Source organism: Oryx dammah, unplaced genomic scaffold (assembly GCF_014754425.2).
Source record: "Oryx dammah isolate SB20612 unplaced genomic scaffold, SCBI_Odam_1.1 HiC_scaffold_16, whole genome shotgun sequence".
Taxonomy (NCBI): Eukaryota; Metazoa; Chordata; class Mammalia; order Artiodactyla; family Bovidae; genus Oryx; species Oryx dammah.
This window is the reverse complement of record NW_024070200.1, coordinates 31,992,973-32,281,330: the sequence shown is the minus strand read 5'-3', so window position 1 is coordinate 32,281,330 and position 288,358 is coordinate 31,992,973.

The window sequence follows — 288,358 nt, the reverse complement described above, 5'->3', positions numbered from 1 at the left end:
TTCTGAGCATTAAGAGTTCTATTTCCTGTTCTTTGAGTCAGCAGTGAAATTTTTTTCCTCGAGTTCTGTGTGTACTACAGTACTCACATCTCAGCATCTTACTGTATTAATATTCTGACCAGGGGACGTCAGAAGGAAAAAAGAGATAAATTTATCACTAGTTTGCTGACCCTTATAATTCTGATATTCTCTTGTTTACCTACTACTGTGTATTTTTTTAAATTCTCAAAAATCTATGTCTTCTGTCCAAGTTTTCTACTTGTATTGCTACTTGCAGGGAGAAGTGTACATAGTCCATTTTACCTGAAGCTTAAACTCTCAAACAATAAATTGATTACTTTGTAATTAAATATTATTTCTTTTTAAGGAATTGGAGAACTTCCTAGAGTTATTGATAATACTTGAGAGAAAGAAATTGAAGATCTGGTGTAATCCTAACACACTTTGATCAAGTAAGTGTTGGATGATTTGGGGGAGAAAGGGAGCAAAATATACTCTAGTGGTAAGCCTCATCTTAACTTAAACAAAATTATTAAATATAATAGAGTAAAACTGTGTCTGTGCATTGAAGCCTGAGAGTTGGCAAATGTGGAGTTTGTTTTTGCAGTAGGTTCTGTATATTAGCTAGGGTTCTCCTGAGAAACAAAGTAGAATTTGTGTGGTGTATGTGAATATACATGTGTATCTGTGTATACACATATATGTATGGAGAAAGAGAGAGAGAATGCACAAGAGAGCAAGGGCAAGATTTTAAGTAATCAGCTTACATGATTGTTGAGGCTGATACATCCAAAATCTATGAAGTAGGCTTGAGAATCAGGGAAGAATTGATGTTGCAGCTAAAGTCCAAAGGCAGACTACAGACAGAATTCCTTCTTCCTCTGGGGATGTCAATCTTTTTTTCTCTTAAGGCCCTCGACTGATTGGTTATATGAGGTTTACCCATATTTTGTAGGTAATCTCCTTTACTAAAGGGCTTCTCAGGTGGTACAGTGGTAAAGAATCTGCCTGCTAATGAAAGGGATGCAAGAGATGTGGGTTGGATGCCCCAGTTGGAAGATCCCCTGGGTTAAGAAATGGCAACCTATTCTAGTATTCTTGCCTGGAAAATTACATGAACAGAGGAACCTGGTGGGATACAGTCCATGGAATAATAGAGTCAGACTCAATTTAGGATGCATGCCATATCCTTTATGAAAAATCTACTGATTTAAATGTTCTCATCTTCAAACAACAGATAAAGTAATGTTTGACCAAAAATCTGGATCCTGTGTCCTAGCCATGTTAATGTATTAAATTAATCATTATATCCTAGAAGGTGATGATAGATAATACTGTAACTCCTTGAAAAATTGTACATTTTCAGAGTGGCTTCAACATAGAGATAGTCAATGAACAATCTAAGATCCAACTGGTGATCTAAGACAGCTTTTTAAGGAAAATGAATTTTCTCATGGATCCTTACTGTCATCTGAGATTAATTCTATAGTAATTGTATTTTCAGCGGATTCTTTACCAGCTGAGCCACCAGGGAAGCATAATTGTATTTAAATACATTTAAACCTGACTGTGTATACATGACTTAAATTTTAGTTCTTTGAAAATTATGTATTCATACCTCAAATGAGATAGAAAACCACACTCTGATAAAGTTGATAATGGGTGATAATGGGTGATAATATTTTGCAGAAACTAAGTGTAGAATAAATAAAATTTTAGGACTGTTACTGTAATCAATCTATTTCTACATTCTTCTTCAATGATACTTGGTATTAAAGTTAGTGTTACTGCTACTGCAATTATGACTGGAATTTCTAGGTCCTCCTTAATGTTCTGAGTCAGTATATGGAATGTAGCCTAGTTATATGAATTTAAAATGTTTTCCTCAGAAAATCTAACGTTGGTAGTCTAACAGTCTAAAGTGTAAATTCTATAGAAATGGGTAAAAGCATAACATTTAGGCAAATTATCAGAATCACCTGAAATATTGTTTTAAAGTATTATCAATGCCAATTTCATTCTAATCCTAAAGAAAGGCAATGCTAAAGAACGTTCAAAACTACCACACAAATGCACTCACCTCACACATTAGCAAAGTAATGCTCAAAATTCTCCAAGCCAGACTTCAATAGTACATGAACCATGATCTACCAGATGTTTGAGCTGGATTTAGAAAAGCAGAAGAACAAGAGATCAAATTGCCAACATCTGTTGGATCATTGAAAAAGCAAGAGAGTTCCAGAAAAACATCAACTTTTGCTTTATCAGTTCAGTTCAATTCAGTTGCTCAGTCGTGTCTGACTCTTTGCGACCCCATGAATCGCAGCATGCCAGGCCTCCCTGTCCATCACCAACTCCTGGAGTTCACTCAAACTCACGTCCATCGAGTCCGTGATGCCATCCAGCCATCTCATCCTCTGTCGTCCCCTTCTCCTCCTGCCCCCAATCTGTCCCAGCATCAGAGTCTTTTCCAATGAGTCAACTTTTCACATGAGGTGGCCAAAGTATTGGAGTTTCAGCTTTAGCATCATTCCTTCCAAAGAAATCCCAGGGCTGATCTTCAGAATGGACTGGTTGGATCTCCTTGCAGTCCAAGGGACTCTCAAGAGTCTTCTCCAACATCACAGTTCAAAAGCATAGCCTTTGACTGTGTGGATCACAATAGACTGTGGAAAATTCTGAAAAAGATGGGAAATACCAGACCACCTGACCTGTCTCCTGAGAAATCTGTATGCAGGTCAAGAAGCAACAGTTCGAACTGAACATGGAACAACAGACTGGTTCCAAATTGGGAAAGGAGTAAATAAAAGCTGTATATTATCATCCTACTTATTTAGTTTATATGCAGAGTACATCATGCAAAATGACAGGCTGGATGAAGCACAAACTGGAATCAAGATTGCTGGGAGAAATATCAATAACCTCAGATATGCAGATGACACTACCCTTATGGCAGAAAGAAAAGAAGAACTGAAGAGCCTCTTGATGAAAATGAAAGAGGAGAGTGAAAAAGTTGGCTTAAAACTCAACATTCAGAAAATGAAGATCATGGCATCTGGTCCCATCACTTCATGGCAAGTAGATGGGAAAACAATGGGAATAGTGAGAGACTATTTTTTGGGGCTCCAAAATCACTGCAGATGGTGACTGCAGCCATGAAATTAAAAGATGCTTTCTCCTTAGAAGAAAAGCTATGACTAACCTAGACAGTATATTATAAAGCAGAGACATTGCCAACAAAGGTCTGTCCAGTGAAAGCTATGGTTTTTCCAGTAGTCATGTATAGATGTGAGAGTTAGACTATAAAGAAAGCTGAACACTGAAGAATTGTTGCTTTTGAACTGTGGTGTTGGAAAAGACTCTGAAAGTCCCTTAGACTGCAAGGAGATCCAGCCAGTCCATCCTAAAGGAAATCAGTCCTGAATGTTCATTGGAAAGACTGATGCTGAAACTCCAATACTTTGGCTACCTGATGTGAAAAACTGACTCATTGGAAAATACCCTGATGCTGGGAAAGATTGAAGGTGGGAGGAGAATGGGACAACAAAGGATGAGATGGTTGGATGGCATCACTGACACAATGGACATGAGTTTGAGTAGGCTCTGGGAGTTGGTGATCAGCATGGAAGCCTGGCTTGCTGCAGTCCATGGGGTCGCAAAGAGTTGGACAGGACTGAGTGACTGAATTGAACTGAATCAAGGTCACATGCCATTCATAGTAAATCAGAATCTCCAGCTCTCCAGAGCTCCATAGATCTTTCTTTCTTTTACGCTTCTTAAAGGATATTGTCATCATCTAGATTTGAAAAATAGCTGTTCTATTATTACCTTTCTTAAAAATTAGTGGTTTCATGTAAGAGCTTGTCAATAATTGGGTAATGAAAAATTATTGTTTGAGATCACTGGGGATACCTGAATAATGGTGCATTTTGTATTTAATTAAGTGGAGAAATTAATACATTATAGATTTAATATACTATAACAATAAAAATTTTAGGTAGGTTAAACATTTACTTATATACAATGAAAGCACAACATACTGGAAAAACCAATTTTCCCTAATACTTAGGTAGTGGGGAAGACTTATCAACACATAATATGAAACTCAGAAATGATTTTTAGAAGTTAAAAATTTAAATATATGACAACAACAACAACACAGAAATGAAACAAGAACATATTCTGACTTGGGGAAATATGTTACAAACTTATGACCTCTATAATTCAAAGAGCCCTTAAAGGTCAGGAAAAAAAATGGCACCACAATATGGAAACATGAAAAAGGCAGATTCTCATAGCTAATAGAAGAAATATAAATGACTCTAATACTAAAACACAGATTCGCTAATAAATTTAACGACAACAAAAAGCTGAGATGAGCTTTTACCTGTTATCAGTTCAGTTCAGTTCAGTTGCTCAGTCGTGTCCAACTCTTTGTGACCCCATGAATCGCAGCACACCAGGCCTCCCTGTTCATCACCAACTCCCAGAGTTTACCCAAACTCATGTCCATCGAGTTGGTGATGCTGTCCAGCCATCTCATCCTGTCTTTCTCTTCTCCTTCTGCCCCTAATCCCTCCCAGCATCAGGGTCTTTTCCAATGAGTCAACTCTTCGCATGAGATAGCCAAAGTATTAGAGTTTCAGCCTCAGCATCAGTCCTTCCAATGAACACCCAGAACTGATTTCCTTTAGGATGAACTGGTTAGATCTCCTGAGCTTTAAGCCAACTTTTTCACTCTCCTCTTTCACTTTCATCAAGAGGCTCTTTAGTTCCTCTTCCCTTTCTGCCATAAGGGTGGTGTCATCTGCATATCTGAGGTTATAGATATTTCTCCTGGCAACCTTGATTCCAGTTTGTGCTTCATCCAGCCCAGCATTTCTCATGATGTATTCTGCATATAAGTTAAATAAGCAGGGTGACAATATACAGCCTTGACGTACTCCTTTTCCTATTTGGAACCAGCCTGTTGTTCCATGTCCAGTTCTAACTGTTGCTTCCTGATCTGCATATAGGTTCCTCAAGAGGCAGGTCAGGTGGTCTGGTATTCCTATCTCTTTCAGAATTTTCCACAGTTTCTTGTGATCCACACAGTTAAAGGCTTTGGCATAGGCAATAAAGCAGAAAGAGATGGTTTTCTGGAACTCTCTTGCTTTTTCCATGATCCAGCAGATGTTGGCAATTTGATCTCTGGTTCCTCTGCCTTTTCTAAAACCAGCTTGAACATCTGGAAGTTTACGGTTCAAGTATTGCTGAAGCCTGGTTTGGAGAATTTTGAGCATTAGTTTACTAGCGTGTGAGATGAGTGCAATTGTGTGGTAGTTTGAGCATTCTTTGTCATTGTCTTTCTTTGGGATTGGAATGAAAACTGACCTTTTCCAGCCCTGTGGCCGCTTCTGAGTTTTCCAAATTTGCTGCCATGCTGAGTGCAGCACTTTCACAGCATCATCTTTCAGGATTTGAAATAGCTCCACTGGAATTCCATCACCTCCACTAGCTTTGTTTGTAATGATGCTTTTTAAGGCCCACTTGACTTCACATTCCGGGATGTCTGGCTCTAGGTGTGCATAACAGCATTTATAGAGTCACTTACTTTTCAAAATATATATAAAATATAAAGTTTGAGTTAGATAAATATGTACCAAAATATTAAACATTTTTACCTCTGAAGAGTAGGATTGTGATAGGAATACATTCATTTCCACTTCTACTTTTTCCATTTTTGTATTAAAATTTTATAGCACACATGTGTTAGTCATAAGGAAATACAAGGGGGACAAATAGAAAAGAAAAGGATTAATGGCTTGCTGCCATCTGGGAGTGCCACAAAGTTGTCTTCTGCCCTTTTACTGTTGAAAAATGTTATCAATTATTTGAGTGAAGTCATATATGACAATCTTATTTTCAGATGGAAAAAAGTTGGGATGGATAGTAACATAGTTGACTGAGTCAAGTTTCAACCGCCCTAGGAATTCATGTTGTGTTGAAACAAACAATAAAAAATTAACAATCATAAATGTAATTTACTCTGTTTAGGCATAAAAAAATTGCTTAACTTAGTTTAAGATATGAGAATTAGAGTTAGGGTTAGGGAAAGTGTTTACAAAAGGCTAAGCAGAAAGGGAACGATATGTCCATCTGAATGCACAGTTCCGAAGAATAGCAAGGAGAGATGAGAAAGCCTTCCTAAATGAACAATGGAAAGAAATAGAGGAAAACAATAGAATGGGAAAGACTAGCAATCTCTTCAAGAAAATTAGAGATGCCAAGGGGACATCTTATGCATAGATGGACACAATAAAGGACAGAAATGGTAGGGACCTAACAGAAGCAGAAGATATTAAGAAGAGGTGGTAAGAATACACAGATGAACTATAGAAAAAAGGTCTTAATAACCCAGATAACCACTGATGGCATGATCACTCACCTAGAGCCAGACATCCTGGAGTGTGAAGTCAAATAGGCCTTAGGAAGCATCACTATGAACAAAGTTAGTGGAGGTGATGGAATTCAAGCTGAGCTATTTCAAATCCTAAAAGATGATGCTGTTAAAGTGCTGCACTCAATATGCCAGCAGATTTGGAAAACTCAGCAGTGGCCTCAGGACTGGAAAAGGTCAGTTTTCATTCCAATTCCAAAGAAAGGCATTGCCAAAGAATGTTAAATCTACCTCACCATTGCACTCATTTCACATGTTAGCAAGGTAATACTCCAGACCCTTCAAACTAGGCTTCAATAGTACATGGACTGAGAATTTCCAGATGTTCAAGCTGGATTTTAAAAAGGCAGAGGAACCAGAGATCAAATTGCCAACATCCATTGGATCATAGAAAAAGCAAGAGAATTCCCAGGAAACATCTACTTTTTCTTCATTGACTATGCTAAAGCCTTTGATTGTGTGGATCACAACAAACTGTGGAAAAGTCTTAAAGAGATGGGAATACCAGACCACCTTACCTGTCTCCTGAGAAAAACCTGTATGCAGATCAATAAGCAACAGTTAGAACTGGACATGGAACAACTGACTAGTTCAAAATTGGAAAAGGAGTACATCAAGGCTGCATATTGTCACCCTACTTATTTAATACATATGCAAAATACATCATGCAAAATGCTGGGCTCAGTGAAGCACAAGCTGGAATCAAGATTGCCAGGAAAATATCAATAACCTCAGATATGCTGATGATACTATCCTTATGGCAGAAATTGAAGAGGAACTTAAGAGCCTCTTGATGAAAATGAAAGAGGAGAATGGAAAAGCTGGCATAATATTCAACATTCAAAAAAACTAAGATCATAGCATCCAGTCCCATCACTTCATGGCAAATAGATGGGAAAACAATGGAAACAGTGACTGATTTTATTTCTGTGGGCTCCATAATCACTGCGGAAGGTAAACTGCAGCTATGAAATTAAAAGATGCTTGCTCCTTGAATGAAAGGCTGTGTCAAACCTACAGAGAGTATTAAAAAGCAAAGGCAGTACTGTGCTGACAAAGGTCCATATGGTCAAAGCTATAGTTTTTCCAGTAGTCATGTACGGATGTGAGAGTTAGAACGTAAAAAAGGCCGAGTACTGAAGTACTGATGCTTTCAAACTGTGGTTTTGGAGAAGACTCCTGAGAGTCCCTTGGACTGAAAGGAGATCAAACCAGTCAATCCTAAAGGAAATCAACCTTGAATATGCATTGGGAAGACTGATGTTGAAGCTCCAATACTTTGACCTCCTGATGCGAAGAGCCAACTCATCTGGAAAAGACCTTGATACTGGGAAAGATTGAAGGCAGGAGGGGAAGGGAATGATGGAGGACGAGATGGTTGGATGACATCACTGACTCAATGTGCATGAGTCTGAGCAAACTCCAGGAGATGGTGAAGGACAGGAAAACCTGGCAGGCTGAAGTCCATAGGGTCGCAAATAGTTGGACATGACTCAGCGACTGAACAACAGCAATAACAAAAGAGGGTATTTGGCTTCTATTTCATATGAAAATAAGATTTTGTTTCCATGAGCTCAGTATGAACTGAAGATGTGATACCCCTGCAATTTTAGATTATCCAGGTTTCAGGAGTTTTTGTGGTGCTCTGTGTTGGCCCATCTGATTATCTTATTCTATTAAGAGTGCTGTTACTTCTGATGAAACATTCTAAATGGTATGCATACACAGGACAGGGGTCAGGATGGTAAAAGATTTATAAACCCTGCCACAAATTTAGAAGTCTCCAATTAGAGAACAACAGGGTGGTTGTATTCAAATATTTGAAATTTGTCTTATGACAGTGTTTTCCCTCTTTGATTTTGAGATCAGAAATGGTATAGATTAGAGAGCCAGCAATGTAAGCTCACCTTGTATAACAAACCCCTAATTCCTGAATATCTGAGAAAAAACTAGATAATGTGTATAGATACCATGTAATGTGTTTTTACTTGGGAAGGAGTGTTGAATTAGGCATTTTCTAATATTAAAAAAAAAATCCACAGGATTCTATGATAATGGTTATAGACTATTTTCTTGTATAAGTAGAAAAGGTAATTCAACTTGTAAGAATTTTAAATCCATACACTTTGCAAAAATCTTAGGAATGTATATCAGAAAGTAATAATTAGGCTTTATACCCAAATGATTTGTTTAAAAAATTCCTGAGCTTTTCAAAAACAAAGAATTAAATACAGGTGGGATAAAGTTCAAAGTTGTTTTAATTTGTGTGCATATCTGATAGCATGAATCATAATATTTGAAGAATAAGCTCTGCATAGATGAGGACTTGCTTCTATATCCTTGTATATAGGATAGTTCCTTGGACATAGTTGGTTCTCAGTAAAAACTTTTTGGGTAATGAAAAAGGAGGGGCCTCATTATCAGAATCAGGAATGGAGTGACAAAAGGATGGGATATGCTGGGAAGGCCAAGATTGGAAATCTTGGCAAATCCATAATATTAGGTAAATATAGCAGAATATGGGAAATTTAGGCAGTAATTTTTTTAAAAAAGTAAATATAGACTGTTAAATTCAGTCCATGATGGAAAATGCAGGCAGATTGTGAGGATTAGCCAAGAATTCAATTTAAATCCAAGTTAAGAGAATCTACATAGTAGGGAGGGCTTTGCAGGTGGCCCTAGTGGTAAAGAACCCTTCTGCCATTGCAGGAGACCAGACACTGAATAAATCCCTAGGTTGGGAACATCCCCTGGAGGAAGGCATGGCAACCCACTCCAGATTTCTTGCCTGGAAAATCCCATGGACAGAGGAACCTAGCGGGCTACAGTCCATGGAGTCTCAAAGAGTTGGACACTACTGAAGTGACTTAGCGTGTGCGCGCGCGCGCGCACACACACACACACACACACACACACACACATAAGGGAAGAGAAAAGATTTTAATGAGCTAATGTTATGGTATTTAATGTTGTGTTGTGGCTCTCATCCAAAGAACATTCAAATTAAGGGTTAGGAAATCCAATAAATGAGTGTTCAGAAGTACAACATAAAGACTAAGGCAACTGGCAATCAGGGAACTTGCTATTAAAACTAAGGCAGACCAACAGGGTTTAATGCTAAATACTAACCTAGGGCTTGTTCTAAAAAGATGGACAACTGAATATTCAGGGGAGATTTTGTAATTCTAGTGTAAATTTAGGGGGCTCGAGGGACAGGGAATCAAACAGAGTATTACATCATCATTTTAAGTGTGAGAATTGTGATAGCAAGTATCAGTGGTTGGCTGGGTTACAGTGGCTCTTGGATTTGTTTTGTTTTCATTGTGTAAAATCTTAGAATGCCTTATTATAAGCCTCTTGATAGCTTTCATAAATTGTGGATATAGTCTTTAAATATAACAGAGTTTTCATTTTGTTTCATCTGATCTATTTCTTTGGGGAGTAAGGAGGCTTCTCTGGTGGCTCAGATGGCAAAGAATCTGCCTGCAAATCGGGAGACCAGTGACAAATTTATTACTCCAATGATAACTAAGAGCATTCTGATTAAACTCAGAAAAAGGTAGAATAGTTTAGTTGGAAGAAAAATGAGAAAGCATTTATGTCCTTTTACTAATCCTAAAAAAATAATGCTTTTAATAATCATAGAATATAGATCATTGGGAAATTTTCTTGAAGGAACTAAGTTATAGGCCTTTTAGATTCAAAATATATTAAAAATATACTTGAATACTCATAATAATTAGTTATTTATGATATGTCTTTTTTGAAGGAATGTATCCAAAGTGTAGTATTTCTGATTGAGATAATAATTAACCATTGCAGTAAGAAAAAAAAAAAAAGCAAAAAACAAAACCCTAAGAAAAAATGTAGCAAAATGATTGAATATTATGATGAGAAAATTTTAGAAGCAAAAATCCCAAACATGTGTCCTCCTTAGTATCACCTATATTAAATTACTGTGACTCCTTGGTACTCAAAATATGGTCCATGGACCAAGAGATTAGAATCACCTGAGCACTGATAAAATGCAAAATCTCAGACCCCACTCTGGACTTTTTGAATCAGGGTCTGCATTTTAATATGATCCTTAGGTACATGCACATTTAACCTTAAGAAATGCTGCTGTAAACAATTTATGCTTTTATGAGATCCAGACCAATTTCTGTCATCTTAGAGAAGCAGTTTTATACTCCCCATTCACAGTTGATTATTGCCTTCTTTGGGAGCTTCTGGATAGAAAACAAACAGTGCAGACTTTCATTGTATAATAGAAAGTAACACAGAGCTGATAGCCCACACTTACCTATACTGAGTAGCTCATACTTAACCTATACTGAGAAAATAGTTAACACATATTGGAGAAGGTATGAGGCTCACGTTATACTGTCTGTTCAGGCATCCAAGTAGGAATAATTCATGACTGCTTGTTCTGGTCATTGTGTAAGGCACGGAGGACACAATAATGGGAAATGTTCTAGTCGTCAGTATTACTACAACTGCATCTGGAAAATACTGTTCCTAATCTCTGGGATTTAATCCTGAGGCTTTTCTTTGCCAGGCGTTAATCTCTCAATGTGAGTCCTCATTTTCCTTCTCCGGATCTGACAATGTTGTCAGTGTTAGCCTTTATGAAAAATACTCACCATTTCTTCAAGAATCCTCTTCCTTTATGTGATGTGATTTCATGTTTAAAAACTCTGGTTATAGTTCTGTAGAATGGGCTGTTTTGCCCCAGACAGCCTAGGAATGAGTAAAAGAAGAGGAAAAAGTCTTTAAGGAATAGGGAGGCAAGTGGTATTAAGTCCTTAACTACCTTAAACAACACTTCCTTCATGTTTAGGATTCCGACTCACAAACAGTTCAATTCCCTGAAACTGTATTATGTATTGGATACTTTGCATGGAATCATGTTTACTCCTTTTAAACTCCTCGTGGTCTTCATTTCAATTATTAATATTTTTCTCCCTCTTCTAGGACTTCCCCATCTCTACCAGAATATAAACATTCTCAGTTATTTCCACTTTAGGAAAAAAACATATCCTTCTTATTTTCCTTCCTGTAACATCTTTTTACTTTTGCTCCAATTTGAGATGCTTGACTTTGATTGAAAAGGAACTATAATGTAGCCTCTACGCATCTACTCTTCTTAACTGCTTAGTCAGTCCTCTGCTATTGTCAGTCTGATGTCTGCTTTCCCACACTCTTGCAACATTCACTGTGGCCTCTAGGTTGTTAAATTTGGTAGGCCCTTCACAGCTTTTTAAAATACCTCTAAAGTGTCCTTCATTTTACATCTATAATACAACTGCTTTCATTCTGTTCTAAGAATTTCTTTAATCAAATTATACAAATAGTCTCAAACTGTTTTCCTGCTTGTTAATACCAGTCTGTCACCTCCAGTCTGTCCTGCAAACTCTTTTCCAGAGTAGTTTTTGAAAACATGTTTGATCATTCCAGTACGCATTAAAAGCTTTCAATGTTTTAAGGATAAATTTAAGCCCTTCTGATCAATATATTCTTTTATTATCTGGCCCTTTCCTTATGTCTTAAATCTTATCTCTCCCTATACCACATTGTATATCAGCACATGTGTGCAAAGCTGTCAATTCTATACATTTGTGTATCCTGTTTACACTGTCTAAAGTGTTCCTCTCTTCTTATACTGGTTAACTCCTATGTATTGCTGAAAATTTGGTAAATTCTGACCTATTTTGAGAAGTGTTAATCTCCATCTATCCCTATAATCTGTATAAGGAGTGCTTCTCTGAGTTTCTAAGATATATTGTGCAATCCAGATACAGCATTTATTTCTGTGTGTTTGCTTAAGATTTTTTTATTTTTTATTTTTTGGCCTTGCAGTCTGGTATGTGGGATCTTAGTTCCCTGACCAGGGATTGAACCTGTGCCTCTGTATTGGGAGCATGGTCTTACCCACTGGACTGCCAGGGAAGTCTCTGTTTAAGGTTTTGATTTCTGTGTTCTTCAGTCAGTTCTTAGGACCTGTCATATATAGCAAGCACAGGTACAGGGAGGAATATGGCAGAATTATTTAAATGAGTGAATCAAACAAAGGATGAGTTTATTGCCCTGTAATATGAAATTATGATTAGGTTATTATCTATTTCTAGAGGATGATCATAGTAAAGATTGATTTGTCAGTGTTCTAGTTTATTAAGACAAACTTCGGCCCTCAACTCCAACCTCTTTTGTGTATGTTCCACTTCTGAAACTACCCCCAAATTTATGGTGCTCTACTGCTTAATAACCTACAGCAATTCTTAGTTACTACATGGCTTTTCAGCTTTTGTAGTTATTATTTGCACATCATTTAATAAAATCGCTCTCATATTATGCACTATCATGAGCCTCTGACACAGAAACAGAAATTATTTGGATGCATGGTATATCACTTAGGATGAGATTCAGCAACACTCAACTAAAACTCAATAATGTTCTATGATGTTTAAAATGAGAGAAGTGTATTTCTCCCTCATGTTAAAGAGCTTCATTTATGAGCTGCTTAGGACAGATATGATGATTCAACAAAGTCATAAGGGACCCAGACTCTTCAGTTCATGACTTCTCCATTCCTGGGCATGACCCTAGGCAGTTAGTAGAGTACTAGCTATTACAAATACCTTCTAGACTGCAGTATGGAGGCAGGACACAAGAAGGGCATGGTTGCTCCCTTGAGAAATCCTGCTGGAAGACCCATAGTATATTTTCAGTATCTCACTGACTAGAACTTAACATAAAATGCAAAATGTTCTGTATAATTTGATAAAAATCCTACTATTTTATTTGGCTTGAGGAAGTTACTTTATCTCTTTAAAGTCCATTTCCTTTATTTCTAAAATGTGAATGACAATGCCCATCTTATAGAAATTTTGTAAATGTAAGTATGTATTTGAAAGTCTAGTGCAGTTACAGGCACATGGCAGCCTCTCCATAAATAGTAGTAGCTATGATTGTTATTGTAGAGGAGACTGTTGAGACCTAGAGATATATAGCTCCTCAAAGCCCCAAAGCTAGTAATTATTAAACCTGCATTCAAATCCAGATCTACTTGAATCTGAGATCTCTGTTCTTACAAATATAGTGAAATATGGTAGGGATTAGAACTGAGAGTTCCTATTTTCCAGCTCAACCCTCTTTGTCCTGAATTTTGATATCCTTTTGATTTGAGATTTTAGGATCACTGAAGATAGCATTAAAGCAGAAAGATCTAGTTTCTTTAGTTTGATTTATCCAAATACTTGCCAGTTTTTCCACTTCTTTTTGCAAAGACTTGGCTGAAATCAACAGCATTAATTGAGTGTGTAATTCTGGAACCATCTAAGAAAGCTAAAATCATTTAAAATTAGTTGGGGTTTAGTAACTAGGTTGAACTTTGCCTTTGTAAAGCAGTTTCCAGCTGACTCACTGCAGCTGCAACAATTGACATCATTTTGTGCCTTTCCTGCAAAGACTAATTTGGCAAGCAGCACTCCCAGTGGAGTGGGTTTCAGAGCTTCAGTGAATTTCAGGGTTGGCATAGACTTTAAAGGTCATGAAATCCAAACCTTAATGTAATGACTGAATTGGATTACATCAACCTCACCAAGTGGTTTTCTAACCTACACTTGGTTAAGTCCAGTGTAAAAAAATAGTGAAGATGGCCATGTGGACTGAATTGTATAACCTGGCTATATTTGAATAGCTCTGACTTCATTATATTGAGCTGAAACAGGTACTCTTATCCTTAGCTAAAAGCACTAGTTCTATCCTTAGTACAAATATAGTCCTTTTGGGAACCATATAGCCATTCAAATGTTTGAAGACCACTACCTCATCTCATCATTAGAATTTTCTCACTGCTAAATACCTCTGGTTCCTTTAACTTTTTCTCATTCAACCTGGCTTTATTTCCCTTCATAATCCTGAGGTCACTATTAAATCAGTTTTAGTTCACCTAGATTATTCTTCAAGTATTTCCCTCTTATCCTAGGAATGAATGAAATTCTGCAGTCATAGATTGAGGGAATTGCCTAATCAAACTGTCCTGGCAAAGTAAGAAGGGAGTTTCTTGAAAAATTATGGAGAGTGCTGAGAAGTTAGGAAATGTTTAAACTGTTGACTCTTTGCTGGCCCTCCTGCAACCAAACCAATGTGGCATATTAATCTCATGCTATGAAAAGCTTAAAAGCATGAAAAACTCACAGTGCTCTTTAAGCACATGGTTAGTTGGGTTATTTATCATGATAGATTAAACTCCATCTGCTTCATTTTATTCTTACATATCATTTATTTTAGTGCTGAGTGATATCACTAAAATGAAAAGGATGGCTATGTGAGTGGATGGGTAGACAACAGGAAGACGTGATGGTTGTCCTTCAGTATACATAGATTTAAAGCAAAATTAAAAAATCAGTGTTTCTAAATCTAAGTTTTAAGTTCTGTATGAAATTAAAATAGCAGTTTCAAGTCATTCACTAACATATATTTGCCTTTAGTAATATCAGAAATCTTGCTCTGCTCTTGAGGAAAGAACTCTTGCCTAAATTTGGACTTGGTACGCTTCATGTCTGTAACTAAATGTGTGCGTATATACAAAGTCACTTCAGTCATTTCTGATTCTTTGTGACCCTATGGACTGTAGCCCACCAGGCTCCTCTGTCGATGGGATTCTCCAGCCAAGAATACTGGAGTAGGCTACCATGCCCTCTTCTGGGGGATCATCCCAACCCAGAGATCCAACTTGCATCTCTTACACCTTCCTGCATTGGCAGGTAGGTTCTTTACCACTAGGGCCACCTGGGAAGCCCAACTAAATAGCTGTATATTATTTGAAAAAAAAAAAAATCACTCACCATGTCTAAGAAATATGTGAAAATGAGCTCTTAATTGTGTAACAAGTATATAGTGAGGATAAAATCATCTATTTTCTTTAATTCAACTAGAATTTATGAAATGATTTTCATATTTTATTCCATGTTCTAAGAGCTGAAGGTTTGGTAGAGGATAAATTAAATAAGGCCTGTATCCTCATATAGCTTATATTTTTATAATAAAATGTTGGCTCAAACAGTTTAATGGGCCTTGTAATACAAGATACTTTAAAATAGTTATTTGAGTACTTAAACTTTTTCTTTTGCATTGATATGGTCATTTCTTTCTAGTACACCTTAAAAAATATCCCTTATTTTAAACTAGACTTTATTCCAATTTAAAAAAGAAATCACATATAACTTTTCTTTTTCAGCACAAAGTAGAAATACAACTTACATTAAAGTTTAAATTTTACTCTAGTGATAGAAATTCTTTTGCATTATTTCATAGTCATTTACAATGTTTAACTGATACTAATTACTTAAAATATTACCTCTTTCTGATATTCCTTCCCGGAGAAATAGATATACTAACATACCTAAAATATATCATAATTTAAAGAGCTCTAGAGAAATGTTGATTCTGAAAATCTTGTGTACCTGGAGGTCAAATATTGACAAAATTGACCCCCCCCTTTTTTTTTACTTAAAATCTTGGAATAACTCTTATTAAGGAAGAGTCATAAGTAAATTGTTTCAGTTTTTTCTTTATAGATTTCTTGGTAAATATAACACACAATCTTTAACTTAAGAACTTTGTGTATTTCCTTTGTAAAAACAGAATTGTTTGGAAATGTAACTCCTTTTTATTGAATCATGTTTTTTGTAGAGTTTTGTTTATGTGACAGTATATTACCTCCTTGAGTTTAGTGAAGTTCTGAAAATCATTTACTGGTCAGTGATATGCTGGAATGAAAATTTTGTTTGGTTAAAGTGTATCATCTTAATTCTTAAATATTTTCTTTAAAACAAATAAAAGATCATTACTGTTACTTTCATATTGTATCTGACAGGCTATTTTAATATATTAACACTGTGTTTTACCCAGGAACTTATGTTACCTAGAACTGCATTCCTCTTTGTCCCATGTGGGGTTATGAGACAGCCACAGCCTTGAAGAAAGTCACTATAGATTTTGATCATCTGAAGGCTCTTTAGAGATGTAAAAATATGGTACTTTTGACCTTCAGATACTTTAGCCCAAGAACTCTGGGCATAACATTCACACCATAAATAATAAACCTGAAAAAAAAATTTAGTATCAATTCAGAGAAAATTCCTTCTTGCTGCCCTCTCTCTCAGATCAACTAAAAATTCCATTGCCTATAGGAGAACAGAGTGGGAGTAGATAAAGGTAGGAACACTTAGTGGGGTGTGTGTGTGTGTGTTTAGAAAAGGAACGATAGCCTTGATCCTCTTTTTTCACACTAACCAAACTACCAAAATGATTTTGTCTCAATCTTTTTCCTTTACTATAGATAATGTGACAGTTCAGTTCTGTTCAGTTTAGTCACTCAGTCACGTCTGATTCTTTGTGACCCCAAGGACTGCAGCACGCCAGGCTTCCCTGTCCATCACCAACTCCTGGAGCTTGCTAAAACTCATGTCCATTGAGTCAGTGATGCCATCCAACCATCTCATCCTCTCTTGTCCCCTTATCTTCCTGCCTTCAATCTTTCCCAGCATCAAGTTTTTTACCCAGTGAGTCAGTTCTTTGCCTCAGGTAGCCAAAGTGTTGGAGCTTCAGCTTCAACATCAGTCCTTCCAATGTTCTTCAGCATCCTTTAGCACCAGTAAGCCAATTCTAAGGCTGACTTCCCTAGACACACCAAGTATTTTATCTAGGGTATGTATAGGGAAGTCAGCCTTAGAATTTCAAGTGGTTTCTGTATGTCCAAGAAGGATCAGACATAACTAAGAGAAAACACAACTCAAGAAGCCTTGTATTCAGGAATGTGAGATCTATATAAGTGGTTTAGATAAAAAATGAATGAAGACAATGTGAAATTAGGGACCTGTCAGCAACTTGTGTGGATTGGAGACTATGTTAGGATAATAGCTGGGCTTCTCTGGTGGCTCAGATGGTAAAGAATCTGCCTGCAGTGTGAGAGACCTCTGGGTTGGGAAGATCCCCTGGAGGAGGGCATGGCAACCCACTCCAGTATTCTTCCTGGAGAATCCCCATGGGCAGAGGAGCTTGGCGGGCTACAGTCCATGGGGTCACAAAGAGTCAGACACGACTGAGTGACTAAGTGCATAGCACATGAAATAATAGGTAGGGCTTCCCAGGTGGTGCAGTGGTAAAGGATTTACCTGTCAATGCAGGAGAAGCCATAAATGTGGGTTCTATCTCTGGGTCGGAAAGATCCCTATAATAGAAAATGGCAACCCACTCCAGTATTCTTGCCTGGAAAATTCCATGGATTTTAGCAGGATACAGTCCATGGGGTCTCAAAGAATCAAACAAGACAGAGTGCACACACACATACAGGATAATAGCTATAGCTAACATTTATTGTCTACTTGATAGTTGCTAACTTTCCTAAGCATTTTCTGTGTACTGTCTCACAGATACATCGCAACACTATTCTGTAGACTACACTTTATTATTTCCATTTTACTAAAGAGGAAACTGAAGTATGGAGAGACTAAGCCACTTGCCTTCACTCTTAACCTCTATATCTACTGCTTTCTCATGAGGGTTGTACACCTTGGTGAGTATATTATAACAAGCTAGGATTAGACATCTCCCAACAAACCCCAAATTTATATGACTCTAAACTTGATAAAGCATTGACTCAAGCCAGTGTGGCTCTGAAATGATGGAAACTGTCTATATAGAAAACATTAAGTTATGGAAAATTAAAGTTATATTTCTTGCATGCCTGATTTTGTGATCAATTTCTTATCTATAATTTATTGATGTAAAAATGAGGCAGAAACACTAGCGAAAGAAACCAAACTAGTGACCTAGTAGAAGATCATTTCCAGGATCTCCTTCAGTATTTCTTAAAAGAGAGCATCTTTCAATATATGCTTTTGAGAATGCTCCCAGAATATAGTGAAATTTCTATAGCATTTTCCATGTAAAAAGGACACAAAAGTGTCTTGATAATTGTTATTTACAGTGCTTGCTTTCACTCAGAAAAATCTCTTTAACCATACCTTCATATACACTTGAATTTTGAATCCCATCTGCTATGTGAACTAAAGATTAAATGTCACTGAAATTAAAAAATCCAAAGGAGATCAGCCCTGGGATTCCTTTGGAAGGAATGATGCTAAAGCTGAAACTCCAGTACTTTGGCCACCTCATGCGAAGAGCTGACTCATTGGAAAAGTCTCTGATGCTGGGAGGGATTGGGGGCAGAAGGAGAAGGGGGCGACCGAGGATGAGATGGCTGGATGGCATCACTGACTCGATGGACGTGAGTCTGAGTGAACTCCAGGAGTTAGTTATGGACAGGGAGGCCTGGCGTGCCGTGATTCATGGGGTTGCAGAGTCGGACACGACTGAGCGACAGAACTGAACTGAATCATTTGGTTACAGTTGTCAATACAGTTTTTCTAGGTTTGATATAGGTTTGTTTCATTTATAAACCCGTTATTTAATTTATTTTAGATTTAAAAAGAAGTACATTGCTGTTGAGAAGGTTGAGGATTTTACAGGCCTGATCAGGGGAAATATAAAAATCAGATGACTCTTGGGTTTTGCTAGACTTTAAAAACCTAAAAGATATGAATTTATTTGACATGATAGAATGTACTTTTCATTTTTACATGAAAATATGTATATTAATATGTATAAGAGCAAAGCTTGAGATTATTTCAGTTCAGTTCAGTCACTCAGTCATGTCCGACTCTTTGCGACCCCATGAATCGCAGCACGCCAGGCCTCCCTGTCCATTACCAAATCCCGGAGTTCACTCAGACTCGCGTCCATCGAGTCAGTGATGCCATCCAGCCATCTCATCCTTGGTCGTCCCCTTCTTCTCCTGCCCCCAATCTCTACCAGCATCAAAGTCTTTTCTAATGAATCAGCTCTTCTCATGAGGTGGCCAAAGTACTGGAGTTTCAGCTTTAGCATCATTCCTTCCAAAGAAATCCCAGGGCTGATCTTCAGAATGGACTGGTTGGATCTCCTTGCAGTCCAAGGGACTCTCAAGAGTCTTCTCCAACACCACAGTTCAAAAGCATCAATTCTTCAGTGCTCAGCCTTCTTCACAGTCCAGCTCTCACATCCATACATGACCACAGGAAAAACCATCGCCTTGAGTAGATGGACCTTAGTCGGCAAAGTAATGTCTCTGCTCTTGAATATGCTATCTAGGTTGGTCATAACTTTTCTTCCAAGGAGTAAGCGTCTTTTAATTTCATGGCTGCAGTCACTATCTGCAGTGATTCTGGAGCCCAAAAACATAAAGTCTGACACTGTTTCCACTGTTTCCCCATCTATTTTCCATGAAGTGATGGGACCAGATACCATGATCTTCGTTTTCTGAATGTTGAGCTTTAAGCCAACTTTTTCGCTCTCCTATTTCACTTTCATCAAGAGGCTTTTTAGCTCCTCTTCACTTTCTGCCATAAGGCTGGTGTCATTTGCGTATCTGAGGTTATTGATATTTCTCCCGGAAATCTTGATTCCAGCTTCTGTTTCTTCCAGTCCAGCATTTCTCATGATGTACTCTGCATATAAGTTAAATAAGCAGGGTGACAATATACAGCCTTGACGTACTCCTTTTCCTATTTGGAACCAGCCTGTTGTTCCATGTCCAGTTCTAACTGTTGCTTCCTGACCTGCATACAGATTTCTCAAGAGGCAGGTTAGGTGGTCTGGTATTCCCATCTCTTTCAGAATTTTCCACAGTTTATTGTGATCCACACAGTCAAAGGCTTTGGCATAGTCAATAAAGCAGAAAGAGATGTTTTTCTGGAACTCTCTTGCTTTTTCCATGATCCAGCAGATGTTGGCAATTTGATCTCTGGTTCCTGTGCCTTTTGTAAAACCTGCTTGAACATCTGGAAGTTTACGGTTCATGTATTGCTGAAGCCTGGCTTGGAGAATTTTGCATATTACTTTACTAGCGTGTGAGATGAGTGCAATTGTGCGGTAGTTTGAGCATTCTTTGTCATTGCCTTTCTTTGGGATTGGAATGAAAACTGACCTTTTCCAGCCCTGTGGCCACTGCTGAGTTTTCCAAATTTGTTGGCATATTGAGTGCAGCACTTTCACAGCATCATCTCTCAGAATTTGAAATAGCTCAACTGGAATTCCATCACCTCCACTAGCTTTGTTCGTAGTGATGCTTTCCAAGGCCCACTTGACTTCACATTCCAGGATGTCTGGCTCTAAATGGGTGATCACACCATTGTGATTTTCTGGGTCGTGAAGATCTTTTTTGTACAGTTCTTCTGTGTATTCTTGCCACCTATTCTTAATATCTTCTGCTTCTGTTAGGTCCATACCATTTCTGTCCTTTATCGAGTTTATCTTTGCATGAAATGTTCTCTTGGTATCTCTAATTTTCTTGAAGAGATCTCTAGTCTTTCCCATTCTGTTGTTTTCCTGTATTTCTTTGCATTGATTGTTGAAGAAGGCTTTCTTATTTCTTCTTGCTATTCTTTGGAACTCTGCATTCAGATGCTTATATCTTTCCTTTTCTCCTTGGCTTTAATAATTACTATAAAATTACTTATATTTTAAAAATAAGGAACATACATATTATAGATAGAGCAAATGAACAAGGTAAATGGTTTCCACTTTTAATTAACAAGAGCAAGAAATGAATGAAAAATTAGTTCTTTATAAATCAACAACGCTTTACTGTTAAAAAAAATAAAGTCTCATTTTCAGCAGTATTAGTGAAACAAAGACTTTGAGAATATAATTGTTATATTTCAAAGTTAAAGAAACATTTATTAAAACAACTATTTGATGCATTAAATATTATAGTTCACACTTTTTGGCTTTCTTAATTATGAATCAATTTCAGGGTAAGTAAAAATATAGAGTCAGTTTCAGAATATTCAGACTAATGAAGCAAACACAGCTCAAATCAATCATTCAGTCATTCCATTGAATGAGTGCCTTAATTGAGTGCCTGTTGTATGGTAGGTTAGTTAAGGGCACAAACTGATATGGTAAATAGTGGTTAGAAATTTATCAGAAAATCAAAGCTTTTTATTGTTAATGGTTAGTGATGTATAGAACTGGTGTTTTAGTTCATTCCTGGAAATATATTCATAGATTGACTCTTTCAGTATTCTAAATAATATTCAGCCCTTCTCTTTGAATTTACTAAATTGCCTATAGGAATCATTTGTAGGAATCACTGTTTCTTTCCAAAGCACTTTTGAAGTGGCTTGGGCGTTGGAAGAGTCCACTTCATTATGTCAGAAAACCACAGGGCAGTTTTATTATTATATGGCTCAAATTGTAGCCACACTTTACCAATTTTGGTATCACTTTGCTCTAGCATCAATGTCATTCTTGAAATAGTTTCAGAAGATTAGTAAAAAAGAAAAGCATTTGATATTTACACAGTTGTGAATTACAGTGTTCTACTGTCATCTTAGAAAGTTTTGCTCCTTACTAATTTTGCAGTGTAAACAAACATTACAAAATATTGATATTTTTTCTAGTTAATTTCCTGTGGTAGAATTTCATATATCATGTCAGAATCTTTTTATGTCTATTTGAATAAAAATAGACTATATTAAGTGTAATTATACCATTTTAAACTGATTAAATACATTCTTGAGAAGGTCAGAACTATTTTTGCTCTGGCTCAAGTTAATACCATTACATGTACCTTCATAGAGAACAGACACTCACTTTGGAAGTTATTTAAATAAATTGTTTCCCTCTCTTATTATAGCAAATTGAGAAAATGAACAGGAATGTAGTGCCTTTCTTGTAAAGTAATGCAAGACTCTATAGACACCAGTTCAGCATAGACAACAACAGCATTTTGCCAGTAGGATTATTTCTAGTAAACAAAGAAACTAGCAAACAAATGAAGAATATCAACTGTTGGGATTGGGCATATTATTTGTAATAATATTGGGCATATGATTTGAAACATCTGTGGACTATGAGATTTCCCCTGATGTAGCATAATTTACAATTTAAAATATTTGCTTTTGTTTGTTAGGAGATTTATATTGGATTTTGCCAGCTCACTTTACCAAGATCATCTGGATTTTTCTGCCTAGGACTGCTCAAATAACAAAAATAAATAGGTAGAGGAGTTTTAAAAAATTTCTTGTAATAGAATTGTTTGAGGAAACACATTGGCAGGCAGCATGATATAATGAGGTAATGTGGCTGGATTTCCTGACATCATGCTAGCTACAATATTACAGAGGATGTCAGTGATGAACAAGATATGAATGTGTGTGTATAGACACAGAATTTGTGTGATGTATTTACCTTCCTCCTATCCACATATGATTCTGAAAGGAAATGGATATGAAACTTCTATACCACTATCTTTCCATTTCTATTTTTTGTCAATCTCAGTCTAGACCAACAGGAAATATCATTTTTGGTGAATTCTTCTATATCACTATAAAATAAAGGGAGAAATGTTATCTATCTCACAATACAAACATTCTCACATAATTGCTATGCATTTTCCTTTGTCAACCATATAGTACATAATGAAATGCTTTTCTGTAGAGCATAAGAGAGTAAAAATGCAAATTTTTGTGAACTATGTAAAAGAAAAAAATCACTTTCAGGGTCATATGTAGCTAAATTTCAGATTCTGTTGTGGTTATCATAGGAAGCAAAGAAATATATAGCTCTGTTGATAAGGTCCATTTTCATTTGTTCAACAAATATTTTATAGTACTTGTTAGCTCCTAGTCAATTTATTAGATATTGGGACATAAACAGAGATGAGTAATATACTACAGGACAATATCTATCCTATAGTGGAGGAAGCAGGCAAAGAAATGACACGTCATACTGCTATGCTGGAGGTGCGTGCTGTGGAAATACGGAGGTGGGAGTATTTATGCTACACGCAAAGATTTCTGACCATGAAAGTGATACTGGAGTTAGTGTTTGAAGGGTGTATTAAATACACAATGAAATATATTGGAAAATTGTTTCATATAGATGGACAACTTCTTTAAAAAAGCACCAAATGTGAATATGCACAGTATATTTAGGGAATGACAGTTAAGGAGGAAAATGCCTCTTGGCACTATTTTTTGTTTTGTTTTGTTTTGCTGTTTTTTCTTCTGGGGTCACCTACCTGTGGATAGCATCTACTTTGGTGACTGCTGAATTTCTCCCTTTCTGGGTCCTACTTATACATTAATGTGCTATTAACTTATTTAGGGGAAAGCGATCTATTAATTATCTTAAGGAATTAGCATATTTTATAAGAATATTTTAAGTTCTAGTATTTTAAAATACTAGAGAGTGATTTTAAAGGTCAGTTAAAAATAGAGCATTTTGATAACTGCCATTTATTCGGACTCAATAGGTAGAAACTTATTGGATTCAATACGAGTAGTGCAAATGGGGCATGAAGGCTTCCGTACATATGTAGAATTGGAGATGCTTTCACTTTCCATTTGATGAAATTGAATTTCTCAAAATGGACTCTATATCTTTTTAATTCAAAGATTTTCATCAAGTAGGAGGAAGATGTCCTATAACTTATGGAGATAGTTTATTTTTTATTTTTTTTATTAGCTCTCGGCTCTAGCAACTGCTTTTTTTTCCCCAGCCATCTTGTTTACTGGTGATCCATATAAGGCAAGCTGCCTTTCATTTTCATCTTCCTTAGCACAGCTGGTGCTTATACTACTCAACATCCATTGAGTCATTTCCTGCTGATAAATGTCTATATGTAATCACGATTGTCACCTATGTATGTGATACAAAACTGTCCTCTCTTTTTAAACCAAGATAGCATTTGTACTAGCCTCTAATCTTATGTACCACTTTCTCCTCTTTCAGAACCAAGCTGGCAATTCTCATCTTGAATAGCTGTAAAATTGCTCATAGCAATCAATGACAACTGAGGCATCACTAAAGAATTTCTTTTATCTCCAAGCTCCAATTGAGATCTGTCATTAAGCTTGAGTAAGCTTGAACTGTCAGAGCATTTTCCCTCATCACATGCTCTAAGCACAAAAAGTCAACTTCAAAATCAAATTTGTTCTATCTCTTACTATACTTTGTAATGGTTTCGTGTGAACAATAAACTTCGCTGAAATAGTACTGTCAATCTCTAGTAACTCAGATAACTGTGGTTTTACGAAATAGTGAGATGCTGCCAAAACTCAAGTATGATATATGGTAAATCATTCCCTCACATCAGTTGGTTTTGTTGTGGTTTAAGGGGGAAGCATTGTGATATGGGAGAAGAACATTTGACAGTGATGAAGGATACAGAATTTGTTTCCTTCTTTTGCTTTAAAGATTGTGTAATATTTGGCAAACCACTTTTCTACTCTACGTCTTAATTTCTATGTCTCTAATGTTTGTTGTTATTGTTCACTTACTAAGTTGTGTCTGACTCTTTGTGACTCCTTGGACAGCAGCACACCAGGCTTTTCTCTCCTTCATTATCTTCAGGAATTTGCTCAAACTCATGTCCATTGAGTCAGTAATGCCATCTAACCACCTCATCCCATCATCCACTTTTTCTTGAGGTGTTTTTAAATGAATTCTAAGGTCTTACCCGTTTCTAAAATTGATTTTTAATAGATATGACTTTCCATTGTGTTATTATTCTTCAAAAAATGGATTGGAAACAGTTTATCATTAAGAACTGGAAGTCAGAAATTAATTAGCAAGTTTATAATCCAAAGCTAGTTGCAAAAAATGCTTCTGCTTCATCTTTTGGACCAAATCAATGTTGTATTTGGGTTCTGTTGGTGAACAGTAGCTGTCTTTTAAAGATCACAGCATTTGTCTTGGAGATCTTTTCCACTGACAGATCCTTCAGCCTCACCCACATATTTAAATGTACTTTGATCTCTCTTTGTTTTGCAGATTTCATTATGAAACAATCTGTGTGAACGTTAGAGGTGCCAGACTGAAAAACTAAAAACTACAAAAATCTGGCAGAACTACACATGCAAAGTATTTAGCAGCTCAAATATGTTTACAGAGTCCTTGTTCAAAATTAGAATGATTGTTTTTTAATAATTTCTTCACAAGTTCCAAATTAGCTTGTTGTATTTCTTCTCTCTCCCATAAAGGAAAGAAGGTTGTTTTTTAATACCCACTTTCTTCCTTTGTAAGTACTATAGTTTTCAAGTCAAATTATTTTTCTCATATCTCCCTATAAAGATGTAACCTTCATGGAAGTGTCATCCAGGTCACTTAATGATGTGCTAGAGTAAGAAAGGAATTTGGTGATCTTTTTAACCCTTAAAAAGTAATATCTTAAAGCAAGTATGTGTGTGTGTGTGTGTGAAGTCGCTCAGCTGTATCCAACTCTGCGACCCCATGAACTGTAGCCTACCAGGCTCCTCCGTCCATGGGATTTTCCAGGCAAGAATACTGAAGTGGGATGTCGAACCCGGGTCTCCCGCATTGTAAGCAAATGCTTTACTGTCTGAGCCACCAGGGAAGTCACTAAAACAAGTATGCTGCTGCTAAGTCGCTTCAGTCATGTCCGACTCTGTGCGACCCCAGAGACGGCAGCCCACCAGGCTCCCGGGATTCTCCAGGCAAGAACACTGGAGTGGGTTGCCATTTCCTGCAAGTATAGATAATCACTAAGTCAAAGTTATCGTTATGTAATTTTTTTTCTTTCATTTTCAGTACCAAGTCTTGTCTGTGGCATTCCTATACTTCAGCGCAGGATCCACATCTCTTAGTGTACTTTGAGTTCTCTCGTCACTTATCTCTCACTGATATCACTCCTTTAGAATTTCTTAGTTTGACTAACTTAGTTAGACTCTGATATGAATCTTTGCAATTTTGGCCACATTTCCTTGATTCTGATCAAAACATGTGTGGTTTCTTAGGGAATCATTTGTTAATGTCAACCAATATTTTAGGCTATTTTATCCTAGGGTATTAATGGCTAATAGCAGTTCAGGAAGGAGCTATCTCTGATAGTAGTAACAGCATTTCAACAGCAATGCTTTAATCATGTGGACTGAGGATCAAAGACACTGTGACAGAGAAATGTAGGCAATAGATTTATGGTAAGTCCCAGCTTTCCATGATCCTCTATAATCTTTTGATACAGATTGATGCCTGTTTACCTATTCTCATGCTTACTTGTGTTATAAAAATATTTCTTTTGTTAATAAGAGGCAGATCATTTACAGTGTGATTTTTAGACTTTTAGAGGCACGCCCATCTACAGGATGATTAAAAGGAAAATACCAAATAGCTTTTTCTGTCTCTAAGACATCAACATGCTTTCAGACTTAGGGACAGCTGCTGCTGCTGCTGCTGCTTCTACTGCTGCTAAGTTGCTTCAGTCGTGTCTGACTCTGTGCGACCCCCTAGACGGCAGCCCACTAGGCTCCCCCATCCCTGGGATTCTCCAGGCAAGAACACGGGAGTGGGTTGCCATTTCCTTCTCCAATGCATGAAAGTGAAAAGGGAAAGTGAAGTCACTCAGTTGTGTCTGACTCTTCGCGACCCCATGGACTGCAGCCTACCAGGCTCCTCTGTCCATGGGATTCTCCAGGCAAGAGTACTGCAGTGGGGTGCCACTGCCTTCTCTGGAGACTTGAGGACTGGACATAGGCAAATATTGCTCAACAGATGTTTTATGTTTATACATTTATATGGTATTACTTTCTCCTTGTAAGTGAATCTAACACTTCAAAAAATGGCATCTAACATTTATTAACAAGTTTCTTAATACATAATGCTAGGCTATGATTGTTTGATATTTAATACTGATTTATGATTCATTTTTCTATATACTGTATAATTAAAAATGAATATTTACTTTTTCCTACATGTCAAATAATTTACTATATTTTATGAGTCTAAGGTGACATCAGTTATTAAATGTACCATTATTATGTATCACTAATAAAAAAGAAATTTGTTCTGTTTGTTGAATCTAAGTTTTATACAAATGTAGAAATGTTAATATATGAAAATATGTGCATCTTAGAGTCAAGGGAATGTGGTAATAGGACTACCCTAAACCATAATGAAACTTCCATCTAAAACATTTGAAATACTTTAAAATATGATTTTCACAAAATCTTTATAGTATATATTGGGACAAAGCTGTTTCCTTTTTAGGGATGTTGGGGAAATTCAGTGAACTTGTGAAAGAGAATGAGAAAAACCTTTCAATCTGCATTAATAGTATGAACTAGAAACCTTTCAAACTGTGTTTTCTTCAGTTCAGTTCAGTTCAGTTGCTCAGTCATGTCCGACTCTTTGTGACCCCATGAATCGCAGCACACCAGGCCTCCCTGGCCATCACCAACTCCTGGAGTTCACTCAGACTCATGTCCATCGAGTCAGTAATGCCATCCAGCCATCTCATCCTCTGTCGTGCCCTTTTCCTCCTGCCCCCAATCCCTCCCAGCATCAGAGTCTTTTCCATTGAGTCAACTCTTCGCATGAGGTGGCCAAAGTACTGGAGTTTCAGCTTTAGCATCATTCCTTCCAAAGAAACCCCAGGGCTGATCTTCAGTGTTTTCTTATATTCTCTTAATTTCTGTCTGTGGAATCTTGGAAATGTTGAAATTGGATTCTGTACTGGAAATATATTCACCTTTGGTGACATTGAGCCAGGCATATTTTGACACTTAATATGTAACTAAGAGTCCCCTTCATTTGGATTTATATATTTACAGTAACATAACACAGTAACATTCCAATCAGGATTCTTTTCTTGGCCTTTGACTGTACAACAGATTACTGTATATTAACTTCAAGAAGTTCTTTGCAAGATACTAGTCATAGTAGTAATATCATTGGTTTGCAATGAATGATTCTACTGTTCTAGTTTATTAGCATATTTATATATTGCTCCAAACTAGACACAAGAAGAATTCAGTGACATAGAACAAATCTTTGTAAAGGGAATCTAAATAGGGGGAGAAACAATATTTATCTACATGGGGAATTTCTAAAATGTGTGTTATTAAAAAAGTTAATTCCCCTTCTGAATAAATGATATTTGATTTTCATATTAGCATACTAGTTTGAACAGCTGCACAAAAGTGCTCAAATGAAAATAAGAAAAAATAAAGTTTCAAATCTAAATTTTGCTTTCAGATTAACAGGTGTTGAAGATCCCAAGATATACACATCTCATTGGAAGAAGCATTTTGTTTGGGATACACAAATGCATATTATAGTAGTCAATACTTTAATAATTATAATGTTTTCACATATGTTAGATTAAAATCATGAAGGGGGGGAAAAGTAGCCCTCTGACTACATGGGTAACATGTAACAAGCAAGTCACTGGACAAGCTAGTTTACCAGACAGATGATCCAGGGCTATCAAAGAAGAATTTCATATTTCTATGTGTATAAGTGTGTTTTAAAGAAAAGTTGGTTGATGAAGAGAATAAAGCTGTAGTGAATATTTGTTTGTCTTTTCTGTGTAGAGAAAGGTAATACAACCATTTTAGGTATATGAGAATTTGGCTCTAAAATTAAGAATTTTAGAATTCAGCTATTAATTCTTGGCCTCTGTAAGATGGTAATAGTACTGTATGTGTAATTAGTTACTAAGGATCATTGTTTAGAGTCTATAATAACACATATAACTGTATAACAATAATATCTACATTATACATTGCACAATGAAAAGCGTTTGAAATATAACTTAGAAAATGAGTTAAATAGATTGCTTTAATGATGTAAATTAGTTTTATCCTATGTTCATCTATAAATATTACATTTTGTCATTTTAAGGTGTATTTAAAAGTTATGAATTATACAAAACTTTGGTTTCATTTTGGTTGCCATTTTGTGCTTTGCTTCTTAAAAGTTAGGTGAGCAAGAAGGTGACCAAGAAAAAAATGAAACAGTTCCCTGAATCAGTTGACCCTTCTGCCCTACTCTGCCTAACAACTTGATAAGTGATTGAGGTAATATTGCTTTTCCTCCTGTGTTACCTCACCTTGTTTCTCTGTGCTTGGCAGTATTCTTAGATAATTTATTCTTTTATTCTCTCATCCACTTATTCATCTTTTCAGCAAATGTTTATCAGATGGCTGCTGTGCTTGGCTCTAAGGATATAGAAATGAACAAAGCAGACACTGACCCTGCTCTCAGGAACTTTCTGCTTTGAGGAAAAGAGAGGCAGTTAAATAGTTTAGCCACAGAGTAGGTGAAAAATGAGATGATAGTAGATTGCACTATGCTGTGGAAGCAGATAGCACAAGAGACACTTAACTAAGCTTGGAGAATTTGGGAAAAGCTTCAATTTTTGTTCACATCACCCAATTATTTGATCCTCTGTAAGCTTATATTTGGTTAGACATTTCAGATTGTATTAGTTTCCTACAGGTGCTATGATAAATTGTCATTAATTTATTGCCCTGAAGCAACAGAACTGTATTCACTGATAGTTCTGGAGGCCAGAAGTTCAAAATGAGCCCATCAAACTGGGAGAAAACTAAAGTGTCAACAAGGTCAGACTTCCTAGAACTCAATAGGAGAATCTGTTTTCTTGCTTTTCTAACTTCTAGAGATACATCTCCTGTATTCCTTGACCCATGATTCCTTCTTCCACCCTTAAAGCCATGGTAACACCACCTTCTCTTCTGTAGTAAACAACTTCTGCCTCCTTCATGTAAAGATACTGGTGATTATATTTAGTGTCTACCTGAATAATCCAAAATAATCTCACAAATTTCACATTTTTAACTAATCACATCTGCAAAGTTCCTTTTGCCATACAAAATAACATTCATAGGTTCTCAAGTTTAGGACATGGATATTTCAAAAGCTACTATTCAGCCTATCACACTGTCCCATCCAAAATTAGTATTCATTGGATGGCCTAGTATTTATTCATGGCCTAGTCCCTTGGCCATTCACCTGGAACTATCACACCATTTTTTGCTAATCAGCTATACCCCAATACAAAATAAAAAGTTAAAAAATAATTAACTACTCATTAAATAATCTGAATATGTAATCTAAGATAGTTCTTATAAATTATATGATCAGATATTTTATACTTATTTTAGAAAAGAAGGCCATTCTTTATGAAGTACTAAATATTTAGTGTAGTAATAAAATTATATTTCATAGTATTATAAAGTATTTTGCATGAAACTCAAAACCAGCCTACACTGAATAACTATTGCATGTACAGTGATAATATATGGACAGGATTTAAACCTCTGAGTCTCCTGTTTGTCTTATACAGCAGTTTGTAGCCCTCCATGTCCATCTTAACCTGAGTCTCATGTACGCAGATGTATCACTTCATGAAAAGAAAAAGAATTATTCAGTTGGCTTTGAAATGGTTATATGTCCAGATCTCTGGAGAACAAACCTGTACTTCCTATATATCATCAGTACTACTTTGGCCTAAACAGTGGTTAGGCCTTGGTAGCCTGCTGTTTAGTTCCCTTCTCCTGGTCTCTTCCTCTACAATTGTGGTCATAGAGAACAATTCTTCCAGAAAGGAAGGGAACCTACCAGCCAAAAGGAATGCAAAGAAGGGGAGTATATCAAGAGAAAAGTTATTCAAGAGAGGCGAGAGTATGTTACTTTTCTAACATACTGTTACAGTTATCTTTAAAATCCCCTTTTTATCCAAAAGAAGCTCCACCTTCTAGTACAAAGCCTGATAATGCTGATTCTATTGACCAGTGATCTTTTTTCCCCCCTAAACCTAGGGAAGGAATAAAATGAGGTAGTTGGGAAAGAAAAGTGTTAAGGACTTCCAAATGATAGGTTATGTAGTAAAAACTTGTGAAAACTTAGGGGTAAAGTAGAATATAAAGACATTACATCCCAAACTACATAAAGGAACCCCCAATTTTTGAGGGGTAAGGTAATAGTATAAGAAAAATTAGAGTGGAGATAATGCCTAAAGAAAAAGAGATAAGTGAACCAACAATTATTGAGTCTCATTATCTTTCAGAAAATCTGCTTGATTCTTTTCCTTCAATGATTCTGTTTGGGTAGTGAATTCTCTTTACTGTAGAAAGAATTGAGGCTGTGAAAAGTAAATTGATTTTCCAAGGTAATTCAAGTAGTGAATGGCAGTGCTCGTATTTAAAGTCTAGTTTGTCTGAATCCAAAATCCATTGCCTTTTTGATATCCCACCCCTTTCCAGGGTGTCTGAGTTTGTTATTTCATCACAGAATTACATGGAAGAAATGGGAAGAATAATTCTTAAAATGTCAAATCATTCTCCTATAAAGGATTTTTCCACAGCTGTGGAAATAGGGCCTCAGGGTGTATGATAGAATGTGAACCAGATCCATGGAAAATACATCTTAACTCTACTCTTTTTCCTTTCCCTGCTGAGTTTCTAGTAGAAAATGAGTGTATATTGCTTTTCTGTTGATATTCATAGTGCTTTATTTCTGTAGGATAATCTCACATATATAATCTTTCTTTCACATTTGGGGTAGATTTAACAGCGTTAGTTCCAAAAGATTTTGCTCTTCTAACTAATGCAACCTGCATAGGTGTAAGTTAAATTAGTTTAGCTGCTGGCAGAATGTGATCAGCTCTTAATGAGTGGTCTACAGATTTTCTTTTTTAACTGAAAGATTGATTCTCTCTTCTTTTTCTGAAAATTAGAAAAGCTCTTATAATTTCATTTGCATGTTGAGATTTTCTATTATGATTTGTATTTAATTTAGCACACTAAAATATGAAGCAAATCTGTTCATTTAATCTGCTGGTGCCTGAGCCAGTATCTCTTGCCTCTGCAGCAAGAGATATCATACCTTCATGTGTGCATGTGCTTGAGAGCAATTGTTTGATTATAGTTCTTATTAATATAAATCAAAATCTACAAAGAAAGCCTCTTCTATTCCTGCAATTCATATTTATATAAATAGAAAAGTAATGGATTTTGAGAAAGGTCCAATAGGTTTGAGCTTCTAGAATTATCCTGAGTATAAGACCGGATTGAAATATTTCAAGGTGTTTTGGAGTGGGCGTTGATAAAGTGTTTCCATGTTTGCTGAGTGTCTCTGAGCTGGTAGATTCATACTAATAAAGGCAGAAGCCAGGAATAGTTATAATACGCTTAATTAACTGTAAGCTTATTTAATACCATGGTCCAGATGAACTCTAGATAGGGAGGCATAATACATATAGCTCATTAAAAAATAATTTGGATTTCTCTAATCTATATTTGCATAAAGTTCAGGTCCTTGTCCTGAAGGTATTAATTATTTTCTAATATTATTGTTGAAAAATGGATGCCAATGAAAAAATGGTAATTAGAAGAATGCTGGCTAACATCATTCAATTTCACATAACATACTCATGCCAATTATGCCATGAGATTTCTTTGTTTGAGGAAACACCGTTTTAAAAGAGGATTTTGATAAAAAATAAATAAATATATTAGATCTTGGCTGAGAGCCATTAAAAAAACAATAAACAAAATTAACCTATTTGTCTCTGTTTACACAGATTGGAAAGGTACTTGCTAGCGCCTTTGTGTTTCCATAGGGAACAGGTTATTTTTACTTTGATCATATTTTAGAACTCATTTTCTTAAGGGTAGTATGTGTTATTTTGAGAAAATGTATGCAGAAAATTAAAAGAATCTGATTAACTCTTATATTTGATGAAATTTCATACGACATACTTCTGGAATTTTATGATGAATTGCTAACAGTGAACAATTCTAGAAAATCAGCATTCTAGCAAAGAAGCTATAATAGCATCCTAAATAAGAAACAGCAACTTGAGCTGAATGTGCTATGGAAATTTTTTTCTTCTAATTTTATGCATGGTATATTCAAATTTTTTTGCTATTTCATGTGTATATATCAGGTCTATTTTATGTTAAGGAACAGGTCAATGACCCTATCTAATATTCTTAATATTCATATAAAAAATAGGAAAGATGGAAAAGTGGATAGAGGAGAGATTACAAAGGAGTAGGAGTGGGGAAGCTAGCGTTCAGCATTTACCACCCTCCTCCATTCTAGGCACTATGCTGTGTGCATAACCCATTTTACCTGGTTGCATGGGATGAAAACTCTACTTTGACTTTGTTGCTATCTGTCAGGATAACAGCAGACTAAGTCAGGTGTGGCTTGCACTGTGTCCTACTCCAAATATTTATCTACTGTGTACATTGGTGGGGCTTTTCTGGATTATGTTTCTTAATTCATCCCTTGTTGTTTAGATTATTCTTAGGGAAAAAAAAAACCCTTAAAAACAACAAATAATATTTTTTTGTATTTCTCTCAATTTCTTATTGTGGAACCTGAAACTCCTCTCAAAATTTCCGCAATTACTTCAGGACATCTGGCATAACTTTTTTCTTCTCCTTGCCCTGATTCTTGCTCCATATTTCTAAGGTAATGTACACTGCTAAAATATTGTGCACACAATACTTCAAAGGAAATTTAAGGCTACTGATAGTGTGATGGTCTCTTGATGATGGTCACAAACTGAATTATGCCAAGGCTATGCTGAACTGAAGCTTCTTTGACGTGGCAAAGCTAAAGTTATGTTTGATACTGAGAAAGCTCCATCTGGCCATTGTGCTCTGTGCTTGGAGACAGAGAAGGCCTTTTTCTCACCTTTGTGATTTACTTGAATCCATGTGTCCCAGATTGTAGTTGCTTCATGCTCCTAAGATCTCATGGAGATTTTGGTGAAATAGATTTTTTTCTCTTGAAGTCAGTTTCCCTAGAATAGAGATGTGAGGCTAAGACTGAGCTAACGAGTAAAGCACCTGATTATAACTGCCTTCTCCTCCTAACTTGATTGAACATCATTCTTAAATTGAGCTGACATGCCTCATGCTTTAGAATAAAGTGCTTTCTAGGTGGAAATACCATTGAAATAAATTCCTGGTGGCCTTAACTCATTCTCCAGGAATTTCAGTAACATCTGAATTGTTCTTTGAGCAAAATGTATGGCTAAACTGAGAACAAGCCACTCTTTTCTCTCCTCATAATGAAGTTTATGTGTTATAAAGCTGATGTACCATACCAGATCCAGTAGTTATTTACCAGCACCATTTAACTAGTGTTATTATTATTAAGAAATGGGGTTAGGTCATGTTAAAAATGGGTTATTTGAGTGTGCTCTCATAAAATTTTCTCAGTGCATATCTTTAAGACACATTTCTATTTAGCTGAGGACATTTTTGCCATTTTTGGGTTAGGTGGTTATTGTTCAGTCACTCAGTCGTGTCCAACTCTTTGTGACCCCATGGACTGCAGCACTCCAGACTTTCCTGTCCTTAACTATCTCCCAGAGTTTGCTCAAACTCATGTCCATTGACTTGCTGATGCCATCCAACCATCTCATCCTCTATTGTCCCCTTCTCCTCCTGCCTTCTATTTTTGCCAGCATCAAGGTCTTTTCCAATGAATCAACCCTTTTCATGAGGTGGCCAAAGTACTGGAGCTTCAGCTTCAGCATCAGTCCTTCCAGTGAATATTCAGGATTGATTTCCTTTAGGATTGACTGGTTGGATCTCCTTGCTGTCCAAGGGACTCTCAAGAGTCTTCTCCAGCACCACAGTTTGAAAGCTTCAATTCTTTAGCGCTCAGCCTTCTTTATGATCCAACTGTCACATCTGTACATGACTACTGGAAAAACCGTAGCTTTGACTATACAGACATTTGTTGGCAAAGTAATGTCTTTAGGTTTGTCACAGCTTTTCTTCCAAGCAGCAAGTGAGTGAGTGATTGAAAGTCGCTCAGTCATGTCCAACTCTTCACTACCCCATGGACTAAACAGTCCATGGAATTCTCCAGGCCAGAATACTGGAGTGGGTAGCCTTTCCCTTCTCCGGGGGATCTTCCCAACCCAGGGATCAAACCCAGGTCTATTGCAGGTGGATTCTTTACCAGCTGAGCCACAAGGGAAGCTCAAAGAGCAAGTGTCTTTTAATTTCATGGCTGTAGTCACCATCTGCAGTGATTTTGGAGCCACCCCCAAAATAAAATCTGTCACTGTTTCTGCTGTTTCCCCATCTATTTGCCATGAAGTGATGGGACTAGATGCCATGATCTTCCTTTTTTCAAATATTGAGTTTTAAGCCAGCTTTTCACTCTCCTCTTTCACTTTCATCAAGAGTCTTTTCATTTCTCTTCGCTGTCTGCCATAAGGATGTGTCATCTGCATATCTGAGGTTATTGACATTTCTCCTGGCAATCTTAATTCCAGCTTGTGCCTCATCTAGTCTGGCATTTCACATGATGTACTGTGCATATGGTTTAAATAAGCAGGGTGATAATATACAGCCTTGACATACTCCTTTCCCAATTTGGAACCAGTCCATTGTTCCATGTCCAGCTCTAATTGTTGCTTCTTGAACCTGCATACAGGTTTCTCAGGAGGCAGGTAAAGTGGTCTGGTATTCCCATCTCTTTAAGAATTTTCCACAGTTTGTTGTGATCTACATCGTCGAAGGCTTTAGTGTAGTCAATGAAGCAGAAATAGATGTTTTTCTGGAATTCTCTTACTTTTTCTATAATCCAACAGATGTTGGCATTTAAGTTAGGTAGAGGACCTGTATGCAGTTTCCAGAGAGCACTATAGGATGTGGAGAGAGCAAAGTTTAGTTATCTGAGAGTAAATACTCTAACAAGTTACAGGATGATGTTGAAATGCTAAGATAGAGGTTCAGTGAAAATATCTAAGGTCACAGCTTTGTGTACTTAAAGTCATGAAGATAGGAAACAGAGAGTCAGAAGTATCATCTGAATAATACAAGGTTTCTGAGACAAGCAGAGAGGTTGCTGTCTGTAAAGTTCAGATAAGCAACTAATCAATATGGCAAATGGTAACTTATTAATAGTAACAGATAGGAGTTTTGCTGGACGGTGACACATACGAGACTGTCAATAATGATGAATATGAGCCAATGCGTGTCAAGCACAGAGGAAAGCTTCAGATGAGGTCTCCTTGACAACAACTGGAAGGAGGTCCTTTTAATCTAGAGTATTGAAAGCTGTTTTTGTTTGTTTCTTGTTTTTCTTTCCTCATACACAAACTTACCTGATATAATTATTACATAAACTTTAAAAAGTAAACTAAATTTTATGCATTTTGGAGGAGGAGACAAATCAGCCTTAGGCAAAGCATGTGCATTTTCCACATCCAGGAGTCAAATTTAGTCACATAGGAAGTCATGTAGCAATGCAAGAGACCCAGGTTTGATCCCTGGGTTGGAAAGATTCCCTGGAGAAGCAAATGGCCACCCTGTCCAATATTCTTTACTTGGAGGATTCCATGGACAGGGAAACTGGCAGGCTACAGTTAATGGGTTCACAGAGAGTCAGACATGATTGAGCAACTAACACTTTCAGTAATGACAAAATATTTACCAGATGGAATTTTTAGAATCTGGAACGCCCAGAATGGAAGTTTCTCCTATCATGAAGGAACACATGAGGCAAACAATAATTTTATTGCAGGTGAAAATTTAAATCTGTTTTATAGATAGAAATTTGCCCTAGAGAAGAAATATACCCCTGCCTTTTGTATACTGCGTATTGGTACTAGCACTGTCTCGAAGCTTGCTTGGAAAATAAAATGTATAAACATACCCACTGTCTGCTTAGTATTGTGTTAACACTATGGGAATACAGAAGTAAGGAAAATATATTTAAAAATGTATCTGTGCTTACATCCTAATTTTGGAGACTTAAGGTTGTGTCATCCAAAGATGGCCACAGACATGTCTGTCATCCTATGTGCTCTTCTGCAACGTAACTTTGCCACTCTCTCATCAAGATATGGAGTCTCTCATCAACATATATGATGGGAGGTTTTCAAAGCGGGAAATGGCAATCAGTTGAAGTCTGAGAGTTACGGAAGAACAAATACTGTTTGGGGAAAGTATATTAGAGACAGCCCATCTTATTTCATTTGAGTTTTGATTTGAACATTCCTTTTTTATGGTTAGTGGTTTAATATACTTATTTTGATTTACATTAATGAACTAAGAGGATGTTCACATACCCCAGAGAGATTATATTATTTTAAGAAGTCATATTTTTTTCTAATAGGCTAAGTACTACTTGGGGATATTGACTTTTGACAGAGAAAAATCAGAGTTAACAGTGTACTAACAGTAATATGAAGAGGTAAGACAGATGAATATGATTCTAATGAGCCTAGAACCTTACTACTAGTTAGATTCCAGAGAAATATAGACTTTTAAATTCTTCCCATCACAAACACATAAATCTTCTTTATGCTTTCCCACTGCATTATTAAGGTACTTCCAGGTGGTAAGAAACAAATATGTTTGGATCTCTACTCATGATGTGAGTTCATTAGAGGTTTACAGGAAAAGAAGGAAAGCCCAAGAAGTTGTTTCAGTAACCAAACATCCAGGCCTAACACAGGCCTTAGAATGTCCTCAGAAACTTTTAGTTGGCCCATTAGAGACAAGAGTCCACTGCCTCCTTTTTGAGTCACCTTGCTGTTCCATTTATTTATCTACTTTCACTTGTGACCATTTCTTGCTTTCCTATTTTTACCTTCTGACTTCTGTTTACTTATGATATCCACTTTCTCATAGTCTTGCTTATTTACTTATTTCTGTGGATCTCTTAAATTCCTTTACTCTCTGATATTTCTCTAACTGGGTTGGATAGTCAAAGCCAATTTTAGTGTGATCTTAATAAGTTCAGAATACTCAAGTTAAGACATGATCTACTCTGCTGGCCAACTTTTGACAACTTTATTCAGCCTAAAACTATGAATATGGACAAAACTCAGGGTCATGATCAGCTCTTCAGAACTCCACTATGCAGTTCATTGTTAATTATTCTCAGCTGGTATATTCTGATCTTAAAATATGATAACGGGGTATTTATCATAAAATATGATAGCTGAAAACATAGGGAAAATGACTGTTCTGAAAGGTCAAATTCTGAAACAAGTCACCTTTTTACTGCTTTGCTTAGTCTGGCCATTCTTATACAAAGATAAATGGTATCTGAATGTACAGCATTTAAATGAATGTATCCCATCTTTTGGAGTCAATAACTATTTAATATGGTACTATATTCATTACAATTTATTTTAAATCTCTCACCTTTTTGTGTGTGTTCCTTGTTGTTAACAATATAATTGAGAGATCAAAAGGATTATCTCTGAGGACAGAATACAAATTTTAATAGTTGGCCAATAGTCCTCAAGGCAAGAGTATTCTTATTTTAGCACTTGGCTCTTCTGCTGTAAACTCTGCATTTGAAAGAATCAGGCCACAGTGTAGAGTTGACATTCTTTCTTTCCTTTTTTTTTTTCTTTTTCTGGTTCATTGGTTATAAGAAAATGAAGGGCAGCTTCAACACTTCCATGCTGTCACTATTGATGTATTCAATACCATCTGGAGAGTTGGCTTTGGCAGTTAGTTTGTAAGATTGGCTAACCAAAGTACTTTTATACATCTGGAGAGAATTCTGAGAAGAAGTTACTGATTGAAAGGAGGGAGTGGCATATTTCCTGAAATATTTTTTAAATAGCATTGAGTAGAGTTCAAACTCAGCTTATTTTAGGAATTTTGGATAGAAGATAGTTTTTGAACTGAGACCTGCCTCCATTGATTGAGAACTTATTAAATACCATGTACCAAAGTAAATATTTAACCTACTGTTCTTATCATACTCCATCAAAGTTTTAGGAGCTGGTATTATTATATTTTTACACTAATACATAATTATTATTCTGATAAAGTCATTGTCCTAAAGAATTTAGTTCATGTGGCCAAATTCAAATAACTAGTAAGTAGCTACATGTTTGACATGTATAGAAATCCTTTACAGTTTTTCATGAAAACTAAAGATTCTGAAAGTGGATATTGGATTGCTGTCCAAAACTTAAAGTCTAATATCTTGAATACTGAAATAAATAAAATGGATAATAGACTCTCCTATTTACCCTATTCCCTCATATAAATGAGGAAAGTAAGACTGGAATAGTTTAAATGATGTACACAAAGTCTTAGAATTAATAGTTGACAAACTAGGGGCTAGAAACCTTATATTATGGCCCAGACTCCTTTCCATAACACACAGATATCTGTTGAAATTAAATCTTCAAATTCGAAAAATATTTTGTGGCTCAGGTAGTAAAGAATCTTCCTGCAATGCGGGAGACCTGAGTTCAATCCCTAGATTGTGAAGATCCCCTGAAGAAGGGAATAGGTATCCATTTCAGTATTCTTGCCTGGAGAACTCCATGGACAGAGGAGCCTGGCAGGCTATAGTCCATGGGTTCGCAGAGTTGGACATGACTGAGTGATTTTCACTTTTTTCTCTCTTCTCCTTTCTCTTTAGAACCAAATTATCAAGGATGGACACATGGAACTTGAGATCTGTCAGTTTCTTCTCCCTGGTTAAGAGAAAAATAGGTTGAGTAGTTTTGAATCTCAAACACTTGCTATTGGTGTAGGTATATACACATGTTGGGGAGAAGAAGCTATAGTCATATATAAGTGATCAAATAATCAAAAGTGAGATAAAGTTGAGAGTCAGAGGAGATGCCCACTGGACTTGATGCTGAGAAATAACAAGCATAAATTGAGACAGTCTTGGGAAAACTGGAACATATGGGTTTCTATGCATTGGGAAATAGGGTTAATCAGGAAGTACTAATGATTTGTAGGGGTTGAGCTAAATGATAGGCCAGTAATTAACGTGTAACTGTGCCTTTGTTCCCAGGGTCCCACCCCTATCTTCTAGGAGAGAGATTCCATATGTATCTATTGGTTAATGTCAAGTTCATACCTTGCCTTTTCTCTTCTCTCATGTCACTTATGAAAGAATTTGTTTCCATTGGAGTGACCCTTCATTTTGATAGTATACAACCCTGTCATTAATTTGACTGTTATGCAGCTGATTTAAAGATTATTTTATGGATTTCCTTGACCTTTGTAAATTCATTCTATTTTAGCTAAGCAAGGGCCTTAAAGACTTTTTCTAATCTGTTCTCCAAAAAATGAGTCTCAGTTTTTTTCAGTGTCTCTATTTCAACTTGTGAGTTTCTAGGTTCTTGAAGATAAGAAACTAATTGTTATAAGTTGAATTGTATCCCACTAGTAAATTCCAATGTTAAACCCCAATCCTCAGAACCTTAGAATGTGAACTGTATTTTCAGATAAGGTCCTTAGAGAGGTGATTAAATGAATATGAGGTCTTGTAGGTAGGCCCTAATTTGATCTGAGTAGAATCCTTATAAGACAGGAAAATTTGGACACATGGAAAAACACTAGAAATGTGTGTGTATATCTGTATAGAGAAGAGACCATGTGAGTACACTGTAAGAAGGCAGCCATCTGCAAATCAAGAAGAAAGGTTTCAGAGGGAAACCAGCCCTACCAATACCTTGATCTTGAACGTCTAGCCTCCAAAACCGTGAGGAAATAATTCTTGTTGTTTAAATCATCCACTCTGTGGTACTTTATAGCAGCCTTAGCAAGCTAATACATGAATTATCATCTGTTACTGCTTTTCTTAAAAAAATCAATTTGTGTACTCTTTCTTTTCATTTCTAGATCCACAAACTCCTTCTTAGCCTAGTTTTACTAGAACAATTCTTACTATTTTACCCCATGTTTATCCTTGCAGTGTTATTAAAGTATTCCCAGCAAGAGTGAAGCATTCAACAAATTCATATATTGTATAGTAAACAAATAGTCCTTGAATTCTTACTATGCTTCAGGCACTTTTCAAGCATTATGGTGGATCCCAAGATGCAATTTGACATTAAAAATAATAATATCTAAAGATTAGATATGTACAAGTATTATAGCTATTTTTTGGCACCCATTATTCAGCATATGATAGTAATTTCTTTATGACAACTATATTTTAAGGGAGGGAAGCCCATGTATTAAAAAATTAAAAACAATTCTTTTTAAAAAGTTAGATTTAAAAATGACTCTGAAATGCTTTTTCTTTAAATACAGAAATTACTAAATTTATTTAATGATTCTTATGTGCAAAAATTAGTCTCTAGTTAGTTTGCTGTTTTTTATTTTAAGAAGTCAAAATTGGAGCCTCTGTTTCAGGTGCTTTCACGTGGTAGATGTCCTTAGATATTGTTGGAACGTAAGAGCATTCAGCTGTCCATTGGCATAACTATAATATAGAAACCTTGATGAAGTTATCAATATCTCATTGAAAATAGTTGTAAGAACATTTTTTCCCATTTAACTCAAGATGACAAAATCAGTCTTAAATCTGCCTGGCTTGGTAAGTTTCAGGGATACAATGATTGTTCATTGTCCTCTTCTGTTGTGTTCTGCAGTGGGAAAAGTATGAACTAATCATTTGGTAGTCTAGTAGCACTTTAGCTGTCACTGGATAAAAGTGACTTTCTAAGTTAATGTTCTTTTCTTATTAACAAATGTCAGAAACTGAGATAAGGAGAGAGCTTGAGGTTGGAATTTTCTTCCCATAGGAACGTATCTCTTAGTTCTTATGGGTTTAACACACTTTTAATATTTTAATGAAGGCTTTTCATGTGCCTATGCTATTTAATATTCCAAATTAAGGTTCTATTCTCTTCCTGATATGCACATGTAACTCCCATTATGCACCATCAAGAGGAGTGTGGTAGAAAAAGCCTCTATCTGCATGGAACAGCACATGCCTTAAGCACAGAAGGTCAACAATTGTGCTTTGACTAAGCTAAGGCTTCTTAATGAGAGCTTCAATGCTTCAGTAAGTGTTTTACATTTTAGTCAAAGCACCAGACTTGGATAATGATAAGTTTCAATATGTTCTCAGTCAAAAATAATTTCATAGTTATTCTAACGTCATTCTTCACTTCCAAAGAAACAACACATGTGATCCGCGATGTAAGGGTTACCTCAGGATTTTCAGAAAAGCACAGACTTAAGCTTTAATGGCTAGCATAACTTGGTTCTAACTGCAACAATATTTCCTTTTAGACCCAAATGACCTGAATTTGCTGGTTTCTAAAGACTGGTGGTCTACCACTAGGAGAGAGAGTTAAAAATCTAGAAGTTATTTGGCTATCTTAACCAATAGTTGATTAAATGAAAAAAAAAATAACTAGGATAAGAATTACTTAAGGGGGAAAAATTTCAGCAATATATTGCAATTTCTAGGGATGAATAAAAGAATGTATTTGAGTCAGCTACAACTTGAGAAAATTTGATTTTTAGTACACTTTCCAGACTTTGTTTTGGCCTTCCAGAACAAATAATCAGAAATATTTCTCTACTTAATATTCTACCCACTTAATAGTGTTAGTATGATCCTGAGAGAGCTGCTTCTATTTATTATTCTGAACATGGGAAGTATCTGGATCTTTCATTCAAAGAAATCATATCCCTTACTTAAGAACAGTTAAGGAATAGATGTAAATGTCCACCTGTCTATTAAGAAATGTTGAATTGACTCAGTCTTGGAGAAAACTGCTGAAAAGGACAACCTAATGATATATTTGAGAGAGTCTAAGCTAGATATTTAGAAATCAGATTATATCCCCAGAAATACCACAATTGGAACATAATTGTTCTAAGATAAGGCACTGCTCCCAAGTGCTAAAAAGGCCAATGGGACCCAGGGGATTACAAAGCACATATCCCTGATTTTATAATGAGAAAGTTGAAGGCTCTCTGGCTTATCATGAGTTATTACCTGTTCATGCCTTACTGTGAATTTTATCAGATCCTTCCAAAAGGTGTGCATGTGTGTGCCCAATCTCTCAGTCATGTCTGACTCTTTGACTATAGCCTGCTAGGCTCCTCTGTCCATGAAATTTTCCAGAAAAGAATACTAGAGTGGGATCCTACACCAACCCAGGGATTGAACACATGTCTCCTGCATCTGCTGCACTGCAGGTGGATTCTTTACTGCTGAGCCACCAGGGAAGCCCTTTACAAAAGATAACTGGCTATAAACGTTTTGTTAGTGGAAAGATTGCTGAGGAGCTGAAGGTAACAGGTACTTGGGATGTGTTCCTATATACATAAACTACCACAAAACTTAGGAGTATAAAGCTACAACCATTTTATTATGTTCATGGAATGATTTAATGACAGGGTGTGATTCAAAGGTTTGAAAGCTGAAAGAGGTTGGGCTGGAGGATCCCTCTTCAAGATTCTTCACCTACATTGCCTGGCATCTAGACTGAGATGACAGATGAATGGAGTTCAGCTAGGACTGTTGATTGGTGGATCTATTTCACTCCACTCCAGCATAGCAGTCTTATAATAGATTTGTTAAACAGTTGCTTAGGGCTCTAAGAGCAAGTATTCCAGTAAAAAGATGGAAGTTACATGGACTTTTGGACTTTTTTATGACCTAGCTTTGGAAGTCACATAGAGTATTACACTGGTCACAGTAGGCACAACCTTGACTACATTCAAGAGATGAGAATTTGGATCCTGCCTATCAATGGAAAGAGTGTCAAAGAATTTTTTTATGTGTTTAAAAACTGCATCAGAGGGGGATGGGATAGAAAAAGAAGACAGTGAAAATAGTTTAAACTCCAGATAAGCAGTAAAATTGATCATAAGCTTTCTCTATTGCTGTATCTAATTAGACATTTTTCATTTAGAAGAAATAAAGGAAAAGAAATATCCAAGAGATGAGATTTCTGTATTTAACATTTAGTTGTATTTTTTGGTTAAATAATATTTTCTCCCAGGGCTTATACAGAAAGTTAGGATCTGGTATCTTTATGACAACCAGAGTTAATGACTGGAAAATGAACATTTAGAGTCAAAAAAGTGTGAATATTTAATTCATGGTGATTTTTTAAAAACTATAACTCCAGATATCTTGCCTAAATGTTTAAGGTTGATGTGAATAAAAATTGGATAGATATACTTTTTGCCTGTTGGGGTCGAGACTGTTTTTTAGACTTGTCTTTCCATTTCTTTCTACTATAAACAAGCAAGGTTATAAGTATTACAGTTAAGACAAAGTAAATTGGCATAGCTATTTAAAGAGGATGAATGATGAATGAGAAAAAGGAATCAATTTACTCAGAATGGATTCTTTAACCTAGTCAAGATTCCTTTTATTCCTTACCTGAGTCAGTTTGGTTGCTCCACTAGCAATATCTGCTGAATGAGGCAGGCTTCCTGAAGTGGGAGATTTAGACCTATAGCAAGAGTCATTTAAATGGTCAGGAAAGGCTTGAATAAAATTTGGCAGGTTATATTTTTATCATCCATATTAGCTAGCTTAAAGCCCTTGAAACTGAAATGGGTCACATGTTCTTTGAGGGAAAGTAAGCTAGGGATCTGTGGGTAGCCATCTTTTGTTGTGGATAGGAAGAAGCAATGAGGATGATGGAACTGGGGATTAAGGAGAAGAGATGGAGAGACAGAGAAGCAGAAACTGCCAGAAATGCAACAGATGTGCAGAGAACTAGAGGTGATAACAACCTAGCACCACATAAAGGTAACCAGGTGACTCTGCCTTTCCCAGTAGCTTTCCAGTACTTTGTTTTTATCGTTTATTGAGTGTAGAAAGGAAGGTATCTGGTAACCCTCATTTTAGTTCAACAGTCATACACTAAACAATTTATTTGCTTAATTTACAATGATTTAAACTTGCTTGAATTTGTATTTTTTGTACCAAAATAGGACTAAGACTTACTTTTGTTGTGTGCAAAGCAATATGCTGAGCATTATGGATTTAAATGTGGTTTCATGTGTGCTAAGTTGCTTCAGTCATGTCTGATTCTTTGCGATCCTATGAACTATCACTCACCAGGCTCCTCTGTCCATAGGATTCTCCAGGCAAGAATACAGGAGTGGGTTGCCATGCGCTTCTCCAAGATCTTCCCAGGGATTGAACTCACATCTCTAGCATTGGCAGGCAGGTTTTTTACTACGAGCACCAGCTGGGAAGCCCTGAAATGTAGTTAACAAATATTAATTAGATACTAATCTTTTTCTAATGGAGACCACAATTGATAATAGAAACAAGATATACGGTAGTTCCCGCTTATCTATGGCTTCATTTTCCATGGTTTCAGTTAACCACGGTCAGCTGTGGTCTGAAAATATTAAATGAAAAATTTCAGAAATGAATAATTTGTAAATTTTAAATTACATGCTCTTCTGAGTACTGTCATGAAATTTCACACCTTCCCACTCTGTTTGCCCCAGGATCCCCAACCATTGACATTACCTGCTCCTGATATCTAATCATTAACATTATCATGATGTCCTTGATGATCAAGTATCACCTGAAGCAGCTAGTTCTCCTTCTAACCTATCATCAGAAGGTCAGCAGTAGCCTAATGCTACATCACTTTGCCCAAGTCACTTACCTCATTTCATCTCATCACACAGGCATTTTATCACTTCAGATCATCACAAAAAGAAGGGTGAGTAGAAAGCTAGGACCTGGTATCTTCATGACAACCAGAGTTAATGACTAGAAAAAAAAAAGGTATATATAAAGTTAGGTATTATTCATAGTTTCAGGCATCTGCTTAGGGTCTCAAAATATATGTCCCCTCAGGTAAAGGTGACTACTGAACACAAATTACTGTACTACAGTGTTTAATATATAAAATAGCTTAAACAGGGAAAGAATCATTCATTCAACACTGATCTAGGCACCTGAGATATGTTTGTGATCAAATATATAAGTACTTGATAGAGTGAGAGACTTAGTCATGAGAATATCATGAAGAAAATTTCAGATAGATAAAGCCATCCCTGAAAATATCCCATAGTGGAGTGTGCATGGTATACATGGGGAATCGTGAAGAGATGAGTGCACATTCAGTAGAACTACAAGGGAAAGAGGAGGAAACAATAAGCTTAGAGAGGTAATGGAAATAACAATTCCATAGGTCTTTTCATACTACTGTGTACTGTAACCACAAATAATAAGGAAAAACTTTAGTGATCAGTTAGGAGGATGTTACAAAAATCAACACAGGGAAATAATTGTGGATGAGACCAGGTGATAGCGATAGAATTATTAAGCAATTTGGTTCTGGGTAAAGTCTGATGATAGAGCCAAAAGGATTTTCTGATGAATTGGAAGGGTGTGTGAAAGAAAGAGACATTTCAATATTTTGCTCTGAGCAGCTGCAAGGATGGTGTTCTCACCTGAGAGGAAAGAGACATTTTGGTTGGAAGATCAGAAGTTCAGTTTTGGACATGTTTGTTTGAAAAGTCTATTAAACTTTCTGGTGGAAATATCAAATAGGCAGTCAGTTACATGGGTCATTTATATTGAAAATAAGACTGGAAAGGATAAGTCAATGTATGATTCCATGGAAAATAAGTGGTATTTGGGTTTCCCTTGTGGTGCTAGTGCTAAAGAACCCTCCTCCCAATGCAAGAGACATAAGAGATGCAGGTTCAATCCTTGGGTTGGAAGATTCCCTGGAGAAGAGCATGGCAGCCCACTCCTGTATTCTTGCCTAGAGAGTCCCATGGACAGAGGAGCCTATGGGCAGGCTACAGTCCCTAGTGTTGCAAAGAGTCGAACATGACTGAAGTGACTTACATACACAAAGCCATGAGGTTGGATGGCTCACCAACTAAGTGAGAACAGATAAAGGAGAAAAGATGATCAGAGATTAAACTATGGAACAGCCAAAATTAGAAGGTCAATCCAAGGAGAGAGTGCTAAATGTGCAAAATAGATTGTTTTATGTAAAATAAAGAGAGATTATTTTGAGTAAGGAAAACTTCATGGCTGAAATAGCATTTGAATTGAGTCCTAAGAATAGGAGGGATTTTTAGTGTAAATAGGGAGGAAGAATTGTCACATCAGCGTAAAAAGGAATAGGATGAGCAATGTATGAATTAAGAACAGCAAGTATTTTACTTTGTTACTAGCATATATCAAGGCTTAGCAATAGGTTACACAGATAACAGATATTATTACACTGCATAGTAGGGAACTATGTAAGGACTTTACATACAAGTTGATGTGATAAAATGATGCATTAAGAAGACTAATCTAGCAATATAGTGTAGGTTAGATTGAAAGGGTTGAGTTTGGTTACAGAGAAATGGATTAGAGATTAAGTAACATAATAAAGTGTATATAAAAATACACACATTATGTATACTGTATATACTATATAGTGTAGTTTACTCATACTTCCTCATTGTGATTGTTAATTTTATGTGTCAATTTAACTGGGTCATGACGTATCCAGATATTTGGTCAAACATCATTCTGATTGTTTCTATGAGGGTGTTTCTGGATAAGATTAACATTTTAATTGGTAGACTGAATAACGCAGATTGCTCTCCCTAATGTGGGTGAGCTCCATCCAGTCAGCTGAAGGCCTAAATACAACCAAAAGGCTGATCCTCCTTTAAGTAGGGGGAATAACTTCTGTCTGACTGCTTTGAGCTATGATATTTTTTTCCCAGTCTGGAACTAATGGGTTGACCATGTTATGGAAAAACATGGATGAACTTTTGTCAACCCAGTACATCACTGACTTTCGTGGTTTTAAGCCTTCATTCCCAAACTGGAACTATACCATCAACTTTCCTGGGTTTCCAGCTTACCAACTGAAGATCTTGGGGCTTAATCAGCCTCCATAATTATTAGTTGTTATTCAATCTCTAAGTCATGTCTGACTCTTTGTAACCTCATGGACTGCAGCACTCCAGGCTTCCCTGTCTTTCACTATCTCACAGAGCTTGCTCAGACTCATGTCCATTGAGACAAAGATGCCATCCAACCACATCATCCTCTGTTGCTCCCTTCTCCTCTTTCCATCAGCATCTTTCTCAGCATCAGGGTCTTTCAATGAATAATTCCAGTGAATTAGCTCTTTGCATCAGGTGGCCAAAGTACTGGATCTTCAGCTTCAGCATCAGTCCTTCCAGTGTATATTCAGGGTTGATTTCCTTTAAAATTGACTGGCTTGAACTCCTTGCTGTCCAAAGGACTCTCAAGAGTTTTTCTCCAGCACCACAATTTGGAAACTTCAGTTCTTCAGCATTCAGCCTTTTTTATGGTCCAGCTCTCACATCCATACATGACAACTGGAAAAACCACAGCTTTGACTATACGGACCTTTGTCAGCAAAATGATGTATTTGCTTTTCAACATGCTGTCTATGTTTTAAAGACATAGTAATGTCTTTCGAAAACAAAAATTAAAGTGTATATGTACTTTCAGGGTGCTGTTAGCCATGGAAAGAGAGGTTACTGTTAGGACTGCTCTTGCAAGTTTCAGTTGCTATGCTAAGTCAGTGATAAGTATATTCTTTCATTATTTGAGTATAGAATATAAATGTTTTACAGATTTTTTCTAATTTCTATACAATACCTAAATATTTCATCTATGAGTTTAAGTGATATTTTTTTAAAAAACTTTACTGTTGTATGAGAGGGATTATTATATGGAGAGACTGCAATGTACTTGATAAAGTATACTGAAAACCAAACAGCAGTTTTATTCACATTCTACTAGTTGCCGATTATGAAAATCTCTTTGCGACCCCAGTTTCCTTATGTACAAAACAGTTAATAATATTTGTGTTTAGCTCAGTTTGTCTAGAACACTAGCTGAAAAATGTTCAGATGGTTCCACTTTGTAAACTCTGAAGGGTGCTTTAACACAAGAAGGTATTCACAGTAAGTGCTAGAAACTGTTCCCTGAAAAATTTCCCCTCCCTATTACATCAAAATCTACCAGTGAGATTTTAAACATTACAGTATCCCTTACCAAGAATTCTCTTAGGTGGGATTACTACCTAAGCTGTCTTTCTTTGGGAGATCCTTAGCAAAATCATGACTCTTCCATAGTAAATTTCCATCTTGACCGAAGTATGATCTTAAGTAAGTTCCCCATGTCATGGTTTCAGTCAGTTTGCTTCCCTATTAGACATGTAGTTCTCTGCTATACTCATTGTATAAATTAGGGTTTTCATTCAATAAAATGAAGGTAAACAGAAAGAGAGACTTACTACAGGGAATTGGATATTTACAGGAATTAGGTGTTTGCGTGAGGAAATTAGGTATTGACAGAAACATTGTAAGGAGGTTGTTGTTATTGTTGTTCAGTCACTCAGTCATATCTGACTCTATGCAAACCCATGGACTGCAGCATACTAGGCTTCCTTGTCCTTTCTCCTGGAGCTTGCTCAAACTCATGTTTATTGAGTCAGTGATGCCATCCAACCATCTTGCCCTCTGTCATCCCCTTCTCCTCCTGCCTTCTATCTTGCCTAGTCTCCTTGCCTTCTATCAGGATCTTTTCTAATGGGTCGGCTCTTTGCATCAGGTAGCCAAAGTATAGGAGCTTTAGCTTCAGCATCAGTTCAGTTCAGTTCAGTCACTCAGTCATGTCCGACTCTTTGCGACCCCATGAATCGCAGCACGCCAGGCCTCCCTGTCCATCACCAACTCCCAGAGTTCACTCAGACTCACGTCCATCGAGTCCATGATACCATCCAGCCATCTCATCCTCTGTCGTCCCCTTCTCCTCCTGCCCCCAACCCCTCCCAGCATCAGAGTCTTTTCCAATGAATCAATTCTTCACATGAGGTGGCCAAAGTACTGGAGTTTCAGCTTTAGCATCATTCCTTCCAAAGAAATCCCAGGGCTGATCTCCTTCAGAATGGACTGGTTGGATCTCCTTGCAGTCCAAGGGACTCTCAAGAGTCTTCTCCAACACCACACTTCAAAAGCATCAATTCTTCGGTGCTCAGCCTTCTTCACAGTCCAACTCTCACATTCATACATGACTATTGGAAAAACCATAGCCTTGACTAGATGGACCTTAGTCGGCAAAGTGTCTCTGCTTTTGAATATGCTATCTAGGTTGGTTATAACTTTTCTTCCAAGGAGTAAGCGTCTTTTAATTTCATGGCTGCAGTCACCATCTGCAGTGATTTTGGAGCCCCCCAAAATAAAGTCTGACACTTTCCAATGTTTCCCCATCTATTTCCCATGAAGTGATGGGACCAGATGCCATGATCTTTGTTTTCTGAATGTTGAGCTTTAACCCAACTTTTTCACTGTCCTCTTTCACTTTCATCAAGAGGCTTTTTAGTTCCTCTTCACTTTCTGCCATAGGGGTGGTGTCATCTGCATATCTGAGGTTATTGATATTTCTCCCTGCAATCTTGATCCAGCTGGTACTTCATCCAGTCCAGCATTTCACATGATGTACTCTGCGTATAAGTTAAATAAGCAGGGTGACAACATATAGCCTTGAACCAGTCCATTGTTCCATGTCCAGTTCTGTTTCTTCTTGACCTGCACACAGGTTTCTCAGGAGGCAGGTAAAGTGGTGTGGTATTCCCATGTCTTTCAGAACTTTCCACAGTTTGTTGTGATCCACACAGTCAAAGGCTTAGTGTAGTCAATGAAGTAGACTATACTACTTTCTGGAATTCTCTTGCTTTTTCTATGATCTAATGGATGTTGGGAATTTGATCTCTGGTTTCTCTGCCTTTTCTAAATCCAACTGGAACACCTGGAAGTTGTACTGTTGAAGCATTACTTGGAGAATTTTGAGCGCTATTTTGCTAGCATGTGAAATGAATGCAATTGTGCAGTAGTTATCCTGTAGACAGAGGAGCCTGGTGGGCTACAGTCCATGGGGTCCCAAGAGTCAGACACAACTGAGTGATGAATGCTTTCACTTGAACATCCTTTGGCATTGTTCTTCTTTGGGATTAGAATAAAAACTGACCTTTTCAAGTCCTGTGGCCACTGCTGGGTTTTCCATATTTGCTGGCATACTGAGTGCGGCACTTTAATAGCATCCTCTTTTAGGATTTGATATAGCTCAGCTTGAATTCCATCACCTGCAAGGAGGTTGCCACTGGACTTTTTGTTACACAACACAACACCATAGCCATAACAAAGACAGAGAAAAACCCTGCTATTGCCATACCTACTATCACTACCACCTTATACCCAGACAATTAGTGATGAAGGAGAGATCATTGCTTGCTAGCTGCTAAGGGAAAGTGAAAGGAGAGACCATTGGTCATGTCTAACTCTTTGCTACCCCATGGAGTGTAGCCTGCCAGAGGACTGTAGACTGTCCTCTGTCCATGGAATTCTCCAGGCTAGAATACTGGAGTGGGTAGCCATTCCCTTCTCCAGGGGATCTTCCCAACCCAGGGACTGAACCCAATTCTCCTGCATTGCAGACAGATTATCATCTGAGTCAGCAGGGAAGCCCAAGAATACTGAAATGGGTAGCCTATCCATTCTCCATCGGATCTTCCTGACCCAGGAATTGAACTAGGATCTCCTGCATTGCAGGTAGATTTTTTACCAGGTGAGCTACCAGGGAAGCCACTACTACCTCCCAAATACAATGTGAATGCAACTAATTCACTTGTAGATACCAACTTCCAGAGAAGTCTATATGATTTTTTGGCCTTTTAAATCTTTCTCAGATGAGAGTAAGTGGAAGTATGGGAAAGCAATTTCAAGTAACTACTACAGTTTCTGTGTAGCTAAGTTCATTTCTCCAGTGTTCCTCAGTGGCCTTGGAACTTCTCACCTTCAAGCCCCATGTCCTTAAATGCTGTAGTTCTTTGGTCTTTGGAGAATTATCTGAAGAGACAGACATTGAGAACAAACTTATGGTTGCCAAGGGAGAGGACTATCGAAGGAATGGCGTGGAAGTTTGGGATTAGCAGAGACAAACTATTACATGTAGAATGGATAAACAACAAGGGCCTATTGTATAGAATAGGGAACTATATGCAGTATCCTGTAATAAACCATAATGGAAAAGAATATGAAAAGAATATATATTTTATAATGCATATATTACTGTATACCAGAAACGAAAACAACACCGTAAATCAATTATACTTCAATAAAAGAAATTGAAAATAAAGAAGACGTGCATATCTTCTGCCCATGAAGAGTTAACGATATTGTTTTGGGATAAGATTTTCAGTCGTTAACCAATTTAGAAATCAGAGTGTAAAGAATTATGCAAGGAAAGACACATGGGTATCACCTTATGACACATTATTATCAAATAAGTTATAGTTCCTTTATCTCCTCTAAGTCAAGTTGCTGTGATTTTGCAAAAGCAATAGAAAGGAATTCTTGGATATACATGTCTTAAAAAAGCATGTTATCCTTACTGAAAAACTGAAAAATTTATCCAAATATATGTTTCATCAGTTAAGTCAAATATAGGGATATATTCTGATTTTGTGGAAGCTAGGTCCTCAGGGTTTTTTCTTTTTTTTTTTTTTTCATTTATCCTGTGAATTAAGATATCTATTTATCCAGTACAGTGTTTTGACAGCAGGTACTGTGTATAGTGTCAATTTAATTTTCCTCTCTCTGATACTGATACTCCCTCTTAAGTTGGGAGGATAAATTGATATACATATCCTTGCAGATTTAGGGGCATCTAGGACACAATTCACATCTTCTTTTAAAATTCAAGAAGAGTTCAAAAAGTACTATTGGAGTTTTGGAAAGACACTTCAGATGTCCTATGGGGAGCAGAGTTAAAGTCGCTTCCAACTGCCATATCTCTGGCTCTATCACCATTTCTAGAATAAAGTCCTACCTCTCTCAGGTATTCTCAGCCAACAGTTGCGTATGGCAGCAATGTCCGTGTTGGCCCATGCTAATGTGATGTTGAACATCTCGGGTGGACAAGTCTGGCTTGGGAACTCCCTTGCTGGCTGAGATTTTCTTAGAGCGGTACTGCAGTCTGAGACTCTACCTCCCCACCTCTCCTTATTGCCTCTCTCCCTTCAGAGATGTCAGAACTGCGTTGCAGTCTGAATGCTTTTTCTGCCTACTCCTGCTTCCTCACTTTTATTCTTTGAAAGTGTTTCTTCATCACTCCTGAAAGACTGATCACATCTTAGTGTGTGCTTCTCAGATGACCTGAACAAATACAATGACTTTAAAGATTATGATTAGAAATTGTTTTAAAGATGGTGAACATGGGATTTCCATCTTCAGTGAGAAAAGAAGTAGGCTAATTAATTAAATCTAAACAAATGAAGGTACTCTAAGTGTCATTTTTTAACTGTCAATTCATGTAGCTACTGAGATGAGATATTGGAAGACAAGTTAGAAATACACTTTTTAGAGAATTTTAAGAAGAGAGTCAACATTTATAATATATTATACTAAATATGTAATGATTGAATCTGTCATCATTCTCTGTAAGTAATGGAAACTCTTTTGTTGCCACCATGAAACTGTGCTATTGAACCATTGATACTAATTCTCCAGCCCTGAAACTAATATTGAACAGGTTAGTTGCTTTATGGGTTAAATACATTCAGGATTCCTAATCATCATTTATTATGTGTAAATGGATTTTAGGTTTCAAATATGGAATGAAAGTTAATTGTAACATAGAAACTGCCTGAGATTACCATTGTTAGTTCTGTAAATAAAAAAATTACCTTTGCTCTAGAGGGCAGTCATTTCAAGTATTCTTAGGTTAGTAAAGTATTTTCTCCTTTTTGCCACTGACTCTCCAGCATTTCCCATCATTAATCAACCTATTTCTTTGGCATGGAACCTGGCACTTTTGCTCCTTCCCTAGGATCTACCCCTGCATTATAGGTTGCTTATCAGAGCACTTTCTCCTTTTCCGAAGGTCTACATTGGGTCTAGGGTCTAGATTCTGAATTCTGCAAAGAAATGAAAGCTATGCCAATAAAATGTAACAGAATAAAGAAAAAAAATCAACTATTCACATTCAGTATTTCATATTCAACTTTTATTTTTCTGTAATAATAATATTACAGTTTATGAGCTTGTTCAGAATATGTGATTATTTTTCAAATATTTGGCAACTCATTCTTTCCATAAAAGTATCTGTAGATTAGATGGGAAATATTTTAAATAATTTTGTATTTCATGTGAAATAATCACAATAACCATTTTAATTTGTAAAATTTTCTAATAGATGACAATGTATATTTTGCATTTTTATTATACTTAATATAATTTCAAAGATACATTATATTTGTTCTTTGTAAACTAATTTCTTAGCTCATTTTGAAACTCATCCTGGATATACAAGATTCTATATGCAATTCCCTTCAGTCTGAATTTTATGAACTTCTAGGAGCCTCAGCTTCAATATCTGTTTTCTTAGGAAGGCTCTATTTGTATAAATGTATTAAGCTTGATTCTTCCCTGAAAGCAAATATAGCTACATTTATTATTCCCAGTTTGATAATAAAACCTTTAATCATAATCTCCAGATAAAGGACTTTTCCACTCATGGTTCTAAATAAGAGAAAATCTGCTTCCCTGTTTACTTAACATTTGGTGATGATGCAATAAATAAAACAGCAGCTGAAGAGTGATTGTGTCTTTCTCTGCTTTTTCTTTCTACAAGTTGAGTTTTACATGGATGTATGATGTCTCACAACAACATGACGTCTTGGTTAGGTGAGTCTTGGCTCTGTTACACCTGCTTTAAGGAACATTCATGCCACAGAGTTCCCAGGTCAACACAGTCTACTTTTGGACAGTCTACTTTTAGCATTCCTAGCCTAAATGCTGATGAAAATGGATCTTTTTGCTTTCTTGGTGATATTTGGAAGACAAAATTGAATTCTAGGTACCATGAAAATCTTATTTGTTGGATTGTTCTTTTTCTTAATGGGATTTATATTAAAAGTAAATTCAAGGAAATGTCTAAAAGGTCCATTGAGATGGAGGCAAAGCAGTATTGAAACAGAGGCTATGAGTCCCCTCTTTCTTATAGAATACCCCACTGTAGAGGTTTAGAGAGCTCTAGTAGTAGATATATCTTATGTTGAAACAGTTATTACATTATTCACATATGTAGAAGTAATATATTGATTAGTTTTCTTACCTGATCCGTACTTACAGTTTTTCTGCTAATAAATGGTAGCAGAAATATATAAATTTGAACACTCACTTCTAAAATTTTCTTGACTTTGGTATAGTTATTAGCAATCTTCTGCTGTAGCAGGTGAGAGCACTGTAAGGGCAAGCTGGCAAACATCTGCATGAACACCTTCTCCTGTACTCTTTGGCAGGGAGAGGAAAGAGTCTTTGAGTTTTCATGCCCATGTTAGTTTCTGCTGCCATTTAGACTGCTGCTGCAAAATAGCAAATAATAAAGGAAGCTGTACAATTAGCCTCATGTAGTAAAATGAATGTTGACCTGCCAGACAATGTCCCTCCATTTGAATCTTGGTCTTTTTCTGGCTACCTGTGGGCAAAACTTGTCACCTTGTAATAATCATAGTCTCTTCATCTGTCAAATGAGGTGCTCCCGTCAGTGCTCGCTTCATCTGTCAAATTAAGTGCTCAGCCTTAATTCTAGGTTTGTGATTCTGTGGATTTTTAGTAAATTAACTAGATTTTTAATGTCTTATGAATGGCAGAGAGGAGCTCTACCTGCTTTGGTTGCCAAAATGATCTACTGTGCACAACTGAACAAATTGATTATGAACCTGATAACCATTTAAAAGTACTGTGATTTTTCTTGTGTCTGGAATATTTATAAATAAAACCAGAGGCTGATGAACTGTTTTCTTTTTGTTGTTGTTGTTCAAGATCAAAAGTTGTTTTTCTCCTTTTTCTGGCTTCTTGCAGGAGCCATGGTTGTTGATTGAATGAATTATTAAGAACTGTTCTCATTCTATGATTTGATGAAATATATTTGATAACTACATATATTGAAATTGGCATTGAAATAGATGGGCAGTATTCCTGATTTCTATTCATTTCTTTTGTACCTTCCTTTCTCCTAGGGAAATATTTCTTTCCTGCATGACCACATCCTTTGTAGTACAGAATAATTAAAACATTCAAAAGCAAAGTGTCACTTGCTGTCAAGGCATCTTAAATATGTTCAACTGTATTTTAGTTGAACTTGAATGTTTATAAAAATTTTCTTACTTCTCATGTAACACTGAAATATTAATGCTGACCAGGTTGTGAATGCATTAGTTTTAGTGGGGGTACTTTCAGATGCTAAGTAATCTTGTGAATGATTGATAAAAAACACTGCCATATCTATGAGAATTTGAGAATCTAGTAATGTCTTCCTATGTTAAGTGTATACTCAGGTGGCCAGAAAGAATTTTTCCTTTTACTATTATTAGACTTTTTAAAGTGAAAAATACCTATCTCAGTATATTTATACCTTTATTTGGGAAATATAAAAGAAATCAATGATGCATATGTTGCTGAGCACATTGTATATCTTTAATGCTTATATATTTCAAATTATATATACATTCTCCCCAGGGCTGTGAGATCTTTTCTAGAGTTAGGGTAACAAAGCCTTCATTTGCCTGAAGGGACAGAGGGAAATGTATAGCGGGGTGAGGCAATTAAGCAATTACATAACATTTTAAAAACATCAAGCATTTTTCACCATCTTTTTCTCTTCTGGGAAGACTGCTTTTCTCATACTAACAGATTAGAATAGTTGATCCTCATACACCCCTCCTCTCTGTCATTCTTTTTTTCCTCTATGAAATTATATCTTTCTTTCCAAAAACACTTTCTGGGAAAATTAATGCTCATATTGAATTTTGCAAATTCAGCCATATAGGATAGAGACTTTTTTGGGAGGCCATACCCTGTGGCATCCCAGATCTTAGTTGCATCAGTGGTCAAACTTGTGTGCTCTGCAATGGAAGCACAGAATCTTTACCACTGGATGGCCAGGGAACTCCCTGTGACTTTTGTTGAAGTATAATTGATTTACAGTGTTGTCTTAGTTTCAGGTGTTTGGCAAAGTAATTCAGTTAATACACACGCACACACACACACATATAAAAGAATCTGGAAAAAGAATGTATACTTTCTTCTTTTCCATTATAGGCTTTTTAAAGATATTGAATATAGTTTCCTGTGTAGGGCATAGCAACACATTCCAGTATTCTTGCCTGGAGAATCCCCATGGACAGAGGAGCGTGGCAGGCTATAGTCCGTGGGGTCACAAAGAGTCAGATATGACTGAACAACTAAGTACAGTACAGCTATGCAGTGTCTTTATTATTCATCTATATTATATATAGTACTGTATAACTGTTAATTCCAAACCCCAGATTGGGATGTTTTATTCAAAAAGTTAAAATAATTCTTAAAATATATTTTTGTTAAGTATTATCATCTCCAACTATTTCTTGCAAATTGTGTTCATGTTATCACTCCCATATATTCAGGATGAGGAGTAAAACAAATTAAACAAAATAAAACTAGGGGAGAATACTCTATCTTAAAACAATACGAACAAAACTCTTGAGTCTGTATTGGTGGTGAAAAAGGCAGGTGGGAAAAGTAGGTGAATAAATACAATATATAGTTAATCCAAAAGTCTCATTGAAGTTTATAATATCAGTCACTAGGAATACAAAACAAATGCCAGCACCAACCAAATTAAAAGATGCAGTTCTGCCTTCTGCTAATTTCCCTTCCCTGCAAACATAATTATCAACAAAATTGAAAGCAACAGAAACAAAGGGGAAAAAAGGAAGATCTTGGAAAACCCACTAAGTAGATTATAATTTTCTAACAGTTGTTTAATGGACTATATTCATTGTATGCTAACATTTTTTACCTTGTCTTTTAGTAAGTTAGACTCTGTATTATATTTATCTTTGGCAGAACACCTAGCATTTGACAGGAATTCTAACCATCAAATGATAGCATGATAGTTTTATTATCTATGCATCTTAATAGGCCTGGCAAATAACAAATAACATTTCTTTCTCTCAAAGGAGAAAGAAATACAGATAGAAGAAGCTTAAGTGAATGAGTTACATAGCATAGTCAAAGAATACTTTCTAAATAAATAGACTATTAAAGAGATGGCAGTCTTATAAAAAGAAAATGGAATTTCTGATAAGGAAACCTGGAGTCATTTCTCAGTACTATGTGGATATATATCTTGAGGAAGTTACTAAACCTCCTTGTGTTTATTTAACAATAAAATGAGAGAATAAGATTAAATGATTGCAAAGCTTCTTTTCAATTCAGGTAGTCTGTGGAATGACAGTGGAACCTAAGACTTAGGAGGTAATAGGTGTCACAGTCTGTGAGACACTATCACTTTAAGTGTTTAACATGGATTTTACAATTGTCAAGCAACTCTATGAAGGAGACGCTGTTATTAATTGGGTTTATGAGGAAACTAAAGCTTAGGGATTTAAGTCTCTTAAACACTGTCACATGCTTGGGAGTAGCAGAGTTGAAGTTTTAAATGAGGCCACCTGATTCCAGAACCTACCAGCATAAAGACCATGCTATACATCCTCCCCCGACATTATGCACGAGCCAATCACAAAAGGAAGTGGTGAGCGTGTGAATTCCACATTCTTTCCAACTGCATTGTCCCTGAGTAGATGATTATTTGCCCATCAGCCTGTCTTTTGCTTTGGTAACATATACTTCCTCTTCAGTTAGCATTTCCTGTCTGCGCTCACTCTTTATGATCAAGAGAGTGGCACATTTTCCAATGGAATATTTCTACTGACTATTTTCCAGAGACTGCCCACATAATCATCGAACAAGAGTCAGAGGGAAGGCTCACAGAAATTACAAAAGAACAGTCAAGGGAGAGTCTTTCATAGCAGAATTATAGTAGTGTCTCCTTAGGTCAAAGTCAAAGTAAGGATGAATTAACTCCCAAAGCAATTTTGAAAAGGTGAATTCAATGATATTGCAGTTGTTGGACCAGGTGTTAAAATGTTATTGGGTGTTAATTTAATTTTCATCCTGTCAACACTCATCTGAACTGTAACAGCTGCTAAACACGGTTCCACAAGAGCAAACCATCCTTACAGAGGAAGCAGATGCCTAATCAATAGGGCCAATAGAAATGTATGGCTCAGCTGAGCAACCTGCACAAGGGGGAATGAATCCCACAGGGCTCTGTCTTACCTGAATAGAAAAGAACTTTAAAGATAGTGAGACTATTCAAGCAGTAAGAACAAGAGACTAAAAGTCCTGGGTTGGCTTCCTATTGACTCTTTTCTTTCTTTTAAAATTCTCCATGACCTTGGATTGGACAGTGCCTAAGTATCTCTGTCCTCTTTCAGAGATACTAAGGATGTTGTTTCCAGTCTACTGCTATCTCTACTGCAGTTATCATCTTAACAGGCTGTGAACAGTTTAAATTAAAAATCAACTGCTTCTTAACAAAATGTACCTTCAATTACATTTTAACAATGCATGCATGCATTCTCAGTAGCTTGAGCCGTGTCTGACTGTCTGCAACTCTATGGACTATAGTCCATCAGGCTCTTCTGTCCATGGGAATTTTTCAGGCAAGAATAATTGAGTGAATTGCCATGCCCTCCTCTAGGGAACTTTTCTGACCCAGGAATTGAAAGGTTTTAACAGTAAAGAGATAATAGTGATGCTGTAGTAATAGTTAATAGCTATCCTTCATTACATTTTAGGATAGATAGGAATAAATGACTTATAACTGGGAAGGTATTTTGGTTTTGAATAATAAAATTTATTATGCCATGCTTTTAACAACTTTTCTGTAAATTGTCATTCAGTTGTTCATTTTTGTCCAACTATTTGGGACCCCATGGACTGCAGCACGCCAGGCTTCCCTGTCCTTCACTATCTCCCAGAGCTTGCTCAACCTCATGTCCATTGAGTCGGTGATGCCATCCAACCATTTCTTCCTCTGTCATCCCATTCTCCTCTTGCTTTCAATCTTTCCCATCATTAGGGTCTTTTCTAATGAGTCAGCTCTTCACATCAGGTGGCCAAAGCATTGGAGCTTCAGCTTTAGCATCAGTCCTTCCAATGAATATTCAGGACTGATTTTTTTTAGGAATGACTAGTTTGATCTCCTTGCAGTCAAAAGGACTCTCAAGAGTCTCCTCTAACACTACAGTTCAAAAGCATCAATCCAACTCTCATATCCATACATGACTACTGGAAAAATCGTAGCTTTGACTACATGGACCTTTGTCAGGAAAGTAATGTCTCTGCTTTTTAATATTCTGTCTAGGTTTGTCATAGTTTTCTTCTAAGCAGCAAGCAAGCATCTTTTAATTTCACCACTGCAGTCATCATTTGCAGTGATTTTGGAGCCCAAGAAAATAAAGTCTGTCACTGTTTCCATTGTTTCCCCATCTATTTCCCATGATGTGATGGAGCTGGATGCCATGATCTTAGTTTTTTGAATATTGAGTTTTAAGCCAGCTTTCTCACTCTCCTCTTTAACCTTCATTAAGAGGCTCTTTAGTTCCTCTTCACTTTCTGCCATAAGGGTGATGTCATTTGTATATCTGAGGTCAAGTCAGCATGGTGGAGTAGAGGAATGTGTGCTCATCTTCTCCTGTGAGAACACCAAAATCAACTAGCAGCTGAACAGCCAGCGACAGGGGAATTTTGGAGCCCACCAAAAAAAAAAAAAAAAATCCCATATCCGAGGGCAAAGGAGAAGCCCCAACAAGATGGTGGAGGGGAGCAATCAATCATGTTTAGAATCAAACCTCATACTCACCAGAGATGCTCAGAGACACTTTACTTCCACTACCAGGCACACCCACAACTAGGTGGTGGTTTTGCTTTGGCTCAGCCTCTTCATTCCTTATGGAGCTATTTCTCCACTCTTCTCCAGTAGCATATTGGTCACCTACCAACTTGGGGAGTTCATCTTTCAGTGTCATATCTTTTTCCTTTTCTGTAAATTAGCCTCACCCAAAATAATCACCTTTGTTTATACACCTCAGACTTTATAAATCCTTCTCAGATTGTGTGGTATTGTGCCAGGGATTCTCTCAGTTCTGCTAAACACAAGAGTTATGACACTTTGGAATGTCAATATTATTAGAAGTTTGGGGATTATTTTTCATAAATGAAAGCAATTGGATTTAAAGGAGTAAAATGCAAATTTTATATGAATGTTAAACAGATACGTCTTCCGAACAGTTTGAATGTTGAGATAGGTTTCTTTGGTGTATATGCAAACCCTTGGCTATTGTTCTTTTAGGAACCATGAGGGAAAGGTTCATGTGACTACTTGTCTAATACGTTGTCTTGGAGGAGAAATTTTCCATCTTCTTGGGTTTGTCGAATTTAAATGTCAAATGAAGTAAACAACATAAACTAATGTTTGTCTTCTACTTTGAATTTTACAGTGTGTATATTGTTTTTTTTCTTCTTCTTTTTATTCCAATAGAAAGTAAAAGCTTTAAGAAAATAAGCCATAGGGATCAGAATAGTGGTTATGTGACCTAACTGGGGAAAAAAAAAAAAAAAAAAAGGTTAGTTTGGAGAAAATAAGCTAATTGTGGTATTTGGGAGGATAACCTGAACTTTTAAAGTTTTTTTTGGAGATAAGGTGAGTTATTATTGAGTAGAATTCATAAGACCATCAGGGCACATTGAAGATTTTGTATCATGAAATTCTTATCCCCCAAATAAATGCAAATAAGGCAGATAAGAGGAACTGAGCTAGACTTTTAATAGAACAATAATTTTGAAATTGCTCTTTGGAGTTTTAAGTATCATATTACTTAGTGTTTAATTGAATCTGAGGACAAGAGCCATTACTGGTTATGTTTAGTATGACAACATACTAAAGTTTCTCATTTTATGTTATTTGAAAAGTCTAAAGTTTGGTACAGGAATATTATATCAGGAATTCTTTCTTTCCTTCCTCTCTACTCTTCCCATCTTCTTTCTTTCCCTCTATCCCCTGTTTTCCTACTGGTAGGAAATGGATGTAGATGGAACACTTTGATGAATGGATTTTGTTCAATTTCAGTGAAGAAAGATGTACTTACAGGTTAAATTGAGTTTCTGAGTGTGTTAACACATTATCGGAGTCATTTATAAACTGTAATCTTACGGCTGTAAGTGAATTTCATTATATAATTTAAATAAAATAGATCATAGATTAACAAATGTTATTTCCTTACTTTCACTAATTAGATTATTACTAAATGAGATCAGCTAAATTCTGAAGCTTTTAATGGAAAATTGATGTATCTTTTGTGAGCCTTAGAAATCTTATTTCTTTGTTCTGTCACAGTAATATATACAGATTCATCATCAAAACTCGATATTTAAATCAAATTAAAGAATGTTTTTAGTGGAATGATCAGCCTTATAAAATAAATGAAAACAAATTTTAGAACAAAGGTCATAGAGAAATTAACGTTTTGTCTTTTCTGTCATAATTAGAAAGCTTTCTAAAGAAAAAAAATTGTTTGTCACTATTTACTTTCTTTTCAGTGACTCCAGTACAAAACTGAACAGTCTCAGGTGCCACCTTATTTTGACCATGCTGTCTAGTAACTAGTGTGTTTGTCTGAGAGAGTAGGGTGTTGTGGGGGGGGGACAAACTGGAAAATTTGGACTGATATATAAGCACTACTATATATAAAATAGATAACTGCTAAGGACTTACTGTATAGCACATGAAACTCTACTCAATAATGTGTAATGGCCTATTAGGGAAAAGAATTTAAAAAGGAGTAAAAGTGAAGTCACTCAGTCGTGTCCGACTCTTTTCGACCCCGTGGACTGTAGCCTAGCAGGCTCCTCAGTCCATGGAATTTTCCAGGCAAGAGTACTGGGAGGGGGTTGCCATTTCCTTCATATAAATATGGCTAACCCAGGTGGTGCACTTGTAAAGAATTCGTCTGCTAATGTGGGAGACACAGGAGATATGGCTTCAATCACTGGGTCAGGAAGATCCTCTGAAGTAAGAAATGGCAACTGGCTCCAGCAGTCTCGCTTGGAAAATTCCACGGGCAAAGGAGCTGGGCAGGCTACAGTTCATGAGGTTGCAAAGTCAGACACAACTGAGCACACACATGCAAGTAAAAGCATATGCATTACAGATTCACTCTGATGTACACTTGAAACTAATACAACATTGTAAATCAACTATACTCCAATAAAAATTAAAAGATAAAAATAAAAGCCATCATTGAGAGAGAATAAAAAATGCCAGTTCCATTCACTGTGCATTTAAATCACTTGCTGTTCCCTCAAATTCTCTGACACACAAATGCTACAATTCCTTGTTTACTGACAAACCCAAAGAGCGGGATAAAACTTGGAGGAAACCTTGGACTTAACTCCTCAGTGGGGAAATCCTGAGATTTGGTGGTTGGTTACTGTTTCATCATATATGCAAATAGATGTCTGAGAAAATGCAAGTTGGATCACAAACTGCTTGCTAGAAAGTATAGTCATTCGATCAGGAACCACAGTAATTATTTTGCTGGGCCAAAAGTAAACAAGAAAAGGCAAAGCAGGCATTTTTTTTCCCTCCATATCTGGCTATCATGGGCTATATCAGAGGTTCTGACACAGAGAAGACTTTTAATAAATGTTTATTTGAATAATAGTAAATAAATAACTAATATAAACTTAAAAAAATAAGAGGGAGATAGATAGGGAGAATGCTAACAAAATATCCTATGAAAACACCTGTAAGGTTTAGACTTTTGGCTTTGATTGTTTCTTCATTTGTGTCTTTTATCCAGATGCATTAACTGTGGGATTATATAGTGGGCAGACATTAATGTAACATTTTAAATTTTAATTGGTTGGTTCATAGTTCATCTAAGAACTTACTGGGCAATATATTTATAGCCATGACTTCACTTATTTCCATATATACCACTTATATATAGGGTGGTGGGCTTATTGTAAATTTTCTAACATAAAATTATATTAATATAAGTCTTCTGCTACTGTTATCATACAACTGAATCCTCGTTGGCCTTTTTCAAGAGTACATTAAAGAGTTCAAATACACTACTTAATAAATGCACTGATTTATACTCATTCTTTAAGTCTATACTTAAATTATAGAGTGGCTTATATTTCTTCTATAGTGGGGTATGCCTCATTTTTCAAACACCTTTATTGTATTACCTAATGTTTGTTTTCTTCCTCAAGGTACTCTGTCACAGTACCTGTACATGAGATATATACATATATATTACATATATATATTACATTAAATTGAATATGAATTCTCACATATCTCTTATATTTGTCTGAAAGAGTTTGTTCAAATTTACTAGTTGAAAGAAATCAACACAAAGAGATTAAGATTTGTTCATGATCTCATGATCTTTGAATCTCTGGAATCCACAATCACTGAGTTTTAGTCTAATACTCTTCTTAAGGCAATAATATAATCCTTAAACTTAAATGTTTTCTGTAACTAATAAAACCTGAAAGCTAAGACATGCATTTAAGGACAAGCCTATAATTTAAAAATGTTGAATCTTGCACTAATGCTGCTACTAATAAATTCAAAAAAGTTACCTTAACTCTGCAAAAGTTATTTTCTCACTTCATAACTCTAATAACATTATTGTTCAGTTGCTAAGTCATGTCCAATCTTTGCAACTCCATGGACTACAGCATGCCAGGCTCCCCTGTCCTTCACTATCTCCTGAAGTTGGCTCAAATTCATGTTCATTGAGTCGATGATGCCATCCAACCATCTCATCCTCTGCTGCCCTCTTCTCCTTTTGCCTTCATTCTTTCCCAACATCAAGGTCTTTCCAATGAGTGGATTTTTCACGTCAGGTGGCAAAAGTGCTGGAGCTTCAGGTAGAGCATCAATCCTTTCCAGTGAATATTCAGGGTTGATTTCCTTTAGGATTGACTGGCTTGATCTTACCGTTCAAGATACTCTCGAGAGTCTTCTTTATGGTGCTTGGCCTTCTTTATGGTTCTCTCACATCTGTATATGACTGCTAGAAAAACCATAGCTTTGACTATGTGGACCTTTGTTGGCAAAATGATGTCTCTGCTTTTTAATACACTATCTAGGTTTGTCATAGCTTTCCTTCTAAGGAGAAAGAGTCTTTTAATTTCATGGTTTCAGTGATTTTGGAGCCAAAGAATATAAAATCTGTCACTGCTCCCACATTTTCCCCTTCTATTTGGCATGAAGTGATGGGACAGAATGCCATGATCTTAGTTTTTAGAAAGACATTATACTGGAGTTTTAAAATATATTTCCAAATAGTGCAAACATATATATGTGTGTGTGTGTGTGTGTATATATATATATATATTCCCCCCCTTTTTTCTCATTCATATTCCAGTGAGCGAATGAACCATAATTGTGTGTGATTAGCAGTGGCTTCCTACTTAGCCTTAGTCTTGTTGAACTCTAATCAAACTTAAGTGTCCCTACTGTGAACCCTGAACCATACCTTATGATAGTTGTTCTGGTAGTATCTTCATTCTGGTTTGGGCTTTGATTGGTTTTCTTCATTGTGTCTTTTATCCAAATGAATTAACTATGGGACTATATTGTGGGTATATATTAATGTAAGATCTTCCATTGTCATTGTAGGATTTTAAGGTTATGGCATTTATTGTTGCTTATAGGAATGGATTTTTAGGACAGACCAAAGATAGTTACCTGCTAACGTACTGTGCTCAAATTCAGAAATCTATACACAAATGAGCTTGCTTATAGGCCTTCTGTTGAGGGTTACCTCAGAAGTAGATGACTATAATGATAAAGATACATCATGCTTCAAATAAAATAATAATATAATTTGCTAAATGATCTCTGGGAAAGATCTTCTATTTTATGGAACAGAAGTACTTAATATAAATGAAATAGCTTACTCTAAACTGTAATAGCTACTTAAAAGGATAATCTAATTTTGATTTTAAATCCCAAGCCTAAGTATCTTACTCACCCTTGATCTTTTTACAGTATCAGATGGCTCTTGATTTTCCTAAAAATTAAGACTTCTTTTCAAGTACAGATGTTGAAGATTTACTTTACTAAGTAGGTAGGCCAAATTACTGGAGAATCAATTTCTATATTTAAAAGATAGAAACTACTGCAAGAACAAAGTATTCCAAGAAATGATTTGGAAATAGATTTTATTGAAGCAAATATATTGATAGCATGTGACTGCTCTGTAAATTTTGGCCTATAGTAGAATTTTTGTTAGTTTTCAGATGCAAGGAAGAAGAAAAAAAATAACTTGCTGGTATGCTATGGTAATAATAAGTTCCTAGAGGGACATAGGGCTAAAAATAATTTATTGAAACTGCCCTCGATTTCTAAAGACATTTCTGAGTTGCATTTAGAACATAGCCATTGATTACAAAGTGTGATTTGAGAAAGGCAAAAGAGGCCAATTTTCCTACAAACAAATTAAGAGATGCATATTGACTGCAGGGAAGTATGTCATCACTGAGAAATCGAAACCTATAGGACTTTAGGAAATCAATCAGCAGTCAAGTCAAATTAGATTTTTTTCTCATACTTAGTTGTTGGAACCTTACATGGGATGTACATATTTTCAGCAGATATAAACCTTTTGCTTTTATAGCAGATCCACATCAATAAAATGAATAGAGAGATATTCATTCATATTTTATGTTTTTGTAATCTTAAAAAAAAAAAAGAAGTCCCCTAAATCCTATGCAAATGTATATGCTTCTCTACTTCATTTTTTCCCAGTGACCCACTTTTCTTAGCATTTTAGTTTGGGTCCCATTTGAGAAGGTATGACTCTCTAATCTGAAACCAAAAACCAGCTTGCTATATTTATTTTAATGTTTTGGGAAATGAGAAAGAGGAAAGAAGTGGCTTTTTAATACACAAAAAGACAACAGCACTACATTCTAGTAAGTCCTACATGGGAATGTATGTAGTAAGATCTTAGGTTCATATTTCTCCGGAAATAATAACAGTAAAATAGCTTTTAAAATAAAAAAGCAAATAATGTGATTAATGAGGTCTTTTTCTATTTAAATTAATATTTATTTTAATTGGAGGCTAATGACTTGAGATCAGCCCTGGATTTTCTTTGGAAGAAATAATGCTAAAGCTTAAACTCCAGTACTTTGGCCACCTCATGCGAAGAGTTGACTCATTGGAAAAGACTCTGATGCTGGGAGGGATTGGGGGCAGGAGGAAAAGGGGATGACAGAGGATGAGATGGCTGGATGGCATCACTGACTCGATGGACATAAGTTTGAGTGAACTCTGGGAGTTGGTGATGGACAGGGAGGCCTGGTGTGCTGCCATTCATGGAGTCTCAAAGAGTTGGACTGAGTGACTGAACTGAACTGAACTGAATGACTTTACAGTATTGTGGTGGTTTTTGCCATACATTGACATGAATCAGCCATGGGTATACATGTGTCCCCCCATCCTGAACCCCCCTCTCACCTCCCTCCCCACCCTGTCCCTCTGGGTTGTCCCAGAGCACAAACTTTGAGTGCCCTGCTTCATGCATCAAACTTGGACTGGTCATCCGTTTTACATATGGTAATATATACATTTCAATGCTTTTCTCTCAAATCATCCCATCCTGGCCTTCTGTTACATAGTCCAAAGTCTGTTCTTTACATCTGTATCTCTTGCTGTCTTGTATATAGGGTCATCATTGCCATCTTTCTAAATTCTATATATATGCATTAATATACTGTATTGGTGTTTTTCTTTCTGACTTATTTCACTCTGTATAATATGCTCCAGTTTCATTCACCTCATTAGAACTGACTCAAATGCATCCTTTTTTATAGCTGAGTAATATTCTATTGTGTATCTGATTAGTGAGGTCTTAAGTATGTAATGATTCTTTTGAGCATATGTATCCATTCACAGAGCATTATGGAATTAGAAGCTAATTGTTTGTGGTCTAAGATAATAAACCAGAGATTTGTAATTACCAAGTGCATAAAATGCCCCATATTTCTAATCTTCAACAACAGCATATTAAAAGGATCATACACCATGATCAAGTGGAATTTATCCCAAGGATGCAAGGATTCTTCAATATATAAAAAACAATCAATGTGGTACAACATATTAACATATTGAAGAGTAAAAACTGTTTATGATGATCTCAATAGATTAAAAAAAAGCTTTTCACAAAATTGAGCACTTATTTATGATAAAAGCTTTCCAGAAAGCAGGCATTGAGGGAACCTACTTCACCATAATAAAGGCCATATACAACAACCCACAGTAAACATTCTCAGTGGTGAAAATGTGAAAGCATTTCCTCCAAGATGAGGAACAACACAACCATGTCCACTCTCACCACTCTTGTTAAGCATAGTTTTGGAAGACCTGACCCTACAATTAGAGAAGAAAAATAAATAAAAGGAATCCAAATTGGAAAAGAAGAGGTTAAACTGTCACTGTTTGCAGATGGCATGTTACCATACATAGAAAATTCTAAAAATGCCACCAGAAAACTACTAGAGATAATCAATGAATTTGGTAAAGTTGCAGAATCCAAAATTAATGCACAGTCTTGCTTGGAAAATTCCACGAGCAAAGGAGCCTGGCAGGCTATAGTTCATGAGGTTGCAAAGAGTCAGACACAACTGAGCACACACGTGCAAGTAAAAGCATATGCATTACAGATTCACTGAAACTAATACAACATTGTAAATCAACTAACAATGAAAGTGTAATTTCTCAGAAAGAGAAATTAAGGAAACAATCCCATTTATCATTGCAGCAAGAAGAATAAAATACCTAGGAATAAGACTACTCAAAGAGTCAGAAGACATATATTCAGAATACTGGAAGACACTGATGAAGGAAATCAAAGATGACACAAAGAGATGGAGAGATATACCATGTTCTTGGACTGAAAGAATCAATATTGTGAAAATGAATACACTACCCAAAGCAATCTACAGATTCAATGCCTTCCCTATCAAATTACCAATGGCATTTTTCACAGAATTAGAACAAATATTTGTACATTATGTATGGAAACATGAAAGACCCCAAATAGGCAAAGCAATCTTGAGAAAGAATAGTCAGATTCCCTGACTTCAGACTATATCACAAAGTGTATAAAACAGAAATTAGCTCAGTGGAATAGGATAGAAAGCCTAGGTATAAACTCATGCACCTCTGGTCACCTTATCTATGACAAAGGAAGCATGAATATACAGTGGAGAAAAGACAGTCTCTTCAATAAGTGGTGCTGGGAAAACTGGACAGCTATATGTAAAAGAATAAAATTAGAATATTCTCTATCACCATACACAAAAATAAACTTAAAATGGATTAAAGACCTAGTGTAAGGCTGGACACTATAAAAACTCTTAGAGGAAATCATATACACTCTTTGACATAATCACAGCAAGAAGTTTTTTGACCTTCCTCCTGCATAATGAAAATATAAACAAAAATAAACAAATGGGACCCAATTAAACTTAAAAGCCTTTGCACAGCAAAGGAAACCATTAACAAACTGAAAGGCCAGCCTTCAGAATGAAAGAAAATATTTGCAGACAAAGCAACTGACAAGGGATTAATCTCCAAAATGCACAAACAGCTCATTCAACTCAATTAAAAAAAAAAGCCCAATCAAAAAATTTAGTTGGAAGACCTAAATAGATATTTCTTTTTTTAAAAAAAATTTACTTTTAATTGACAGGTAATTGCTTTATAATATTGTACTGGTTTCTGTCATATATCAGCATGAATCAGCCATGGGTGTATGTATATCTCCTCACTCTTGAACCTCCCTCCCACCTTCCACCCCATCCACCCCCTCTAGGTTATCACAGAGTACAAGATTTGAGCTCCCTGTGTCATACAGCAAATTTTCACTGGCTGTCTAATTTTACATATGGAAATATAGATGTTTCAATGCTACTCTCTCAGTTTGTCCCACCCTCTCCTTCCCCTTCTGTGCTCATAATTCTGTTCTCTATGTCTACATCTCCACTGCTGCCCTGCAGATAGGTTCATCAGTACCATTTTTCTAGGTTCCATGTATATCCATTTAATGTACAATATTTGTCCTTCTCTTTCTGACCTACTTCAAGAAGACATACAGATGGCCATGAGGCACATGAAAAGATACTCAGCCTCACTAATTATTAGAGAAGTGCAGATCAAAACTACAGTGAGGTATCACCTCACACTGCTCCGAAAGGCCATCATCAAAGAATCTACAAACTATAACTGTTGGAGAAGATGTGGAGAAAAGGGAACCTTCTTGCACTGTTAGTGGGAATGTAAGTTGATACAGCCACTATGGAGAACAGTATGGAGGCTCCTTAAAAAGCTAAAAATAGAACTGCCATATGATCCATCAATCCCACTACTGGGCGTTTACCTTGAGAAAACCATAATTGACATAATTGCCTGGGCTTCTCAGGTGGTGCAGACAGAAAAGAATCTGCCTGCTGTGCAGGAAACATGGGTTTGATCCCTGAGTCAGGAAGATCCCCTGGAGAAGGAATTGGCAACCCACTCCAGTACTTTTGCCTGGAGAATTCTATGAACAGAGGAGCCTGGTGGGCTACAGTCCATAGGATCACAAAGAGTCGGACGTGACTGAGCAACTAACACACACTCCATTGTTTATTGCAGCACTATTTACAGTAGCCAGGACATGGAAGCAATCTAAATGTCTATCAAAAGAGGAGTGCATACTTACAATAGCCAGGACATGGAAGCAACCTAGATATCCATCAGCAGATGAATGGATAAGAAAGCTGTGGTACATATACACAATGGAATATTACTCAGCCATTAAAAAAAACACATTTGAATCAGTTCTAATGAGGTGGATGAAACTGGAGCCTATTATACAGAGTGAAATAAGTCAGAAAGGAAAACACCAATACAGTATATTAACGCATATAAATGAAATTTAGAAAGATGGTAACGATGTCCCTATATGCGAGATAGCAAAAGAGACACAGATATAAAAAACAGACTTTTGGACTCTGTAGGAGAATGCAAGGGTGGGATGATTTGAGAGAATAGCATTGAAACATGTATATTACCATATGTGAAATAGATCTCCAGTCCAGGTTCAATGCATGAGACAGGGTGCTCAGGGCTGGTGCACTGGGATAACCCTGAGGGATGGGATGGGAAGGGAGGTGGGAGGGGGGTTCAGGATGAGGAACACATGTACACCCACGGCCGATTCATGTCAATGTATGGCAAACACCACTACAATATTATAAAGTAATTAGCTTCCATTTAAAATAAATAAATTAACTTAAAAAATTTTAAGAGATTGCACATAGTGCAATCATTGCAGTATTAACACAATTTGCCTAAATATTTTATAGTCTTTGCATGAGCAGATAATGACCTTTCTATGTTTCTTCATGCTACTTGATGCTTTGCCATGAAATAAATGATCTGGAATCCACAGTGTATTTTAAACCACCACAGTGAATAGCCTTCATATTATGAACATGTTCAAAACAAAGGGAAATGTTGCTTTAGATATCCTTCCAGTGTAAATGTATAATGTGAACCTCTCTTAAATGGCTTGTACTTGTCAGATGAGTCAAATGTCAGGTCTCTGCTTGTTACCACTCCATTCATATTTGAACTCTTCATTTGTCTAGTCTCCTTGTAGCTCACATAGTATTACAAATTTTTTATTTGTTTTCTCTCTCCTCTAGTAAAATGTCAACTCCTTTGGAAAAAAAAAAAGATGAGTGCATAAAGAAGATGTTGTACATATGTAAAATGGAATATTACTGATAAAAAGAACAAAACAGAGTCATTTGCAGACACATGGATGGACCTAGAGTCTGTCTTAACACAGTGAAGTCAGACAGAGAAAAATTAATGTCATATATTAATGAATGTGTGGCGTCTATAAAAATAGGAATAGAAGTGCAGACATAGAGAACAGACATGTGGACTTGGAGGTAGAACCAGGAAGTTGGATGAATTGGGAGATTGTGACTGAAACGTACACACTCCCATGTGTTGAATAGCTAGCTAGTGGGAGCCTGCAGTGTGGCCCAGGGAGCTCAACCCAGTGCTGTTTGGTAAACCTAGATGAGTGGGGTGGAGAGGGGTCAAGAGAGAGGGGATATATTTACGCATATGGCTGGTTCACTTCATGGTATAGCAGACATCAGCACAATATTATGAAGTAACTGTACCCCAATTAAAGAAAAACTATAATAGTATACCCCAGAAATTTTTAAAAAATACTTTTAGAGTTATAACATATTCCCCAGATACATCAAACTAGGTTGGTTGATAAAATAGGACTGAAGTGTATAGTGAGTCAATGTTAAAATACTTAAAGTCAATTTGTATCAATCAGTTCCTTGTGCTAGCTACACTAAAATGTCAAAATTCACTTGATACAGTGTTTCTCTCAAAGAGATCAAGCTCTAATACTGTGTTCAATTAGTACAAAACAGCCTTGTCAACCAGTAGCAGCACAAATTTGAGTGTGTTTTTTACTAGAAAATGTCCATTTGCCTTCTATAACCAATCTAGGACAGCAAAACTGAAATATTTTAAAATGTATTTAGTTTTTCTTTATTTTAAAGATGTTATTATGGATATTAAAACCAATGGCACATATTGTGGATTTTATAATTACAAAAGTAATTTGTACCAAGTGGAAAATTTGGATGCCATGGATTAGCTCAAAAAAGAAAACAAAAGGCATTCATGGTTCTGCCACCAAGTAATAAGCACTATATTTGTGACTACTTGGCTACTCTGGACAAAATGTATTTACAGTAGTTTAAGATAAGAATTGGCATTGTCATACATACCAGTTTGGAACTCACCTCACAATGTATGTATTGTAGAAAAACTTTTAATGCCTAAGAAATTATAGTAATCAGTTGCAGTGCACTTAATTCAGATATTTAAACAATTGCATTTTTTGCTATTTTAAACAATCCTACATTGAACATCCTTATAGAAAAGTTCTTACTTAATTTGATTTTCATCAATATAAGCATTCTTGAATTTTACTATCATTTTGTAAGATAAGCATAACAAAAATAATACTGAAGTTTTTAAACCTGTAAGTTTGGAGAAAAATATTAAACTTTACAATATTTAAACTTATATTTACAGTGATATCTCTTACTCTATTCAAGTATTTATATTATTCAACACTTTTCTGCAGTTTTAAAAATTTTATTCCTGGACAAAATTTATGTGTAAGAATTTTTATATTTTGCATTGTTATGATTTTTCCAAATTTCTGCAATAAATACATAAAAAACGTACAGAGTTTGTATATTTATTTTTAACCATCTTTCTCAATTCTCTAATTAATTTAACCAATTTTTATTTGACTATATTATTTATAATTCTTCATGTCTTTTCAAAGTGTCCTCTGATTGCAAAGTTTGTTTTTCCCCCCAGCAGGCCTCCTGACTCAAGCTGTATACATTTGCAATATCTGATTTTTAACCACACACTCTTCTTTTTATTGACCCAGAGTGAAAATTGATACTCTTATCTGAAGGACTATTCCCTTGAGTGTATTTAAGCCAGACCAATCTCTGTGTTTAATCTGGGTTCATCAGGAACCATTAGCCTTGATTGGTTTGTTTTTCTCCTGCTCCATCTCAGGACTTGATTCATTGAGTTAACAACTATTCTCCCCAGAGGATGGCTACCACAAGCATGTTTCAACTAATTCCAATAACTTACTTATAGAAATTGAACTGACCTCTTTTCCTTTTTAGTTTAGAACTACTGTAATGAATACTTTATTTGTTCAAATCTTTGAAGATCTCTGAGGACAAAGCAGAAACTCAGATCTTTGTTATGTTTAGCATGCTATTTATCACTATTTCCATTTTTCATTGTTGATTTATGCAGGCCAGTTAAAATAATAAGCATCACTTACTAAAGACTCATACATTGGTATTCAATGTGTCTTCATTAATTATGATTTGACTATCTTGGGATTTATGTTATTTCAGAAAAGAACTAGGTATGTGTTTATCTTTGTAAAATATCAGGAAAATAGAGTAGGAAGCATTTTAGCAGTATGCATAAGGCTGAAAGAATTATTAAGAACAGACTATATTTCTTTTAAAATACTCTAGAATAACATTACTCAGAAAATAAAGCAATCTGTATTTGAAGCTCCAGCAAATTACAATCTATGAGCCCCATCACAGTTTTTTGAGTGTTTAATTAACTTGCATTGCTAATGTGTAATGTATCTCTAAGTAGTTAAACTTTCACTCAAACTTTGCTATTGTAATTCTGAGGAAGGAAAATCATTGCACTATCATTTAAAACATATAGCTCTAGCTCTGATTTTTAATATCTGTGACTTATGACCTCAAGTAAATAATTTAACTTGTCTGAGTCTAATTGCTTATCACTGAAATGAAAGAAGAAAACAAAATATTGAGCCCAAAATCCATCCTGAAAATTATAAATCAACAAAATTCTGACTAGTCCTTACTATGTACTAGATTATTTTTATTGCGAATTCACAAGATGATTTTTGTTTTCAATTTTTAGGTTCCCTATGGCAAGGAACACAATGGCTTGTGCAAGTTTGTCTATAAAATTATAATTGCTATGAAACAGCTTTGATAATTGCCTTGGCTACAATATTCTGAATAATTCTAAGTTTCACTTAAAATATTTGAATGAGTGAGTTATTTAGGACTAAAAATGATAATCGTGGGGAAATAATAAGATTTCCCATTTACACTCTCAAACACTTTCCATTTTGAAAAAAAAAAAATCAGTTGCATTCAAGACTAAATTCTTTTAGGCCCACATTTACTCTTTTTTTTTTTTTTTCCTTTTATTTATTATTATTTTTTTAATTTATTTATTTATTTTTAATTTTTACTTTACAATTCTGTATTGGTTATAAACATAGCACAAAGCTTTTGTGTGACAGGTTTTAAAGTAGCGACAATTTTTCCCATATAAAAAAAAGAAAAATCCTATCTGAAGTAAATTCAAACTATATCCTTATTGTTGTTCAGTCACTCAGTCCAGTCTGACTCTGCAACCCCATGGACTGCAGCACATGAGGCTTCCCTGTCCTTCCCTATCTCCCAGAGTCTGCTCAATTTCATGTCCATTGAGTTGATGATGCCATTCAACCATCTCATTCTCTGTTTTCATCCCCTTCTCCTCATGCTCTCAATCTTCCCCAGCATCAGGGTCTTTTCCAGTGAGTCGGCTATTTGCATCAGGTGACCAAAGTATTGGAGCTTCAGCATCAGACCTTCCAGTGAATATTCAGGGTTGATTTCCTTTGGGATTAACTGGTTTGATATCCTTGCTGTTCAAGGGACTCTCAAGAGTCTTCTCCAGTACCAAAGTTTGAAAGCATCAATTGTTCAGCACTCAGCCTTCTTCTTGGTCCAACTCTCACATCCATACACAACTACTGGAAAAATCTTAGCTTTGACTATAAACACCCTTGTCAACAAAGTAATGTCTCTGCTTTTTAATACACTGTCTAGTTTTGTCATAACTTTTCTTCCAAGGAGCAAGCATCTTTTAATTTCACAGCTGCAGTCACTGTCTGCAGTGATTTTGGAGCCCAAGGAAGTCAAAGGTGTCACTGTTTCCATTGTTTCCTCCATCTACTTGCCATGAAGTGATGGGACTGGATACCATGATCTTAGTTTTTTGAATGTTGAGTTTTAAGCCAAGTTTTTCATGCTTTTCTTTTATCCTCATCAAGAGGATCTTTATTTCCTCTTCACTTTCTGCCATTAGGGTAGTGTCATCTACATATCTGAGGTTATTGATATTTCTCCCGGAAATCTTGATTCCAGCTTGAGTTTCCTCCAGCATTTTGCATAATGTACCATGCATATAAGTTAAGTAGGGAGACAATACACAATCTTGACATACTCCTGTCCCAATTTTGAATCAGTCTATTGTTCCATGTCCAGTTCTAACTGTTGCTTCTTGACCTGCATAAAGGTTTCTCAGGAGGCAGGTAAGGTGATCTGGTATTCCCATGCCTTTCAGAATTTTCCAGTTTGTTGTGATCCACACAGTCAAAGGTTTTCATGTAGTCAATGAAGCAGAAGCAGATGTTTTACTGGAATTCTCTTGCTTTTTCTATGACCCAACAGATGTTGGCAATTTGACCTCTGGTTCCTCTGCCTTTTCTAAATCCAGCTTGTACAACTGGAAGTTCTCGATTCACATACTGTTGAAGCCTAGCTTGAAGGATTTTGAGCATTACCTTGCTAGCATGTGAAATGAGTGCAGTTGTGTGGTTAATTTTATAACATTACCTAAGGGTTAATACTAAACTGTCATTAGTGATCTTGCCTGGAAAATCCCATGGACGGAGGAGCCTGGTAGGTTGCAGTCCATGGGGTCGCTAAGAGTCGGACAGGACTGAGCAACTTCACTTTCACTTTTCCCTTTCATGCATTTGAGAAGGAAATGGCAACCCACTCCAGTATTCTTGCTTGGAGAATCCCAGGGACTGTGGAGCCTGGTGGGCTGCCATCAGAGTTGGACACGACTAAAGTGACTTAGCAGCAGCAGCAGTCATTAGTGAAATGATTAATTTTGAAAAATTAATTATTGTTGAAAGCTAATATTGCAAAATTTATGTGTTAAATATTAAGTCTTCTTGTAGACTGAGGCAATTTTTTCTGTCTCACTTTAGGTAGCTAGATAGGATGTACCCATTATTTAGGGAATGATAGGCTTTAGAGATGGAGAAGGCAATGGCAACCCACTCCAGTACTCTTGGCCTGGAAAATCCCATGGACGGAGGAGCCTGCTAGGCTGCAGTCCATGGGGTTGCAAAGAGTCAGATATGACTGAGTGACTTCACTTTCACTTTTCACTTTCATGCATTGGAGACGGAAATGGCAACCCACTCCAGTGTTCTTGCCTGGAGAATCCCAGGAACTGGGGAGCCTGATGGGCTGCTGTCTGTGGGGTCGCACAGAGTCAGATACGACTGAAGGAACTTAGCAGCATCAGCAGCAGCAGAATTTAGAGAATAGAAGAACAAAGACATGGGCTTAACATTCTCACCTTTTATATATCTTTAAATATTTATTTATTTATTCATTTATTTTTATGCACTGGCTTTTCGTTGCTGTGGCTTCTCTTGTCCCAGAGCACAGGCTATAGGGTGCATGAGTAAACAACAAAATTGGAAAAAAAATACTGATCTCACAGAAGCAGTTCTGTTCCAGTACCTGCTCCAGCCAAGAGAAAGATTCTCTTGCAGTAAGGTGTTTAGCAATCAAGGTGTTGACATGGGTTTCTTACCTGTTCCTCTCACTTGAGTTGATCCTAAACTAATGGGGGTAAAGTAAAATCTCCTCATAATTTTAGGGATCTGAAATTAAGTGCAATCTGTTCTGCTAAGGTTCTATATGCCTCCTTGGCATAAGAGAATATAGAAATGAACAGGCTAAATGGATTCTCCATGCACCAAGACTTATAGTATGACAGATTTTTTTTTTTTTTTGATGATACTGGCATTGTGAATCAAAAAAAATGGAGGAGACTTGCAGTAGCTATGTGCCATGGATCATATAATGAGATCACATGAAACTTTGACCCCTCAAATGAGATGATGCCTTTGTGAGGATTTCAATCCACAAACTAGCCTGAAGAACACACTTTGGTGGATGTCACTATAGACAGATGGTGACTGAGGACAATATACCATCTCCCATGGTACCTCCTATAAAAGTTAACTATTTTATTTAGACACAATACCAGGAAGAAAGAGAAGGGTAGGCAGAATCCTTGAGTGTACCTTGAATTAGCAAAGTAATACTTTTTATTTCCTCCTGGGCAGAATGAGATTAAGATTGAAACTAAGTTGAATTATAGAAAATAAAGAAAATTATGATTTTTCATAGCTGAGTTTGTAAATATGGCCCCCCCCAACATTAGTCTTACCATTATAGTGATTGAGTACTCTTCCTAACATAGAATTCATCCTAACAACTTATCTTCATGTTAGTAAAGTACAGAACAGGGGAAGATGAGGAAACTGGCAAATGGCATCAAGTTTGTCCTTTGTTTCTTTGGAATATGCTAAGTTTATCTGCATGAGCAGGATTTCGGGGGGTGGGGGGTGGCAATTCTCTCCACTGTCATGTTTGGATTAAAAGAGCAGTTTATTTCCTCTCTGTCTTTTTATCACTTGAAAATGATTTTTGGAAAGTTCTTACTCTGTTTCAAATGGGTAGAAAGGAACTTTGCTTTTAATTAAAATCCTTTCTAGATAATGAGTTTTTAGTTCTAGGTAATGACTTTTTGATTATAAGGTATCCTTAACTAATGATGGTTCCTGAATTCCTTTCAAAGAGCTTAAATGAAGTAATCTTCTGGAATATGGGGAAGTGACAGCATTTGCAAGGATGGCACACTGCCATATCAGTTATTATTTGTATAGAGAAAATGGAAAAATTAACAAGACTTACTCATCATTCCCCATCCAATGGCACCCCCAGAGGTGGTTTTGATAGCAAAACCTTTCATCGTTAGCCCTCCTTGTGTGCTGCCTTCTACTTATTGCTTATATATTTTATTTAATCATTAGTATATTCTGATTCAAAATTGATCAAGGATTCATTAGAGAGGATAATTCACCATGGTTTCATGTTGAGAAGTAGGCTGACAAAAGGTCAATGTCCACAGAAAGTTATTGGATATGGTAGAGCTGAGTTTATATCTGAAGGGTTCAAAAACAAAAATGGAAACCATTGACCCTTAATTTTTATGTCCAAACTATCTTAAATTGTGTTACAAGAGGCATTTCAATTGTTTTACAGCTCTTCAGTATACTGTGCATTCCCTAATCCGGCTCTAACAACTCATTCTTCACTCAAATGAGAAAAAAAATCTCAACATAATTACGCTTAAAGAAGCAGAATAGCATTCCCCTACTTCTGTGGTTCTTGTTTTTGTTGTTCAGTTGCTAAGTCAGATTCAACTATTTGTGACCCAAAGGATTGCAGCCTGCCAGGCTTCCCTGTCCTTAACTAACTCCTGGAGTTTGCTCAGAATTCATGCCCACTGAGTTGGTGATGCCATCCAACCATCTCATCCTCAGCCTCTCTTTTCTCTTTTTGCCTTCAATATTTCCCAGCATCAGTGTCTTTTCTGATGAGTCGGCTCTGCATCAAGTGGCCAAAATATTGGAGCTTCAGCTTCAGCATCAGTCCTTCCAATGAATATTCAGGGTTGGCTTCTTTTAGGGTTGACTGGTTTGATCTCATTGCAGTCCAAGGGACTCCCAAGAGTCTTCTCTAACACCAAATATCGAAAACATCAATTTCTTGGCACTCAGCCTTCTTATGGTCCAACTTTCACATCCACACATGACTATGGAAAAACCATATCTTTGATGATATGGACCTTGTCAGCAAAATGACATCTCTGCTTTTTTAATATGCTATGTGGGTTTGTCCTAGCTTTTCTTCAAAGAGCAAGTGTCTTTTAACTTCATGGCTGCAGTTACCATCTGCAGTGATTTTGGAGCCCAGGAAAATAAAATCTGTCACTGCTTCCACTTTTCCACCATCTATTTGCCATGGAGTGATGGGACTGGATGCCATGTTCTTAGTTTTTTGAATATTAAATTTTAAGCTAGCTTTTTCATTCTCTTCTTTTACCATCATCAAGAGACTCTTTAGTTCCTCTTCACTTTCTGCCATTAGAGTGGTATCATATGCATATCTGAGATTATTGATATTTCTCCAGCAATCTCAATACCAGCTTGGGATTCATCAAGCCGGCATTTCACATGATGTACTCTGCACATAACTTAAATAAACAGAGTGACAATATACAGCCTTGTTGTACTCCTTTCTCAATTATGAACCAGTCAGTTTTTCCATGTAAGGTTCTAACTGTTGCTTCTTAATCCACATACAGGTTTCTCAGGAGACAGGTAAGGTGGTCTGGTATTCCCATCTCTTGAAGAATTTTCCACAGTTTGTTGTGATCTACACAGTCACAGGTTTTCACATAGTCAATGAAGCAGAACTTTTTCTGAAATTCCCTTGCTTGCCATTTCCTTCTCCAAGGGATCTTCCCAACCCAGGGATCTAACCCACATATCTTGTGTCTCCTGCATTTCAGGCAGATTCTTTACCTACTGAGCCACTGGGGAAGCCCCCTGGTTCTCATTGTATGTAACTCTAAACCTTGGACAGGACCATATTGTCCCAGAAACTATTTGACTTAATGAATTTGATTTAGTTCATCAGTACAAATACTGAGACTTTTGGTCCAGGTAATAGAAAGCTCACCAGCCTATTCATTTAACAAGTATCTATTGAGCACATGTTATGAAAAGGAATACTTGGTCTTTACATAAGGATATAGTAGCAAAAATTACCAACTCTCCCACTTTCAGTATCTAGTAGAGTGAACAGCTAGCAGGTAATTAGCTAAAAATAGCTCAGCTGGTAAATAATCTGCCTGTAATGCAAGAGACCTTGGTTCGATTCCTGGGTCAAGAAGATCCCCTGGAGAAGGGATAGGGTACCCACTCCAGTATTCTTGGGCTTCTTTAGTGGCTCATACAGTAAAGAATCTGCCTGCAGTGCAGGAGACCTGGGCTTGATCCCTGGGTTGGGAAGATCCCGTGGAGGAGGTCATGGCAACCCACTCCTGTATTCTCGCCTGGAGAATCCCCATGGACAGAGGAGTGTGGCAGTCTACAGTCCATGGGGTAGCAGAGTCAGACACGACTGAGTGACTAAGCACACACAGGCTAAAAATAGTATAAGTATTATGAAAATAGGTTTTCTGACAGAGTATCTCAGTGGGTATCTCAGTGGGTATTTCACAGTGACTGTTGGGGAATGTCCTTTGGAGAAGTTAGTATTTAAGCTGAACTCTAAATAACAAGAAGAGGATAACTACATGAAGATTGTGTCGGAGAGTTTTGGAGGCAAAGGAAAAGCGAGGTGAGTAGAGATTCCAGAGTGTCAAAAGCCTTTTGGATAAAGGTGATGGCAGCAAGAGGGAAAATGGTTTAGAGAGGTAGATATGGACTGATGGTAATGGTATCAGGGGATTTGGATTTTATTTCAACAGTGATGGGAACCTAGGGTAGACTTTACCACAAGAACATGAAGTGATTTATTTGATGATTTAAAAACACTTCTCTCTATATATTGTAATATCAATGATTAAGTAGTATGATATCTGAAATTAGCTTGAAAATCATTTAAAGAGGTGTTGGGTGGGAGTAAATGAGGTTCAGGTGAAACAAGATTAGTCATGAGTTTGATATTTGTTGAAGTTAAGTACATAGAGTTCATTATATTATTGCCTCTACTTTATGTGTATCTGAACATGTTCATAATACAAAGATTGAAAAAAATATAAAAACTACTCTCCCTCCAATGTAATAAATAGTCTAGTTCCCAAACTTGAGTCTATGATAAAGGAGACCTTTATTATCAGTCTTGCTAAAAGGAGAAACTTAAAAGGACAGGCTGCTAGGCAGTGGTAGTCAGAAATATGTAGACTTGATGATGGTACCATTTATTGAAACAGTAAAGACAGGTCAGAGGCTTGCAGCTTGGGCAGGGAGGACATTTCCAGAACCTGGAAATCAAAGGTTCATTCTGGATGTGGCAAGGGTGAGGTGTTTATTAGATATCCAACTGGAGTTAGCATGTAGCTCCTGTACACATTTGAACCTTGAGTTCAGAGGGTAGTGTTGTGGATGGAATTATCTGTTCACAGGAATTTGTCCTTCTCCTTTGTTGTTTCCCTATAAGCAGGACATACTTCTCACCTTATTACTTTGGGTTTGGCTGCATGAATGTCTTTGGCCAATAGAATGTAAACAAATTTGAAAGTTGCTGTATCTGAGCAAAAGTTTTAAATGTGCTAACATTTTTAGTTTGGTTGCTTTCTCCTGCATCATCTATGAGGGTAGCATGTCCCAGTGTTTCCCTGATGTTCAAACCTGTGTTCTGAGGTGAGATGACACTGAGGTGCCCTTACTCAAGCTCATCAAAGTTGAAGCACTTAAGAGTGACACAAGAAATAAATATTGCTGAAAGCTACTGAGATATTATAGTGGGTTATTCCTGAAAAGTTGACTGATACAGTCAGGGATAGAGATATGCATTTGGAAGTCATTGGCATATTGGTTTTATTTAAAGCCTATTGCTATATAAGATGATATAAGGGAAGTGATGATCTCTAATTGTCTTTTATGTTGAGAAATGGGCTTACTGAAACAAAACTAAACAAAACAAATAACCTCATAAAATTGAGACATTCTTGGAAATTTATGGCTAAAATGACTTTTATTTATTTATTTTTTTTTGGTTCCTATAATGCTTAGGTTAGTTCCATTTCCAAAATTGGCAAGTAGATACTTTAAATCAACATTTGACAATTTTTTTTTCTTGATGTATCTGCAAATCAAACAAAATGTGAAATGCCTTACTCAAAGTATACATCACCATGAGGTAGAAATTCCTGATAATTTTTCAAGTTTTAACAATGAAGTAGAAATTGGAGAAAAGTATAAAACGAAATGAGTCAATTTCTCCTTGCCTAAAACCAGGTCACTAGTTTTAAAACATAATAAATTTGATTTTGGAATATATTGTTTCTTGGTAAAAAATTTCTGTCACAAAATGCATTCAGCTTTGTTTTAATTAAATGAAATAAGGCATTTGTAACTTGATAAATGTCTCTTTAAAATGCATATGAAATTATGCTGGTGGTAATTTGTTAAATTATTATGGAAATTTCACACTTCCACAATAATGTTTAATTTGCTCTTGATTTAGGGTAAGTGTCCTGTCATAAACTACCCACTCTATCTTTACTTTCACTTTTCAGCAATTCTATGGACATCTACACACACTTATATTTTTCTTAATACTGAAGATCCCAAACAAATTGTAGTTAAGGTGGGGTGGTGGAGTTAGTAAAAAATTATTCTAGGACCAAACACATTTCTTTTCAAATTTCATGCTACATTTTTTGTTACATGTTATATTTTTTTCTTTGAGTGGCTTTTCAACTATGGCTTTAAATCTAAGACATTTCCTGCCCTTAATCATTTTTATAGCAAGCATGGAGTTTCTTTTGTATGCTTTTTCTCTACAGTTTGTTAAAATCCCAGATATAATGTTGAAATGTGGTTTTATACTACTATAATTTACCCTTTCTGTATTTATTTGACTACTAGTAGGGTTTGCTTCAGTCCCTTGTTATCACATAAAAATTTTATCATAAGTCATTTCATTGAAGTAAGAAGGATTTGGGGAGTGACCTCATGAATTGTATGTCTTCAGCTATTTAATTCATTAACAGCACAATGACTGTCATTTTAAGTTCTTAATGTGTTTTTGGTATCATTCTAAAAACATTACATGATATATTCAATCCTCACGCAACCTTGTGAAGTAGTTCTGATAATATTCCCATTCAATAGAGGAAGGAACATGTTAAACAACTTTCCCAATGGTTTGCAGTTAGTAAACTGTGGAACCATGATTCAGGCTCTTCTCTGTCTAATGCTAAAGCCTGCATGCTTGTTATATATATATATATATATATATATATATACACACACACACATATATATAACATATATATAACACACATATATAACATATATATATACATACATATATGCACATACATACATATATATACATACATATATGCATATACATACATATATAACATATATATATACATATATATATAACACTATATATATAAATAACACACACATAAATATATATAATATGTGTATATATACATACATATATGCATATACATACATACATATATGCATATACATACATATATATAACATATATATATACATATATATAACACTATATATATATAAATAACACACACATAAATATATATAATATTACACATATGTAGATACATATAGTCCTTATTAGAGTAGACTAACAGCTTCAGCAAACAATCTCCAAATCTCAGCAAACCCTCACAAGAAGTTGGAGGCAGGATTAGATTACTGTTGAACTAATTGTATTGCCTCAGGAGTAGTTTCCTTTCACATCTCCTCGATGTTGGGTCTGGCATATTATTTGATTTGGCCAATCAAATGTGAAATTTTTATCATGTAGACCTGTGCCTTAAGAAGCAAAACATTTTGCTGCTTAACCCCCAGAAGCTTCAGAATTCCTTTATGAGGAGAACAAATGAGGCAGGTGGAGCTAACATAGACTTAATCACAGATGCATTCCCCCAGCCAGCTTGCAAACCCACAGACCTATGAGCAAGAAAATAATGCTTATTATTCCATGCATAAGTGATCTTATGGCTTTTGTTATGCAGCAAAAGCCAATGTAAATTTTTGAAGTGAAGCAATTGTGAAAGAACTGAGGTCTAGAGTGGTTAAGTATTCTACATCACTTGGCTATTGACTAGCAGAATTGAGAGTCAAACTAAGGCCCTCTGATTCCAATATACATATCTTCGACCATTCTGCCATGCTAACTCCAAGTAAGCATATTGTTTTCCTGTATAAAGATACACTGTGGGCTTCGCAGGTGGTGCTAACGGTAAAGAACCTGCCGGCCAACACAGAACACATATGAGACGTGGTTCTGTCCCTGGGTTGGGAAGATCCCCTGGAGGAGGGCATGGAATCCCACTCCAGAATTCTTGCCTAGAGAATCCCATGGAAAGAGGAGCCAGGTGGGCTATGGTCCATAAAGTCAGACATGACTGAAGCAACATAGCATGCATGCACAAAGACACCTTTTTTAGAAAATGCCACTCTTATAAGCTTTTCCTATTTGTTAATTTATATGTGTATCTGTTCACATTTATACATGTAAAAATGAAAAAAAAAATTATGTTTTCTAAAGACCGTAATTTCTCCAGGTGAATTGTTAGTCTGGGATTCCCAACAAGTTTGTCATTTGGAAAACTGACCTCTTGGATAGATGATCTTAACAGACAATATTAAGGTAAATCTGAGTGCATACATTGCAGGGAATCAGGCAAATATTCCTCCAACTTAGTTTTGGATAATTATCCCAAAGAAGTGGTACCTTTTGTTGGGAACTTAAGAAAGATGCTTTTAAGAGTCTATTTTTCCATTTGTTCAGAGGGGCTTTATTATTACTTAAGCAGCATATGGCTGTGGAATGAGAGATGATGCAAGGAAATACCGTGGTTGAGAAAGTGTGAATGTAGTTGTTAAGCGTTATTGTAGCTGAGAAGTGTTGGCTATTGAACTAGTTTGTTGGACAGTTTGGATATGCAAAACATGTTCAAGGTATTATAAAAAGAGATTTTAAGAGCTCTCAAGTTCCTATATTACCCTTTGTGTGATTTTTTTCTTTTCAGAGGTTTTTGCAGGTTAATACTATACAACACTGTAATCATTGTAGTTAATATAAATTTAATAAAATGAAAATTGAATATTACCCTAATGTGACTGTTGCTGCTGCTGCTAAGTCGCTTCAGTCGTGTCCGACTCTGTGTGACCCCATAGACGGCTAATGTGCCTACAACTTTGCTATTTGAAGTGTGGTCCATGAACCAGCAGCACTGGCATCTCTAAGGAGACGATTAGAAACATAAACTTATGGCCCTAGCCAAAACCAGCTGAATAAAAATATTTATTTTAACAAGATTTCAAGGTTGATGAGAGATAATAACAGAGAAAATTAAAAGTTATTGTTCAGAAGACACCTAATTGCAACACTGTTATTAACCAAGTTGATATATTCTTTACACAATAGTCAGGAAATGAATTATTTACTAAGGTCAAACAGAAAATAAGATAAGAGGAAATGCAAAAATATTAGCTATCACATCATGTAATATATACTGGATTACCAGTTACTGTTCAGAGTAGTGTGAAGAGTTTTTTTAATGGTCAAAATAGTGAAGAAAATGTTGCTATTAAAGTATTTGTTTTTTCAGTTTACAATCCTATCCTCAACTAAGCATCCTTTTCTTTAAGTAGTATACAATATATGCATAATAAAAATATTATAAACTGTTTATTTGACCAAAACCTTTAGCCAAAGCATTACTAACAAACAAAATTAATAGCTTTGGAAATTAGAATAAAATCAACATGAATATCAATAATGTGCTAATTGTCTTTCCTTTCTGTTGACTTTAGGAAAATTTGGATCATAATATATTTATAAGAATGTGACTTAGTTCTGCTATTTGATGCCTAATTCCATATCTTTATAATAAGCCCAAATCATTTATTCAAATAATGTTCAATTTAAGATTCATGTGAATTTACATAAATTATTATAGGGCTCATGTTCGTTGAAATATCTGTAATGAATATGCAGGTAAAATGTTTAATATTTTAGACATTATAATGAAGTCCTTGAAATATTTTCTTTTGCTGAGGGTTTTTGTAAGATGATTTGGCACGTCCCTGCTTAAATGCCTTTTGAAAAATAATTAATAAATTAATGTTTAATTTTTGGCTGCTCTGGGTCTTCGTTGCTGCACACAGTCTTTCTCTAGTTGCAGCTGGTGGGGTCTACTCTCCAGCTGTGTTACAGTGTCTGGGCCTTTCACTGTGGTGGCTTCCCTAGTGGAGCAGGGACTCTGGGCATGTGGGCTTCAGTAGTTGCAGGTTTGACTCCAAATCACAGGCTCCGTAGTTGCAGTGCGTGGGCTTAGTTGCCCTGTGCCATGTGGAATCTTCCCAGACTAGGGACTCAACCCGTGTCTCCCGCATTGGCAGGAGGATTCTTTACCACTGGACCACCTGAAATGGCTTTTAATTTACTTGTAATTGATTACGGTTGAGTCAAGAATCACCTGTTAAATAGTAGCATCCTAATTTACACTGTCTTCTTTTTTCTCTTATTTTTATGGGGTATTATTAGGGACATGAGTCATGGTAAAATATATTTGTTGGACAATGCTGTGTTTTGATTCAGTATCCAGACTCAGTGTGATTTTTCACCATTGCTTCTTCTGATATATTCTTGTTTCTGTGTTTTAGTTTTTATGATCCTTGATGTTTAGTGAAATTAAAGAAGCTATTCTTATATGGATGCACTGGGAAACAAAAAAACAAAGATGTTCAATAAGTATATAGGTAGAAGTTTAGCAACTTTTCAGAAGCCAGTCACTGTTTGTCCAGACTTTGAAACTGCTGAAGCTCTAATACTTTGGCCACCTGATGCTAAGAGCTGACTGATTGAAAAAGACACTGATGCTGGGAAAGGTTGAAGGCAGGAAGAGAAGGGGATGACAATGGAAGAGATGGGTGGATGGCATCACCAACTCAGTGGACATGAGTTAGAGCAAGCTCCAGGAAATGGTGAAGAAAAGGGAAGCCTGGCATATTGCACTCCACGGTTTCGCAGAGTTGGACATAACTGAGCGACTGAACAACAGCAACAAATAGCATTAAGAATGAATGTTAACAATGACAAATATAATTCTTAATGTTCACATGTTGACTTCTGATCTGGATAGCACTTTTTCTTAGAAAAAAAATGTGTAGTGCAACTTCACAGCTTGATTAATTGAAGATAAATGTTGGTATTGAAGTGAATTGTTGTTGTTTAGTCTCTAAGTCATGTCTGACTCTTTTGCATCCCCATGGACTTTAGCCCACCAGGCTCCTCTTCCAGTGGGAATTCCCAGACAAGAGTACTGTAGTGGGTTGTCTTTTCATCCTCCATATGATCTTCTGGACCCAGAGATCAAACCTATAGATCTTGCCACATCTGCTGTATTGAAGGCAGATTCTTCATTGCCGAGCCACCTGGAAAGTTTTTTATTGGGTTGAATGGTGGATCCTAAATCCAATGACAGGTATCATTGGAAAGACAAGGAAAATGTGAGAGACACAAAGATACAAGGAAGAAATCAATGTGAAAATAGAGGTAGAGATTGGAATCATTCATTTAAAAAGCAAGAAATGCCAAGAATACATAGTAGCTATCAAAAACTGGAAGAAGCAAGGAAGGACTCTTCTCTAGAGTCTTGTCATTGTTCAGTTGCTAAGTCATGTCCTACTCTTTGTGACCCCATGGACTGCAGCACACCAGGTTTCCCTGTCCTTCAGTCTCTCCCAAAGTTAGCTCAAATTCATTCCCACTAGGTCAATTATGATATTTAATCATCTCATCTGCTGCTGCCCTCTTCTCCTTTTGCCTTCAGTTTGTCCCAGCATGAGGGTCTATTCCAGATGAGTAGGCTCTTCACATCAAGTGACCAAAGTATTGGAGTTTCAGCTTCAGCATCAGTCTTTCCAGTGAATATTCAGGGTTATTTCCTTTAGGATGGACTGATTTAATCTCCTTGCATCCAAGGGACTCTCAATAGTCTTCTTCAGCACCACAATTTGAAAACACCAATGTTCATCGCAGCACTGTTTATAATAGCCAGGACATGGAAGCAACCTAGATGTCCATCAGCAGATGAATGGATAAGAAAGCTGTGGTACATATACACAATGGGGCATTGTGTAGCCATTAAAAAGAATGCATTTGAATCAGTTCTAATGAGATGGATGAAACTGGAGCCTATTATACAAAGTGAAGTAAGCCAGAAAGAAAAACACCAATATAGTATACTAACACATATATATGGAATTTAGAAAGATGGTAATGATAACCCTGTATGCGAGACAGCAAAAGAGACACAGATGTATAGAACAGTCTTTTGGACTCTGTGGGAGAGGGAGAGGGTGGGATGATTTGGGAGAATGGCATTGAAACATGTATAATATCATATATGAAACGTTTCGATGCATGATACTGGATGCTTGAGGCTGGTGCACTGGGATGACCCAGAGGGATGGTACGGGGAGGGAGGAGGGAGGCGGGTTCAGGATGGGGAACATGTGTATACCTGTGGCAGATTCATGTTGCTGTATGGCAAAACCAATACAATATTGTAAAGTAATTAACCTCCAATTAAAATAAATAAATTTATAAAGAGATGGTATAGGGAGGGAGGTGGGAGGGGGGTTCAGGATTGGGAACTCATGTACACCTGTGGCAGATTCATGTTGCTGTATAGCAAAACCAATACAGTATTGTAAAGTAAAATAAAGTAAAATTAAAAAAAAAAAGAAAAATAAAATAAAATTAAATTAAATTAAAAAAAAATTTTAAAGAAAGCATCAATTCTTTGGCACTCAGCTTTCCTTATGGTCCAGCTCTCACAGCCATACATGACTACTGGAAAAATCACGTGTGTGTGCTTAGTCACTCAGTCACATCAGACTCTCTGTGACACCATGGACTGTAGCCTTTCAGGCTCCTCTGTCCATGGGGATTCTTCAGGCAGGAATATTGGAGTTGGTTACCATGCCCTCCTCCAGGGGACCTTCCCAACCCAGGAATCAAACCTGGGTCCCCCACATTGCAGGCTGATTCTTTACCATCTGAACCACCAGGGAAGCCCTAGCTTTGACTATATCCAGTTTGTCAGCAAAGTGATGTCTCTGCTTTTTAATATGCTGTCTAGATTTGTCATACCTTTTCTTCTAAGGAGAAAACATCTTTTAATTTCATGGCTGCAGTCCCCATCCATAGTGATTTTGGAGCCCAAAGAAATAAAATCTGTCACTCTAGAGTCTTAAGGGGTGATATAACTTTGAAAATCTCTTGAGTTTGGATTTCTGGGCTCTGGAACTGTGAGAGAATAAATTTCTGCTGTTTGATACTACCAAGTGTGTGGTAGTATTTCATATTGGTCCTACTGCTGCTACTGCTGCTAAGTCACTTCAGTCGTGTCTGACTCTGTGCGACCCCATAGACGGCAGCCCACCAGGCTCCCCCCATCCCTGGGATTCTCCAGGCAAGAACACTGGAGTGGGTTGCCATTTCTTTCTCCAATGCATGAAAGTGAAAAGTGAAAGTGAAGCCGCTCAGTCATGTCTGACTCTTTGTGACCCCATGGACTGCAGCCTACCAGGTGCCTCTGCCCATGGGATTTTCCAGGCAAGAGTACTGAAGTGGGGTGCCATTGCCTTCTCCACATATTGGTCCTAGGAAACTAATATTCTACTGTATCAGATAATTCCAAAGCCTAATGACTTAGCAAAATATATGTTTATTGCTTATACATATCATAGTTTATCCTGTTGGCAGGTAAGAATCTGCTCCATGCAGTCATTCACAGACCCATACTCTACTAATTGTGACTCTACCATTCACAAGAAGTGATTCTAATGTCTCGGCAATCAATCGTGACCCCAACCTGACCAAAAGGATTTGTGAAAATGTAGTCTTCCTGTGTCCCTATAAAGATGATGCAAACACAGCACCATATCTGGTGAATATATGCATTTTTTTTTCCTGCCATAGTTTGTCTTTCTGGGGTGAGGTATCTGTTTCATTCTTTCTTCGAAACGTAGAAAACATTAGTGATCTCTCCAATTAGGCAGAAAAGCCTAAGTTAATTTATTTACTGACTTCTGTTCAGAGTCAGCCTCTCAATCTATTTCTACGTATATAGTAATTTTTTAATGATTTTTTTTACCTTGCTTGACTTTTTTGATTAATCAACTTCTAGATACCTTAGATAAAAATTCCAGCCCTGCTATTTTTATGAAATGTGAAAATGAAACTGAAAGAGAAAGTGAAGTCGTGCCTGACTCTTTGCGACTCCGTGGACTGTAGCCTACCAGGCTCCTCCATCCATGGGATTCTCCAGGCAAGAGTACTGGAATGGGTTGCCATTTCCTTTTCCAGGGGATCTTCCCTACCCAGATTTCGAACCCGGGTCTCCCGCATTGGAGGCAGAAGCTTTAACCTCTGAGCCACCAGGGAAGCCCTTTATAAAATGTAATTTTAGGCAATTTATTTCTCTTCCCTGAACCCATTTTCCAGTTTGTTTAATGGTTGGTTTCAGTTAGTAGCTTTAAGTTATTATGAAGCTTCAATCAGATAAGGCATGAAAAATACCAGCATTCAGTCTGTGATTTGTTAGTAGATTGTCCCTTTAAACTTCTGAAGATAAATTGAGTCTCCAAAATGCAAACCAGCTTCACTGCCTTGTGTATAGCAAATGAACAAGTGGATCTTTCAGTGCCATGGTGTTGGGGGACAGTAGTGCTCAGCTGCTCAGTTGTGTCCAACTCTGTAAACCCAGGGACTGTGACCTGTCAGGCTCCTCTAGTCACGGAATTTTCCAGGCAAGAATACTGGAGTGGGTTTCCATTTCCTACTCCAGGAGATCTTCCTGACCCAGGAACCGAAGCTTCCTGTGGTTCCTGCATTGCAAGTGGATACTTTACCACTGGGCCACCTGGGAAGCCAGTAGTAAGCTTTAACTTCTAGAAAGGTATTTGATGAAATATAATTTGTAAATTATTGTCATGGGGCAATTAATTCCACATTTTATTTGAAATGCAAAGGATATTGTGGAATGCCACCTAAAAGGCCTAAAATTCTCTCTCTCTTGTCTTAATTTTTTTTTTTACTCCCACTTATAGTAAAGTAATGTACATTTTATTTTCTGGTCAAAGTGAGAATCGATATATTTGACTTCCTTTTCAAACCCTAAATTTCATAATTCCCTGACATAGATTTTTATAGGTGTAATTTTGCAACTTTTTTTTGAAACTATTTGTGACAGTATGGACACCCACTCATTAAAGTCAGTGAAATAGCAGCTGTCTATTTAAACTTAGTAGATTCACTGGCACATGAAATTTAGCTCTAAGTCTCTACAAATTTCTGGATACAGTGCTGAACAGATTTAGATAAAATTCTATACCATGCTGTTTATTATATCACATGAACATTGTCTACAGATCAACAAAATTGTTTCAAAATGATAATGTCACTGATTTCAAGGTATCTCAAATGAAGAGAACCTTCATGGATAACGTACAAAAGAACACAGTTATATAAAGCCTCACTTCAGTTCAGTTGCTCAGTCATGTCCGACTCTTTGCGACTGCAGCACCCCAAGCTTCCCTGTCCACCACCAACTCCTAGAGCCTACTCAAACTCATGTCCATTACATTAGTGATGCCATCTGATCATCTCATCCTCTGTTGTCCCCTTCTCCTCCTGCCTTCAATCCTTCCCAGCATCAGGGTCTTTTCCAATGTGTAAGTTTTTCGCATCAGATGGCCAAAGTGTTGGAGTTTCAGCTTCAGCATCAGTCTTTTCAATGAATATTTAGGACTGATTTCCTTTAGGATGGGCTGGTTGGTTGCATCTCTTTTGCAGTCCAAGGGACTCTCAAGAGTCTTCTCCAACACTGTAGTTCAAAAGCATCAGTTCTTCTGTGCGCTTTCTTTATAGTCCAACTCTCACATCCATACATGACTACTGGAAAAACCATAGCTTTGACTAGATGGAAGCCTAAAAAGTCACTATATACTTTTCATCAAACATTTATTTATTTTGTGTATATGTCTTTAATTTTATTATTTATGCAATTAGTTTTTACTGCAAGCGATGATAAAAGTGCTAGCAGCACCAATCCATAGGTTTACTGTATGGTTGAAACGTGCCAGGAAGAAAAAAATATTAGGGGCAGAGAAATTAGCTTTCTCACTTTTGTGGTTTTATTCTTAGTCATTGGAATCTTTGTTAAGGAAGAGAATTTCAAAAACCTTTGAACAAAGAGAGGAAGAGTGGCATGGCTGAATGCAGAAATGGTGAGGAGGGTTTCCTGAGTGCTGTGAGTGGAACAACTGGAGAGATGAGGGAAGTCTGTGCTAAGATTCTTTACTGTCTGAGCCACCAGCAAAGCCCTATGTAAAGACTTTTTTTTGCCTCAAATAAATGTAAAGTGGAAATTAAATTATAACTAGGTGTTAGGCATACCATGACTCCTGTTTTGTTGCTCTGTAAAGGTACAGAAGACCTTGCTGCTACTGCTAAGTTGCTTCCATCATGTCTGACTCTGTGCGACCCCATAGACGGCAGCCCACCAGGCTCCCCCGTCCCTGGGATTCTCTAGGCAAGAACACTGGAGTGGGTTGCCATTTCATTCTCCAAAGCATGAAAGTGAAAAGTGAAAGTGAAGTCGCTCAGTCGTGTCCGACTCTTAGCGACCCCATGGACTGCAGCCTACCAGGCTCCTCCATCCATGGGATTTTCCAGGCAAGAGAACTGGAGTGGGGTGCCACTGCCTTCTCCGACAGAAGACCTTACGCAACTACAAAACTGAAGGAGAGGAGTATACTAGCTCTGTTTATACATTGGTTTCACACACACATAAACCAGAGAAGGTATTCAAACTATCCTGAAATCTAAACTTTCATAAAATCAATTGACAGATTTTGATAGTCTTTGGGTCACATATTTGAGACCAAAAAGAAAGTTTTTTTTCAGACATTGCAACGCAGCATGGCTAAATTGTTTTAAAAATTTTATAATTCTGAGTCACTTTAGACAAGTCTCTTAGACTAAGCAATTGTGTTTAAAATCTGATAACAGCCAATTCTTCCAGTCTTGTAAGCAGAGAGGTTACAGCTTTTTAAAAAGTTCTTGCCTTATTAACAAATGCTAATTATGAGTAATGGAAGTCAAATTAGTTTCCATTTCTCAAATAGCTGTACTGTATTTACAAAGAATTTTAAAGAAATTGAATTAATCTGAGTTTGTTTTAATTATAGTTTGTTTTCGTAGACCCAACTGACAGGTGATACTTACACTTGCTTGAATTACATCCACGGGTAATATTTTAATGTTTGTGGTTGTATAAATTATTTTAGCTCTGTGGCAATATTTAGGCATGAAATAAGACATGTAAATATTTAAAAACAGACTGAAGTTGTTTATTCCCTAAATAGACTATTACCTGATGGGCATGCACTTAACATCTGTGATATCTAATATAAAATCCAAATTAGTCTGAATACTCCCTGATACATTTCTTGACTAGTTTACATTTTTCTCTGGTGAACTGGGTTGCTACATTAGGCAAATAAATATACAGATTGTCATTATATTTTTCCTGTATTTTCTCCATACCACTCTTTCCTCAATTTTAAGATATATTTTTATCTTTTTGAACAGTAGAAACTTTACAAAAAAGGAAATTCATTTTTCAGGTCAACTTATCATAAAGCTTCCAAGGAGCAATTATGCATCTTTCTAGCTTAAAAATAGAGCCCCTCACTGCACACACTATGAATGCTTCTAGATATGGTTTCTTGCTTTTTCGATGATCCAGTGGATGTTGGCAATTTGTTGTTTTTTTTTTTTTAATTTATTTATTTTTTATTTTACTTTACAATTCTGTATTGGTTTTGCCATACATTGACATGAATCCACCACGGGTGTACATGCGTTCCCAAACATGAACCCCCCTCCCACCCCCCTCCCCGCAACATCTCTCTGGGTCATCCTCGTGTACCAGCCCCAAGCATGCCATATCCTGCATCGGACATAGACTGGCAATTCGATTCTTACATGAATTATACATGTTTCAATACCATTCTCCCAAGACATCTCACCCTCTCCCTCTCCCACTGAGTCCAAAAGTCCGTTATACACATCTGTGTCTTTTGCTGGATGTTGGCAATTTGATCTCTGGTTCCTCTGCCTTTTCTAAAACCAGCTTGAACATCTGGAAGTTCATGGTTCATGTATTATAGAAGCCTGGCTTGGAGAATTTTGAACATTACTTTACTAGCATGTGAGATGAGTGCAATTGTGCGGTAGTTTGAGCATTCTTTGGCATTGCCTTTCTTTGGGATTGGGATGAAAACTGAGCTTTTCCAGTCTTGTGGCCACTGCTGAGTTTTCCAAATTTGCTGGCATATTGAGTGCAGCACTTTCATAGCATCATCTTTCAGGATTTGAAATAGCTCAACAGGAATTCCATCACCTCCACTAGCTTTGTTCATAGTGATGCTTTCTAAGGCCCACTTGACTTCACATTCCAGGATGTCTGGCTCTAGGTGAGTGATGACACTATCATGATTATCTTGGTTATGAGGATCTTTTTTATACAGTTCTTCTGTGTATTCTTGCCAACTCTTCTTAATATCTAAAGCAAGAGAGTTTCAGAAAAACATCTATTTCTGCTTTATTGCCTATGCCAAAGCCTTTGACTGTGTGGATCACAATAAACTGTGGAAAATTCTGAAAGAGATGGGAATACCAGACCGCCTAACCTGCCTCTTGAGAAACCTATATGCAGGTCAGGAAGCAACAGTTAGAACTGGACATGGAACAACAGACTGGTTCCAAATAGGAAAAGGAGTACGTCAAGGCTGTATATTGTCACCCTGCTTATTTAACTTATATGCAGAGTACATCATGAGAAACACTGGGCTGGAAGAAGCACAAGCTGGAATCAAGATTGCTGGGAGAAATATCAATAACCTCAGATATGCAGATGACACCACCCTTATGGCAGAAAGTGAAGAGGAACTAAAAAGCCTCTTGATGAAAGTGAAAGAGAAGAGTGAAAAAGTTGGCTTAAAGCTCAACATTCAGAAAATGAAGATCATGGCATCTGGTCCCATCACATCATGTGAAATGGGGAAACAGTGGAAACAGTGTCAGACTTTATTTTGGGGGGCTCCAAAATCACTGCAGATGGTGATTGCAGCCATGAAATTAAAAGATGCTTGCTCCTTGGAAGGAAAGTTATGACCAACCTAGATAGCATATTGAAAAGCAGAGACATTACTTTGCCAACAAAAGTCCGTCTAGTCAAGGCTATGGTTTTTCCTGTGGTCATGTATGGATGTGAGAGTTGGACTGTGAAGAAAGCTGAGTGCCAAAGAATTGATGCGTTTGAACTGTGGTGTTGGAGAAGATTCTTGAGAGTCCCTTGGAATTCAAGGAGATCCAACTAGTCCATATTAAAGGAGATAAGTCCTGGGTGTTCATTGGAAGGAATAATGCTAAAGCTGAAACTCCAATACTTTGGCCACCTCATGTGAAGAGTTGACTCTTTGGAAAAGACTCTGATGCTGGGAGGGATTGGGGGCAGGAGGAGAAGGGAACGACAAAGGATGAGATGGCTGGATGGCATCAGCAACTCGATGGCCGTGAGTTTGGGTGAACTCTGGGAGTTGGTGATGGACAGGGCGGCCTGGTGTGTTGCAGTTCATGGGGTCGCCAAGAGTAAGACACGACTGAGGGACTGAACTGAACTGAACTGAACTGAACTGATGGCTACTTATCTGGAAATTTCCTTTTTTCCCCCATTTGACTTCCCTGAAAGTACTGCCTGATGAAAAGAAAAAAATTGAAGTCTTAGGTTGTAGGAGTTAGGGAGGAAGTCTGCTGAAAGATTGTGGCATAAATCATTTAATTTCCTTGAAATTTCAAGTAGGTATTTTTGTCAATTAACATTTAATTATCAACCATTTTCTGTACTAAATGGAAGTATACTTAGGAGGACTCTGTTTCTATCAGGGAAAGCCAATTGATTTCTAGCCCTGGTACTATGTGATATAATCTCAGTTCTACCATTTATTAGCTTATGATCTTGGGTGAACCTTGATTTTCTTATCGGTAATACTAGATGAGACTAATCTATATTTAACCAAACAGAATAACATTTTTCTCTGAATTGAAGTCTCAACATGATTGAATTTTTGGATGAATTACATCAACATTTATATCAACCTTTACTCCTTTGGATTTCTTCTTGTCTTTCATATCCTTGCTTCATCTACTCATGTCAGGGTTTTACTTTCATCAGATGTTTGGATATACAATTAATAAAAATAGCATAAAGTTTACTGTTATTGTAAAGTAGATGTTGGCATATAACTGAATAGCTCCAAGTACTTCTAAAAATCTCATCCTTCCTCATCTTATCCTTTCTCTCCTTTTCTTTTTCTAAACTTTTATATTCCTAAGGCAGGGCTTACTAGAAGAAAGTCATTTTTACTATGCTTGCTAAATGTTTTATTTACTTTTATTTACTTACATTTTTGTAAGTTTACCCTGACTAATGGGATAGAAACTCAAGTGGAGCCTATGCTATTGGAGTTTACTCTTTTAGTTATTATATCTTTTTCTTAGACATTTTATTTAAAATAAATATTTGTTTAAATTGGAGGATAATTACTTTACAATATTGTGATGGATTTTGCCATATATCAATATGAATTGGCCATAGGCAAAAATGTGTTTTGATCCTTGGATACATTTCGAAAGAATGCCACATAGACAAATTGGGAAGAACTCTAGCTAGAGAGGCATGTAACATGTAAATACATTACTTGAAGACTGGATATAGTGTAATAGTCTTTAGAACTTTTATTCAAGCTGTATATGCTATTGCTTAGTAATTTAGATATAAATAAATTTTGGAATCCTTACAGTTGCCAAATAAAATATTTTCTTTGACCTTTTTTATTTCTAAAGTTGTTTCATTATTTTAACCAGATGGTGTTTTTCCTGGGAATACCATTTTTCAATTTCAGATGACTACCAACAAAAGCCTTATTATTCCTTAGAAAATCGTTTAAGTTTACTCTCTCTAAAGTTTGCTTCTGGTACCTGCAGTGAACATTAGGAATATGTTTCTTGCAAGGATGAGAAATTGAGATCTCCAGTCCATGTTGTGGCTGACTGCAGTGTCCTTACTCATTGGGTCAAATAGATACATTCCCCTATGTTCCATCCATCTTAACACAAGCTTTCAAGAACTCATCTCTGAGCAGCATTCATCATTCCCTGGAAGAAGGGGTGAATGATGTTTAAGGATAAAAATGAAATCATTTTGGGAGCAGGATTACTTTAATGAATGAAAACAAAAAAATCTGAAAGAGGCAACTTAGTATTTTTGTTTGTTTCTAAGTTTCTATGACATTCAATAAATATTAGTTTTACACCCACCTGTTGAGGATAATTGTCCTCCAAATAAATGTTTTCATCTGCCCTCTTGAAGGCATAGATTACTGAGAGTTTTATTATTGATTTAAATTAATTTAGTTATATATAATAGTGATAAAGTTAGAGTTAAGCTTTCCTTTCACATTCTTTTTTAGGTCTTCACCAATTATCAGAATCTGATCTCATTTCAGACAAATAATTATATGGATGTTTCATTAGGAAAAAATACAATCTGTTATCATATTTGGATCTCTTTATGAATGTGAAATTTAATAGAGAGCCAAAATTATAATCCTGGAACTCTGCCAAAATTCTACTTGAGAAAAAATTTGGGGATCTGGGTTATCCATAATGCTACTATTTTCACACTCATTCTACAATTACTTTTCTGTCCACATCATTTTTCTTGAATTAACATATATTTAAAGACACTGTATTTTACCTAGAGTTAAATGTTTCTGTCTTAATAGCTGGCTTGCAAAGATATAGAACAATGAATTTAGTCATTTATTTGAAAGACTGTCTCTGAAAATAGGCATTTTAAAATACAACAGACTACCAGTTCTCAAAAATTTACTATTGCTTGGCTGTTAGGATTTTCCCATTTCTGTGGGGGAAAAAAAAAAAAAAGATTCTTGAAAGCTATTGAGGTTTTATCAGTTTCCCTGTGACAAGAAATAGCTTGGATTGGCTATGAATGAATTGATCCCATAACCTAGATAAACATCAGATAATATGTGAGTCCTTAAGACACTTCTGAGTTATGATAAAACATGTCAAGGTGTGCAGGGAGCCTATCTCAGTAGCCTTTGAACCACAGCGTATTAGTTTTGAAAGATTAATCTTAATAGATTTTTGAATCAATTTATGCCATTTGCACATACAATGAGACAGCAAGGTGCTTCTCTCTATTCTATTTATATTCCCTGAAGGTTAACTTTCAAAATGTATGTGTACTTTGCATTTGGAGAGCTGTCAGGAGATTTTTAAGACTAGAAAACAGATTAGATTTGGAGATTGAAGTTCCTGTCCCACAGAGAATTTATATTTAAGCAGAAAGTTTGGCTTTATATGTATAAAAATGAAAGAAATTTCAAAATTTTACTTAATATTTTTGAAGGATAAATAACACAGAAATTGTACTAGTTCAATTATAGTTAGAAAAATAAGTCTTTAAGGCTTTAAAATATTTCAAAGCAGTTTATGTTCTCTAATTACATTGAGTGTAGAATTTATAACACATGGGTTTATAAAGTCATGAAAATTCTTGAGGCATGTATTTTCGTGGAAATCCTTGAACTAGTTTCTATGTTTTATGCATGAATACCTGCAGAAGCAAGCCAAAATGACTTATTGGAAAGGATGCATTTCCTGTAAGCACCTGAGCATTTGGGTGATCTATGCTTTTGGTGCAACTCTAGCTTAACTAGATGTGAGAGGGTTAGATATTTTGGGAAGTATAATCATTAGCATAATGTAGGTTCTTCTGAAGCAAGGGGAATGTAGGTGATCTAAACGCAATCAAGGTCATGAAACAGCAGCTGATGTTCAAGCTTAACATTCGTTTTGATTTAGGCCACCTTGATAGAAGGATTTTTTCCTGAAATATGTGTAACCATGCTAAGCCCATTACAAGATTATATAAGGAAAGTGATCATTATACTAGCAAGTGTGCCTTTGTACAGCCTATCCTGTGAATGTTTGTGATTTCACATGCATTCAATTAAGATAGCAAGTAAGTTACTTTTTTTTTAAAAAAAAAAAAGGCAAATTCATGGTTACAGTATGAAGTCAATCTTCTTAGTTTATAAAATTCCTTTCTGAGTGATGATCCCTAATGATGGCAGATTAGATGTGTTGTCTTTTTTAAAAGAGAGGCAGTGACAGGGTAAGATAGAAACATGATTTGTAAAATTTTCTTTCTGGAGCTTTTATAGTTAATAAGTAAACCTAATTATAACTCACCAACAATAAATTATGACAATATAAAGTTGATAACTACTAAAACTCAGCAAGTTTGCAGTGTTTTCTAGCAGCTATTTTGGGTTACTTTATGAAGGGTGTGAAGCAAAGATCAATCAATCAAGTCAGGATGTTGTTCATTTATAAGAGTTTTGGGGAAGACTAAAGGTATGGTTTAGCACTTCCCAGGTGGCTCAGTGGTAAAGAATGTGCCTCCTGATGCAGGAGATGCAGAAGACACAGGTTCAATCCCAGGGTCTGAAAGATCCCTTAGAGGAGGAAATGGCAACCTGCTCCAGTATTCTTGCCAGGAAAATTCCATGGCACGAAGAGCCTGGCAGGCTGCAACCCATAGAGTTGCAGAGAGTCAGACAGGACTGAGTATGCACAACAGTAATAGCAACAAAGGTATGGTTTAAAGTATAGTTCAATTAGAAACCTGATTCAGAGGAATGGTATGGGTCTGTCCATTTTTACTATTTGTCTTCTGTGTTAGACATGGTTTTATGTGCAAGTCTAAAGTTGTTGTTTAGTCACTAAGTTGTGTTCAACTCTTTTGAGATCCCAGGAACTATAGTCTACCAGGCTCCTCTACCCATGGGATTTCCCAGGTGAGACTACTGGAATGGGTTGCCATTTCCTTCTCCAAGGAATCTTCTCAACCCAAGGATCGAACCCATGTCTCTTGCATTGGCAGGCAGCTTCCTTACCATGGAGCCACCAGGGAAGCCCGAGGCCAAAGTTGCAACTCACCACTTAAAGAACTATTAACACAAAATTACAAGAAAGGACAGAAAGATCCTAGTTTTGTACTTCTACCTTCTAGCATTGTCATAAGAAAAAGTATAATTTATGGCATTATCTTTAGATAATGCTGAATGATTCCATCCCATTCTCACATGAAAACTGATAATCAACATGAATATTATATTGAAGGAGTTTCAGCTGTCCCCTAAAGACTATCAAATTTACATATTTGTCTTAGAGAAAACTCACATGTAGGCTGTGGGTGTTTTAGTCTTACAGTCATGTCTGGCTTATGTGACCTCATGGACTGTAACCAACCAACTTCCTTTGTCCATGGAATTCTCCAGGCAAGAGTATTGGAGTGGGTTGCCATTCCCTTCTCCAGGGCTTCTTCCCCATCCAGGGATTGAACATGGGTCTCCTGCATTGGCAGGAGGATTCTTTACCATCTGAGACACCAGGGAAGCCCAGGGTAATTCTTTAAATAAATAAATAAGGCTTCTTAGGTGGTGCTAGTGGTGAAGAACCTGCCTGCTAATGCAAGAGGTGTGGGTTCTTGGGTTGGGAATATCCCTTGGAGGAAGGCATGGCAACCCACTCCAGTATTCTTGCCTGGAGAATCTCAGGGACAGAGGAGCCTGGCGGGCTGCAGTCCATAGCGTTGCAAACAGTCGGACACGAATAAAGAGACTTAGCACACACACATTTGGACTGCCTCCTCTGTCCATGGATTCTCCAGGCATGAATACTAGAGTGGGTTGCTATGGCCCTGACCAGGAATTCTTCCCAACCCAAGCTTCGAACCCTCACCTATTATATCTATGGCATTAGGCAAGCGAGTTCTTTACAACTAGCACCACCTGGTAAGTCTATATATGTATATATGTTTACCTAGAAGTTCTAATCTATAGTTCCATACAGTTTTATTTCTAGGCTCCTATCAATTATTTTAAACTTTTCTAATAGATCTTCTTCCCTAATCATTTTTATTGCTCTACTCTGGACACATTCCAAGGTTTCCACACTCTCTTAGTAATGGAATCGCATGTACCAATAGTGATCTTTTTATGACCAAAGCTGAATGGAATCTCACTTGTTTTTCCCTCTGCTGCAAGGACTCTGTGGGACTGTCAAGGAGAAAATAAATATTTGTTACTTCTGGTAACGAAAGAAGTATGTGACTCAGCAACACATGGGGAGCAGATGTGTTGAATAAGAGCCCACTCCTGTGCATCAGACCTGTCACTGAATGAAGCTATAAATAGAGAAAAATTAGGGGAGAAGCTGCATCCCTGATTCTGTTCAATCACATTGAAACTGGAAATACTAAAGCTTGGGCTTTGGATGTATTGATGATTCTGCTTTATATAGATGGCTGGTCAACCCATACTTAAGTGAGCTGTGCAGCTGGAAAACAACTGTTCCTTTACCCCCACTACCATACACAAAGGCATTCTGAGCAGTAATGATCCTTTGGCTGTTGAAACACATAGAAGTTCAAATGGTGGCTATCTGGCTATATAAATTGCTAAATTTGTCTTGTTAGGTTGGCATCTATGCCCTTTCCATTCTACCTTCCCCAGCCTGGAGAAACTGGACTTGCTATAGCACCCTTCATAGGGGAGAGTGCTAAAATCTTTGTTGACCAAGCTGACCAAATGCAAAAGGCATTTTCTTCTGGATAGAAATGTGCCCTAACAAGTTGGCTCCATCTTTTCCCAGGCAAAAATGTTCCATTTGGGGACTGACAAGAAAGCTAGATTTGGATAAATAACTCTAAGTATTTGAATATGAAGAATTTACTAAGGACAGCTACTTAGACCATAATCATCCAGTTTGTAGGTGTTGATTCCCTAAATATAGTACACTTCTGATTTTGCAATATGACTTTTTCAAACTCATATTAATACATTGATATTCACATTAGGATATTTAAAAAAATTTTTATTTTATATTGGAGTATAGTTGATGAACAATGTTGTGATAGTTTTAGGTGGACCACAAAGTGATTCATATGTATATGTATGTTATACATACATGTATACCATGTATAACAAAGTTATACATATGTATCATTGGGGGATTTTTTATAACATTTGTATAATTCAGTGGAAAATACCTGCTCCCATCTCTTACTGATTTGCCAGATAAATGTTATATAAATATAAGAACTGACTGAAAAGAAGGCAGGGTGATTTGAGAGGTCATATGAAAAAAGCCTGGGCTTCCCTGGTGGCTCAGCAACAAAGAGTGTGCCTGCCAATTCAGGAGATGTGGGTTCAGTCCTTGGGTCGGAAAGTCCCCTGGAGAAGGGAATGGCAACTCACTTCAATATTCTTGCCTGGGAAATCCCATGGACAGAGGAGACTGCTGGACTAAAGTCCATGGGGTCACAAAGGAGTCAGACACAACTTAGTGACTAAACAATGATTATATTATTTATCTTCTTGAAGTCTAGGAGCCAGATTTGATCATTTATGTGTTCGACAGAACATTACTATATTGTGTATAACATATAGGCTCAGTGTATATTTGTCCAACTACACTAACAATTCTCTCACAGCTAGGCACTGTTGGAATGAAATTTTGAAGCTTTCTACCCAAACCTAACTCAGGAGGAAGTGTTCTCCCAAGCTATCTCTTGGTCACTTTATGAGGAAGTTCTGTTTAGTTAGCTTGATAGGAAAAAAAAAATGAGAAGCCTAAATATTAAAAACAGTATTTTTTTGTTTATTTAAGCAGATTGCAAAATGTATCTCTATCAGTAAATTAAAATTTTAACCCTGGGCCCTGATAGCATATAGCATATGTTTATTTCCAAGTTGAAAATAAAGCAGCAGCTAAATGAAATAACTGTGATGACTATATTATGATGGAACATATTCACTTTCTGAAACTAATCAGTAGCTGACACATTGCTTTGATAACTGTACCGCAATGAAAATTTGATAAGAATTTTTTCTATATTGTGTCATTTAGAAAATGCTGATTAACTCATATTATTTCAGTATACGTCTCAGCTACAGGGCAGAATTGATTATAGTAGTATTCTTTCCTTTTTTCTCTCCTCCCTGCTTTTTCTTTTTCACTTGCTAACAAATCTGCTTATTCACTGAAAACTGCTAACACTTTGACCTCTTGTTTGAGAATGTCTTACTGATAGACATGAGAAGGACAGATAATTTACAGAATGACCTAACTAAACTGCAATGCCAGGAAACCTAGCAGCCAGATTTGTCAACAGCAAATACCTGAGTTATTATCCTAGGAGGAGGAATTTTTGCTAGGCATTTTATAAGGTCTTTATCAAAATACAATAAAATTAAGATCAGTAAACCTTCAGTTCACTACAGTCAGGAATAGTTTTATTTTTATTTTTTCTAGGGAAATCAAAACCCCCAAAAAATTATTTATAAAAATAAACTTTTCTCTTATGTTTTACTGATTTTTACAGTCCCCAGGTTTCCAGTCTCTTTGTAACATCATTCCAACCTCTCAACTTACTCCCCTTTCCTCTCTCTTTCTCTTTTTGTCTTTGGCACTAAAATCCCCCAAATGAATATCTCCCTCTTCCAATTCAGTGTACTGTTCTACTGGCTTTACTTCAAATTTTGTTTGTTATTTTTTAAATTTTTATTTTTTTAACTACATGGGAAAGGAATAGACCTCTCACGGTATAATATAATACAGAATAATTATCCATGTACAAGTGAATTTCATACAGTGTAGAAACACACTCTAATTATTGCTCTTTGACATAAAATGCCTGGTCAAAATCAAAAGTTTTACTTGCAGTTTTAATGACTGTTGTATTTTTCTCTTAAGAATGGATTCCCTTTGTTTTTTCCACTGCTTTGTTTTTTGCTAAGTTTTATTTTTAGGGATTGATAGATTACCGAACCTTTCTGGTATATACACTTGTGCTTTCTTATACCCTAATATTCCGTGGTGTATAATGTGCATCATCACCAATCCCCCATTTGTCATCTGTGTTGCCCATGTTAAAAATTCTATAACTGCCATCATCTTGGAAATGTCATGACATTCATGGATCAATAAAATCCTTTCCCAGAGAGGGTGAGAAATATATGAAAAGAGCTTACTAATTTCAAAGGGTTTCTCTTAAAGGTTCAATGGATGAATAAGAGATTTGTATGAGAGTGATTTCAGGGAGTGAGTACTGGATGAAAGTAGGATGAAACTGACAAGGTAGGTTACAGAAGTGATAGAATGGGGGAGAAGGGAATTTGAGATGCCTACAAAGTTTTTTTCATCCTAGAGATTGTTTTCTGTACAGGAATGCAAGTGAAAGGACTGCGAGGTATTGAGGCTCCTCAGTAGCCATCACATCTCTGCAGTACACTAGACCACACCAGGATATAATGAGGTGGTTTGTATGCAGTGTGTGTGAGAGAGAAAATCAGCTCACCAAATGACTTTTTTTTTTTTTGGGTGATGACTTACAGTGAGGGGGCAGTTCTGTGAATTTGAGGGAACATAAGGATGCAGGAAGGAGCAGTGTGTGTCCAGGGAATTGAATAGAAAACAACAACAAAAAAGGATTTTGTTATCTGTGCCCTCAATGTCACCCTGGAGCAAATGAGGAAAGGAAAGAATTGTATGATAAAGGCTGTGACATCAGAAGGATGAGCAAAGTAATTTTATAGTTATAGTTAGAAAATCATTAAAGTCTGATGTTTAATAGGTAGCTGAAATGAAGAAGGTAAGCAGAATGTCAAGGTCCTTTTAAAGAGCTGAAAGATTACTAAACAAATCAAAGGTTCTGGCAGCTTCTCAGACACTCTCAGGCTAGAAAATTCAGAGCAACAAGGTGTATGGGGTTTCTTTTTTCCTTTTCTGAAACAAAAGGAAATTTGAACAAAAAGTATATAGTGTGTGTGACAACAAAGCTACATGCTGTAATATGCATGATGAGACCTTTAAAATTTACCCATTTTATAAAATAAAATGTAAATATTTTATTTTATTATATTCTATGGATTTCAGTAGAAGCAATTTAGATAGTTGTGCTTTTTCAGAGAAGTAATAAAAGAATCAAAGTCAAGCAGAAACATAAGACAGTCTCAAAATCCAAGATTTTCTCCAAGAGGCAAAATTAATATTCATTTTTTATTTTAATTAAAGATTACAAAATATATGCTCTCCTACAGATACATTACTGATTAATGATGTATTACAAATTAATTTCTAGATTTTTGGAAGAATTTAGAAAATTAACAATTGGATTAAAATTAACTTTCAGTTTCCCAAGGTAACATAAACGTTGATAGAAATTTTGCTTTTCTGTCACTCAAGAAGTGGAAGTATTTTTAATTTCAGAAGAGACTCTGTTGTAAAAAATGAGTTATTTCTTACCCTCTTACTTCTTTGTTAAAAATAAAACTGTAAGAAATTTTGTTAGCATTTTAAATTCTATTTGAATCAATACTATATATTATCAATGAAGATATACTTGCAATATTATATAAGGCAGAAGGGCTTAACTTTGATAGGTACTGTGCTATATTTTGCTTCTTAATTTGATTAAACAAAGAATTATAATTTCCAGAATCCCCTCCCATGTATTGCACTGGTTGAAAGTCGGTTAAAAGAGGAATGAACATGTGCAAAGTTGGGTAGGTAAATGTGTTAACAATAGCCCAGACTCTCGGAAGGTCATTTTGTGGTCAGGTGCCATTGCAGATAGATACAAAGGTACCCAGTAGGTTGTAGTTGGTCTTTCCTTTCCTCTTCTAGGTGCCCAGCTCTTCTCAACTACCATCCTATTGACCAGCAGTGGGTTTAGTTGCTAAGTCTTGTCTGATTCTTTGAACCCCATGGACCATAGCCCACCAGGCTCTTCTCTCCATGGGATTTTTCAGGCAAGAATACTGGAGTGGGTTGCCAGTTCCTTCTCCAGGGGATCTTCCCTGCCCAGGAATTGAATCTGGATCTCCTGCATTGCAGGTGGATTCTTTACCAATTGAACGACCAGGGAAGCATTACTGAAGAGGGATTAAACCAAATTCTCAACCTTCCATACATCTTCCCATGAGCTATTCCTTGGTGGGTCCACTTTTAAAGTTAGAAGTGGTTGGCTTAGTAGGCTGGTAGATTGTGGTAACTCTTTCTCTGAACTTCCACATCCAATATTCAGTCTTTACTTCCCTAGTTCCTCCCACAGTTGAGCATGTGGCTACTTCCATAATATAATTAAACTCATTGGGAATTCTTTTGCTCTGACTGGTGCAAACAGTAATACTATTGTTTCTGTTGGAAGTAAGTATTCAGATTGCATTATTGCTTCCAATTATTTACCCCTTCCTGTGTCCAAACCCTTTCCCTGTATCCCAGTTACTCCCAATAGAGACAAAGCATTTGCCCTACTTCATGATGGGATTGGCCAGGTAGTTGTCAAGTGAAATGTGGTGGGCAGGAAAGTGTAGAGTTTAAATGTTAAGGGGCCATGTGTTGCTGTTCATCCTGTTGCCATTGCCATGAATAAAACACACACTGGAAATATTCTGTTCCTGAAGAATCGGTCCGGATATTCTTCAGATACACACTCTTAAGCAACTAACCCAGAAATCTCTGATAATGATAATAAATGTGTGGCAATAGCTAACTGATACAACAAAGAAGAATATAGGTAGTGATTCATTAATTACTTTTTACAGGCTTACGACTGTTGATCATTGTGGCAGATTGTGAATTCAAAATGGGCCATAGCAGTATTTCTGATCCTTTAGGCTCTTTCAGAATCTTGCCAGGTCCTGCCAAGATTTGGAATGTATTTCTCCTTCCCGTGAAAATGAGTGCTACCAGTATAAATAGTAGGGGGCTGAAGGCATGCTTTGTGATGTCCAAGGTTAGATCATAACAAAATGGTAGGACTTCTACCTACTCTTCTCTCTCTCTCTCTCTGTTTTTCAGGACATTAGCCTTTTAATACAGTCACCACGTTCTGAGGAAGTCTGAAGCACATGGAGAAGCCATTGTAGATATTTTGATCAAAGCGCTAGCTGAAGTCTCAGCCTAGCCTGTAGCCAGCATCAGCTTTTAAGCATGTGCATACGCAAGCCTTCAGCTTATTTCCTCTCCCAGCCCTGAGGGTTCCTGTGAAGCCACTGATAGGAACAGAGAGAAGCCATCCTTGGGCTGTTTTCTTTGGTTTCCTGAGCTTCAGAATTCATATGCACAAAGTTTTGGGGTGATTTTTTACAAAGCCATAATAACTGAAACAGTAAGAAACCATAGACATCATTAGTATCAACAATCTGTATTTCAAGATATATTTGTTCATGAGATGGCTTTCTTGGGAAGACTGATATGTTTCCACTAACAATAAAGCAAGTAATGTTAATTAGCATTTCATAACATATTTTTGGCTAACTACATAGAAATATTAAATTATAATATTTCATAGTATAAACACACCTAAAGTATTTTCCAAAATATTTCAGGAAATTCATGCTATATTTTGCAATATGTATGGAATTCTTTTGGCACTGAGCATCCAAAGAAAAGTCAGTAAATTGCAACATAATCTCATATTTTCATGAACTATTAAATAGTAACTTACTACAAATCATATCTGTAAGAAATAGTAATTTATTTTCTTTATAACATTTATCCTTTTTGTTTTTTAGCCTTAGTGCAGATCATTAAATCACATGTTGACTTCTTATACTCTTTTGATTTAAATCTTTAATTTTTTTATTTACTTCAAAATAATTTTTCAACAAGGGTTTTACTATATGAAATACCTAGGGAAAACACTGATATAGACAACACTTCCTGCTATCCAGGGAATTTTTTTCTAATGAAAGAGAACAATAGAAACATACTTAATTAATATTAAGTATATTTCAAGATACTTAAGATACAGTTGATTCAAGATACAGTTGATAAAGAGCTACAAATTCATTTCCATAGGGCTTAATTTGCAGTTAATGTATTTAATTTATTTAGTTAAGTTCAGTTGCTCAGTCCTATCTGACTCTTTCTGATCCCATGGACTGCAGCATGCCAGGCTTCCCTGTCCATCTCCCAGAGCTTGCTCAAACTCATGTCCATTGAGTCAGTGATGCCATCCAACCATCTCATCCTCTGCTGTCCCCTTCTCCTGCCTTCAATCTTTCTGAGTATCAGGGTCTTTTCAAATGAGTCAGTTCTTTCCATCAGGTGGCCAAGTATTGGAGCTTCAGCTTCAGCATCAGTCCTTCCAATGAATATTCAGGACTGATTTCCTTTAGGATGAACTGGTTGCATCTCTTTGTAGTTCAAGGGACTCTCAAGAGTCTTCTCCAACACCACACTTCAAAAGCATCAATTCTTCTGCTTGCAGCGTTCTTTATGGTCCAACTCTAACATCCATACATGACTACTGGAAAAACCATCTAGCTTTGACTAGATGGACCTTTGTTGGCAAAGTAATGTCTCTGCTTTTGAATATGCTATCTAGGTTGGTCATAGCTTTTCTTCTAAGGAGCAAGTGTCTTTTAATTTCATGGCTGTAGTCACCATCTGCAGTGATTTTGGAGCCCCCCCAAAATAAAGTCTGTTACTGTTTCCATTGTTTCCCCATTGTTTGCCATGAAGTGATGTGACTGGATGCCATGATCTTTTTTTTTTTTTTGAATGTTGAATTTTCAGCCAGCTTTTTCACTGTCCTCTTTTACTTTCATCAAGAGGTTCTTTAGTTCTTCATGTTCTGCCATAAGGATGGTATCATCTGCATATCTGAAGTTATTGATATTTCTCCCAGCAATCATGACTCCAGCTTGTGCTTCATCCAACCTGGCATTTTGCATGATGTGCTCTGCATGGAAGTTAAATAAGCAGGGTTAAAATATACAGCCTTGATGTACTCCTTTCCCAATTTGGAACCAGTCCATAGTTCCATGTCCAGTTCTTACTGTTGCTTCTTGACCTGCATACAGATTTCACAGGAGGCAGGTAAAGTGGTCTGGGGTCTCTAAGAATTTTCCACAGTTTATTGTGATCCACACAGTCAAAGGCTTTGGCATAGTCAATAAAGCAGAAATAGATGTTTTTCTGGAACTCTTGCTTTTTCAAGGATCCAAAGAATGTTGGCAATTTGATCTCTGGCTCCTCTGCCTTTTCTAAATCCAGCTTGAACATCTGAAAATTCTTGGTTCATATACTGTTGAAGCATAGCTTGGAAAATTTTGAGCATTACTTTGTTAGCATGTGAGATGAGTGCAATTGTACTTTGTACATTCTTTGGCATTACCTTTCTTTGGGATTGGAATGAAAACTGACCTTTTCCAGTCCTGTGGCCACTGCTGAGTTTTCCACATTTGCTGGCATATTGAGTGCAACACTTTCACAGCATCATCTTTCAGGATTTGAAATAGCTCAACTGGGATTCCATCACCTCCACTAGCTTTGTTAATAGTGATGCTTCCTAAGGCCCATCTGACTTAGGACTCCAGATGTCTGACTCTAGGTGAGTGATCACACTATTGTGCTTATCTGGGTCATAAAGATCTTTTTTTGTACTGTTGTTCTGTGTATTCTTGCCACCTCTTCTTAATATCTTCTGCTTTGGTTAGGTCCATACTGTTTCTGTCCTTTATTGTGCTCATCTTTGCATGACATGTTCCCTTGTCTTAGAAGGTCTTATAGGTCTTTGCAGAAATATTTAACTTCAGCTTCTTCAGTATGAGTGGTCCGGGCATAGAATTGGATTACTGTGATGTTGAATGGTTTGCCTTGGAAAGGAACAGAGATCATTCTGTCATGCTTCAGACTGCACCCAAGTACTGCATTTTGGACTCTTTAGTTGACTATGAGGGCTGCTCCATTTTTTCTAAGGGATACTTGCCTGAAATTGTAGTTATAATAGTCATCTGAATTAAATTCATCTATTCCCGTCCATTTTAGATCACTTATTTCTAAAATGTCGATGTTCACTCTGGCCATCTCCTGTCTGTCCACTTCCAATTTGCCTTGATTCATGGACCTAACATTCCAGGTTCCTATGCAGTATTGTTCTTCACAACATTGGGCTTTACTTCCATCCTCAGTCACATCTACAGCTATGTGTGTTTTTGCTTTGGCTCCATCCCTTCATTTTTCTGGAGTTATTTCTCCACTGATCTCCAGTAGCATATTGGGCACTTACCGACCTGGGGAGTTCATCTTTCAGTGTCCTATCTTTTTGCCTTTTCATACTGTTCATGGGGTTCTCAAGGCAAGAATACTGAAGTGGTTTGTCATTCTCTTCCTCAGTGGACCACATTTTGTCAGAATTCTCCACCATGACCCATCCATCTTGGTGTCCCTACGTGACATGGCTCATACTTTCATTGAGTTAGACAAGGCTGTGGTCCATGTGATCAGTTTGGTTAGTTTTCTGTGATTGTGTTTTTCATTCTGTCTGCCCTCTGATGAATGAGGATAAGAGGCTTATGGAAGCTTCCTGATGGGAGGGACTGACTGAGTGGTAAACTGGGTCTTGTTCTGTTGGGCAGGGCCATGCTCAATAAATCTTTAATCCAATTTTCTGTTGAAGGGTGGGGGTCTGTTCCCTCCCTGTTGTTTGGCCTGAGGCCAAGCTGTTGACCCCTGCCTCCGTGGAGACTCCTGGATACTCACGGGCAAGTCTGGCTCAGTCTCTGTGAGGCCTCTTTGTCCTGGTGCACACAAGGTTTTGTTTGAGCCCTTTGAGTGTCTCTGGTGGGTATGGGATTTGATTTTAAATGCAATTTTGCCCCGTCTACCATCCTGTTGGGTTTCTTCTTTGCCCTTGGACTTGGGGTATCTTTTTTTGGTGGGATCCAACATTCTCCTGTGGATGGTTGTTCAGCAGCGAGTTGAAATTTTGGAGTTCTCACAGGAGAAGATGAGTGCCCATCCTTCTACTCTGCTATCTTCTTTCTTATAATAAATCTTTACTAAATGTGAATTTGTTGGTATTGTACTTGGATCGTGTAATTTCTGAGGTAGAAAAACAAATCTAGTCACAGAACAGAAAGACTTTATGAACTAGATATTGTTAGATATGAAATAAAGAGTGAAAGATAAATGGTATACACTCTCACTTATATGTGAACTCCTAAAAAAAAAAAAGATTTTTTTTTTCTAATTTTGAGATGGCCATATACAGATTTTTGAATAAAAGTGTGACATGATCAAATAGTATTATCAGTCTAATTGGCAGTATGTGTACAATAGTTTGTAATGGAAGAATCTGAGGCTTGAAAGAAAGTTAAAAGGTCCAAGTAAAGGTGGTGATGAGAGGGAAGGGGATTTTAAGTGCAAGAAATATGTTTGAAGTATAAGGAGTATATAGGGGATTTAGGGACAATATTGATTTGAGTAGTTTGACTGCTATAGTAAAAAGAACATCCAGAAGGCAATGAAAGATCATATTTAAAAGTTAGTTTAGGCTAGACCATTTAGAAAACCTTGAATGATGTGCTGTAAACTTCAAAATTTATTTACTAGAAAGTTGAAATGAAATTATTGAAGGCTTTTCAGTAGGAAAATGACATGATCAATTGATGTGTTTGGGTTCATGGCGTATAATTGCTAAAAGATCATTAAAATGTGTATCAAGTGCAAAAAGCACATATAAGCACAATAGCCTATTAATGAAATTTGATTATCTGAGATTTAGGGATTTCGTTATTGTTACTCCATGAGTGTGGAACTACCAGATTTGTTTCTGTTCCATGCCCATGTTTATATGCATATGTTTTTTATATATCAGTCCTCACTTTCAAAAGATATTGAAAACAATGTGATCAGCATTTGCTTTTTTGAAGTCTGAATAAATGTAGGCATTTGATCAATGTTCAGATATCACTTTCATTTAGTTTTCAGTTGTAACTCCATATTTAATGTCTCTATCCATTTCAAACAAAGTATCATGTGATTCTTAATTGCTATACACCAAGGTCCTTTTACAGACAGTGTTGATTTCAAACTTTATGATCTTTAATTGCATTCTACCTAGAACCAAATGTTCAGACATCATTTGGCATGGGGAAAATGTATAGAGGTTAGCATTGCTTCAAAGTTGATTAGTGTTAACAAATAACCCAGGCACTTGTTGGGAATAAATTGAAGCCTACTATTATTTTTGAAAACAACGGAGTGAAGAATTTAGGTAATACTAATATAAATGCTCACAACTCTGTGCACTGGCAATTCTCCTTTTATACTGATACCCTTTGTCTCAAAGGGTAGAAAATTCTGAGTCACACACAGTCATTGTCTTTAAATTTTGTTGAATTTGCTTTTATTCATCTTTATTAGGGGTCGTGAGCTACTTGAATACTACACCTTCAGTGTGATAAACTGCATATAGGTTTTACAATACATGGGAAGGCCCAAAGATACTTCAGCTAGAGCATATTTCTTGACATGAATTTGCTCTCATTCATGAAAGAACATATGCTTTTGACTGATATCAGTAGGATTGGCACAGGAGATTTTGTGGTAGTAAGAGTTTTAATGACTTTATGCCTTTACTACAAGTTTTAAATGCAAAAGCAATAGGATTATTGATAATTTCTGGGAAACACTTAATAGATTTTTTTGTAGATCTTAATCAAGTTTGTTAGAGATTTTAAAGGTACAGTTCAGTTCAGTTCAGTTCAGTCGCTCAGTCATATCCAACTGTTTGTGACTCCATGGACTGCAGCATGCCAGGCCTCCCTGTCTATCACCAACTCCTGGAGTTTACTCACTCATGTCCATTGAGTTGGTGATGCCATCCAACCATCTCATCTTCTGTTATCCCTTTCTCCTCCTGCCTTCAATCTTTCCCAACATCAGGGTCTTTTCAAATGAGTCAGCTCTTTGCATCAGGTGGCCAAAATTTTGGAATTTCAGCTTCAACATCAGTCCTTCCAATGAACACCCAGGACTGATCTCCTTTAGAATGGATTGATTGGATCTCCTTGCAGTCCAAGGGACTCTCAAGAGTCTTCTCCATCACCACACTTCAAAAGCATCAATTCTTCTGCACTCAGCTTTCTTTATAGTCCAACTCTCACATCCATACATGACTACTGGAAAAGCCATAGCCTTGACTAGATGGACCTTTATTGACAAAGTAATGTCTCTGCTTTTGAATATGCTATCTAGGTTGGTCATAACTTTCCTCCCAAGGAGTAATTGTCTTTTAATTTCATGGCTGCAATCACCATCTGCAGTGATTTTGGAGCCGCCCACCCTGCCCCGTTTCAAAAAAAGAAACAATGAAATCAGCCACTGTTTCCCCATCTATTTGCCTTGAAGTGATGGGACCAGATGCCATGATCTTAGTTTTCTGAATGTTGAGCTTTAAGCCAACTTTTTCATTCTCCTCTTTCATTTTCATCAAGAGGCTCTTTAGTTCTTCTTCACTTTCTGCGATAAGGGTGGTGTCATCTGCATATCTGAGGTTATTGATATTTCTCTCTGCAGTCTTGATTCCAGCTTTTACTTCCTCCAGCCCAGCGTTTCTCATGATGTACTCTGCATATAAGTTAAATACTTGTATTTACTTATCTCAGCGAGATGTGTGTTTTCTACTAAGGTGATATTTTCTCCCATCTTAGTGAATTGGTATATATCCTTAGTAAAAAATTTCAGGATAAATGTTGATCTCCTGTCATGCTTGTTTTCTGTCAAGGTGAATAGTTCCTTTGATTCTGGCCCATAAGGGCTCTTCAATGCTTTGAACATTCTATCTTATATATCGTACAGCTTTAATAATTGTGGTGTGAGATCTATTCGAATACTTTCTATTTACATAGTCTATAATGGCCAAAATTCAATGCCAAATAACATCTATTTTAAAATTATATTTTCCTGTTTTTTGTTACTAATTTACATTAATTCAATATAGTATGAACTTTTTAAGGAGTTCTTTACAAGAAAAATGAAGAACTTTCTCATTAGTTCTAATATTTTGCCTTTGTATCCTCTCATATATTTTTGGGCATGTGTATATGTGTAGGTAACAATTTTTTTTCCTGTAAATAATGGCAGATATATGATTCATTTTTAATCCTTTTATTTGAAATTATTTTCCTTTCTTAAAAGTTTCCTAGGATTTCTCCTTTTAATTTTCAATAAATGAATACTACTACAGGCTTATTACTTTTCCACCTTATTTCTGATTTTCAAGGGACTGTTTATAGTGTTTAGAATTAGTTACCACGTCTCCTTGTTTTCCAGGAGTAGTTACTATCATAGCACACTTACTAGTAATGCTCCTTATAATAATCCTAGTTACTTCCATAATAATCCCAGTTACTTGAGAAGTAACTAGGATTTTTGCTTCTGAGGATGATGTAGCAGATCATAGCAGGTCAATGATCTCTGTTTTATACTAGAAAAAGTGGAGAAACTGAAAGAATCCTCTTCCCAAAGGATGATAAGACTTTGAGAACAATAAAAATAAAGTCAATTTGTGAACAGTGGTAACTTTCCAGAGTGAGGCAATGATCACTAGCCATTGTTTTTGTGGTAATTTGGGAATTTTGAAGATACAGTGAAAGTCTTCCTTAGACTGGCCAAGGAGACTCTACTGCAGGAAAGAAAAATCAGGAACCTTTTCAGTATCAAGTAGGGACGGAACAACTGACAGATTTAAGGGGCCACAGGTTCACAAATTCACAGCATAATATTTTATGAATTTTGAAGATGGTCAATGAATAGAGAAATCAAGCCAAACGAGACTCAAATGTTTTGTACTGGCTAGTGGGGAACACGATTTTTTGGGAAAGCAGGTAGCTTCAGGTACCTATCTGGACATCTGCCAGATTTTGAAAATTTGTAGGGAGCATTAGTAGGGGAAACTCTAAAAAGCAGAGCTTAATAATCTGAGTTTTTTAAGGACTAAGGAAACAAACACCTGTCAATCTGTCAATTGACACGTGGGAACTTCATGCCAGAACAGAGTAAATCAGAGGTAGACTCTGTGATTAAATCTGCAATCAAGCCAGCTCAATTCCTTGATTATATTGGTATAATCAACTATTGAGCCACCTTGCAACAAAAAAGGAACTCTCTCTGATGGATTAGAACACCACATATCACCCTTTTAGTTCTTTTATAGCTAATATATAAAAATAATACAAAATTACTAGAATAAAGAATAAAGAAAACATGTTGATAATAAAAAGGAAACTCAGACACTGGAAGTAGACTTCTGCATGATCCAAATGTCAGAGTTGTCAGACATGAGATGTAATTGTGACTGAAATATTTAAAAAATGAGAAATATATGAACAAAAAATCAATAGAGATAATTTCAATAAAAATATAAATCCATAAAAATAATCAAATGAAAAGTCCATAGCTGAAAAATATTGTACAGAGCTAAAAAAATTAAAAAATGAGTTTAGTAACACTTTACAAAGCAGGATATTGCATGAGTTAATTCAAAGATAGGTGAATAGAAAATATAGAAAATGCAGAGAGCAAAAAGCTGAGCAAAAGTACCAACCTATCCATTCAAAAAGTTTAGGAAATCCTAGGCAGAACAAACAAAAAGAAAACTACACCAAGGCTCAACCTATCAAAACTGTTAAGAATCAAGGCATAAAAAGAAAAAAAAAAAGATCTTGTTTTCAAAGAAATACTAGAGTGATAGCTGACTTCTGAGAAGAAATGATGAAAGCCAAAAAAATTGGGTGATATTTCTAGAAAATAACTGTCAGCTAATATTTCTATATCCAAAATATGTCCTTTAAAAAAAGGGTAATAAATAAAAGCAAAAATAAACAAATGGGACCTAATTAAAATTAAAAGCTTCTGCACAACAAAGGAAACTATAAGCAAGGTGAAGAGACAGCGTTTGAAATGGGAGAAAATAATAGCAAATGAAGCAACTGACAAACAACTAATCTCAAAAATATACAAGCAACTCCTGCAGCTCAATTCCAGAAAAATAAATGACCCAATCAAAAAATGGGCCAAAGAACTAAATGGACATTTCTCCAAAGAAGACATACAGATGGCTAACAAACACATGAAAAGATGCTCAACATCACTCATTATCAGAGAAATGCAAATCAAAACCACGGTGAGGTACCATTTCACACCAGTCAGAATGGCTGCGATCCAAAAATCTACAAGCAATAAATGCTGGAAAGGGTGTGGAGAAAAGGGAACCCTCTTACACTGCTGGTGGGAATGCAAACTAGTACAGCCACTATGGAGAACAGTGTGGAGACTCCTTAAAAAACTGGAAATAGAACTCCCTTATGACCCAGCAATCCCACTGCTGGGCATACACAGCAAGGAAACCAGAATTGAAAGAGACACGTGTACCCCAATGTTCATCGCAGCACTGTTTATAATAGCCAGGACATGGAAGCAACCTAGATGTCCATCAGCAAACGAATGGATAAGAAAGCTGTGGTACATATACACTATGGAGTATTACTCAGCCATTAAAAAGAATACATTTGAATCAGTTCTAATGAAGTGGATGAAACTGGAGCCGATTATACAGAGTGAAGGAAGACAGAAAGAAAAACACCAATACAGTATACTAATGCATATATATGAAATTTAGATAGATGGTAACAATAACCCTGTATGCAAGACAGCAAAAGAGACACAGATGTATAGAACAGTCTTTTGGACTCTGTGGGAGAGGGAGAGGGTGGGATGATTTGAGAGAATGGCATTGAAACATGTATAATATCATATAAGAAACAAATCGCCAGTCCAGGTTCAATGCATGATACTGGATGCTTGGGGCTGGTGCACTGGGATGACCCAAAGGGATGGTATGGGGAAGGAGGTGAGAGGGGCGTTCAGGATGGGGAACACGTGTACACCCGTGGCAGATTCATGTTGATGTATGACAAAACCAATACAATATTGTAAAGTAATTAGCCTCCAATTAAAATAAATAAATTTAAATTTTAAAAAAAGATAAAAAATTTTGAGACAAGCAAAGCTGAGATAGTTTGTCACTAGCAGACTTTCCCTAAAAGACAAACCAAAAGGGAAGTGAAAATGATCCCAGATGCAGTGTGGAAGTTCCATAAGGAATAAAGAATGAACACCAAACAAGATAAATATAGGCAAGTATAAAATATTATAGACCACCTACAATGATAAATATAATATCAGGAAGGGTTAACATATCTAGAACTAAAAAGTATGACTATAATATAAAAGGAAAATGAGATAACTGTAATTTAAAAGTTCTACACTTCTAGGTGATATCAAGAAAGTAGCAAGAATAAATATTTTATTAGAGTGTATTGTCAGTGATGCATGTTGTAATATCTAGCAGAACCACCTATATGAATAGCAAAAGAATAAATTACATGCTATTTCAAAGAAGCAAAAGAACTAATAAAAATATTTGATTTTATTCAGAAGTTAAGAAAGAAAAGAGAACACAAAGTAGATGGACCAGCTAAAGAACAGTAATAGCATAGATATAAACCAAAACAATTATATTTCATGTAAATATCCTATATATTCTAATTAAAATTATACACATTTTATTTAAAAAACCAAACAGCTGTATTCTTCTTATAAGAGAAATATTTCAAATGTAAGAACACAGAGATGTTAAAATCACTTAATTGAAAAAAATATATTGTGCAAATCCTAAACAGAAGTAAGCTGGTTTAACTATACTAAATGTTAGATAAAATAAACTTTAAGGCTGGAGGTACTAGAAATAAGGAAGGACACTTCATAGCAATAAAGGATTTTCCTGGTGGAGCCAGTGGTAAAGAACCCGCCTGCCAATGCAGGAAACACAAGAGACGCGGGTTCAATTCCTGGGTCAGGAAGATCCCCTAGAGAAGGACAAGGCAACCCACTCCAGTATTCTTGCCTGGAGAATCCCATGGACAGAGGAGCTAGTCCATGGGGTCACAAAGAGTCGGATACAACTAAACCAACTTAGCAGGAATCAACAAGATCTCACAGCCTTAAGTCTGTATGCAACCAAAAACAAAACTTCAAACTATACAAAACAGATATTGGCAAAACTAAAAGGAGAGGTAAACAAATCCACTGTATAGTAGGAAACAAATAAATCCACACCTCTGTCAGTGGCTGCTAATTAGACCAAAATCATGTACACATATATGAGATTTGAGCAACATGTCCTAATTATATATATACAATTTATATATACACATATATATGTGTGTTTTGTGTCTATATATATATATAAACATATATAATATATTTTAAAAGTTGCAACTAATGGCAAAATTCACAAAAATTTTTCAAGCTCACATGATACATTATTATGCACTTATGCAAATCATTCATTTTCTGTTAAAAAAACATCAACAAAACTAAAAAGATTGAGATAATACAAATTATGCTCTACGACCATAACAATATTAAACTAGAATAAATAGTAAAAATGTAACTAGAGAAATTTTCTGTAAATAATACATTTGTAACTAATCCATTTGTCAAAGAAGAATTCAGAATTAAAATTGTAAATTAAATTGAACTGAATATGAATGATGACACAGCATATTAAATCTTGTGTGTGGATGCTTAGTCACTTAAATCTTACGAGATGTACATAAAACAGATATCAAGTTACAACTAGAAAAACATTAGTACCACTCCAAATTAAAGAAAGTGAAAGGAAAGGAATAATAAACATAATTCCCTTGAATTTTCTATGATCCAACAGATGTTGGCAATTTGATCTCTGGTTCCTCTGTCTTATTTAAATCCAGCTTGTAGATATGGAAGTTCTCTGTTCACCTACTGTTGAAATCTAGCTTGAAGGATTTTGAGCATTACCTTGCTAGAATGTGAAATGAGCATAATTATGCAGTAGCTTGAACATTCTTTGGCATTGTCTTTCTTTGGGATTTTGGAGCCCAGCAATATAAAATCCATCACTGTTTCCACTTTTTCTTCTTCTGTTTGCTATGAAATGATGGGACCAGATGCCATGATCTTAGAAAAGAACACATACAGCAATGACAATGAAAAGATTATGACTATAGGCAATATAAAAAAATTCCCATTTGATCAATTTGATCACACTATAAGTGTTTTAATTTTGATGTTACTTATAGGTTAGTTATAGATACCTTTAATCACATGAAAGCTTCCAATTCATTCCCAGTTGTTTAAATTGAGGTATGGGAAATTGTTTAAACAGTTTTATTGTATTATAAGGCACACACAGAAAAGTACATTAATCATAGGTGTACAGCTCAAATAATTTACACAAAGTTAAAACGTATGTGTAATCAACCCCTGATCGAGAAGCATAACATTTATCAGGATTCTAGTAGCCCATCTCATGCCCTTTTTCTTTCACTGCCCACTATTTGCATCTGCTGAGGGTCACTGACATTCTCACGTCTAATGTTGTATGCTAGTTTATCTGTTTTTGAAATTTATATAAAAGAAATAATGGTGTATTTATCTATTTATGATATCTTTTGCTCAGTATTATGTCTATAAGATACATCCATTTTTTAAAAACCTTTTTATTTTATACTGGAGTATAGCTGATTAACAATGTTATCATATTTTCAGGTGAACAGTGAAGGGACTCAGCCACATTTATATATGTATCCATTTGCCCCAAACTCCCCTCCCATCCAGGCTGCCACATGACATTGAGCAGAGTTCCATGTGCTATAAGGTAGATTCTTGTTGGTTATCAATTTTAAATTTAGCAACGTGTACATGTCCATACCAAATTTATCAGTAATAGTGATAAAATCATATTTTTTCTAATACCTATCCTTGAATTCCTAGGATTGTCTTAATTCAGTTTAATATACTTTTGTACATTGAAAAAAAATCAATCTCCTAATCTTAAGAATTATTAAGTCTTCCTTAAGAAAGCACATCTACCCATACTCTTTCTCAGTTTTCCCTTATGCAGTTTTCACATAATATAATTTATTGCCAATTGCATAAAATAAAGTCTCTCTTATTTGAGTCTCAGGGAACCACTTTTAAGGCTTCCCTGATGTCTCAGCAGATAAAGAATTCCCCTTCGGTGCAGTAGACACAGGAGACGTGGGTTTGATCTCGAGTCTGGAAGATCCCCTGAAGGAGAGCCTGGCAATCCACTCAGTATTCTTGCTGGAGAATCCCATGGAGAGAGGAATCTGGTGGGCTTCAGTCCACAGGGCTGCACAGAGTCAGACACGGCTGAAGTGACCAAGCATGCGCACAGCGGGCTCTTTAAGGGAAAGGCTATTTGTTAATTTGCGGGTTTATGGAGCTTGTAGATAAAGCTAGTTTAGGCAATAATAAGAGAAACAGAGAAACAGACACACACACACACAGAGAGAGAGTGTGTGTGTGTGTTTGTGTGTGCGTGTGTGTGTGTGCCTACATGTGCATGCCAACTGATCCATTCCAGTGGTTCTCAATCAAGGAGCCATTGTTTTTCTAAGCGGGCATCAAGGCAGTGTCTAAAGACACAAGTGTCACAACTCTAAGGATACTACAGGCATTTAGTGGATGGAGACCACCTAGGCTGCCACATACCCAAAGTACAGGGCGGGCTCTGACTTCAGATAATTATTTGGTGCAAAATGTCAACAGTACCAAGAATGAGAAACACTGATGTAAAACCAATGTGATTAATTTAATGACTGAAAGTTTGCTAATTAGCAAAATTTGCAAATCATATTTTTCTAGAAATGTAACTCTTCTTATTGAATGTTCATATATTCATTGGTTAACTTTGGTCTTAGTTTTTCTCTTACTATTGGGCTGGCCAAAAAGTGCCTTTGGTTTTTAAGTAAAAATAAAAGACATTTTTTCATCTTCAGCAAGAACATCACTGAACTACATAAACAGTTACCATTTATTTCCACTACCTTCTGCCATTTTCTGACAACTTCATAATTCTATCTTCCCAAAACTTTTTGAGGAAAGAATGATTTAAGGTGCCTTTTACAGTCTTTCAGGGTATTGAAATTTTTTCCATTAAGGTAATTTTATAAAGACTAAAATAAATGCAAATCTGAAGGTTCAATAGCTGGTGAATATAGTGGATGAATCAGAACTTTCTAGCCATGCTATAACAGTTTTTGGATGGTCATCAGAGAAATGATGACCTGAGTTATCCTGATAGGTTGTGCATTTTCTATAGGATCAATACTGAAATCAGACTGATTATATTCTTTGCAGCTGAAGATGTAGATACTCTATACAGTCAGCAAAAGCAAGACCTGGAGCTGACTGTGACTCAGATCATGAGCCCCTTATTGAAAAATTCAAGTTTAAATTGAACAAAGTAGGGAAAGACACTAGACTATTTAGGTATGACCTAAATCAAATCCCTTATGATTATACAATGGAGGTGATAAATATCTAAGGGATTAGATCTGGTAGACAGAGTGCCTGAGATACTTTGGATAGAAGTTCCTAACATTGTATGGGAGACAGTGACCAAACATCCCAAAGAAAAAATAAATGAAAGAAGGCAAAATGATTGTGCAAGGAGGCCATATAAATAGCTGAGATAAGAAAAGTAAAAGGCAAAGCAGAAATGAAAAGATATACCAAACTGAATGCAGAGTTCCAAAGAATACGCAGGAGAGATAAGAAAGCCTTTCTTAAGTGAACAATGCAAAGAAATAGAGGGAAACAATAGAATGGAAAAGACGAGAGATCTCTTCAAGAAAAATAGAGATACTAAGGTAACATTTTATGAAAAATGGACAAAATAAAGGCCAGAAATGGCAAGGATCTAACAGAAGCAGAAAAGATTAAAAAGAGGTGCCAAGAATTACACAGAAGAGCTGTACAAAAAAGGTCATAATGACTCAGATAACCACAATAGTGTGATCACTCACAGAGAGCCAGACATCCTGGAGTGTAAAGTCAAATGGGCCTTAGGAAGAATTACTATGAAAAAAGCTAGAGGAGGGGATGGAATTCCAGCTGAGCTATTTCATATCCTAAAAGGTGATGCTGTTAAAGTGCTACACTCAGTATGCTAGCAAATTTGGAAAACTCAGCAGGGGCCACAGGACTGGAAAAGGTCAGCTTTCATTCCAATCTCTAAGAAAGGCAATGCCAAAGAAGGTTCAAACTATGGCACAATTGCACACATTCCACATGCTAGCAAGGTAATGTTCCAAGTCCTTCAAGCTCTAGACTTCAAGAGTACATGAAGTAAGAATTTCCAAAAGTACAAGCTGGATTTAGAAAAGGCAGAGGAACCAGAGATCAAATTGCCAACATTCCTTGGATCATAGATGAAGCCAGGGAGTTCCAGGAAAAAAAAAAACCAAAAAACTAATTCTGCTTCATTGACTATGTTAAAGCCTTTGACTGTGTGGATCACAACAAGTTGTGGAAAGTTCTTAAAGAGATTGGAATACCAGACCACTTTACTTGTCTCCTGAGAAACCTGTATGCAGGTCAGAAAGCAACATGGATCAAGTGACTCGTTCAAAATTGGGAAGGGAGTGTGCCAAGGCTGTATATTGTCACCCTGCTTATTTAACTTATACGCAGGGTAAATCATGTGACATGGTGGACTGGATGAATCACAAGCTGAAATCAAGATCTCAGGGAAAAAATCAGCAATCTCAGACATACAAAATGATACTACCCTAATGGCAGAAAGCAAAGAGTAACTAAAGAGCCTCTTGGTGAAGGTGAAAGAGGGAAGTGAAAAAGCTGGCTTGAAACTCAACTTTCAAAAAACTAAGATCATAGCATCTGGTATTATCATTTCATGGCAAATAGTTAGGGGGAAAGTGGAAATAGTGACAGATTTTATTTTCTTGGGCTCCAAAATCACTGCAGATGGTGATTGCAGCCATGAAATTAAGACAGTTGCTCCTTGGAAGAAAAGCTATGACAAACCTAGACAGTGTATTAAAAAGCAGAGACATCACTTTGCTGACAAATGTCTGTATAGTCAAAACTGTGGTTTTCCCAGTAGTCATGTATGGGTGTGAGATTTGGATCATAAAGAAGGCTGAGCACTGAAGAATTGATATTTTCAAACTGTGGTGCTGGAGAAGGCTCTTGAGAGTCCATTGGATAGCAAGGAGATCAAACCAGTCAATCCTAAAAGAAGTCAACATCGAATATTCACTGGGAGGACTGATGCTGAAGCTGAAGCTCCAATACTTTGGCTACCTGATGCAAAGAGTTAACTCATTGGAAAAGACCCTGATGCTGGGAAAGATTGAGGGCAAGAGCAGAAGGGGGTGACAGAGGATGAGATGGTTGGATGACATCACTGACTCAGTGGACATGAGTTTGAGCAAACTCAGGGAGATAGTGAAGGACAGGGAAGCCTGGTGTGTTGTATGTAGTTCATGGGATCACAAAGAATAGGACATTACTGAGCAACTGAACGACAACAATCCTGGATGCTTTTTGGAGTGCTACTTCCAGTTTTCTAATTGGAGCAGTATTTGTTGGAATGGATTGTCTGGTTTTCCAGAAAGAGTTCATAGTAGAGCACTGCCTTCCAATCCCACTATATACACAACATCACCTTCTTTGAAGAAGACCAGTCTTTGTTATGCTTGGTGTTTGGCTTGCCCCACAATCTCTTCCAGTCCTTATTATTGTACAAAATCTTTCATCACCCACCACAGTATGTTTTTAAAATGGGATATTTTCATTACATTAGAATAGAGAATTGCATGTGGAAATATGGTGAATTTTTTTTTTTTTTAGCTTAACTTATGTGGATCTAAAATCACTGCAGATGGTGACAGCAGCCATGAAATTAAAAGACGCTTACTCCTTGTAAGAAAAGTATGACCAACCTAGATAGCATATTCAAAAACAGAGACATTACTTTACCAACAAAGGTCCATCTAGTCAAGGCTATGGTTTTTCCAGTGGTCATGTATGGATGTGAGAGTTGGACTGGGAAGAAAGCTGAGCGCTGAAGAATTGATGCTTTTGAAGTGTGGTGTTGGAGAAGACTCTTGAGAGTCCCTTGGACTGCAAGGAGATCCATCCAATTCATTCTGAAGGAGATCAGCCCTGGGATTTCTTTGGAAGGAATGATGCTAAAGCTGAAACTCCAGTACTTTGGCCACCTCATTTGAAGAGTTGACTCACTGGAAAAGACTCTGATGCTGGGAGGGATTGGGGGCAGGAGGAGAAGGGGACGACAGAGGATGAGATGGCTGGATGGCATCACGGACTCGATGGACGTGAGTCTGAGTGAACTCCGGGAATTGGTGATGGACAGGGAGGGAGGCCTGGAGTGCTGTGATTCACGGGGTCGCAAAGAGTCGGACATGACTGAGTGACTGAACTGAACTGAACTGATATAAATCCCAAATATAGAAGTGGTTAAGTTAACTATGCTGATGGAAATGATTTTCAGCGCTTGATTTTGATATTTTGAGTATGTTCGCTATCTCCCACCTGATATAGTGTTGATTGTTCTCAGTGAATAGCTCAATTTGATCACTGTTAACTTCAACTGGTCTACTTGATCATGGAGCATCATTCAGAGAGAAATCTCCAGCATGAAACTGACTCTTTCAACATGATCAATCAGTCACTGAACCTTCTCCATACACTCCTCAAGTCTTTTTTGCACTTCATTTGTGTTTTTACCTTTCTTCAAATAATAAATCATAATATGCTGAAAACGTTGCTTGTTTTCTTCCATCTTCAACATTAAAATGGCTCAAAAAATTCACCAACTTTGATGTTTTTTCAATGTACACTGATATGGTAGCTGTCATAATACAATCTAAGAAAATTGTTTTGAATCAAGTTAAAGACAACTAAGCATTAGCAGGATTCCCTGGTGGCTCAGACAGTAAAGTGTCTGCCCACAATGCGGGAGACCCAAGTTTGATCCCTGGGTTCGGAAGATCCCCTAGAGAAGGAAATGGCAACCCACTCTGGTACTCTTGCCTAGAAAATTCCATGGATGGAGGAGCCTGGTGGGCTACAGTCCATGGGGTCGCAAAGAGTTGGACAGGACTGAGCAACTTCACTTTCACTTTCTTTCTTTCAAGCATTACTGGAGCCATCTTGGGCTTCCCTGGCAATTCAGACAGTAGAGAATCTGCCTGCAATGCAGGAGACCTGGGTTCAGTCCCTGGGTTGGGAAGATCCCTGGGAGGAGGGCATGGCAGCCCACACCAGTATTCTCATCTGGAGAATTCTCAAGGATAGAGGAGCCTGGCTGGCTATAGCCCATAGGATCACAAAGAGTCAGGCATGACTGAGTGACTAAGCATAATACAGAGCTATCTTTCATTAAAAAAAAAAAAAAGAATGTTTAGGACAACACAATAGTTTTCATCTCTGCTATAATTGTAGCTCTGTTTGCTATTTATTGGGCTTCCCAGGTGGCTCAGATGGTAAAGAGTCTGCTTGCAATGCAGGAGACATAGGTTCAATCCCTGGATCAGGAAGATCCCCTGGAGGAGGGAACAGCAACCCACTCCAGTATTCTTGCCTGGGGAATTCAATCATCAGAGGAACCTGGTGGGCTTCAGTCCATTGGATCGCAAAGAGTTGGACATAACTGAGTGACTAACCCTTCCCTTCTTCATCTTGCTATTTATTGTTAGTTATCTATTTGTGGGTGTTTGCGTTGGCTTATACCATGTGCCAAAGATCTATTAATCAGACTGGTACAGTATTTTATAATAATTTTGTAGCTTAACATTGTGGAATCATACAGTTCAATAATTTGATTTAGAGCTTTAAATCCATGTTAAGCTCAGGCATACTTTGAATTTTTAGATACAGCTCTTTCTTCATCCAAAGCCCAAAGGGAAACATAAGTTTACCTGTGGTTTCTCATTTCCCGTGTGTATGTGTGTATCGCCACTTTTTTTTACTGAGGATGAGCTCTTATCTGTGAGGGACTGTTGCTGATAATCACTTTTCTCTCTCAGATATAGTTCATTATCCATATCTGAACATTAAAATCCAGATTCTTCATTTGTTAAAGAAATGAATGACTCTCTCACTCTACCCTAGCCAAATTATCAGCTTATGTATTTCATTCTTTATATTTCCCTTTCCAATTTTGGTCCCTGAAGTTTCCTCATAATTATAATTTAAGTATTGGTTATGCAGTTAAAAGTACACTTTAAAATTTTATCACACATTTCTAGCTGTTTGTGATCAGATGGATTTTCAAATTACTTAGGTCATTTCTACCATTCAAAATAAATATTTGCATTTTACAAGTTATTTGAAGTAAATTTCTCATAACTTTGACTCAATTTATATTTGAGATGTTACTTGCCATTTCAACAGAATTCTCTGATTTCATAATGTATAGTTAGAATAATGAAGTCAAGAGAGTACCATCTATGAAAGGTTTCTTGGGTAGGAAAAATTTTGTTAACATTCTAGGACAAAAAGAGTCATTGTCAGGCCTTATTCATTCTCTTATATTAAATCAATAATATATGTAAGTCAGCTGATGTTGAGACTTTTTTTTTCAACTCCTCTGGAGAAGTTCTTACTGTAGTAGGCAACTCCTTCATCATCGTGAATTTCTGTCAGTCCTGGAAAATACAAACAATACTAAATTTGTTATTTATTAACAAATTTACTTAAAGATTAAAAATGGAATCCTTGAAAGTGTTAAAGTTTTTGAGTTATCAGATACCAAAAATTAATTTCTAACTTAAGAATAAATGAATAATTTGATGAGTAGATATAACACTAGAATAAAGGAAAAATATGAAGAAGAAGACGACTTTGAAAAATAAAGAAACAGCATTTTTAGGCATTTTGGTTTTAAGAATTATTGTACAGTCGCTTCAGAACTCCCAGGATGAAAGAGTTTCAACTCTTTTCAATCATTGTCATTCAGGTTGATTGAAATTTTTTGGAGAGAGAGACAAATTGAACTTTGGTTATGTGCTCACATCTTATCTAGTAGAAGCAGAGAATCCTTATGGAAAGTCTAACAAGGATTTACAAGGAGAAAACTTGGTTTTTGTATCAGTTAGATTTGATGCCAACCATAATCTATAACAAATGACAACAAAAAAATATCATTGTTATATAACAATAAACAATTATTTCTTATTCACATCTCAGTGGGTCAACTGGGGCTTGGCTGCTCTTGGCACGACTTACCTGGACTTGGCTCCAGAACAGGTGGTGTTTCAGCTCTGCTTCATGTGTCTCTTTGGGTTTCCCTGATAGCTCAGTTGGTAAAGAATCCACCTGCAATGCAGGAGACCCAGGTTCGATTCCTGGGTAGGAAAGATCCCCTGGAGAAGGGATAGGCTACCCACTCCAATATTCTGGGGCTTTCCTTTGGCTCAGATGGTAAAGAATCCACCTTCAATGTGGGAGGCCTGGGTTTGATCCCTGGGTTGGGAAGATCCCCTGGAGAAGGGAATGACTACCCACTGTAGTATTCTGGTCTGAAGAATTCCGTGGACTGCATAGTCCGTGGGGTTGTAAAGAGTTGGACTTGACTGAGCGACTTTCACTTCCCTGTGTCTCTAAGGTTTTTGGAACCCATGCACTGCCTTGGGATATCTTTTCTCATGCCTGTTGCTAAAGGGCACAGAGAGCACTGATACTAATACGTTGGAAGCATTCTGTGTCATGGCTACTAACATTCTGTTGACCAGAGCAAATAACATAACCAATCCCATGTCAATGAGGTGGGGAAGTACACTGTGCCCACTATTGGAAGAAACACTAAGGATAAAAATGCAGAGAATGGGGAATATTGAGAATAAAAACCCAATCTGCTCTCACTTTGTAAAGGGTAACTGAGTGCTTTATCAAAAGATGGACAAAAAGATGCTTGACTGGAAAAAACTTCATATGTACAACACAATGTCTAAGATATGACTTTAAAAGTATACTAGAAAAAGAAGTCAATATAGAAGAGATTGAGAAAGCTAATTTCTGTTAACTATATTTTAGGAGAGAAAAAGTTTATTTCTTTTAAGCCATGCATAATTTAATTCTATAATGTAATTAGGTTCCAGTGTAGTCTCTTGGTGTGAAAAAATCTGATAATAAAATTTTAAAAGATAATCTAAAGGACATCAGGATACTTTATCCTTTGTTTTACATTTTTCTTTCCTTTGAAAACATTTATTTACCCTGAATAAGCCAAATTAAAATGTACGTGATTTCAACCATAATGGGAAAAGAAGTGCTCTGTAGTTTGGGGAGGTTTTTAGTGCAATCTTGGATTATCTTCACACAATAATTTTATTCACTAATTCTCCACTATGCTCTACTTTCTTGATTCGTAATGGTATTAAAAAAAAAATAGAGCCTTATAAAACAGGTTGCATTTAAGGTATTATGTGAATACGTACTCCTTAAGGGGGAAGGATCTTCAAAGTTCAATCCTTAAGTAATGTGAAAGGAGAAGATTTAAGAGTTTCAGGGAGGAGGAGGAAGGTGTAGGAAAGTAGGAGGAACATACCCTTTCAAGAACATATTCCTTAAAAGTGACCCTCTTAAATTCACTTGGATAGTGTCTTAATTGCCTAGACTCTATATGCTTGAGGTCAGTTACCTAATTATTTTCCATATTGGACTTGTCCCCCAAGCCCTTGCTTACATTCCCATGTGACGTGGTTCTTAAATATTTCTTAGGTTTCTTCTCTTCTCAGTCCTCCAATATCTGGTATCTGGACCTAATGTCCAGGACAATGTTCAGTACACTAAGTGTGCTCCTTAAATTTCAAAGACAGAGGAAAGCAGACGAGAAGGTCTCCGTTGTCAGGGTACTCTGAAGGGAAAGCATTCTAAAAGTGCCCATCTCTGGATTCTCCCAGGAGTGCACAACACTATACTTTTAGATGATGAGGATTTGGCTTTACAGTTCCACTTTAGAGATTCAGAGTTCCTGTTTGTTATGATTGCCCCCTCTTGGGCTTGTCTGCCTCTTCCTTCTTCTAAGCATGACAGTGATATCAGCTGAATTTCACTCCAACCTTTCTCCTGAAATTGGAAGCTTTGTATTTCCCCCTTGGCTCCAAGGATCCAATTTAAATGCTGTTTCAGCCTCTTGCTGCACAGGGAACCTACAGGATATATTCTGTCTGCCTTTGCCATGGAGGAGAAGCCTATCAAGCATGTGGTAGAAAACCTAAGGGGCTTGCTTGTACACTGGAATTGGCCAGCGCAGTGAGCAGCTTGCTTCAGCCCTTATTGCAAACATGTTAATTCAGGCTTAGTTATGCTAAAACCTTGAAGGCCTGCCCTTTAAAAATTAAATCTGTTCTTTCACACAAATATTGGCTGAATATAAATTATACTGAGGTTCTAACTAAAGCTGTGCCACAGCTGTGAGAATAGCTAAGCACAAATTAGCTAGCTTAGCCTGAAAAACTGCCCATGGCATGGGGGAAGTGGAACTTTGTTCACACGTGTTTTGCTTTGCATCGTGTCAAATTGCTGTCATGGCAAAGGACTGTTTCCTGAATAATTTTTCAGAGCTCTGTGCCTTCGGAACTGATCCACCTGCAAATAGGCTTATCAGAAAGATTTTGGGAGTCCAAATGTGTAACATACAGTGATCTCAGGTTATTTGTATGTTTGAATATTCATTGTTTTGATCTCCTATGTTTGAATTGGTGTTAACAATTTAATATTATATTAAGTTAGTCCTAGGAAATTGTTATTATTCAACCATTTTTGATCTATGAATATAGCATAGATTTTCACATGGTTCAAGCTAATAGCTTTGATTTCCAAAACCAACTTAAATAATTTCTATTTTAGTGTTCTAAATATCTAAATCACTAATTTATCAATCAGTACGTTAATATGAACAGTGGGAAAACTTGGCCATCTTGAGTTCCCTTTTGAAGCCCTAGAGCTTTTGAACTCATTTTTTCTTTGACTGATGGAGTTCTTCAGGATGGAAAGCAGTCTTTGTGCTCTTTTCTTTATATTTACCAAGGCAGGCATACTGAGGGCTAGAGACTTCATGTTTTTTCCCTTTCTCTGGCTTCTCTCTTTCACGAAAAGTCCTCATTCTGTTCTTTCTTCTCAATTGACAGTCTTTAATTGGATGAGAAAAGTTCTTCTTCAAAGTTTTCCTAGGACAGAGTTCTGAAGAGAAACCTAGGCTTCTCTGCTTGTAAGTCCTAGAAGCCAGAATCAGCTCAAGCGGCTACTTCTTACTTCTGAGTCGGTCTTCTTCCCTGGCAAGAATCAGACAGAACCCTCGTTTTTAACTAATGGTGTGATTGTGAGGTTACCTAACCTATTTAAGCATCAGTTTCAGCATTGGCAAAATGGGATTAAATACCACCTACCTCACAGGACTAATGTAATGTTTAAATCTGTAATATATAAGCCATGAAACATTGTTCTCTGTTTATAGTATATACTCAGTAAATGTTACCTCCTTTTTCTCTCTAGGTTCTTCAAACTCAAGACAAATTTCAAGTGGAGGGTTACACAGTGTTACTTTGGGAAAATTCTATTCTCATTGGAAACTCAGAGTTAGAAAAGAGCCTTGTAATGCAAAATGTAGAGACTGAAATATCAATGAATCTCAAATATTTATAGTCCAAATCATTTTTTTCTTTCCTGTAGGCTTTGTATTCTCAGTCCATGAGAAGAGATGAAGAGAAGTAAATTTTCAATTCAAGGCTTGAGAAAACATTTTACACACATTGTATATAACATTTCCACAGATGGGATTTAAACTATCTTGGAATCATGGTAATGCAGTGGAGGACTTCTGTGTAGTTTTAGATGTTTTAATTTTTTTTTTTTCTTCTGATAATATTAGATTCCTGTTAAAAGTTTTCTTGTTAAATGACCTTTGGCTTAGAATTAATGCTTTCTATCGAGACTTCCCCTAGAAAATATAGTAATTGTGTCACTGTAAGAGTATGCTAATGGCTTCCCTTGTGGCTCAGCTGGTAAAGAATCTGCCTGCAATGTGGGAGACCTGGGTTTGATCCCTGAGTTGGGAAGATCTCCTGGAGAAGGGAAAGGCCACCCACCCCAGTATTCTGGCCTGGAGAATTCCATGTATAGTTCATGGGGTCACAGAGAATTGGGTACGACTGAGTGACTTTCACTTCACTTCACTTCAGTCAGGATACACCTACTCATTTGTCAATGGACAGTTTTTTAAAAGATTTTATCATCTAGTTTCCACTATTGCTATTGGATATAAAGCTGTGTCCCTCACATTTTTCACATCACAAGTAGGTGTTAACGACATCCATTTTCATTGAATGAAATTATTTTATGAACCTGATAACTAAAATATATGACATGGAAATAAAATTCTTACACAAAAGTACATGTATATTATCAAGAAAAATTATTTTTACTTTAAAGAAGTTGTATTCTGGCCAAAAGACAGTTCAAATAGTGTGCTATTATCTAAATAGCCAATCTGTTTTTAGATTGATGATTTTATGTTTACAAAGTAAAAATATTCCTTTGGAGACATTTTCATTGGCTTCTCTGCAGAAACTTTTGCTCCCATTGATGATCTCATTTGTTAATGGTGCATTAAATATATACTGAGGCTTTTAGATTAGCTAACTGGTGCACAGTAAATTTGTGAAAGACACATACTAGAATAGGCAAGCAGGTCTTTTATAGAAGATCATTAATGTATTCTATGTTTTGCTTTTCAGATTATTTATAATTTTTACCTACTGAACAAAATGAAGGTCATGGGCCATTGGAATCAGTTTTTGTAAAACTATATCTCTGTGTCTTCAATGTCTCTGTAAGCTTTCAGATGTGTAAGAGTGGTATACTTAGAAATGGGGGCACAAAGGATCAAGGTAATGATTTATGGAATGGTTCTGTTGCGGGAGAAGGAACAAAATGGGGGCCATTTTACCATCAGATTGTCAATGGATGCAAATAAAGGGGAATTTTGTATTGATACTGACATATATTTGGGAATGAAGAATCACAAAACGTTAACGGAGCAAAGGGACTCATAAAAAATAGAGGGAAATAACAGAGAGAAATGGACAGATATGTGTGGTTTCCTATCTTCTCTACTTTGTTATGGTAGCTTACAATGATTTTATTAAATTCCATTGAGAAATGAAGATATAAAAAAATTAGGTCATTTTGTAATCTAATAATACTCAGTTTATTTTGGTATATAGTATTCTAGATCTAGGTCTTGGGACAATTCTCAGTGGATATTCTACATACATCCTTAAACTCTTCACATTCAGCAAGGCTTTGTGACACTAAGCCTCTAGACAGACACACAAAGATAAAATCCAAAAATTTGTGTTGGATTGGTAAGGCAGGATCTCTGTAGTCATTACTAATTTCATTTAGAATAAGAATTCCCCTGAAGAGCTCAATCTTAGTGTCTAGGTAACAGAATCCTATTTAAATTAAGAGTACTGGAAAAAGATTTTATTAAGCATGAGATTTATAAATAAAACAAAAACTGGGATGGGAATAGCTGACCACCTTATGTGAAATAGTAGTCTATATTGATGATGCTAATGTTAACTACTGAGCTCTGGTTACTGGGATATTGCTTGTATCCCTGGCCAACTTTACTTGGAACAGTAATATTTTTGGATCTGCTTTCTTCTTTTGTTAGCCTTTGATATGTTTTTCTTCAGTATAAATGCTAATTTGTTTCATGGAGAGAATCTTTTAAGTTCATCCCTTATGGACTTTTGGCCTCACCAACACAGATTTATTCAATGCTGTTGAATAGTTCTATTTTACCTAATTCTGTTGCTAATACTGTTTCATAGATGAACACAGTGTGAGAACTTTTAGAAGTCTGGAAGATCATCTCTCCTTATCTGAAATACACTCGTTCAGTTCAGTTGTTCAGTGGTGTCCGACTCTTTGCGACACCATGAATTGCAGCACGCCAGGCCTGCCTGTCCATCACCAACTCCCAGAGTTCACTCAAACATCTCCATCGAGTTGGTGATGCCATCCAGCCATCTCACCCTCTGTCGTCCCCTTCTCCTCCTGCCCCCATCCCTCCCAGCATCAGAGTCTTTTCCAATGAGTCAATTCTTCACATGAGGTAGCAAAAGTACTGGAGTTTCAGCTTTAGCATCAGTCCTTCCAAAGAACACCCAGGACTGATCTCCTCTAGGATGGACTGGTTGGATCTCCTTGCAGTCCAAGGGACTCTCAAGATATTCTTCAACACCACAGTTCAAAAGCAGCAATTCTTTGGTGCTCAGCTTTCTTCACAGTCCAACTCTCACATCCATACATGACCACTGGAAAAACCATAGCCTTGACTAGACGGACCTTTGTTGGCAAAGTAATGTCTCTGCTTTTTCATATGCTATCTTGGTTGGTCATAACTCTCCTTCCAAGGAGTAAGCGTCTTTTAATTTCATGGCTGCATTCACTATCTGCAGTGATTTTGAAGCCCCCCAAAATAAAGTCTGACACTGTTTCTCCATCTATTTCCCATGAAATGATGGGACCAGAGGCCATGATCTTCGTTTTCTGAATGTTGAGCTTTAAGCCAACTTTTTCATTCTCCTCTTTCACTTTCATCAAGAGGTTTTTTTAGTTCCTCTTCACTTTCTGCCATAAGGGTGGTGTCATCTGCATATCTGAGGTTATTGATATTTCTCCCAGCAATCTTGATTCCAGCTTGTGCTTCATCCAGCCCAGCGTTTCTCATGATGTACTCTGCATAGAAGTTCAATAAGCAGGGTGACAATATACAACCTTGATGTTCTCCTTTTCCTATTTGGAACCAGTCTGTTGTTCCATGTCCAGTTCTAACTGTTGCATCCTGACCTGCATATAGGTTTCTCAAGAGGCAAGTCAGGTAGTCTGGTATTCCCATCTCTAGAAGAATTTTCCACAGTTTATTGTGAGCCACACAGTCAAAGGCTTTGGCATAGTCAATAAAGCAGAAATAGATGTTTTTCTGGAACTCTCTTGCTTTTTCCATGATCCAGCAGATATTGGCAATTTGATCTCCAGTTCCTCTGCCTTTTCTAAAACCAGTTTGAACATATGGAAGTTCATTGTTCATGTATTGCTGAAACCTGGCTTGGAGAATTTTGAGCATTACTTTACTAGCGTGTGAGATGAGTGCAATTGTGCGGTAGTTTGAGCATTCTTTGGCATTGCCTTTCTTTGGAAAAGCATTGGAATGAAATGGGATTGGAATGAAAACTGACCTTTTCCAGTCCTGTGGCCACTGCTGAGTTTTCCAAATTTGCTGACATGTTGAGTGCAGCACTTTCACAGCATCATCTTTCAGGATTTGAAACAGCTCAACTGGAATTCCATCACCTCCACTAGCTTTGTTCGTAGTGATGCTTTTTAAGACCCAGTTGACTTCACATTCCAGGATGTCTGGCTCTAGGTGAGTGATCACACCACCGTGATTATCTGGGTTGTGAAATCTTTTTTGTACAGTTCTTCAGTGTATTCTTGCCACCTTTTCTTAATATCTTCTGCTTCTGTTAGGTCCATACCATTTCTGTCCTTTATTGAGCCCGTCTATGCATGAAATGTTCCCTTGGTATCTCTAATTTTCTTGAAGAGGTCTCTAGTCTTTCTCATTCTGTTGTTTTCCTCTATTTCTTTGCATTGATCATTGAGGAAGGCTTTCTTATCTCTCCTTGCTATTCTTTGGAACTCTGCATTCAGATGCTTATATCTTTCCTTTTCTCCTTTGCTTTTTGCTTCTCTTCTTTTCACAGCTATTTGTCAGGCCTCCTCAGACAGCCATTTTGCTTTTTTGCATTTCTTTTCCATGGGGATGGTCTTGATCCCTGTCTCCTGTACAATGTCACGAACCTCCATCCATAGTTCATCATGCACTCTGTCTATCAGATCTAGTCCATTAAATCTATTTCTCTCTTTCACTGTATAATCATAAGGGATTTGATTTAGCTCATACTTGAATGGTCTACTAGTTTTCCCTACTTTCTTCAATTTAAGTCTGAATTTGGCAATAAGGAGTTCATGACCTGAGCCACAGTCCGCTCCCGGTCTTGTTTTTACTGACTGTATAGAGCTTCTACATGTTTGGCTGCAAAGAATATAATCAGTCTGATTTCTGTGTTGACCATCTGGTGATGTCCATGTGTAGAAGCTTCTCTTGTGTTGTTGGAAGAGGGTGTTTGGTAGGACCAGTGCGTTCTCTTGGCAAAACTCTATTAGCCTTTGCCCTGCTTCATTCTGTACTCCAAGGCCAAATTTGCCTGTTACTCCAGGTGTTTCTTAACTTCCTACTTTGAATTCCAGTTCCCTATAATGAAAATGACATCTTTTTTGGGTGTTAGTTCTAAAAGGTCTTGTAGGTCTTCACAGAACTCTTCAACTTCAGCTTCTTCAGTGTTACTGGTTGGGGCATAGTTTTGGATTACCGTGATATTAAATGGTTTGCCTTGGTGCCGAACAAAGATCATTTTGTCATTTTTGAGATTGCATCCAAGTATTGCATTTCAGACTCTTTTGTTGACCATGATGGCTACTCCATTTCTTCTAAGGGATTCTTGCCCACAGTAGTAGATACAGTGGTCATCTGAGTTAAATTCACCCATTCCAGGCCATTTTAGTTCGCTAATTCCTAGAATGTTGATGTTCACTCTTGCCATCTCCTGTTTGACCACTTTCAATTTGCCTTGTTTCATGGACCTGACATTCCAGGTTCCTATGAAATAAAGTAATGCTTACGATAATCAGAACTTCTAAAAGAACACACTCCTTGTGATTGTCTTCTGAAGCAGGTCTTAAGAGACTTTCCTGACTTTTAATGGTAGAAAAGACCTTCTAGGTGTTACATAGCTCTTATCCCCCAGAGCTGGGTTGTAGTTGCTTTAGAGAAGCATGTGTTTGAATTTCATAGGATTTCTATGCTTTAATCTCAGTGCTAAGTTTCACAAATGAAGTGAGCATCAACACTTGTAAAGCATGAAAGATAAGCCATTACTATCATTGATTTAGAAAATAACACTGAATAAAATAAAAACATAGAGTTAGTACCTGTAAACCCAGGCTGTTTTATTTCCTAATACTTAGGTAATAATCAGAGACCTATAATAGACATATCTTGACAGATAAATGTCTATTTCCGTATACCCAGCCATCTTATCCTCTGTCACTGCCTTCTCCTCCTGCCCTCAGTCTTTCCGAGCATCAGAGTCTTCTTCAATGAGCTGGCTCTTCACATCACGTGGCCAAAGTGTTGGAGCTTCAGCTTCAGCATCAGTCCTACTCTTGATCAGAACTTTCATAGATAATCATAATTCTGGAAAAAAATTGTGTAATTTTCTCTAAGTGGAAGGAAGGTTGAGCAAATCACTAGTTTCAAATGACTGTAGATGGAAACCCAATATCCTCAGTTGCTTTAAATGATATAAATGAAGCTGAGTGAGAGGGCTGAGATGCGCCTCTTGCTGGTTTTTGCCCTTGGTCAACCTGCCAAACCCCACCTACTCCTGAGAAAATGCAGTTTATAACATTTGTAACGTCCAGAATAAAGCTAATTGCTATATTCACAATGAGTTGTTAGTGAAGAGTTAATGATTTGATAAATGGAACTGTTAATGCAATACAAATTATATGGACAGTCTGTGTCTTTGGTGATATTTATTTACTTAGGCAATGATTATCTAACCATTGCTTTTACAAATTATTAAATCCCTATTGAGAATTGTTACAAGTTTTTCTGCCAAGGACTTTTTATTATGAGTGTTCCAATTACACGAAGGAGGACTTAAGGTCTAAGAACATGTTTTGAAATTTGGTATTAATTTATAAATTAGCTTTATAAATGTATACTGACTATATGTTCTATTCTGTCATTGTGTTATATAATTCTTATCTCCTGAAAGTTCAGATTCACTATTTTAGATTATATTTTTCATTATTTTGTATTCTAAAGGCGCTATTAAATGAACTCAATTATTTTCTCTTAGTGGGTATTTGAAAAGAAAACTGTTGGCAGTCTCTTCAAGTAACGTAAACATAGGCAACAATAAGGATATCAGTATCATTCAGTGTTTGTAGGCTTCTACTCTTGACTGAATGTTGTTTAACAGTGTTCTAAGGTCATGATTTATGCTGCAGGTCATCATCATCATTCATATGTGTTAAGCGCTTCTAAAGTAATGGGCTATCTGTTTATCATCAATCTCTGTGCTCTCTAAAACCAGAGTTTTATATAATGTCAGATAAGATAGACAAGTGATCAAATATATTGTCCCATGGAAAGGTTGGGAATAGCAGAGTGATCAAGACTGTGGTCAGCCTAAATAATTCAACTTCCTCTGAGGTCTTTGAGGTCTGCGGGCAAATGAATGTGAATTTTTAACTGTCTGCACTCCCAATTTCCCAGTGGAATGAAAATAGCTCTGAAAAACATAGCATTTTTTTTTCCTGCAGAATATACTTACTCCAGAAACAGAACAAAACATTTAGAAAATTTAAAAATTGTGTTAAAAAGTTTAAAAAGTAGGTGGCAGTATAAGAAAAAATACACAATGCATGGAACTGAATAAAAATTATTAAATTAAAACTGTGAGCAATGAGTAATGGTCATGATAATGCTGAAAAATAAACCATTTAAGAAATGAAAAGCTAAGGAAGGAAGATCCTAACTCACAGAGAAAAGATGTGATATGGAGGACAGACCCAAGAGATTGAAAAAAAAAAAAAAGACTTATGAAGGAGAAGTCATAATTAAATAAATAATTATAGCACACTGTCTTAAATGTAAAAAGACCTGAGTCTTTGGATTGAAAAGATTTGCTGAACATGTCAGTACTAACTTAAGAAATTTGTATTTACATATATACTGAATTTTTGTTTTATATTTAAAAGTAAATTTAGAAGATTCTGTAAGAATCCAATCAGCTACAAAATAGGTTCACACAAAAGGAAAAGGAATCACACTTGTTTTCATATTTTTCATATAAAAGATATTGGACTAACAGAGAATTTCCTCAGGTCTAGGGGCTCATATCTATGTGTGAGAACAACAGAAGTGTATTCTAAGATTTCTCATATCCACTTCCTAAAGAAGCCATCCAAATAAAGGCATAAAAACCATGACTTAATGAAAGAGTAAGTTGCTTTTGCAGAGGATATTGAAGCCAATTAAATAAATATCTTTCTTACAAATTAATGCAATTTTTAAAATAAATTCTGTGCTAGAAACACATGATTCCATAACAGGAAAAATAAGACACCAATATTTCAAATATTTTTTTAAAACATGAGAAAATGATAGTGGGTCAGTGGGAGAGGTCTAGGAGGGTGGCATACTGAATTTTGGGTTCTACGCTTTGAAGTTAATAGATTATTTTTTTCTTATTATTATCACTGATTACTAGACAAAATAATGTTAACTAAATACAAGCATGAATACATTAATGTAAAAGTATATCTTTCAGATAGCTAGGAACCAAAGCAAAGAGAATACACATTGAAAAGCTAATGAAACATAATAAATAATTCCACATTTATAGAAATACTTCATATATATGTAAATATAAATTAAAGAAACATTTATAATATTCCACTGAAAGATAATCATCTTTAGGTATTGATGGTAGATTATTACAGATTTTGTATGTTTTTATTTTACATAGTTTCAGCAGTGACTATCAATTATATGATGATACAAAATAAACAATAGTGACTTGTTTTTACTAATATCAAACTTTAAACTAATTTTACATACATGCAATGTCATTACTTAATACTTCTAGAAAATTTTAGCTAATAGAATATTTTCAGTGACAGACGAAGAAATTAAACCTGATTATTTTGAATTATTTAGTTGAAATCAGTTACTTTTTTAATATATAATGAAAATGGCACTTATTGAAGAAAGAAAGATTTAGCTGTGTATTTATCATATATCCAGGTTAATATATAATGGGAATTGAGGGTAGTTACTGTATCATGGAAATAGCCAAGCTGAGTCTTAAAACAGTACTACCATGTAAACACATGCTGTCAACATTACTTAAAGAGGCAAAGACTTAAAAATTTCAAAGACGCCATATTCAGGAAAATGTTCAAAACAAGATCAAAGTTAAGTTTCATCTGGTTATAAGTTTCATTTGGTTTTAAGTCTTCCCTTAGGAAAGTACCAAGTTTAGTAAAAATATTTTGGGAATGAGCATATCTGATATTATTTAGGGCTCCCCTAGTATTTTAGACAGTAAATAATCTGCCTGCAATGCAGGAGACCTGGATTTGATCCCTAGGTTGGGAAGATACTCTGGAGAAGGGAATGGCTACTCACTCCAGTATTCTTGCCTGGAGAATTCCATGAAGAGAGGAGTCTGGTGGGCTACAGTCTGTGGGGTTGCAAAGAGTTGGACAAAGTGAGTGACTATATTATCCACAGATTAATAATTGAATGAGAGATGATGCTTTGAATTTGGTCTGCTTTTACAATTTCACCATGAAAAATTAGGGAAGAGACAACAGATGTCTTTATACTTTTGACATAGCTCAGATGGTAAAGAATCTGTCTGCAATGCAGGGAGACCACAGTTGGATCCCCGGGTTGCAGAATCCCATGGACAGAGGAGCCTGGTGGGCTACAGTCCATAGGATTGCAAAGAGTCAGACACAGCTGAGTGACTAACACTGCTACTACCTACACTACTGACAAGAGAGAGTTTATTTCCAATTATGGGACGATTGAAGGCCTACTGAAAACTGATTTGTCTCCTGGTTGATGGCTTTTTACTAAATAGAAGGAGCTTATTTTAAAAGGAAAGCTAATCTTATGTACTGTCTGTAATTGAAATTAGGTTGAGAAATCAAAATACCTTTGTCTTTAGAAGTTATATTGTAATAGAAACTAAGATTATAGTCCACTCTTTATAAAAGTACTCTTTAATAGAAAAATGTTGTGTGATAAACATTTCTTATTCCAAATTTTCCTCAGAAGAGTTAACTAGAAGAAGTCATATGAGCTAATTGTGCCAGAATCTAATTTGGTTCATGGAAACTGCATTTGTCATCCACTTTTCTCTTTCCAATACCCTCCCACCACAGGCTGACTCAATAGGTGGAGCAGGTGTCATTAATCCCAGTGAACTCACAAAATGTTGAATGTTGTTCCCATTGCAAGTCACTACTGGAATTTTATTCTTTAATCCCTATGGAAATTCACCATTCTTTGTTGATGTAAAACTTAGTTGATTCATACAAGAATTAAATAAAACTTATATTGTGTTTATGTTTTCCTATTCTTATTGTTAAAGGAAATGAATCAGAGGATAAGAGAAATGGTGATACTTCTTGACCAAAATTCAGGTACAAAACGTGTCTTGCAGTTTATTTCTTTGTTGCATTGGCTAAATATACACTTTTCATTTATTAAGCTTCAGTTTAGTTCAGATCAGTTGCTCAGTCGTGTCCTACTCTTTGAGACCCCATGAATCACAGCACGCCAGCCCTCCCTGTCCATCACCAAATCCTGGAGTTTACTCAAACTCATGTCCATCGAGTTGGTGATGCCATCCAGCCATCTCATCCTCTGTCGTCCCCTTCTCCTCCTGCCCCCAATCCCTCCAGAGTCTTTTCCAGTGAGTCAACTCTTTGCATTAGGTGGCCAAAGTACTGGAGTTTCAGCTTTAACCATCAGTCCCTCCAAAGAACACCCAGGACTGATCTCCTTTAGAATGGACTGGTTGGATCTCCTTGCAGTCCAAGGGCCTCTCAGGAGTCTTTTCCAACACCACAGTTCAAAAGCATAAATTCTTCAGTGTTCAGCTTTCTTCACAGTCCAACTTTTACATCCATACATGACCACTGGAAAAACCATAGCCTTGACTAAACAGACGTTTGTTGGCAAAGTAATGTCTCTGCTTTTGAATATGCTACTAGGTTGGTCATAACTTTCCTTCCAAGGAGTAAGCGACTTTTAATTTCATGGCTGTAATCACCATCTGCAGTGATTAGACTCTAAAATTGGAAGCTATTTTCTTTATAGTTATATCATATATTAAGTTAGTCTTTCCCATGTAAAGTTCTAGAGAAAGATTGGGGAAAGTCTTTATATATATATATATATATTTGTTTATAAAAAGTTGTGGTGAATTCAGAGTTTGAAAAACCATTGATTCTTACCCTACAAATGATTCTCTTCTTTTTTTACAGTTAGTCTCCGCTGTCAATAAATTACTTTATCTTATGTGAGTTAAGCATTATCATAACTTTATTATGTAATTAATAAAATAAAACTAGGGGTGAGGGATAGACTGGAACTAATGAACTGTAGCCCATCAGGCTCCTCTGTCCATAGGATTTCCCAGGCAAGAATATTAGAGTGGGTTGCTATTGCTTCCTTCAGGGGAATCTCTCTGACCCAGGGATCAAACACAGGTCTCCTGCATTGCAGGCAGACTCTTTACCTGCTGGGCCATTTGAGAAGCCTGTGTACACACTATTATATTTAAAATATATAGCCAACAAGGACCTACTGTATAACACAGGGAATGCTGATCAATATTTAGTAATAACCTGAGTAACTAACCAAACTGATCACATGGATCACAGCCTTGTCTAACTCAATGAAACTATGAGCAATCCCATGTAGGGACACCCAAGATGGATGGATCATAGGGGAAATTTCTGACAAAACCTGGTCCACTGGAGAAGGGAATGGCAAACCACTTCAGTGTTCTTGCCTTGAGAACTCCATGAACAGTATAAAAAGGCAAAAAGGTATGACACTGAAAGATGAACTCCCCAGGTCAGTAGGTGCCCAATATGCTATTGGATAAGAGTGGAGAATCAACTCCAGAAAGAATGAAGAGGCTGAGCCAAAGAAAGATCAATGCACAACTGTGGATGTGAATGGTGATGGAAGCAAAGTCTGATGTTGTAAAGAACAATATTGCATAGGAACCTGGAATGTTAGGTCCATGAATCGAGGTAAATTGGAAGTGGTCAAACAGGAGATGGTAGGAGTGAACATTGGCATTTTAGGAATCAGAGAACTAAAATGAGCTGGAATGGGTGAATTTAACTCAGATAACCACTATATCTACTACTATGGGCAAGAATCCCTTAGAAGAAATGGATAGCCCCCATAGTCAATAAAAGAGTCCAAAATGCAGTCCTTGGGTGCAATCTCAAAAATGACAGAATGATCTTGGTTTGTTTCTAGAGAAAACCATTCAACATCACAGTAGTCCAACTTTATGCCCCAACCACTAATGCCAAAGAAACTGAGTTGAAAGGTTCTATGAAGACCTACAAGACCATCTAGAGCTAACACCCCAAAAGATGTCCTTTTCACCAAAGGAGACTGGAACGTGAAAGTAGGAAGTCAAGAGATACATTGAGTAACAGGCAAATTTGGCCTTGGAGTTCAAAATGAACAGGGCAAAGCTAAAAGAGTTTTGCCCAGAGAATGCACTGGTCATAGCAAACACGATATTCCAACACAAGAGGTGACTCTATGCATGGACAACACAAGATGGTCAACACTGAAACCAGGCTGATTATTTTCTTGCAGCCAAAGATATGGAAAAACACTATATAGTCAGCAAAAACAGGACTGGGAGCTGACTGTGGCTCAGAACATGGACTGCTTATTATTAAAATTGAGACTTAAATTGAAGAAAGTAGGGAAAACCACTAGACCATTCAGTTCAGTTCAGTCACTCAGTCGTGTCCAACCCTTTGTGACCCTGTGGACTACAGCACACCAGGCTTCCCTGTCCATCACCAATTCCAAGTGCTCGCTCAAACTCATGTCTGTCGAGTTGGTGCTGCTATCCAATCATCTCACCCTCTGACGTCCCCTTCTCCTACTGCCTTCAGTCTCTCCCAGCATCAGAGTCTTTTCCAGTGACTCAGTTCTTCACATCACGTATTGGAGGTACTTTGGTATTGGAGTTTCAGCTTCAGCATCAGTTCTTCCAATGAATATCCAGGACTGATTTCCTTTAGGATTGACTTGTTTGATCTTCTTGCAGTCCAAGGGACTCTCAAGAGTCTTCTCCAGGACCGCAGTTCAAAAGCATCAGTTCTTCAGTGCTCAGCTTTCTTTATAGTCCTACTGTCACATCCATACATGACTACTGGAAAAACCATTGCTTTGACTAAATGGATCTTTGTCAGCAAAGTAATGTCTCTGCTTTTTATTTGCTGTCTAGGTTGAATGCAGTCATGACATTAAAAGATGCTTGCTCCTTGGAATAAAAGCTATAACCAACCTAGAAAGAAAGTGAAAGAAAATGAAGGCACTCAGTCATGTCTAACTCTTTGCGACTCCATGGACTGTAGCCTACCAGGCTTCATCCATGGGGTTTTTCAGGCAAGAGTACTGGAGTGGGTTGCCATTTCCTTCTCCAGGGGATTTTCCTGACCCAGGGATCAAACCCAGGTCTCCCGCATTGTAGACAGATGTTTTACCTCTGAGCCACCAGGGAAGTCCAACCTAGACAGCATATTAAAAGACCATTCAGGTATGACCTAAATCAAATCCCTCATGCTTATACAGTGGAAGTGACAAATACATTCAAAGGATTAGATTTGATAGAACTATTTGATAGAACTAGATTTGATAGAATACAGATCTGAAGAACTATGGACAGAGATTCATAACATTGTATAGGACGCAGTGATCAAGACCATCCTCAAGAAAAATAAATGCAAAAAGGCAAAATGGTTGTCTGAGAAGGCCTTACAAATAGCTGAGCAAAGAAGAGAAGCAAAAGGCAAAGAAGAAAAGGAAAGATATATCCATCTGAATGCAGAGTTCCAAAGAATAGCAAAGAGAGATAAGAAAGCCTTTCTAAGTGATCAATGCAAAGAAATAGAGAAAAACAATAGAATAGGAAAGACTATAGCTCTCTTCAAGAAAATTAGAGATACCAAGGAAACATTTTCATGCAAAGATGGGCACGGTAAAGGACAGAAATGGTATAGAATTAAAAAACACAGAAGATATTAAGAAGAGGTGGCAAGAATACATAGAAGAACTATACAAAAAAGATCTTAATGACCCAGATAACCACAATGGTGTGATCACTCACTTAGAGCCAGCCATTCTGGAGTGCAAAGTCAAATGGACCTTAGGAGGCATCACTACAAAAAAAGCTAGTGGAGATGATGCAATTCCAGTAGAGCTATTTCAAATCCTAAAAGATGACTTTGTTAAAGTGCTGCACTCAATATGCCAGCAAATTTTGAAAATTTAGGGGTGGCCAAAGGACTGGAAGATGTCAGTTTTCATTCCAATCCCAAAGAAAGGCAATGTCAAAGAATGTTCAAACTACTGCACAACTGCACTCTCTCACGTTAGCAAAGTAATGCTGAAAAATCTCCAAGTTAAGCTTCAACAGCATGTGAACTGAGAAATTCCAGATGTTTAAGCTGGAATTGAAAAAGGCAAAGGAACCAGAGATCAAATTGCCAACATCTGTTGGATCATAGAAAAAGCAAGAGAATTCCATTGAAACATCTGTTTCTCCTTCATTGCCACCACTAAAGCCTTTCAGTATGTGGATCACAACAAACTGTGGAAAATTTTTAGAGATGGGAATACAGGACCACCTTACCTGCCTCCTGAGACTGCATGAAGGTCAAAAAGCAACAGTTAAAACCATACATGAAACAACAGACTAGTTCCAGTTTGGGAAAGGAGTACGTCAAGGCTGTATATTGTCACCTTGTTTATTTAACTTATATGCAGAGTACATCACGTAAAACACAGGGCTGGATGAAGTACCAGCTGGAATCAAGATTGCTGGGAGAAATATCAATAACCTCAGATTTGCAGATGACACCACCCTTATGGCAGAAAGCAAAGAGGAACTAAAGAGCCTCTTGTTGAAAGAGGGAAGCAAAAACCTGGCTTAAAACTCGATTCAAAAACAAACGTCATGGCATCCGATTCCATCACTTCATGGCAAATAGATAAGGAAACAGTGGGAACAGTTACTGACTTTATTTTCTTGTGTTCCAAAATCACTGCAGATGGTGACTGCAGTCATGAATTTAAAAGATGCTTGCTGGGAAAGACTGAAGGTGGGAGGAGAAGGGGACGACAGAGCATGAGGTGGTTGGATGACATCACCAACTCAATGGACATGAGTTTGAATAAACTCTGGGAGTTAGTGATGGACAGGGAGGCTGGGCGTGCTGAAGTCAAGGGGTCGCAAAGAGTCGGATAAGACTGAGCGACTGAATTAAACTGCTCCTTGGAAGAAAAGCTATGACCAACCTAGGACAGCATATTAAGAAGCAGAGACATTACTTTGCCTACAAAGGTCCATCTAGTAAAGCTATGGGTTTTCTAATAGTCTTGTATGGATGTTAGAGTTGGACTATAAAAAAAGCTGAGTGCCGAAGAATTGATGCTTTGGAACTGTGGTGTTGGAGAACTCTTGAGAGTCCCTTGGACTGCAAGAAGATCAAACCAGTCAATCCTAAAGGAAATCAGTCCTGAATATTCATTGGAAGGACTGATGCTGAAGCTCCAATACTCTGGCCACCTGATGCGAAGAACCGAGTCACTGGAAAAGACCCTGATGCTGGGAAAGATTGAAGGTGGGAAGATAAGCAGATGACAGTGGATGAGATGGTTGGATGGCATCACTGACTTGATGGACATGAGTTTGAGCAAGCTCTGGGAGTTGATGGTGGAAAGGGAAGTCTGGTGTGCTGTAGTTCATGGGTTCTCAAAGAATCATGCACAACTGAGGACTCAACTGAACTGAATAATCTAAGTGGAAAAAGAATTGTAAATATATATATATATATATATACACACACACATATATATGTGTGTGTGTGTGTGTAACTGAACCACTTGCTGTGTATGAATCCAACACAGCATTGTTAATTAACTATGATCAATATAACACAAAAATTGAGGAAAATTAAAATGAAATTACAAATACCTGTGTGTGTACACAATCCATTTTTTGTACTGTCATCCTTAAACTTAATTTTAGCCCCTGATTTAGGCCTCTGTTTTATTAATTCAAGTTACTAAATTTACATTGATTGTGGAAACTGCCTGATTTAATGAAGGAGACCTGGACTCTGGAGGAAGCCGCACTTAGTTTTTTTAAGCTTACATCTCCAATTCCATCATATATTAGTATGATATGTCATTGAAAAAATTAGGAAAAGTTAAAAGGTTCAAATTCTTCATTTATAAATGGGGAAAACATAAATAATGCATAGGAATGTTTGGAGGATTTAATAAGACAATATATTTTAAATATTGATATGATATTTAGTTCATGGTTAGTACATAACAGTCTCCTCTGCTTCGGATCATCCTTTGTTGAAATTTCAAATCAGCTGTGAAATAAATGTTCTAAAGCAGGCACAAAAAGTTGAAACCTAGACAAAAATTTGACAGACCATAAAAAGTCAGTCTCTGGACACTCCAATTGATCACAATTTTGGTAGCTGAGATAGATAGTATCTTTCTCACTCTTTTGCAAGTGACTTTGGGAGAATTATTAACCACTCATAAATATTTTCAATTTTAAAATGAGCACTCTGTGTCATCCAGGGTTTAGGTAAATGTCCAGACTCAGCAAATTGTATATATATTAATATGAGCAGTCTTTATATGTAAATAATACCTCAATAAAGCTTTAAAAACCCAGTAAATAAAATATGGTAAAACAGCGAGTTATCCAGATTATCGGCCTTCATTTTAAGTAATTTATTTGTACAAAACTTTACTGGATTTTCTCAATATTTATCAGTTCTTTCAACATTTATCAAAATAGAGAAATGTCTAGGGTTAAAATACAGGAAAAATACTGTTGAAAATTATGTTTAGTGAAGTAATTTAAAATTATAATTGCTCACAGAAGGTAAGGGCTTCACTGGTAACTCAGACAGTAAAGCGACTGCCTGCAGTGCGGGAGACCCGGGTTCAATCCCTGAGTCGGGACGATCCCCTGGCGAAGGAAATGGCAACCCACTCCAGTATCCTTGCCTGGAAAATCCCATGGATAGAGGAGCCTGGTAGGCTACTGTCCATGGGGTCACAAAGAGTCAGACACGACTTCACTTTCATTTTCACAGAAGGTAACTGAAGCCAAGACTGTTGTGTATCTGTATCAGTTATTCACTACAGAAATAATGATATGTAATAAACAGCTCCCTGCCCCACCTCTTTCAGCTCAATAGGTTATAACAACAACCTTATTCACACACACAGAATCGTAGGCCAGTTTCTATTCAGATGATCTAGGGTTGTATAGACTGAGTGGCTCTGTGGGTTGGCTGGTTTTGATCTCAGGCTCATATCTGCTCAGGATTTGGTCTGCTTCACATATCTCATTCCTTCTTGCACCACGACCTTTTCAAGGTTAAGGAAGATACCAAGGGAAGCCAAAAATTCCCACATTTAAAACTTCCACTTTGGTCACTTCTGCTAGCATTCCTTTGAACTAAGCAAATCACATGGCCAAAGGCAAGATCAGTAAGTTCGGGAAATACATACTGCTCACACTCCTGAGAAATGTCAGGAGTCTTGCAAATGCAAAGTCATATGACAAAAGGTATGAAGAGAGTGAAAATGTGGGAAGACTGATCCAACATACTATGGTGTTCATGAAAGTTTTTTCCTAAGAAAATACTCAGCTTATATTTCCCTTACAGATTGGTGGTCCCATGTGACTGAGAGATGCAAGTGAGATGTGGTTAGAAGTGATAAAAGCCATTTCTATGCTTGGCTCATATGACGCTTCTCAGACTATCCTCCATGTTCTCTCTTTTTTCACCAGATGACTGAATGTGGAGGAGACCTAGGACCTAGAATAATATGCCTGAGTTTTAAAATAGAAGGAATCTGAACTCTCATTTTATATAATAGAGTCTCTAAATTAGTGTACAACATTACAGGAAAAAAAAACAAATCAACAACAAAACTTTTATTGTGTGAGTCTTCTCAGATTTTCAGCAGTATTTGTGATAGTAGCCAATCTATCGCATATGACTCTGTAACATCTTAAACTCTATACTAAATATTACAATATCTAAAATAATTTTACTCATGACTCAAGAGAAAGTGATCAATCTTTACAATGTTATTAAGAATGAGATGGATCTAGTAGGGTATAGCTCCAGAGTTACTTCATGTGGTTAACTGAGGGTAGAGTGTGGTTACAGACTTGTTGTTTAGTTGCCAAGCTGTGTCCAATGCTTTTGTATCCCAAGGTCTGTAGCCTGCCAGGTTACTCTATTCATGAGATTTCCCAGGCAAGAATACTGGAGGGGAGTGGTTTGCCATTTCCTTCTCCAGAGGATCTTCCCAACCCAGGGATCAAACCATGTCTCCTGTATTGCTGGGGGATTCTTTACCACTAAGCCATCTGAGCAACCCCAATTACAGAATTAGAAGACTCTTATTCATAATGATAAAATGGATTTCACTGGATGCTTATGAATATTTGAAGGTGTTATTTCACTTTGATGTATTTGAGATAAGTGGTTGGTGAAAACTTTGAAGAACTGTTGGTAAACTTTGCTTTTTAATTTAATTACTCTCCAAACCAAAATCAATGCATACACATGGAAAAAATTAAAGTTGCCTAAAAGAATATAGCAATGGCACCCCCTCCAGTACTCTTGCCTGGAAAATCCCATGGGTGGAGGAGCCTGGTAGGCTGCAGTCCATGGGGTCGCGAAGAGTCGGACACAACTGAGTGACTTCAATTTCACTTTTCACTTTCATGCATTGGACAAGGAAATGGTAACCCACTCCATGTTCTTGCCTGTAGAATCCCAGGGACGGGGAGCCTGGTAGGCTGCCATCTATGGGGTCGTACAGAGTCAGACATGACTGAAGCGACTTAGCAGCAGCAGCAGCAGCAAAAGAATATACAGTGAAAAGCTATGTCTCCTTGTCTTCTTTCTAAATATAACCAAGCTAATGATTTCCTATGTAAATTCTCAAAATATTTTTCTGTGTGTATACCTTGCATTTGTCTTGTGATGACTTTTGATGCTATATGAATACTGATCCTGATACTTTTAAGAATTGAATGCTAGACCTGCACCTTTTTCGTCCACTGCTATATAACTCGTGCCAGATGGTACCTTGACAATATCTGAGGTGATGCTGTGTGACAGTACCTATTGTGACAATCAGAATTTATGCTTCAAAGGTTTTATGACTTGCAGAAGATGCCAAATTTCCATCTAACCAAAAATATTATGTTCACTTTAAACGCAGTGTTAATATTCAGATTTACTTTGATTCATTTCTACTTGGGAATACAGCATGGAATTCATGGAGTTTATGTTTTCTGTAGCAAAATTATGAGTGATTGCAGGTAAAATTATGTAATTTCTCTGAGTAGAACAAAGGTGTACAATCTGAATCTAAGCTACTCCACTCACTCTTCTGTAAGCACCCTGGTTTAGAGCATATTCCCCTTCAAGTGAGTCTTTTGGGAACCTGTACTTCTACTCTTGGTGAAGGGGCCTGAGAGTCTAGTTTCTGAAGCTGAAAAGCCAGACTTAGTATGAGGAGAAATTACAAGAGGTCATTTTACCACTGGAGTCCAGATGGCTTTGAAATTTTGAAGAAGCTTGGTGTGGAGGCTTGTTTGGAATTAAGGGCAGATTTGAAACCATATGGGACTGTTTTAGTCTAGGAAAGTTAAAATTTATAGATGAATGATTAAAAATAAACCCAGTCTTGAGCAGTGGCTTAGGGAGGAGTAATCCCCCAGAGTTCAGAACACTGGGTTCTTGGCTTCCTGTTATAAAAATGTGAAGGCCTCCTGCCTCTTCCCCTCTGTCCCTTTTTGTGGCCTCCTGTGCCCTCCCATCACTTTGTCTCCAGCTTGCTTTTTTCTGAATGGGGACTTTATAATTTTATTGTTTACTGTCGGTGATGCAGGAGCCATTACTGTCAGGTCTGTTGAAAGGCTTCAGTGAAAGGGTCAGTGTAGTCATTTGTTTTTTATGGAACCTTCTCTCAATGCTGGCAAAGCCCTAAATCATACCCTTATTCTATTAGACAAAGTGATAGGCAAAATGGGTATTTAAAATAGGGAAAATAAAACATCACTCAAAATCCCTAACAGAATTATTTATTTTACTCTCACCTTTAATCACAAGTAGAATTATTCTTTATTAACAAATACAGTGAATCTGAGCTTTTAGCTGAGCATTTAGTGGAACATCTACCCAGTAAGCTTTGCTTATGTTGCAGACAGCTACCCTGAGGAGTGATTTGAATTTAAATGTGATTCCCTTATTAGTTTCTGCTAACTGCAAATATCCCAGGCACTTAATTAAGTGGCTGAGTAATGTATGAATGCTCACTTCTGCTTGTCATGCAGAACAAAGTGATGTATTTATATTCCATGCACAATATGAAATTTAATGACACGGGCAACAGTAATTTAGAAAACCTTTGTTTTTATTGTCCTTGTTTTTGCTTAAGCAATTTCTCCGCTTTGTCATACTTTGGCCAGGACAATGATATAAGACTTCATCCAAATGTTAGCTGCTGGCAGGTGACATTTACTAATAAACCAGAGGTTTTTCTGTGCCATCTAATGACTTAAAACTTTGGTGGGTTTTCATTAACTATGCTATTTTGTTTTTGTTCCTTACTCTAAATTTTAATTTAATAGCAGGGAACAATTACTTTATGTGGCTGTTTAGCCACTGCAACACAAAGGAAAAGGTAGCTTCTGTTAGGATTTGAATTAACATACAGGGTGCAAACTAAACAAATAAAAAACAACCAGTACTAATTTTTTTAACACTAGATTGTGAGGAGCAAAATATTGAGGCCAAGTCGCCTGACAAGCATTTCAGGGAACCCCTTTCATTTCATAGTTTACTAAAGTTATCGTTTTTTATTTACTTCAGGAATCCAAAAATGGCAAGAGATTTTTGATTGGCATTCAAGGTCAATCCTAAAGCTGGAATCCTATTTTTCCTCTATATCAATCTTTATGGATCTCCCACACACTCACATAATACTTCAAATAGCTCTAAATTAAATGTTTATATTTTGTCATTTTAAACTAGGCTGTATGCAGTTATTTAGACAGTGGTTTGACTAGTCAGATGGGGCTATTGTGGTGCAAAGCAGAAGGAATTCATATTCTCCCTATTTCAGATCCTTTGGTCCACATGTGGGGTTGGGAGGCTCCTTTAATTAGAGTCTCGGCTCTGTCTGTCTGTTCTGGAAATCCTAGCTTCAATTAGTCTAGTCGCTTTATTTAGACAGTTTCATTTGTTTCCTAATGGAATTAGGGGGGTGGTGAATTGGGTCAAAGTTGTAGCGTATTACTTTCTGATATAAAATGTACTTTATATCCTGTGCAGAATTCTGTACCACGAGAAAGTGAAGTGTTCATCTGAACTATAATTTCTCACTGGATGGGGGAAGTGCGTGTAAACTATGGAGGCTTGCTTTTACTTACCTGCATCATCTCTTTCTTGTCAGCTTCAGTCTCACGCTACCCATGCCAACCCTAACCAAGGAAAAATGACGTCAGGCTGCTGGGAGAATGCTGCTGCGCAGTTCTTGACAGAGAAGCCCTATACTGCCTGTTAAATTCTTGGCAGTGCTCTTCCTTGATGCCTCAATAATCATAAACTGCCATTTGGTGTGAAAGGATTCTTCCATTCCAAAATTGGTAGTTTTATTTAAAAATATATCAGTCTTACATTTCTGCTTCTTTCTTATCAAACCCCAATTTTAGGTGTGCTGACAAGTTACGAAGCAAGGGAGTGGGGAAACACTGGCAGCAAAAATGGCAGAAATTGTTCTCATCTCCTAATTTCTGTGCACCTGCATTTGATGGGCTTTCTCTTGCTAGCTCTGACATCAAATCTGTCTCAGCCCCTTTAGCCACTCTGACCTCACCATATGCCCCTGACTGGAGAGAAGCCCAGCTTGGCTGCTTGTGCTCAGAGTCCACATATGTTGAGCGAGGGACCCCAGAAGATGGCTGACAGTATTCCTTTAGCCAGTAATCCCTCCAGGGAGATGAAAGGTGCTCCCTGTGCCTGTTCTTATGTTACATACTGTATTCAAACCCCAGGTAAAAGTGACCAATGCAAGCTATGGCAGTTTACCTTTATCCTCCAGCTATAGGGCTCACACCACTCTTGGCAGATAAATATCCTTTTTTTTCTTTTCTCTTTTTCCTTTGTATAAAGAGTATCTCTCAATATTCAGCTAATCAGCACTGACAACTCCCATTTGACTGTTCACTTCTCTAGTGAGGCTTCCAGCTTTCAAGCATCAAGATCAGTGAGATTCTCTTCTGGGTGGGCCAGTTTGTTTCTCAGTGACATGAGAGCATTGCCTGCAGTGTGCACTGGGTGAGGCTTGTCAGTTGAGATATAATGTTGCTCTTTTGACGATTTTTTTCAACTATTTCTACAAACTGAAGAGACTAGAAATATGTATCCTGTTTTTTTCTCTCCTGCAAATAAGCACATTGCATTCTTTTTTATTTGGACATCTGAGCATACCATAAGAGCAGAATATCAGGATTGGAAAGATGCCTAAATGTTCAGTCCATGCATCCACCTGGTGCTTAAATCCTAGCCATAGTACTCTCCTAAATGTCATCTTTTCATACTGTTAAAAAGCAGAGAGGTTACTTTGCTGACAAAGGTCTGTCTAGTCAAAGCTATCGTTTCTCCAGTAGTCATGTATGGATGCAAGAGTTGGACTATAAAGAAAGCTGAGTGCCAAAGATCTGATGCTTTTGAACTGTGGTGTTGGAGAAGACTCTTAAGAGTCCCTTGGACTGCAAGATCCAACCAGTCCATCCTGTAGGAAATCAGTCCTGAATATTCATTGGAAGGACTGATGCTGAAACTGAAGCTCCAATACTTTGGCCACGTGATGCAAAGAACTGACTCCTTAGAAAAGACCCTGATGCTGGGAAAGACTGAAGGCATGAGGATAAAGGGACGACAGAGGAAGAGATAGTTTGATAAGTATCACCCACTCAATGGGCATGAGTTTGAGCAAGCTCCAGGAGTTGGTGATAGACAGGGAAGCCTGGTGTGCTGCAGTCCATGGGCTTGCAAAGACACGAATATGACTGAGTGACTGAACTAAACCAAACTGAAATGTCATCTAGCATAGGTTTGAATGCTGTCAGTACCGGGGAACTCATATTCTTCAAAATCATCCAGTTCTATCTGTGGATAATGATGTAAACAGGGTGACTGTACTCTAACACACAAGTACACACACACACACACACACACACTCTGAACCCTTGCCACTAAGTCACCTCTCTCCTTTTCTTTAGTTGTATAAATGTAAATTGAATCATAGATATAAAATGAACACTTACTAGTTCTTGTTAAGTCTAGTTCCAGCTTTCCATTCCAACCTATCAAGATATTTTTATTCTAATCTGATATCCAGGGTATTTTTCTCTCCTTATTTGTCATCTACAAGTGTAATTGGCATGTGCATACCATGAGACAATATAGACCAATACATATGTGGCATTGGAGGTGAGAAGAGTCTGGGTTCCAAACCTAGCATTGCTACTGCATAACCAGTTGTCAAGTCTTGGAGACAATTCCAAGGGCTCTCTGACTCTTAAAGAGTTTTTAATGATAAAATTTCTATTTATTTCCTCCAAACTTAGTGTAACATATTAATTTTAAACAAAAAGATATACAGGTTAAGTTTTGAATTGTTTTCCAAATGTAATTGTTACAACATGAGAGTCAAGTACTCATTTTTAAAAACCACTGTATCAAGGTAGGATTGACTTGTGAAAAGCTGTGCATATTTAATGTGTACAACTTAATTAGTTTGGGGATAAATAAACACCTGTGAAAACATTAGTCATATACATCATTAGTCATACAGTAGTCATGTATGGTGGAGAAGGCAATGGCACCCCACTCCAGTACTCTTGCCTGGAAAATCCCATGGATGGAGGAGCCTGGTAGGCTGCAGTCCATGGGGTCGCTAAGAGTTAGACATGACTTCACTTTCACTTTTTGCTTTCATGCATTGGAGAAGGAAATGGCAACCCACTCCAGCGTTCTTGCCTGGAGAATCCCAGGGACGGCGGAGCCTGGTGGGCTGCCATCTATGGGGTTGCACAGAGTTGGACACGACTGACGCAACTTAGCAGCAGCAGTCATGTATGGATGTGATAGGTAGACTATAAAGAAAGCTGAGTGCCAAAGAATTGATGCTTTTGAACTGTTGTGTTGGACTTCTCCGTTGGACTGCAAGGAGATCCAAGCAATCCATCCTAAAGAAAATCAGTCCTGAATATTCATTGGAAGGACTGACGCTGAAGCTGAAACTCCGATACTTTGGCCACCTGATGCGAAGAACTGACTCAGTGGGAAAGACAACCCCCAAAATACTTGTCTTTGGAAATCAGTGGAGAATACTTCCAGGAAAACTATAAAACTTCAGGGGCAGAAAACACACTCTTAAAGGGCTTATCTGCAGACTCATTTCACCTGAGAAACAGTTCAAAAACACCAGATTCAAAAAGGGCATGGACCATAGGTGTGTGCTCAGTCGCTCAGTCGGGTCTAACTATTTGGGACTCCATGACTGTAGCCCCCCAGGCTCCTCTGTCCATGGGATTTTACAGGCAAGAATACTGAAGTGGGTTGCCATTTCCTCCTCCAGAATGGACCAGAAGTAAGGGGGATGCATTTACTTATTCTGAAGAATCTGCCAGAGAGGCAGGAACCAGTTGGAATGTTCATAGGTACTGAGACAATAGTGAGAGTGATTTTTCAATCTCAGGTTACCTTGCTAATACCAGTCTGGTGGGTGTCATTTTGAGAATCTCCATCTAAATTATTAATAGGGGCCTACCAGGTGGTGCAGTGTTAAAGAATCTGCCTGCCAATGCAGGGGCCACAGGCAATGCAAGAGACGTGGGTTCAATCCCTGGGTTAGCAATAGTACCAGTGAATACTATTTGAAAGTACTCACCCTTTGAAGAGAGCTTCCCACTCCTGATCTATGGCCTGACCTCACAGCAGGTCCAGTGCTAACACTGCCAACCAGCACCTGATAGCTGCAAGAGCCGGGCTGTACAGCGATGTTGAGGGCCAGGTCCACCCTGGCACCCTGCAGTTGCTGTGATGGGTCTCATAGTTGTTCCAGGGGTCAACCATGCCCTCCAGGACACTTCAGCAGTAGCCATGGCTTGGCATGACTTAACATGATGGGAGGGCACACATAGCTTATGTAGACGACACTCCTTGAGCACTTGACTCTTGTGGTCCAGTGGGATTGCTCTTCTGAGCCTCCCAGGACTTTTATACATAAGGCCACTTTTAAAGACTGGGAGAAGTAGCTGCATATAGAAGCAAACACAGAAAATAAGCAAAATATAGAGACCAAGGAATATGTTCCAACCAAAGCAAGCTAAAACTTTAGAAATAGAACTAAACAAAATAGAGATAAGCAATCTACCTGTTAAAGATGCTTGATGGTAATAAAGATGCTCACCAAACTGGGAAGAAGAACGGATTAATACAGTAAGAACTGCAACAAAGATATACAAAAAATTAAAAATATCAAACTGAAGTTGTAACTGAAGTGAAAAATACACTAGAGGGTTTCAATAGTAGATTGGATGAGGTAGAAGAAAGAAATAGCAGAATGGAAGACAAAGCAATGGAATTCATCAGACAGAAAAGCAAATGAAAAAGGAGTTTTGAAAAAGTGAAGATATCTCAAAGGACCTTTGAGACAACATCAAGCAGAATAGTGTTTGCATTATAAGGGTCCCAGAAGAAAAGATGAAGAGCCAGAAAAATTATTTGAAGAAATAGTGGCTGAAAACTTTCCTAAACTGATGAAGGAAACAGATACCCAGGTCCATGATACTCAGGGAGTTCTGAGTATGATGAATCCAAAGAGAAACAAACCAAGACACATTCTAAAATGGTAAAAGTTAAGGATAAAGATAGAATCCTCAAAGGAGCAAGAGAAAAGTAACTTGTTATCTACAAGGGAAACCCCACAAAGCTCTCAGTAGATTTTTCAGCAGGAACCTTACAGACCAGAACAGAATAGCAAAGCATATTTAAAGGACTGAAAGGAAGGAAAAGAAAAAATAATTTTCAACCTAGAATTCTCTATCTAGTAAGGTTATCATTCAGAATTGAAGGAGAGAGATTAAGATTTCCCCAGATAAGCAAAAGCTAAAGAAATTCACCACCACAAAACTACCCTATTAAAAAAAAGTTAAAAAGACTTCAAGTTAAAAAGAAATATTAACAATAAGAAAACAAGGCAACATCAAAGTAAAAAGGTTTTGCAGAGCAAAGGAAACTATCTTCAAAGCAAGAAGGCAACCTACCAAATGGAAGAAGCTATTTGCAATTCGTATACCCCAAAAGAGGTTGATATCCAGAATACATACTGAACTCATATAACTCAGCAGCAACAACATAAAAACAAACAACCAGATTTAAAAGTGGACACAGGATCTTAATAGATATTTTTTCATAAAAGACATACAAATGGCCAACAGGCATGTTAAAAGATGTTTAACATTTCTAATCATCAGGGAAATAGAAATTAAAACCACAATGATATATCAACTCATACCTCTTAGAATGGCTATTATTAAAAAAAATAAAAAATGTTGGAGAGTACGTGGAGAAAAGGGAATTCTTGTACACTGTTGGTGAGAATGAAACTGATCAGTTTCCAATAAATGGAAAACAATATATAGATATCTTAAAAAATTAAGAGTAGAATTACTCTATATGTGTGTGCATGTGTGTGTTATGGGTTTTAGTCACTCAGTTGTGTCTGACTCTTTGTGACCTCATGGATTTTAGCCCACTAGGCTCCTCTGTCCATGGAATTCTCCAGCAAGAATACCAGAGTGGGTAGCTGTTCCCTTCTGCAGGGGACCTTCCTGACCCAGGGTTCAAACTCTGGTCTATTACATTGGAGGCAGATTTTACTGTTAACTATCGGAGAAACACTAGAACTACCATATGACTCAGCTACTCCACTTCAGGATAGATATCAAAGGAACAACAAAACATTAATTCAGAGAGATATATGCACCTTTATGTTCATTGCAACATTATTTACGGTAGCCAAGATATGCAGACAGTCTAAGTGTCAACTGGTAATGAATAGATAAAAAGATATTATACATGTGTTTATGTAGTGAAATATTACTCAGCTATAAAATAGAATGAAATTCTGCCATTTGTGACTACATGGGTGGACATTGAGGGTGTTATGCTTAGTGAAAGAAATCAGACAGGGAAAAACAAGCAATATAGGATTCACTCATATTGGAACCTATGGATACAAGAGTAAGTAAAGAAATAATAAGAGCTCATATGTATGGAAGATAGATTAGTGGTTACCAGAGGGTAAAGGGGTCAGGGGGCAGGTGAAATGAAGGAAGGGGATCAACTGTGTGGTTATTGTGTTCAGTCATTAAGTCACATCCAACTCCTTGCGACCCCATGAACTGCAACATGCAAGGCTCCCTTGTCCTTCACTATCTCCCAGAGTTTGCTCAAGGTCATGTCCATTATGTCAATGACGCCATCAAGCCATCTCATCCTCTGTCATCCCCTTCTCCTCCTGCCTTCAATCTTTCTTAGCATCTGAGTCTTTTCCAGGGGGTTGGCTCTTTGCATCAAGTGCCCAAAGTATCAGAGCTTCATCTTCAGCATCAGTCCTTATAATGAATATTCATGGTTAATTTCCTTTAGGATTGACTGGTTTGATCTCCTCACATTCTAAGGGACTATCAGGTGTCTTCTTCAGCACTGCAATTTGAAAACATCAGTTCTTTGATGCTCAGCCTTCTTTATGGTCCAACTCTCACATCTGTACAGAACTACTGGAAAAATTGTAGTTTTGATGGCAGGCACCTTTGTCGTCAGAGTGATGTCTGCTTTTTAGTATGCTGTCTAGTTTTGTCATAGCTTTCCTTCCAAGTAGCAAATGTCTTTTGATTTCATGGCTTCAGGCACCATCCACAGTGATTTTGGAGTCCAAGAAAAGAAAATCCATCACTGCTTCCAGTTTTTCTCCTTCTATTTGCCATGGGAAGGAAATGGCAACCAACTCCAGTATTCTTGTTTGAAAACTCCCATGGACACAGGTGACTGGTGGGCTACAGTTCATGGGGTCACAAAGTGTCTGACATGACTGAGCTACTGAGCACACATTTGCCACCATGATTGAACTGGATACCATGATCTTAGTTTTTTGAACGTTGAGTTTTAAGCCAGCTCTTTCACTCTCCTCTTTCACCCTTATCTAGTTGTTCTTTAGTTCCTCTTTGCCTTCTGCCGTTAGAGTGGTAATATATGCGTATCTGAGATTGTTGATATTTCTCCTGGCAATCTTGATTCCAGCTTGTGATTCATCCAGCCTGGCATTTCACATGGTATACTCTGCATATAAATTAAATAAGCAAGGTGACAATACACAGCCTTGATGTACTCTTTTCCCAGTTTTGAACCAGTCTGTTGTTCCATATCTAGTTCTAACTGTTACTTCTTGATCTGCATACAGGTTTCTCAGGAGACTGGTAAGGTGGTCTGGTATTCCCATCTCTTGAAGAATTTTCCAAAGTTTGTCAAAGGCTTCAGCATAGTCAATGAAGCAGAAGTAGGTGTTTTTTTCTGGAATTCCCTTAATTTCTCTATGATCCAATGAATGCTGGCAATTTGATCTCTGGTTTCCTCTGCCCTTTCTAAATCCAACTTGTACATCTGGAAGTTCTTATTTCATGCACTGCTGAAGCTTAGCTTGAAGGATTTTGAGCATGACCTTGCTAGCGTATGAAATGAGCATAGTTGTACAGTAGTTTGAATATTCTTTGGCATTGCCCTTCTTTGGGCTTGTAATGAAAACTGACCATTTCCAGTCATGTGGCCACTGCTGAGTTTTCCAAATTTGCTGACATATTGACTGTATGGTGATGGATAGTAATTAGACTTGTGATGATCACTCTCTAGTGTATACATATGTTGAACTATCTTTACATATACCTGAAACTTATATAATAAAAAGACATACCAGTAAAGATATACTGTTAGTATTTATTCTCCATGAACCTCAAGTAGTAGGACTTACCTCTTTTTTCATCTAAGTATTCCTTTTACTGGTTCCTGTAGTATTTATCAGCAGGTACTTGATGCAGTATCTGCCTATTTTTCATTTTTGAAAATGGTATATCTATTTCTAATCTTCATTTCTGTCATTTCTAGTATCCTTCTACGGTCACTTACCATGCCAGTAATCTGTTTTGTGGTTTTTTGTTTGTTTGTTTTTTTCATTCTAGTGGGCATTCTTTAAACTTCTCATCCATGAATACTGTTTTAGGATTCTGATAACTGAGCATTATTAAACTAATTTAGCATTGTGAAATGATGAAAAGTATAGTTACAGCAATTTTATCTCAAGATCCAGACTTTCTGTCTCTTTGGAACCGGAGGTTCAGAGAACTGATTCAATAAAATAAATGTTTAGAAATAAAACACCTGTTTATGGTAGCTTAGGACATACATGTTCAAGTACTATTTGTGAACTATTCTCATTAACAATGGAGATATAAAACAAAGTAAAAAAATTATTGAGCACTAAGTGCCAGGTATTGCTTGAGCTTATTTCATTAACTATATTTTAATTGCTTTTAAAAAATGACCTCATGACGTAGAGTGACATTGTTGATGTTTTATACAGGATCAAAGAGAAGTTCAGAGAGACTGAAGGAACTTGTCTACGATACTTACGTTTTTAGCAGGTAGATGAGTCTAGATTTAAACTAAGATTTCACAGATTTTCCCTTGCCTGTTACAGACCTGAGAAAAGTATATGTATTTTATAAATGAATCAAATACTGTATACATGTAGATATTTGATGTTTCATAAATGAATATCTACATTTTCATTTCTATTATATGATATAATGAGAATTCTGCTGAACATGTGAAAGAGTGCAGGTAGAAGCTACTTAGAATCTAATATATAAATATACCATCAATTTAGGTAAGTGGTTCTGGTTTCCTAGATTTTTTAAGATAATTCTGATTTGGGAGCCTTCCCTGGTGACTCAGTGTTAAAGAATCCACCTGCAATGCAAGAGATCCAGGTTTGATCCCTGCATCAGGAAGATCCCCTGGAGAAGGAAATGGAAACCCACTCCAGTATTCTTGCCTGTGAAATCCTATAGACAGAAGAGCCTGGTGAACTGTAGTCCATGGGGTTGCAAAAGTGTTGGACGTGACTTACTGACTAAACTACCATCTGCCTTGTGTCAGTGGAGTTGAGTATAGTCTGTCTCCCTTGTAGCATTAATCTCTCTCCCCTATTGCAACAGTCTTAAATAAAGTCATCTTATCCAGGGTAATATTTCTTTGCTTGGAAATTAAAATAATGCTAGTGGTGATAGTGATGGTGATGGTCATAAACATTTTAGAAGAAAACAACGTATACTAGAGTATAGTAGTTTAAATACAGTTTTGGTTTACTGAAATCAACCAGACTAAACATGATAATAAGATTGGTTAACCTTGTGCTAATTCATAATTTGAATGACTTTAGTTTATCTTAATCTTCTTTGGATATCTTTAGAGAACAGTTCAAATTCAGAATGATAAATGATGAAGTACAGAAGGAATTTTATCTAAGAAAGCTGTACCTTCACTAATCTAAACTTTTTGTCTATTGGAGAAAGAAATATGTTACAAGTCTGTCCCACCTGGTAGTTCAAATGTAATTTATACCTCTGATAAGTTTCTGTAGAAGTTTCAACTAATCACATGTTGGTTAAGAAAAAGCGATGCTGGCTTTAAGCTGTATAAGTTTCTTATATATTTTGGAGATTAATTCTTTGTCAGTTGTTATGTTTGCAATTATTTTCTCCCATCTGAGGGTTGTCTTTTAATCTTGTTTATTGTTTCCTTTGCTGTGCAAACGCTTTTATGGTTAATTAGGTCCTATCTGTTTATTTTTGTTTTTATTCCATTACTCTAGGAGGTGGGTCAAAAAGGATCTTGCTGTGATTTATGTCAAAGAGTGCACTGTCTATGTTTTTCTCTAAGAGCTTTATAGTTTCTGGCTTCATTTAAAGTTTTTAATCCATTTTGAGTTTATTTTGTATATGGTGTTAGGAAGTGTTCTAGTTTCATTCTTTTACATGTAACTGTGGAGTTTTCCCCCACCCCTCCCTACTATAAGGTAATTTGCTCTGCAAAAGTTGATGGAACGCACACTCTGCATTGATTTTAATGAACATTTTGTGTGTAGTTAAATATTTCTTCTTAATCAAATGAGAACACCACAGTATATTCCTGACTTCAGAAGTCTTCCTCAGGAAGGCGTGTGTCCTGCAAAACATTCATCTTTACTATGAATCTGTTTTCTGGTCTGTTTTATCTTGGTGTGACTGGCTGTCACAGAACTAACTGATACTTCCTGTGACTATTTTCAGTCCTGAGCATAACTAAGCTAATTTTATTACTTATATAGTTAAAGTTTTAAGGGACTTCGAATTTAGAGGTTGGGGGAATAGATAGAAAAGAGAAAGAGAAGAGGAGAGGTGGAGGAAGAAAGAGAGAGAGAGAAACAGGGAGGGAGAGTTGGAAGTGAGGAACAAAAATTGTTGCTTATCTACTGTCACTCACATTTGAGAAGTAGAGTATTTGATATGTCTTTAGAAATAGAACTGTAGCCCTGTAGCATTTATTCTATTTCGTGAGAAGTGAAAAATTTCTGAATATTGACTTGTAAGTAGGTGTTTTACAATTTCCCTTCACCTCCACCTCGCCCTCCCTGTTTCTCTCTCTTCCTCTCTCTCTCGCCTTCTCTTTCCCTTTTCTATTCATCTCTCCAGCCTCTGAATTCTGAGTTCCTTAAAACTTTAAATTCATTAGTAACAAAATTAGTTTAATTACGTTGAGGGAGACTTTATTAGTCAAAATTGGTTTCAATTTATAATATCAAAATCTCAAGGTTGTTATTAGAAAAACATTTCTATATAATTATTAACTGCCCTTCCTCAATTAAGTAAATATCCAAACATAACTTTTAATATAATGCAAGAGCAATTTCAAGCTTAATGGCTACCCTGTTTTCATTCGTGTTTTCATACACACCTGTGAAAGATGTGCTTCTAAGTTTTATTTTCTATATATATATATATATATATATATATATATTCTCACGTTTCCCTGTCTAAAAATAACAGTGTGGAGGGGTGTTAAAATGTAAGCTTGTCCACTCTCGTTTCTAACATGGTAGGAAAATAAATATAACCTCTAAGATTCCCTTTTAAATAAACAGGTTAGTTTTCTTTACAATACTATATTTATTTAGTTTTCCTGTTTAACTCATAGATCAAAGATAATCATGTGGAGAGTGTCTAACTTGACTTCTTGCTTTTTGTTCTCTCCTGGAAATGAGAGTAAGAATGAAGAGCTTCCTCCTGGTAATATCTCAAGGATATGCGAGTTCTCATGAAAAATATTCTATATTTATTTTTCTTTGGCTTAGCAATAGTTTAGTAAAAGTTTTTCTTACCTCTCCAGACAATGCAGCAGTTTTCTCATACTATTTTCAATGATTGTTTTCCATAATTAAATTCATGTTTCTCTTCTCCTGTGGAGAGGTTTTGTAAAATAAGAGGCAATCTCCATAAATATTTATCATTTTTATTTCATGTTAGCAATCATGAACTTATGCATTTCAATAGGCTTCATTCTATTTTACCTCTTGCCTCATCATATTTTTGTGCTTTATCACACACTATTTTATACATTTAATAAATGACTTCTGGTTTTGTTTTTGTTTTACTAAATTAAATCTAAATACCCTAATATATGGAGCTCTGCCTCTCCAGGTTCATATGTACCTCTTCTCCAAATTTAAAATATTGCTCTGTAGTGAGGCTGCCTCTGTCAGTACCTCTGAAAACTGCAGTTGTATCTGGATTGAGGGCTGAAGCCCATTCTCTTATTCTAGCCAAGTCATCTCAGTATCTGAAGCATTTTCAAGGCTTTACCCTTTGAGAAGGCAAGACTTTCCATTCTAGCTCTCTTCATCTCTCCTCCTTTAAATCCCTTTTGCACTCGGACTCTGAGGTACAAATTTTAGTTATTTTGTATTGTTAGTGTAACTCTTCAAGGATATAGTGTGATTTTGAAAAATTGAATCTCTTGTTATTCTTCTTTGATTAGGAAAGCAAATGCAATAGAATGTAAACACATGTATTGATTGTACCGTTGCTACTTTTAAAATTTCAGAATAGAATGTCACATAGCTAGACACTTTTGCTACTTCTGTTATAAAAATTATTTAGAATATAATTCCATGAAGTTCATAGAGTAGGAATAAATGAACAATATAGAAATTAATTGGTAAAATTCCTTATTTTCTCTGATTGCTATCATACTTGTTACAATACCTATTTACTCTTAAATTGTATATTAAAATTTTATATTTTTTATCAGTACTCATACATCTGCCTTCCCATGTGGCACAGTAGTAAAGAATATGCCTGCCAATGCAGGATACAGAAGAGAAATGAGATGGGTCCCTGGGTTGGGAAGACCCACTGGAGTAGGAAATGGCATGTCACTCCAATATTCTTACTTAGAAAATTCTAAGGACAGAGGAGCCTGGTGGACTACATACCATGTAGTTGCAGAGGGTTGGATATGACTGAGCAACTGAGTGCACACACCACATATACACACACATTGACATATCTAAATCATTGTTGTTGTGCAATTGCTCAATCATGTCTGACTCTTTGTGACCCCATGGACTATAGCATACCAGGCTTCCCTGTCCTTCACTATCTCCCAGAGCTTGCTCAAACTCATGTCATTGAGTTGGTGATGCCATACAACCATCTAGTCCTCAGTCATCTCCTTCTTCTCCTGCCTTCAATCTTTCTTGGCATCAGAGTCTTTTTCCAATAATTCAGCTCTTCTCACAAGGTGGCCAAGGTATTGGAGCATCAGCTTCAGCATCAGTCCTTCCAATGAATATTCAGGGTTGATTTCCTTTAGGATTGACTGGTTTGATCTCCTTGCAGTCCAAGGGACTCTCAAGAGTCTTCCCCAACACCATAGTTGGAAAGCATCTTCTTTGTTGCTAAGATTTCCTTATGGTCCAACTCTCTTCAAGAAAATTAGATACCAAGGGAACAATTCATTCAAAGATGGGCACAATAAAGAACAGAAATGGTATAGACTTAACAGAAGCAGAAGGTATTAAAAAGAGGTGGCAAGAATACACAAAAGAACTATACAAAAAAATAACTTAATGACCCAGATAATCATGATGATGTGATCACTCACCTAGAGCCAGACATCCTGGAGTGGGAAGTCAAGTGGGCCTTAGGAAGCATCATTAGGAACAAAGCTAGTGAAGGTGATAGAATTCCAGCTGAGTTATTTCAAATCCTAAAAGATGATGTTAAAGTACAGCACTCAATATGTCAGAAAATTTGGAAAACTCCACAGTGGCCACAGGACTGGAAAAGGTAAGTTTTCATTCCAATTGCAAAGAGATGCAATGCCAAAGAATGTTCAAACTTCTCCCACAATTACACTCATTTCAGACGTTAGCAAAGTAATGCTCAAAATTATCTAAGCCAGACTTCAACAGTACATGAACTGAGAACTTCCAGAAGTTTAATCTGGATTTCAAAAATGCAGAGGAGCCAGAGATCAAATTACCAACATCCATTGGATCATAGAAAAAAGCAAGAGAATTCCAGAAAACCGTCTGCTTCTATTTCATTGACTATGCTGAAGCCTTTGACTGTGTCGATCACAATAAAGCACGGGCAACTCTTAAAGAGTTGGGAATACCAGATCACCTTACCTGTCTCCTGCAAAATGTGTATGCAGGTCAAGAAGCAACAGTTAGAACTGGACATGTAACAATGGAATGGCTCCAAATTGGACAAGGAGTATTTCAAGGCTATATATTGTCACCTGCTCATTTAACTTATATGCAGGGTATATATATCATGTGAAATGCCAGATTGGATGAAGCATAAGCTGGACTCAAGATTGCCAGAAGAAATATCAACTACCTCAGATATGCAGATGACACCATCCTTATGGCAGAACACAAAGAGGAGCTAAAGAGCTTCTTGATGAAGGTGAAAGACTGAAGTGAAAAAGCTGGCTTAAAGCTCAAGACTCAAAAACTAAAGATCATAGCATATGGTCCCAGCACTTTATGCCACATAGATGGGGAAACAATGGAAACAGTGACAGACTTTATTTTCTTGGGCTCCAAAATCACTGCAGATGGTGACTGCAGTCATGAAATTAAAAGATGCTTGCTCCTTGGAAACAAATCTATGACAAACCTAGATAGTGTATTAAAAAGCAGAGGCATTACTTTGCCAACAAAGGTCTGTCTAGTTAAAGCTATAGTTTTTCCAGTGGTCATGTATGGATGTGACAATTAGACCATAAAGAAGGCTGAGTGTCAAAGAATTGATGCTTTTGAACTGTGGTGTTGGAGAAGACTTTTAAGAGTATCTTGGACTGCAAGGAGATCAAACCAGTCAATCCTAGAAGAAATCAATCCTGAATATTCTTTGGAAGGTCTGATGCTGAGGTTGAAGATCCAATACTTTGGGCACCTGATACGAAGAACTGACTCATTAGAAAAGACACTGATTTGGGGGAAGATTGAAGGCAGGAGGAGAAGTGGATGACAGAGGATGAGATGGTTGGATGGTATCACGGACTCAGTGGCCATGAGTTTGAGCAAATTCTGAGAGATAGTGAAAGACAGGGAAGCATGGTGTGCTGCAGTCCATGGGCTCACAAGGAATCAGACAACACTAAGCAACTGAACAGCAGCAACTCATATCCATACATGACAACTGGAAAAACCATAGCTTTGGCTATATGAACCTTTGTTGGTAAAGCAATTTAATATGCTTTTTAATATGCTGTCTAGGTTTGTCATAGCTTTTTTCCCAAGGAACAAACATCTTTTAATTTTGTGGCTACAGTCGCTGTCATCAGTGATTTTGAGCCCAGGAAAATAATGTCTTTCACTGTTTTCATTGTTTCTGCATCTGTATATCATGAAGCGATGGTACTGGATGCCATGTTAGCTTTTTGAATGTTGAGTTTAAGCTTTTTCACTGCCCTCTCACTTTCATCAAGAGGCCCTTTAGTTCCTCTTTGCTTTCTGCCATAAGTGTAGAGTCATCTGTATATCTGAGGTTATTGATATTTCTCCTGGCAATCTTGATTCCAGCTTGTGATTCATCCAGCCTAGCATATCACATGGTGTACTCTGCATATAAGTTAAATAAACATGGTGATTATATACAACCTTGACACACTCTTTTCCCAATTTTGGACCAGGCCATTGTTCCATGTTTGGTTCTAACCATCTCTTCTTGACATTCATACACGTTTCTCAGGAGGCAGTTAAGGTGGTCTAGTATATCCATCTCTTTAAGAATTTTCCATAGTTTTTTTGATCGACACAAAGACTTCAGCATAGTCAATAAAACTAAAGTAGACGTTTTTCTGGAATCTTCTTGCTTTGTCTATGATCCAACAGATATTGGCAATTTGATCTTTAGTTCCTTTGCCTTTTCTAGATCCAGCTTGAACATCTGAAAGTTCTCAGTTCACGTACTGCTGAAGCCTGTCTTGAAGGATTTTGAAAATGACTTTGCTAGAATGTGAAATGAGTGCAATTGTGCGGTAGTTTGAATGTTCTTTGGCATTGCCCTTCTTTGGGATTGGAATGAAACTGACCTTTTCCAATACTGTGGCCACTGCTGAGTTTTCCAAATTTGCTGGCATACTGAGTGCAGCACTTTAACAGCATCATATTTAAGATTTGAAATAGCTCAGCTGGAATTCCATCACATCCACTAGCTTTGCTCATAGTGATGCTTCCTATAAGCTTTCTCCTTCCAAAAGGCCCATTTTACTTCACATTCCAGGATGCCTGGCTCTAGGTGAGTATTTACAGCATCATGGTTATCCAGGTAATTAAGATTTTTTTTTTTGAATAGTTCTTCTGTGTATTCTTCCCACCTCTTCATAACATCTTCTGCTTCTGCTAATTCCATACTGTTTCTGTCCTTTATTGTGCCTATTTTTACATGAAACGTTCCCTTGGTATATCTAATTTCCTTGCAGAGATCTCTAGTGTTTCCCATTCTATTGTTTTCGTCTATTTCTTTACATTGTTCACTTAGAAAGGCTTTCTTATCTCTCCCTGCTATTCTTTGGAACTCTGCATTCAGATGTGTATATCTTTTCTCCTTTGCCTTTCACTTTTTTTTTTTTTCTCAGCTATTTGTAAGGCCTCCTCAGACAACCATTTTGCCTTTTTTTTCCTCCCTTGGGGATGGTTTGGATCACTACCTCCTGTACAATATTACAAACGTCTGTCTGTAGTTCTTCATGTTCTCTGAATGTATTTGTCACTTGTACAGTATAATCATAAAGGTTTCAATTTAGGTCATACCTGAATGGCCTAGTAGTTTTTCCCTATTTTCTTCAATTTAAGTCTGAATTTTGCAATAAGGAGTTCATGATCTGAGCCACATATGTAAATCAGTTGCTATTTTAGAAAGTTGTTATTTCCTGGTTAGTCATTATGTATAAGTAAAATTATTATTCTTTACATAAAGTCAAGCTTATCATATACCAAATGTAAGTTAAATATACTGTACCATAATATGTCTTTAGAGTCTTTCAGGAGTTTGATGGACAAAGTTGAAATCCTGTTATGAATAATAAAATGCATATGTCTGTTATTTCTTCTTCTCCCTTCTCCACACAAAACACAATGTAAATATCATCGGTTGGAGGTAGGACATAGTTTCTGGAAACTTTTAATGTCATCTGTGTGACTAGGGCTTCCCTGGTTGCTCAGACAGTAAAGAACTGTCTACAATGTGGGAGACCCTGGTTCAATCCCTGGTCAGGAATATCCCCTGGAGAAGGGAGTGGCAACCCACTGTGGTGTTCTTGCCTGGAGAATTTCATGAACAGAGAAGCCTGGTGGGCTACAGTCCATGGGGGGGGGGGCGGTCACAAAAAATCAGACATGACTTAGTGACTACACTTTCACTTCACTTTCACATGTCAGATTGTCAGTGAAAATATCCTAAATTTGATAACCATTTTTAACTTCATTCAAACTCAGACTTCTCAGAGATTTTCTCTAAAAATCAGCAATTTCCTTGTAGTCACATGGTATTCTGTAGGTGTACTAGTATAAAATGTAAGACAGTACATATCTAATTTCATAACTATTTAAAACATTGTACTTCTAAGTAGTGTTAATGAGAATATTTTAGTTGGAAAACAATTATGTTATGGATCTTCACATTTAATGAGAATATGTGTAAAACACTCTCTTGCAGGCATGGATGGGTGCTCAGTCATGTCCAACTCTTTGTGACCCCATGGACTGTAGTTCATCATGGTCCTCTGTCCATGTGATTCTCCAGGCAAGAATATTGGAGTAGATTGCCATTTCCTACTCCAGAGGAGCTTCCTGACCCAGGTATTGAATCTGCATCTCTTGCATTGTCAGACGGTTTCTTTACCACTGAGCCATGTGGGAAACAGAAAACCCCCCTTGGATCAGAGTAAATTCTCAGTTTATGTAGGATACTGTTATTTGAGTTACCTTGCTCCAAGCTGAATGAGATCTGTATTAAGGAGAAAGAAGATGATTATATAGGTGCAGACTTTGCCTGTCTTACTCAGATACCAAAGGGAAAGAATCCTTACATGTATAAAGTGTGTAGAATTTTTGACCTCTAAGCATTCACTTTCTCAGGTTATTTTATTTATGAAGTTATTATAGTATTGTGCAAAGATCACCTACCTGAGATTGAAGTTTGTTGTTATGATTTTGGCTTCATTCTAACATTAAGCTCATAAGCAAATCCTTTCAAGCCTTAAGTTTATAACTGTACAATAAAGACATTGAGTTAAAGATCATTTTTAAGGTCACTGTTAAAATTCTGTCAGAGAACATGTGTTTAGTGACAATTGAAATGATATGCTGGAGATGGAAACTGTGGTTCTAAAGTGACTTCATACTATTCACTTCTACTAGAGATGGATTAAAGAAAATATCATTTTCCTTGAACAAGTTGGTAAAGATATACATCTTGGTGTAGATGTATCTTGAAGTAAAATAGGAGTTGTTACAGAATACTAGGTAAGATATCCAGGCTAGGAGTTCGTGTAGTTCATTCTCTGTTTTCAATGTCTATTTACTGTGTTATTGCTCTATTGATGCTATCAAGATATCTTGCAGCTGAGCTCTTACAGAAGATTGAAGGGCACTATACAATTTTTAATTTAGCTGGCTTTATTCATTTGTTCATTTAATCAAATATGCTTATTCAATGCCTTTGTGGAAAATTTCTGATATTTCCCACTTTGTTCAGAGATTAACTTTCTTGTGTCAGGCAAATTATTTAACTTCTTTTGATCTATTTCCCCATTTTTGAAATAAAGGTAATATTCTGAAGAGAATATTAAATAAATTAATAGATGTATATATTATATATAAAGTGTTGAGCCTAGAAGATAGTAAGCACTGAAAAATGTTAGAACCGCTCTTGTTGCTATAACTCCAACATATGCATATAAAATATCATAGGTCAAGGGCTTAAGAGTAACTTATCTTTAGAAAGGCAATTTTAATAAAATTTGATAAGTGTGCAAAATATTTGCACATATTCTTGGTCATATGTTGTCACCAGAATGTGATGTAGTTAGGAAAACATTTTATTATGAAAAATTTTCAGTTAGTATAGTTCTCTGTCTCCTCAAACTGTATATAAAATGTTGTGCTTTAAAAAACTACCTGTAGGTGGTTCCTGTTACTGTGGGTCTATGAGCAACATAGAATGATAAGTGATATTTCTTGTTCATTTCAACAGAAGTTATTCTTATAATTATTCATTTGACAAATTAGTTACTGTGACTCTTGCTTCATATTCAAGGGCTGCTGCTGCTGCTGTTGCTAAGTCGCTTCAGTCGTGTCCGACTCTGTGTGACTCCATAGACAGCAGCCCACCAGGCTCCCCTGTCCCTGGAATTCTCCAGGCAAGAACGCTGGAGTGGGTTGCCATTTCCTTCTCCAGTATTCAAGCCCTTGACCTGTGATATCATTTTATATGCATACGTTGGAGTTATAGCAACAGTTCTAACATTTATCCAATATTCCTTCTCCAGTGTAAACAATAACTACAATATCAATACTATAAAGGCACTAACAAGTAAGATCAATACTGTTGGAATCTGTCTTATTTAAAAAATTTTTGACTTTTGATAAGAAATGCTCATCAAGTTTGCAGGAAGCCTTAAGTCAAGTTGGGATACCAATTCTTTACAGTTTTAGCATATTTTCTCATGTTATTACTAAAAAAAATTAATTCACATATCTGGGACTCAACTACAGAATGAAAAATTAGCATTATCTTAGCTCCCAAATTCTTTATTTCAAAACAGAGTCAACTGTCTCCAAAACAATTTTATTTAATAATAAGAATGAAACAGTCATGTGAGACCAAGAAGCTAAAATGGAAACAAAAGATCCTAGATCTTATCAACACTACAGGAATTATAAACAATAGATTTATAATTGTTATAAAAGTAACGAAGAAAAATTTTGGTCAACAGTAGGTATATATACTTTTATTCATTTATTTTAGTTCTAAAATACATTTAATTCATTTTTATTCATATTACTGGACTAACTGATCAAAGTAACAAAATGTACAAAATGCATTTGAATTTTGCATCAATATTACACAAACACACATACTTCCTTTTCCTAATTGCAAATACAGTGTTCTCTATTTTGGGGAAAAATCCCAACACTATACCGGGATGAATGGCAATAATTTGGTCGGAGTATAGGAAGCAATACAGCTCTTCTAATGTACCCTCAATTAAATCTATGTCATAGAGAGTGTTAAATCATTTTTTTTAATTTGCTATTTTCTCCTTTTTATTCTATTTCCTAATAGCAAACACAATAAGACTAAAGCAAGAAAGGAATACATTTAACATACATAATATATTAGAGGCAGTGAAAAGAAATTGTAACACAAAAATATTGGTTTGTTGCTTGACATTGTGACAAAGTTTACTGAAATTTCTTCTAGATGCTAAGCCTCGGCAGTATTGAATTTACAGGAATATTAGTCAAGGGAACATCTCTGTTCATTTTCTGTTGGCAGAATCTCTTTCTTATTTTTTATTACAAAAATTTTCAGTCACACAAATGCAAAGAGAATAGTTCAATGATCCTTCATATATATACTGTAATAGACTATTGATTTTTTAAAACATGAAGGCATTTTGGTATAATATTAACTCTTCAGTCTACAAACTCAATGTGGATCTAGATTTTTTTCTCCTCATGTAGTGTCTTTCTCTATTTATCTTTATGACCTTTGTCTTAAAGTCTATTTTGTCTGCTATGAGTATTGCTACGTCCAATTTATTATCATTTCCGTTTGCAAGAAATATCTTTTTCCATCCCCTTTTTCCAATTTACATGTGCCCTTGGAAATGGCAACCCATTCCAGTATTCTTGCCTGGAGAATCCCACAGATGGAGGCGCCTGGTAGGCTACAGTCCATGGGGTTGCAAAGAGTCAGACACGACTGAGCGACTTCACTCACTCACTCACTTCTCCCTAAAGGCATCGTAGGCAGCATATTATAAGATCTTGTTCTATTATCCACTCAGCCACTCTATATCTTTCCATTGGAGCATTTAGTCCACTGACATTTAAGGTAATTATTGATAGATTTGTATTTATTGCCTTTTTAAATCTTGACTTCCAAGTAATTATTTGCTTCTTCTTTGTTCCTTTTTTTTTTTTTTAATTTTTGCTTTTCCTTTTTGGTTTGATGAATTTCTTTTGTGTGTGTGCTTATATTCTGTTCTTTTTGGGTTTTGTGAATTTATTGAATGTTTTAGATTTGTGGTTTTCAAGTATGTTAACCCATTACTGTATCTCCTTGCTTTAGTGCAGTTCAGTACATGCATGCTCAATTGTCAGACTCTTTGTGACCCCACAGACTGTAACCCGCCAGGCTCCTCTGTCCACGGCATTCTCCAGGCAAGAATACTGAACTAGGTTGCATTTCCTTCTCCAGGGGATCTTCCCAACACAGAGATGGAACCCATATCTCCTGTATCTCCTGCACTGGCAGGCGGGTTCTTTACCACTGCACCGCCTGGGAATCCCACTTGTTTTAGACTGGTAGTCATATCAGTCAGTTCAGTGCAGTCGCTCAGTTGTGTCCAACTCTTTGTGACCCCATGCCAGGCCTCCCTGTCCATCACCAAATCCTGGAGTTCACTCAAACTGATGTCCATCGAGTCAATGATGCCTTCCAGCCATCTCATCCTCTGTTGTCCCCTTCTCCTCCTACCCCCAGTCCCTCCCAGCATCAGAGTCATTTCCAATGAGTCCACTCGTCACGTGAGGTGGCCAAAGTATTGGAGTTTCAGCTTTAGCCATCAGTCCTTCCAAAGAACACCCAGGACTGATCTCCTTTAGAATGGACTAGTTGGATCTCCTTGCAGTCCAAGGGACTCTCAAGAGTCTTCTTCAACACCACAGCTCAAAAGCATCAATTATTCGGCACTCAGCAGTCTCAAACATATTCCACACCACCCCATATCTACATTTTTCTTTCTCCTCTCTCCTCTATTTTATGATCTTAAATCCTCCTTTACATCTTCATATTTATCCTTTTGTTTGTGGCAGTTATCAATGCTTTCACAAAAATGTTTTTTTATTGTTTTATTATCTGTGTACTGGCTTGAATGATGTACTTTCCAATTGTGATCTTTCTCTGCCCTTAGATTCTTACTTCTTTTCTATTTAGAGAAGACATTTCAATATTTCTTTTAGGATAGAGTTAGTATTGCTATATTCCTTTAGTTTTTGATTGAGAAATTCTTTATCTCTCCTTCTGTTCTAAATGAGGAATGGCTGCTGACACTTGGGCTTCAGTGGACTGACCTGGGAGAGGACTAGAGTAGGTTCAAGTGTGGCCTAACTATGGGTGTACCAGGCCAAGCCTTGGTCCATCATAAAAGCCCCATTGTAAACTAAGGGGTGCACTAAGGGGAAGCCAGCCCTGCTGTAGCAGCCTTGTTTACATCTGAGCAGATTATTGGTGCTTTTGTGGCTGGGGCTTCTCCAGCATCAGCAACTGCAGGCTTTGCAGGGCTGTGCATGAGGAGGTGGAACCAGGGTCCAGACTGACCCCATTGTTCCCACAGCAGGTCCAGGTTCATGATTATGCTGGTCCCAGTCTCTGACTTCATCAGACCTGTGGCCAACAATTCTGCACTGGTGGCTTTATAAGCACAGTGGCTGAAGGACACCGGAGCTGACTGTCTGCATTCCCAAGCTGAGGCAGGGCTGAGGGCAGTGCCAGCAGTCTACTTTGCAAGAGTGGCAGGTGACACCACAGAGCATGCCTCCAAGTAGACAGCCCCTGTGAGGAATATTCACTGGCTCCTCTCCCAGCAAACGTGCCCCAGTCATGCGTACTTCACACTGCAGCTCAGCAATGGATCTGTCGGCTTCTACTCCAACAACTGACCCTGCCCCAGGCAGAGCTATGACAACCACGGAGCAAAGAGGAGGCCCCTGCTCAACATCCAGTGCAGCCTCTCCCTGATCACCACAAAACCGCTCACAACCCGTGTCAAGGGGACAACAGCCAGTACACACTGAGCAGAGACGTGGCAGGTATCCGTACTAAAATCAGACCTTGCACCAAAAATGTGACTCGTGAAATGCATACAGGGATTTGCTGTCACTCAGTCATGGCCAGCTCTTTGCAACCGCGTGGACTGTCGCCCGCCAGGCTCCTCTGTCCATGGAATTTTCCAGGCAAGAATACTACAGTGGGTTGTTCTCACATAAAAACTGCCCTTCAAGACCACAGTAGATAACAGTTTCTCCTAAACTCATAGAATCAGAGAAATATGAAATGAAGAAGTAGAGGGACCATGTCCAGCTAAATAGCAAGAGAATTCCCCTGAAAGAACAAAAAAAGAGACCTTTTCAGTTTTGATATGTTGTATTTTCATTTTTGTCTCCTTTTAATTTATAAGGGTTTTGCTCTCTTTCATTCTACTGTCTTTTTTATTCTGTCTCTATCATTCTCCTATCCTTTGAAGAATTCAATTGTACTTTGAAGTTATCACACACCTCACTCGTATTATGTTTTAGAAGTATTTCTTTATCCTCTCTGTTTCATTTTAGATGGTGTCTATTGCTATGATTTGAGCTGAACAATCTGGTTTTTTGTAATGTTAATATATGCATTGCATTTTGGTTTTTATTTCAGATAAACAAAATTTCAGATTACTTTTTGTATTCTATTCCAACTTTCAGACCTCAATTTAGAATTTATATCACATTGAATGCAATTATAATAGCTGTTTTAACATATTGCTCTACCAATTCTCATATTTGGATCAATTTTGGTCTGTATTGATTGACTGGTTTATCTCCTAGTGATGTGTTTTCTTGTCATTTAGCGTACCCGGGTATTGTTAACTGGATGGTATGTATTTTGATATTTAACTTCAGACTTCTGGATATTTTTGTTTCCTAATCAATATTCTCAAGTTTTGAGTTTTATTCTGAGATGCAATTAAGGTACTTATAGATAATTTTATCCTTTTGCATTTTAAGTTGAATATCTGTTAGACAAAGGCAGAGCAATATTTAATCTAAGGCTAATTCTTCTCTTCTATGGACTCAAGACTCTTTTGGATAGTCTAATGTGCCGGGGACCAGCCCCGATGGATCCAGGGAATTCAAAGGTGGGGACAGCGCTGGCGTCTTTGGAAAAATACATATTTAATTACAGATATAGAGAGATTAGAAACGGATAGTGTTGTAAGAGATAGTGGAGAAAAGAGGCTGAATTTCAGCCAGAGAAACGGGAGCAAGAAAGAAGCAACATGGTGGAATCAGACTTTCCGGAAACTGATCTGATTTCTTTATTTTGGGCTTTGCTTATATACCTTTTGTTACACATAGGGATGAATACAGAGTCACACGGGGGTCTTAGGGATATTACATCATCTTCTGGCCATGAGTGAGACCTGCTGACATTCTATGATCCTTTCTTTCTGATAACCAAAAACCTTATTTCTTCCAAGGGTGATTTTTCTTAAACCAGACACCACCCTCCAGATAAAGTTGCATTCCTATAGGGTGAGGATGTAGTGAGTTACAATCAAGAAAGGAATTTATTTAACACAAGGTTAACAGGATTAATCTTAAAGGTTAATACCTATCTCTCCTATATGCTTAAAGGTTAATACTAATATAATGTTAGTTATATTCATTATAAGGGCAGGGAATATGGAGATTTAGCAGCAAACATCAGCCCAACAAATGAAAAACCCTTCACCAATATAATTCCTAACCAACTCACTATACTAATAATTTCTAACTCCCCCAAAGAATTTGCCTTCAGTAAGTCTAAAACATCTCGTGCCTCTCAGATTTGGAGGCTGTAAACAATCACATGTGGCCGGACGAACCTATACAGGTGGGCTAGATAACCTTCAGAGGAGTCCGTAAGCTGAAACTCTTGTCACACCCAGGAATTTTTATTGCCTTGGAGCTGCACATTTACTCCTTCTCCGAGAGAAACTGTTATGGGGGAGAGCATAAAACAGACTCTGGTTTTGGGGTTAGATGCTCGGGAACAGGGGGTTTCCTGAGGCTTGATCACGTCTTTGCGTATGCCAAGCCTCCTTCCTCATGACCTTTGCCATGGGCGGAGTTCCTCACGCTGGCCCCCAATACTAATGATGTGTAATTTATCAGGTTTTCCAGACTGACTGATGGAAGCAAACAAAGCAAGCATCATTTTTGGGCCTGTGTGGGTCCTAGTCACTGTTGCCTCTAATCCTTTTGTACTATTCTTTCTTGAGCCTGAGATAGTTTCTCCTATGCATCCACTGATTGATTGGTGGTCTGAGAAATAGTTGAGGGATATAGCTTCACAGGTAGCTCAGTGGTAAAGAATCTGCCTGCCAGTGAAAGAGATGCAGGAGACGCGGGTTGGATCCTGGGTCAGGAAGATCCTTTGGAGAAGGGAATGACAATCTTCACCAGTATTCTTGCCTAGAAGATTCCATGGACAGAGGATCCTGGCAGGCTACAGTCCAGTCCATGGGGTTGCAAGGAGTTGGACATGACTGACCACACCACCACCACCACCACCACCACCCAAGCAGTGCAAATTTCCATAATTCTCTGTGCTTATCTTTCCTCTCTAGTATTCATGTCTGTGAATTCTATCTGCCCTACTTTCTCTGCACTCTTTAGGTGTGTCTCTTCAAATCATTACATGTACTAGGGTATTCCTATTACCCCCTGCTTCCCATGTCATTGCCCAAAACTCTTTCAAGGCAGTAAACTTGGTAATCAAAGGGTGTTATCATATTCATTTTCTGTCTTTCAGGGATTACTGTCCTCTGCCACTTAACATATAATGACTTGAAAATGTCTTGTTGTATCTGTTTTGTCCTTTTTTTTTGGTTGTTTGAGGCAAGAGGGTAAATCTAATCTGTGATAGTCCATTTTAGCCAGAAGCAGAATGATTTCTTTTGATATTTCTTTTGATTGGCTGACAAGATTTTTAGTTTTTGAAAGAGAAAAATATGTGACATATTTTGTGAGTCCTTGGTTATATGAGCATGTCTCTAAAATTGTCTTAACTTACAAAAAAGAATTACTTGACTGGCCATTAAAAATATTTGGATCCCATTCTTTTGTTCTCAACATTTCTTTGAGTGACAATTTGTGTATTGTCTTCTGTCAGTTTAAAAAAATTCTATTTTTTTTCCATTTCTTAGATATATTCTAATTGTGAATTAGTCCCTTTACCTGTTTGTGTCCCTTTTTAGTAGGCAAACAATTTCAATTCTTTTAAGTAGTGCCTCCTTTTGACATAAACCATTCATATCTCTAATTTGCTAATATTCTTAATACTTTAGGTTTAGAGATTATTTACTATGAACTATTTTGATGTATTTCTTTTTCATTTCTCATTATAAACAAAGCACTCACCATTCTCATCATCTTACCTTCCCATATTGTAATAATCTAATTCTAGTTAATTTAATATTGTTCATTATATTTTATTAAATTAAATAAATTGGACTTTATAAACTTTATTTGCAACTGAGCCATATAAATTACTATAATTAATTTTCTTTCCTTGTTAGACTTTTTTTTATCTTTCTGGAGTTAAAATTTTCTTTTTGTTTACATGTCTGTTTGTTTGTTTTTTTTCAACATACTTATCACTAATTTGTTCTTAATGTCTCCTCAAGTTGCATACTTTCTTAATACATTAAAAATATCAGGAATTGTCAGTTTTAACCACTTAGAAATGTTCCTGGAAAGTTTGAAGTGCTCCAGTCTAGTTGATCTGTGTTTAAGATGTGCAACGTGGTTGTGATCCTGGAGTCCTCTTTTGATAAATATTTTGTTTTCTGCTTTCTATATCTTTCTCTTCTCTCTTCCTCTTTTTTTTTTTTTTTTTTGTTTATTCCTTTACTTTAGTGGAGAATATTCTCCAGTGGTTTCCTAAGTAATTGTGCATTGGAATTAGTATTTTTAAGATCATTCCTCTTAGTGTATTTAGCTATTGGTTGATAATTTGTTTAGGTTGAGAATTCTAGGTTGGGAATCAATTGTTCAGCTAAGTTAAAAGGTAGAGTTGCTATGGACAAGCCTGAGAGCATCATGTTTTCATCTTCTGCATGAAGTCTATTTTAATTTTCTTTTTTCTTTAATGATTATTGGGTTAGCTCTTTGCTCTTAAGTTCTAAAATATCATGAGCATATCCTTATCATGAATTTATCTTCATCCATAGTTTTGGGCATTCATTCAGTGAATCTTTTCTGTCTGGAAACTTACATTCTTCTGTTTTGAGACACTTAAAAAAACTGCTCCCTTGGTGATTTCCTCTTCTCCTTTATTACTATTCTATTATTTGGAAATTCACTGTTCTTTATCTTAGACTGATCATCTACTTGCTTTGTATTTTCTCTTATTTTTCATCTTTGTGTCTTTCTGCTCTCCTTTTAAAAATATTTCTTCAACTTCATAGTAGGATCTCTCTAAACTTTTCATTTCTGCTATCATTTTTTCTAAATTCCAATGTATGTTTTCTGTTTTGATGGTCTTTTAAAATAGAACCCTGTTAGAAAAATGATGCAACATGTTTCCTTCCTGAAAATGTTGATACAAATGTTTCTGATTATGGGGGTAATTTTGCTGCACATTCTGTTTTCTCTTGTGTTTTTATTTATGTGTTTTCGTGATCTCTTACTTACTATAGGACTTTTTACAGACACCTATCTGAAATATCTATGTACATGGACACACTTACAGTGCTTGTCTTCACTGTAGGATAATTTTTTCAGGCTCATTTACTGTGAAGCCTTTACCATCATCATTTTAATTTTTATCTCCTCTTTTGGTTACATTTCTCAGAGAACATTTTGATATCCTTTATGGAAGGATATAACCCTTGTTGTTGCATTCTAGAAGCCAAAGGGCAGATAAGTGATGGAAATATCAGAATTCTTAGTAAAGTCTTTAAATTCCTTGTTTTTTGCATGGTTATCTTTGCCTTTAACTCTCTACTTTGCTATCTTTATGGAATAAATCTTCCACCTTCTCTCTGATGGAAAAAGGCAGTCATAAAACTACATATATTGGTGGATCATGTATGGGAGTTCAATTTCTTTTTACACAAATTTTCACAAAAATATTGTATTTCAGACCGTCTGTCATGCCCACTTCCATAACAACTGTTGCTAAATTCCAGAGCTTTCCCCACTGGCATCTTAAGACCATGTCTCTCAGGAAAATTAGTTAAGTTAGTTACCTTTTATTTTTCTGTATTCTAGCTCATGAAATTTGGTTGCTCTTTACAATCTCTCTTGTTTTTTGACCTTGAACACTGATTTTTTAAAGTACTTAACTCTCATTTTGTTGGGATTTGGAAAAACATTAAAGTAAATGAGTTCATTACTTCTCTAATGGACTTTCTCCTTCAAATTTTCTCTTGATATTAACTCTAAAAATGTTTCCAAAATATGCCTAACTTTAATTGCTAGTCGTTTTATCTGAAGTTTGTAGTGAGCCTTGTCTATCTTCATTTTCAGGGTATTTTTAGGTCAGGAATTTTTTTTCTTTATCCCCCTGTATACTGTGATGATACACCAATAATTCTTGGGCTAGCTGTGCATGTTCCATTCCTTATTGCCTCCCTCTCTATTTTCTTCTCCCTTATGTTCATTCTTACTTCCATTCCTTCTTTGGGTATCTAAGAATTTCTCAGATTGTCATTGACATCGCTTATTTACCTTTCCAACGTAAGTTATGGTTTTTAATGCTTCTGTTGTGAGTTCGAGTTTTATTATTGAATACTAAGGTTTCATCTCTGCATATCTACTGAGGTCCAGCACATTGATTTGTTTCTTTCATCACTGCCTGTTTTCTTGTTGACTTCCTGCTCTTGTTTCTGCAACTTTTTGTTATATTTTATTAAGAAGAACTCAGAAGAGGACAGTGTATATTCTGTATGCCACATATAGATGTGGTTTGTTTTAGATATAGTGTTTTCTTGTTGTGGTGGTCTTTCTTTTGTTTGGTTATTGACCAATGTTGGAAGTGAAATGGAGAGTGAAAAAGTTGGCTTAAAGCTCAACATTCAGAAAACAAAGATCATGGCATCTGGTCCCATCACTTCATGAGAAATAGGTGGGGAAACAGTGGAAACAGTGTCAGACTTTATTTTGGGGGGCTCCAATATCACTGCAGATGGTGACTGCAGCCATGAAATTAAAAGACGCTTACTCCCTGGAAGAAAAGTTATGATCAACCTAGATAGCATATTCAAAAGAAGAGACATTACTTTGCCAACTAAGTTCTATCTAGTCAAGGCTATGGTTTTTCCAGTGGTCATGTATGGATGTGAGAGTTGGACTGTGAAGAAGGCTGAGCACTGAAGAATTGATGCTTTTGAACTGTGGTGTTGGAGAAGACTCTTGAGAGTCCCTTGGACTGCAAGGAGATCCAACCAGTCCATTCTGAAGGAGATCAGCCCTGGGATTTCTTTGGAAGGACTGATGCTAAAGCTGAAACTCCAGTACTTTGGCCACCTGATGTGAAGAGTTGACTCATTGGAAAAGACTCTGATGCTGGGAGGGATTGGGGGTAGGAGGAGAAGGGGACGACAGAGGATGAGATGGCTGGATGGCATCACTGACTCGATCAATATGAGTTGGAGTAAACTCCGGGATTTGGTGATGGACAGGGAGGCCTGGCATGCTGCGATTCATGGGGCTGCAAAGAGTCAGACACGACTGAGCAACTGAACTGAACTGAATCTTTGAGGAAAGGAAAGAAGAACAGAAAGAAGGGATGAAGGAACGGAGAGAGTGAGGAAGGAAAGAAGAAAAGAAGAGAGGAATTCTGAAAAATCCCTAAATTTCCCAAATCTGGGCACAGTGGACTCATGCTTGGCAGCATTTAGAGGGTACCAATTAGCATCTATCTCTGAAAAAAGTTGGCATTGTCCAGTTTCCCAGTCTTTACCACCATTTATTGCCTTTTGAAATGTTGATGTAACTCTACTGGTCCCTGTAGATAGTGAGGTAGCTGGATGTGTCCATGTAAACTATTGAACTATCATGTACTATAACATGGATATATTTTCTTTTGGTTCCTAACGTTGAATAAGGACTGTACTACATTCTTCCTCAGACTCGTCCAGTGTTTTCTTCTTTTGTTCTGCAGTATTTTTATACAGTCTAAGTACTGTTTCCTTTCCTTACACATTCTTGATTGAGAGGTGAGCTTTTTAAACTCTGTGTCTGTCCATAGGCAAGATATGTGGCTCTTCAGTTGGTTCTGTTTCCTAACACTTGGAGAATGCCAAAATTCCTTCTCTGCTCTAGAGTTGGAGGGCATAGTGGTGAGCATTGTTTCTTGACCAGTTTCTAGGACCCAGAAGGCTCTATCTGACAACTTTTCCCCTAGTCCAATATCTTCTCACAAACTGATTTGTCCTCTGATATTTTGGAATGTGTTTCATGAAAACGTGTAAGCTCCAAAGTATACTTCTAGGAATTTTATTCCTCGCCTCCACCTAAAGTAATTTATTTCTGTAGATAATGCATATAAGGATTACTGTTTACATATCCATCATACTTTTTTTGTTTCTTCTTGAAGTTTTAGTCTTTAAATGCATGAAAAACTATGAAGTGAATGTGACTGAGAATGATGATTTGGTCACTTCATTAAATTTCTTTTTCATAGTAGAAGGAGGAATACTTGAATGGTTTTCTATAAGACTACCAAGAACAAATTGAGAGAATATATAATGTGCAAAATATAATAAATGCTCCTACCTTCCTTTATGTTGTTGCTGCTGCTGCTTTTATAAGCATGTTGAACCCTTTGCCTTTCTCAGTAAAAATCTTTAGAGTTGGTAAAACTTTCAAATTTTGAAAACATTTTTTGTCATCACAGTTTTGGGCAGTGAAAGATTTTTTTTACTTATTTGTTTGGTTAATTAGTTTGTTATACATGCATTGATTGCTGATACTTCATAAGTAATTTAAAATATTAACACATGTCTGAAACTAGTAGCCCTTTTTCAGAAAAAGATATTTTTATCTTCTGAATATGGTTTCTTATTTCATCTTGAGTCATGCTATACCTGGATTTATCAGTTTAGAATTGTATATAAAGAGAGTATATCTATCAAAAATACAATTTTATGCCCTGTTGTAATTAATTCCTATTGTCATTTTTCTATAATTATTTGAAAACTTTAATTATGTAATGTATATAAATATATAACATTTAGAGCATTGCTTCTTATTCACACATTTATGATTAATTTGAAAATTAAAGAAACAGTAACATGACCAGAATATTTTATAACTTAGAGTCTGAGCATGAGGAGGAATGGAATTCACTCCAGGACTAACTTAGGAGATATGTGAGTTTTGTGTTAGTACTTCCTGCTGCTGGATTTATGATGTAGGCAAGAAAAGCCTCACAGAGATTAATGAGGGATGATCCCTGGCAGCTATTTTGAAAAAAATGACTGTTTATTTACATTCAACAAAACCAAATCAATCAGCAAACAGAAGTAGGGAGTCAGACTTTTCCTGTTTAAATGTCTGTATTTCAGTGTCATTTGCTGAAATAACCATTCCCTTGGAAATGGACAAACAAAAACTATTACAAAATCACAGCGATAAGAACTATACCTGGCAGATTTCTTTTGTTCCTTTTAGGTGAATATGATAATGAATGCTGATTATATTTAAAGGGAAAAATAGCTGTGATGAACAATTACTGGGCAAATAGAAATTGAGTGTTTAATTTCTCTCTGGAACATTAAAGACACAAATCAACAAGTGTTGATACAATTCCTAAAAGTACTTATGGAAAATATATTTACTGAGTTTATTTATGTGTTCCCACCATTAAAAATGCAAATGCCTCAACTTATCTTTAAAATCTTGGACAGAAAAAGTCCTGTTTGGGAAGAGGGAAAAAGAACATGGCTGCTCACAACAAAATGAGTTTTTGGTTTCATTTGTAGCTGGGTATGGCCCTGGCACTAAATTCTGACCAGTGTTTTGAAATTTCTGGAACATGTCTTCAGAGAGAAAAAAGTACACCATATTCCTTCCTTGCTCCCTTTTCTTTCTTGAAATGCAGAATAGTTGGAGTTCAAAGTGCCACCTGGAACAGGAGATGGAAGGCATGTGTTGGTCATAGAGCAGTGAGTATGAATCACTGGTCTCAAAGGGTCAGTAATGTGTTTATTGAGAAGACAGCAGCAGAGGAAATGGGGCTTCCCAGGTGGCACAGTGGTAAAGAATCTGCCTGCCAATACAGGAAACTCAGGTTCGATTCCTGGGTCAGGACAATCCCCTGGATAGGAAATGGCAACTCACTCCAGCATTCTTGCCTGAAAAATTCCACAGACAGAGGAAGCTGGTGGACTTCTGTCATTGGTGTCTCAAAGGATTGCTGCTAAGTCACTTCAGTTGTGTCCGACTCTGTGTGACCCCTGGGACGGCAGCCCACCAGGCTCCCCCGTCCCTGGCATTCTCCAGGCAAGAACACTGGAGTGGGTTGCCATTTCCTTCTCCAATGCATGAGAGTGAAAAGTGAAAGTGAAGTCGCTCAGTCGTGTCCGACTCTTCGCGACCCCGTGGACTGCAGCCCACCAGGCTCCTCCGTCCATGGGATTCTCCAGGCAAGAGTACTGGAGTGGGGTGCCATCACCTTCTCCGGTCTCAAAGGATTAGACATGACTAAATACACGCATACATCAGAGGGAACTGCAAGAGAAAAGCAAAAATGGAGAAACAGCCTCTACACCTTGAGAGAGTTCTTGAAAGCTGGTTATCTAGCTGGAGGCAAGCATTGGCTTTGTGGTAGAGAGAGTTGAAAGAACTGAATGTACTCTTTATTAGAAAAGTGAAAGTGAAGTTGCTCAGTCGTGCCCGACTCTTTGTGGCCCCATGGATAGTAGCCTGCCCCAAGCTCCTCCATCCATGGGATTTTCAAGGCAAGAGTACTGAAGTGGGTTGCCATTTCCTTCTCCAGGGAATCTTCCCAACCCAGGGATCGAAGCCAGGTCTCTCACACTGTAGACAGACGTTTTACCATCTGAGCCACCAGGGAAAGGAACAAATGCTTGTCAGTGTAACATTTATATCTGATAAATAGATAAGAAATAGATTACATGGGGAACATTTGGTGAAGACAGACCAAAGGGCATGAAGCTTAAACATTAACTAATGTGGCAACAAATAAGACAGTTGAAAATGGGTCACATTCAAAGAGATTTTGAATGAAATATATGGAAGAGGAAAGGTTGTCTTGATTAGTCTCTATTTTCTTAGTAAGTTGGAGATATCAATTCAGTTCAGTTCAGTTACTCAGTTGTGTCCAACTCTTTGTGACCCCATGAATCACAGCATGCCAGGCCTCCCTGTCCGTCACCAACTCCTGGAGTTCACGCAAACTCATGTCCATCGACTCAGTGATGTCATCCAGCCATCTCATCTTCTGTCATCCCCTTCTCCTCCTGGCCCCAACCCCTCCCAGCATCAGAGTCTTTTCCAGTGAGTCAACTCTTCACATGAGATGGCCAAAGTATTGGAGTTTCAGCTTTAGCATCAGTCCTTCCAAAGAACACCTAGGACTGATCTCCTTTAGGATGGACTTGTTGGATCTCCTTGCAGTCCAAGGGACTCTCAAGAGTCTTCTTCAACACCACAGTTCAAAAGCATCAATTCTTCAGAACTCAGCTTTCTTCACAGTCCAACTCTCACATTCATACATGACCACTGGAAAAACCATAGCCTTGACTAGACGGACCTTTGTTGGCAAAGTAATGTCTCTGCTTTTTCATATGCTATCTTGGTTGGTTATAACTCTCCTTCCAAGGAGTAAGCGTCTTTTAATTTCATGGCTAAAATCACCATCTGCAGTGATTTTGGAGCCCCCAAAAATAAAGTCTGACACTATTTCCACTGTTTCCCCATCTATTTCCCATGAAGTGATGGGACCAGATGCCATGATCTTCCCTTTCTGAATGTTGAGCTTCAGGCCAACTTTTTCACTGTCCTCTTTCACTTTCATCAAGAGGCTTTTTAGTTCCTCTTCACTTTCTGCCATAAGGGTGGTGTCATCTGCATATCTGAAGTTATTGATATTTCTCCCGGCAATCTTGATTCCAGCTTGTGTTTCTTCCAGCCCAGCGTTTCTCATGATGTACTCTGCATATAAGTTAAATAAGCAGGGTGACAATATACAGCCTTGACGTACTCCTTTTCCTATTTGGAACCAGTCTGTTGTTCCACGTCCAGTTCTAACTGTTGCTTCCTGACCATCATATAGTTTCTGAAGAGGCAGGTCAGGTAGTCTGGTATTCCCATCTCTTTCAGAATTTTCCACAGTTTATTGTGATCCACACAGTCAAAGGAGAAATAAATAAATAAATAAATAAATAAAGCAGAAATAGATGTTTTTCTAGAACTCTCTTGCTTTTCCCATGATCCAGAGGATATTGGCAATTTGAATTCTGGTTCCTCTGCCTTTTGTAAAACCAGCTTGAACATCTGGAAGTTCACGGTTCATGTACTGCTGAAGCCTGGCTTGGAGAATTTTTACAATTACATTACTAGTGTGTGAGATGAGTGCAATTGTGTGGTAGTGTGAGCATTCTTTGGCATTGACTTTTTTGGGGATTGGAATGAAAATTGACCTTTTCCAGGCCTGTGGCCACTGCTGAGTTTTCCAATTTTGCTGGCATATTGAGTTCAGCACTTTCACAGCATCATCTTTCAGGATTTGAAATAGCTCCACTGGAATTCCATCACCTCCACTAGCTTTGTTCGTAGTGATGCATTCTAAGGCCCACTTGACTTCACATTCCAGGATGTCTGGCTCTAGGTGAGTGATCACACCATCGTGATTATCTGGGTTTTGAAGCTCTTTTTTGTACAGTTCTTCTGTGTATTCTTGCCACCTTTTCTTAATATCTTCTGCTTCTTTTAGGTCCATACCATTTCTGTCCTTTGTCGAGCCCATCTTTGCATGACATGTTCCCTTGGTATCTCTAATTTTCTTGAAGAGGTCTCTAGTCTTTCCCATTCTGTTGTTTTCCTCTATTTCTTTGCACTGATCACTGAGGAAGGGTTTCTTATCTCTCCTTGCTATTCTTTGGAACTCTGCATTCAGATGCTTATATTTTTCCTTTTCTCCTTTGCTTTTCACTTCTCTTCTTTTCACAGCTATTTGTAAGGCCTCCTCAGACAGCCATTTTGCTTTTTTTGCATTTCTTTTCCATGGGGATGGTTACTAACAAAAGTTGCTATTATTGTGAACTTGGAAGTTAAAATTTTAGAACAACAACTGTGGAGAGAAATGGAGGGGGCTTGTTTGAGTGTGAAGTGAAAGCGAAAGGCTAAAGTATTCGTGCCTAGATTCTGAAGACCAAGAGCTGACTTAATAGACTGAAGAAATAACTAGTGATTAATAACTCAGGTGGTGCTGGTGGTAAAGAATCCATCTGCCTGCCCATGCAGGAGCCTAAGAGATGTGGGTTCGGTCCCTCGATTGGAATATCCTTTGGTGAAGAAAATGGCACCCCACTCCAGTTTTCTTGCCTGAGAAATCTCATGGACAGAGGAGCCTGGAAGGCTATAGTCCATAGGGTCACAAAGAGTCAGACACAATTGAACATCTGTGCCTTTCTAAGATACTAGAGATTTCCTCAGAGCTAATGTGCTGCTGGTATTATAATTTCTGCTTTCCTTCATAGTACATAGCAAAATGCTTCTATTATGTGAGTTCTTATAAATGCTTATTGCATTAATATACTGTAATTCATCCTGATTTATCTTATTCTTTTTTTTTTTCATTTAAAGTTAGTGAGTTCTTAGGGAAGAAAACAGGAAAGAAGTTCTTCTATCAGAGAGCTATGGGATATGGTGGCACAGGGCAGATTTATCTCCATTTATGTGTGTTCAATAAGCCCTCATGGGTTGAATTTACCCAAAGTAACCCCCACTGTATCTCTCTAATAGGGTTGATATAGTTGACTATATTTCTTTTTTAGTCATTTTTTTTTTTTTTTGATAAATGGGCAGAATACCTAGTTTTCACTTACTCTGTGAACAAAGATGAGCTATACAGAGGAAAACATAGATATGGAGAAGCATACAGTCTAAGTTCAGTTTTAGATAAGTAGCCCAGAGGCCCAGATATTTGTCACAATATCCAAGGCATCTCTGAGATTACAGCATTTCTTCTTATTAGAAAAGATCTAGCATTTATAGAAAGTGCCATTTAAAGGACTGTGTAGCTCAGAGGGAAAAAAAGCAATATTCTGGTAAGCTGCCTATTGAAGCAGTAAACACCTTTTATGTCATTTAATAATAGCTTGGATACGTTTGAAGAACTATGTGTCAAGTATTCTGAAAACAACGAATGTAAGTTTGGTGAAATCTTTTAGTCATTTGAATCTTAAATCAACCAGTCACAGTGTCTTAAAGCAGCTTATTTGATTTATTTAAGTTTGTGGTTACAGTTGGAATAAAACTCCCCGGTCTACTGTGGTTTCATCTGTATTTAATATGGAAGATTAATATACACTGTTGTTTTCTCCTTTCTCGGGCATGTAGCAAACCAATGTGTGATTTTATGCCAAAACGGCTTATGTTTTTCCTGTTTATAATGGGCAATATAAGCCATTTTGAGTGTGACCCCAACTGAACTCAGGACCAGAGTCTGGAAAGTTTTTGTTTGGGTCACAAATGGTTGAAGAGCTTTTAGTGTATTAGCTTTTGGAATTAACTCTTAATCTATACAGTCTGGTCAGATAGAAATTTCTTTAAAACTTTAACTTAAAAAATTGTTTCTCATATTTTGATTAATTAGAGAAATTACTTCTGCTAAATTGCTCCCAGAGTGAAGGTTGAAAATTATATTCATGTATCTTACCTTCCAGTGGTTTTAGGTTGCTGCATAATAAATAGACCATCATCTCCCTACCCATCTTAGCCTACCCTTCACTTTTTTCTTATTTTTATATATTTTTGAAACAATCTTATTCATAGTAGAAATTCTTTGCCTGAAAAATCTTAAGTATATCAATCAAGCTTCATGCAATGGTAATATGATACACTAATTATTTCATAGGCCTATATCAATATATTTTACATTGAAATAATCAAACTAATTTTATTTGAAAATATTCAGGTTGGTCTTTAAATTCAGCCTGGCTGTGAAAATCTGGCTGCATGAAATTGTCATCAGGTTCTCAGGTTAACTGCTGTCACCAGGAATGCTGAGATTTTATTTAGCCCATAAACTTACTGGATCAAGCTGAACTCTAAAAACAGTCTTACAGTAGAAAATAAGTAGGTGGAATTTTGCTTTATTTAAGAGGACTATAGATATATTTGAAATGTCCTTCTAACAAAATGTCAATGATTAATAACTCACCTCATTTTTTCCACCATACTGTTAGCTAGATATAATTCATTTGTATTTGTATGGGCAAAATGCATAATATCTTGTATGTTGGTCTTGAATTTGATTCTTTTTTTCTTTTCTTTCTTCTATCAAACTAACATCCATCAACTAAAATAGTAAGACTCTTGTCCAGTTTCAATTGATTTAAGAAGGGCTGAGTTGTAATAAATAAAACTTTCATATTAGTATTTCACCTAAGGAAAAAAGACTATGTGGATCTGATACTGAAAGATAATAAAGATAAGGTAGAATGTTTGCATATGTTCATATATTTGCTAACACAAATGATTAATAAATTTTGAGGTATATTTTTACATCAGTATGTGTTTTCATAGGACTGGGAAAGATTTTGAAAGGATACCTGGATATATAGTTGTAGGGAACATGACCACAACTAAATTTTCATGTAGTGTCTTGGGTAAGAGTCCAATGGGCTCTGAAATGAGATTTCCTGGATTTGAATTTTGAGGTTAAAGCGTCTGCCTGCAATGCGGAAGACCTGGATTTGATCCCTGGGTTGGGAAGATCCCATGGAGAAGGCAATTGCACACCACTCCAGTACTCTTGCCTGGAGAATCCCATGGACGGAGGAGCCTGGTGGGCTATAGTCCATGGGGTCGCAAAGAGTCGGACACGACTGAGCGACTTTGCTTCACTTCTGTCACTCATTACCTTTAGGTTTGAATAACCATTTAGTATTTTTGGATCTTATCTCACCCTCTATGAAAAGAACGTAATTCTAGGGAAGTTGTAAAGATTATGTAAAATAAGCCATTTAAATTTGGCCTACAAAGTACACTTAGTAAAAAATAGTTGTTATTTTTCTTGGGGTTTCTATATAAAAAAAACTTTTGTTTCTATATAAAAGATATTGCTACTCTTTATATGGTAGTTTTTATTATTCCTTTTCTGTATGCCTCTCAAAACCTGATTTGTTGCAGTTTTAATTTTTGTGCAAAGGGAACTCAATTAAAATGTTTTGACCCCAAACAGTAGTGAACAGAAAGAAGTGCTCCCTGCCCAGCAGACCCGGTGATTTAGACCAACTTTTTTATGAAAAAAAGAAAAATGTTGAGTAAAATATTTAAAATATTTTTTGAAAACACCAAGGTACTGAGAGAATGCCATAAGTTACCAGGCAATAATCTAAAGAGAAATCAGGAGCTAAGATAGGTAATTGAACCACTGGAGATTTGCTGAATCCAATGAAACTGAGATTAGCATTTGATAGCCTTTCAGGACAAAAATGAAAGGAATCAAACTTTAGGGCCAAAAAAGTTTTAAGATAACATTTATACATGAAACTAGAAGTCTAAAGGACTGTACTTTCCAAAGAAAGGATGAAGCAAGATAAACATGCTTCCTCATCACAGAGAAGTAGAAAAGTTATAGAAATTGTAACCAGAAGCCTATTAATTTACAAATATGCAGTCAGAATTAGTATTACTTGAATGTGTTCAAAGTTGTTGAACCTTAAATTCAGTTTAAAATGAACCCAGACTAATAGTACTCTCAGGTCTTCAGAAGCAACATGAAACATCTCTAGAGGACTGCAGTTCATCCTTGGCCTTAAGTAATTTCCATGATAAAATTTCTGGGAAAATTAGAAAATTATAGAGATAAAATGCGCATGTTAACAAGGCACAGTGAGTTAAAATTCACCAAAAACAATAGATAGCAGAATCAGACTCACAAATCTTCAAGTTCTGAAATAATCAATGTAGATTATAAATCAATAATAGTTACTATATTTAAAGAGACAATAAGTCACTTGAAAATATTTATAGAAAAAGTAAATTTACAGTGTGACCTGAAAATGCAATAAATGAAGTAAACCCCGTGTACACCTTTAAGGGCATTTTGGACACAAACAAAGAGAGGATTAGTTAATTGGAAGGCAGATTAGGAGAAATTATTTCAAAAGATGTATAGAGAAGTAAAGGTCAGAAAGAAATGGGAGAAAGGATAAGAAACATGGTAGAGTGAAAAGTTTAATAAATTATGCAGAATGAGAGGGCAGTAAAAATGTGGCAGTGAGTAATATATAATCACATATTGCCTGAAAATATCCCAGAATTGATAGAAGCAACTAATGAACAGATATAAAAGTCCAGAGGATCTCACTCTGAAGAAATATAAAGGAATTCAGGCCTAGACATAATGTTGTGAAAATACAGATATAAAATGTCCAGATGGGAAAAAATTACATATGAGCTTTAAAGAAGAAGCAGCTGATTTTTCTACAATAATGCAGGCTAAGGAGACAGTGAAATGATTTCTATAATGTTTTGATAGAAGATACTTGTCAGTGTAGTTCTCTGTACCCAGCAAAAGTACCTTAAAAGGATGAAAGTAAAATAAACAATCAACCCCCACCCCAAAATAATCCATCTGTTTTCTTGTTTTGTTAATGTTTACTTACACTTTTGACAAGTACATATTTTTACTATAAAAATATTTAAAATCTGGCTGATTTAAATTTTCCTATCACTTAAGGATAAGGAACTCTCTTTCATCATTGAAATTACTGGGATACAATCACAGTCACTCTAAGTTAAACTGGTTACTATTAAGAGAAATAAGATTCTAAACCAGAATCAAAAAGATGTGTTGCTTGTTCTGACACCTACGTATCCCCAATGGAATGTATCTCTGGTTCTTTTGATTAGGTTGATAGCTATTTTAGGAATGATGAGAATGAAGTAAAGATCATATAATCATCTCCAGTACAGACCAGTAAATTTAGTGTTCTTTAGGATGATGGACCATCACTCAGCAACACCCAGTGCATATTGCCAAACAGAGAGCAAGATGTGAAAGCGTAAATGAATCAGAATGAACTTGTAAACACCACAGAAAATTTTACTTTAAAGAAATGATTGTGCTGTCAGTAAATAATCATTTATAATTCATTAGATCAAGAGACTAAGTGGAAAAAACCAGCACCAGAGTTTACCTTAGAAGACCAAGCTCTTTCTGATATTAAATCCATATGACTTTGGATACATCTGTCCTCAGATCCAAAATGAAATATTGTAAATAGAAAATGTTCTATGGGACCTTCAGATTCACTCAGATAGGTACTTTCATTGCTACACAAAATATTAAATTAATCTTACAGAGTTTGAAAGTGCATCAAAGACAGTAATGAGGAAAGGGGGAAAATCTATGAGTTTCAGAGATTTCCTCTGAGACTTGTAAAATATGCATTAGCAGTGAGCAATTTAAACACTATGAATTTTACTACCAACCCAAAAGTTATCCCGAGCCTTATATTTTAGCTGATTTACATTCATATTGTCTTCAGGGGACAATAATGAATTCAATCTTGCTTATATCTTGGTCTAGGTCGGATGGTGCATGCAGGAAAAGTTGCTTAAAGTAATATAAGCAGGAGATTAACTTATTATTTTATAATTTTCTCTCTAATTCTAAAGAAAAGTAGTTGGCCAAATATAATATTTTTATAGAATTTTCCCAAGCTGATATCTTCCTGTTAAACTTTCCTTACTTTTAATTCTGGTTTGTGCATCTTCAGATTATCTTCACAAATATCCTTTCTCTCATCTTCTACTTTCCCACACAGTCAACAGAGTACCAAATTGTCAACCTGTATCAATTTCATTGTTACTCATCTATATCTATCTATCACCCACCTATCCTAAGGTTATATCCTCATAAATAAATAAGCATATTAAAAATACTCATTGGCACTATTTAATGAAAATTTCAGTTTCTAAGGGGATGTATCATATACATTTTATATATTTTTTTCACTTATTTCTAGGAAGAATATCAGGCAAAACAAGAACCTCAATATTACACAAAGTAAACAGTCCCAGTTTTCTCTTTATGTCCAATAGCACATATTCCAATCACATATTAAAAAAAAGAAGTCCTGCAAAGCTGGCTTGTTTCCTTAAAAAAGAGTAGACAATGAATACTGTAGGGATTATACACCTTTAGTTTCCAGTTGTTCAGCCATCACTTCTTTTTCATTCAACCCTCTTAGAATAATAACTTAATTTTCACATCTTAGGTCCCATAGCAAGTGATGTTGTGATTCACACTGTGATATATCTCCAGTCCTTTAGAATCCCAACTAAAATTTTCTTCAGTATTTTGCCTTGGACTTCCATGACTACTCATGTAATATTATTCTGTATATTGGGTGCTTGGGCCAGTAGCTCTACACTGAAGTCTTTGACTGTGTACATCCCAACTAAATGGAAAATTCTTAAAGAGATGGGAATACCTGACCACTTTACCTGTTTCTTGAGAAACCAGTGTGCACGTAAAGAAGCAACAGTTAGAACCAGATATGGGACAACAGACTGGTTCAAAACTGGGAAAGGAGTACATCAAAGCTGTATATTGTCACTCTGTTTGTGTGCTAAGTTACTGCAGTCCTGTCTGACTTTTTGCACTCTTATGGACCTTAGCCCACCAGGCACCTCTGTTCATGGGCTTTTCCAGGAAGAATACTGGAGTGGGTTGCCATGCTCCCATCCAGAGTATCTTCCTGACTCAGGGATCAAACCCACGTCTCTTACATCTACTGCATTGGGAGGTTCTTCACCACTAGTGCCACCTGGGAAGCCCATCCCCCCACTTATTTAACTTATAAGATGAGTACATCATGTGAAATGCCATGCTGGATGAATCAGAAGCTGGAATAACGATTGCTGGGAGAAATATCAACAACCTCAGATATGCAGATGAAACAACTCTAATGGCAGAAAGCAAAGAGGAACTAAAGAACCTCTTCAGTTCATGCGCTCAGTAGTGTCCAGCTCTGCAACCCCATGAATCGCAGCACGCCAGCCCTCCCTGTCCATCACCAACTCCTGGAGTCCACTCAGACTCACGTCCACCGAGTCAGTGATGCCATCCAGCGATCTCATCCTCTGTCGTCCCCTTCTCCTTCTGCCCCCAATCCCTCCCAGCATCAGTCTTTTCCAACAAGTCAACTCTTCGCATGAGGTGGCCAAAGTACTGGAGTTTCAGCTTCAGCATCATTCCCTCCAAAGAAATCCCAGGGCTGATCTCCTTCAGAATGGATTGGTTGGATCTCCTTGCAGTCCAAGGGACTCTCAAGAGTCTTCACCAACACCACAGTTCAAAATCATCAATTCTTCAGAACTCAGCTTTCTTCACAGTCCAACTCTCACATCCATACGTGACCACTGGAAAAATCATAGCCTTGACTAGACGGACCTTTGTTGGCAAAGTAATGTCTCTGCTTTTCCATATGCTATCTAGGTTGGTCGTTGCTTTCCTTCCAAGGAGTAAGTGTCTTAATTTAATGGCTGCAGTCACCATCTGCAGTGATTTTGGAGCCCCCAAAAATAAAGTGTGACACTGTTTCCACTGTTTCCACATATATTCCCCATGAAGTGATGGGACCAGATGCCATGATCTTCATCTTCTGAATGTTGAGCTTTAAACCAACTTTTTCACTCTCCTCTTTCACTTTCATGAAGAGGCTTTTTAGTTCCTCTTCACTTTCTGCCATAAGGGTGGTATCACCTGCATATCTGAGGTTATTGATATTTCTCCTGGCAATCTTGATTCCAGCTTGTGCTTCTTCCAGCCCAGCATTTCTCATGATGTACTCTGCATATAAGTTCAATAAGCAGGGTGACAATATAGAGCCTTGACATACTCCTTTTCCTATTTGGAACCAGTCTGTTTTTCCATGTCCAGTTCTAACTGTTGCTTCCTGACCTGAGTATAGGTTTCTCAAGAGGCAAGTCAGGTGGTCTGGTATCCCCATCTCTTTCAGAATTTTCCACAGTTTATTGTGATCCACACAGTCAAAGGCTTTGGCATAGTTAATAAAGCAGAAATAGATGTTTTTCTGGAACTCTCTTGCTTTTTCTGTGATCCAGTGGATGTTGGCAATTTGATCTCTGGTTCCTCTGCCTTTTCTAAAACCATCTTGAACATTAGGAAATTCATGGTTCACGTACTGCTGAAGCCTGTCTTGGAGAATTTTCAGCATTACTTTACTAGCATGTGAGATGAGTGCAATTGTTTGGTAGTTTGAGCATTCTTTGGCATTGCCTTTCTTTGGGATTGGAATGAAAACTGACCTTTTCCAGTCCTGTGGCCATTGCTGTTTTCCAAATTTGTTGGCGTATTGAGTGCAGCACTTTCACAGCATCATCTTTCAGGATTTCAAGTAGCTCAACTGGAATTCCATCACCTCCACTAGCTTTGTCCGTAGTGATACTTTTTAAGGCCCACTTGACTTCACATTCCAGGATGTCTGGCTCTAGCTGAGTGATCACACCATCGTGATTATCTGAGTCATGAAGATCTTTTTTGTATAGTTCTGTGTATTCTTGCCACCTCTTCTTAATATCTTCTGCTTCTGTTAGGTCCATACCATTTCTGTCCTTTATCGAGCCCATCTTTGCAAGAAATGTTCCTTTTGTGTCTCTAATTTTCTTGAAGAGATCTCTAGTCTTTCCCATTCTGTTGTTTTCCTCTATTTCTTTGCATTGATGATCACTGAGGAAGGCTTTCTTATCTCTTCTTGCTATTCTTTGGAACTCTGCATTCAGATGCTTGTATCTTTCCTTTTCTCCTTTGCTTTTCGCTTCTCTTCTTTTTACAGCTATTTGTCAGGCCTCCTCAGACAGCCATTTTGCTTTTTTGCCTTTCTTTTCCATGGGGATAGTCTTGATCCCTGTCTCCTGTACAATGTCACGAACCTCCGTCCATAGTTCATCAGGCACCCTATCTATCAAATCTAGTCCCTTAAATCTATTTCTCACTTCCACTGTATAATCATAAGGGATTTGAAATAGGTCATACTTGAATGGTCTAGGAACCTCTTAATGAAGGTGAAAGAGGAGAGTGACAAAGTTGGCTTAAAACTCAATATTCAAAAGAGTAAGATCATGGCATCCAGTCCCATCACTTCATGGCAAATAGAAGGGGAAAAAGTGGAAACAGTGACAGATTTTATTTTCTTGGGGTCCAAAATCACTACGGATGTTGACTGCATCCATGAAATCAAAAGATGCTTGCTCCTTCAAAGGAAAGCTATGACAAACCTAGACAGCAGAGACATGTGTTTACTGACAATGGTCTGCATAGTCAAAACTATGGTTTTTCCAAATGTCATGCACAGATGTGAGAGTTGGACCGTCAGGGTGGCTGAGCCCCAAAGAACTGATGCTGGAGAAGACTCTTTCAAGTCTTTTGGATAGCAAGGAGATCAAATCAGTTAATCCTAAAGGAAATCAACCTTGAATATCCACTGGAGGGACTGATGCTGAAGCTGAAGCTCCAATACTTTGGCCACCTGATGTAATGAGCCCACTCATTGAAAAAGATGATGATGCTGGGAAAGACTGAAGGCAAGAGAAGAAGGGGCACAAAGGATAAGATGGTTAGATGGCATCACCAACTGAACAAACATGAGTTTGAGCAAACTCTGGGAGATAGTGAAGGACAGGGAGCCTGGCATGCTGCAGTCCATGGGGTTGCAGAGTTAGACATGACTTAGTGACTGAACAACAAAAACAACTCCAGTAGGTAGGCCTAAGAGAAGTCATTTATCATATTTATCTGTGGGAAAGTAGAAGCCATAACTGGGCAAATAATTGACCCAGAGAGATGTTGTAGGGAGGGGGGTGGGAGGAGGGTCCATATTTGGGAATGCATGTACACCCGTGGTGGATTCATGTCAATGTATGGCAAAACCAATACAGAATTGTAAAGTAAAATAAAAAAAATAAATAAAGAAAAAAGAAAAAAAATACAGGGTCTTCTTTTTTTCTAGTATTTTTATGAATTCTGGTACACCATGGTTTGGAATTTTATCAAAGATATTTGAAAACAACACATAGAATCTATAGTAATTAAAATTCAGTCTATCTAAAACTTTCATTGAGACATGTCTTTCAATCTGATTTTGACTGATTTGATAATGTTCCAAAACCAAAATGTATGATTCTAGCTATAGCATTATCCAAGAACTTAAATAATAATGTCATATGATCCAACAGACTAGTAGACATGATGTGTACAATGATTTACTGAAATCTCCCCTACAACTGATGACCAACATTGAAATGTTATTGTTAGTTGAATGCTTACCATTTGCCAAATATTCCAGGCAGCATTTTATATGCAATATCTGATTTAATATTAATAATCTCAATAGTATCATTAACACCTCTTTTGTACTAGTGAGGTAAATGCTATTTAAAGTAATTAAAGAACTTACTCAAGGATAATGTATCAGCTGCTTAGTACTAGAGACTGAATTTGAAGTTGTCTGACTTCAGAGATAATGTTTTTATCATATATACTTTTTTTTTTTTAACATGCTGTTGAGTATGCTGGGATGGGTTTACATATTAGATCTGACTTGGACAATATAGGTTTTTAAGATTACTTAATAGCAAGTAAAACTGTTATTTCTCAAACATGTTCTCTTGTTCTCCTCTGAAATTATACAGTATTCACCTCATCTTGAATCATGAGATCTTTCATTGGCCTCTTAGAAACTGTCAGCATCTTTGCCACATGGTTGGAGACCAGATATCAGTTTGTCACCATAAAATATATTCTCCCTATTTGGTTGGAGCATGGAGCAGGTGCTTGGAAATCCTGCTGTCATCTGTTCTCCACACATGACTGGCCCATGTTCAGCTGAATTACAGTGAATATCATTTGAGGATTTCTATAGTGGCTACACTCCATGACCTGACTGTAATCCTGCCTATGATTTGATATTCAGCAGAGCACCTAGATGAAATTATTACAACCTCTCAAGAGATCAGATATGCTCAATCATCTCTAACTCTTATCATCTTATAATACTTTGTACATCAACATAGTTCTGAAGAAGTTAAGCTTTATTTGAGATTGTAGCATAGTTGAAATACCTATTTGATGGTTTATTATTAAATGTTTTACATTTTATATATAATTTTTGATATAACATTCTGATGTTAATCTGTAGCTTTGCAGTTAGGAAACTCACTTAAATTGAAATCAGCTACAAAGTTTTATATAAACAGACTTTTAAGAGACGATTTTCATTAATTCAGAATATTTACATTAAAATCACAAAGGATAAAAGTTTGCCTTGCTTTAGCAGATGTTTTAAATAAAAAGTAAGATGTAAAAATTTAAAAATTAGGGAAGCCCTAGTAACTCTGAAAAATAATTCCCTTTACAATTTCTTTATGAACATACATAAATATTTAATATATGACTGGAATAAGATATATTTATTGCAACTTTCCTGTGTCATATAACTATTGTACAAAGCAGATAAGACTGTGTAGAATTTGGAAGCTTCATGCCAAGGTAAAGTTTTTAGGTCAGTAGCAAAAATCAAGATATAGACGGATTTTGGTATATTTCAGAGGCAAGTGTGCCTTGAAACAAAATATGTTGTATGAAGAAAGCATACTTAACTTATTCAAGAGCAAAGTCTTTTGTTTCCAAAGCTCAGGTTTGAATGTGATTCTGTTCATTTATTTCCCAGCAGGTGTCTCTAGATAGCAGCTTTACTCAGAAAGAACAAGAAGACAAAAACTAATCGTACAAAAAGCAAAATAATGAAGCAAGTAGAGAAATGGACTTGTTATCGAGTATGTTAACAATATAGAGTCAAAATACTTTAAAGATATGTGCTAACCAAAGTGGTTATATAGAATATTTTGGTTTATTTCTTGATTTTGTTTAAATAACTTTTTCAAAAGAGACTTAGAGAAAGCCTTTAAAGCAATTTACCTTATATACAACATAAATACAAATACAGCATGTTTTAACAGGGTATTACTTTACATTCCGGCATCTTGATCTGACATCTTCTTCATCATTGTGGATGAAACAGAAAAGAAGTAAGGCGGAGATCTTTGCTATGATCATAAACAGTTGTTTAAATAGATAGTGGCCAGTACAGAGATTAAAATGGGCTTCCTTGGTGGCTCAGAGGTTAAAGCGTTTGCCTGCAATGCAGGAGACTTGGGTTCGATCCCTCGGTTGGGAAGATCCCCTGGAGAAGGAAATGGCAACCCACTCCAGTACTCTTGCCTGGAAAATCCCAGGGACAGAGGAGCCTGGTGGGCTACAGTCCATGGGGTTGCAAAGAGTCAGACACGACTGAGCGACTTCACTTCACTTCATAGAGATTAAAAAATGGAAAGAAGTCATAATGTAAAGTTATTCAAAGATGTAATTTTTCTAGTTTTCCTTAATCAATGGAATACAAAATTTACTATGTTCTACTTAGCATGAGTTGTAAAAGTATGAACATTTTAATGCTTAATTATCAATATTTAACTTTTGTAATGAAAGTCTATGCTTTGATGGATCTTATTTAAAATTCTATTCTAACTAGGTAGAATAAAACAATTTTACTTTACATATAAAATGAATTAAGTACTGTCCTACCTTTCTATTGTAATAGTATATTTAATGCACCACAGCATTCTGAGATGAATAGCTAATGATAAAAATACATACTTAAAATTTTAAATATTATTAAATAAATAGTTTATAAACTAAAGTTAAATTTTAGAATGTAGTTTCCTAGCAAGTAAAAATTCCCAGCAATTAAAAAATGTATGAAAATAATAAATATACAACATATCATGATAAAAATACAAATATAAAATTCCTTAATCCCATAAGAAGTTTAAACACAGATAGAATTTCTAACTAATTGATATCAGAGACAAAGTTTTCTATATCTTTATATCTATCAGAATTTTTAGTATGTGAATAGGAATCTTAATATCTCAGAACCAAGTATGTTACAAAACTACATTAGTATTTTGGACAATTATACAGAAGCTGTGGAATAATTATACTCAATTAGGTCCCAATTATCTTTTCACACTAATGTTTTATTTCTTTTATTCTTACTGATTTAAAAAATAGATAGGTTGATCTGTAAGGCCACTAAAGACATCTTGTAGGCTGCTACTCTACTTTCAGAAAGGGATACAGCTTTTCTAATCCTTCTACTTAGATAATCTATTTAGACGTTTTGTTTTTTTTTTTTAATTATCACATAATATCTTCTGGCTTAAGTTATTAGGCTGAAAATTCATTTGCCATTTTTTATTTCTAAAGTCTCTTTTGAATGATGAAAACAAAATACAAAAGAAAATTAATATATAGAAGCCAGAAAGTAATGAGCAGATTGGGAAATTTGAGAATTCCTGGGAAAGGAGAATGAATATAGTTTTTAAAAATCCATATGCTAAGCTACATTCCAAGAATAATCATGGTTGTATCCAGGGAACCAAGGAGAACCTCTAAGTTCTGAATCAACAAATAAAAAGAAGTGGGTCATGAGAGAACAAAAATGGAGTCAATGACGAGAAAGAGTTTCAGTTGTCTTGTTTACTGCTGTGACTTTGAATCTAGAATTGTACTTGATACATAAATCATCTAATACCTCATATAGCATTTTAATTATTGGGGGGGGGAGGACAACCATTTTTTTTTTGTGTGTTTTTTTTTTTTTTTCCTTGATGCCTGACAAAGATGGACAGTACTATAATCTCAACTTTATTGCACTCTCAGTCTCCATTTTCCCCTCTAGGAATCTCCCCAAGACATAAGACCAGTTAGAAGTTACTTCTAGGAACTCATAAGAACCAACTGTTAATTTTTTAGAAATTTTGCAAGGCAATTCTTTAATACAGCTATTATTAAACATTGTATAATATAAACTTCACAAATAAATTCTATCATAAACAGAAGAATTGAATACACAAAATTTATTACTCCCTGATTATCTTACTTATCCTAATTATTTTACATGGGGTCACAAAAAGTCGGACACCACTGAGCGACTGAACTGAACTGAACTGAATTATCTTACTAAGTGCTTCCCAGATGTCTCAGTGGTAAAGAAGCCTCCTGCCAATGAAGGAGACTTGCCTTCAGTTCCTAGGTCAGAAAGATCCCCAGGAGGAGGAAATGACAGCCCACTCCAGTATTCTTGCCTGGAAAATCCCATGGAAAAAGAAGGCTTTCCCAGTTAATAGGAAAAGACTTTAACAGCTAATAGGGACACAAAGAGTTGGACACAGCTGAGTGACAGAACAAGCATGCAATTATATTACTATATTTTACTATCCTTTATGCTTTTGAGGTTATTTACATCTATCTGTATGGGAGAAAAACTATATAATGGTGTGGTAGTGGACACCTCTTCTCAATTCTGTGTTCAGTGCTTGAAACTGACCATGGTAAGACTATGTATACTATAGAATTAAAAAAAACAACAACAAACCTTCAAATAAGGGCTTCCCTGCCCCCACCAGGAGACCTAAGTTTTAAGTATTTACCATCATATCACTACATAAAGTCCACTTTTAAAAAATGAGATTTGTTCTTAAACTTTCATCAGAGAATAAATATAATGTAGCCAACAATTTTTATTTGGATATATTTCATACCTATATCAAAGTAGAGAGAATGAGAGAATAAGTTATACAATTTCTTTATGTCATTTTACTATTAATATTTTGTCAGAATTTCTCGTTTGTTTTTTCTGAACATGCATTCCATACATACCCCCACCTCTACCCCACTGAACCATATGGAAAAAAGTCGTTGATATATCATTGGAATTCTCCTACATGACCATAAAAAAATAAGTAATTTAACTTATCTAATACCCAGGAAATAAAATCTTTGTATAAAACATTATCTCATATTCATTCTGTACTTAAAAGATGTCAGAAATGTTTTTCATGGCTCTGATATAGATCCAATCAAAGTTCATAATATCTGGTAATCACATCTCTTTGGTCTTCTTTAACCTAGATCTGTACCCTTACCTTTTAATATTTCTTTGTATGGTCTTTCATGATATCGACCTTTTAAAAGAATTTAGGCTAGTCATTATGTTGAATTTCCCATTATGTATATTTGTTTGATTCTTTCCTCATGATGTAATCTACTTCACATTGCATCATATGAGTGTTCCATTATTTGTTAAGTTTAATTAATCAGTTAAGGAGGTAACCATAGTGAAAATCATTGTGAAATGTCATTTCCCCAAAAAAACAATAAATAATATGTGGTAGTATTTTTAGACTGTCTAAATATCTTGTTCTTATAAGCATTAAACCAGTATTTTAACTGTTTGTCTGAATCAATCTTATTAATATTAGTGTGATTACCTATACAATTATATATTCAGTTCTATTTAGTTTCAGAGTTCTAAGAATTATTTGACAACTATAACACATGTAACACAATGATAGTAATAATCAAGGATGGAAATTTTATAAATCAAAACAATGTAAAGTTAACACACATAACAAAAAATTGAGGTAGATAAGCAGAAAAAAAATACAATTCTAATTACTTCAATTTTAAGATCAAGGAGTCAATTATATCAAACATTGTTGTCAAAATTATTTTAAGTACATTATCTGAAATTATATATGCAAATTCTCAAGCAAGACTTCTCAGTGACAGAGCTGTTTATTTTTGGATGGGCTGATTCTATGTAATGAGGTCCTGTCCTATTCATTGTATGATGTTTAACAGCATCCTTGGTCTCACCAATTAGATGCCAGTAGAACCCTCCAATTGTTGCAAGCAAAAAATATCCCAGATTTGTCAAATGTTTCCTGGAGGACAAAATTGCCCTTGTTCGAATGATATAAATTTATCAACCCAAAATGAAGGACTGAAAGTCAGAAGGTATTGCTACTGCATCATGTCATTCATTACAGCACAAATTCAGTATATAATTGCTTAATTATGATAAATTAAGAAATAATTTTAATTTATATGTCATTATATTGATAATGAAGACAAATAGAACTATTAAAATACAAATACCATAATTGCTTCTGTAAAGAGGAGGGGTTAAAGAGAAGATAGTTCCCTCTGTGTTCAATCTTTTTATCTGTACTGTTTAATATTTTTCTTTACATGCTCATATTTTATGGCATTAGTAAGTTCTCCTGGAGAAGGAAATAGCAATCCACTCCAGTATTCTTGTCTGGAGAACCCCATGGACAGAGGAGTCTGGTGAGCTACAGTCCATGGGGTTGCAAATAGTCAGCATGACTGAGTGACTAAGAGAGTAGTAAGTTAAATAGAATAGGTATGAATATACAAATGAGTGAATATCAGAGAAGATAGACAATGAATTCTTAAACAATTTGAAAAGAAATTAATTCTCTCTGTCTCATTTCATGCATTTTCCAAATCACAGTTGACCCTTAAACAGCATGGGGTTTGAACAGTTCAGGTCTACTTAAACTTGTATTTCTTCAGTAGTAAATACTACAGTACTACATAATCAGTTATTGGTTGAATTTGCAAATGTGGAATCTTCAGTACAGAAGGCCGACTATAAATTATACTAGAATTTTTGACTGCAAGGTTGACACTTCTAAATCCCTCTCCACGTTGTTCAGGGGTTAATAAATACCTCCTCTTGTCTTCTTCACAAAAAGCCCTCTGGTTCCATTTCTGTTGCAAGAGTCAGTTCCTAAGAAAATATTTACTCTAAGGTAAATCTTATTGCACTGTACCTTGACTCTTTTTTAGTTCACTACATTGGGACAGAATATTGAGGAATGAGGGTAAAGGAGGGAAGAGATCTAGTTCTCCTCTTAAATTTTTCACTAATTGATTAGAGTTTTCAGACTTCAGTGGATCACTTACATTCTTGGATTCCTGAGAGCTTGTCTTTAAGCTAAATGCAGCTAAATAAAATACCTAGAAATAAACTTAAACAAGGAGATGAAAGACCTATAGTCTGAAAACTATAAAACATTGATGATGCAAATTGAAGACAGCATGAAGAAATGGAAATATATGATATCTCTTGGATTGGAAGAAAAAAATATTGTAAATCCTTGATATACTAGCAGAAACAATCTATAGATTTAATTCAATTCCTATCAAAATACCCTGACCTTTTTAATAGAGTTAGAATTTTAAAAATACTAAATTTATGTGGAACTACAAAAGACCTTGAATTGTCCAAAATATTCTTGAGAAAAAAAGAATAAACCTGGAGATATCGCACTCCCTGACTAAAGACTGCATTACAAAGCTACAGTAATCAAAACTGTATGGTACTGACACAAAAACAGACACATGAAACAATGGAACATAATTGAAAGCCCAGAAATAAACCCACACACTTATGGCCAATTAATCTATGATGAAAGAGGCAAGCATATACAATGGTGTTAAGAAGTCTCTTTAGCAAGTGATGCTAGGAAAACTGGACAAGTATACATAAAACAATGACACTAGAACATCCCTCTCACCATACAAAAAATAAACTCAAAATGGATTAAAGTCCTAAATGTAAGATTTGAAATGATGAAGCTCTTAGAAGAAAACATAGGCAGAACACACTTTGATATAAGCTGTAGCAATATTTTTGGATCTTTTACTTTGGATATTTTGGATTTCTTTTACTCCAAGAGTAAAAGAAATAAAGCAAAAATAAACAAATGGAACCTAATGAAAAGCTTTTGCACTGCAAACAAAATAGTAAACAAAATAAAAAAAAACTACTTTGGAAAGCGGATAAAATATTTGCCAGTGATGTGACTGATAATGGATTAATATCAAAAATGCATAAATAGTGCATATGACTCAACATAGAAAAAAGCAATCCAATAATAAAATGGGCAGAAAACCTGGATAGACATTTTCCCAGGGAAGAAATACAATGGCTAATAGGCATATGAAAAACTGTTCAGCATCACTATTAGAGAAATGCAAATGAAAACCAGAATAAGATATTACCTCACATCTTGCAGAATGGCTACTTCAATCCTAAAAGATGATGCTGTGAAAGTGCTGCACTCAATATGCCAGCAAATTTAGAAAACTCTGCAGTGGCCACAGGACTAGAAAAGGTCCATTTTCATTCCAATCCCAAAGAAAGGCAATGCCAAAGAATGTTCAAACTACTGCACAATTGCACTCATCTCAATGCTAAGAAAGTAATGCTGAAAATTCTCCTAGCCAGACTTTGATAGTACGGGAACTAAGAACTTGCAGATGTTCAAGCTGGAACTAGAAAAGGCAGAGGAAGCAGAGGTCAAAATGCCAGCATCTGTTGGATCATAGAAAAAATAAGAGAATTCCAGAAAAACATCTATTTCTGCTTCATTGACTATACTGAAGGCTTTGATTGTGTGGATCAAAACAAATTGTGGAAAATTCTTCAAGAGAGGGAATACCAGACCATCTTTCCTGCCTCCTGAGAAATCGGTATGCAGGTCAAGCAGCAACAGTTAAAAGCAGACATGAAACAATGGATTGGTTCCAAATCAGGAAAGGAGTACGTCAAGGCTGTATATTGTCACCCTGCTTATTTAACTTCTATGCAGAGTACATCTGCATATTCCATGCCAGGCTGGAAGAAGCACAAGCTGGAATCAAGATTTCTGGGAGAAATATCAATAACTTCAGATATGCAGATGACACCACCCTATGGCAAAAAGCAAAGAGGAACTAAAGAGACTCTCAGTGAAAGTGAAAGAGGAGAATGAAAAAACTGGTTTAAAACTCAATATTCAAAAATGAAGATCATGGCATCCAGTCCCATCACTTCATGATGAGTAGATGGGGAAACAATGGAAACAGTAACAGACTTTATTTTCTTGGGCTCCGAAATCACTGCAGACGGTGACTGCAGCGATGAAATTAAAAGACGCTTGCTCCTTGGAAGAAAAGCTATGACAAACCTAGACACCATATTAAAAAGAAGAGACATCACTTTGCCAACAAAGAGCCATCTAGTCAAAGCTATGGTTTTTCCAGTAGTCATGGATGGATGTAAGAGCTGGACCATAAAGAGAGCTGAGCTCTGAAGAACTGATGTTTTTGAACTGTGGTGTTGGAGAAGACTCTGGAGACTTAATTGGACTGCAAGGAGATCCAAACAGTCCATCCTAAAGGAAATCACTCTTAACATTCATTGGGCGGACTGATGCTGCTGCTGAAGCTCCAATACTTTGACCACTTGATGCAAAGAACAAAAAGACCCTGATACTGGGAAAGATTGAGACCAAGAGGAGAACAGGATGACAGGGGATGAGATGGTTTGATGACATCACCGACTCAGTGTTCATGAGTTTGAGCAAGCTCTGGGGGTTGGTGATGTTCAGGGAAGCCTGGTGTGCTGCAGTCCATGGGGTCACAAAGAGTCAAACATGACTGAGAGACTGAACTGAGCTGAACTGATTGTCTAAAGGTCTATACGTAGCAAATGTTAGAGAAGATATGGAGAAAAAGGAATCCTTGTATACTGTTTGTGGGAATGTAAATTGGTGCAGCCACTGTGGACAATAATGTGGAAGTTTCACAAAAATTCTTAAAATAGAGCTATCACTTTATCCTGCAGTTCCACTCCTGATTGTGTGTGTGTGTGTGTATGTACCTGAGTGCATCTGTTAAAATTAGTATTTTTCTTCTCTCTCTCTCTCTCTCTATATATATATATATATATATATATATAGTCAATGTATTGAGACAACCCAAGTTTCCAGCAACAGATAAATAAAATACTGTATATATATATGAAACTCAGCCATAAATAAAGAATAAAATTTGCCATTTCCAGGACGTGAATAAATCTTGAGAATATTATACTGACTGAAACAAAACAGATGAAGACAGACATGTATGGTATCACTTTTTTGTGAAATCTAAAAAATAAAACTAATATATATGAGAAACACATGCAGATACAGAAAACAAGTTAGTGGTTAACAGTGGGGAGAGGGAAAGAAGAGAGGGATTATAGGGTATGGGATTAAGAGATACAAACTACCATGTATAAAATAGATAAGCAACAAGGGTATAATCTAAAGCACAGGGAATTATGGCCATTACTTAGTAATGAGTGTTAACGGAGTATAATCCATAGAAATACTGAATCACTATGGTGTATACCTGAAACTAATATAATATTGTATATCAACTATGGTTCTTTTTTAAAAAAAAAAGTAAATTCTATAACTTGGTAGAAAATAAAAATAAAGACAACTGACTAGATAACTTAATTCAACTCAAATTTAAAATTTCTTGGAACATACAAATCAATATTCTCTTTAGTCTTTAAGATCTATTATATTTAAGTTGATTAAAAATACTATTTTTTCAAAAAATAAACCTTGAAGGAGTATTAAAGTGCATGATGATAAATTTCTTTTCTAGGTTAGCCTATTAAAATAGTAATATATGGTACAGACAAACATATTTGAGTACTGACTGGTTTTAAACATTGATCTTAGTCATGCAGTTGTGTCTGACTCCATGGGTTGTAGCCTGTCAGGCTCCTCTGTCCATGGGATTTTCCTGGCAAGACTACTGAAATGGCTTGTCATTTCCTTCGCTAGGGGTCTTCTCCATCTAGGGATTGAACCCGCGTCTCTGGCATCTCCTGCATTAGCAGGCAGATTCTTTACCATTGAATCACCTGGGAAGCCCAAATAATGTTTACTTAGATGCATTTTTTGGACTTGAACGACTGGATTGATGTACTTTACTTTTAAAATAATATATTCAATTTATAATTCTTTCTTCCTTAAACTAAACCTCATTCCTGATAAGTGATTGGTTTTGTTGCCTCAAGCTTGACTTAAGATAAAATATGGATAGATTATTTTTCTTGTGGTTATCTAAAAAGATGAAAATTCTTTTCTTGGATATTTGGACTTTTTCATGACACTTTGTTGAATTAAGAGATTATTTGTGTAGACGTAAGAAGCCACTTTTCTTACTGGATGATCCTGTTTGAAATGAATTAAAGGATGACATAAACACAATAGTAAGACAATAAAAGAAAATTTTGATAGATTTTATTTCATAAATAAAACAAGTATTCTGCCCTGTGAACACTCATAGGAAAATGAAAAGACAGTCTGAGTCTGAGAGAAAGTATGTGCAAAACATATACATGACAAAAGACTGGTATCTATAATATATAAAAAATCTAAATGCTTACTGAGAAATACTTAATAAGAATATTTATTTAAAGAAAACAAGATTTGATAGACATTTCACCAAAGAGTACATGGATAACAAATAAACACATTAATAAGATGCTCAAAATAATGTAGTCACAGGGAAAATACAAACTGAAACCATGAGATAAAATTATACCCCTATTAAGCTGGCTACCAATATATGAAGGACTTGCAAGGATGCAGAGCTTTGGAACTCTCATATACTGCTGGTAAGAATAAAAATGGTATAACCATTTTGGAAAACAGTTAGGAAATTGTTTATGAAGTTAAATTTATCTTATGACTCAATAATTCTACTTCTATGTATTTACTCAAGAGAAATGAAAATTTAAGGTCACACAAAAGCCCGTATAAAAATGTTTATAATGGTCTTATTTATTATTGTTAAAATTGGGAAAGCCTAAACGTCCCTTAACTGCTGAATGGATAAATAAATTGTGACATACCTATATGAGGGAATATTACTCAGAAGTAAGAAAGGAACAAACTCATGATGCAACAACGTGGAAGAAACTCAAATGCATATGCCAAGGGACAGGAACCAGAGAGAAAAAAACTACAGCACGTTTCTATCAGTGGCATTTTGGAAAAATAAACTATGGGAATAGAAAACACATCAGGGTTGCTGTGATCTAGGTAAGTAAGAGGCATTGACTATAATGGTCATCAAGAGGGGTTATTTCAGGGTGACGAAATTGTTTTATATCTTGATCAAAATTCATAGGATCGTACATCAGAAAGAGAGAACTTTATTATATGTAAATTTTAAATGAATAAAATAGTAACAATAACAACAGTAAGAAAAATATAGATGAGAGACAATGCGAAAAATGAGTGATACAAAGGAAGGAAAGCATTTATGGCATCGGTGCAAATATTTCTGTTGGAAATTAAGATTGGTTTGTTATCCCCTCAGAAAGATTTCCATGATCATTAAGCATATTTTGTGTGTCATTTTTACTATAGCACTTTAATTCTCTATGTCACACTTGTTCGTAATCTAAAGCTTTCTCATTTACTTAGTTTTTGTAATTATTTTTATCTATATTCCTATTTTAGAATGTAAGCTTCATAACAGCAGGAACTTTTCTGTCCTGTTCATAACTGTGAACCTAGGACCTGTAATAACATTTGGTATAAAGGATCAAGCAGTGTATATATATATATATATATATATATATATATATATATATACACGTTAAATGAGTGAATGAAAATAAAGCCAGTCTTTGAACTTCAAAGCTAGAAAGCAAATTTTCAATGAGATGACCATATCATGTAATAAATGTAATAAATAAAAGTTGCTCAGTCATGTCCGACTCTGTGACCCCATGAACTGTAGACCACCAGGCTCCTCTGTCCATGGGATTTTCTAGGCAAGAATATTGGAGTGGGTTGCCATTTCCTTCTCCAGGAGATCTTCCCCACCCAGGGATTGAACCCGGGTCTCCTGCATTGTAGACAGACGCTTTACCATCTGAGCCACCAGGGAAGTTATATATATATATGTTAAATGAGTGAATGGAAATAAAGCCAGTCTTTGAACTTCAAAGCTAGAGAGCAAATTTTCAATGAGATGACCATATCGTGTAATAAATGTTGGTTAAAATTAAAATAAAAATAGAAGTGACCAAAACACACTAACAATTTAGCAGTAATATTGATTAACTGGTAAGTAAAATGATAAAGGATAAAATTAACTGAAATATTTAAATAGTAATTAGGAAAATAGACAAAATGTGAAGTATCAAAGAATTAAAAGTTCATAGTCAGTAAAAAAACATAGTTCAATTTAAAACCATCTATAAGATGAATGAAAGAAAAGGCTGTTTTTTTTTTTTGCATAATTTGGGTAATAGTCTTATCATACAATTTGAATGTATTTCAAAGAAAAGCAACTAGCCTCAAAGTTATCACCAAGAAAGGACTGTATATGCAGTTTCAGACACCAACCAGCTCTCCACATTAAAATGAAATATCATCATAAGGGGTTGGTTGTATATCTCTGATTTAAGAATAGTTGGCAGTGTAATGCTACCTAGTCAGGAGTTAGTCATTTATTCATTTACTTGTGAAGTATTAAAAGAGGAACTAAGAAATGTTGGATCTGGGTTTGTGTAAGTATGCAAATTTATATCATTTGCTTGTTTGAGAACATCTGGTTTTCTATACATGAATTTTTTTTTCCCCAATGACTTATCTTTATCAGTCTAATTATGAAATCATTGTAAAGAGCCAATTGATGTTTTGACCCCTCAACTATCAATAGCACGGCAAAGATTGCTTCTTAAATGCAATATCTGAGATTTTATTTGGGATTGTAGTGATCTTGAAAGGAACTATTATGACTGTACTACTTCCAGAGTTTCCACTATTACTTTTTCCTAAGGATGAGGCTGTCCAGAATTAAGAGTTAGAGCAAGATCATTGTTAATATAGTTATTGTTACTTACCTGAATATGGAGATTGAGTCATTTTGGGGACTATTATATCTTTTAAGATTTAAATGAAACCAAAGGCAACTGAGAACACCTTGCACTGATATTAGAACACGTTCTGCTTTAAATCCTAAAAAGTTACTTGATTCTTCATCTACTTATCCTTTTACTTATTCAGAGGCATTTATAGGATATCTGTGATGTAACTGGTCCTGTTAGGGGTACATGTTCCCTGTTTGAGACATTTACTGGCCACTGGGATCTTTGAAAACATACATAATCACTCTCGGGCTTTCCAGGAGGCTCAGTGGTGAAGAATCTGCCTGCCATTATAGAGACACAGTTTCAATCCTTGGGTTGGAAAGATCCCCTGGAGGAGGAAATGGCAAGCCATTCCAGTATTCTTGCCTGAAAATCCCTTGGACAAAAGAGCCTGGGTGGGCTACAGTCCATAATGTCACAGTCAGACAGGACTGAGCAACTGAACACACACATCACCACTCTTAACACATGCTTGTTATGCTCTTGATATAATGCTTTTAACAAGGCTCTGAGTATCTATTCTTAAAAGATAATTTTGCAACAAGAGAAAATGAGGTAAAATGCTTTGCAAAATACCCAAACAATCTTTTTCTATATAAAAGATAAAATGAAACCTTAGGAATAGAAGTGAAAAACTCTCCCCCAAGAAAGTAGAAATGCTGGACTATTTGAAAGGAGACATCTCATTAGCAGAGATTTAGAAAGTACATGGGTACTGTCTGAATATAGGTTGGCCTTACTTTAAAGTAGAAAATAAAGGAGATAGTTTGGTCTGTGTCTTGTGATGTTTTAAAATGCTGAGCTTAATAAGAAAGAATCAGAACTAGGGCCATCTTAAGAGTAGCAAGTTGTCTGTTATTTTGGCAATATTCTAAGAATAATATCCAAAGATCCCCTGATAGCTCTACAAAGGAAATGGCAAGAAAAACACAACAAACAATGCCTCAGGTATAATTCTTTATGTCTCTTTAGGTAAGAACTACTGAAGACAAGTAGAGTTTACTTTAGGACTCAGGCAAGTCTCTTAGGACATTGAACACAAATTTGAAGTAAAAAGTAAAACTTATAAAAGATTTTGAACGTATTAACAGGAAACTTGATTAAAAATTTTCAAAAAGCAAAGTAAAGCAAACCAAAAAAAAGGAATATGTTCATTACATTCATTAACCAAAGAAACCAAAACAATGATTCACTGCTTTTATGAGAGACATAGTTATATATTTTTTAAAATAAAGAGTAAATTTTTAAAAATAAAAATTACTTGGACAAAAACAAAAATCAAAAATAATATTCAAGAAAGAAAGAACACTTAAGAATACTTGTAATAGGATTTCAGTTGTTAAAATTGCTTTTTAGTCACTAAGTTGTATCTGACTCTTTTGCAACTCAATGATCTGTAGTACACCATGCTCCTCTGTCCATTGGATTTCCCAGGCAAGAACACTGGAGCGGTTTGCCATTTCAGTCTCCAAGGGATAATCCTGACCCAGGGATCAAACCCACATTTCCAGCATTGGCAGGTGGATTCTTTACCACTGAGCCACCAGGGAAGACCATTAAAACTACATAGAGGGATTAGAAAACTTCAGACTGTTTAATGAGCAGTCTATCGGTTTAGTTTAGTTGCTCAGTCGTGTACAATTCTTTGTGACCCCATGGACTTCAGCATGCCAGGCTTCCCTGTCCATCACCAACTCCCGGAGTTTACTCAAACTCATGTCCATTGAGTCGGTGATGCCATCCAACCATCTCATCCTCTGTCGTCCCTTTCTCCTCCTGCCCTCAGTCTTTCCCAGCATCAGGGTCTTTTCCAATGAGTCAGTTCTTTGCATCAGGTGGCAAAAGTATTGGAGTTTCAGCTTCAGCATCAGTCCTTCCAATGAATGTTTGGGACTGATTTCCTGTAGGATTGACTGGTTTGATCTCTTTGCAGTCCAAGGGACTCTCAACAGTCTTCCCCAATACCACAGTTCAAAAGCATCAATTCTTTGGCACTCAGCTTTCTTTATAGTCCAACTCTTACATCCATACATGACTACTGGAAAAACCATAGCTTTGACTAGATTGACCTTTGTTGAGCAGTCTATACTCTTTGTTATAACCACTGTGCATAATGTGAGCTAAATTATTCTTCTCTCTTAATGTCACTTGCCTTATTCCACAATATTAGCAATTATTACAATAGCAAGCATTTGTAAAGCATTTAATGTATATGTTAGGTTGGAGAAAATGTAATTGCGTTTTTGCATTGGTGATCTTTGCCATTTGATATTGGAATACATTCTTAAATGTGGTTGGGTTATACACCATTTTAATAGACATTTCTTGCTTTATATAATGTTTGCTAATGACTTATTACTTGCTGCTTATTTTATATTTATTTTAGACTAGGGAAATGATGTTAGACAAATGCAAATTCGAGCCATTTTTAATTTGAGTTCAAAGTGAATCATAAAACAGCAGAGACAACTCATAACATCAGCAGCACATTTGGTCCAGGAACTGCTAAGGAATAAATGTGCATGCAATGGTAGTTCAAAAAATTTTGCAATGGAGATGAGAGCTTTGAAGATGAGGAGCACAGAGGTCAGCCATCCTAAGGTGACAATGATCAATTGAGAGTTATCATCAAAGCTAATCCTCTTACAACTGCAGGAGAATTTGTGGAAGAACTTAAAGTCAACCATTCTACAGTTGTTCAAAATTTGAAGCAAATTGAAAAGGTAAAAAAAAGCTTAAGTGCCTCATGAGCTAACTGCAAATCCAAAAAATCATCATTTTGAAGTGTCATCTGATCAACAATGGACCATTTCTTGATCAGATTGTGAGGTGCAACAAGGGGATTTTATATAACAAACTGGTGACAATCAGCTCAGTGGTTGGGCTGAGAAGAAGCTCCTAAGCACTTCCCATAGCCAAACTCACACTCAAAAAAGACTATGGTCACTGGTTGTGGTCTGCTTCCAGTCTGGTTGGACTTCTCTGATGGCTGAGATGGCAAAGCGTGTGCCTACAACGCAGGAGTCAGCTCAGTTCAGTTCAGTCGCTCAGTCGTGTCGACTCTTTGCGACCCCATGAATTGCATCACACCAGGCCAATCTGTCCATCACCAACTCCCAGAGTTCACTCAGACTCACATCCATCAAGTTGGTGATGCCATCCACCCATTTCATCTTCTGTCGTCCCCTTCTCCTCCTGCCCCCAATCCCTCCCAGCATCAGAGTCTTTTCCAATGAGTCAACTCTTCGCATGAGGTGGCCAAAGTACTGGAGTTTCAGCTTTAGCATCCTTCCTTCCAAAGAACACCCAGGATTGGTCTCCTTCAGAATGGACTGGCTGGATCTCCTTGTAGTCCAAGGGACTCTCAGGAGTCTTTTCCAACACCACAGTTCAAAAGCATAAATTCTTCGGTGTTCAGCTTTCTTCACAGTCCAACTCTCACATCCATACATGACTACTGGAAAAACCATAGCCTTGACTAGATGGACCTTTGTTGGCAAAGTAATGTCTTTGCTTTTGAATATGCTATCTAGGTTGGTCATAACTTTTATTCCAAGGAGTAAGTGTCTTTTAATTTCATGGCTACAATCACCATCTGTAGTGATTTTGGAGCCCCCCAAAATAAAGTCTGACACTGTTTCCACTGTTTCCCCATCTATTTCCCATGAAGTGATGGGACCAGATGCCATGATCTTAGTTTTCTGAATGTTGAGCTTTAAGCCAACTTTTTCACTCTCCTCTTTCACTTTCATCAACAGGCTCTTTAGTTCCTCTTCCCTTTCTGCCATAAGGGTAGTGCCATCTGCATATCTGAGGTTATTGATATTTCTCCTGGCAAACTTGATTCCAGCCTGTGTTTCTTCCAGCCCAGAATTCTCATGATGTACTCTTCATATAAGTTAAAAATAAGCAGGGTGACAATATACAGCCTTGAAATACTCCTTTTCCTATTTGGAACCAGTCTGTTGTTCCATGTCCAGTTCTAACTGTTGCTTCCTGACCTGCATATAGGTTCCTCAAGAGGCATGTCAGGTGGTCTGGTATTCCAATCTCTTTCAGAATTTTCCACAGTTTATTGTGATCCACATAGTCAAAGGCTTTGGCATAGTCAATAAAGCAGAAATAGATGTTTTTCTGGAACTCTCTTGCTTGTTCCATGATCCAGTGGATGTTGGCAATTTGATCTCTGATTCCTCTGCCTTTTCCATAAACAGCTTGGACATCTGGAAGTTCACAGTTCAGGTATTGCTGAAGTCTGTCTTGGAGAATTTTGAGCATTACTTTACTAGCGTGTGAGATGAATGCAATTGTATGGTAGTTTGAGCATTCTTTGGCATTGCCTTTCTTTGGGATTGGAATGAAAACTGACCTTTTCCAGTCCTGTGGCCACTGCAGAGTTTTCTAAATATGCTGGCATATTGAGTTCAGCACTTTCACAGTATCATCTTTCAGGATTTGAAATAGCTCCACTGGAATTCCATCACCTCCACTAGCTTCATTTGTACTTGACTTCACATTCCAGGATGTCTGGCTCTAGGTGAGTGATCACACCATTGTGATTATATGGGTTGTGAAGATCTTTTTTGTACAGTTCTTCCGTGTATTTTTGCCACTTCTTCTTAATATCTTCTGCTTCTGTTAGGTTCATACCATTTCTGTCCTTTATCGAGCCCATCTTTGCATGAAATGTTCCCTTGGTAGGTCTAATTTTCTTGAAGAGATCTCTAGTTTTTCCCATTCTGTTGTTTTCCTCTATTTCTTTGCATTGATCACTGAGGAAGGCTTTCTTATCTCTCCTTGCTATTCTTTGGAACTCTGCATTCAGATGCTTATATCTTTCCTTTTCTCCTTTACTTTTCGCTTCTCTTCTTTTCACAGCTATTTGTCAGGCCTCCTCAGACAGCCATGCCTTTCTTTTCCTTGGGGATAGTCTTGATACCTGTCTCCTGTACAATGTCACGAACCTTCATCCATAGTTCATCAGGCACTCTACCTATCAGATCTAGTCCCTTAAATCTATTTCTTACTTCCACTGTACCATCATAAGGGATTTGATTTAGGTCATACCTGAATATCTAGTGGTTTTCCCTACTTTCTTCAATTTAAGTCTGAATTTGGCAATAAGGAGTTCATGATCTGAGCAACAGTCAGCTCCTGGTCTTGTTTTTGCTGACTGTATAGAGCTTCTCCATCTTTGGCCTCAAAGAATAAAATCAATCTGATTTCGGTGTTGACCATCTGGTGATGTCCATGTGTAGGGTCTTCTGTTGTGTTGTCGGAAGAGGGTGTTTGGTATGACCAGTGCATTCTCTTGGCAAAACTCTATTAGCCTTTGCCCCGCTTCATTCTGTATTCCAAGGCCAAAGTTACCTGTTACTCCATGTGTTTTTTGATTTTCTACTTTTGAATTCCAGTCCCCTATAATGAAAAGGACATCTTTTTTGGGTGTTAGTTCTAAAAGGTCTTGTAGGTCTTCATAGAACTGTTCAACTTCAGCTTCTTCAGCATTACTGGTTGGGGCATAGACTTGGATTACTGTGATACTGAATGGTTTGCCTTGGAAATGAACAGAGATCATTCTGTCGTTTTTGAGATTGCATCCAAGTACTGCATTTTGGACTCTTTTGTTGACCATGATCACTACCCCATTTCTTCTAAGGGATTCCTGCCTACAGTAGTAGATATAATGGTCATCTGAGTAAATTCACCCATTCCAGTCCATTTTAGTTCGCTGATTCCTAGAATGTTGCCTTTCACTCTTTCCATTTCCTGTTTGACCACTCCCAACTTGCCTTGATTCATGGACCTAACATTTCAGCTTCCTATGCAATATTGTTCTTTACAGCATCGGCCCTTGCTTCTATCACCAGTCACATCCACAACTGGATATTGTTTTTTGCTTCGGCTCCATCCCTTCATTCTTTCTGGAGTTTTGAACTTTTTCTGAACGCAGGAGACCTGGATTCAATTCCTGGGTTGGGAAGATTTCCCGAAGAAGAAAATGGCAACCCACTCCAGTATTCTTGCCTGGAAAATCCCATGGACAGAGGAGCCTGGTACGCTACAGTCCATGGGGACACAAAGAGTCAGACATGACTGAGAGACTTCACTTTCTTTTCTTATTTTTGTGTTTCCCAGTCTGATGCACTACAGCTTTCAGAATCCTGTTGAAACCATTACATCTGAGGACATTCAGCCAATTGATGAGATACACCAAAAACTGCAATGCTGCAGCCAGCACTGGTCAAAGAAAGGCCCCAATTCTTCTCCACAATAGTGCCTGACTGCATATTACACAACCAACACTTCAAAAGTTCAGTGAATTGGGCTATGAAGTTTTGACTCATCTACCATGCTCACCTGACCTCTTGCCAATTGACTACCACTTCTTCAAGCATCTTGACAACTTTTTCCAGGGAAAATGCTTCTACAACCAGCAGGAGGCAGAAAATGCTCTCCACAAGTTCATGGAATCCTGAAGCACAGATTTTTATGCTACAAGAATAAAGAAACTTATTTCTCATTGACAAAAATGTGTTGATAGCAATTGTTCTTGTGTTGATGAAGAAAAACGTATTTGAGGCAAGTCATAATAATTTTAAAATTCATGATCTGAAACTGCAATTACTTTTGCAAGAAACATATATATAAATGTTCTTTTATGAACATCATATCAAATATTCAAATAGCAAAACCACCTTGGCAATTATGTGGTTAAATTTATATTTCTTAACTAAAGATTAGAAGTTTTAGAACACTAATGCATGGTACATTATATATTAGATCATCAATGATGACTAATAAGCACAAGTTAAAGTAAGACTGAATCATTGTATGTGACTAGCATATGTATATAAAGGGATTTATTTGTAAATTCTCCCCCAAACTAGGCATTTATCTTAACTTTACTTCCCAATTCATTTTCCTCTTCTCTCGACTTTTTCTGTACTAAACTATTCTTTTATTCTCCATAAAACTAAGAAAACATGTCATCAGCATATCCTACAATTGGTGAATACTAAGAGCTAATTTATTGGCGCATTTCATACAAACTTAATAAGAATAGAAGAGAAATAAGATGTTGAATGTATCAGATTTTCCTATTAAGACTACTTGATTTTTTGTAGGCCCGGGTATATATTTCTTGAGTATAGAGCACCCATAAGGGAATGTTTATTTTTTAAAAAGAGGAAGTACTTCATAGAACCACTCTTAGAAATTTTAGAATTTGCAAGTTGAAGAAAGAAACTTTTAAGAAGCAACAGTTTTTGTTTATGATTTCAGTCTCTCAGGAAATAAATTAGATGTAGTGTGGATCTATGGAAAGGTCATTGAAACAGGAATCAGCAGCAATAGATAGGCGTTCTAAATGTTCCAGTAAACTATGGCAAGTCCTTAGTTAAGGTACTTCACTTCTCTAAGCCTCATAAGAATGATTATATCTACTCTGGGTATCTAAACTGGTTATTATGAATAACAATAATATAAATGAAAATATGTTGTATATTCTAAAGTACTATAGTATATTCCGTGTAAACCAGGTGAGGTGATTACATAGTTTTGCTAAGAGACTAGACTTCCTGATCCAGCTACAGCATTTGCAGTATCTACTCAGAGAAGCTAGAGGCAGTGTAATTAAGGGGGTGTATATCATTCTTGTGGTCAAGGAAGGAAGACAGAAGTCAAGGCCACAGAAAACATAAGAAGCATCATTTCCAAAGGGTAAGGCAAAACTGTTAACAGGGAATTATTTATAGAGTCAAAAGCCAAAAGAAACAGGAAAAGACAAGAAATCCATCACTTATGGGGATGAATGGTTTTGAAGGAGGCTGTTGACAATTGGAGGGCACAAAAGGCACTTTATTGTGCTTATTTTATGACCCTAAGTCTGGAGTCTGATGAATTAAAGGGGTAAAATTGTTCTGGGTGACATGTAAGAGAGAATACCTCTAGGCAGTAACTTTTCACATTAACCCTCATAAGGTTGGTGCCATTCTTTCCTTTACAGTATGAACAAAAGATATTACTACAAAGAAATGAAAGATATTACTACAAAGAAATGTCCTTTGCATAGTTAATAGTTCTGGCAATGTGTGTGTGCATACTCAGTCACTTCAGTCATGTCTGCCTGTTTGCAACCCTATGGACTGTAGCCTTCCAGGCTCCTCTGTCCATGAGATTCTCCAGGCAAGAATACTGGAGTGGGCTGTCATGCCCTTCTCTAGAGGATCTTTCCAATCCGAGGATCAAACCCATATTTCCTACACTGCAGGCAGATTCTTTACCCACTGGTCCACCTGGGAAGTACCAGTTATAGCAATGTGGCCTATGAAACCTGTATTTTTTTGTTTTCAAACTTTTGGGAGGACATGATCATAGAGAGTTACCTGCATAGTTAAAAATGATCTATAGCTCATAGTTGTTAATTTAAAAACTTATTCTTCAATATTATAACCCAATTAATTTAGACTTACATGATACCTCTTATAGTAAAGCATAAAATCATCAAAGAAATATCCAAGCTGTTTCTTCAGAATATAATAACTATATACTTAAACCACACAACAGAGTTTTATATTTTAGTGCAATAAGAAATACGTTCACAATAATAGCTCTTATGCATGAAAATTATTATCTTTATCAATCATGTTTTAAAAAACCATTAAAAACATTAAATGAGGTAAAAAATCACATTCTTCTAGGTTCTGAAGTCTATATAAAAGCAATAGTTGCTATTCTCACAAAAAAACATTTTAAAATATCAATTCAAGCTAGAAAAGACAAAGCAGAAGACTATGCAGATCAGTTCTTCAGGAATGATACTAAGAAATTGTCAGAGATAGAAGAAATCAAATTCAATATATTTTTAATCTACTTTTTGGTACTCAAGGTCATTGAAAATTGGTAAGTTTTATATAGAATCAGGATTATTTCATGTTACTCAAGAATATCTATATACTGCTTTATTCTGTAGTTTATTGCTTCATTCATCATATTTTCTTTTGTTAGTGAGAGCATCTTGTCTATTCCATATAAACTGGGTTCAAATATATCAGTGTAAATAGGAAGGGACATGGATTTTGCACTCTTTTGGCTGTCATGTTTAGTATAGCTTTGTTAAAAAATAGAAGAAGAAACGGAATTTGGGGACTAGGTTTACACAGCTTGAGTGCTGGTCATGTTTCATTGGTGGTTTTATAAGAGTAGTGTCTTAAAGGTCACCTGGGTATATTTTAAAGTGAATTTTAAGGATAACATAGCCATCAAACACAATATCTTACAAAAATTTTATCTATTAATTAATTGTTGATGCTGCTGCTAAGTCGCTTCAGTCGTGTCCGACTCTGTGCGACCCCACAGACAGCAGCCCACCAGGCTCCTCCGTGCCTGGGATTCTCCAGGCAAGAACACTGGAGTGAGTTGCCATTTCCTTCTCCAATGCATGAAAGTGAAAAGTGAAAGTGAAGTCACTGAGTCGTGTCCAACTCTCAGCAACCCCATGGACTGCAGCCTACCAGCCTCCTCCATCCATGGGATTTTCCAGGCAAGAGTACTGGAGTGGGGTGCCATTGCCTTCTCCTAATATCTAAGCATAATTATGTCCTCTCATTTCTTTCCTTCATTATTGAACAGAGTGAAGTAACTATCTTTAAACAAAGCCAAAAAGTTTTATTAAGCATTATGTTTCCAAAAATGTATTTAAAAAATTCACAGAAGAAAAGCACTGATTTTTATAATCACTGCTTTCACCTGATTTATCCTCTGTTTCAATCCTAATGTTGTTTCTTGTTTACCATGTGAGATAATGAATATTCTCATAGTTCTCAATCAATTGGATATGCTTACTCACATGCTAGTAAAATAATGCTCAAAATTCTCCAAGACAGGCTTCAGCAATACGTGAACTGTGATCTTCCAGATGTTCAAGCTGTTTTTAGAAAAGGCAGAGGAACCAGAGATCAAATTGCCAACATCTCCTGGATCCTGGAAAAAGCAAGAGAGTTCCAGAAAAACATCTATTTCTGCTTTATTGACTATGCCAAAGCCTTTGACTATGTGGATCACAATAAACTGTGGAAAATTCTGAAAGAGATGGGCACACCAGACCACCTGACCTGCCTCTTGAGAAACCTACATGCAGGTCAGGAAGAAACAGTTACCAGACATGGAACAACAGACTGGTTCCAAATAGGAAAAGGAGTATGTCAAGGCTGTATATTATCACCCTGCTTATTTAACTTATATGCAGAGTACATCATGAGAAACACTGGGCTGGAAGAAGCACAAGCTGAAATCAAGATTGCTGGGAGAAATATCAATAACCTCAGATACGCAGATGACACCACCCTTATGGCAGAAAGTGAAGAGGAACTAAAAAGCCTCTTGATGAAAGTGAAAGAGGAGAGTGAAAAAGTTGGCTTAAAGCTCAACATTCAGAAAACGAAGATCATGGCATCTGGTCTCATCACTTCATGGGAAATAGATGGGGAAACAGTGGAAACAGTGTCAGACTTTATTTTTGGGGGCTCCAACATCAATGCAGATGGTGATTGCAGCCATGAAATTAAAAGACGCTTACTCCTTTGAAGGAAAGTTATGACCAAATTAGATAGCATATTCAAAAGCAGAGACATTACTTTGCCAACAAACGTCCATCTAGTCAAGGCTATGGTTTTTCCAGTGGTCATGTATGAATGTGAGAGTTAGACTGTGAAGAAAGCTGAGCACCGAAGAATTGATGCTTTTGAACTGTGGTGTTGGAGAAGACTCTTGAGAGTCCCTTGGACTGCAAGGAGATCCAAGCAGTCCATTCTAAAGGAGATCAGTCCTGGGTGTTCATTGGAGGGACTGATGCTAAAGCTGACACTCCAATACTTTGGCCACCTGATGTGAAGAGCTGACTCATTGGAAAAGACTCTGATGCTGGGAGGGATTGGGGGCAAGAGGAGAAGGGGATGACAGAGGATGAGATGGCTGGATGGTATCCCTGACTTGATGGACGTGAGTCTGAGTGAACTCTAGGAGTTGGTGATGGACAGGGAGGCCTGGCGTGCTGTGATTCATGGGGTCGCAAAGAGTCGGGCACGACTGAGCAACTGAACTGAATTGAACTGAATGCTAATGAAAACTAAGCATATATTTTAGATATGAAGAGAAGACTTTCTACTCTATCTGCTATTAACTCTAGGTATGTTTTTCTTAAAGTATTGAAAATATTTCCTGAAAAGGATGAATCATTTTAATCTTCAACTTAACAGTAAGAAAAAATAGGAAGTTAGTTCTTATCTTTGAAATATATCGTATATTTGAAGCACCTTATGGACTTCCCTGGTGGCTCAGCTGGTACAGAATCTGCCTGCTTGTGGAGACCTGGGTTCGATCCCCGGGTTGGGAAGATGCCCTGTAGAAGGGATTGGCTATCCACTCCAGTATTCTGGCCTGGGGAATTCCATGGACTGTGTAGTTCGGACGACTCTTTGCGACTTCCACTTTTTATTGAAATAATCATTATGTCTCTTCCCATCTTCTTTGTGTTAATAAACAACAACAAAAAAAGCACATTTGTTTTTCAGTTTTGCATATATTCATTCATAAATTTATGGTTAGACATTAACATAAACTAAAAGTGGACTTTCTGTATAAAATTAGATGCTTTAGCTAGTGTATATATTTGTCTCACAACCTACAGGTTCAAAATATACAATATTTGCATTACTATAAAAAATTCCCTTGTACTATTCCATTGTAGTCACATACTTGCTCTCTTCTGATCATTGACAACCATTGATCTAGTCCCCATCACCTATTTTGATTTTTAAGAAATATCATATAATAAGTGAAATTGTACAGTACATAACATTTTGAGATTGACTTTCACTGAGCATAATGCCTTAGAAGTTTATTTAAGTTGTTAGCTGTATCAATAGTTCATTCTTTTTTATTGCTAAGTAGCATTCTTAGTAAGGATGTACTTCTATTTGTTTATGCATTCATTGAAGGATATTTAGATTGTTTCCAGGTTATTGGCTATTACAAATAGAGTTGCTAAAAAAATTTATGTATAGGGTTTGGGTGGACATAATTCCATTTCGCTAAGATAAATACATAAGTGTAGGATATCTGGGTCATACAATGTTTGTTGAATTTAATGAGAAACTGATGAACTATTTTTGGGAGTACTCACAGTATTTTGCATTCCAGCAGCATTTTATGAGTTCCAGTCCTCCTCATCTTCATCATTTGGTACTGTCAATATATATATTTTTAAATTTTAACCATTCTTATAGATGTGTAGTGGAAACTCCCTTCAGTTTTAATTTTTATTTCACCAATAATATTGAGTGACTGTTCTGGTGTTGAATATCTTTCCATGAGTTTCTTTTCCATCAGTACATCCTCTTAGTGATGTGTCTATTCAGAAGGTCTTTGTCCATTTTAAAGCTGGGTTATTTGTAGAGAGTTCTTAACATATTCTGAGTAAAAGTTTTTGGTCAGATATGTAATTTGCAAATATATTCTCCAACTCTGTAGCTTTTCTTTTAATTCTCTTCATAGTGACTTACACGAAAAAGTTTTTAATTTTTATGAATTCTGATTTATTTATCCTTTTTATGGACTATGTTTTTTGTGTCATGTCTAAGAGCTCTTTGCCTAACCACAGATCATAACAAATTTCTCCCATACTTTATTCTAAAAGTTTTATGGTATTATGATCTATTTTGAGTTTCTTTTCATATATTGAGAGAGCTTTTGGTCAAGGTTCATTCATTTTTTGCATATGGTTATCCAGTTGTTCCAACCCCATTTGACTTGCCTTTGCATTTTTGAGGAAGTCTGTTGACCATATTTGTATAGATCTATTTCTTGACTTCCTTTTTGTTTCATCGATCTATGTGTCTATCCTTTTTCTGATACCACAGTGTCTTGACTTCGTGATATTAAAACCTACAGTTAGATAATGCCATTTCCCTTGCTTCATCCTTTAGTTCAGCAGTTTTTGCTATTTATTTCTTGTGCTTTTTCAAGGAAATTTTAGAGTTAACTTCACAGATGAATTTCCTTTGAGTATCTAGTCTAACATTTTTTCCTTCCTACATTTTTAGGTTCTACATTAGGTAAATTGACCAAGAAAACAAATGGGCTAAAAACACATCATATAATTTCAACAAAGAGACAGGAAATTTGATTTTCAATAATGAGATGTAAGTTAAGTCATATTATAAACCTAAACACAATATGTCAAAGTGACTTTTAAAGACTGAACTCATGTATTAGGATTTATCTTCTGAGATACATGACAGAGAAGTTTTCTGAAAAAATGAGAGAATTGTTTTATAAAAGGAAAATTATGAAACACTTCTATGTTAGAATTTTAAAATTGTTAATAAGGGAACAAAATAAACATTATGAAATTGTTTGAAAGTCCTTTGAGCCCATAGGGACCTTATGTGTAAGAAAGGGAGGACCTTCCAGTAAATTGGCTGGAGGAAAAGTACTCACCATTGCATCTGCCAGATCAAATAGGCATATGATATACAAGAGCAGCTTTGGAAACATTGCTCCCGTTACTACTTTTGGAGACCTTGAGTGACTTCCACAGGGGATATGATGTTTCTCCTCATCGCCCCCTGAAGACTTCTAAATGGAACAGCAACTGCTTTCTTTTGAGAAGATTATTAGTAGAAGAAAAGGGTATTTAAGATAATAATAAACACAGAAATAAAAGGACTAGGTTATTTCATATTTTCTGTATTGTTTCACCTTCTATCTGTTGTTATACTTGTTTCATGAGGCAGTTTACTAGATAGATGATCACATCTAGAGCAGAGATATTTTAAAGAAACATGCAAATGAATCTTCTCTGGAGAACCAAAAGTAACGAAACGAGTATCCTAGGTGCTTTAAATTTTCAGGTTTAGTAAAGTCCCTATTATATTCTGTCATAATATATCACATCCTCATACAAATTGTTCTTAAATCCTATATATATATATATTCTATATCATGTAGGAAATACAGTTTTTCCCTTCCTTCAGCTAGCACCATTGTACATGTACAGAAATCTTCAGACAACAGCAAACTTTATCCCTGTTTTTCTAACCCTTTCCTCTTTTATTTTGCAGAGATTAGTTGGAAATGAACACATAGCCAGCTAGATTACATTGTTAGAATTGAGTTTCTAACAGTAGTACAAGTTTTTGATGAAAACATAGCAAATATCAACATGGCAAACTCTGAACTTTTCCCTGGCACCCTTCCACCAAAAATGGATTTCTGCCTTGTTTTCAAGACTGATTCATTTCTATTTCACAATCTAGCATTGAAATATTTGAGGACCTACTCCTCTGAGGTCAATGGAAAAGCAAAGAATGAGATCACACTGTATAAAAGAAAATTGTGTCACCTTCTCAGCAAATAAAAAGTTTGGTCTCAATTTCATGCTTAAGTATGAAGTATAGTCTCTGAAGAGACAGCCAGTTTGGTTTGTTATAGTAGGCTTTGTAACTGTGGAAGTGGAAAAGTTTCTCCAATCTGTGAAAGATATTGTGAAACATTTACTGTGAAGAAACTGGAATAATACCAACCAGTAGCTATAAAAAAGGAGGGAGGAGGCTTAATTTGAGAAGTTTTATACTTTTTTATAAGAACTGCCCCATTATTCTTAATACAGACAAAGGTTGAGTCAAGTTTGTGATGCAGTAAATGAAAAGTTAACAGTTCAGCTCATCACTTCAAGCGAATCCATCTAGATTCACTGCCTTCACTTCTTCCCTGTTCTCCCTTGCCCTGCACTTCTTCATTTTGATTAGCTTGTTCCCTTAACTGGTGAAGCAAGCATTTGTCCTTCAAGTCCAATAAGTTCTAACTGTCATTAATCACAAGTTTCTTTGGTAGGTGTTTTAAAAAGTCTAATCAGGAAAGAAAAGCACTAAAGAGAAAATACACAGCACTTTTCAGTAAAGAATTCAGTGAAAGGTCAAGAACTAAGATAGCTGAGTTTTGAAATCTTAGATAAAATAAAATCAGCAAGCTATGTGTCTCATATTTTTACTTTCAAATATACTTATAGATTTGAAAAATCAATTATATCCTCTATTGTGTATATTGAATTGTGCCGGTTCATTGCTTGCATAAATTGAATTCTATCCCTCTTTTGGGTGAATTGCCCACCATTTTAACAATAGTAAAAGATGTATGAGGAACATTAAACAGGAAGTAGTTTTGGAGAAGAAATCAATTTTCAGTGATTCCAAGAAATAAAATGCCAACTCAAATTAACATATGCAACTTTTTTCTGTATCTTCACAAATTAATATTTAGTAACTGGAATTCTGTTAGTGCCTAAATCTTAAAGGCTGGAAATTATGCTCCCAGGGAAGCAGAGTATAACTGAAATCAAGCTTTATTAGAATTAAGAGTACCTCTACTTTCGGCTAAGATCAAGTGGTGGCTCAGACGGAAAGCGTCTGTCTACAATGTGGGAGACCTGGGTTCAATCCCTGGATTGGGAAGATCCCCTGGAGAAGGAAATGGCAACCCACTCCAGTACTCTTGCCTAGAAAATCCCATGGACGGAGGAGCCTGGTGTCCATGGGGTCGCAAAGAGTTGGACACGACTGAGCGACTTCACTTTTTTTTTTTTTCCCTACTTTCCCTAGTGGCTCAGATGGTAAAGAATCTGCCTGCAATGCTGCAGGCCTGGGTTCGATCCCTGGGTTGGGAAGATCCCCTGGAGGAAGGCATAGCAACCCATTCCAGTATTCTTGCCTGGAGAATCCCCACGGACAGAGGAGCCTGGTGAGCTATAGTCCATGGGGTCTCAAAGAGTTGGAGGCGACTGAGTGACTAAGCACACAGCTACTTTGATTGGGACCTCTGATGTATGAATCCCCTCTGTAACATCTATGATAAATAGTTGAAGGGATTTAACAGGTATTAGAATATCTAAATATATTTATGTTTATAGTGAAGACATATTTCTGCCCCTTTAACCAAACAACCTGTCAGCTCCTTTTTCCCCCGCATTTCATTTAAACCATCATTTATTGAGCCCTATTACGCATCAGGTAATTTTCATTCTATGTTGATTACAAAGAAAAGTAAAATTGTTTCTATGGACCCTCAGTTATTGAGAGAAAGGAGTAAAAAGAGAGAGGGACATAAAGCAGTATTTTGTGGCAATGATCTAAACGTCATCAATGTATTGTGTACCGTATTGTGAAAAGTAGATGAATGGTGGTTAAGCTAGTAAGGGAGAAGTGTTAAAGATTTTCTGAAGAAGGTGACGTGAATTGAGTCCTAAAGACAAGGTGTTGATGACCAGAGGAAGCAAGAATGGTGTGGATATATCTATTTTATGCAGAGGGAAGAATTTGGGCAAAAGATGTGATCATGGCTTCGCTTCAGTGTTCAGTGCTTTCTATGTAATTTTACTAAAGTGCAAGGCACACAGGAAGAGATGAAGCTAAAGAGGCAGATTGAGGGTGGTAAGGCTATATAGATACATGTTAAGAACTGTTGACTTTTAGAAAAACAGTCATATAATCTAAATAATCTAAAACTAGTCCAATAATCTAAAACTAGATTAGTCCCATAATCTAAAACTCTTTTAGATAAACAGGAGGCTTTAAAAGATTTTAGGGAGATGGGTGATATTAGCTCTGTACTTTATTTGTCAGTCTGTTGGCACTGTGAGGGTAGATTTAAGTGGTCTGAGATATAAAATCAATAGTATATTGAAACTTCCTAGACCAAAGAAGAGGAAGGTCTAAAATGGCAGTCTGGATGCAAAAACAAAAGTCGTTGTTCAAATGTAGTACATAATTACTAGATAACTTGACCAGTACGACTTGTAAATTAGGTGTAGGGGTTAAAAAAAAAAAAGAGACCCCAGATTTCTGGCTGGATATTAGGATTATTGGTGGAACTGTAAATTGACACATGGACTTTAGGAAAGAAAACAGTTTTGGAAGGAACATGAGTTTCATTTTAGACATCTGACTTTAAAGACCCCTGAGATATCAAGATGGGGAGGTGTAGAAATTGGTTATGTGATATGTTTAATATTTTTAAGAGAGATCATATTTAATGCTATGACTTTTGAAGGCATAACAGCATAAAGGTAAAAGTCATAAAAGTGGTAGAGATAATTCAAAGAGAAATTTAGCATAAGAAAACTCATTCGCTGGAGAGTAGTTGAGTGTGCCAGCATTTAGGTGATGAAAGAAATAATGAAGACCAACATTATTTAGAAGTAAATTACAGTTTGATGTTATGGAAATGATGGGAGCAGAAAGTTTTAAGCACATGGAAATGATCTACACAATTAAAAACAGCAAAGGAGTCAACAGAAATTGAGACTGAAAATGTCTGTTGAATTGAGTCAGTGTGACTGGATTAGGAATAGATTTAATGGTGGCATACAGGAGAACGGGACATGGAACAACAGACTGGTTCCAAATAGGAAAAGGAGTACGTCAAGGCTGTACATTATCACCCTGCTTATTTAACTTCTATGCAGAGTACATCATGAGAAACGCTGGGCTGGAAGAAGCACAAGCTGGAATCAAGATTGCTGGGAGAAATATCAATAACCTCAGATATGCAGATGACACCACCCTTATGGCAGAAAGTGAAGAGGAACTAAAAAGCCTCTTGAAAGAGGACAGTGAAAAAGTTGGCTTAAAGCTCAACATTCAGAAAATGAAGATCATGGCATCTGGTTCCATCACTTCATGGGAAATAGATGGGGAAACAGTGGAAACAGTGTCAGACTTTATTTTGGGGGGCTCCAAATTCACTGCAACCCACTCCAGTATTCTTGCCAGGAGAATCCCCTGGACGGAGGAGCCTAGCAGGCTACAGTCCACGGGGTCGCAAAGAGTCGGACATGACTGAGCGACTTCACCTTCACCTTCACCAAATTCACTGCAGATGGTGACTGCAGCCATGAAATTAAAAGACGCTTACTCCTTGGAAGGAAAGTTATGACCAACCTAGATAGCATATTCCAAAGCAGAGACATTACTTTGCCAACAAAGTTCCGCCTAGTCAAAGCTATGGTTTTTCCAGTGGTGATGTATGGATGCGAGAGTTGGACTGTGAAGAAAGCTGAGCACCAAAGAATTGATGCATTTGAACTGTGGTGTTGGAGAAGACTCTTGAGAGTCCCTTGGACTGCAAGGAGATCCAACCAGTCCATTCTGGAGATCAGCCCTGGGATTTCTTTGGAAGGAATGATGCTAAAGCTGAAGCTCCAGTACTTTGGCCACCTCATGCGAAGAGTTGACTCATTGGAAAAGACTCTGATGCTGGGAGAGATTGGGGGCAGGAGGGGAAGGGGATGACAGAGGATGAGATGGCTGGATGGTATCACGGACTCGATGGACGTGAGTTTGAGTGAACTCCAGGAGTTGGTGATGGACAGGGAGGCCTGGTGTGCTGCAATTTATGGGTTCGCAAAGAGTGGGACACGACAGCGACTGAACTGAATTGAACTGAACAGGAGATTACAATGGACTGAGGAGGAAATGGCATGATGAAGGGGAGTTATAAAATCAGAACATGATGTCAGACATTTAGTGTAAGAAGAATGTATGATGTGTTGTCACTGATGCAAACGGAGTGTAAATTACCTTGTTTTTTGCCACCTAATGTCCAAAGTTTTATAATTTGTGTTCTGTTATTTGGTACAAGAGTTTTTCCATAAAATGAAGCCCTCTTCCAATAACAGTGGGAAATAGAATGAGTACAAATCATAAGTGCCAGACTACATCTTTTATTTTATCCTTTTTTGAAAGTTGGTTTTGATATTTCTGATAGAAGGATTGGAAAGGATTTTCTACAATCTTGACTTTGTGTTTTCAAACCACTTAGAGTCATCTTCTGAAAAATTTCAGGCTGTAGGGCCAAAGCTACGTTTGCTGGGTTTTAATTAAATTATACATCTAAAAATCCCAAAAGTATAGCTAGCTGTATCAGACGTCTCTGTTGGTTAACACAAAGATAATGCGCTTTATTTCTTTAAAATTTCTTGTTATTTTTATTTCAATGTGTGCTTTTTATAGCTACAATTAAGTCCAAAGTAACAGATTTCCTTCTTACTTTCTTTAATTTTTATAAGAAAAACTTTTTGTAGACTCATTGAGTCTACGGTTTATCAAATACTCTATGTTACCCCCAACTACTTTACTTTTTTCTCCATAATTCTATTCCTAAATTTTACCTAATTCCTTCCAAACATTAAATTTAATATTAAAATTTTCCAACCTCTTTTAAATGAAGTAGTCTATTATTGTTGTTACATAACATTGCTTCCATTTACCTAAACTTATTTTTTTTAATTTAAGAAGGATTTTTAATACATCTGAAAATGTAATGAAAATTATCAACTTTTCACTTTATAGCTTGTCCTTTATTTATTCTTTGATTTGTAAAAAAACTAAAAAAACCTTCCTAGCTTCTCTGGTTTAATGTTTACTCTTAAACTTTAAAAAAAATTTGTTTTCCTTCTCTTCTCTATAAAAGAGAAGAGATTGACTACAAAAGGAAATGAGGGAATTTAGGAGGGATGGAAATATAAATTGACTCCTTTGTGGTGGCATTATGCATTTGTAAAACACATCAACTATACCTCAAAAAAGGATGGGTTTTATTGTATACAAGATTTTACTTCAATAAACCTGAATTCTAATAATACCTCTTAAGTTCACATAATTAATTGGGGTATTGAAAATACATGTAAAATATTGAGAGAGAAATTATCCTACCAAATATTAAACACATTATAAAACTTCAGTGGAAGCAATATGGATGTGGTGCATGAATCGATACAAAGAACAATTGGCTAGATAGATACAGAACTATCTAATGCATAAATACATAACAATGCATAAGAGTTTAGTTCAAAATAAAAGAATAAAAGCAAATAAGTCAGAGTCAATTTGCCTCTGCTAGAATCCCAGCTCCAGGATTTACCTTTTATGTAGTATGAATTGATAAAAATCAAACTGTCTGTCCTTCAGTTTTATCTCCAGTTAAAAAATTAATTTTTTCTTCATTGTGGTCATATAAAGATTAAATGAGGTAGTTTAGGTAAAGCAAAGTTTCTTACTCAGGAGGTTCATGTACAGATTTAAGGGCCCAGAATTTGATGGAAAAATTACATCTTCATTTTGATCAAGCTATAAACAAAATTCTATTTCTTCTAATCATAAATGTAGGCAATAAATCACAGTAGAATTAGGAGTAGCTGTTTTTTTGGGCTCCAAAATCACTGCAGATGGTGACTGCAGCCATGAAATTAAAAGACACTTACTCCTTGGAAGGAAAATTATGACCAACCTAGATAGCATATTCCAAACCAGAGACATTACTTTGCCAACAAAGATCCATTTAGTCAAGGCTATGGTTTTTCCAGTGGTCATGTATGGATGTGGGAGTTGGACTGTGAAGAATGCTGAGCACTGAAGAATTGTTGCTTTTGAACTGTGGTGTTGGAGAAGACTCTTGAGAGTCCCTTGGACTGCAAGGAGATCCAAGCAGTCCATTCTAAAGGAGATCAGCCCTGGGTGTTCTTTGGAAGGAATAATGCTAAAGCTGAAACTCTAGTACTTTGGCCACCTGATGCAAAGAGTTGACTCATTGGAAAAGACTCTGATGCTGGGAGGGATTGGGGGCAGGAGGAGAAGGGGACGACAGAGGATGAGATGGTTGGATGGCATCACCGACTCGATGGACATGAGTTTGAGTGAACTCTGGGAGTTGGTGATGGACAGGGAGGCCTGGCGTGCTGTGATTCATGATGTCGCAAAGAGTCGGACATGACTGAGCAACTGAACTGAACTGAACTGTGGCATCACTATTAGAAATCACAGGGGGTGTTTTGTACCACATTACAGTTTTTGGGCAAATATCTCAAAATCTTTTTTGCATCCATCATTAGCCAAAAGTATAATTTTTGTTAGATCCACCATCGAGTCATTGAATGCACTAGTGGAATGTCAGGCAACTCTGTACCCAGTACTAATTCATCCACCAAGTGATGAAGTCAGAGTGTCTCATATTAGTGCCCCAGTCACCTAGTTGTTTTGCAGTTCTCTGCCTACAATTATTTGTTAATTAACACAGAAAGGAGGTGATTCACTTTTATTATTTGTATAAGTTTTCAAAATTGAGCAATTCAAGTGAGAATTTTTAACCCTGGTAGGGTGGTATGGGGCTTCCCTGGTAGCTCAGCAGTAAGGAATCTGCCTGTCAATGCAGGAGATGTGGGTTTGATCCCTGGGTTCGGAAGATACCTGGAGAAGGAAACAGATACCCACTCCAGTATTATTTTATTGCCTGGGAAATCCCATGCACAGAAGGATCCTGGTGGGCAAAGAATCTTTGGGTGGCAAAAGAGTCAGACACGATTCAGTGACTAAACAACAATAACAGGGTGATGTGTCCTTTTTTAATATAGGCATTCATCTAAACCACATTATCAACTTGTACCCTATTGCTCTGGATTTGTGATTGCTATTCATTCCAGCACCTGCTGATTCTCTTCTTCCATTTAAACTTGGTTAGCATTAATTTGGAGAAGGCAATGGCACCCCACTCTAGTACTCTTGCCTGGAAAATCCCATGGATGGAGGAACCTGGTGGGCTGCAGTCCACGGGTCATGAAGAGTCGGACATGACTGAGCGCCTTCACTTTCACTTTGCACTTTCATGCATTGGAGAAGGAAGTGGCAACCCACTCCAGTGTTCTTGCCTGGAGAATCCCAGGGACAAGGGAGCCTGGTGGGCTGTTGTCTATGGGGTCACACAGAGTCAGACACGACTGACGTGACTCAGCAGCAGCAGCATTAATTTATTATTATTATTTTATTTTATGTAGTGTGGAAGGGGCTGAAACTTTAGTCTCCTATGTTATTGGATATAGCAGAGCTTTCCTCTTTTTAACACACATAAAATTTCTTTACTGAATTTCAGGTTTCGTGGATTTTCATCCTGTTAGACATTTTTTAAACATACAATTTCACAAGTTCCTTACCTTCCTTTAGGTCTGCTTCTTTAGAAATATGTTTCCCTTTCCATTGCCTTCCTCTGATCATGAAGTGCTAACATTTATGTGCTATTTATCCCTTTGCTCAGAAAAAGATAAATTCACAAGTGACATCAACTCAAAATTAAACTACATTTTGTTATTTCTGTAAATCTTGACTCCAAGAAACTAAAACTTTTAGAACTGTTACTCTTAGCTTTATAAATCCAATGTTATTTGAAAGAAAGTATTATTTGCCAAGAAAGCTCATAATGAATGAATCTGATTCACACCCTCACAATCCTAGATTCTGGAATTTCATAGGTCTGGTAAACTTAACAGGTACCTACTCTTCCCTACCAGTGTTCCCTGACAGATCCTGGGAAAGCAAGATTTCAATTCTCTGTGCTACCTTAAATTTTATGCCTTGTGGAGACAGACTGTTATTGTGAGAATGTTCTGAGTCATCCCTAATCCACCGATCACGAGAAGATACTTTTTCTTGCTCTTTTAAGCACGTTTTTTTCCTGAAAAAAAAAAAAAAAAGCTTTCTTGTTTCTGCCCTCCTCTGCTGTTTTCATCTAATTTTTTCTTATCTATGAAGTATATTCCAAGAATATCATAAATACGTAAACAGTTTATAGACCATCTCAGCATTCTTGATTGTCAGGAATAAAATAGCACTGACAGATTTAGCACCCCACACAGGCAAAAACATCCTTTGGTACCAAGGAAGGATTTTACCATATGGCACTCTGCTAGGCTGTGGAACTGAAAAGGTGCTCCAGAGTATTTATTGTAATTCAAGTACCATGAGAATTTAACTGATGTTTTATTCCCCTTTTATTAAGAAATCTACTCAATGTTCTGACTTTCTCCAGGCTCGAATCTCCCAACTTAGGATATAAACTTCTTAATAAGTACTATTACATATATAATATCTATTCTGAAAAGAAAAGAAAATAGATGTCCTGAATCAATTAAGAGGATATCATGAGTAGAACTGAAAGAAATGTAAAAGGTGAATAGAGATTATACCAGAATGTTAACAGACAAAAGATACAGAGCAAAAAGGTCACTGAACAAATATTTTAATAATGCTTTATTGAAATTCCATCAGTTATACATTATTTCCTTTACCATGCTGCAGAAACCTGGGAGGAATAATGTGAGCAATGTTATTTATGATACAACAAACTCCGGCACCTCTAGGGCACACATCAGCCACCACGCACTTTGCCATGGATTGCCTGATTTCTTGACCTTACAAAGTTGCTTTTTTTCAACAGAAGGAAATTGTGTGCAGAGTCAAACTAAAATGAGCCTAACAAAGAGGGTTTCTTACTGTCAGTTTGGAACTATGAACTTCTTAATAGGAATGTTAACATTTACTCAGTGACTGTGCACAGAGACCATATTAAGTGATTCACATGTTTTTACTCATTTCATCCTCACACTAAACTCTGAGGTACATACCATCCATTTCTATAGAAGAAAAAATTAACATATATGGGGACAAAATAACTAGATCAGCATCAACCATGTGGTAAGTATCTTTTTGGAATTTAAATGTGAATGCCACCTGCTATGTTGCCTCTTTAATGTCAGTCTTTTGTGGAAAAGTAAGGTGCAGTGAGTGACACACTGAAGCCGTGTCAAAAAGTGCAGTAGACTCTCTGGCAAACACCTGAGAGTATGAATGATTGAAATAGGATGCTCTGGTTAAGGTTAGACAATCTCTCATTGTGAAAAGAGTGCTCATTTGTAAGGTGAGAGGGCAAGGTTTGAGCATGTGCGTCTAGCTGTTTTGAAATCTAGTGTTGTGTCATCTCTATTCTAACCCAACCACTTTTGCAGAACACTGCTTTCCATGTTGGTTGTTCACTGCGCCGATCGGGAGGGGATGCCACAGAAAAGGGCAATGGAAAGCCTGCTCATGTCTTGTTTGTCTTATGGGACTCAACACAACCTAACCAGGACACTTCAGATACTGATGCTTTTATTACTTACCCCTAGAAGATCCAATTGCTTACTGCAGTTCACGGGGTGGTAAGGTAGGAAGGCATAAATATACAGGGAAATATTTCTTCCAATTTTCTAAAGTAGAAGTTTTCTGTCCTTTGAGACTCCATATAGGCCTGTGAGTTTTAGACATAATTTATAGTTTCAAATTCTTCAACACTGGGAAATGAAGATAATGGTGTATAAAACTAGATAGCATAATGTTTCTAATGGGAAACTTGTGTTCATATCAATTTACAGTCCTCTGAGGATCTCTGCCAGCTCTTTTCTGTGTCATCAGGCTTCCATGGCTATTAAGTGTGAGAGTCGATGCCATCACAATTCTATGCTTCCAAACAGCTTTTTTCACTGTTATACTGTGTATGCTGAGGGTGGGAAAAGGAAGGAGCAGGTGGAACCAACAAATATGACTCATCATATTAAGCCTCAGCGACTGCAGGGCAAAGTATGAAAAATGGAACTCTGAGTTTTGGCTTTGAACTGTCATTAAATTCATTTGATCATTTTTAAAAACTGTGATGATCTCCTCAGTAAACTGGAGGCAAGAGGAAACTTAAGAAGTACTGAACTTTAATACACAGAAAATCCTGACAACTCTCCCTTTCATTTATATATCCAGAATCTGACTCCTTTTCACTTTCCTGTTTTTAAGACCCTGAATGAAGCTTGTATTACATGTAACTTGAAACAGTGAACTCCATAAAACAATCAGAATGAGTCTAAGTGAAGTGAAAGTTGCTCAGTTATGTCCTACTCTTTGCGATCCCGTGGACATAGAATTCTCCAAGCCAGAATATTAGAGTGGGTTGCTTTTCCCTTCTCTAGGGGATCTTCCCAACCCAGGGATTGAACCCAGGTCTCCCACATTGCAGGTAGATTCTTTACCAGCTGAGCCACCAGGGAAGCCCAAGAATACTGGAGTTTGTAGCTTAGCTTATCCCTTCTCCAGGGGATCTTCCCAACCCAGGGATTGAACCCAGGTCTCCTGTATTGCAGGCAGATTCTTTACCAGCTAAGCTACCAGGGAAGCCTAGATTGAGTCTGATGAAGTGTAAATTTAACACACATATCCCCCATCTCAAAAATGAAATAAATGCTAATTTAAAAAGTTGTATGCACCCCTAGACTCATTGCAGCACTATTTACAATAGCCAAGATATGGAAGCAACTTAAGTGTGCTTTGATAGATAAATGATGAAAGAGGATGTGGGGTGTATGTGTAACGGAATATTACTAAACCATAAAAAGAATGAAATCTTGCCATTTGCAGCCACATGGATGGACCTAGAGAGTATTCTGCTATTATGTTAAGTGAAATATGTCAGAGGAGGACATATAGTATATAAACTCACTAATATATGAAATCTAAAAAAAAAGTAAAAAACCAAATGAACAAATAAAACAAAGCAGAAGCAGTTTCATAGATACAGAAAACGAACTGGTGGTTGCCAAAAAGGAGGATGGATAGATGGTCAAATAGATGAAGGGAATTAACAGGCCCAAACTTTCAGCTAAAAAATAAGTCATGGGGATGTACTATACAAAACAGGAAATATAGTCAATAAAATTGTAATAACTTTAAATTGTTACGGGAGGTAACTCATTGTGGTGATCGTCTGATGATGTTTATAAATGTCAACTTGTTGTATACCTGAAACTAATATAATATTGTATGTCAATTATACTTCAAAAAAAGAAAAGAAAAACTTCAATCATGTTCCAAGTCAATCAGAAAAATGCCAAAGTCCTTTCAGTCTACAGAAAGAAGGCATTACTTGTCTGACTTCATTGCCTATTTCACTTCCCCTTAGTCTCTGCTCCAGCTACTTTGGCCTCCTGGTCATTTCTCAAATGTTTCAGCTTGCTCCACCTCAGAGATTTTGAACTTTGGTTATTCTTCTACTGGAACACTTTTCCCTTAGATTCCTGTGAAGGTGTAGACTCATTCAATTAAGAACAGGGCCATCTCTCCTTCCCTTGCTATCCCTATATTTTGTATATATGTGTATACACATATTTACATTCTCAAAAAAGTTAAGGTAGCTTGAGTTCATAATATTAAACTATAAATAGATAAATTATATTACCAATATTAAATATCATAGCATTAATGTCAATCTTTATAATCAGTAAATTGGGTGGGAGATAATTATTATATATAATTATTCCATATTAAGTATGATATGTTCAGACATAAGCAAAATATTTCATGGGAAGAAATATTTTTATTTAGTTTTCATTTCTTTGTTGTTCAGTCACGTAGTCAGGTCTGACTCTCTGAAACTCCACGGACTACAGGACGCCAAGCTTCTCTGTCCTTCACCATCTCCTGGAGCTTGCTCAAACCCATGTCCACTGAGTCAGTGATGCCATCCAACCATCTTGACCTCTTTCATTCCCTTCTCCTCCTGCCTTCAATCTTTCCCAGCATCAGACTCCTTTCCAATGAGTTGACTCTGCATCAGGTGGCCAAATTACTGGAGCTTCAGCATCAGCATAAGCCCTTCCAAAGGTTGTTCAGGATTGATCTCCTTTAGGATGGACTGTTTTGATCTCTTTGCAGTCCAAGGCACTCTCAAGAATCTTCTCCAACACCACAGTTCAAAAGCATAAATTCTTTGGCACTCAGCCTTCTTTATGGTCCGACTCTCATATCCATACATGACCACTGGAAAAACTGTAGCTTTGACTAGACAGACCTTTGTTGGCAAAGTAATATATCTGCTTTTTAACACCCTGACTCAGTTAGTCATAGCTTTTCTTCCAAGGAGCAAGCGTCTTTTAATTTCATGGCTGCAGACACCATCTACAGTGATTTTGGAGGCCAAGAAAATAGTCTGTCACTGTTTCCATTGTTTCCCCATCTATTTGCCATGAAGTGATGGGACCATATGCCATGATCTTAGTTCTTTGAATATTGCTTTTTAAGCCAGCTTTTTCACTCTTCTCTTTTACTTTCATCAAGAGGTGCTTTAGTTATTCTTCACTTTCTTCCATAAGGGTGGTGTCATCTACATATCTGAGGTTATCTGGCAATCTTGATTCCAGCTTGTGCTTCATCCAGCATGACATTTAACATGATGTGCTCTGCACATAAGTTAAATAAACAGGGTGACAATATATAGCTTTGAGATATTCCTTTCCCAGTTTTGAAGCAGTGCCTTGTTCCATGTCCCATTCTAACCATTGCTTCTTGACCTGGATACAGGTTTTGCAGAAGGCAGGTAATGTAGTCTGCTTTCCCATCTCTTTATTTCTAGGTTGTGAATCATTTATTGACTTTGTTTTAAAGTCTATTTTGTCTGATATGAGTATTGCTACTCGTGGCTTTTGTCATTTCCAGTTGCACGAAACATCTCCCATCCCTAACTTTCAGTCTGTGTGTGTCTTTTGCGCTGAAGTGAATATCTTCTCAGTAGCATATTGTAGATTCTTGTTCTTTTTTATGCCACCTGCCAGTCTATGTCTTTTGATTGGTGAATTTATTCTAGCAGTCCCTAACTTTTGTGTTACCAGGAACCAGTTTCGCATTTTGTGCTTTTGATGTCCTAATTTACATTTACATGCTTATCCTTTTGCTGTTAATTTTAGTTGTAATCACTTTTATCATTTGTTGTTGTTGTTGTTTTTTAGAAGGTATGTGTACTGGCTTAAGTGATTTTTAATCTTTTTATATATATGCCTTTAATACTATGATTTTCCTTTGCCTATAGATTCTTGTTTCTTTTCTATTTATCAAAGACCCTTTAATAATTATTTTAATTTAGGTTTAGTAGTGCTGAATTCTTTTAGTTTTCCCTTGTCCAAGAAATTCTGTCTTTCATCTTCTATTATAAATGATCATATTGCTGGGTAGAATATCATGGGGCTTCCCTGGTGGCTCAGATATTAAAGAATCTGCCTGCAATGCAGAAGACCCAGGTTTGACCCCTGGTTCAGCAGATCTCCTGGAGAAGGGAATGGCTACCAACTTCAGTATTCTTGCATGGAGAGTTCCATGATCAGAGCAGTCTGGCAGACAGGTTTTTTCCCTTGTGGGGCTTTTCTCTCTTTCTCCTTCTGGAACCCCTATTACATGTAAGTTGGCACTCTTTGTGTTATCCCACAGATCTTATATGTTGCTTTCACTTTTTTTTTTGTTTGCATTTGTTTTTCTGTCTGCTGTTCCAATATCTTGCAGATCACTTATTCATTCTACTGTGTCATTTATCTACTAATCATTGTTTCTAAGCTGGTTTTTATCTCAGCAGTCGAATTGTCCAAGTTTGATTGGTTTGTCTTTATGGTTTTGTTTCTTGTTACAGTTGCCTGCACTTCTTTCAGTAATCTTTCTTAATTCCTAAAGCATTTTAGTTACCACCTTTTTTGAACTCAGAGTGTAGTGGACTGGAAAGGTTTGTTGCACTATTTGTTCTTTAGAGGATTTTTCTCTTGTTATTTTAATTAGGAGTAGTTTCCCTGTTTCTTTTTTTTTTTTTTTTAACTTTCCCTGTCTCTATAAATTTAGGTGAAGCAGTTATGTATTTTGGTTTTGAAGTGGTGTTTTTAGGTGGGAACATCTCTGTGTAGACTGTGTGTACCCAGCATTTTGCTTCGAGGATTGGTTTTCGTGTGGATGCCAGCCACATCTTTCTTCAGAGCGTGCTGGCCTTTGTCTCCTTGATAGGAGTGTGATTTGTGTCCAGACCCTGCACTGGATGTGAGGTCTCTTCTTTGCTCTGTGACTGTCACCACCCACTTAAGGACAGGGTTTGCTCCCCAATTCTTGGAGTAGACAGGGTCATGTTTGATCAGGCTCTGCTGCCCTGAGTGCATGCACTACCCCAAAGAAGGTGGCTACTGAAGTAAGGGCCAAGTAAGGTGACTACCCAAGTAAGCGCCGTGCAGTCACAGTGAACCATGCACCTATCTGCAGTTCCACTCAGAAGCAGCCCAAAGTTGCATCCCCTTCTCCCTTGTATTCACCCCGTGTCTAATGCAAGGCTCCAATGTGAAGTAGTCTGGGGCTCATGGCTGGGTAACTCTGACTACAGGAATCAAGGTGGGTGTGCTGCCACCTGGAATCTGAGATACCTCTGTGGTAGACCTCTCCCATGACCTGTCCACCTTAGATGTGATGCCAGGCTGCTGGACTCTGGCATTGGTGGAGCCAGAAATAAACAGCTATGTACTTCTGCCCAGGGCCTATCCACCCAAGACTCAGCGTCCTGCCTCGGCCTGTTCCTGTGATGCTTCACATGCTTGTGGCCACAATGCCTGTCATGACCAGAACCTGCCCTTGCCCCATGCCTGCTGACAGTGGGCTCAGTGGCCAGAACTGCTCTGAGTGTGTGTGTGTGTGTGTGTGTGTGTGTGTGTTGACGTGGCCCACTGTGACTCTCCTCCTCCTCAACCCCACCCTAGACGTTTCAGGCTATATTGAGCGAGATCAAGTCCTCTCTCAGGGTCTGCATGCCTTGGATTCAGAGCTTAGACCCTCCGAGTTCTTGTGGTGTCACCCTGTGCAAAGACTCCTAATGTCTGCCCAGTTCATTCCGCCACCCCCGTGTTTGCGCGGACAGTGGTCATTGTAGTTCTGCCTGGATCGCACCCCCTGCGCTTCAGTCTCTCTCTGTGCAGCCAGACTGAATCTCTGTCCTGACCTCCTGCCAGTCTGCAGTGTAAAGAGTGGGGCCAGGACATTCACTCCTTAGAGTGGGAAGTAGGCAAGGTGGCAGCCACCAGCACAAGTCTCTCTCTACCCTGATTATTAGCAAGTGAGCATGGGTGCTTTCTTCTTGAGTAGAATCTAGACGTCTCCAGCCTTTTTATCTGCACCAGCACGTTTCCCAGCAGGTAAGGGGCTTTTCAAGGACCTTCTCTTTTTTACACATCCCTTCCAGGAGTGCTGGTCTTGATGATCTTTGTTTTTTTCCTTTCTACCTGATTACATGGAGCTGTTTCTTGTAGCTTTGATTGTATAGGAAATCAGTTTCCAGGTAGTTTTCTTTGAGAATTGCTTCACATGTAGATGCATTTTTTGTATTTTTGTCAAAGAGTTGAGCTTCACGTCCTTCTACTCTCCCATTTTGATCCCCCTCCTGACTTAACTCTTTTTGTGTTATCTTTGGTTATTTATCTCTATTGTGTAAAATAATATGCATATATTGATATTTCTTGATGTATTCATTTTAATCACTGTTTATTGATTTGCTCTTATGGAAGATTAGGATTTTACTTTCTTTCATACCACATCTCAACATTCAATCACACCCTTTAAAAAACTGATTTCAATAAGAATTTCTGGTTAATTATGAAGCTTTATATTATTCAAAATGTAAATATTAGTCACTGGTAAGAAAAATTATATAAAATGTAGGTTTTATCATCAGTCTTTGTTTTTCTTGAATTTAACATTTGCCTCACTTGTCATTTTATTAGTTCCCTATGTACCTATTTTCTGCATTATCAATCTATTAACAATGTTATTTTCCCAAATCTCTATTACACTAGAGGCTATATCATTTCCATTTTTTTCCTAAAGACCATATTTTATCCTATTGTGCCAGCCTAAGCTGGCATTTGCTTTCTAAGTCATTTGCTTTTTGAGTGTGCTCTGACTCTGGGGCCTTCTATCTTTGGAGACATTTTTTACTTTCCTTCTCTGTTAAATGTTATTTTGTTTCTTAGTTTATTCCCTTGTTTAACTGGAGCTCATCTTCTAGTAGTTTCATAGAAAGGAAAAATAGGCTATAAATTTCTTAAACCTTTACATGTCTAAAGGGGAATTTATTTTACCTTTCCAATTAATTCAAAAATGAACTGAATGCAGAATTCTAAGTTGAAAGTCATATTTTTTTTTCAGAATTGTGATGGTATTACTCCATGGTTTTCTGGCTCTTGTAGAGAATTTCTGTGATGTGTGATTCTTATACCTTTGTGTGGAATCTTGTTTTACTCTCTGATGATTTTAGAAAATTTTTTATCCTCGACATGCAGAAAATTCAGGATGGCATATTTTGTTGCAAGATTTCTTTATTTCATTGTGCAAGATCCTCTATCAGCTCTTTATATTTACAGACATGTGTCCACATTTATAGGAAATATTGCTGCATTTTTGATAATTTTCTTTCATCTGTTTTTATTTGTTTAATTTTAATTTCTATTACTATAATAATCTTGAATAGTCTTTTAAATGTTTTAAATATATATTATCTTTTTTAATATGCATCTTTTTGTTCTAAAATCAGGGTTTCAGTTCAGTTCAGTTGCTCAGTCATGTCCGACTCTTTGCGACCTCATGGATTGCTGCATGCCAGGCTTCCTTGTCCATCACCAACTCCCAGAGCTTGCACAAACTCATGTCCATCGAGTCACTGATCCAACCATCTCATCCTCTGTCATCCCCTTCTCCTCCTGCTTTCAATCTTTCCCAGCATCAGGGTCTTTTCCAATGAGTTTGTTCTTCACATCAAGTGGCCAGAGTATTGGAGTTTCAGCTTCAGCATCAGCCCTTCCAATGAATATTCAGGACTGATTTCCTTTAGGATTGACTGGTTTGTTTGATCTCCTTGCAGTCCAAGGGACTTTCAATAGTCTTCTCCAACACCACAGTTCAAAAGCATCAATTCTTCGGCACTCAGCCTTCTTCACAGTCCAACTCTCACATCCATTCATGACCATAGGAAAAACCATAGCCTTGACTAGACGGACCTTAGTCGGCAAAGTAATGTCTCTGCTTTTGAATATGCTATCTAGGTTGGTCATAACTTTTCTTCCCAGGAGTAAGTGTCTTTTAATTTCATGGCTGCAGTCACCATCTGCAGTGATTTTGGAGTCCCCCAAAATAAAGTCTGGCACTGTTTCCACTGTTTCCCCATCTACTTCCATGAAGTGATGGGACCAGATGCCATGATCTTAGTTTTTCAAATGTTGAATTTTAAATCAACTTTTTCACTCTCCTCTTTCACTTTCATCAAAAGGAGCTTTAGTTCTTCTTCGCTTTCTGCCGTAAGGGTGGTATCATCTGTGTATCTGAGATTATTGATATTTCTCCTGGCAATCTTAAAAATCTAGGGCTTATTCTTGACTTTACCTTTTATACCCTCATTTTAAAACCTTTCAGTGTTATCTTTTTAATTTTCAACATATATCTCATGTTATATTTTAGCGGTAGTATTTTATTAATTTAACATATTACTTTTCTCTTCTCTTACTGTAGCCCAACAAGGCTCTGAATAAGCTGGCATCAGGTTTTTGTACAATTTATTATTTTCATACTTCAAATCTTATTTTAAAAGACACTACCGCAGTTTTCTTTATAACAATTTATATTTGAATTTGTAATTACTCATTCATTTTTTACTTGTTTATTATCTCTGTATCTCTGCTAGAGTGTTTTTGATGGCAAAATTATCTTTTCTTAAAAGAACATTCATAATACTTGGTATATAATCAATAATTTGTTAGTGTTAATGAGAAGGAAATTAAAATGGTACAGAGTAGGAAAGAATGTGTTGAAGTACATAATAATCATATAAAATGAATACTAGTAGAAATTGAATATACTAAATTAGTGGATATAGGTAACCTATACTTGCAAGATATTATAAAAAATCAGAACATGTAAAAAAGGAGAAAGCCATAATGCTTAGATTCTTAACCCCTCAATAAAAATGTGAAGCAAGAATGCAATTGTTGTTTTATCAAGTGGGGCAGAAGGGTCAGTGAAAATGAAACTGTGGTGAACTTTTAGACTCAACTGAAGAATTGGCCTGATAGTCAAGGCTATGGTTTTTCCAGTGGTCATGTATGGATGTGAGAGTTGGACTGTGAAGAAGGCTGAGCACCAAAGAATTGATGCTTTTGAACTGTGGTGTTGGAGAAGACTCTTGAGAGTCCCCTGGACTGCAAGGAGATCCAACCAGTCCATTCTGAAGGAGATCAGCCCTGGGATTTCTTTGGAAGGAATGATGCTAAAGCTGAAACTCCAGTACTTTGGCCACCTCATGCAAAGAGTTGACTCATTGGAAAAGACTCTGATGCTGGGAGGGATTGTGGGCAGGAGGAGAAGGGGACGACAGAGGATGAGATGGCTGGATGGCATCACTGACTCGATGGACGTGAATCTGAGTGAAATCCGGGAGTTGGTGATGGACAAGGAGGCCTGGCATGCTGCGATTCATGGGCTCGCAAAGAGTCGGATACAACTGAGCAACTGAACTATTGAACTATGAAACCCCCATCCTCATGATAATTGTATAAAGATGAAAATGCTTCCTTTAAATGAAGTAAGTATAATCAAGCATGCAGTAATAAGAGATCATGCTAGTTTCACCTTTGAATAACCTTTTTGGTAAGAAATTATGAGCAGTTTTTGCAGAACACAAGAAAATGATCTTAGTTATAAATAAGATACTGCACTTCGTTTGAAATCCAGAGAGGTTCTTGATTCCTCTTACACACTGTAACTCCTGGATGCTCTTGTAATTAGTATAAAGAAACCATGTTACCTCATCACTTTTCCTTGCTTCCATTTTTTTTTTTAATGGAATGAAATCCCTTGACTGGAGGACAACAAGGCTCATGCTTCTGATTACTTTGTAAAATAGTTTGAGCTAAAAGCAATTGTGGCAGCTATTTTCTTAGCTCCTTGCTACCACTATGGACAGTAAGCTCTGCCTAAGGAGTTGAAACAGGAAAACAGGAGTAACGTCAAAAAGATATGTTGAACAAATTCAGAAAGGTATCATGTTATGCATTTGTCCAGCAGGAAGCTACATGACCTTGTGAAGGTCATTTCAGCTCAGAGTGCATTAGCTCTCTGAGAATTTTAACATTTGCAGTGTGATGTACATAGGACTTCTGAAGAAGTATCATGAGGGACAATAGAGTAGAATGGGTCATTACCAAGACAGAATATAAGAAGGAGTCCTGAGGTGGCAGAAGGACGTGGAGGTGTTATTATATTTTGGATATCACCAGGACCCAAAACACAGTATGAGGCTCAGGAATCATTTTTGTTATAAAAAATTACAGCATTAAATTGGCAGGAATGCTGATGCCATTTTAATGTAGGGGTAGCTTAGGTTCAGGGATCTTCCAGTCTGGGGAATTTTATTACAGAGAGAGTTCAGAGTGGTGTGTAGGGTTGAGAAATTATGTGAAGGAGAGAGATAGAGTTCAAAAGACAAATTTCTGACAGGCATGAAAAACTATAAGAAAGCTATAAGTAGAAAATCAATCAAGGGATAGGTCTAACTCATTAATCAGAATTAAAGTAGCAAATAAATGATTACTTAGAAATTTTGAAAAAGAATTATCACCTCTAGGGACCTTTTGAGGTTAAAGTTGTTTCAAACAGAGCTATTTATTTAGGAAGTAAAAAGTTCCATCTTTTCGGAGGGCCACTGGCAAATATGCCTGGTAAAAGCATTTATTCTGAAAGAGCATTGCTTTATTCTTATTCATTTTATTATCCATTTACCTCTTGGGAGAATTGTTTAAATATTTAATGCTTATTCATGTTTATTATGCAGTATACCAAAGGCTGCTAGGTTTCTAAAGGAATTACAGTCTTTTATACTGTAATGGTTTGGAAGTTTGTATTTATATCCAGGAATTCTTCTTGTTCCTCTGTAAACTCATCCTTTGTTTTACTATTCTTCATCAGAAAAAGGAAATATTTCCTTTTATTTTTTTAAAAATTTCATTTTTATTTATTTATTTTTGGCAATGCTACATACCTTGTGGGATCTTAGTTCCTCAATCAGGAATCGAACTTGTACCCTCTTCAGTGAAATATTCGAGTCTTAACCACCGGACTTCCAGGGAAATGTTCCCCCTGCCACCAAAAAGAAGAATAAGGAAATAGCTGTAAAACATAAATTATTAGACTGTTCTTTTCTTCTTAACAACTATCATCAACTCATTCTTAAGGAAAATGACTTAATAAAATTATTTATTCTACCCTTTGTGGTCCATCCAGTTTCCAGAACTCCTAAAAAATGTGCAAGCTTTTTCAAAGCCTACTTCAAATTGGGAACCAATATCAAATATAATACTCCTTTAAAAACCTGGTCAATATTAACTAGACATGGAACTCTTCTCTAAGGAGAGTGTCTTACTTTGTTTTGATTTTAATATGATCTCTTTATTTGCCTTTTGGTCTTGCCTCTTTATTTGTCTTTTGACTAAAATGGTAAAGAATCTGCCTGCAATGCAGGAGACCCAGGTTTGATCCCTAGGTTAGGAAGATCTCCTGGGTAAGGGATGGCTACTTATTCCAGTATTCTTGTCTGGAGAATTCCATGGATAGAGGAGCCTGGCAGGCTACAGTTCATAGAAGTTGCACAGAATCAGACATGGCTGAGCAACTAATACTTTCACATTTTCCTTTTACCCCATACCCGAAAAAAAACCTAAGAAAATAAATTATCAAGGTAGGAATTTATTGAAATTATCTATATTCATTTATTCCAAGTCTAAACTGAAAAATTCAAAATCCAACTAATTATATTCATTAAAAATTATTCTTTTTGAAACCTTCAGTAATCTATTTTGCTAACTCCATGTTTCCAATTTCAAGAAAAACACATTTTTTCCCTTTTAATTACAGTATGGAAGTGTAATACTGTATGAAAAAAAGAGGTTGAAATTCCTGGATTGGAAACACTGAAAGAAGCCAGTATAAGACTAAGTGTACTCTGCAATAAGCTTAGTATTATCACTGGATGGTCCACAACCTGACCTCTCAGCTGTTGATATTACTTGTTTGTTCCTTTCCCCAGCCGATAACTTTCAGCAACTGTCTATTTTTCCCACTTCTAGTATTTTATCTCAGTTATTTGCCATTCTACAAAACCTTAGAAATTTTTCCTCACACTTTTAAAACTTGGCATTCCTAGCTTAAAATTCTGCAATATTTATTCATTCTTTATTACTTCAGGTTCACCTCGGAACCAAACAGAGATCATTCTGTCATTTCTGAGATTGCACCCAAATACTGCATTTCAGAATCTTTTGTTGACTATGAGGGCTACTCCATTTCTTCTAAGGGATTCTTGCCCACAGTAGTAGATATAATGGTCATCTGAATTAAATTTGCCTGTTCCAGTGATCACTGATTCCTAAAATGTCAGTATTCACTCTTGCCATCTTCTGTTTGACAACTTCTAATTTACCTTGATCCATGGACCTAACGTTCCAGGTTCCTATGCAATATTGCTTTTTAGAGCATCTGCCTTTACTTCCATCACCAGTCACATCCACAACTGGGCATTGTTTTCGCTTTGGCTCCACCTTTTCATTCTTTCTGGAGTTATTTCTCCATTGATCTCCAGTAGCATATTGGGTGGAAAAGGCAATGGCACCCCACTCCAGTACTCTTGCCTGGAAAATCCCATGGATGGAAGAGCCTGGTGGGCTGCAGTCCATGGGGTTGCACAGAGTCGGACATGACTGAAGCGACTTAGCAGCAGCAGCAGCATATTGGGCACCTACCGACCAGGGGAGTTTATCTTTCAATGTCCTCTCTTTTTGTCTTTTCATACTGTTCATGGGGTTCTCAAGGCAAGAATACTGAAGTGGTTTGCCATTCTCTTCTCCAGTGGACCACGTTTTGTCAGAACTCTCCACCATGACCATCCATCTTGGGTGGCCCTACAAGGCATGGCTCATAGTTTCATTGAGTTAGTGTGAGTGTCCAGGAATCTCCGGCAGAGGAGTGGGTCAGTGGTGGTCTGCTGTAGGGTTGGGGGCACTGAGTATAGCAGTGCATGCATGGGACCATTTGAAGAAGGTCAACATTATCTTCATTACCTCCATTATAGTTTGGCCTCAGGTCAAATAACAGGGAAGGAACACAACCCCACCCTTCAACAGAAAATTGGATTAAAGATTTACTGAGCATGGCCTTGCCCATCAGAGCAAGACCCTGGTTTCCCCTCAGTCAGTCTCTCCCATCAGGAAGCTTCCATAAGCCTCTTATCCTTATCCATCAGAGGGCAGATAGAATGAAAAACACAATGACAGAAACTAACCAATCTGATCACATGGACAACAGCCTTGTTTAACTCAATGAAACTATGATCCATGCCCTGTCCACCCAAGACAAATTGGTCATGGTGGAGAGTTCTGACAAAACGTGGTCCATTGGAGAAGGGAATAGCAAACCACTTCAGTATTCTTGGATTGAGAACCCCATGAACAGTCAGTGTCAGTGAAGTTGCTCTATCGTGTCTGACTCTGCGATCCCATGAACTGTAGCCTACCAACTCCTCCATCCATGGAACTTTCTAGGCAAGAGTACTGGAGTGGATTGCCATTTCCAACTCCAGGGGATCTTCCTGACCCAGGGATCGAACCCAGGTTTCCCACGTTGCAGGCAGAGGTTTTACCACCTGAGCTACCAGGGAAGCCTCCCCATGAACAATAGAAAAGACAAAAAGATAGGACACTGAAAGATGAACTCCCCAGGTCAGTAGGTATCCAATATGCTACTGGAGATCAGTGGAGAAATAACTCCAGAAGGAAGGAAGAGATGGAGCCAAAGCAAAAACAACAGCCAATTGTGGTTGTAACTGGTGATAGAAGAAAAGTCCCATGCTGTGAAGAGCTATATTGCGTAGGAACCTGGAAGGTTAGGTCCATGAGTCAAGGCAAATTGGAAGCAGTCAAACAGGAGATGGCATTAGTGAATGTCGACATTTTAGGAATCAGTGAATTAAAATGGACTGGAATGGGTGGATTTTACTCAGATGACCATTATATCTACTACTGTGGGCAAGAATCCCTTAGAAGAAATGGAGTAGCGCTCATAGTCAACAAAAGATTCTGAAATGCAGTACTTGGGTGCAATCTCAAAAATGACAGAATGATCTCTGTTTGTTTCCAAGGCAAACCATTCAATATCACAGTAATCCAAGTCTATGCCCCGACAATAATGCTGAAGAAGCTTAAGTTGAACAGTTCTATGAAGACCTACAAGACCTTCTAGAACTGACACCCAAAGATGTCCTTTTCATTACAAGGGCCTGAAATGCAAAAGTAGGAAGTCAAGAAACACCTGGAGTAACAGGCAAATTTGGCCTTTGAATACAGAATGAAGCAGGGCAAAGGCTAATAAAGTTTTGCCAAGAGAACACAGTGGTCATAGCAAACACCCACTTCCAACAACACAAGAGAAGACTCTACACATGGACATCAGCAGATGGTCAATACTGAAATCAGATTGATTAAATTCTTTGCAGCCAAAGATGGAGAAGCTCTATACAGTCAGCAAAAACAAGACCAGGAGCTGACTGTGGCTCAGATGATGAACTCCTTATTACCAAACTCAGACTTAAATTGAAGAAAGTAGGGAAAACCACTTGACCATTCAGGTACGACCTAAATCAAATCCCTTACAATTATACAATGGAAGTGACAAATAGATTTAAGGGATTACATCTGATAGAGTGCCTGAAGAACTATGTGCAGAGGTTCCTGACATTGTATAGGAGGCAGTTATCAAGAACATCCACAATAAAAAGAAATGCAAAAAGGCAAAATGGCTCTCTGAGGAGACCTTACAAATGTTGTGCAAAGAAGAGAAGGGAAAGGCAAAGGAGGAAAGGAAAGATATACTCATTTGAATGCAGAGTTTCAAAGAATAGCAAGGAGAAATAAGAAAGCCCTCCTCAGTGGTCAATGCAAAGAAATAGAGGAAAACAACAGAATGGGAAAGACTAGAGATCTCTTCAAGAAAATTAGAGATACCAAGGGAACATTTCATGCAATGATCGGCACAAGAAAGGACAGAAATTGTATGGACCTAACAGAGGCAGAAGATATTAAGAGTTGGCAAGAATACACAGAAGAACTATACAATAAAGATCTTCATGACCTAGTTAATCACAATGGTGTGATCACTCACCTAGAGCCAGACATCCTGGAATGCAAAGTCAAGTGGACCTTAGGAAGCATCACTGCGAACAAAGCTAGTGGAGGTGATGGAATTCCAGTTGAGTTATTTCAAATCCTGGAAGATGATGCTGTGAAAGTGCTGCACCCAATATGGCAGCAAATTTGGAAATCTCAGCAGTGGACACAGGACTGGAAATGGTCAGTTTTCATTCTAATCCCAAAGATTGGCAATGCCAAAGAATGTTCAAACTACCACACAATTGCACTCACATCACACAGTAGCAAAATAATGCTCAAAATTCTCCAAGCCAGGCTTCAACAGTATGTGAACTGTGAACTTCCAGATATTCAAGCTGGATTTAGAAAAGCCAGAGGACCAGAGATCAAATTGCCAGCATCCACTGGATCATTGATAAAGCAAGAGAGTTCCAGAAAAACATCTACTTCTGCTTTATTAACTATTCCAAAGCCTTTGACTATGTGGATTACAACACAATGGGGAAAATTCTTCAAGAGGTGGAACTACCAGACCACCTTACTTGCCTCTTAGGACATCTGTATAAAGGTCAAGAAGCAACAGTTAGAACTGGACATGGAAAAACAGACTGGTTCCAAATCGGGAAAGAAGTAAGTCAAGTCTGTATATTATCTCCCTGCTTATTTAACTTCTATGCAGAGTGCATCATGTGAAATGTCACACTGGACAAGATACAAGCTGGAATCAAGATTGCCAGGAGAAATATCAATAACTTCAGATATGCCAATTACACCACCATTATGGCAGAAAGCATAGAAGTCCTAAAGAGCCTCTAGATGAAAGTGAAATAGGAGAATGAAAAGGTTGGCTTCAAACTCAACATTCAGAAAACTAAGATCATGGCATCCAGTCCCATGATGTTATGGCAAATAGATGGGTAAACAATGGAAATAGTGTGAGACTCTATTTTGGGGGGCTTCAAAATCACTGCAGATTGTGACTGCTGCCATGAAATTAAAGGATGCTTGCTCCTTGGAAGAAAAGTTATGACAAACCTAAAAAGCATATTAAAAACCAGAGACATTACTTTGCAAACAAATGTCCACCTAGTCAAATCTATGTTCTTTCTGGTAGTCATGTGTGGATGTGAGAGTTGAACTATAAAGAAAGCTGAATGCTGAAGAATTGATGCTTTTTTGAACTGTTGGGTTGGAGAAGACTCTTGAGAGTCCCTTGGACTGCAAGGAGATCAAACCAGTCAATCCTAAAGGAACTCAGTCCTGAATATTTGTTGAAAGTACTGATGCTGAAGCTGAATCTCCAATACTTTGGCCACTTGATGTGAAGGACTGACTCATTAGAAAAGACCCTGATGCTTGGAAAGACTGAAGGCAGGAGGAAAAGGTGACAACAGAGGATGAGATTGTTGAATGGCATCTACAACTCGATGGACATGAGTTTGTGCAAGTCTGGGAGTTGGTGATGGACCAGGAAGCCTCGCATGCTGCAGTCCATGGGATCACGAAGAGTCAGACATGACTGAGCAACTGAACTGAACTGAACTTGTTATTTCAGATTAACTCTTTGTATGGGCTTTCCTGGTGGCTCAGTGGTAAAGAATGCCAGCTAATGCAGAAGATGTGGGTTCGATCTCTGGGTAGTGTAGAAGAGCCCTTGGGGAAGGAAATGGCAACATAATCCAGTATTCTTGCCTAGAAAACCCCAAGGACGGAGGAGCTGGGTGAGCTATGTCCATGGGGTCACAAAGAGTCAGATACAACTTAGCAACTAAATAGCAACAGCAAGATCTCTTTGCTGGCATTATTGAAAAACCTCAGATTGTTATGAGCAATCAGGTTTAAAATTGTGGATCTGAAATATAACAGCTATTTGAACTTGGTCAAATTTCTTAGCTTAGATGAATTTCAGTTTTTTCATATGTAAAATGGAAAAGTTAGTAAATATCTTATATTACTGTTGTTGGTAGCAAGTGAAAGAATTTATGTAAGGGACTAAGGATAGGATTTTTGTAGGTAAGACTAAAAATGCAATTCCCCTTTCCTTCTCAACACTGTTTTCCTTTTCTCAAGTAAAACTGGGTTTCATTTTTTTCAGCAGCTGTAGCAACATACATGCAATTGAATATGACTATGCAGCCTGAATTTTTGTTGCTGTTCTTAATATTTTAAATGATCGAAAATTTTTCAAATTTTGTGAAATGACTTTAGGTATAATGGTAGACTCCTAATTTCAATTATCTGCTTATTTTTGGTCATCTTTTTTAAAGTTTCCAAGGCAGTCTTGAATTGACAGGATTATTTACACAGGAATAGCATCAGCTAGCAGTCATAAGGAAAACAAGTACTAGATTATTATCATCCCAAGATATAAATAAACAAAACCATATGTATGTATGTACATAAACTGAAAAATATAGAACAGAGACCCAGTGAAAGGCAGGTACTTGGTAGATAATCATCTAATTAGAAAGCACTGTTTTTATACCTCCTCACTGGGGCAAATATCAGTTTATTTCACTTTCACTTATCAAGAGATGTTAATATACAAGACAGACTCTTTGGTGCAGGGACACATACATGTGCAAAACAGACTGAAGGAAATAATGATGACAGAAGAAGCTCCTGTCTCTTGTCTACTTCTGCAGAGACATCTTAATAGAGGGGAAGAAAATACCTTACTTTTTAAAAGCCACTTTAGGAAATGGTTATAGACCTCTAGGGCAGAACAGGGAGGCAGACCACGAAGTATTTATGAAGAGGAGGGATGGATGTACAGTAAAAACTGTAGAACACTGATCACGGGATTGCAGTATTAACCTGACACCATCGCACACTGGGCCAGGACAGTGGCCACCAGCGGTGTGCATTTTCAAGACAGCAAAGGCCAATGGCTGATAAAGCTACTGTTGGGACAGAAACCAGCCTCTGTCTTAAGGATTTGATCATGGAACCATGCAAAATTCACTTTTAAATGGTAATGAGCATTTTAAGGAGCCTTAACAGTCATAACCTGATTCTCTCCTTTGCCCAAGTTACTCTCCGGTAGTAAGTTGGCACTGGGATACTCATCCACTTTTGGAGGCTCGGAAGACACTAAAGTAATATAGTGCTAAGTGTCCCTGGGTGGAATGAAAACCTGGATGTGCTTGCTTGAGTCTAAGATGCTACCGACAAAGACTAGGAAGATAAAAATCCCATTGAATATAGGGATATGATTTCTTTGACTTAGCTTTACTATAATAAGTTTAGACAGACAAAACTGTGAAGTTTGACTTGAATAATTTTGTCCCATCCTCAGCTCAATACCTGATTCCCTGAGGAGAGTAACTTCCTCTATTGCTATCCAAACAAACTTTTAGCTAGATGTTACCTATAATGGGAGCTGATAAAAAATTCACATTAAGGATTTAACGACAAACTATTTAATTTGCCCCTTCTTTCCTAGAGAGAAAATTCAGACATCACTGATAGGCTCCTGTGGAAATGTTTTGGAGGTAGCTCTGAACTACTCTGTACATGTATCCATCCAAGATCATGTCAGGTGGTTGCAAACTTGAATGCCAGAGCAACATCCTGTTGAACGTGGTTGGAAAGAATTTTAGAAGTTGGAAGAGTTAGTCACTCAGTTATGGGTGACCCCATAGACTGTAGCCTGCCAGGCTCCTCTGTCCATGGAATTTCCCAGGCAGGGATACTGGATTGGGTAGTCATTCTCTCTTCCAGGGGATCTTCCTGACCCAGGAATCAAACCCATGTCTCCTGCATTGCAGGCAAATTCTTTACCCTCTGAGCCACTAAGGAAGCCCCTGGAAGGTACATAATCAAGTTCAATTTTGAATTCTTCTCCTCTGGAAGGTACTTTAGAGGAGAAGAATTGAAATTTGAATTTGATTATGTATTCTTTGAGAAAATGAAATGAAAAATAACCTCTCAAGGCAATCTTCCTCCAACGTGGGCCATAACACATTTACTATACCTTTATAATCAAACAGAAGTTGGTTAAATATTGTGAGCAGAACCAGAGTTTCTTATTTTATCATTTAATTGGAAAGGAGGGAAATAGGAACAACTCTTGATAAAGTTAATATGGTTTGATTAATCAAGAGAAGTGCCTTCAATTCAGGTAAACATTACAGTAACTCTAAAGCGCAGGTCCTTGAATGCTCTTTCTTCCTTGGCCCTTCTATCTTTTATACCAGAACCTGTTTATATGCTTTTGTGTAGTTCAGAACCATCACTAGACAATTCCAACAAGTCTCAGATTCCTTAAGTTGGAACCAACTCTCTGGAGGTATACATTATTCCTCAGACTCATATGTGAGCAAATATAAATGTATTTAAAACATACAAACATGAGCACACACGCACACACACACACGCGCACACACACGTACATATATACACATATGGAATGTCACTGTAGAAAAGTATACCGTTTTGGTTAACTATAACAGCATAACAAAGAATCTCAAAACCTGCAACTTTAATCTATGATCATTTGTTTAGCTTTTGAGTCTGCAGTTTGGGGAGGGCTTAGTGAGGGAATGCTTCATTCTACTCCATATGCTTAGGCAATCCACTTTCAATAATGGGGAATTGCTCAGTTGTATCCAACTCTTTGTAACTCTATGGAATGGGTCCCCAGGCTCCTCTGTCCATGGAATTCTCCAGGCAAGAATGCTGGAGTGAGTAGCCATTCCCTTCTTCAGGGGATCTTCCTGACCCAGGGATCGAATTCTGGTCTCCTGCATTGTAGGCAGATTCTTTACCATTTGAGCCAATAGAGCTCACTCATGTGGTTTGCAAAGTGGTGTTTCTTTTCGCTGGGAGCTCAGCTGGGCCTGAGGGCCAAGGACCTCAGTTCATCTTCACCTGATTCGCTCTATGGGCTCCCTGGTTTATTCTCAGCATGGTGGCTGGGTCCCAAACGTGAGCATCCCATGCGACAGGAACTAAATGCTGCCAACTTACTGAAGCCCCAGTTCAGAATTCAATGATATTACTTATTTTACTCATCAAGCAGTGACAGATTCTGGATTCAAAAAGAAGAAATATATACTTTACTCCTGATGGGAACAGGGTCAAGAATTTGGGCTCCATGTTTTAAATGTTACATAGTTCTGGCTTTGTGTGTGTGTGTGTGTGTGTGTGTGTTTTGACAACTCTGTGGTTCTTGGAGGGTCTTATTAGTTCCCTGATTGTCCTAATCACTGGAAAGCCAGGGAACTCCCCCACTTAAAAAAAAAAAAATTGGTTGCACTACACTGTTTGTGAAATCTCAGTGCTTCTACCAGGGACTGAACCTGAGCCATCACATTGAAAGTGCTGAATCCTAACCACTAGATCACCAGGGGACACCCATGAAAATATTTTAATTCCCTTGATAAAATCTACTACTTGATATGCAAAAAAAATTCAGTGTACAGCAGCTTTTCAGAAAATACTTTTTAAAATCTAGTATAATTCCTTTAGAAAATATTCATATCATTGCTAATTTCTCATTATTGATACTGCATTATTCCTAAAACCATCAGAACTACTCTTGTGATTTCTATTATGAGAGTGTTTTTTTGTTATCCTTATTTAATAAAACAGAGGTTAATTCATTGTGTCATGATAAATCACCCAATCTGAAAAGTGACTTCACCCTGACAAAACACGTTCACAATGTTTCATATTCTGTTGAATAACCTGAAAGAGTTAATGTACCATTGCCTCCCACTTAACTCCCCCGCCCCCTGCCCAGAGGCTATCAAACAAGTCATCAGAAGGGACTTAGGTGCTGAAAGAATCAAGCTTATTATGTAAAATGGTACATGAGCTCTCTCTCCTTAACTCTGGGAGGACTTTTTGAAGCAAATGAAAATTTTGCCTGCATTAAGTCTACTGTACAGATTACTGCAGATGAATTTAAAATCTTGGCCAAATAACAAAGAAATAAAGGAAAAGCACACAAACAGATGCCCCAAATTTAACACACAACATAAGCATATCTATTTCTTTAGTCCCATTTATAGGCTTTCCAATAAATTGAAAATAAACAAAACCTTCTGGCTTTGCATGTCTGTGGGGAGTTTGGGACTTTAGGTACACATATTTAAGAATCTTTTGCATAAATCTGCATATGTTTACATGCAATGACAGACATACTGCCGCTTCCCAAATGTGGCTAGGATAATTTAATCTTCTGAAACATTCTGCATAGCATATGTAGGTGTAATATGCTCAGAAACATTACCTGAATATATGCAAAGTACACTTAGCTTATGCATACATAGTTCTTATATCAAAAGATGTAGTTTAGAATGAGATAACCATTTTAAGGTGTTACTTCTGTGCATGTATGGAACTTAAACCATAATTTCTTACACTGAGCTTTTTAAAATTTAAATTAAAAATACTTCTAGATTTACTTAGTGTACCTTCTTTAAACTGATTCATATTTCTTTAGCTATCTTCTTAGTTTTTCACTGCAATTATTACATTTTTTTTTAAAGTTGTTCAACATTGTGAGTTGGAGATCACTGAAAGTTTCTTTAATAGGGCTTATGAAAGCACTTACTCCAAAACAGTAAAAGGGCAAACAGTAAAAATAATAATGAAACAATATTGATCTAAATACAAATTATCTGTGAATCTACAACACGATATTTTTAAACAGAGAAATTTTTAAAATTTACAAAATTTATTGAATCATATAGATTCTTTGTTTTTGCTTTTGTGTTGATAGAAACGTACCATCTCTTTTTATAACTCTTTATTTCGTTGGTTAGTCTTTGTTGCAAATTCCTTAATTTGAATAAATGTTTAATGTTTTATTTATCCAGGAAATGTATGTCTACTGTAGAATGTAAAAACATAAGTAGGCAAAAAAGAACAAAAACCACCTATGATCCTATCATTGACAGCACTGTTAACAGTCCATTTAGATTTTTTCTTTCATTACCATACTTCATTGTTTAGAATATTGTGTCTATCTTTTTCCACTATAGAATATATATTAACATTTTTTCATGTATTCTAAATATTCTATACATCTTATATTATTATCACCTTTTTGAAAACAGCTCTCTTGAATTCTTTCTTTTATGTATACCTTTAGAGATGATCTCCAAATGAACATATATCTCTTTGAACAAATCATTTAAACAAATTCATATCATTTTCCAGAAAAGAATTGAAAATGACTCATCTGTTCACCAATTGCTTCTTTCCAGTCACCCTCTCCTCTTACATGATTGGAGGCTACTGTGATGTGTCCCTCATTCTTTGGTATAATTAGTCTCCATTTATATTGTGATTTTTGGTGTAGCACCTATGGTGAGAGGGGATTCTCTGGTGGCTCAGACAGTAAAGAATCTGCCTGCAATTCAGAAGACCTGGGTTCAATCCTTGGGTTGGGAAGATTCCCTGGAGAAGAGAATAGCTGCCCACTCCACTATTTTTGCCTGGATTCCATGGACAGAGGAGCCTGGTGGGCTATAGTCTACAGGGTTGAGAGTCAGACACAACTGAGTGACTAACACACTGCTCTAAGAATGGAATGACCACTGCTGAGCATTTTTTTCCATGTTCCCAAGCATGAAGTTGCAATTTTTAGGTGTATTATTTAAAGACTTCTGAGACTCATTCACTCATGGTGAAGATAAAAATTTAAAAGCTCCTATCATCTTATTTTATATATCATATTCCAAACTCTCAAATAGTTAACACAGACTTGTTTTATACCTAGAACGTATTGTTAGGTTATGGCCTGTTACTTCTAGAACTAGCTCTGTTACTTCTGGAACGAAAACTAGAATTTTAAGTGTGGCACAACTGTTCTTCTATTATCTGCTCCTGCCTTGCTTTCCAGCTTCTTATTCCAGCATCCTCTAACCCACAGCTTTTCCATTCATGTTGAACTAGGTGAAGTAAACAGGCTGTTTCTGCTTGGAATGTTAATTCTTCTGTTTTTACTTGGCTGGCTGTCTTCTCTACTGTCAAGACTTAGCTCATGCTTATTCTCCTTAGGAAGCCATCCTTGACCTCCACCATATTCTGCACGAGGTTCTCTTTCTCTGTGAGCTGAATTGCTGTGTTTTAATGTTCCAGTTGCTTCTTCAGCTATGAACTCCTTGAGGACAGAAATGAAGGAAGGGAGTTAGTCTGCTTATGCTTTAAAAACCATATGTTCAGATCTGTTGTTATATATGTAGCCCTACATATGGCCTTTTTTGGGTTGTCTTTGATTCCTTCCAAGAATAAATTGGGCATATGCAAGTATATTTTCTCTCTACATATTGGAGAACATATGTATGCCAGAACCAATGATTTCCCTGCTATAATCTAGCCTTGGGTAATAAGCATGCTCTGTGTTATAGAAGGAGTCTTCAGCTGTTTTTTGTTTGTTTGTTTTGTCTATGCCTCAAATCTGTGAGTAAAAGAATCCGTATGTGACACTTAATTGTGTCCCTGATTCACTCATGTAGTCCTCATCTATGTTATAGCTACCAGGTGCCAGGTGCAGTGATAAGCATTGGGGTCACAAAGAACTGCCATTGCTTAGGCAGAGCTGACAGTTTGCCCATTGTTTGTCTTTAAATCTCCAAGGTAAGCCTTTGCCCTACCACATTCTTTCCTTTGTTGGCCGTTTTTACTGATGTGTTATTAAACTGTGAGATCCTAAGAGCTATGGAATATATTAACATGATTCTTGCCACTGAGCAGCCTTCAAAATAAATAGGTGTGGGGATGCAAAAGGATAATGTATATAGGGGGCACAAGAGATATATAAATGTTTTAGAGATTCTAGTAATGTAAGCAATAATATTAACTAATATTCTACTTATAATATCTATTACATAGAGTTGTGAGAATTAAATGCGCTAATACATGTAGAACATTTGGATAGTACCTGGATGTATCAAGTATTTTTTGTTTGTTGTTATTACTGTTTACTAATTATATGCTCAATATTTTAAGAACTTTATACATATGTATGTATATATGAACATTTATAATTCTTATTCACTTTCTTACATTACCATGTAAAATTATTGCATTATTGGCATCATCATCCTTATTATATAAAAGAAGAAATTGAGACTTAGAGGCATAAGTAACTTAACATAGTAAAGTTATCTAGAATTCAGGTCCTTGCTCTCTCAATTTACATCTGCTTCCACCAGAGAGCTGCCTCACATTTCTCTAGCAGTTAGCTTCCCTTTGATTCTGCTGCTCTAAAGTTAACCCTAAAATGATTTTACTTTATATTTATTGGAAGTACTAAGTGCCTCTTGGTTGTAGATAAATAGAGGGCAATGGTGTCAGTGAGACCAGAGAAAAATGGTAGAACATTTTCCTTTTAATTTTCTACTCACTTAATTTTTTAACATCATATAGCTCTAGTGAAGGTCACACAGAGTTCACTGTTCAAGGTAATGGTTATTTTAAAGTACTTTACTCAAGTCTCCTCTAACTCAACATACAATTAATTTTAGATTTTGTATTGATAATTTTCCTCAGTAAAGATAAATTAACTCTTTAAATCAAAGCTATAGAAGTTGAGTATTGACTGCAGTGAATAATAAGGCCTCTTTAATTTCTCCCAGCAACATCTAAAAGGCTGTAAATTTTCAAATCCATGCTTCTGATGATGGGGAGTTCAGTTATTTTTAGACATAAATTACAAATCCATAACTAGCTATTGAGGACAAATTTTAAAACTTTATTATTGTGTTTTTCTAGTCACATTTTCCTACTGTAAAGGTTCCCTTTAAGTTAGCTTAAATGCAGTTTTAAGTGTTAAATTCTGTATTGCTTTATTAAAATATATGGTCACCATGCTGTAATTATATTCTCATGACTTACTTATTTTATAACTTGAAACTTGTACTTTTGACCCCCTCATATTACTTTGTATTACCTTCACATTACTTTGAAGATCTCTGAAGGGGCTAATTATTTACATTTCTGTTCCCTCCAAATTATAAACCAATTGAGAAATGGACATAAGAGTCAAATGGTGATGAAGCTACTATCACTGTTAACAGTAAAATCAGACTGTGACATATGGCTTAGATTTAAAGCTAAATCTGGTTTATCTCTGAATTGATTTTACTCACCTAGTCATTGCATAGGACCCAGCAACTCGATACCATCTCTTGAAAGGTCTGTCCAGATGGGCATAAACTGGGGAAAGAGGAGATGGCAAATTCCTAGAGAGAATGAGCTATGCATGCTCAGAGACCTTCTTCCTGTAGCCTCACTTTACATCATCCCCTTGCTCTTCTGTTAGAGCTGGTACAGGAGGACTGAGTAAGTGACAGGTTTGGGAGATTGAAGAGTGTTGGAGAGAAAGCAGCAGCTGTCTCCCAGTATTTCTTAGAAATTCCTATTTTACAGTCTGAGGTAAGAAATGGGCAAATCATAGAACAGTTCCTTTTATATATTTATGTATTTGTTAATTCTGAAAGGACCTAAAAATGGTAAAGCAAAGCATTATGTCATGTGATAATAATAACCTACTGAGAAAAACAGGCTTTTTAAAAACCTGTGACAGTGGAGCATATTAAATACAATAAATGTAATGAAAAAAGGAAGCACAGGATACTATGAGAAATTGTGGAAAGGTCCTCACTCAGCTTAGGGGCATTGAAACTTTGGGAAGGGTTCCCAGAAGGAAAACTATAATGCCTGAATTGTCAGTGTAGATCACCAGGTAATGAAGAGTTGCAGTTATCCTGATGGCCTATGGGAGAAGGATGTTTATATTTTTGACACAGAGAAGATATGATATTCAAAGGCATCTAGCAGCAGAGACTGTTCAGGAAAAAGAAAAAAAAAAACACACACATAGTTCAAAATACAGTTCAGTGTTGGAACAGGTTAATAATGAAATTAGGGAGGCAGGTAGGAGGCAGATCTTGTAGGAGCTATACATTATGTTGAGAAATTAATATTTTATTGAAAATGTAGTGAGGAGTCATCTCTAGATTTACTGAGGAAAATGGTATAGTCATACCAGAGATCTCTTGGTATTTGTGTGAACAGATTGTTGGACCATGGTCAGGAAGCTGGAGAAGATTTAAAATTTATAGAAATCTAGATGAAAACAAATAAAGGTAAGGAATGAGCATTTTGTAGAAATATTAAGATGGTACAGTTTATGAGTTAAGTAGAAAAGTATTTAGGTAGATACAGTCAATTATTGAGTATGGGCTAAGGGAAGGAAGAGAACATTAATCACCAAGACATGTGACACTTTCTAATTCGCTCTAACATAATTTTCTATTTCTTATATGTGTGTGTGTGCTCAGACATGTCCAACTCTTTGCCACCTCATGGACTGTACCCTGCCTGGCTCCTCTATCCATGGACTTTTCCAGGAAAGAATACTGGAGCGGATTGCCATTTCCACCTTCATGGGATCTTTCTGAGCTAGGGATTGAACCCACATATCCTGGGTCTCCTAATTAGCCGGTGGATTCTTTACCACTGCACCACCTGGGACACTTCCATTTCTTATATATTCAATCTATAATCCTGTAAGCATAATATTATTAACTCTTTTTTCTGAAATACAGAGAACTAAGATATTATAATGGTAAAACACAATGAAATTTGCTGGGGCTTCCCCGATCAGGAAGATCCCCTGGAAGAGCACCTGGAAACCCACTCCAGTATACTTACTGGGAAAATCCCCTGGAGAGAAGAGCTTGGTGGGCTACAGTCAATGGGGTTGCAAAAAGTCAGACTCAACTCAAAAATGTGCCTCAACTGAGGCAACTGAGCATGCACTCATGCACATCATGAAATTTGCTAATTGAACAGTCTTTCTACATCTGTATTTGCAAATGTGAATGTGGATGACTAGGAGAGTATATAAGAATATAACAAAGTATATAATTTTGTTTTAGTCTTAAAATCCTTAGACTGTTGTAAAAGATGAGAATATTTTAGCAGCTCATTAAAAGTCTAATGCCATTAAGAGACATATTTTTGTTTCAAAAATAGAATTTATATTTACAGCATTTACATTATATATAACCTAATGAAATCCCTATTTTTTCTAAGGTTAGATTTGAAAGACAGCTGCTGAAGTTTTACCTTGAGAAGCTTTATGGTGTATATATGTGTGTGTGTACATATATAAAATTTACCTTCAGCTTCAGTTCAGTTGCTCAGTGATGTCTGACTCTTTGTTACCCCATGGACTGCAGCATGCTAGGCTTCCCTGTCCATCACCAACTCCTAGAGCTTGCTCAAACTCATGTCCATTGAGTCAGTGATGCCATCCAACCATCTCATCCTCTGTGGTCCCCTTCTCCTCCAGCCTTCGATCTTTCCCAGCATCAGAGTCATTGGAAACAATGAATCAGTTCTTTGCATCAGGTGGCCAAATTATTGGAGTTTCTGCTTCAGCATCAGTCCTTTCAACAAATATTCAGGACTGCTTTCCTTTAGGATGGACTGGGTTTGATCTCCTTTCAGCCCAAGGGTATCTTAAGGAGTCTTTTCCAACACCACAGTTCAAAAGCATTAATTCTTCAGCACTCAGCTTTCTTCATGGCCCAACACTCACATCCATACATGACTACTGGAAAAGCCATAGTTTTGACTAGATGGACCTCTGTTGGCAAAGTAATCTCTCTGCTTTTTAATATGCTGTCTAGGTTGGTCATAGCTTTTCTTCCGAGAGGTAAGTGTCTTTTAATTTCATGGTTGAAGTCATCATCTGCAGCGATTTTGGAGCCCAAGAAAATAGTTGATCACTGTTGCCATTGTTTCCGCATCTATTTGCCATGAAGTGATGGGACTGGATGCCACGATCTTCATTTTTTGAATGCTGAATTTTAAACCAGCTTTTTCCACTCTCCTCTTTCACTTTCATCAAGAGGCTCTTTAGTTCCTCTTCACTTTCTGCCAAAAGGGTGGTGTCATCTGCGTATCTGAGGTTATTGATATTTCTCCTGGCAATCTTGATCCTGGCTTGTGCCTCACCCAGCCCAGCCTTTTGCACGATGTACTCTGCATAGAAGTTAAATAAGCAGAGTGACAATATACAGCCTTGACGTACTCCTTTTCCAACATATATATACTCCTTCAGCATATATCTTAATAAAAATACATTAAAAATATTTTTGTCCTTCAAGTAATGGGAACATTCTGATTCATTAACATTCTTGATTATTTCATGGTAAGTGCAGCCATGAAATTAAAAGACGCTTACTCCTTGGAAGGAAAGTTATGACCAACCTAGATAGCATATTAAAAAACAGAGACATTACTTTGCCAACAAAGGTCCGTCTAGTCAAGGCTATGGTTTTTCCAATGGTTATGTATGGATGTGAGAGATGGACTGTGAAGAAGGCTGAGCACCGAAGAATTGATGATTTTGAACTGTGGTGTTGGAGAAGACTCTTGAGAGTCCCTTGGACTGCAAGGAGATCCAACCAGTCCATTGTGAAGGAGATCAGTCCTGGGTGTTCTTTGGAAGGACTGATGCTAAAGCTGAAATTCCAAAACTTTGGCCACCTCATGCGAAGAGTTGACTCATTGGAAAAGACTCTGATGCTGGGAGGGATTGGAGGCAGGAGGAGAAGGAGATGACAGAGGATGAGGACGACATCACCAACTCGATGGACGTGAGTTTGAGTGAATTCTGGGAGTTGGTGATGGACAGGGAGGCCTGGCATGCTGCGATTCATGGGGTTGCAAAGAGTCAGACGTGACTGAGCAACTGAACTGAACTGAAAGGATAAAAACAAGCAACAAAAACCAAAACATGTTTTATGATTACATGATGTCTCTTCTCTAAAACTCTTTCCTACATTTTTGTCATTTGAAAATACTTTCACCAATGTACTATAACTTCCAAGCTATAACATTTTTCAGAAAGAACAAGGGGCAAACTGGTTTTGCGAAAGAATGCAGACCAGTAGTTTTAGTAGAGTCAGGAATAGGATATCAATAAAATCAGTATGAATCCAACTTGTTCAATAAAGATGTTACTACCCAACCAATGTACAATATACAAGAATGAGAGATAAATTAACAAGAGTGAGGGAAGGAACGGTGGTCAAAAATGAACTGGTAAACAGGCCATTGCATGGATTTTATGGAAATATTGCAGCAAGACCCTCTGCCTGGGGTGGATGTAGATAAGACAAACACAGGGAAGAAATCTGAGCTCTTTTAGAGTGTATATGTTATGGGTAATATCTCTCCAATTGAAATATACTCAATTGTCCTCAATGTTAGTTTCCAAGGTAACAGTGAATGATCCACCAATCTAATTGCTACCAGTGGAGATTAAATGTAATAGATAACTGTGATAATTTCCAGAGAAATTCTAGTGACTATAGTCACTTAGATATATAGCACTTTAACCCCAAATCATTTGTTAGACTGGTGAAAATTTCAGATATCAGGGAAAACTGATGAGTGGGATTGGTGAGATCTTATACATTATGCCAGATGTGATGTGAGTTTCTTGAGCATAGGAACAGTGAGTATGGTTTTGAGATGGCAGAATCAGGAACAAAAACAAAAATAACAAGGGAGTGTTGGACCCATGAGACGAATATGCCCCCAGAGTTGACCATAATTCATTGCTGCTTATCCTTCCACACATTTGAGTAAAGAAACTGGGTGCTGCTTTACCACCATCTACAGCTGTTGCCCAGAGATATATGTAGAGAGCAGGGGAGCAGAGCAGATTCCTTACCTCACATCTAAAGTTTAGAGCAGGTTCGTGTGACTGGAGGAGCCAAAGACACACTGCCTAGGGAAAAGAGAGGCTGTGCATAGAAAAATCTACCATTTTCAGATTTCTGAGTGAGGTAGGCTATGCCTCCCACCCAGAATCCTAAAATGGGAGATTACCCAAACATAGAAAGAAGATTTAGAATAAGAGCAGCCAAAAAGAAAAAGTCTACTTCAAGTATCCCCTTGAGATGGATTTGGAAGGCTTACATGTACAAGATGTTGTCATGCATCAGCCCCAATCCCTGTTGCTGTAGCTCACACTGAATAAATTGTCTTTCTTTACCAGCTCATTTGCACTTCTCTGCATTTCGCAGTGATTATCCAGCCACTCAACAGTTCCTACTTTCCTTCCACTCCACTTTCCGACCACCACAACCACCACCATGACTCAAAAGCTTTCAGGTTGCAAACACTTGGCAGATACATGTAGTACTTGTTTTCTTTAAAGAGTGAAATCAGCGCTCAGAACCATGAGGTTGTTGACTAGAATTTCAGTCCAAAAGAGATTTATACTATTTTAAATACAAGATCTTCATGGGGAAAAAATTCCATAAGGTAATGGGGGAAGATGCAAAAGAAATAATAATGATCAATCAGAAACATTTAAGATGATTCAGTGATGAACATTATCCAACTGACTTGAATCAATTTCCAGTTCTGACATGTAAAATTTTGTGACTTTGACTTATTTACTTAACCTTTCTTACCACAGTTTCTTCCTTATTACATAATTCAGAGAATTGTTATGAGGATTAAAATAATATACATATTTGACTTCTTTGATATTCTCTTTGGATAAAGATTGTTTACAAAAGATGTAGAGCAGGGTGTATAGCATGCCACTATATATAAAATGGAGGGAATAAATTATATTTATTTTACTGAATTTGCATAAATAAATTCTTAAATGTTATTAAAAAAAAACCCTGTCAGCAATAATTACTGTAAAGGTAGGGGGAGTAACTTGGCAGACAGCTTGAGTTTTATATTTGAAGCATATATTACCTAGTCTTAAATTGTATATTAAATTTTAAAAAGAAAATTTAAAATATGTAGGAAATAAAACATATGTAGAAATTTAAAAAAAATGGTGAGGAAAATTCTGAAAAGTAGGAATATGAGAAATAATTAGTCTAACATACTAAAATACAATGTATTGAACATTAAAACGATGTGATAATGGTATAACAACAGAGAGACATATCAAAGAAAAAGATTAGATATTCTAGGATAGACACAAATACATAATGAGAATTGTGTATATGTTAAAGTTAGTATCTAAAATCAACTGGGGAAAAGATAGACTACCTAGGAAGTGGCATTAAAACAACTAGGAAAACATCTGAAAGCAATAAATTTGGACCAATACACAATGTTTATTAGGATATATTTCAAATAGGTAAAATATTTAAATATAAGAAATTAACTATAAAAGTGCCAGAAGAAAACACAAGGTGTACGCGTCTACGCTCAACCCTGTCTGACTTTGCAACCCCCCTGGACTGTAGCCCTCCAGGCTCCTCTGTCCATGGAATTTTCCAGGCAAGAACAGTGGAGTGGGTTGCCATTTTCTTCTCTAAACATGAGGTGATTCACTTATAAATTGAAGGTGGAAAGAACTTTCTGACTTGATTAAAAATCTGAAGGGCATAAAGGAAATGATTGTTAAACAGAAGAGACAGAGAGATAGGCAAACAGAGACAGAGAGACAGAGACAGAGAGGAAGATAGAATAAGAGAAAAGAAAATTAAAATCATAGCACTGACAGATTTCCCAAAGTCTGACAGTACTCTGACTGTAGGAGGTATAAATTTGTATAATTTTAATGGTGAGTAAATTTGTAAAGTATATTAAAATTATAGAAAATATTTTAAAATTGCATATTCTTTGAGTACTTCTGGGAATTGAGAGTTCTACTTGCCTCTGTACAAAAGCACAAATATACAAGGGAATTTATTCAAGGATTGTTTATATTAGTTTGAACTATATGAAATTGAAATTTTATGTGGTTCAAAAGCATTTGAATGCTGGCAGTTTAATATGGTTCAGCCTGTAATAGCAAATGATTGAAAAAAGTATTTGTTAATAGGATGTGGTTCAATAAATTATACTGCATGAAGTTAAAGTAATAGTGTGAAAATAATTAAGTTAATCTGTTCATTCAGCTAGGGAAAGATTGCCAATATATGTTGTTATATGGGGAGAAAAAAGATATTTTAACAATGTGTACCTTATATTGTATTTTGTGTAAAAGTGAGGAAAAGTGGGTGAATATATTTAAGTGCATAAAAATACAAAACCTTAACATTTATAATAGTTAGCTTTTGCAAGGAGATGGGCCAGAGCTTCTGCACATGGACCTCATTACTATTTGGAAGTGAGAAATGTGTGTGCAGTTGGGAAATATATGGTCCTCTTGGTGGTGGGTGACTTTGTGTATCATGCCTAGAGGTGTGTATGTGAGGGAATTTGCACTGAATATGTTTTACTGTGTCTTAACATTTGAACTCCATGGATGTTTTACCTATGTACAAATTAAATATATCCAGTATTTTCTATATAAAACAAGGAGTTTCTTTACTGTTCCTGTGAGACAGGAGATTTTTTTATTCATGTATTTCTTATTGTTGTTGTTCACTCAATAAGTTGTGTCTGACTCTTTGCAACCCCATGGACCACAGGATGCCAGGCTTGTTAATAAAATATTCTGAAGTACAGAATTATCTTATATTTACCAATATCAAATATTATCAAATGTTTACCAATATTTAATGGGTTAAAATAAAATAAGTTTAGTAAGAATTTCATAAAATTTTCAGAGAATGTTTCAAGCAGCCTGCTTTGGTACAGTGGCAGAAATGAGGATTGGAGGCTCGACTCTGCCACCTTGGTGCCTCCTCTGTGGTCTTCAGAAAGTTATTTAACATCTCTAAACCTATATTTTCTCACCTGCAAAACTGGAATAATAGTTTAAAACACTTTTTTAAAAATATAAATTTATTTATTTTAATTGGAGGTTAACTACTTTACAATATTGTATTGGTTTTGCCATACATCAACATGAATCTGCCACAGGTATAGAGGTGTTCCCCATCCTGTACCCCCTTCCCTCCTCCCTCCCTGTACCATCCCCTCTGGGTCATCCTAGTGCACCAGCCCCAGGCATCCTGTATCATGCATCAAACCTGGACTGGCGATTTGTTTCATATGTGATATTATACATGTTTCAATGCCATTCTCCCAAATCATCCCACCCTCTCCCTCTCCCACAGAGTCCAAAAGACTGTTCTATACATCTGTGTCTCTTTTGCTGTCTCACATACAGGGTTATTGTTACCATCTTTCTAAATTCCATATATATGCGTTAGTATCCTGTATTGGTGTTTTTCTTTCTAGTTTACTTCACTCTGTATAATAGGCTCCAGTTTCATCCACCTCATTAGAACTGATTCAAATGTATTCTTTTTAATGGCTGAGTAATACTCCATTGTGTATATGTACCATAAGTCAAAAGTATTTGAAATTTTGACACATCAAAAGTTTTGTAAATTAAAAGCCAAGTTGTTTTAAAGAATAAATATTTATAGTAACAGAAATTACTAAGTTTGGTTCTGTAGATAAGAAGTCCAAAAGACTTTTGCTACATGAACTTCTATATACATACACAGAGATTATTACAGAATGGGTCACTGAGGAAGTAGAGTAAATGTGAGTATATAATGGGCTTCAGGTGGTGCTAGTGGAAATGAACCTGCCTTTCAATACAGGAGACAAAATGAGACATGGATTCAATCCCTGGGTTGGCAAGATCTCCTGGAGGAGATGGCAACCCACCCCAGTATTCTTGCCTGAAGAATCCAATGGACAGAGGAGCCTGGCAGGCTACAGTGTTACATGGGTTCAGACATGACTGATCCGACTTAGCTTGCATGCACAATGTGCCATAGTATAATCATGGCTCAGATAGACACTGCGCTTGTGTACTCACCACCTCCCCACCATGACCAACAGCAGCACAAGTTGTGTTGTTCAGTCATTCAGTTGTGTTTGACTCTTTGCGACTCCATGAACTGCAGCACACCAGGCTTTCCTGTCCTTTACCATCTCCTGGAGTTTGCTCAAACTCATGTACACTGAGTCAGTGATGCCATCCTACCATCTCATCCTCTGTTGTCCCTTTCTCCTCCCGCTTTCAATCTTTCCCAGCATCAGGGTCTCTTCCAGTGATTTGTCTCTTTGTATCAGGTGGCCAAAGTATTGGAACTTCAGCTTCAGCATCAGTCCTTCCAATGAATATTCAGGGTTGATTTCCTTTGGGGTTGACTGGTAGTTTTCATTTACTAAGTCCTGACCACTTGTTAGATTTGGTGTGGTATACCACATTTAATTGTTTCAAAGTTCCCATGGATCACTGCCTTCTTGTGGTGAAGGGGCTTGTGTGATTTAATGAAGGTATGAGCCATGCCATGCAGGGCCACCTAAGACAGATGGGTCATAGTGGAGAGTTCTGACAAAACATGGTCCACTGGAGGAGGGAATGGCAAACCACTCTAGTATTCTTGTCCATGAGAAATCCATGAAGTATAATAAGGCAAAATGATATGACACCGGAAGATGAGCCCCCAAGGTCAGAATGTGCTCAACATGCTACTTGGGAAGAGTGGAGGGCAATTACAAATAACTCCAGAATGAATGAAATGGCTGGACCAAAGCAGAAACAGTGCTCAGTTGTGGATGTATCTGGTGTTGAGAGTAAAGTCTGATGCTGTAAAGAACAATATTGTGTAGGAACCTGGAATGTTAGGCCCATGGATCAAGATAAATTGAAGATGGAGATGCTCTGTACAGTCAACAAAAACAAAGCTTGGAGCTGAATGTGGCTTAGATCATCATCTCCTTATTGCAAAATGCAGGCTTAAATTGAAGAAAATAGGGAGCACCACTAGGCCATTCAGGTGTGGCCTAAATCGAATCTTTTATGATTATACAGTGGGGTGATTAATATAATCAAGGGATTATATCTGTTAGGCAGAGTGCCTGAAGAACTGTGGACGGAGATTCATTACGTTGTACAGGAGTCAGTGACCAAAATATTCCCCAAGAAAAAGAAATGCAAGAAGACCAAGTGGTTGTCTGAGGAGGCTTTACACATAACTGAGGTAAGAAGACAGTAAAGAACAGGGGAAAAAGGAAAGATATAGTCAACTGAATGTAGAGTTCCAGAGAACAGCAAGGAGAGATAAGAAGGCCTTCTTCAATTAAAAGTGCAAAGAAGTAGAGAAAAAAAATAGACTGGAAAAGACGAGATCGCTTCAAGAAAATTGAAAATATCAAGGAAACATTTCATGTAAGGATAGGCACAACAGACAGGAATGGTAAGAGAGATCATTTTAATCTCCTTTGACATAAGCAGGGAGATTAAAGAGGGGTGGCAAGAAAAAAAGAACTTTACAAAAATGATCCTAATGACTCAAATAACCACCATGGTATAGTAACTCACCAAGAGCCTGACATCCTGGACTGTGAAGTCAAGTGGGCCTTAGGAAGTATTACTACAAACAAGGGTAGTGGAAGTGATGGAATTCCAGATGAGCTATTTAAAATTCTAAAAGATGGTGCTGTGAAAGTGCTGCACTCAATATACCAGCAAATTTGGAAAACTCAATAGTGGTCACAGGACTGGAAAAGATCAGTTTTCATTCCAATCCTAAATATGGGCAGTGCCAAAGAATGTACAAACTACTAGACAATTGTGTTCATTTCCCATGCCACCAAGGCTTCCCTACTGGCTCAGCTGGTAAAGAATCCGCAGTACACGAACCAAGAAATTCCAGATGTACAAGACGAGTTTAGAAAAAGCAGAGGAACAAGAGATCAAATTGCCAACATACGTTGAATCATAGAGAAAACCAAGTCATTCCAGAAAAACATCTGCTTCATTGCCTATGTGAAAGCCTTTGAATTGTGGATCAAAACAACCTGTGGAAAATTCTTAAAAAGATGGAAATACTAGACCATCTTACCTGCCTCCTGAGAAACCTGTATAAAGGTCAAGGAGCAACAGTTAGATTTTACATGGAACAAGGATAGGCTCAGTATTGGAGTATGACAAGACTGTATATCATCTTTCTATTTATTTAACATGTATGCAGAGTACATCATGTGAAATGCCAGGCTGGTTGAACCACAAGCTGGAATCAAGATTGTTGGAAGAAATATCAACAACCTCAGATATGCAGATGATACCACTCTAGTGACAGAAAATGAAGAGGAACTAAGGAGCCTCTTGATGACAGTGAAAGAGGAAATTTAAAAAGCTAGCTTAAAACTCAAAATTCAAAACACTAAGATCATGACATCCAGTCCCATCATATCATGGAAAATATACCAGGAAAAAGTGGAAGCGGTGACAGATTTTATTTTCCTGGGCTCCAAAATCACTGCAGATGGTGACTACAGCCTTCAAATTAAAGGACACTTGCTCCTCGGAAGGAAAGCTATGACAAACCTAGACAGTGTATTAAAAAGTGGAGACATCACTTTACCAGCAAAGGTCCATATAGTCAAGGCTATGGTGTTTCCATTAGTCATGTACAGATGTGAGAGTTGGACCAAGAAGAAGGCTAAGTGCCTAAGAACTGATGTTTTTGAAGTGCAGTGCTGGAGACGACTCGTGAGAGTCCTTTGGACTGCAAGGAGATCAAATCAGTCAATCCTAAAGGAAATCAGTCCTGAATATTCATTGGAAGGACTGAAACTGAAGCTTAAGCTCCAATACCTTGGTCATCTGATGTGAACAGCTGACTCATTGGAAAAGTCCCTGATGCTGGGAAAGACTGAGGGCAGAAGGAGAAGAGAACATCAGAGCACAAGTTGGCTGGATGGTATCACCAATGCAATGGACATGAACTTGCACAAACTGCAGGAGATGGTGAGGGACAGGGAGGCTTGGCCTACTGCAGTCAATGGGGTCACAAAAAGTTGGACATGACTGGGCAACTGAACAACAACATTTCTTTGACCATGACCTCCTGTTTATATATTGCATAACTGTTATTATTTATTAATATTTTAGAGTACCTATTTAATAGCTTCTTGAGTACTAATGCTTTGCTGAAGACAGTTTAGGAAACGGTGCTAGAGAACACAGTGTAGGAGTCAGTCATCTTTTCCTGGAGTAAGGAAAGAGCTATTTCATGGAAAGTTAAAGATAGGTAAATTAAATTATATATATCCATTTTAGTGGTGTGAGCGAGTGAAAGTTGCTCAATCGTGTCTGATTCTTTGCAACCCCATGGACTGTATAGTCCATTTAATTCTCCAGGCCAGAATACTGGAGTGGGTAGCCTTTGCCTTCTCCAGGGGATCTTCCCAACCCAGGGATCAAACCCAGGTCTCCCACATTGCAGGTGGATTCTTTATCATCTGAGCTACAAGGGAAGCCCAATATTTAGTGGTAGTATTTTGTTAATGGTAGTATACAATTTAATATATTGACAAGTTTTATATTATTTGAAAGTGCAAGTGTTAGTCATTCAGTTGTGTCTGATTCTTTTGGACCCCATAGACTGTAGTCCATCAGACTCCTACGTCCATGGAATTCTCCAGGCAAGAATACTGGAGTGGGTTGAGTTGCCATTTCCTTCTCCAGGGCATCTTCCTGACCCAGGGTTCAAACCTGGGTCTCCTGCATTGCAAACAGATTCTTTACCATCTGAGCCACTATCACAGAATTATTTAATACTCAGTTCAGTTCAGTCGCTCAGTCATGTCTGACTCTTTGTGACCCCATGAACTGCAGCACGCCAGGCCTCCCTGTCCATCACCAACTTCCAGAGTCCACTCAAACCCATGTCCATTTAGTTGGTGATGCCATCCAACCATCTCATCCTCTGTCGTCCCCTTCTCCTCCTGCCCTCAATCTTTCACAGCATCAGGGTCTTTTCAAATGAGTCAGCTCTTTACATCAGGTGGCCAAAGTATTTGGAGTTTCAGCTTCAAAATCAGTCCTTCCAATGAATACCCAGGACTGATCTCCTTTAGGATGGACTGGTTGGATTTCCTTGCAGTCTAAGGGACTCTCAAGAGTCTTCTTCAACATCACAGTTCAAAAGCATCAATTATTCGGCACTCAGCTTTCTTTATAGTCCAACTCTCACATCCATCCATGACCACTGGAAAAGCCATAGCCTTGACTAGATGGGCTCCAAAATCACTGCAGATGGTGATTGCAGCCATGAAATTAAAAGACGCTCACTCCTTGGAAGAAAAGTTATGACCAACCTAGATAGCATATTCTAAAGGAGAGACATTACTTTGCCGACTAAGGTCTGTCTAATCAATGCTATGGTTTTTCCAGTGGTCATGTATGGATGTGAGAGTTGGACTGTGAAGAAAGCTGAGTGCCAAAGAATTGATGCTTTTGAACTGTGGTGTTGGAGAAGACTCTTGAGAGTCCTTTGGACTGCAAGGAGATCCAACCAGTCCATTCTGAAGGAGATCAGCCCTGGGATTTCTTTGGAAGGAATGATGCTAAAGCTGAAACTCCAGTACTTTGGCCACCTCATGTGAAGAGTTGACTCATTGGAAAAGACTCTGATGCTGGGAGGGATTGTGGGCAGGAGGAGAAGGGGACGACCGAGGATGAGATGGCTGGATGGCATCACTGACTCGATGGACGTGAGTCTGAGTGAACTCCGGGAGTTGGTGATGGACAGGGAGGCCTGGTGTGCTGTGACTCATGGGGTCTCAAAGAGTCAGACACGACTGAATGACTCAGCTGAACTGAACTGAACCGAACTGACTAGATGGACATTTGTTGACAAAAGTAATGTCTCTGTTTTTTAATATGCTGTCTAGGTTGGTTATAACTTTCCTTTCAAGGAGCAAGAGTCTTTTAATTTCATGGCTGCAATCACCATCTGCAGTGATTTTGGAGTCCAGAAAAATAAATTCAGCCACTGTTTCCACTTTATTCCCATCTATTTGCCATGAAGTCATTGGACCATCACTGCAATCTGGTGATGTCCATGTGTAGAGTCTTCTCTTGTGTTGTTGGAAGAGGGTGTTTGCTATGACCAGTGCATTCTCTTGGCAAAACTCTATTAGCCTTTGCCCTGCTTCATTCCGTACTCCAAGGCCAAATTTTCCTGTTACTCCAGGTGTTTCTTAACTTCCTACTCTTTCATTCTAGTCCCCTATAATGAAAAGGACATCTTTGTTGGGTGTTAGTTCTAAAGGTCTTGTCGGTCTTCATAGAACCATTCAACTTCAGCTTCTTCAGCGTTACTGGTTGGGGCATAAGCTTGGAACACTGTAATACTGAATGATTTGTCTTGGAAATGAACAGAAATCATTCTGTCGTTTTTGAGATTGCATCCAAGTACTGCATTTTGGACTCTTTTGTTGACCATGATGGCTACTCCATTTCTTCTAAGAGATTCCTGCCCACAGTAGTAGATATAATGGTCATCTGAGTTAAATTTACCCATTCCAGTCCATCTCAGTTCTCTGATTCCTATAATGTCAATGTTCACTCTTGCCATCTCCTGTTTGACCACTTCCAATTTGCCTTGATTCATGGACCTAACAGTTCAGGTTCTTATGCAATATTGCTCTTTACAGCATTGAACCTTGCTTGTATCACCAGTCACATCCACAACTGGGTATTGTTTTTGCTTTGGCTGCATCCCTTCATTCTTTCTGGAGTTATTTCTCCACTGATTACCAGTGGCATATTGGGCACCTACTGACCTGGGGAGTTCATCTTTCAGTGTCCTATCCACTGGAGAAGGGAATGGCAAACCATTTCAGTATTCTTGCCCCATATTTAATACTATGATGTGTTATATTAAATATAAATTAGGCTTGTCCCTGTAGAATATCCTTACTTTATATTAGGGCTAATTTTCAGAATGAGAAAAAAGTTCTCTTGACTGTGGTACTATATCTAATTTTAAAGTCAAATGTGAGCATTCACTTCACCTAAAAACAATATTCAGGAAGTCCTGCAGTCTTCATGTTTATTTTGAATCTCTTTTATTCGGATGAGTGCCCTCAAGTATTTCTGGACTACCAAGTCAAAGGTAGATTATACTAGATATGTTTAAAAAAATTTAATTGTATTATCTTTTCATTATTAATTATAGTGATGCACATACTATATTTTCAAAGGTTTTTGTTGTTATTATTGTTTTTTTAAGTCCATGTAGGTGAGAGTAATTATAAAATTGTTCTTTTAAACACTGACAGGTCTTCCTTCCTCCTGGAATTCTCAATTGTTTACACATTTCTTCGTGGTTGTGGTTAATTTATGTCCTCCCAAAATGACTGCTCAAGGTGTAAAAACTTGTATAAGCTGACAGTTTCCTCTTAACTACATGGCTAAAGGGGATATAGTAATTTCAGTTAGTAGAAAAATATTGTACTAATGGCATATGACCCAGATTCAAGTTTCTGAATGGATATTAATGTTGTATCCATATAAATATTGTGGGGGAAAAACATGTCATTTTGAAATGTAAGTGATTAAGAAAAAGGCTAATTTCCTTCAAATTTGGAAGAATACAGAGACTATGTATACTTTGTGAGCAGATTTTATTGCAGACCAGAGAGCTGAAGATACTAGCTTAAGGTTAACAAATATGTTGTTGAGAGAGCCAGAATTCAAAGGCTAATTCCCTCTCCACGGCTCTTTCTATTACATGCCTTCTGTCATCATTCCTAATACTTTGCCTTTAGACAGTTTATAAATTTTTGTTCTGTAAATTCTCTTAGGGCTTCATTATGCCAAAGGCTGAGTTGCTGTCATTTTCTTCCTCTGCTTATCTTGGTTTCCAAGGAAAATAAAAATAAAACACTCAGGGTTTATCTAGCACCTATTTTGGACCCATCAGTATTTGAGGCAAGAATAGATGTAGGTCCTATTTATGCCCATAGGTTTCTCCAATGGTAGTACAATTACTGGTCAAATACTTTGGTTTCATCTGCATATTGGAAAACAAATAATTATTTTTAAATTATTAAGAAGGAATTCCAGTATTACTTTCAGTTTCATTAATTTTGATTAAAATCAGCAACATTAGTGGGGTAAATGGGTGAAAGGGGTTAAAAAGTAGAAACTTCCAGTTATGAAATGAATCATAGGGATATAATATATAGCATGTGACTATAGTTAATAATACCTTATTGCATATTTGAAAGTTGCTACGAGTAAATCTTGAAAGTTTTCATCACATGAAACAAATGCTGTAAGAATATATGGTGATGGATGTTAACTAGATAGATGTATTATGGTGATCATTTTGCAATATATATAAATAATAAAGTATTACATTATGAACCTAAAACCAATACAATGATATGTGTCAACAATATCTAAATAAAGTCAGCACCAATACTGTTCTAAAGCTTGAACTTTTCCTTGTATATCCAACTGTATGCTTGACATCACTACTTGGATTCTTAATAGGCAACACAAAGTTAACATGTCCAAAGCTCAAAACTTCATCAATTCATCTATTTCACAATGGCTCTTATTTCTGCAAATTTTGCCAACATTCATTCAGTTTCTTGGGCCAAAAATCTTGAAGTCATTCTCAATTTTTCTCTTTTCCTCATGTCTTACATCCAAGTCATCTCTACTGGCTTTACTTTCAAAATTTATTATGAATTTAACATCTTATCATCATTTTTATTATCCTCCTAATGGCACCCCACTCCAATACTCTTGCCTGGAAAATCCATGGATGGAGGAGCCTGGTAGGCTGCAGTCCATGGGGTCGCTAAGAGTCGGATATGACTGAGCGACTTCACTTTCACTTTTTACTTTCATGCATTGGAGAAGGAAATGACAACCCACTCCAGCGTTCTTGCCTGGAGAATCCCAGGGATGGGGGAGCCTGGTGGGCTGCTGTCTATGGGGTCGCACAGAGTTGGACACGACTGAAGTGATCTAGCAGCAGCAGCAGCAGTTCATTGTTCATACTATTGCAGTAGCATCCTAATTAGTCTCTGCTTCTTCTCTTTTGCTACCTTAACCTAGTCTCCACATGTCAGCTACATTAAAACTAAAATTGCATTCTTACATTTCTGTTCTCAAACACTTTCCCAACACACTCAGAACAAAATGCAAATTTGAAGCAATTTTTATTGGCCTATAATAACCCATATGATCTTAAACCTTTTGTTTATTCTCATCTCATTTCCTACTTGCTCGCTTAGTTCTACCCACACTGTTGCTTTGGCTGAAATTTGAACCTGCCCAGCATATTAATACCTCAATGCCTTTGCCCTTAGTCACTGCTTGGGGTGATCTTTGCTCAGATATTTGTAGTATTCTCTCCTTTACTTTATCCTCTTACTTGTTCAAATATTGACTCTTTTGAAATAATTTTCCTGACCACCTTACCTATTGTAATACCTTCTATATTCCATAACCAATTACCTGCTTTAATTTGGTGGGTTTTTTTGTCTCTTATTACAGCTTAACATTATAATATGCACTAGAGTGGTTATTGCCTACCTCCTTCAGTTGAATGTTAGCTGCATAAATGCCATTGTTTACTGCTGTATTTAAAGTGTCCGATACAAGACATGGCTCATAGATGATATTTTGCAATGTAAACAAAACTAGATACACACAAATATCAAATTGTAGTTTTAAGTTCTTTAGAGGACTGTTGACTGTCAAGGAGATGTGGAAGTGTTCTCTGAGGAGAATATCTCTGAGCAATGAAAATTAACTACGTTAAGAGAAAAGTAGAAGTCTTCTGAGTAGTGTGAGGGCTTGCAAAGTGTCAGAATCTGAAGCAAGAAGGCTTTGTTGCTGGTGCAGAGAAAGCAGCAGTGGGCATGGGCAAAGGAATGTTAAAACATGCAGAGATGGAGAGGTTCTTTATGGTGATCATGTGTTTTTTTTTTTTTTTAATCTTAACAACAATAGAAAGCCTTTTTGGTGTTTTAAGCAGGGTGGTGTCATGTCAAATACATGTTTTTAAAATGTCTATATAATTATAAGACATGAAAACCTGGCATGCTGCCATCCATAGAGTCACAAAGAGTTGGACACAACTGAGCAACTGAACAGTAGCATAATTATATTGTGAAGTTTGAAACAGGGAAAAGTGGTGATTAAAATAGTCCAGGAGAGGGATTATCAATAATTTACCATGGCGTAGTTGGTGGAAGTACTGTTTTTCTTAGCTCTGAATAATAAAGGGGTACATTATCTATAGAGAAGTATAGAAGAAAATGTAACCAATTTTCTTGGACACTTGAAAAATTGGTCGCAAAATTTGTAACAAAAATATGGTTACAAAAATGTAACCATAAACCCTTTATGTGCCAGTATTGTGCTGTGCTTAGCCATTCAGTCCTGTCCGACTCTTTGTGACCCCATGGGCTGTTGCCCACCAGGCTCCTCTATCCGTGGGGTTCTCCAGGCAAGAACAGTGGAGTGGGTTGCCATTTCCTTCTGCAGGGAATTTTCCTGACCCAAGGACTGAAACTGGGTCTCCTGATTTGCAGGCAGATTCTTTACCATTTGAGCCACCAGGGAAGCCCCTTATGTACCAGTAATTCTAAAGAATATTGGTGATTAAAAGAGTCTGTTCACTTGATATATCATTGGAGATGATAAGCAATAGCATGAACTAGAGATTCAGCCATTTATTCATTTAAAAATATTATCAAGTACCATTTCTGAGTCAGGTGCTGTGATAAACATGAGAATGCATTTGTGAACAAAACGGTAAACTTTCTGCCCACAAAGAGCCTATATTTTTATAGGGAAGAGATTGATACTATTAATATTGAATACATATTTAGCATCTCAGGTAGTGGTAAGTTTTCTTGATGTGACCAAGAGGAAATTCTAATTAAGCAGTTGTAAGGGCCAGAAGCTCAGAGGAAATAGCTGTGCATAGGACATATAAAGTAGAAAATACAAGGTATTTTGAAAATCATTTATTGGTAGATAGCTCTCTAATCATGAGTACACAAAGAAAGAGCTTAGAAAGAGACTATGAAGTAAGAAAAGAACCAGTCTAAATCCTAGCACTGAGATGTCCCTATCATTAATACCCAGGTAGAGAAAGATGATCCTTTAAAGGAGATAGAAGAAGCAGTTAATTAGACATGAGAGCACACCAAGGATTGATAGAGATATTATAAGATGATCAAAGGATCAATAGCTCAAAGAAAATTGGTCATAGCACTGGTGCTACAAGGATGTGCTGCTTGTTAGGAAAATTTGAAATAGCCTTTATTGAATATTTATATTTTCCCATTAAAAAGATGGACAGGACTCTGGGATAGCTATGGTAATGTTCCCAATACAGTAATTTTTGTGTCACTGTCTTGGTAAAACATCACTTAAATGGCTTTTTTTCTTATGAAATGGAGAAGAAGTTTCAAAGGCCTCTGCTTCATGATATCTCAAATTTTCAACTGTAACCTCATTAAGGTGGTAAACCTAGGTGAACCTTCTTCCCCCCACCTGAACCTTCTGCTCCTGGCCATCTCACCATTTAAGTGTTCCTTCAAAAGTCTGAAAAATTCATATTTTTTAAATTTGCTTATAGCATTTGATTTTTCTGGAATGCCTTCCTCATCCAATCAATGATAGACCAGTTCTTGTCATTTCTCTTCTAGAAAGTCTTCCTATTTTTACTCTGTGATTCATGAGAATAATTTATTAATACTCTACCATGATCAAGGATGGAGAGAGTTTATTATATCTTTGTGTTCTCTACAACATCTAGCTCACGTCTCTAGTTGTTAAATATTAAATGATTATTGAATGGCTATTATGTCGAGCACTGGAAAGAGCCAAACAAACTGCTGGTTGAACAGCTACAGTTGCTTTCCTTTTAGGTGCTAGAATGAAACTATTTGACAGAGTGTATTTGGGGTGGAGTGCAAAGAAAGAAATAGTACCTAAGCATCTATGGCTAATTTCATGCTTTTTTGTTTGTTTGTTTCTTACATGGCTCACATTAGTTTCCATAGGATCACTGTTTAAATGAAAAGAACAATTCCTTCTTTCCTTTGAAAATGATGAAACCTTAATATTTAAAAGCCTTTCTGTGCAAGCTATTGGTATGAAATATCGCAACATCACGTCTGATAGTTCAATTTAAATATTAATGAAAACCTTAAGCTTTATCTGGAATAGTTAATTTCGAATTTCAATTCTTGTTCACCATCCTTGTGGAAAAAAAAATAAAGAGAGAGAGAAGAAAGGGGGAGCTTGTATGTTCTAAAGGATTTGTGAATAAGATTCCCCAGCAGACGCACTGTTTGCAGACAAAGCAGCACAGATGTTACCTGTCTGTCACAGGGGATGCCAGCCTGTAATGAGGCTCACTTGACTTGGTGTGCCTGTACGTGTGTGTGTGAGTGTGTGTGTGTGCATGAATATGACAAAGCTAACTCACTGCAAAACCCAAATAGTAAGTACCTTCAATCTGCCATATACACACCATGTTCTGTAGGAGAATATTGTGGGCAGGGAGAACAAGAAAATAAGGCTGAAATCCAGTTTAAAATGGAACAGAACAAATGTGCATTTAAGATTACCCGGAATCTGTGAATCTATTTTTTGATTGATCAATGACATCAAACCTTAATTACATGACATAAAATAGTAAATGTTCATGATTTTATGTAATATATAGGAACATTCTTAGTTTAAATGGCCATCCGGAAAATGTGTTTCTGTGTTCCTCTGGATTCAGGGCATAGGAAAGCCTGCTGCTTTTCAATCTTTTTGTGAATGCCCCCAAGAAAGTATTCTTGAATTTAGCTCATTGTGTTGTATGAATAGTGATTGATCTTGTCAGGAGAAAGCCAACCACACTTAGCCCCTTGCAAAGCCAACAGCTAAGGCCAATATCTTAGTCAAGTTCTCTTTGCCGCTGCTTCAGCTGTCAAAGTCACTGGTGCAATGCAGCATTCAAGGTAATTTCCATTTAGTGGTGAAAGCTGTTTTGTTCAATGTCTTGGCTTCTTTGTCTTTTCACTTGCCCCCTATCCATCTAATACCATTCCCGTGTCATTGGCACACTTATGTTTGCCTCACCTCGCTGATTTCTCCCCACCTGCGTGACATGCCTAGAGCCCCAGTACTGCTGATGCATTATCCATCCAGGGCTTTTGTTGCGTGGTGACATTCCAGAGCAGAGCTCAGCCCACGGGCATCTGCCAATGTGTAGGAACTCTCCTCTCCAGCAATTATTCAGTTTGATTACACACGATGATAAGCTATTAAGAGGCACTCATGCACAGCCCTTTATTTACCAACAGTTGAAATCTCCCCGTTTGCTTCCACTGTGTAGGAAACTAATTGTGGCGAAGTAAACAAAAGGGAAGGGCAGTCACCTGTGGTGGGAACAGCGCTGCAAGGTAGTCATTTAAGTCTCCCAAAGAGAAATGATGTCAACAGACCTGTTGGATCCATTTCCCAAACTAACACCTGTAAGTAGAACACCTGGCAAAAAAAGATATCTAGTGATCATGGCCACACAATCTAGTTTTTACAACTCCTGTTTCCGTTTTTAATCATTTATGTATACGTTCTCTTAGGCCATCAACAAAATGCAAATGAGGGTTTCAAAGAAAGCCTAGACAAAGGAAGTTCTTTATGACAACTATATAACAACAGCTGTCCAAAATTTTATGATTCCATTTATAGTTTGTAGATAGTTGCTTTATTAATTAGGTTACAAGTGTATTTTCTGTATAATTATTCACAGCAAATAGCCTTGCATAGAAATTCTTCTGTCAACATTCTCTAACTCTTAAAAAAGTGCATAATAGAAGACGTGTGTTGAGTGCATATAAGTACCAGTTGTTCGTGAGTCTTTTTAGACTGTTAGATCTAAGCAAAAAGTTGTAAACAGAATAGAGTCTTTCATTCTGGAAAATATCTGTAATAAGACATCTTTAATTCCCTCAAAATCACCTTAAATAATCACATGCGTCCAGTCTGGAGAAACTCCGTGTTGCCTCTGATGTCCTTTTATCTCCTTTCCACAATCCCATTGACCCTACGCCCAACACAGGCATTTTGGAGTCTAGAGGAATAAAGAGGAAATCTGTTGTTTATCAGGTAGTGTGGGAAAGTAAATGGCTTTCCTTTGAGAGTTTTCTTCCTTCTTTTCACTGCATTGAATTTAGAGCCCATCCTTCTCTACTTTAATCCCCACTTGTTAATGCACTGCCTCCTCCCAGGGCAGCATCTATAAAGAGACCCCAAGATCCTGTTTTGAGTTTGTTTACACTCAGCCACAACTGGGAATGTGATTTCTAGCAGTATACAACGAAATCTTGCTTTTGCAGGGGGAAAAGAAGAAGGTGAAAACTACAATTCCCTGTGGAGTTTACAGCAATGAGAGTGGACTGTGCCCTTGTGAATATACTGCACCCATTTTCGTATTTATAGACTATTCTCTTATGTCCACATGGGTGGTTGCTTCAATAGTATGCACATTCCATGCATTATATGTAATGATAATTGTAGGGATGACATTACAAATATATTTTCATACACACCCACATTTGCACATAGGTACTAAGCTGACATGTCTATTTTCTTTTATGCATATGTTTTCCAGTGGTTCATCTCTGAAAGTCAGCAAGTGAGATAAATGTTTTAGATATAAATACAACTAACACCTAGAGAAGGAAATGGCAACCCACTCCAGTGCCCTTGCCTGGAGAATCCCAGGGACAGAGGAGCCTGGTAAGCTGCCTGTCTATGGGGTCGCACAGGGTTGGACACAACTGAAGCGACTTAGCAGCAGCAGCAGCAGCAGCAACACCTAGAAGCCCAGTTAGAACTCTGGAAAAAATTTTTTAAACTCACTGTCTTCCTTCAGACCATCAAATCGTAACTGTTTATGAATGGCTACAGAAAGATAAGAAATCTTGTTGGTATGTACAGAATGTCTGATGTGCCTTTATGATATTTTTATAATGAATTACCTACCTCCCCAAACAAGTATCCAAAATATCTAAATTTTTTTCAGAGAATTATAGTTGAATTGCCATTATTTTGGCAATGCAGACATTATGAGCTTAGAAAACCATTTCCAGAAACCTGTAAAACATTAAAATATGGATATTGCAAGATTTAATATTTGGAAATCATTTTGGAAATTTAAGAAATACCAAAAAGTTATTTTTATGTTTACAATTTATATGATGATAAAATTGTTACCACTTATTTTCTGATGCTAAACCAAGATAAAATAATATTCTATTTTCCAGATTCTCCACTTTCCCAATCTGGTTGTACTATCACATGTTCATAAGTATTATTCACAGAGGCTGGAATTTCTGATCTGTAAATGTTTTATTTTTCATCAAAAATGACCCTAAATTTATTTTAAAATGCTTTTAAAATGACTCAGGATAAATATAAAATGAAATTCTTTGAAATTCTTTAAAATGAAATTGACAGCTTTGTTTAAAAACTTTAATAAAAAATTATAAGTTCACGTCTTATATTAAATAAAAATCACAGAAACAGGTCAATTAAGACACTCTCCAGATATTTTAAGAAAAATGGCAATATTCAGAGATATAAATCTACATTTATAAAAATAAAACAGTACTTTTTCATTGAGTTTCTTATGAGAATTCCAATTTATTCAGTTTCAGAACCAAAAAATATTCTTCTAAGTTTTATTTGAAACAGAAATTTCCCTTGATGGTGGCATTTGATAAAAACCAACTATCATCCATCAGTCTAATAGGACATTGACTCATAGTTTCTGAGTCCTAGAATAGACAATCTTTCCAAATTCCAAGGAGTTCATAATATACTGGGTATCAAGTTGTTTAACTTTTGAGGCTATTATAGTTTTTCAAGACACATAATCAGAGGGGATATTCTCTTATGATTTTGTGTATGGATCACTCCAACATTGCTACTGTAAAGCAGCTAAAACTGGAGGAAGACAGTAATTTCTACAATGTCAAAAAGCCATTGGCATTGCCATTGGTATTATTAGCCTCTTTATTACAATGACTACTCTATTAATATTCTTCTACAGTGGACACATTTAGTACTGTGAATAGGATAATTATCACATAAAAAATGCAGAAGAAAATTTGGAAATGGTTCCCTCCAAATTATCCTTTGGTATTTTCTGTTATGGACTTCCCTGGTGGCTCAGGCAGTAGAGAATCTGCCAGCAATGCAAGAAACCTGGGTTCGATCTCTGGGTTGGGACGATCTGGAGAAGGGACATGGCAACCTACTCCAGTATTCTTGCCTGGAAAATCTCATGGACAGAGGAGACAATTTTTGTTTATTAAAATAAGATTTAATCATGAATGCCACATTTATTTTTAAATTTATCTGGTAAAGAGAACCTGCATTTTGCTGTGTGGTTTCTTTTTCCAGGAGTACTCTTCCCTTGTTGGTGTATTTGACCAAACCTACTCCATTCTTCAAGAACACCCAGGTCTTAGTGGCCTATTGCATATGACAATTTTCTCTCTATGCAAATTTGCTTTCTTCTTTTCAAGTGCTCTCATAGATTGACCTTTGGCCCCAGTTGAGCCCTGACTCTGCTGAGTAAGGATATCTTTGTCTTATTTTGTATCCTGACTGGAATATGTATTTTGTGAGGGCGAGGATCATGTCTTCCTTGCCACAGAACCTCAAACCATATCCGATATACTGCAGGGAGATATAGACAAAGTGCTAGGGAAATTTTTATATAAAAGTACTACTGTACTTTGTTCTCATTGCTTCCAAGCTCTTGTTTTGTTTTGTTTGGAAGGTGATGATGTTTTCTAGGGTTGGGGAAGAGAGGGAGAGATTGGAATAAACTGCAAGCATCTGCAGGATAGGGACTTTGCCTTATTTGTCTCAGAGCCCCTAATACATGCATTCTCTGTAGAGAGTAGACAGTATTGTAATGAGTTATTCATGTTTAAAGCAGGTCATAGTCTCAACTGAAAATAACTCAGGCATGTCATTTATAAATGTTATAATAAAGATACTGTTTATAAGTAAATTCACTATCTGATGTTAGAAAAAAATTAAACATTATTAAAAGTGTCTTGACTGTAGATAATCCACAATTAATGCAAAGCAGATACACATGCTAACAAAAGCATTGTCTCTTTATTGTCTTCAGAACATTCACTTTTTCATTCACATGTTCATTAATTTATTCTCTTATTCATTCAATAATTATTTATTATTTACCAGTTACCTATTGTATGTACACAGTGCTAGTTTTCATGTGATTTGCAGTGTGGTGAAGACAAATGTTTAAGAGATAATAGCAGAAATAATGATAAAAATACAGCTGGAAAAAGTGCTGGTTGCTAATAGAGAAAGTGTATGAGAACCTTAATCTTGTCAAGTACTGGGAGGGGGTGGGAGGTTGGGATGGATCAAGGAAAAGAATGATTGAGGAAATACCAATTAAGCAGAGTACAGGATCAGAAGGGAAAGCTGGCAGTCAAAGGACTGAAGGAAAGAAAAAGAAATCAGTGAGCCTTTGAGATAAAGAGAATGATAAGGTAATATTCTAATGCCTTAAGGTACATTTTAAAAAAGGTACATTTTGCAGGAAGTAAGAACAAGGTGAGTGGGGTATGACAAAGCAGGACTCGGAATATCAGTTCAGTTCAGCTCAGTTCAGTCACTCAGTCGTGTCTGACTCTTTGCGACCCATGGACCACAGCACGCCAGGCCTTCCTATCCATTACCAACTCCCTGAGTTTACCCAAACTCATGTCCATTGAGTCGGTGATACCATCCAGCCATCTCATCCTCTGTTGCTTCCGTCTCCTCCTGCCCTCCATCTTTCACAGCATCAGGGTATTTTCAAATGAGTCAGCTCTTCACATCAGGTGGCCAAAGTACTGGAGTTTCAGCTTCAACATCAGTCCTTCCAACGAATACCCAGGACTGATCTTCTTTAGGATGGACTTGTTGGATCTCCTTGCAGTCTAAGGGACTCTCAAGAGTCTTCTTCAACACCACAGTTCAAAAGCATCAATTCTTCGGTGCTCAGCTTTCTTTACAGTCCAACTCTCACATCCATACATGACCACTGGAAAAGCCATAGCCTTGACTAGATGGACCTTTGTTGGCAAAGTAATATCTCTGCTTTTTAATATGCCATCTAGTTTGGTCATAACTTTCCTTCCAAGTAGTATGCTTCTTTTAACTTCATGGCTGCAGTCACCATCTGCAGTGATTTTGGAGCTCCCCCAAAATAAAGTCAGCCACAAAGCAGGACTTGGGATATAAATTGAGAATTATATAGGAATCAAGGGAAAATAAATGACCTTCATCAAGTTGCTTAGATCACCATTTATATTTTTAGTATGCTGAAAATATTTAAGCAATTATCAAGAAATTTCTAAATTCCAGCCCATAAAAAATCTTTAAATTTTTGGTAATTATTTTTAAGGAATTGGGAAATGGGAAATCTGGGATCCAATTATAGAAATTTGTGACATTAGAGTAGGCCCAATTCTCGTGAATGGAAAGAAGAGATGGAGTGTGATGAAAATGTAAGGATGTGGAACCATGCCTAAATTGTAGTTAGCCCCAGTGAACTCAGTTTTCCAGACCAAACAAACAAACAAATATGTGTTAGATTTGCTGTTATAATAATAATAATGGCTCAGCCAGCTCTAGCAAGTCATGATGAGGAACTGACCCTACTAGAAGGACTGAAAAAACGGGCTCACAAAATAGGAGCTTTACTAATAAACTTTTGTGCCTTGCCTCTCTATTTAAATCCCATAGGTAAAAAGCTGCTGTCTTCTGCTTTAGAGAAATACACAGCCTATGTGCATCAACAGAGTCTAAAGCAAGATACATTACCATGACAACCATAACGCCAGGCTGGGGCCAGAAAATAGATATCCTATGATGTACAGAATTTTATCGAGGTGGTAGTTTTGTGCAATTCCCAGGAATCTGGTAGCAGAGACAGGGTATGAGTAAGAAGTTATATACTGTTCATCATGTAGGTTAGTGAGCGGCATCTCTACACAGCTCACTTCCTCTACCATATCCTACCATTATTCAGAGATGCTTATCCGTCTGATAAGTATGGCTTTGGCATTATGGGGAGGAGGTTGGCTACTGACAAATGTTTCCTCATGATTTTGACTATTATCTTAAATTGATTTTAGGTGGCTTTTTAAATTGCTAGGCATTATCATGTATTTTCCAGTGTTATTCTTGGAACACTTCAGGTTAGAAATAAATACCAAATATTCATCTGTTAATGTTCATGTATATATTAATTTATACACTATAAGAGATTTAAAATACCTAGGCTCTTCTTGTGGCATATCCACATGCCATATTAATACATTTGTTCTGTTTGATGGATTAATATGGAGACGATCAGTACAGGATTAATTTTTGTAAGTGATAAATTACTCGAAATCTTATGGAAAAGAATGAGAGAATTAGGAGCTACCCTGCTAATTAATAGGCTTCTAGATTTTTTCCATATCTTCTGTCAAATTCAAACAAAAAAAATTTTGAAAAAAAGGAAATTTTCACTTTATTCAAAGTGAATTTCATGTATTATGAGGTCCACAGCTAGGAAAACAATATTATTTTAAACTTTTCTTATATTAATGGAGGATATAAAACCTTTTTTATAGGAGAGCTTCAAGTTAAAAATATGACACTTTTTATACATTCATGAAAACTAGTAACTCATTGTTTAAAATCTAGAAATTCTACTCAAGCATATGAAATAGTAAGTGAGAATATGAACATCTTTTATATTCACAACAATTTAAGCATGCATAGTTTTGTTCCTCTTTCTTTTTACATATACATCTTGCCTGGAGAATCCTGGGGACGGGGGAGCCTGGTGGGCTTCTGTCTATGGGGTCGCACAGAGTCAGACGCGACTGAAGCCACGCAGCAGCAGCAGCAGCAGACACATCTTCAATAGCAATGATTTAATCTCTCAACAAATCTTTTGAAGGGAGGAAGATTGACATGAGCAAGTGAATTCTAAGTGAAAGATGAGGAAAGAAAAAAATCGCTTTCAAATATTTTTCATGACTAGAAGGCCCGCCTTTTGTTTATATTCAATTTACTCTTGACTCCTCATTAACATATATCCTTATTCGTCTTTTCATTAGCGGGGATTCATAGCAACCTAGAAAGAGACAGACTAGCATTGTAAGCTTTCTTGCACAATAGGGTGGAGGACAAAGTTGTCTTGTTTGTATAACTTTGGCCTTTTTGATATTACTGGGGAGTAATAGAGCACCCTTACAGAGAGCAACCCCGATTATAGACATGGGGATGATGAATGAGCAATTCATCCAAAGGTTCCTTTGGACAGGCAAACAATCTTAGACCTGTGACTGAAATACTCTCCAGGCAGCTGGGGAATAGGTCAATTCAATGTCCTTCTGTCCCTGAAAGTACTTTCTGTTCTAGCATAGGGTCTTTTCAAGGCAGCAAGAAGTATCACACAGATGACTCAGCGTCATGCACAGGTGCTGGTTGGATTCAGTCCTCAGACCTGGGATTATAGCCTATTCAGATCACCAGTGAGATGTTAAAGAATTCCAGTCCAGGATCAAAAACAAAGCAAGCATTCTCCTTTTCTTTTTCAGTTGGTTTTCCATGATCCATTTCAAATATGAATTCTCTATTTATTTTCCTAACATTTATCGTCAAATCACTGCCTTAGACCCTGACTTACTAACTTTTTGTTTCTCTTTGTGATATCACTAAGCTATCTTTTTTTTTTTCAGCTTTTTCACTTCATCTACAAAAATGGGGATAAGATCATCCAATTCACAGTGATATTTCCAGGATTAAAGACATGACACGTGGAAGACTATTGCAAAATCTTTGGGACATAAGAAGCCAGTAGTCTTCCAAACACATAAATCAGAATTTAGCTCTCTTGAGTATTTTGTTCCCATTCTTCAACTGTTTCTTGGTAGATGAACTATTAAAGATAAAAATGTAAAACCTTAACTAATAGGTCTCTATGAAAAACCAGAATTCAATAATGAAATTTGAGGTTGAGGACTTTATGGTCTGCATTGGTAGTTTCCTAGTTCTGTATTTATGGGCCTGCCCTAGATTGGTGAGGGATGTATATCTTCTCAATAATACAAAAGAAATTGGAGAAGTTGTAGATAAAGTGAAATCTCCAATTCTTTATCATTAGGTAGCTTACCTTTTGGAGTCTCTTGCTATCACTGTGGGGTTAGACTAGAGTTATTCGAGAGAAACAATAATTGTAAGTTGAAGTAGTACTTCCAAATATCTTCAAGGTGATGGGTAAACATTTAAAGTGCTTTTCCATGTGTAAACTCATCTTGATTTAAAATCAGAAGGAAAAATAAAATATAACTTTAATTAGATAAAAGTGTATTTGCTATCTTAAAGGTATTTTGCATAATTATACATTTTTAAGACCATCAAATCTCTGTAACATGAGGCAGTGTGGTCAAAAGTCTCTATCTTAAAAATTATGTTGAAGATTTACAGCTAGAAATGTGATATTA